General features: G+C 44.4%; 1 long non-coding RNA gene across 1 annotated transcript; it reads left to right on the forward strand.

Moving 5' to 3' along the window:
• Window positions 1-102,176: 102,176 nt before the first annotated feature.
• On the forward strand, window positions 102,177-242,505 carry LOC115099511. Its single transcript, XR_003858811.1, has 4 exons — window positions 102,177-102,544; window positions 226,919-227,029; window positions 240,976-241,056; window positions 241,165-242,505. It is a non-coding gene; the product is annotated as an uncharacterized LOC115099511 (long non-coding RNA).
• The last annotated feature ends 30,838 nt before the right edge of the window (window positions 242,506-273,343 follow it).

Consider the following 273,343-nt stretch of genomic DNA (forward strand, 5'->3'; position numbering starts at 1 on the left):
GATCGCTGTTCTGGAGCCTCACCAGCGTGCGCAACTTACTTCAGGTCGGGCCCTGAAGTAAATTGGAAAACAAAAAACAAAGGAAAAAGTTAGAATTTAGGGGTTGGGGAGGAGAGGGGAAGGGAGGTTAGGGTAGGGAAGTTCCCTCCCAGTCCATTCCTTAATTAGAGCAGACTGGGGGGTAACTAGGGAAGGCGGGATGCGTTGCCCCGCATAGTTTGCATCAAAGCTCCCCCTTGCGAGCGCCGCCCACACATATGCGCACAGATTATAAAATCTGGTGTGCATGTGCACGTGGCCCACAAATTTTATAACATGCGCACGCTGGCCACGCGTGCACACTTTAAAAATCTATCCCAAAGTCTATTTCCAAGCTAATAATTGCTAATAATGTTCTAATTTCTCCTTGCGTGAATGTGGCACATAGATTGTGGGGGGGAAAAGTATTTAAAATCCAAACAACTGTTTATACACATGATAAATTATCACCAGGCTTGGATTAGGCATAGCCAATGTAGGCAGCTGCCTCATGTCCCAAACTTGATGGGCATTGGAGCACTGCCAAGGCTGCCACTATCCAAATCTGCATCCCTCTCTTCTTCTAGGTGTTAAACACGTGCGGGCCCTTTGCATCAGCATGTGTTGACAGTGGGCCTCATTGTGCTGCACTCCTAACACAGGGGGTCATTTATCAAAATGTGATAAGGTGTTTTTGCTCTTTGAGAGAGAGAGAGAGACTGGCCATAATGTCATGGCCCATAGGTATTTGTATCCCTATGGTAGGCCTACCTAGTAACTCGAGGTGGGGTTTAGGTAAGAGTGTAGGGGGTTAGGGGCCACTTTGACATTCTACGTGACACCTACGAACAGAACAGTGGTCTCATGAAGATTTGATGACCTTTGGAGTGAGGAAACTCACTCCAAGATGAGATTTGGGCAAAGTTCTCTCATAAAACATAAAACCTGAATCTCTTATTTTCTACATGCCTATACAGTTTTGTATATAACCTATGTATATTTCAAGAATATAACCTATGTCAATTTGCCAATGTATATAGATGTCAATAATATAACCTATGTATACGTCAATAATCTCTCGACCCCTGTACATATTACTCCTTTTGTACCTGTACATATTACTCCTTTTGTACCTGTTTTTCACCCACCCACCCTCCCCCCCCGCCCCCTCCCCTGTCTCGACCACCCCTACCCCTCTTTCCACAAGTTTGCTAGTTTTGCTCTGTTTCTGAGCTATGTTTTAAACACTGTTCCTTGTAAAGGCTCTGCCTACATATCTTTGTTTGTAAGTTATCTGTAAACCGGCACGATGTGCAAACGGTTGCCGGTATATAAAATTAAATAAATAAAAAAAAAAAAAAAAAAAAACACACCCCTTTTGCTATCGCATGCAGTACTTAACGCATTTTGATAAATCCAGGCCACAGGTTGCTGTGGAAATGGGAAGCTCATGCCATAATACCATGCACCACCAAATTAAAAAATAAATTAAAGACGTGCCTCTTTAAGCAGGGCTAGCCAGATTAGTTCCCCTTCTCATTAACTGTATCTGTGTCATCTTTCGACCAGAATCACATGTACATAGCTCATACATATATATTGCTCTCCTGTTATTTACAATGATAGTTCTTTGATATTTATTCTGTTGTTTATATATTTACTGTAGCTCTGGGTGCTCTCTTCCGGACTTTTCTCTCTCTTCAGCCCCACCCCCAGTCCCTGTTTTTTGTACTTTCTACCTTTGGTTCGGATGTGAACCGGTATGATATACCCACTAATGCCGGTATAAAAAAGTTTTAAAATAAATAAATAATAAGAGTGGAGTGCCGCAGGGCCTGCTGTGAGTGTACATGCGCTGATACAAAGGCTCTTCATTTGTTTAGTGGAAGTTCTTGCTGCAGTATGGACGGAATATGGAAGAGAAAGTCAGGGTCGCAAGCCTCGAGGTGAGGGATATGCACAATGGGGCACCAAGGAGAGGAGGGTAAGGTGTGGGCAGGGGCCCAGTACCCTCTGATTTCTGGGGGGAAAGAGGGATATTCCCCTGATGATTTCTGAGGAGGAGGAAGAGGAGGGGGCCTTTCCTATTTCCTCCCCTGCACCCTCCATAATTTCTGGGGGGAAAATCTCCCCGCCCAGTGTCTATGGACACCTAAATTGTAAATTCAGCCCTGGTTATCAACCTGTCATCTAAGCATGCATAGCTAGTATTTGCTTATGTTTGCCTGGACATAACTTTTAAGAATATCGAGGCATTGTTTTATAAGATTGGAAACTGGTTGCAACAACTTTTCTGACCTCAAGGAGAAAGAAGTTTTTTAAATTTTATATTCATAACAATTATTTATTTAAAAAATTGTTACCCATGCTAATTCACAGTTCAAGGTGGGATACATAAAAACAATCATAAAGGGGCGGATTTTAAAAGGGTTACGAGCAAGCCCTGGTACGTGCGTATGTCCCGGGGCTTGAAAAAAGGGGAGGGGGTGGGGAGGGGGCGGGACCGAGGCCTCCAGCACAGCGGCCGTGCCGGGGGATCTTGCGCTGGCACTTGGCCGGCGCGCGCAACCTTCACCTGCCCAGAGGCAGACGCAACTTATGGAATAAAGTTAGGGGACGGGTTAGGTAGGGGAAGGGAGGGGAAGGAGGGGGGGCAGAAGGATTTCGGAGCGGCCTCAGAGGGAATGGGGAAAGCCATCGGGGCACTCCTAGGGCTCGGCGTGCGCATGTTATAAAATCGGGCGTAGATTTGTGCGCACCACGACATGGCTTGCCGCAGGATACCAGGCTTTCAGAGGGTTCAGGAACGAGGTAAGGACTTCTCGGAGACTCAGAAACGAGGTACATGGCTTGCATCACGAAGCGCCCTACTCAGCCCGCCCGTGGGGTTGTTCACGGACCACAACATGGCTTGCCGCGAGGTACCAGGACATTAACCAACTCAGGAACAAGGTGCTAGCTTTCAGGAGATTCAAGAACAAGGTACTTAGCTTTCAGGAGATTCAAGAACAAGGTACTTAGCTTTCAGGCGAATTCAGGAACAAGGTACAAGGCTTGCATCATCTGGGCTGGAACATGGATACCGGATTGGAAGACAAACCTTAGGGCAGGAACATGAGCAGGCAGACATCAGGACTGGAACAGCAGGCAGACATCAGGACTGGACGCGGAGCTCCAACAAAGAACACGGAACACAGGACCTTGCAGAAGTGCTGGAACACGGGCGACTTCCTGGAGCGAAGGATCTCAGGAGCGACCAACTCCTTGCGAAGGCAAAGACGGAATGGACATTGAGCCCTTTTGTAGGGCTGAGGTGGACAACGCCCAGGGAGGGGTCAGCAGGGGGCCACACCTGGCTGGCCCTTGAAGAGGAGCAGAGAGGCGCGCGCCCGCACCCTAGGGAGCTGGAGCAAAGAGCTGGAAGCTGGTGGCGTCCTCAGCCACGTGGAAGGCCCAGGGAAGCAGCGAAGCAGCCCTGGGCTGGAGCAGCTCCCAGCCACAAGGACTGAAGCAGGAAGAAGCAGAGAGAGGTAAGGCTGGCTGCAGGGGAAGCAGGGAGCCGTAGCAGGCTGCAGGCACCGCTCCACGCTGCAAGGCTGAAGAGAGAAGTGCTGGCTGCAGGGAGCTGTGAGAGGCTGCAGGCACCGACAGGGACGGCTCCCTGCCGGGCGAGGACCCGGTTTGAAGCAGGCACCGGCAGGGACGGTCACCCTGCCGGCTGAAGACCCCGGCAGTGAGGCAGGATGGCGGGGGAGAGCTGGAGCAGCAGCAGCCATCCTGGCTGCATGGAGGAGCTCCCGGCAGCATGGAGACAGCTGCGGGGACGGCCCCAGCTGATTCAGAGGAAGCAGCAGCGTCAGCGGCCCGACTGGCCGCGAAGGTAAGAGCCTGCCCACGCTCCTCGCGGGCAGGATCGCAACAAGCCGCACACGCGGCTGATGAGAGAATTTAAAGGAGCCATGACAGGAAATTGTCATGGCTCCTCCTGGGACTCCTCCCTCCATTTCTTGTATTTAAGGCAATGTCTGATACTCACACCTTGCCTTGGTATTGAGGCTCAGTGCTTAGTTCCTGTGTTCCTGGATCCGCTCTCCGTCCGCTTCTGCTTCTTCTCCTCATTGGACTGAATCTTTGGCTCCTGACACTCGGACCGGTGGTGGTGTTCTTCTGTTATTGACTTGGACTGGCTCTGGACCCTTCTGATGGTTGCTCCTGGATTGGCTTTGGACCATTCTCCCGTCTGCTCTTGGACCAGCTCTCGACCTCTCTCTGGACTTTGGCCCTCGGACCTGACTTGGACTTTCCTACGAGGTATACTCCCTGACTGATCACGACCTGCTGGAGGCGCCAGCCATCTGGAACCCAGGACCTGCAGGAGTCACCTGCATCCAGACTATCTTCACCCTTCAGGGAGTCTCCTAAGCCCCAGCGGCCGTGTCCCTATGGGCTCCTCCTGGGGGGATCACGAGCTTCCAGGGTGAAGCCTTCATCCAAACATCTTCATCAACAGGCCTTGCCATCCGACGTTAGAGACTGAAGAAGGTTGACCTACCTTTTGGCAGTGCTAACTCTACCTCGGAACAGGGGTCCGCTTTCCAATTCATAACAGAATCAATTCTGGAAGTGGAGCAAAAAAAAGGTTAAAAAGCAGTGGCGATAAAATAGAATCTTGGGATACCCAGTTGTCAAATCTTTCAGAGATGAAGTATTGGTTCCCCAATTCTCTTAAAAAATTACCGTCCCTGATGACAGATATTTTAAACAGGCACACGGGTGCACATGTGCACGCATTCGTTGGCCATAACCATTTATAACATAATTTTAAGTGGATGCATACCTTTGTGCAGAAATGCCACTTTTACCATGTAAGTGGGGGATATAGAAAGACACGCATGCTCACACAATTACCATTTTTACCAGTTCATTCCCAGTGTGCCCAGGTAAGGAATAGTACTTCTAGATACCCCTAGTTTAATAGCCTTCATTATCTCCTGTCAGCCCCAACCTTTAAAACCCCACTGATGTGTTCAGTTTCTTGGGGGTTTTTTTTAGAACTTATACCATCCATAGCAGAAGTAAAGCTACGCAACAGGGGACCCCAGCGCACACCTGTGCACATAAGTATTTTTTGCACACATTTCAAGGGGAAATACAGAAACACCTGGGCCCTGCCCAATCCATCCCACACGGTGCGCCTTTTTTAGAAATGTTCATATGTTCACATAGCGTGAGATACACATGTACTCGTGTGGCTTTTAAAATCCGCTCGTGCACGCCAACCCAGCATATTCGTATATCTCCCGGTTTTGGCACATGGCTAAATAAATAAATAAATACATGTTGGGCTTTTAAAATTGACCTTTAAGAATAATCTAAACCATGTTAGGACCAGCTCAGATATTCCCAGGTCTTGAAGTCAAGATAATACTAATCTATGATTGGCTGTATTGAAGGCTGCACTCATGTCAATCAAGAACCGGAGATCAAAGATCAAGAGATCTGGAACAAAGTCTTGCCTCACAAATCTGCTTCACTTTTTTGAAGGAGTTAATAACATGTAAATAAAGGTGAACCGGTAGATATAGTATATTTTGATTTTCAGAAGGAGTTTGACAAAGTTCCTCATGAGAGGCTTCAAGATAAAGTAAAAAGTCATGGGATAGGTGGTGTTGTCCTTTCGTGGATTACAAATTGGCTAAAAGAGATGAAACATAGAGTAGGATTAATGGACAATTTTCTCAGTGGAAGGGAGTGGGCAGTGGCGTGCCTCGGGGATCTGTATTGGGACCTGTACTTTTCAATATATTTATAAATGAACTGGAAAGAAATACGACAAGTGAGGTAATCAAATGTGCAGATGATTCAAAATTGTTCAGAGTAGTTAAATAACAAGTAGATTGTGATAAATTGCAGGAAGACATTCTGAGACTGGAAAATTCCAAATGGCAGATGAAATTTAATGTGGATAAGTGCAAGGTGATGCATAGAGGGAAAAATAACCCATGCTATAGTTACACAATGTTAGGTTCCATATTAGGAGCTACCACCCAAGAAAGAGATCTAGGCGTCATAGTGGATAACACATTGAAATCATCGGTTCAGAGTGCTGTGGCAGTCAAAAAAGCAAACAGAATGTTGGGAATTATTAGAATGGGAATGGTGAATAAAACAGAAAGGTTCCATATTAGGAGCTACCACCCAAGAAAGAGATCTAGGCGTCATAGTGGATAACACATTGAAATCATCGGTTCAGAGTGCTGTGGCAGTCAAAAAAGCAAACAGAATGTTGGGAATTATTAGAATGGGAATGGTGAATAAAACAGAAAATGACATAATGCCTCTGTATCGCTCCATGGTGAGGCCACTCCTTGAATACTGTGTACAATTCTGGTTGCCGCATCTCAAAAAAGATATAGTTGCGATGGAGAAGGTACAGAGAAGGGTGACCAAAATGATAAAGGGAATGGAACAGCACCCCTACGAGGAAAGACTAAAAAGGTTAGGACTTTTCAGCTTGGAGAAGAGACAGCTGAGGGGGGATATGATAGAGGTATTTAAAATCATGAGAGGTCTAGAACGGGTTAATGTGAATCAGTTATTTACTCTTTCGGATAATAGAAAGATTAGGGAGCACTCCATGAAGTTAGCATGTGGAACATTTAAAACTAATCGGAGAAAGTTCTTTTTCACTCAACGTACCATTAAACTCTGGAATTTGTTGCCAGAGGATGTGGTTACGCGTGTACGTTAAGCGCGTAACCCCCGAAAACCTAACCCAAACCCCCCCTGCGCGCGCCGAGCCTATCTTGCATAGGCTTCCGGCACGCGCAAAGCACCGGGATGCGCGTAAGTCCCGTGGCTTTCCTGGGGGTGCGTGTCGGGGGCGTGTCACGACGGTGCATCATCGGGGGGCATGTCGGGGGGTGTCATGTGGCCGGTGCATCATCTGGGGGCGGGGCCGCTGGCATGGATCCTGCCCGGGGGCGTTCCAGGGGCGTGGCCGCGGCCTTTGGACCAGCCCCCGGACTGGAACATGGCGCGCCAGCAGCCGGCTCGGCACGCACATTACGCCTGCCTCAAGCAGGCGTAACTTTCACGACAAAGGTAGGGGGGTATAGATAGGGCCGGGGGGTGGGTTAGGTAGGGGAAGAGAGGGGAAGGTGGGAGGAGGCCGCTTCGATGTCTGAGCGGCCTCGGAGGGAACGGAGGAGGGCTGCGTGGCTCGGCGCGCACAGGCTGCCGATTTTGGGCTGCCTTGCGCGCACCAACCCTGGATTTTAGCAGCTATGCACATATCTATTGAAATCCCGCGTACTCTTGTTCGCGCCTGGTGCACGAACAAAAGTACGCGTCTGCTCAACTTTATAAAATCTACTCCTTAGTTTTTTGGGTACTTACCAGGTACTTACCAGGCTTGGATTGTCCACTGTTGGAAACATGCTGCTGGGCTTGATGGACTCTTGTTCTGACCTAGTATGGCATGTTCATGTTCTTTACTTTTATCAGTATTTCACTTGATTTGTTAATCATGGATAATAAAGCAGTCTCTGTATTAAAATTCTTATGGAAATCAGATTGCCTTAGGCGGAAATCATTAGTCTTTTTGGCAAAATAATTTAGTTTTGTAAATACAACTTTCTAAATTACTTTCATAACAAAAGGCAAATTGTAGATTGAAAGGATCCAAAGGTTGTTTTTTATTTAAGACAGGATGGACAAAAGATAACTTTATTGTTGATGGAATAAAACCTGAAGCCAATAAAGTATTAACAATGCTCATGATAGGTCTAGGAAGACTTAGCTATTTTAAATAGGGACTGAAGGCATAGGGTCCAGTTTAGAGGTGTAATGACTCATGGAAGTAAGTATGTTCTCCACTCCAATAATAGGGCTAAAAAAACTTCCATTTTGTTAAACCTAATGAACCTAGTTCAGTAGGGGTTCCACATTCGCGGCACAGTACCATTTCCTTGTATGAAAGAAATTGATAATGGCACCAGCCTGAGTTTTTATTGCAATTTACAATTGTAATGGTGGTAGGGCAGGAGCAACAAGGGATTACTCCTGTCCCTTGAAGAAAGAAAGGGTTAAGTATATTCAAGGAGGCGAGTGGGGGGAGATTGAGAAGAAGCCTAGGAGGGGTTTAAGTTTTGTTTCGTTCTGGGGTTTTTTTTTTTTGGGGGGGGGGGGGTTTGCTGTGAAGACTGATTCTACATTTTTTTCTTATTATTTTTAAATTTTATTTTTTATTTATTGTTTTAAATAAACAAAATGAAAAATAAAAAAAAACAGAAACAAAAAAGTGTGCTCATCCCCGACTTTGTACAGCCAAGGTGTTTCTCATGGAGAACAGGATGTGAACTACTATTATTAATTTTTACTTTGGCCAATACACGGTTTATATCATGAAACAATTCCATTTTACTCATTTTTTTTGTTCTCCAGATATATGATTTTCTGTTAGAAACTTACTTTCACACAGAAAGCTTATGGAATGTTAAACACAATTTAATACCCTGACCAGCTTTAATTGGATCTTCCCTAGCAATGGATATAATAAACCTTGCTTTGTTGGTAGCCTGGAGTGCTACTAATGCTTTACATTTATTCCATCCCTTTCTGGGTGACCTTTTCAGATACATTAGCAATAAGTGTTAGACGAAAAAGAGGTATCTGACATCAGAGGAAGAGAGAGACAGTAAACAAGTAAGAGTCCTGTCTATTTTTAATAGTTTTGTTATCCTAGGATGACCACATCCAGTCCTTATCAGTTACAGATAGATTTGGATTTTAGGGTAATCAAAATTATACAAATTAACTATAGTCTAAGATAGTAATTGTAAAATGAGCACACGGGTGGATGCCTGAGCGCTCATACGCTGGAATTTTAAATTGTGCATGCAGTTACACACATAAGGGTAGATTTTCAAAGGGTTGCGCACGTAAGATACGCGCACAACCCCCGAAAACCTACCCCAGCCTCCCCCTGCGCGCGCCGAGCCTATCTTGCATAAGCTCAGCGGCGCACGCAAGCCCTGGGATGCGCATAAGTCCCGTGGGCTTGAAAAAATGGGCGTTCCGTGGGCGGGGCACCAGCCCAAGGGTGTTCCGGGAGCGGGACCGAGGCCTCCAGAACAGCCACCGGGCCGGGGGATGGAGAGTCCGTGCGCACAAGTTATGCCTGCCCGGAGGTAGGCGTAACTTCTTCAATAAAGGTCAGGGGGGGTTATTAGTTAGGGCTGGGGGGCAGGTTAGATAGGGGAAAGGAGGGGAAGGTGCGGGGGGGCAGAAGGAAAGTTCCCTCCGAGGCCACTCCGATTTCAGCAGCGTGCGCATGTTATAAAATTGGGCGTAGATTTGTTCGTGCCGGGTTGTGCGAAGAAATCTACTCCCACGCGCATGTTATAAAATCTGGCCCATATGATTTTAAAATATGACTGTCTCATGTATGTGTGCTTCTATGTTTAAGTGGTTACTCCAGCAAACGTATTTCTTCCTTAGGACTTTGCTGGCTTTAACACTCACAGGAAAGTAGATTTTAAGAAATACTCACATGAAGGACACTGCCAGTTTTCCCAATTAGTCCACCAGTTTTCCCGGTCCATCTTGATGTCATCTAGACCCCTCTGGTTCTTCAGCCTGCTCTCCTCCCAGTTGACCCAGACCCCTCACCCTGTCATTTTAGGCCTAAACAGAAATGTATGCAGACTTGCACCTCATCAAGAGCAGAAGTAAACCGGGGCGGCTAACAGGCTCACTGCATGCTGCAGCCACCAGATTTAAAATTTGGATTTACGCACATACATTTTGTCCCCACCTGGAACGCCCCTGACATGCCTCAGATCCACTCTTCTTTTTACTTGCGCATTATTTGTGGCTTTTAAAATACGTGTTGCTCATGCACGGCCCATATAATTGCATATATAGGCCTTTTAACGCAAGCAACACTTTTAAAATTCACCTGTTTTTATTCTATACAAATACATTTCATGAATATTTATTTAAGATACTGGGAAAGCCAGGACTGTTTGTGACCCACAAGGTCTAGAACCGGATATCTGTTTACCCTTTGCTGATCATTTGGGTTAAGTGACAGAGTGCAATGCACAAAAGTGTGACCTGATTTTCAAGCAAAATGTGGCTCACCAAAATCAGTGATCATTTCTGGTACATGTTGTTGCATTATCCTATGCTATCAATGATATTAATGTACAAAATTCAGCATTTGTGAATTTTTCTATACTGTCTATGCAAAACAGGTAATAGGATACATAATTATGCAAAGCAGCTCATTTCCTACATTTCTCAGCTTAATTTTGCACAACACAGTTACACCTGAGAAATATATAGTTAAGTTTTTTGTTATTTGCAATTTCATGTGAACTTTAATGCAAATTAAAATGCCACAAAATCTGTTTGCATAATATGTAAATTGCACAATATCATGAGAAAAATAACTCATATTGAGTCATTCCCATGGAGATCTCATCTGATTAGAACATCGGCATTTTAATGGGAACAAATATACAGTAAAGAAAGTAAACAGCATTTAGGGAAAAATTAATAAAAAATGCAACATGCTGTAATTTAGAACATCTTCTCTCACTGAAATACTGATTTTTTTTTTTTACGGTCAATTTTCAAACTCTCCAATCTGGCATAATGTCGAAAGATACATTTTTACCCATGATTTTTGCACCAAATTTGAAAGAGAAATAGGTGGCGTTTACTTTACTTTAGCTTGGAAAATTGCCATGGGTTCAAAGTATCCATGAACTCTTGCACTGCTTTTTAAGTGGATTGAATTTTTATAGAAATGATGATGTGTAGATTTCAAACTACATACGGTATATTGGGCCGGATTTTCAAAAGGTTCCACGCGCCCGGGCTATTTGCAAAAAGGGGTGAGGAGGGGAAGGGTGGTCCGGGGGCAGGACTGAAGTAAGTTTTAGAACAAAAGCCAAAAAAGGAAAAAGATAGGGGGAAAAGGCGGGGGAGATAGGGAAAGGGTAGGGAAAGTGGGTTGGGGGGGGTAGGGAACGGGGGAAGGCAGTGCGGCTTGGCGCACGCAAGGTGCACAATTGTGCAACCCCTTGCGCATGCCGACCCCCGATTTAATAACGTGCGCATGCCTGCACGCGCACGTTATTAAAATCGCGTGTCCATGTGGGCGCGCCGGATAGCACGGGCACATGGACGTGCTCGCGCAAGTTTAAAAATCTACCCCATTATTTCTCTGATTCCTCCCTCCCTAAAAGAAAAAAAACATGAAGAATGAGAGCATGCAATTTTCAGATACCCATATAAATCACTATTAACCCTGTAAATGGATCTGACAATTGACTTCTTTATGATACATGGATGGTTTGGTTCTTCTTAATTGGACCTTTATTGTAGTTTGAACTCTTGAGTCCTTTTCATTGATTGAATTTTACTTAAAGTTCCGATAATAAAGGTTAAAATGTCCTTAACCTCTTCTGTTTTTAAATTTTAACAAACTTTATTTTACACGCTTAAGGTAGATTGGAATGCTATAATGAATTCAGCATTCATGAGTATTTAGGAAGGAAAGCATCAGCTAGAGGCAGTGCTGCTTCAACGAGTCAGATATTGTAATGTGAGGTGTTGAATACTCATTTGAGAACTGATTAGAAAACTGATATCTAATTAACCATCAGTTCTTCTCTTCTGCCAATACCTTCCTCCAATATCTTCTAGGGTTATGCAGAGCAACATGTTTTGGGGGTTTTTTTCTGTCCTTTCATTTGGGAAATTGTTCTTTTTTTTTTAGTTTGTTTTATTTCCTTTTCATTTGTTTGGTTTCGGAAAATAGTGCATGTTTACAAATAGTGCATGCTATTTTCTGATACGTAAATAAAATAAAAAGGGAAACATTTTTAAAAAGTGGAAAATTCCACAAAAGAAATGAAAGAAAACCAGAGTAAGACCCTGGGGGTCTCTGGAGCCTCCCTGTTCCACCCTCTGCCATGGAGATGGCCATTTTCCCAGAAAATGTCATATTTCTTTAAAAAAATAATCCAGTCATAGGCCCAGCCTAAACCCTCCCCTTTGTTAAAGCATAGACTCCTGGGAGCCAGGCCCACCCTACCTTACCCTCCCAAGCCCTCTCCTTGGGCTCATCAAATGATCCCTGGTGATCGTAGGGGCCCTGACTGACCCCTCTACTCCCGGATCCAGCTGGCATCATTTTCCAAAATGTGGCAGGGGCTACTCCATGGCAATAGTAACCCCATCACATGATAGGGCAAAGGCCTGGTCAGCACCATTTTAAAATGGAAAATGGTGCTGGATGTGTCAGGAGTGGACGGGTCAATCTGGGTCCTCATTAGACTACCAGGGAGCATTTGGTGAGTCCAGATAGGGGATCGTGAGAATGGGCTAGGGTGGGCAGTGGGGGAAGTCAGCTCCTTAGGAAGGGGGGGGGGGTTGTATGTTAACAAAGGGGAGAGGTTAGGAGTTGGATTAGGCCCATGACTGGGGGGGAGGGGGGGGTAAAAAAATATTACATTATCTGAGGAAATAGCTACCTCCAGGGGTGACTGAGAGTGGAATGAGGTTCTCCAGAGGATGTTCAGTGAGGATACCTATGTACACTATTTGCAAATAGTGTATTCAGAAAATAGCAAAAACTAAACACTTTGAGGTAGATCTTTAAAAATTACGCAAGTGCGAACAAAAGTACGCCGGATTTTATAAGATACGCACATAGCCACGTGTATCTTATAAAATCCGGGGTCGGCGCACGCAAGGCTGCGCAAAATCGGCAGCCTGCGCGCGCCGAGCCGCGCAGCCTGCCTCCGTTCCCTCCGAGGCCGCTCCGAAATCAGAGCGGCCTCGGGGGGAACTTTCCTTCCGCGTCCCCCCACCTTCCCCTACCTAACCCGCCCCCCAGCCCTACCTAAATCTCCCCCCCCCCTACCTTTGTTGGGCAAGCTATGCCTGCTTGAAGCAGGCGTAACTTGTGCGCGCCGCCTCGCATCCCCCGGCACAGGCTGCAGTGCCGGGGGACTCGGGACTGCCCTCCTGGCCTGCCCCCAAACCGTCACCACGCCCCCGGATCCGCCCCGGGACTTACGCGCGAACCGGGGCTTTGCGCACGCTGGCTGCCTATGCAAAATAGGCACGCCAGCGCATAGGGCTTTTAAAATCTAGCCCTTTGCATTTTTTCTGTCATTTCATTTCATTTTTTTAACAATATTGTTGATATTGTCTGTCCTTTCAAATGAATGCACATCCTTGATATCTTTCTTATACTTCTCATTTCCTTCTTTCAATTTTTGGACAGTTTCTCTGTCCTTCTGTTCCTTCCATCCTCCCTTTTCCCTTATTTCCTACTAGGGATGTGCAGAGTTTTTGTTGCTTTTTGTTTTATTTTTCATTTCTTTATTAAAAATGTTTCTTTTGTTTTTTTTCAATTATTTAAAACAAAAAAGTGAAACAAATATAAAAAAAATGAAGGAAAACAAAAGGAAAAGCAAATCTACTACTACTATTAGTATTTATCATAACTGTCGGCAGGCAGAGCTGGCTGGTGCAGAGGCCCAACAGGAACTTTACCAATACCAGCCCACATTCCCCGCAGGTTGAACCCTTGGGTGCCAGGGCCAGATGGACTTAGGTGTGGGCCTCTGGTGAATGAAGACTCCATCACGGAAGCGGGGGGGGGGGGGGGGTCAGCAGAAGAAGAAAACAGTATGGGCCGAGGTCAGGCAGCAGGCAGCAGAGCTGAAGACAAAGCATAGGTCAGGCAGCAGAGTTGAGGACAAACTGTGGTCGTGGCAAGCAGCAGACAATAGAGTCGAAGAAAAGGTTCAAGGTCAGACGAAGAATCAATGCAAGACGAGGGGCAAATGACGCAAGAAGGAAACATACCAGGAATCAGGAGACAAGGATGGACCAGAGGGACAAGGCAGAAGCAGGAACAGCGAAGCAACTAACTACTCCCTGGAGTCGATCTGTTGCCAAGACGTCTGAGGCTGGTCTGGGCTGCCCCTAAATATGGAAGTGTTGGTGATGTCATCAGCAGGCGCCGCACTGAAGTTCCTGCCGCAGGCCTTTTAAATGCAGAGAAGTTGTGTGTGCGCCTAGAGGGACCTGCTCAGAGTGGCGTCCCCAGCGCAGTGTGGCTTGGTCAGTGTGGTGGCCTGCCACATCTTCGGAGCCTTCGCAGCGTCAGCGGTTCCTGCTCCATCTGGGGCCAGAGGTGAGAGCGGCCGACCACGGAATGAGCCTGTGGCCAGCCAAGCACAACAGTCTCTACTTGGAGCTTACAATCTAGAATGTACATGAGAAACAAGAGCCTATGGAAAATGTATTTATTGTAGAGAAGTACTTAGGATGTAAAAGCAGCTTCAAAAAGTTATTAAACTGGATTTGAATACAGCCAGAGAAGGAGCATAATGCACAGATTCAGGGAGTTTATTCCATGTATTTAGCACAGCAATATAGAAAGGATGGAGTCTGAATTTGGCGGTGGAAGAGAAGAGCACAGATAAGAGCAACTTCCCACATGAATGGAGTTCACAAGGAAGGGTGTAGGAAGAGGGAAGAGAAAATAGGAAATGAGAAGCTGCAGAATAAGAACATTTATAGGTAAATATGAGATGCCTGATGTATATACGGAAGCAGACGGGGAACCAGTGAAGCAGCATGAGAAGAGGAGCTACCGTACTTGGTCAAAGCGATGTTGATGAATAGATAAGTTGTGCAGCTGAGTTTTGAATAGATTGTAGTAGAGGAAGACGGTTCAGCAGGAAGTCCGCAAAAAGCAAGTTGCAGAAGTCTACATGGGAAGTGATAAGAGAATGGATGAACATTTTGGCAGTATGCTCACAAAGGATTTTAACAAGATTACAGAGAAAGAACCAGCTTGCTGTGTTAAATGTGTAGAAAGAAGGAGAGAGAGGCAACAGAGATGACCCCAAGTTTACAGAACAAGGGAACTAGGAGGCTAAGAATGCCATCCATACAGACAAAAAAAGAGGGAAGGGAGTAGCAGGTTTTCAGGACAAAACAAGAAATTCCTATCATGTGGGACAAAGTCCTGCACAAGAGGCTTCTACGAAAACTAAAAAGTCATGGGATAGGAGGCAATGTCCGTTCGTGGATTGCAAGCTGATTAAAAGACAAGAAACAGTCAGAAAGTAGGATTAAATGGTCAGTTTTCACAGTGGAAAAAGGTAGTGGAGTGCCTCAGGGATCTGTACTTGGACCGGTGCTTTTTAATATATTTATAAATGATCTGGAAAAGGGGTATGATGAGTGAGGTTATCAAATTTGCAGATGACACAAAATTCTGTAGAGTAGTTAAATCTCAAGCAGATTGTGATGAATTGCAGGAGGACCTTGCAAGACTGGAAGATTGGGCTTCCAAATGGCAGATGAATTTTAACATGGACAAGTACAAAGTGATGTATCCAGGGAAAAATAACCCATGCTATAGTTACACAATGTTAGGTTCTATCTTAGGAGTTACCACTCAGGAAAGAGATCTAGGCGTCATAGTGGATTATACATTGAGGGGTAGATTTAAAAAAAAAAAAAAGTGCGTTCGCATACTTTTGTTTGCGCACCAGGCGCAAACAAATGTACGCTGGATTTTATAAAATACGCTCGTAGCCACGCGTATCTTCTAAAATCCTGGATCGGCGCGCGCAAGGCTGCCGATTTTGGGCAGCCGGCGTGCGCCGAGCCGCGCAGCCTGTCTCCGTTCCCTCCGAGGCCGCTCCGAAATCTGAGCGGCCTCGGAGGGAACTCTCTTTCGCCCTCCCCTCTCCTTCCCTTCCCTTCCTCTACCTAACCCACCCCCCCGGCCCTATCTAAACCCCCCCCCCCCTTACCTTTGTCCATGGATTTACGCCTGCGAGAAGCAGATGTAAATCTACGCGCGCCAGCAGAGTGCTGGCGCGCCGTGCTCCGACCCGGGGGCTGGTCCGAAGGCCTGGACCACGCCCCCGGGCTGGCGTCCCGCCCCCGACACGCCCCCTTCCGAAAACCCCGGGACCTACGCGCATCCCGGGGTTCTGCGCGTGCCGGTGGCCTATGGAAAATAGGCGCGCCAGGCCCTGCTCGCGTAAATCCGGGCGGATTTACGCGAGCAGGGCTTTGAAAATCTGCCCGTGAAATTGTCGGCCCAGTGTGCTGTGGTGATCAAAAAAGCTAACAATGTTAGGAATTAATAGGAAGGGAATGGCAAATAAAATGGAGGATGTCATAATGCCTCTGTATCGCTCCATGGTAAGACTGCACCTTGAATACTGTGTAAAGTTCTGGTCACTGCATCTAAAAAAGGAAATAGCTCACTGGAGAAAGTGCAGAGAAGGGTAAACAAAATGATAAGGGGCATGGAATGGCTTCCCTATGAGGAAAGGGTAAAGAAGATAGGGGTGTTCAGTTTGGAGAAGAGATGACTGAGGGGGAAATATGATAGTCTACAAAATCATGAAAGGACTTGAACAAGTTAATGTAAATTGATTTACTCTGTCAGATAATAGAAGGAACAGGGGGCACGCCATGAAGTTAGCAAGTAGCTCATTTAAAACAAATTTAAGAAAATTATTTTTCACTCAGCGCATAGTTAAACTCTGGAATCCATTGCCAGAAGATGTGGTTATAGCAGTTAGTGTAGCTGGGTTTAAAAAAGGTTTGGATAAGTTCCCAGAGGATAAATCCATAAACTGCTATGATGGTAATTAATAAGCAATAGTAGCTTCTGATCTATCTAATGTTTGGGTACTTGCCAGGTACTTGTGACTTGGATTGGCCACTGTTGGAAACAGGATGCTGGGCTTGATGGACCCTTGGTCTGACCCACTATGGCATATGTTCTTTTGTTCTTATGGCCATGTTAAGTTTAAAAGCAAAAAAAACAAAAATGTTGGACCCCCATTAAAAAAAAACAAAAAATCTTCCATGTCCTCCCCTTCAATCTTCCCCAGTAGGCTCTTACCATATTCTTCATGGCAAAAGCAATCCCTGGTGCTCCTGCCCTTCTGGAAGGTTACTTAGAAATGGCAACATCAGACTGAAACTGTCACCACTGTTAATTTCTTCCATATAAAATCATGCTGACCTTGGTCTGGGCCCTTCAGTGCCATTTTGTATGGAAGAAACAACAGTGTGGACCTTGGTGTGTCAGTGCCATTTCTAAGCACAGTACTGGTGGGGCAGGGGCAGCTGGGGATCGCTCTTACCCCATGAAGCAAATAAGTAAGTAAGTAAGTAAATAAATAAATAAAAAAAAAGAGCAATACGATAAGAGAGTTTGTGTGATAGGGCAATCAGAAGGCAGGGCTAGGAAGTTTGAGTTTTTGATCAACAGCAGGAGATCAATGAAAACCACCAACATTTTGTTCTGTCTTCTTTTAATTAAAAAATACTTTGAAATGAAAGTGAAATATTAAAATTTCCCATTTCATTTCAAGTGAATGCTCATTCACATTTCCTACTGCTTTTTTACTCTCCTCTTTCTGCTAGCTCATTTCTGTTCCATTTCCACAACTGCTCTCAGTACCAACATTTTCTGGAGATTCTGTCTTTGGGTCTGGGTGCACAGCCTTCCTGCCTCTATACACAGATGTGCTGAGGCGGGCTGTCTCCAGGCAGCTTCTCTCTTTTTGCTACCTGATGGAATCAGATTAATTGATTATGGTAGCCTCGTCACTCCTCCCTAGATCTCTGCCCCACACCTTCTCTGTTCAGTTGTGTGGGGAATTTAGAAGCTATTGTGGCCAAGGTAGCTATCAGTCCATGCCTCCCATCTTTGTCCAAGTGGGGAGTTGAAGAACCTGAATGAGCACAAGATGTCCTAGTCCCATGCTTCCTGTCTTTAGTCAGTGAGAAATTAGGGAATACCTTTACCCATGTTTGACCCTGGTCCTAAGGTAATCAGTCATTTTGAGAAACATATTTTAGGAAACTACATTTTCTGAATTTAAATAATCTGGTTAAACAAATAAGTATGGGTGTAGCTTGCTTGTTGTGGCGGTTACTACCCCTAACTAATCAAGCTTGATATTTCATATTTCACTTGGATGCAGCTCCATCACTACTCTCTGCATTAATGGTGGGGGTGAAAGGGAAATAGAACCAAGGGTTGCTAAGAACCAAGAGAAACAGATAAGTATGAAAGGAAAGAAGTGTGAAGCTTGCTGGGCAGACTGGATGGGCCGATTGGTCTTCTTCTGCCGTCATTTCTATGTTTCTATATATAATATATATATATATAGAGAGAGAGAGAGAGAGAGGTAGATAGTTCATGATCCAGCAGCACTTTCGAGAAACATGCTTTTAGATTTAGTCCTCCTCAATTACTAATTAATTGATTTGTGACTCACATCAGAATATAAAGAAAGCTTCACTACTTACTGTTATCTTCTATTGCTGTTAAGTATGCATTTCATCCTTAATACTGATCCTAATCGTTTAGAATGTTACCATTGGTGCAGAATGGGAGAGAATCATTAGTGAAGAAGAACTTGCGAGTTCCAGGCAGCTGCATATACTAAATAATACTTTGGAGCTGTAATAGCACTGGTAATTGATACAGTTGGTATGTATTCCTGTTGCGAGTGTAAAGGTTGCACTCTGTAATAAAGATTTCAATTAGAACGACAGACTTCTGTACTAATCAATACTTATTACAAAGCATTGGGAAGAAAAAGTTAAAGGAGAATGCCTGTTTGGAACCTGCTTATGAAAGTAGGTTAGTGAAAAACTAGTTTTTCCAGCCTTGATGAGGATGATTTACAGAAATTAAGAATTTGGGCACACATCAGTATACCCAGGTAAACTGGCCAATCTGAAAGTTTCCCTCCTCAGGGCAGGTGGAGTCCACAACAAGCAGACTTTTAGATGGACTGAAAAGGAGAAATGCTTTTGGCATGTTTAGAGCAAGGGGAGTATAACAGCACATGTATTTGATATTTTCCAAAGTATGTTCGCAATTTTACCCCTTCATCTCCGCTAAATGTGCAATTAGCAGATACAAAGTATGAGTGCTTTTAACAACGTCTGTTTTTGTACTATGCAGCTACATGGCCTGCTAAGAATTTCCCCCATAATGACAAACGTATACCACATGCACGACTGTGGCCCTGGGTTTAAAATCTTTCAGTTTTGAGCTTGGTCTCGCAATTATTTATTTGTCATACAAACTGTAAATGAACTTGCACATTCAGACAACAACATCCTCAGCTCATATTACACTAGGGTAGCCAGCTAGCTGCAGTTTTCAGGACAGGTCGAATGTGTTCTGGTATCTCTAAGACTACAAGTCCCTGCAAACAGCGAAGTAACTCCAGGACTGGATCCTGAACATCTGGAGCCAACTGGCAACCCTACTTTGGGATGGGGGAGGTTGAATGCAGAAACAGTGCACGTACATTTGATTTTGAAAACTGGGCAGGATATTTTATCCCGTTTGGCCGCTTGCAAATAGCAGGTGCAAAGTAGGTGCTCCCTGTGTACGGTGTGCACATTAAGCTAGCTGATTTTCAAAGGGAAAGTTTTAATTAGCTACAAAGTATGTGCATTGAAAGTGTGTGTGTACTTTGCAACAAGGTGGTCTACTGAAAAATGCTTGATGAAATAGTTTGGAAATGCAGAGTATGTGATAATAGCTGACTGCACGTATACCTGTAAATGAGGAAAATGACATAAGGCTCTGGCTTTTGTCATATACTTATCTCGTGTGCTTCACGTGCTGCAAAATCATTTAAAGTTTTATGCCCCTCAGACAAAGAAAGGTACATCAAAGACTGAACACTGGACCTAGCAAGAATACAATTGAGACTTACAGAGACCCTAGAAAGAGCAATCAAGAAGAAGAGAAAAAAAAAGGAGAGAGAAGAAGGCCAGAATGAGATCAAATCCTTCTTTCCTGAATCCCTTTCAGAAAATTACAAACTATAAGTAGGACAGCATTTGCATGCTTAAGTCAAGGCGTGGAGATTAATGCTAGTATTTTATACATTATGGGGCGGATTTTCAGACTCCGCGAATAGGCCTACTTTTGTTTGCGCTCCAGGCGCAAACAAAAGTACGCTGGATTTTAGTAGATACGCGTGGAGCCGCGCGTATCTGCTAAAAACCTGGATCGGCGCGCGCAAGGCTATCGATTTTGTATAGCCGGCGCGCGCCAAGCCGCGCAGCTTACCCCCGTTCCCTCCAAGGCCGCTCCGAAATCGGAGCGGCCTTGGAGGGAATCCTATAACGCCCTCCCCTCACCTTCCCCTCCCTTCCTCTACCTAACCCACCCGCCCGGTCCTGTCTACACCCCCCCCTTACCTTTCTCCGGGGATTTACGCCTCCCGGAGGGAGAAGTAAATCCCCGCGCGCGAGCGGGCCTCCTGTGCGCCGGGCCGCGACCTGGGGGCGGGTACGGAGGGCGCGGCCACGCCCCCGGACCGCCCCGGGTCGTAGCCACGCCCCCGTACCCGCCCCCAAAACGCTGCCGACACGCCCCCGAAACGCCGCGACGACCGGGCCCGCCCCCGACACGCCCCCGACACGCCCCCCTCGGAGAACCCCGGGACTTACGCGAGTCCCGGGGCTCTGCGCGCGCCGGTAGGCCTATGTAAAATAGGCTCACCGGCGCGCAGGGCCCTGCTCGCCTAAATCCGCCCGGTTTTGGGCGGATTTAGGAGAGCAGGGCTCTGAAAATCCGCCCCTATGTGGTGGGAGCGGCACAGATTATAAAATACGGAGTATTTCTGCTCCAAAAGTGCACGCGTGTGTTTCAGCATGCACAAATATTTCCAATGTAAGAAGAGACATAAAGGTGAGTTTTAAAAGCCTGGTGTGCTCCAAAACCGAGAGATATGTGAATGTCGGGCCAGTGCGTGCTGAGCAGACTTTAAAAGCCTCCTGAGTACGTGCGTATCTTCTACTATGCGCAGAAAAATGAAAATTTCAAAATATTGGGTGGGGTGTGACCTGGGCCGGGGCATGGGCGTTCCTGGAAATCACATAGAAATTTGCATGTAAATATGTGCACATACACGCCAGAGTCCCCTGCCTCATAACTTTACTTCTCTTATGGAGAATGTGCAAGTTGTAAAACCAAAACTCTAGACGGATGAGCAGCAGAAGCCTCGTTTGCTTGCATATGTGCACGTCCACTTAAAATTGCATGCACATGTGCGTGCGGTCAAGCTATTTTATGACATGTGCGCACGTACGCACATATGTTAGAAAATAGCCGCGTCCACCGGCACCGGCCGATGAACAGATGCATTTGTGTGCCTGCACTCCTGTTTAAAAGTTACCATCATACCTTCTCTACCCATTTTAAAAACAAATGCAATTTGTAACACTGCGCACACAAAAATCCAGAATTATATATGGAGGCAGGTATTTTAGAAAGCATGCACGTTTTGAAAAAAATTATTTGCACTTGAAATCACCAGCTCAGCGATACCTCCATCAATTCACCCAGTCCTTCTCCAGTTCACTTTAGACCCCCGTCTACCACTTTACCCTGAGCGCCCTACCAATTCACGCACAACAGACAAGTCCGTTTTCACTTTCACGAGTCAATTAGCAGGTGTAAAAGTATACGCTTTTACTCACATCCCGCGAGAGGGCAATGTTCAGTCAGGCCAATTTACATGTTTAAATCACTATTTACCTTTGAAATTGTTCTTTAATATGCAAAGCATATCAAGTTTACTTAGGGAATAGCCACTGCTATTAATTGCATCAGTAGCATGGGATCTTCTTAGTGTTTGGGTAATTGCCGGGTTCTTGTGGCCTGGTTTGGCCTCTGTTGGAAACAGGATGCTGGGCTTGATGGACCCTTGGTCTGACCCAGCATGGCAATTTCTTATGTTGTTAAGCATAGACTAGTTTGCCCTTGAATATCTGGCTAGTAATATATAAGAAACCTCCCAATAGGTTTCTATCATTTACAGTCTAAAAGCCGTGATATACGTAACAGCCACATTAAGTAATGAGGGTCCTGTCCTGCCTTGAAGCAATTTCACAGTTGTCTGCTGAAAGTGGCATACCCTACAGCCTAATATTTCTTTCCAAAGACTGATCAAACAGCTAGTGACAATAAATGCACTGATATGATTAGCAATCTGATATGAATAACTTGCCTCAATGCTCAGGTTGTTATGACAACCCATCTAAATCAATATTCAACAGGGCAGATATGGAAAGGAAAAGCAAAAAAGAAAATGTGCAATACACGGTGTCAGCTTGTCACTGATTGCCTTCGTGAATGGATCCTCAAATGTTTTGGGTTTTTTTTGTACTTTTATTGATAGCCAGATGCCAAAAGCACAAGTAACAAAGAGAAAATACATTTTACAAAACATCCAGAGAAACAAGATATAATACAGGATCCATGTACTGAAATTTCGGTATAAATCTACTAAACACAGAGCGACTTTTGTGAAATACCGGTGCTACACTGGGTTACATTTATCTTAGTTAGAATCCTTTCTGATCAACCCACTGATATTGTGAGTGCCGAACTCGCTAGTCACAAACCTTAAAAAAGGATTCTATACTTTCATCACATTCTAATATTTATCCCTCACATAGACAGTTAAGCCAGGTATCTATTGGGGGTTTACATTTTAACTTCCAATGGTCTTACTGCCCCAAGCAGGTGTAATATCTATAGGCTCCTGCTCCTATTTAATGGCACGTCATTGGGACTAGGCACTCCCAGCAGGATAAGAGCCAAATCTACAAGTAGACATATCCCTTTATATTTCGGTATATTTTCATATATAAATATTCGGTATATATGAATATATACCGAATATTTTATATTCGGTATATATTCAGTTATTTGTAAACCGACATGATGTGTCCAAGAATGCCGGTATAAAAAAAGTTTTAAATAAAAAAAAAATAAATAAAAAATATTTTATGGATCCATACAATAATTTCCTTCCAGTAGGTCTCTTTTGTTGGACACATTCACCACATCTAGAAAATTGTGCCTATATCTCCAAATCTTCTCTATCATTTGAGTCTGATAATCCATTCCCTGGAGTCTAACGGGTTTATACTACTAGTGATAGAGGATTTCATACCCAATGTTGGTCACACATAATGAGTTTCACCTGCTTACATGCTCTAATAGCTGATCCCATTCGATCTCTTCAAATTTTCTTTAGACCATAATATTTTTTATTTCCTTATTGGGTATACTTCCTCTTTCTTTATAATATGATAAATACATGGCCTTTATTAGAAAATCTTTCTATGACCAATTTCTCAAATGGTTTTAATCTTCTTCTAAAATTTCCTTTATCGTGGTCTTTATTTAAGAAACTTCATAACTGCAGGTATTTCAACACAGGGATGGCCTCCAACACGTTGTTGAATGCAAAGGAATTTATCCTCCTTGAACAACTGTTTCACATAGTCACTTGTTTAATTATACTAAAATGGCTTGGGAATTGTGGGTTTCCCCATAGCGGAGTAAACGGAGGGAACTGGATGAAAGAAATGGGTGAACACCATTGATATTCTTTTGCATTCTAAATGGCTGGTCTAAAAGAGATTTGAAACTCAGATTCACCAGCAGCACCCTTCTTTCCACATCTATCCATTGCTTTTCCTCTGGCATGTTCCACTGCACTATGATGTTCTTTACATTACTTGCTCTCTGATAAGCTTCCAAAATCATGCAGACCCAGTCAGCTCTATCCTTGAGGCCTATTAGAGTTTTTCTTTCTCTGCACTCGTGTTATTTTATTTTTACAGATAAACTGGGATACTACCATATTCATCTCTGTCAAGAAGGGCACTGGAAGTTTGATTGGAAGCATTTCAAATAAAAACAGCAGCCTAGGAAATTCTCCCTAACCTCTATAGTTGGTACGGCAGTCATCTTCAGTCTGTGTGGTCATCAAACTGCACATACGCAGTCATTAAAAACATGATGCTCCTTTTTGATCCACTGAGACAGGCATCATTTTGGTGCCAAAACACAGCTGTGTTAGGATTAAGAAGTAAAAAATGGGATTACTTTACAATATGAGTTGGGAGTCTGAGGTACAAAGACTGCTGTCAGAGAAGTACAGTGTATTAAGATTCATGCAGAAATTGGATGTTTCAACGTGGCAAGCATAATAAACTGTGCAAGATATTTAACCCAAACTGGACAATATGATGGTAACTTTCAAAATGACGCACGTGCACAAAAGTATGAGCATTTGCTGGCGCATGGACATGGATGCGCCGATTTTACTACATGTGCGCATGTTATAAAATTGGCTACCTGCATGCGCAAGCATGCATGTTTTTATAGCAACGTGTGCATGTGCACATGAATCCCATCTTGAGTGCGTAAGGGGGGGGGGGATTTTAGTAGGTACGCATGGTGATGCAATAGGCCTATTTCCCAGTTTCCTCCCAGTTCGGCCCAGTAAAGGAGCGGACTTCCTAAACTCCCTTCCGAACTTGCCTCCCTTTTACCCTACTAGCTCCGCCCCCTGAAACCCCATTAACTACCCTTTTGTTTCTATTTAACTACTCACCCGCTGTCTATAGCAGAAGCAAGTTACACAGTTGTGGGATCACGGCACGCGCTAGTGCATGTAACTGGCTTCATGGGTGCAGTCCCAGCCCAGACCCTGCCATCGTCCCATCCCTTTTTCACCAAACCATTTTTATCCGCCTACCGGGCGATGCGGGCCTCTTAAAATCCACGTGGCCTGCACGTGTCTCAGCCACCCACATATCGCCCTTATTTGTTTTAGAATTCAAATTGTGAGTCAGATAAGGTATAGAACCCAGCTTGAAGAAGTATTGACCATTATATTGAATGATGGTACTATAGATATACAGTACTTGGGTTATTAGGAGTGAAAGTTATACAAATGTGAATGCTACAAGCATCAATTAAAAAAAAAAATAGCATTGATTGTTTTCATTTATCTGTACTATGATTAGGAAATCCAGATAGTCACATCAGTTCTGAGTTGGGGGTTTTGAAGTAGTATTTGAGTATTTTAGAAAAGTTTTTTGCTCATAAAATTTTTTATACACATTTGCAAAATACTTAAAAAAATGTTTAAGAAGTTCATTGTTCACCCTAATTTTGATCTATCTACTGTTTGATTTAAATTACATCTATCCATGGACTGATTGGATTTCTGTCTATATTGTATTCTATACTCATACATACGCTACATCTGTTGTGTTACATACAGTTAGACTAGCTTAATATTGAATTATTTTTTATTGAAAATAGTTCTAGGTCATCATACTTCTTAAAGTAGGATTTTGATATAGAAGAACAAAAATGTAATACTTGGGAGTACTCATTCAGACACCATCATTCGTCATGTTTATTTGCTTTGTAGTTTTTAACTCAGTAAGCATTGCACAGTTTAACAACAATTGCTATACATAATTCCTATTGACCTAAAAAATAAAAATCGGTGAGTCAAACTGCACCTGAACTTGACACAAAAAATGATCCAAATTTCTATTTTTTTTTTGAACTGGAACAGAACTGAACTATAATTTGAAAATCTGTTGAACCTGAAATTGAAAAACAAATCAAGTTACTTGCTCTGAATAGGGGATTGACTGGAAAACAAACAAACAAAAAATGGTACATTCACTGGCTCCAGACAGTGAATCAGAATGAGCACCGAAAACCAATATCTGAGAGCATTTACAGTTTAGCGTGTGAAGGGAAGACTTCTGTCTTTTGCTTTCCTGAAGGGCTGGAAAGCATCAGGGAGCGATACGGAATGACTGGAGGCTGATTTTTTTCTTTATGGCAGAATCAACTATAGCAAACTGGAAAGCTACATAGCCTAGTGGAAGAAGGAATGGGGGAGACAACACCATTGCATGGATGTGCTGTCATTTTAAAATGATAGGGAATTAACAGCAACATTTGTTATTTCATTTGATGTCAATTCCCATCTGAAACAGCACTAAAAATACAAAAAAAAAAGAAAAAAAAGAAATGCAGTTTTGTTTTATTTCTGTCATTTTAACATGCATTTTATTTCATCATTTTAAAATGTGTTAAAATGACAGAAACAAAAAGAAAATTAAATAAATTGAAAACCAAATGAGAAACAAAACCAAATGAAACATTTTTTCCCATGCCCGCTCCTACATCCTTGCTTTGTAGTGCAGAGTACCTCTCCCATACGCCAGTGCTCAGCCAGCCTATAAGGTAGATTTTAAGACTCGTGAGTGGTAGTCCATTTGCGTGCAGTTGTCGGCGTACACATATGGACACGCCAATTTTATAACATGCATGCATCGACATGCGAATGTTATAAAATCTGCTACCCGTGCAAATGATTTTATATCGTCACGCGAATGTGCGCACGAATGCTGTATTGTGCACGTAAGTGGGGGAATTTTAATAACATGCACATGTCGACACGATGGCCTTATCCCCAGTTCTCTCCCAGTCTGCTCCAGTAAAGGAGCAGACTTCTTAAACCTTCTACCTAACCTGCCTCCCTACCTTCTACCTCCAACCCCTAAAACCCCACTGAATACCCTAGATTTTTTTTTTTTTTTTTTTTACTTACCCACAGTCCGGAGCAGCAGCAACTCACGCGGTCTGGCCGGATCCCTGCGGGACTCTGCCTAATGGCTTGGTCCAGGCCCGCCTATGCCCCACCCACGCCCTGCCCCAATCCCACCCTCAGCCCACCCCTTTTAGGAAAAATCTTACTAGTTCACATACCGGGAGATATACTGTTGTGGTCGTGGATCCCTGGGCCGAAGGGGAGTTGGTGCCACCTATGGGGAGGAGCCCCACAGATTCCCTCCGTCGGCTGGCGAGGCTGGAGAGCGACTGAGACCCCAAAGGAGCTTCACCACTACCAGCCCTCGTTCCCCGCAGGTTGAGCCCATGGGTACCGGGGCTGGCTGGTCTTACATGGGGTCTCAGGTACGGGAAGTCTCGTGGTCCTAGAGAAGTGAGGGTCGTGGCGGGCAGCGTATTTGATGGTCCAGTCAGGCAAGGAGTCAGGGCAGGCGGCGTATCTCATGGTCCAAAGTCAGGCAAGGGTCAGGGCAGGCGGTGTATCTAGTGGTCCGAAGTCAGGCAAGGATCAAACCAAGGTCCAGGAAGTCAGGAATGCAGGACGAAGGTCCGGAATCTCCAAACAGGAACAAGAGTCAGAGGAAGCCAAGGGAAGGTCCGGGGCAGGCTTTGCCTTGATATAGGCCAGGACCGGAAGTGAGGAGCTGGGCCATCGCCCGCCACTGTCCCTTTAAATTAGGAGGAGGGGCGCACACCTAGGGCAGTCAGGAGAGGGAAGAATCGGGTGGTCGACCGCGTCGGAAGGGCCCTGTGGCGGCGGCTGGATGGCATGGATGCTGCACGAGGGAACGTTTCCGGTGCGGCTCCCCACCGCCATGAGGATCCCTGGGGCAGCGAGGATGCCGGCTCCTTGCCGGTGGGTGGAGGGGGCCGGTTGCGGGCCTCCGCAGCTGGTGCCCATAACATATGAGCGTGGCTGCGGGCCTTTTAAGATCCGCATGATGTGTGTGAGGCCAAGCCACTAGCGTATCTCCGCGATTTGGCACACATAGGGCTCTTACGATTAGCCCTTATGTGTACAATGGATCAAATAAGGCACGAGTGGGGCAGTTTATAACTAAATGTGCTCCTACAACCTATTGTTGTGCTGAGATGTTATATTTTTTAAATAAGTAAGTAAATAAATATGACCTGCACTTAGTCTATATTGTGAGGTGTTGTTAAACTACTGCTGAGTGTATGCTGGCATTCTAATATGTTGTACCCTGCCTTGGATGAACTTATTATTCAGAAAATTAGATGATAAATTCAAATAATAAATACATATAAATAATGGAAGAACAAGAAGGAACTTGTTCAAGTGACCCCTAGTTCAGCTACTGATGAAAAGCAACCAGACAACTGCCAGCATTTTTTAATGATGAGGTAAAGGAGGCACTTAAAGCTAAAGGGCATCATTCAAAAAAACAAAAAATTATGAAAATAGGCAAGAGTATAAGCACTGGCAAGTTAGATGTAAAACAGTAGTTAGACAGGCCTTGAGAAAAGAGCTTCCCAGTGAAGAAAAATTAATATTGAAAATTGAAGCAAAAAGCCTGTGAGAGAGTCACTTGGGTCGCTAGATGACTGAGGGGTGCCCAGGGAGGACAAGGAAATAGCAGAAAAAAATTGAATTAATTTTTTTGTCTCAGTCTTTATAGATGAGAATGTTGGGAACATACCCACATCTGAAATAATCTTTAATGGTGGAGATTCTGAATAACTAAAACAGATATCTGAGACAATGGAGGATGTAGTACATCAGATGGACAAACAAAAGAGTAACAAATCAATGGGAATGGATGGTAGGGGTGTGCATTCGTATTGACCGCATATGTAAAACGCTACGCATATTTTTTTTTTAACTTAAAAAAGTGATGAGACATAAACGATCGGATTTCCCACATATCCAACATAGCTATGTTGGATATGTGGGAAATCGCGATTGTTGATCCAAAATAAAAATTTAAACCCCTCACCTTCCTTAATCCCCCCCCAAAGACTTACCACAACTCCCTGGTGATCCAGCGAGGAGTGAGGTCGCCATTTCTGCAATCCTTTGCGAGGAGCACGTGACGTCGGCGCCACGTCGAGTGACGCGGCGTCACGTGATTCCCCGCGGGGTCGCGCCGGAACGCTCGTTCGGCCCAAAAGGAACTTTTGGCCAGCTTGGGGGGGCCTCCTGACCCCCCCAAGCTGGCCAAAAGTTCCTTTTGGGCCGAACGAGCGTTCCGGCGCGACCCCGCGGGGAATCACGTGACGCCGCGTCACTCGACGTGGCGCCGACGTCACGTGCTCCTCGCAAAGGATTGCAGAAATGGCGTCCTCACTCCTCGCTAGTTCACCAGGGAGTTGTGGTAAGTCTTGGGGGGGGGGATTAAGGAGGGTGAGGGGTTTACATTTTTATTTGCACATATGGACATATACTCAACTCATTGAATTCTGTTTATGTCCATATTGACCGCAAATGGGACCCCCTTTGGACATATGGACATATGGACATAAACCTTTGCTCTGCACATCCCTAATGGATGGCATCCACTTCAAAGTTCTTTTTTTCTTTTATAATTTTTTCTCTATTTCATTTTTAAATATTTACACACTTTTAACAAAGGTAACAAGTATTACAATAGGAAATCACCATACCATGTAAACAATAATAAACCTATAAATCTGCATACTTGAAACAATACACTGGTAAACAAATTTCCGGGAACATTTTGTTTCCTCCACAACCTTCAGTGAAACAAGTAGATTTTAACAAGCTGAACACAAATATGCATTTATTATGTCTGTATCACGTACCGTTTGTCAGAAAAGTGCGATATACATTAAGCATTGTTACGTGTCTGTAGCGACATAAGCTATAATGTTGAGTTTAAAGCTTGTGGATTTAATTTCATATACTTCATGAAATGTCACGCCAATGTCATAATAGGTGTGACATGTTTTGTTATATCTGTGGTGAGTTTACTCTGAAAGCACAGAAAAGGAGTATGACTGCACTCATTAAGAAGGCATGCGAGTTATACTTCAGGTGCAATATTGGTGACCAGGACAGAGCATGGGCTCCTCGTATATGTTGCGTAACTTGCACCAGTAGTCTGTGAGCTTGGCTGAAAGGTGTGCGACCATCCATGCCATTTGCCATCCCAATAATATGGAGGGAACAGAAAGATCATATAACTGACTGTTACTTCTGCATGACAAATGTCAGGATAATCATCAAAGAACAGGAAGTTTATTGAGTACCCTAACCTTGCATCGGCAATGAGACCAGTGCTGCATGACGACAGTCTTCCTGTTCCAAAACCACCAGAGGTGTGGACACTTGATGACGAGGATGAGGATCTAGGCGATGATGGCGAGCCAATGCAGATGGAAGCTGCGGCTGATCCTGACTTTGTGCCATCAACATCCAACGATCCTCATTTAATATCTCAGTCAGAGCTGAACGATCTGGTCAGAGATTTGGCTTTATCGAAGAATCAGGCGAAGCTGCTTGGGTCAAAACTGCAAGGATGGAATCTTTTGTCATCTGATACTGAAAATTTCAGTATTTCGCAGCCGTCATGAAGATTTGACAAAATATTTCAACCAAGTAGACAGTCTGACTTTTTGCTGTAACATCAATGGATTGTTTTGTGCTCTCGGATGTGACCGCGACCCAACAGAATTGCGACTGTTTATTGATTCAATCAATCTTAAGTTTGAAGGCTGTTTTGCTGCACAAAGGCAATATCTATCCATCAATACCTGTCGAACATGCTGTTCATATGAAAGAAGCATATGAGAACATGCAGCTGCTGCTGAACCACATTGAGTACTCGAGGTACAACTGGAATTTGTGTGATGATCTCACGGTAGTTACAATTCTACTGTTGTGTTCCGCAGCCGTGGCACCCCACAACCGCGGCCCCCTTACCTTGGCTGCAGCGTTCCTTCGCTGCGGGAGCCCCGGGAGAGGGCTCCGATTCGGGGCGTTGCTCCCGCATGGCCTCCGGTGCTGCTCGCTGCAGGGGGGGCCATCCTGCTCCCCCCTTGCGGTGTCCAGCGGCGTCCCTCCTCCGCGGGGTGAAATCCAAGATGGCCGCCGCCATCCTTAGGCACGAGGCCGCGCCTCCTCTACAAATTTAAAGGGACCTAATCCCTTTAAATGGCTTCACCTGTTCTCTATCAGCTAGAGCAGGGGAAGTATAAAAGGCAGCTTCCTCTGCTCATCCAGTGACTTGGCAACGTTCCTCGTAGTCTAGTCTGTTTGCTTCGGTGAGTTCCTTGAGGTTTGGATCTTGTCCCTGTTTCATCTTGATGTTCCCGGTTCCTGACTTCGGATTGGCCTACGGTGATTCTCTGGTGTACGACTTCGGATTGGCAAGCGGTGATTCTCTGATACGTGACTTCAGACTGGCAAGTGGTGATCCTTCGGTGTGTGACCTCGGACTGGTGAGCGATGACCCTCTGGCACTCGACCTAGGACTCCTTCCAGACTACTGTCTCCAAGGGCCCACCTAAGTCCCAGCGGCCCGGGTCCCTACAAGCTCCTCCCAGGGGGACTGCGGGCTTCCAGGGCGAAGCTCCAGTTAGCCCTTGCACGGTCTCCCTGACCTCTCAAAGTTCAGCCTAAGTCCCAGCAGTCTGGGTCCCTATGGGCTCCTCCTGGGGGGACCACAGACTTCCAGGGGTGAAGACGCAGCTCCTCTTCCCGTCTCTTCATCCGCCTCCGCAGTCGCATCAGTCTCTAGTGCCCATGGTCAGCCGGTCCCATCTCCTGCTCTGCCTCGCCACCCGATGAGAGAACCTATGGATCGTCCGAAAGGTATACAATCCTCCCGTCGGCCAAGGGTTCACAAGCCTGAACTTAACAGATTGCCAAGTCCATGGACCCGGCAGAGGCCTCTGCCCGCCAGGCCATTGCGGGAATGGCCCAACGACTGGTGGACCAGCAGAAAACCCTGGATGCCCTGATTTCCTCAGTGCAGAGTTTAAACCAGTGTTTTGATGCGTTGGGTCTCATGAACCCTACACTACCTTCCCTGCCTATGGCTTCTGGGGGTCGGCCGGTCATCCGCCTGCCCACACCGCCACGGTTCTCCGGGGAACCTCGGGCCTGCAGGGGTTTTATGAACCAGTGCAATATACACTTCCACCTGCAGGCCGCTCTCTTTCCAGATGATGCCACCAAGACCACCTTTATCCTGGCTCTTCTTGAAGGGAAGGCCCTAGAATGGGCTTCTCCCCTATGGGAGCGGGACGATCCCGTTCTAAGGAACCTCAGGGAGTTTTGGGAGTTGTTCAGAATAAACTTCAGGGATCCGGCTCAAGAAGTTTCGGCAGGTCCGAGACTACTACAGTTACGTCAAGGTTCGAGGACATTGGCGGAATACACCATCGACTTTCAGACCCTCTCCTCTGAGCTCGGCTGGGGCTCCGACTGCCTCCACACCATTTTCTATCAGGGGCTGAGCCCCCGAATTAAGGACGAGCTCGCGGGGCTTGAGATACCAAGGTCCTTAAACGCCTTGATCGACTTGGCAGGCCGCATAGATCGGCACCACCAGGAGTGCCGCCAAGAGACCCAGACGACATCTAAGGCCGCAACTCCGTCCAGACGCCCTCGACATTCGCCCTCACTCAAGGGTAGGTCGGGAACCCACCGGTCGCTACCTGATGAACCCATGGATGTGGGACGTGGGAAGTTGTCCTCCTGCGAACGCTATCGGCGAATAAAGAAGGACCTCTGTTTTTATTGCGGCGCAGCGGGTCACCAATTAGCCGCATGCCCTGCGCGATCGGAAAACTCCCGTGCCTAGGACCAAGGGGAGGTCTCTTCCTAGGCTCAACTTCATCTGCACCTCCACTAACTGTTCCAGTGGCGCTAACGTCACCCATGGGTGAGTTCCATACATTAGCCCAGGTCGACTCAGGCGCCGGCAGCAATTTCATAATGCAGAAATTGGTGGAGCACCTGGAGATTCTGCTGGTCCGCATCCCTGCTCCACTGGTCATTTCTTCCATCCAAGGGAAACCCCTCCCAGGTCACGTGACCCATATGACAGAACCTACCCCGCTAAGGGTCGGGCTCCTTCATCGTGAAGAGATGTCGTTCCATGTCCTGGAGCACTCGATGCACCTGGTAGTCTTGGGCCTCCCGTGGCTCCAAGAACACGGTCCCCAGTTCGAGTGGAAGACTTTACAGCTCACCCGTTGGGGCCCAAGCTGTCATGGTAAATGTCTCCAATCAGTAATCCCAGTCTCCTACTCTGTGGCCTCCACCAGTCTTCCAGACTTGCCAGCGCCCTATGCTTCATACGCGGATGTGTTCTCGAAGCAAAAGGCCGAGATTCTTCCTCCTCATCGATCCTTCGATTGCGCCATCAATCTACTTCCTGGCACTGAGCCTCCTCGTGGTCGCACCTATGCCCTCTCACCTGCAGAAACGCAGGTCATGAATATATCAAGGAAAACCTGGAAAGGGGCTTCATCCAGAAGTCAAACTCCCCCGCAGGGGCTGGATTCTTCTTCGTCGGGAAGAAGGATGGAACACTCCACCCCTGCATAGACTACCGGGGCTTGAATGCCATAATGGTCAAGGATCGCTGTCCCTTGCCCCTCATCTCTGAACTCTTTGACTGCTTGCAAGGGGCGAGGATCTTTTCCAAGTTGGACCTTCGAGGGGCTTACAACCTCATTCGAATTAAGGAGGGTGATGAGTGGAAGACGGCCTTCAATACCCGGGACGGCCACTATAAGTATTTGGTGATGCCGTTCGGGCTTTGCAATGCCCCTGCAGTATTCCAGAATATCATGAATGAAATATTCCGCGACCTCCTGTACCAATGTGTGGTAATATATTTGGATGACATCTTGATTTTCTCCGATTCTTTGACCGCCCACCGCTGGCACGTCGTCCAAGTTTTAAAACATCTCAGAGAACATAAACTAAATGCGAAGCTCGAAAAGTGCCTGTTTGAGCAGGAGTCTCTTCCCTTCCTGGGATACATAGTCTCCAGTCAGGGATTCCGCATGGATCCGCAAAAGCTAAGTGCCATTTGGGAATGGCCACAGCCATCCGGGCTCAAGGCACTCCAAAGGTTTCTGGGTTTCGCAAACTATTACCGGTCTTTTATCCCTCACTATACATCCATTGTGGCGCCAATGACAGCCCTGATACGAAAAGGAGCGGATCCCAAAAAGTGGTCTCCGGCAGCGGAGGCCACCTTCCGTCATCTCAAGGAGGCATTCATGCAGCAACCCTGCCTTCGACATCCAGATCCGCAACGGCCATTCTTTATCGAAGTGGATGCATCTTCGGAAGGAGTAGGGGCCGTCCTGAGCCAGGCCTCCGAGGGCCACAAGCTACATCCGTGTGCCTTCCTCTCCCGCCAGTTCACGCCAGCTGAGCGGAACTATGCCATTGGTGACAAGGAGCTCTTGGCCATCAAAGTGGCCTTAGAAGCGTGGCGCCCATGGCTGGAGGGGGCACAGCACCAGTTCACGGTCTTCACAGACCACAAAAATTTAGAATACTTACAACGGCTCAATCCCCGACAAGCCTGGTGGGCCCTGTTCTTCACCCGTTTTAACTTCATTCTTCGATACAGACCGGCTGAGAAGAATACTAAGGTTGACACCCTATCACGGGTATTTGATTCCACGGAGGGTTCTGAGGAACCACAGTACATCATTGAGCCATCCCGGATCCACCTGGCAGCTACCACAACCATCCCGCCTGGAAAAACCCTAGTTCCGCTGCACTTGCAGAGACAAGTGCTGGCGTGGGCTCACGATTCCCGCTGTTCCGGCTACCCAGGGCAATCCCATGTTGCAGCACCTGCGCCGGTACTACTGGTGGCCCAAGGTGAATAAGGATGTCTGGGCATACGAGGAGTCCTGCCAGACCTGTGCTCGCCACAAGGGGATCTCCAGGTTAACCCCAGGCTTACTTCAACCATTGCCTGCCCATGTGGAACCGTGGACCCATGTGGCAAATGACTTTGTGGTGGATCTGCCACCATCCAATGGCAACATGGTAATATGGGTGGTTGTCGATCGTTTTAGCAAGATGGCACACTTTGTGCCTTTGCCAGGGTTGCCATCCCCACCACAGCTGGCTCAGCTATTCATCCAGCACATCTTCCAGCTTCATGGCCTACCTACAGGCATCCTGTCTGATCGAGGGCCTCAATTTACCGCAAAATTCTGGAAGGCCCTTTGCCAGAAGTTCGACGTCACCCTAGATTACACGTCCGCTTACCATCCACAAACCAACAGTCTCGCAGAGAGAACAAACCAGACCTTAAAGCAATTTCTTCGTCTGTATGTTAATGAAAAACAAGATGACTAGGCCAGCCTGCTACCCTGGGCCGAATTTGCGCTGAATTCCCATATCTCAGCAGCTACGGGGTCTTCCCCGTTTCAGATAGTGTATGGGAAGCAGCCATGCCCACCACTGCCTGTCCCCATCACAGTTGCATCTCCGACAGCTCAACTCTCTGCCGATGAGTTGCATCGCCTGTGGATATCCACGCAACGCGCCCTGATCAGGGCCGGCCAGGCAGCTAAGAGGTATGCGGACCAGCACAGAAGGCCGTACCCGCCTCTCAAGCTGGGCCAAAAGGTTTGGTTGAGCACGCAGTTCATCCGGTTGAATCTGCCCTCATCGCGACTGGCCCCGCGATTCATTGGACAGTTTTCCATCATCCGGCAGGTGGGTGCTGTCTCGTACCAACTTCATCTCCCTCCGTCTCTCAAGATTCACAAGACGTTCCACGTCTCCCTACTGAAGCCTCAGGTACTGTCAGGGCCTTCTAGCACACCTCCGACCCCGCAACCTGTTGCCTCTGAAGATGACCTCACCTATCAAGTCCGAGAGGTTCTAGATGTGAGGAAACACAGGAGGAAATGGGAGTACCTGATAGCATGGGAAGGCTTCGGCCCCGAGGAGAACTCCTGGGAACCACTGGCTAATATCCTGGAACAGAATTTGCTGGAGCAGTTCCACAAGGACCATCCAGCTAAACCCAGGCCTCCGGGGAGACGTCCTAAAGAGGGAGGTACTGTTGTGTTCCGCGGCCGTGGCGCCCCACGACTGCGGCCCCCTACCTTGGCCGCAGCGTTCCTTTGCTGCGGGAGCCCCGGGGAGGGCTCCGAATTGGGCTGTCGCTCCCACGCGGCCTCCGGTGCTGCTCGCTGCAGGGGGAGCCATCCTGCTCCCCCCTCGCGGCATCCAGCGGTGTCTCTCCTCCACGGGGCGAAATCCAAGATGGCCACCGCCATCCTTAGGCGTGAGGCCGCGCCTCCTCTACAAAATTAAAGGGACCTAATTCCTTTAAATTGCTTCACCTATTCTCTATCAGCTAGAGCAGGGGAAGTATAAAAGGCAGCTTCCTCTGCTCATCCAGTGACTTGGCAACGTTCCTCGTAGTCTAGTCTGCTTGCTTCGGTGAGTTCCTTGAGGTTTGGATCTTGTCCCTGTTTTGTCTTGATGTTCCCGGTTCCTGACTTCGGATTGGCCTACAGTGATTCTCTGGTGTACGACTTCGGATTGGCAAGCGGTGATTCTCTGGTACGTGACTTCGGACTGGCAAGTGGTGATCCTTCGATGTGTGACCTCGGACTGGTGAGCGACGACCCTCTGGCACTCGACCTAGGACTCCTTCCAGACTACTGTCTCCAAGGGCCCGCCCAAGTCCCAGCGGCCCGGGTCCCTACGGGCTCCTCCCAGGGGGACCGCGGGCTTCCAGGGCGAAGCTCCAGTCAGCCCTTGTACCGTCACCCTGACCTCTCAAAGGTCCGCCTAAGTCCCAGCAGTATAGGTCCCTACGGGCTCCTCCTGGGGGGACCACAGACTTCCAGGGGTGAAGACGCAGCTCCTCTTCCCGTCTCTTCATCCGCCTCCGCAGTCGCATCAGTCTCTAGTGCCCAGGGTCAGCTGGTCCCGTCTCCTGCTCTGCCTCGCCACCCGACGAGAGAACCTATGGATCATCCGAAAGGTATACCATCCTCCCGTCGGCCAAGGGTTCACAAGCCTGAGCATAACATGTACTGGGGCTGCAGCTTGGTAACACAAAGTATTGTTGCTTCCTTTGTGAATGGGACAGTCAAGCAAGAGATTCGCATTATGTCAGAAAAGTCTGGCCTCTCCACAAGAAGTTGGTTCCAGGGCAGAAGAATGTTGTGCACGACCCATTGGTGGATCCAAGTAAGATATTTCTTCCACCTTTGCACATCAAACTTGGGCTGATGAAAAACGTCATTAAGGCAATGAACAAGCAAATAGAATGTTAGTTACATCCACAATAGAATGGAGAAATACCTTAATGCCAATTATGTTTATTTTGAGCCTTCTCAACTTAGATTTTTCCTGGATTCTTATTCTCAAGCTTTTTAAAATGGCGTGGTAATTTGGAATTATAATGTCTTGGTTAGTCTCTCCATTTCTTTTTTCATATATTTCAGATTCAATCGCTCTTTTTTCTTTTTTTTTCTATTTCTTGCATGTCCCATTTCCCTACGATTTGATGGAGGATCATGCCCGAATATAATTTTTCCTTTATTTTTGTTAATATGAAGTTGATATGTATTTGACTTGGAATAATCCTCCCTTTTTCTGTAACAAGTATCTTGTGTTTAAATTCATAAATAAAGAATTTAAAAAAAAACCCCAAAGTAGAATGGAGAATAAAATGGAAAATATCATATTGCCACCGTATCAAGCCAAGGTGTGACTGCCCCTTGAGTACTGTGTGCTGGTCTAGTTTACCCCATTTCAAGAAAGACATTGGAGCTAAAAAAGGTGTAGAAGAGAGTGACAAAAAAAATAAAGGGGATGGAACATTTCTCCTATGATAAGTTATGCAGGCTCGGGATCTTCAGCTTGGAAAAAAAGAGGGGACATGATGGAAGTTTATAAAATCATGAGTGGGGAAAAAGGGGACACTCGTGAAAACTAACAACCAGCAGATTGAAAACAAATCATGTTTTCAATCTAAAAAGCATAGAATCATAGCAGACTGAGAACAAATCTTCGCATTATCAAGCTGTAGAATCTGTTGCCAGAGGACTTGATCAGGATGACCAACATAGCCTAGCCCGGTTTAAAAACGTTCTGACATTCCTTGAGGAAAAGCCCATAACACATTATTAGCCAGGTAGACTAACGAAAGCTATTGCTATCCTTGGGACAGTTGCGCGAACAAATCTACGCCCGTGCATATATTTTAAAATCTGCCCCATAGGGAGGTAATTGTATAATTGTGCTTCTTTATGAAATTTGCCGGGTTTTCGTGACCTGTATTGGGATGCTGGGTTCCATGTACCTTGGTCTAACACAGCATGGCAATTCTTATGTTGTAGCAGATGTAGGCCCATTAGCGAGCTCCACTCCAGTTTGTAAATGATCATTTTTATTATGCCATACATGTCATTTTTCCTCATGTGAACTACAACTGAACCAGTCAGTCAATGTGTACCAAAGTGGTTGTTAAAACTTTATTGGTCTGGACCAGAGGGAGAAGCAACAATGGGGACCAAGAATGTGGCTCTCAGTCTTTCCTTCCATACCTACTACTAAAGCTAGGCCCACCTTGGGCTAGCAGGGTGGGCAGGAGTGAGAGGGGTAATTCAGCAGCCAGCTAGAAAGACTCTGCTGGTCATATATGCAGCTCCTTCTCTCACTGAGATAAAATGGAACAAAAAAGTGCTGGGACGGAACATACTGATGGGAGGTGAGGAAGTATATGACCTAATCCAGCCAGACTCTTCTATCTGCATTCTCAGCAAACATCAATTGTTCAAGTATAAAGTTGCTGTACATTGGGAAAAACAGGGAATGCAACAGCTCCAGTAATATCACTACATTTTGATATATAAAATTTGAAAAACCTCTCACATTTATCAACATTGTGGTAATGAGGGAGTACAATCTGATTCGTAAGAAAGAAAATATCTTCCATTTTAGTTGCAGCAAAAGCTGGAGATGTGTATTGGAACAGATAATGTTTCCTCCAAATATTATTTTGAGCTATAGAAAATATGAACTTTCTGAATCTGAGTATCCAATATTGATATAATTGTGGGTAGAATTCCAGAATCTAAGAAATGTAAGAGAATTTTACAATTTGAAAGCAGACAAGAACACATAGGGGTAGATTTTCAAAGGGTTGCGCGCGTAAAATACACACGCAACCCCAGAAAACCTACCTCTGCTTCCCCCTGCGCGCATTGAGCCTATCTTGCATAGGCTCGGTGGCACGCGCAAGCTCCGGTATGCGCGTATGTCCCAGGGCTTCAAAAAATGGGCGGAACCGGGGTGGGGCCATGGGCAGGGCCGTGTCCGGGGGCGTAGCTGCGGTCTGGGGGCGGTCAAGGGGCGGGTGTAACGTTCTCAACAAAGGTAGGGAGGGGAATTTAGTTAGAGCTGGGGGTTGGGTTAGGTAGGGGAAGGGAGGGGAAGGTGGGGGGGGGCTGGAAAAAAGTTCAATAGGCTCAATGCGCGCAGGGGGAAGCAGGGGTAGGTTTTCTGGGGTTGCGTGTGTATTTTACGCGCGCAACCCTTTGAAAATCTACCCCTATGTGTTCTTGTCTGCTTTCAAATTGTAAATTTCTCTTACATTTCTTAGATTCTGGAATTCTACCCACAATTATATCAATATTGGATACTCAGATTCAGAAAGTTCATATTTTCTATAGCTCAAAATAATATTTGGAGGAAACATTATCTGTTCCAATGCACATCTCCAGCTTTTGCTGCAACTAAAATGGAAGATATTTTCTTTCTTACGAATCAGATTGTACTCCCTCATTACCACAATGTTGATAAATGTGAGAGGTTTTTCAAATTTTATATATCAAAATGTAGTGATATTACTGGAGCTGTTGCATTTCCTGTTTTTCCCAATGTGTAGCAACTTTATACTTGAACAATTGATGTTCCCTCCGAGGCCGCTCCGATTTCGGAGCGGCCTCGGAGGGAACAGAGGCAGGATGCTCGGCTCAGCGCACGCAGTTTGCACAATTGTGCACCCCCCTGCGTGCGTCGACCCTGGATTTTATAACATGCGCGCATGTTATAAAATTGGGCATAGATTTGTTCATGCTGGGTTGTGCGAACAAATCTATGCCCGTGTATATGTTTTAAAATCTGCGCCATAGGGAGGGTAATTTTATAATTGTGCACATTTGCGTAAAGTCTGCGCGTACATGGCCGGATTTTTAAAGGGTTATGCAAATAAGGTACGCACGTAACGCTTTTAAAACGCCCCTGCGTGCGCCGAGCCTATTTTGCATAGGCTCGGCGGCGCACGCAAGCCCCAGGACGTGTGTAAGTCCCGGGGCTTGCAAAAGGGGTGGCTAGGGGGCGTGGTGTCAGCTCAGGGGCGTGTTCGGGGGCGTGTGGGCGGTCCGGGAGCGTGGCCGAGTGCCCCGACACAGCGACCTGTGTCGGGGCCTGCCGCGCCAGCAGACAGCTGGCGTGCATAAAAATAAAATAAAGGTAGGGGGGGTTAGGGAGGGGAAGGTGCGGGGGGTGGAAAACTATCGACAACCACCCATATTACGCGCCCATATTGCTAAAACGATCGACAACCACCCATATTATGCGCTGCCCGTTCCCTCCAAGTGAACGGGCAGCGCGCGCAGGACTCGGCATGCGCAAGGTACACAAATGCGCATCCCCTTGCAATGCGCTGACCCTGGATTTTATAAGATACGCACCTGGTGCGCGAACAAAAGTACACGCGCGCGTAGATTTATAAAATCTACCCCACATTTTGCATGCAGATTGTACCCCAATTTTCAAAACAAACATGCACATCAGTTTACTTTGAAAATTTGTAGAACTGGCCCAGTTCACTCAAAGATTTATTTATTTAAAAATGTATAACTGCATATTCCAAATTTCTAAGTGGGGTAACAAACAACATACATAACGATATAGGAGAACAAGACAACATTCTAACAAAGGAAACGTTGGAGTACAGGAGTAGCTGAGTGGAGTGGTGTGGTATAGCAAAGTAACCTAATATCTAGAGGGAAACCAGGGTTCAAATACCACTGCCGCTCCTTGTGACTTTGGGTAAATCATTTCACCCTCTATTGGCTCCGGTCCAAGCAGCGAGGATAACTTTCAAACAGCTGTACACATACCAATGGACATGTAAAAATCTATTCCTGTATTTTACAACCTGCATGTATGCAATATTTGCAGGTTATAAAGCACACATTAATGCACCCTGCAATATGTATGTGCATGTAAAAAAAAAAAAAAAAAAAGCAAACACATGAATGCGTATTGCATTTCTCAGGATAAATTCCAATTTATATGGCTAAGCAGCAGCACTTATCCAGATAAGTTCCAATTTATCTGGCTAAATAGTTCAGAAATGGAAAGACATTAGAACATAGCATTAAAGAACATTTAAAAATCCCTAAGCTGTTTTGAGAAACTGCAAATGCAGTTTTGAGAGGGGAGATAATATTGAATGCCATTAATAGGAAAGAGCGACTGAATACGGAAATACTTTGGTTAGAATCCCAGCTTCAACCTTACTAGAAATATGACTTTGGAGAATAGGGAGTGGGTTTTTTTTTATGCAAAATATGCTCAATACAGCAGAGAACCTCAAATATTCTCTTATGTCAGAAACATTTTTTTTGTTTTGAGAATAAGGTAGGGAGAAGTTTGGCACAGTTGGTTGAAAGTGAGTGGCCCTTGATTTACCTCCATATTGCGGATGCTGATGGGAGCTAGAACTCAGTCTAATAAAGAGATTATTTCAACTTTTCAAGATTTTTATGCTGATTTGTACCAAAAGGAATGGATAATTTGGTAGAGAGGGAAAACTTCCTTAAAGGACTTTAAGTTACCTTAAGCTTGCTGCTGAAAATGTGGAATGGTTTAATCATTTAATTATGGAAGACGTGTCTGGCATGATTCATATATTGAAGAATCATAATGCCCCGACTTAATGGGTTTTCACTTGAATTTTATAAACTTTAGATGATTAAGCGCCTCAGCCTTTGTGTGAGATTTTTGAAGCTTTTGTTACTACTGGATAATTGCTGCCATCTTTAAAAAGTGCATTCATAACTGTTATTTCCCAAGTTTTATGTTCAGTGGACCGCGGGCCAGCCCCTACCTGCCAGTTGGGCCCAGCCGCATGGCCTCCTGACACCGCACCTTCCCCACTCCCGGCATGCCCAATGCGGTGGCCTCTTTAAGTGCGGTAAGAAGCTGCACCATGCCTCTTCTGTCTTTCTCGCTCCAGTGCAGGACCAAGGCCGCCTTCTACCCAGCCTCTTCTTCCACCTCGCACACGTGTGGCTATCTCCCCCACTTTTAAAGGGCCAGTGGTGGGAATGTCCCGGCAGCGCTTTCTGATGATGTCATAGGCAAAAGTCTATATATGACCACTCCTCACCTTCCATCAGTGCCTTGGCAATAGGTCGTCTTTGTCTAGAGAAGTGGTTTGCCATGCATGACTGTTCCTGATTCTTCTTCATGTCTTGGTTCCTGGTTCCCTGCAGTCTGGTTCCTATTTTCCTGGTCATTATTCTTTCATCTGTCTTCAGCATCTTGTCTTCTCCACCTTCCTTGTTCCCTGTTTTTTGGATTGGACTCTTGGCTCTTGACCTTGGACCGGCTCCTGGCTTCTTCTGGGATTGACCCTCTGGCTTGATCTCGGCTTGCTTTCTGACTCCACTTGATCGCTGCCTGCCCTGACCTGACCTCTGACTGAACCATGACTTCATCAGATTGCTGCTTGCCTAAACGTCTGCTTGAATCTGACTCCACTTGCTCTTCTTGTACTAGCCTGACGCGTCCACATCTTGTCAGATCTCCATCTACCCAGAGGCCCGTGCCTAAATCCAGCCAGCCCCGGCACCCGTGGGCTCAACCTAAGGGGAACAAGGGCTGGTATTGGTGAAGCTCCAGCTGGGCCTCTGTTCCAGTCCACTCCACTTACCAACGGTGGGGGCCTGCAGGGCTCCTCCTTGCAGGTTGCGCAAACTCCCCCTCGGTCTAAGGGTCCATATTCCCAACACCAAGACAGGAAAGACTTGGAGCAGCCCTCCTCTAACCAACCTATCTCTCTGTTAAATTTTGCTATTAAGATTTATGTCAAAGTACTGGCAACTAGATTAGTGATTTTGTTACCAGATCTGATTTCTAAACAAGATGGATTTGTACAGGGGAGGAATGCTGCCATCAATGTCTGTGAAATCCTTGCTGCTTTGACTACTGCTGCAAACGTCCGGATTAATAGTTTTGATATTGAAATGGGATTGTTTCTTTTAGCTTTGGATAAGTTTGGCTTTAGAGCAGTCTTTATAGATCATATAAAAATATTATATGAAAGTCCAGTGGCCTCGGTTTTGAGTAACAGACTTATTTCTGAGCAATTTCCTCTACCATGGGGTATCAGGCAGGGCTGCACCATTTCTCCCTTTTTATCTATTTTAAGAATTGAACCCCTGGCACAGAAAATATTACACGATTTACAGATTCCAGGGAGATGTGCTGGGAAGGCAGAAGATAAAATTGCTTTGTTTGATGATGATTTACTAGCGTGCTTGTCTCAGCCAGCTCCATCCTTGCATTTAGTTCTGGAGAATTTGGTGATCTTCTCAAGACTTAAGATAAATAAGGAGAAATCAGTCATGCTAGATATTTCAGGGGAGAGAGCTAACTGGGTAGATCCCTTCCCATCACAATGGGTTCAAGGCTTACTGTCAAAGGATAGGGGGCAGTGTCCTATTGTGAATTGCAAACTGGTTAAAGGATAAAAAACAGAAAGTAGGGCCAAATGGTAAATTGCCAATGGAGAAATGTGAATAATGGAGTGCCCCAAGGATCTTTTCTGGGACCACTGCTTTTTAATATATGGAAATGGGAACAATAAGTAAGGTGATTAAATTTGCCAATGACACAAAATTATTCACCGTGTTAAATCATAAGAGGATTGTGAGAAATTGCAAGGGGACCTTGCAACACTGGGAGACTGGGCATGCAACTGGCAAATGAAATGTAAGTATGGACAAGTGGAAAGTGATGCAGTTAGTGAAGAGTAATCCAAATTATAGCAAGGCTCCAAATTAGGAGTCACCATTCATGAAAAGGACCTAGGCAACATCGTTGATAATATGTTGAAATCTTCTGCTCAGTGCAGAGCAGCAGCCAAGTAAGCAAATAGAATGCTATAAATTATTAGGAAAGGAATGGAGAAGAAAACAGAATATCATAATGTATCACTCCATGGTGCGACCTCACCTTGAGTACTGTGTGCAGTTTTGATCACCATATCTAAAAAAAGATGCAGAATTAGAAAAGGTACAGAGAAGGCAGACCAACATGATAAAGGGGATGTAATGAATCCTCTATGTAGAAAGGCTAAAGAGGTTAGGACTCTTCAGCCTGGAGAAGAGATGGCTACGATTTATAAAATAATGAGTGGAAAAGAATGGGGAATGCTAATAGGTTGTTTACTCTTTCAAAGAGTACAAAGACTAGGGGACACAATAAAATTACTAGGTGATACATTTTAAAACTAATAAGAGAAAGTTTTATTTTTTATCAACTCATAACTAAGCTCTGGAATTCGTTGCCACAGGATGTGATAACAGCTATTAGTATTTAAAAAAGGTTCGGAAAGTTCCTGGAGGAAAAGTCCATAAAACATTATTAATGTGGAATTGCAGAAATCTACTTCTTATCCCTGGGTTAAGCAACTTGGAATCTATCCAGCTCTTGGGATCCTGCCAAGTTCTTATGACCTGGATTGGCCACTGTTATAAACAGGATACTGGGCTTGATGACCCTTTTGTCTGACCCATTAAGGCAAATCTTATGTACGTATGATGGTGCACACCAAAATCGTAGCAATATCAGTTTTCACATTAATGCTACAATTCATCCAGGTCTTGATAGCGTTATATTGCAGCATAGAAATCACAGCAACTTATTTTCTTTTTTTATATTCTTTTGAAGAGCCCATTTAATTAAGCTAAGACATTTAAGCTAAGACATTACCTATACGCGGATGATATTCAAATCCTCATCCCTATAGAAGACTCCCTACACAAAGCCATATCATACTGGAATAAATGTCTGTCTGCTATCAACAATCTACTCACCAACCTCAACTTGGTCCTAAACAAAAACAAAACCGAAATCCTCATTATAGCACCGGAAAACTATACCCCCCCTTCACATTCTAACACTAATCAACATCCAGACACCACCGGGCACTTCATCATGCAACAAGTTAAAGACCTGGGAGTCATCATAGACAGCAGACTCAATCTCAACAAATTCGTCAACAACACAACAAAAGAATGTTTCTTTAAACTTCAAACATTAAAGAAACTTAAACCACTCCTCCTATACAGGGACTTCCACATGGTTTTACAAGCCATCATACTCCCAAAATTAGACTACTGTAACTCTCTCCTCCTAGGCCTACCAGCATGCACCACCAAACCACTTCAGATGGTCTTGAACGCCTCAGCAAGAATTCTCTCAAATGCCAAGAAAAGAGATCATATCACCCCAATCCTCCACTACCTCCACTGGCTTCCAATTAAATACAGGATCCAATTCAAGTCTCTAACGATGATACATAAGGCCTTATACAACATCGCGCCTCTCAACTTAACATTTCAAATTCAACTACACACATCCGTAAAACCTACCAGAAGCGCTTATCAGAACAGACTAATCACACAACCGGCGAAATCCGCTCTAAGGAAACGTGCACTGTCGACAGCGGGCCCTTCACTTTGGAACTCGCTCCCTCCAGACCTGCGTCTGGAACCATTCCACTCTACATTTAAAAAGAAACTTAAGACTTGGTTGTTCAAACTAGCTTTCCCCTAGAACCAAGAACAGGAAAAAAGTCTTTTCACTCCCACAATGATATTTTTCAGATCTATTTTATTCTTCCTTATTCAATTAGAGATTCACATATTCATGCTGACTACATACAGTCTACATACATATACTCATGTGGACTTACATATCTCCATGTTATTTATTGATTTATTAACCGCATGTTTATTAACGGTTTAATAGTATTTACTATTTGCTTACTTCTATTAATTTGTTTCAAAGTAAAAACTTGTTTACTTCGTTTGTTTCAATGTAAAAACTTGTTTACGTCTTTTGCTCAATGTAAAACTTCGTTGTTTAATCCTGTTCTATGTAAACCGCTAAATGTAGCGATTGTTACTGTTCTATGTAAACCGGGGTGATATGTATATTATACAGGAACCTCCGGTATATAAATTATTTAAATAAATAAATAAATAAATAAATAAATGTCAGGAAAGTTTCAGATATAATATACAAACATATTACCTGAAACTTGAACATTGTTAACATGTTCTACCTCGAAGCGATGAGCTATAAATTAAATGACATTGCGACGATACTAATGCAATAGCAAATGCTTTTCTTCAGACAGAATTTTTCTGCAGTATTTAACCATGTTTTTATAAAAATAGAAAATGAGGCAATAAAGACCAGTGATGGAACTTACTGGCCTACAACTATTGCGGTCACTTAGACCCTTTGCCAGTTCTGAGGTCTTTGTCTCGATTATCAAATAATATTGTTGAATTGATTTAATAAAGAATAATTTTTAAAAGTGAATTATTGATATTGAGGTAACTTATGACTGGCTCCCACAGCTAGTTATTTGTGTTATCCATTGTGAAATTGACATCATTAAAGAATTTTTAGACCTTATAAATGATAAAAGGAGTTGATTTGTAAAATGCAGCTAGCAGAGACTGCAGTGTATAAATCAACTCCTCTTGTTAGAATTTTCATCACTTATAAGATCTAAAATTCTTTAATGATGTCAATTTTACAATGGATACCCCTGGATGTTTCTGTAACACCCCCCCCCCCCCCCCCCCAAAACCTCAACCCACCTCCTGAAACCTCACCCTGAATCAAAGTGCCCCCTTAGAATGGTCCATATATAGAGTATCAGTCTGAGCCTTATAAAGAGTCAATCTCTCTCTCTCTCCCTCCCTCTCCCTGCTTTTAAAATCTACCTCACTGCTTACAGGCTTGCTCAGATGATGTGAACAGGCAGACTAGATAGGCTGTTTGGTCTTTTCTGACATCATGTTGGGTTCCATGGGATAAAATAATACCTATTTCATGGTAATAACTGAGCCAATAAATGTTTAATTCCCTCTTTCTAAACACCAACTTGTCCACCTTACATAGGAACAGCAAGGACATCTGAGCTCTCTCTTGAGATGCTCACCAAAGAGCAGCTAGACTGTTGTCATCTCTGCCACTCTACGGGCCTTGGCCATGTATGTTTGGCTGCCCTTCTCCAGCATGACTGCATCTAGCAAATGTCACAGAGCCTCCCAGGGTCATCAGGTGCCACAGCAGTTGTGTGATGGCACATCGCTGTCATTGCTCCTCCCCTTTTTTATACTGCTCACACAGCGAATGACCTTCTCTTCCTGACATCATGAGGAGGTAAACCTGACGACTAGTGGGATCTAGCTCACTACCATCCCTCAGGGATCCCACCTCCTCCAGCTCCAACAAAACAAGCAGTGCCGTCTTGCCAATTCCCTGCGATCACTTATCAGGAGTGAGAGTTTTTTCTTCCCCTTCCCTCCTACATGGTCCCTGGGAAACCTCCTCAGATGTCTCTGACAGGAGAGGGAAGGAATTCCCCAGAGTCACAGAAGACATTTTCCTCTGATGAGGAGGGAAGGCAAGTAGCCTGCAGGAATTCCTAGTTCTGCAATCACAAGCTGGGTTATTGCAGTTACCAGGGAGCATTTATTATAGTCCCATTTTACAGTCTTTTAAGTCCTACCAGGGTTCTTTTTAGTGTATGCTGTTAATTCCACTGAGCCATGCCATGCTTGTGTTTAAGATGGGCTTAATTAATAAAACTGAACGGTTAAGAAGCTGTTAGCTATAGTTGGCAGGTAAAATATCTCAGATGTACTTAATTAAGTTCCAAATTAAAAAATGGACTGGTTCAAATTACTATGCAATGAAAATCTTAAACTATTTTTCCCATGGCAATGAGTGAAGCAATTCACAAATCACAGAGAGGTTTATAGCTAATAATCTGGGTACATTTTGTCTTTACTGAGAAGAGAAACTTTTGTAAAATACAGTAACATGCTACTTATAAATATTGAGCACTAAGGGCCTCATTTTCTAAAGTATCGCAGGCCTGCGATAATTTAGAAAAATGTGGTAATAAGGGGCAGGGGGGGGGCAAAACGGGGGGGGGGGGGCGGTCCTGCGCTTGCCGGCACTGATCGCACCTCCACGGTGCGATCGCTGCCGGCAACACGCCCAATAACTCCACCATAGAAGGTGTAGTTATTGGGCGCGAAATAGGCAGCGAAAAGGCTCCTTACCTTTTCGCTGTCCTCACAGAGTCGGCCCCGGTGACGCCCCGACTCCTCCTCTTCCGCGGGCCGACTGCGCCCCGATGTAGGTAGCGCAGGCATGCGCTACCTTCGCTAGCTATCGCAGGCTTCAGCTGTTAGAGCAAGCCTGCAATAGCCTTAAAAAATAAGGCCCTAATTCATGTCTAGAGGGAACTGTAAATACAAAAGTAAACTAAAACAATTCTGTAATCTGAGTACTGTGCTTGCAAGTTAAGTCAAAAAATGAGTCAATCTTGAGCAAACTGTGTGGTCAAATCCAAATGTTCATGAACAGTAGCTATTGATAGATTTAGAGTTACAAAAAAAGCAAATAAAAACTACTGGAAATAAATAACTTTTACTGATTCAAATGGTCACACTGATAGAGGTAATGATAACTGTTGTGTTTTCATAAATGAAAACTTGTGCCAGACGCTGTAGGAGAAAACCTTAGGATATTTACTCCACAGCAAGTTGTATTATTAGAATCAAGTTGATTTCAGTGGCTTGGAAGTAGCAGGATAAACTGTAATATAAGATATGGCTTGCAGGTAGGCATGACAGTTGGTAAATTAATCTCCCCGCCCCCCCCACTACCACTATCACTATTTGACATTGATAGCCAGCAGTAATCTATAAGCACCAGGTGGATGCTTGAATATAAGCTTTTTAGCAATGTATTGATAATAATTTCACTGACCGAAGGAAAATCCAATTTACACATATTTTAGGAAATGATACCCAGCTCCAGGAATGATGTGCTAGAGATTGCAAAGCTGAAAGAGCAACAGGTATGAGAAAAGTGGTCATTTTTAGTAGAAAATCTAGAAAGATCATGAGTGAGCTTGCACAGTACAATTCAGGGCAGAGTTCATTAGCTCTGTTGCTTTAGGCATAACACACTTGACCCGCTCTAAGTTTAAGGAACATTCATGAATATGTGTAATATCTATGACAACATTACTCACAGGGTGTACAAATAGATCTTTATAGAACATACAAAATCCCCTGAACTCGTATGTACTTTTGGTTCTATTATTATATCATACTGAATATAATCATTTCAGCTGAGGAATTCACTAGTTTCCTTTTAATTTCATGAGTTCATACTTGATGCATATAACCTTTCAATATATTTGATAAATAGAATTTAACATTTACAATGTATAGTTGGCCTTTGCATCAGAAATGTTTTAACTACTCAGTTGTACTTTAATGTCAAACATTGGATAGAAGCATTTATAATTATATGTATTACCATATATGAACTGATAAATGCTTCACTCATTAGAGCTAATGTATTTCAATTATGCACTCATTTAATCGCTATATTTAAATTTCAATTTAAGGAAATGTTAAACTAATTACAGTAGTGAATGTAATGAATTTGATGAAGACCTTCAACCAGGGAATTATAATATAGAGATGAAGATTATTTAAAATTTTTGATATTAAAACCATTCACAACTTCATAAACAAATGTTTGTAGAGTGCAGTCGTGTGAACACTCTAGCTGGGGATAACCCTATCGTACTTATATAGTGGAAAGATCAAAACCTGGATAAACAGAGGAGAACATAAACCTGAAGATGAGAAATCCATACCTGCAGCACAAGACAGTGGACTAAGGTTAAGATGGTCCTCAGTAAGCCCAAAAAAAAGCACCAGATCTATGCTGGTTCTGAGGCACAGAAATGGAAATGATTGCATGTCTCATTGCTGGGTGTCATGTGCTGATGTCAGAAGGCAGAGTAAGTCATGCAGCACAGTTTATCCACTGAAAGCTGTGAAAAACACTATTACATCAATGTACCAGATACTGGTACATTGATGTAATACTGGGATCATGACCCTGACAGAGCTGTACAGAGTAAAGTTATGATCATAACTTCCATTTTGAAAGATTCCATAATTCCCATTCTAACTGGGTAAAAAGGTTGATGCTAGAAATCCGGACAGACTGGTAAAGGAGAAAAGCAGAAGACAGCATTGCTAATAACAGTGTCAGTTCCAAGTAACTATTATATATAGAGAGACAGAAGATAATTAACTGGGTGCAATCAAAGATCATCAAGAGATGCAAAGACCAAGTAAATATAGACAAATAATATAGAAATAGTCCCAATTGTAATGGGTGCTACAGATTTGACTAAAACAAACATACAAGTATACTTTGAGATGTTTCCTGTACAAATATTATACATAAATAAATAAATATGAATTCTAGAAGGAAACTCTCTTAGGCGCAACGCAAATTTCAAACACAGAGAAAAGAAAAATGGTTGCCATGTTACTCCACTTGGGTACATGAAATTAAGGGTCAACAAACAAGTTGCACATGATACCTTTTTATTAAGTTAACGTAATACATCTCTGACTAATTTAATATATCTATGACATGCTTTCAAGACTTATTCTCTCTTTACCAGGTCAGTGAAGAAACCGTACAGTGCATAACATTTACTTGAATGAAGTATTCTTCTTTAGTAGAACACACATGCCTTACGCATAAGAACTGACCAGTTAGAATAATTTCTTTTAATTTTTTGGATGACGACTATTATATTGAAGCAGTATGTTCCTATCTGTGTGTTTTCTAGATGGTAGTACTCAAATCCATAGCTGTTTATATAGCCTGATGTCTATAAAGGAGATGCTTTGACTACTACTACTTGGACATGTACATTTAAGAGCTGGAGCTTGATGGTTCAGTCATATAGCAAATTCAGACATCTTTTCATCCTGTCCATATGAAAAAAAAAATCATTGTTTATATTTCATCTCCAACATCGTATATTAGACCAAAATTGAGAATTTAAAATGTGTTTCTTCAAAAGCTTTAATGTGTAGACAGGCCACAAAGGGGACCCTTGTGATCCCCATAGCCATCCCTCTAATTTGTTAAAAGTGACTGTCACCAAATGTAAATACGTTTGTCTATAAATGTTATGCTGGCTAGCTTGCATATAAACTGAAGGATGCTTCAGAGAAATCAGTTTGTTGTAAAATATTCTCAATAAACATAAATGCTGATCATTGGGGTATATTTTATAGAAAGCTGTAATGTCAGCAGTAACCATTACCCAGACTTCCTGAAATCCCAGAGTCCCATGTGTAAGATGAAGCCCACATCTTGTGACAATGGCTCCAGCAAAGAGCCAATCCCTGCTACTACTGGTCTACCTAGTGGTGCACTAAAGGACTTATGGATTTTAGGGCCCAGGTAAAATGCTGGTACAATAGGATCTTTCTCAAATAAAAAACTATTCTTTTTATCCTTACCCCATTATGTCCCAGATTTTTTTAAGAAGCTGTGCTCTAAATAGGGCACTGGGACATAATGATCCAATATTTGTTTGATCCTTAGTTGTAAATCAAATGTCGGATTAGCTGGTAACAACTTATAAAAAAAATCATCCAATAACTGATGATGTACTTCCATAACATATTGATTCCTATCTATCAACCCCCCCCCCCCCCTCCCTTGTCAGGTGGCTTGATGATTAGGTTAGAATCTTGATGAAAGGATTTTATTGCTTGCCTTTCCCATTTTGAAAGATTATCATGTTTAAAACATATATTAGCCTCCATCAAAGAGAGATCCTGTAAGGCCATGCTTTCATAAGCTGTAATCAAGGGGGTCTTTGGGTCCTGGAGGCATCCATTTAGATTTCCCTAATGCACATCAAATTAATAACAGATGATGGGGGCCTTGAAGCTCTGCAGGATGAATACATGATAAAGGGTTGTCATATCCTAGAACACATTTTTGGAATCACTGGGTTTTTCCCTCCTTTATTATCTTTTCACACTGTTTATAAAAAGAAAAAGTTGAAAAAAAGGATTCTATATTGGTCACTGATATTAAATAATTATTTTTTGTCTTAGTTAATGGATCTTTTATTGTTTATATGGTTTGGGGGATCTATTTTGAACATTGTTTGCCATATATTTTGTACTTTCTGGTGATCACAGTATGCCAAACTTTTTATATCAGAATTGGAAGAAACATTCCTGAGTAGTTACCACAACAAACCTTTCTGATATTACTGGTACATCGATGACATCTTCATGATTTGGACTGAAGGAGAAGAAAAGCTTACGGAGATTTACAACTGTCAGTGCAGACTCAAGATTGAATACTCCATGGAAATAATTAACTTTCCAGACACTACCTTCTCAGCCAACAATGGACACTTGAAAACTTCTGTATACACAAGATCAACAGTCAGATGCAGCTTACCTTTACAGCTCCAGTTTACATCCTTAACATGCAAAAGTGTCCATTATACAGAGTTAAGCTTTGTTCTGACCCAAAGGACAGTAATAAATACCTCAAAGTTCTAACTGAATGCTTCAAACAAAAGGACTATCACCCCAAAATCATCTCCAAGAATATTATGTCCTCACTCAAAACACCTAGTGAAAACCTATTACACTAACCATGGAGCGGGTATCATTTATAGTACAATGCAATCGGAACTAGAAAACCTAAAGGAAAAAAATCTAACACTGAAGGATAAATTACTGAAAGAAATATTCCCTGTTTCCCTGGTTCTAGTCTTCTGACAGCCACCTAACCTGAAACAAAAACTTAGAAGTAAGCGACAAAGAGAAAGCCAAACAGAAGAAAATGGCAGAACATAATACGAAAGTCCTCGACGCAAGTTGTGCCAGCACCGATCACAGGACCCATGTGGGAAAAACATTCAAAATAAGAAGGTCATATTCGGAGGAGGGAGAGGAGAAAAGACCTGGTTGGGGTGAGGTTTCCGGCCCCGCTCCCCTGCTCCACCTTCTTGACGTCATCTACTGCGACTACTCTTTGCCTATAAAACGCCGCTGCCGCGGTAGTTTTCCGAGGAGGGAGAGGAGAAAAGACCTGGTTGGGGTGAAGTTTCCGGCCCCGCTCCCCTGCTCCACCTTCTTGACGTCATCTACTGCGACTACTCTTTGCCTATAAAACGCCGCTGCCGCGGTAGTTTTCCGAGGAGGGAGAGGAGAAAAGACCTGGTTGGGGTGAGGTTTCCGGCCCCGCTCCCCTGCTCCACCTTCTTGACGTCATCTACTGCGACTACTCTTTGCCTATAAAAACGCCCCCACCGCGGTGTGGAGCGTCCGCCAGCGCGACGTCGAAGCCGCGCGCCGTCAAAGGGGCGCGCGACTTATTTTGCGACTTGCTTTCGACGGCTGCAGACGACAGGAAAATATATCTCCATTTGTGAACAGGTCTGGAACTCTCCTACACCTCCCTGAGGACCAAGAGAACGCTATAAGGAAGTTTGTGTGGTAGGAACCCTCTCTCTTAAATTGTATATTTAATTATGCCACACACTAAGCGAAAGGGGCGATTGCGGGTTGATTCCTCTGTATCTACGCAACCCCCCCCTTCTCAGCAAGTGATTAAGGGTTTTTTTTCACCAATTGCAGTATCGACACCGGGTGCTAGGTCCGTTGAAGGACTAGGGATGGAGCAAAACCTTACCCTTCTGGACATTCAGACTTCTCTAAGCCCCGGAGCACCTCCAAAGCCTTCACACCCAACCCAGAGTCACTTTCAAGGTTTAGCTCATGAGAAGCATACAGATGTATGTAGTCTCACGAGTGCAGAGGAGAAACCAGGGAGTGTTACTAATGGGGGAAATATAATACCGGACAGGTGTGATGGGAACCTGACAACAGAAATCTCACAGATTTCACAAGTTTGTCAGGAAGGAGTGGTGTCATCAAATCTCATTATGGAAAAATTAATACAACCAGAAGTTATCACGTTGGACTCTATATGGAAGGCCCTGATGACAATGGAAAATTCTATTACATTACTAACCAAATCTATAAATGTTTCTAATAACAAAGTAAATGATTTAAATACTGTAGTTAACACCCATGAGATAAAAATGAATGAGATGTCTGTTCAATTAACAGCTATGAAAGATATACAAGTTAACTTGATTAAATCTGACGAGTTAATGAAAAGAAATTATGAAAGGATTGAGAATAGGATGAGATATTTAAATCTCAGAATTGTAAATTTTCCAAGTATGAAATTAATTTCATCGAAAGAATTATTTAAAAAATACTTGGTTAATGTTCTTTTGATTCCATCAGATAAAATACCAACTTTCTTGAGAATATATTTTATACCAAATGTAGGAGAAAGAAAAGAAGTTAAAATACATGATGTTAATATAGAAACAGAGTTAACAGCTTATTTGGAAGCACCCTCGGAAGAACAAATAGATTTTAGGGGGACATTGTTAGTATCCTTCATAAATGAAATGGATAGAGACATGATCTTGAAAATATTTCTTCAGAATCGTGAAAAAAAGTTTTATGACCAAAAGATATGGATCTACCTAGATCTTATGAAGGAAACCCAAATGAGGAGAAAAAAATTTGTAGAAATGTCACAAGAGGCAAAATCATTGGGGATCCAAGTATTAATTAAATATCCGTGTAAATGTATGTTTACATTTAAGAATAATAAATACGTTTACTATGAACCGGTACATTTGAGGAATTTCATAGATAAATGTAAGAATGAGAATAATGACACCCAAGTCAACTGAGGTGCATATATAAATAGGATATCTGCTTATAACTTCCTATAAATTGGAATTAGAATGTCTATTCTTTGCTCATGTTAAATCTCTGGGGTCCTTGTTTGCCTTAAAATTAATACAGAAGAATAGCTTGTATAGAAAGCTAAGAATTTCCTTTGTTTTTTTTTTTTGTATGTTGAAATGATTAAATTGAAGTAAGCTTTGTTATAAGCTAAATTTCTTGTCTGTAAAGAAGTGGAAAAGTTATAAATAAAGAATTAAAAAAAAAGAAGGTCATATTCATGCTGCTCTATGAAAATTGTGTACAAGAGCCTGTGCAAAAAAAAAAAAAAAAATGTGAAGATGGGGGAAACAAGCCAAAAATGAATGACGAGAATCAAACTTTATAGACATACAGAGAAGAACAGAAAGAGTTCAGTAGGTAAGCACTTCTTCAAAGACCATTCTCTTAGTGACCCCATAAGCAGGGGATTTAAAGGTATACTAGAAACCATTTGAAATTAAGATGAAACAAACACAAAAGAGCTTTGTCATCCATTATCTCATATAGGCCTTTTCAACTGCAAAGGTTCTCATATCCTCTGGCATTCTCCTCCTCTCCCCCCTACCACCACTATACACTTTACTGAACTGTAATGACACCTGCAGACACAGCCTAAGATTTATACGACTCTATTATTTACACCCAATGTAACTAAGCCTTCACTGCATTGATGAAGAGAGAGCTTGTCACAGAACTATTAAGTTAGTCACAGATGTATAAAAAATGTTTCACCTATAACCTCTTTGTTGACCCTTAATTGCAGAGATGGAGATCATACCGAGCATGCCCTGGATTATGTGTGAGTTTCATTCTTGCCATGCTACATGCAAAGCAAAATCATATTGAGAGGCTACTGTTGTGAGCGCAGCCTTCTGGAGCCGATAGTGTGGGCTCTGTGCACGTCACTAGCTCATAGGAGAGCAGGAGCCCTTGGGCCATGGAACAGCTCGAGACAGGACATGAGCTGCGCCCCGTGGTGAGGTGTGTGTGCAGGAATGGGCAGAACAGGAACCGAGCTGGATGGAGCGGGAACACAGGGCTATAACATAAGCCTCGGGTGAGGACTAGGTGCTTGGAACATTGGAAAGTCCAAAGAGAGCTTGGACCACAAAGAGTCAAGGAAGAGCTTGGAACTTGGGGACTCTGGAGACTCCGGCATGGAGCTTGGGACTCTTGGAGACTCCAGTGTGGAGCTTGGGACTTGAGACGTGGAGACTTGAGACGTGGAGACTTGGATGGAGACGTGGAGACTTGGAGACTGGAGAAGTGGAGTCTTGGACAGAGACGTGGAGACATGGGCACAAAGGGGGGCAAGCAAGACCCTCAGGCACCCTACACAGCTTGTGGGGCTGGTCGTGGGCCACGAGAGAGCAGGAATGGCTCAGGAAGTCTCATAGCACAGGAGTGAAGTAACCCCTCAGATCCTCCGGAGTCGGGACTAGAGGCAGACAAAGATAAAACTTGGAACTTGGAACTCGGATTAAAAACAAGGAGCCTCCGGAGGCACGGGTTATTCAGAACCTGGAGCATCAGGACTAGATACATCAGGACTGGGAACATCTCGGGACTTGGAACATCAGGACTTGGACTCTCGGATATCAGGACTTGGACAATCAGACATCAGGACTCAGACTCATGGACATCAGGACTCGGATCAGACATCAGAACTGAAGAGAACTCTTCAGGAGCATTCAGGTAGATGCGAAGACACTGGAGGAATGGAGCAAGGCCCTTAAATAGGGCTGACCCAGGAAGTAGGTGGAGTCTGAACGTCGGTGGGGCTGCGGCTGCTTCCTGCCGCTGGTCCTTTAAAAGGAGGAAGGAGGTGCGGCTGAGCACCTAAGGGAATGCCAGAGACAGGCTACAGGACCATGGAGAGCTTCGAGTACAGGGAGAGAGCAGACCCGAAGTGGAGGCGGCTCCCGCCGCCGAAGAGAGCTGATGGCGGCCTCCAGGCCACAAGAAGAGGAGCTCCGGGGGGTGGCCTCCTGGTCGCAGAAGAGGATGTCAGAAGCAGCTTCCAGGCCGTGAAGAGGAGTGGCTTCAGCGGCGGTCCCAGGCCACGTGGAGGGCCCGGTTGGCAGCGGCTAGGCCACGAGGAGGGCCCGGTCGGCTGCAGCTAGGCCGCAAAGAAAGGAGACCTTGGTCGCAGCCTCCTGGCCACACAGAGGAGCATCAGTGGCGGCCTCGAGGTCCTGGCAGTGGCACAAGGCCGCGGAGAGGCAGCAGCGGTGGCTGACCCGCCACGGAGCACGGAGGCACGTGGGGGGGCAGGACAGGCCCAGGGGAGGTAAGGCCCTGTCTGCAGATCTGCAGGCAGGGCGCAACAGCTACCCCATAGAGACATGACTAACTTCTATAATGTACCTACTGTTTCTTTCCAAAAGTCACAGGCACCATTTTCACCATAGTCAGTTACGGTTACTCAAGCTGCTAGTGAGTATTCCACAGAACGATTGCTCTATTCACACAAAAAAAAATATGAGAAGTATTTTCGAATGCTGAAACTAGGGTAGGGCCATGAAAAGATTTTCTAAACAGTGAATTTTAGTAGTTTCACTATTTTGCACTAATATTTTATTTTGCCAATTTTTTAAAATATAAATTTCTAGTTCCCTTTCAATTCATTATGAAGGCATTCTTCGATACATTTTTCCATAATGCCCTCAAAATGTTTCCTTTGGAAGATCCATGCTTATCTGCTGAACATTACTGAACTTTATATGCAAAAGACCCACAGGGTAGTATGCTAGTGAATACTGTTCCATGGAATAGCATTATTGAGTGATTGGGCAGGGAAAGTTGGAGAAGTTAGGTAAATGAATTAGATGTATTTTTAGCCTGGGTTGGTAACAAAGGGAATAAGTAGTTGGCTGGTGGTTATGTTACGGAGCGCCCCCAGGCCCGGTTAGGATCTCGGAAGCGCAGTCCATCTAGAGAGGAATGTGAGCCCTTGAGCCGCGGCATGTCTCAGGGAGGAGCCCCAAGATACACAGCGGGAGGTGAGCTGGTACAAGCATGGGCGGAGCAGGAACAAGACTGGAGCAAAGACAAGGCATGGATTATCCAGGACAGGAACAAGGTGTTGATAACCAGGACAGGAATGAGGCAGGCTCAGACCTCCACTGGACCTGCACGCACCGATGAGATCCAGCAATGTAATGCTGATCTTGAGAGTGGTCCTCCGACTACTCGACAGCCCTTTCGGACCCTCTGCTTGGGAACGAAGAATGCGTGAGGCCAGACGGAGGCTGAGGATGGGAACATGGAGACTCAGACGAAGACTCAGGCGAAGACGTGGGATACTTGGACGAAGACTCAGGGAGGGATTCAAGGATACTCCGGACTCAGACAAGGATTCAAGGTATACAGATCATTCAGAGGTTCAAGCAGGGATTCAGGAGTCAGGTAAAGTACTGGGTGAGGACTGCCTCGCAGCGTGCCTTATACAGCCATCCCATGGGCTGGTCACGGACCACGCTGTACTCAAAGCAGACTCCAGACGAGGTAATGGAGGCTGAGACTGGAACATGGTGAAAAAACCGAAGAGGCCTGCACCGGGACACGCCCTATACAGCTGCCTGAGGTTGGTCGCGGACCACGCCAGACAGAGCAGGTTCAGACAGAGTCTTTGGCATGGACGGAGCAGATGCAAGGGGACTCCATAGACTGGGGACTAGAGATTCTGGAACAAGGCTTCAAGACGGAAGTGTCCCGGAGGCTTGCGCTGCAGCTGTGAGGAAGGCCTTGTACCACGAAGCGTCCTATGCAGCCTCTCCTGGGCTGCTCACAGACCACGACATGGCACGCCAGGAATGCAACTCCGACAGTGCTCTATGCTTCAACGGCAAGAGGAAATGTGGAAAAAGGATTTGCATTCAAAAAAAGCGGAGAGTAGCTTGCTTGTTACGGCGGTTACTACCCCAAACCAAACAAGCCTGATACTTCACTTTCAATGCATATCCAGTGTAGCTCTCTGCTTCAACGGCAGGGGGAATGAAGAAAAGTGGATTTATATTCAGATAACAACCAACAAGGACTGAATTACACAGGCTGGATAAACAAATAAGCGTGAGAGTAGCTTGCTTATTGCGGCGGTTACTATCCCTAACCAATTAAGCTAGATATTTCACTTAGAAGCAGTTCCAGCACTGCTCTCTACATTAATGGCAGGGGGTGGAAGGGAAATAGAACCAAAAGGTTACATTAATGGCGGGGGTGGAAGGGAAATAGAACCAAAAGGTTACTAAAGGCCAAGAGTAACAGATAAGTATGAGAAAAAAAGTGTGAAAGCTTGCTGGGTTGCTGGGCAGACTGGATGGGCCATTTAGTCTTCTGCCGTCATTTCTATGTTTCATTTCTATGTTTCACAAGGAACCTGGGAACTGGATGCAGAGCTGAGGATAAGACGGATGAAGTCAAGTCAGGACAGTGGACATCAGGAACAAGGAACATGGCACCTCAGGCTTGGAACATCAGGGAATCTGGACATGGAACATCAGGAACCAGAAGACAGGCTACGAGGGAGCTCTGAGGAGGGAAAAGACCAGGAACATCAAGGAGACGAAGATCAGGAACACAAAGAACATGGAACGAAGATCCATCAAGCACAGAAGACCATGGAAGACCTGGAATGGAAGAAGATCACAGCGATGTGCAAACCCAATCCGAAGGCACTGACTGAAGGCATGCAGAGCCCTTTTATAGGGCTGAAGCAGGAAGTAGTGGATGATGTCACTCTTACTGGCCGCGGGGCTTTTCCCGCCACTGGCCCTTTAAATATTGGGGAGAGGCGCGCACCCGCGCCTATGGAGAAGGAGGAAGAGCAGAGAGGCTGGTGGCGTCCCTGTCATGTGGAAGGCCCAAGGTGGAGCGGCTTCCAGCCGCGAAGAGAGAGAATGGAAGCAGGCACTGGTAGGGACGGCTTCCCTGCCATCTGAAGACCCTGGCAGTGGCATCGGCCGAGACGGAGCAGGAGTGGCAGCCTCAGCCCTGCCATGCTGGAGACGGCCGCGGCCTCCGGGCCGCAGGGGACGACATTGGCTGCGGTCTGCCGTGTTTCGCTGGTTGGAGGAGTAGGTAGGTGGGGGGCTGCCCGTGCTTGGCGCGGGTAGGCCCATAACAGGTTATGTTTCTGATGATGGGCTCAGCTAATTTTAATTTATCATTGTATTTTGTTTTGCGCATTGTTTTAAAACTGCCATCAGTTCATTCATGTACACCACTTTGGACAGTGTGATGTGGACTTGGGTTGCAGTTAAGAATATTAAAACAAAAAAAAAAAGGTCTATCATAACATTATACTATAAGTAAATTTAATTGCAATCTGCAGGTAATCTTATGAAAAAGGATAGTAAATACTCCAGCATATTGCAATTCTCAAACTTATCACATTGTACTCAGTCAGAAATATATTCAAAATACAGAACAGTAAATAAATGCTGCAGTAATTAGAGGATCGGTTCAACCTGTTTGCATATCTTAGCAAGGCTTTGTGGGAAAGGCTGAATTGCCTAATTTAATTAAGATATCCCATTTTATCAGCAAATACAGTTAAGATGAATGTCTGCATAATGGCCTTTTATTTCCCATGGTTCATAAAGTCTTGCATCCTCTGGTTTAAAGCTATGATTATAAACTCCAGTTCTCATGCCTCTCCCCTTACCTCAACTGGTCTGGGTTTTAGCCAAGCCAAAATATGCCAAATAACCTAATTTATAGATCACATATATGCAAATTAATTCATGGGTGTTAAGTGTGGATATCTGAAAACCAAATCTGTTGGGGGAATTCAGGGACCAAACCTGAGATCCACAGGATTAAAGGGCTTTATGATTGTTGATCATAAATTAATGTACTCATTAATACAGAAACACATTGATTAATATTTTTCACAGCTATGTGATGATGTAACCTATAGGAAGAATTTTACTAATATGAGCTTCTCATTCTCAAACATAAAGGTATTTTCTGTTTTTCTTCTGGTTCTAGCTGCTTTCATGGTCAGGTATACTGCTCTCAGGTATACAAGTCTGAATCTTTAAAATATCAGCTTCCCTGTTTCTTGACTCTTTTGACTTGTGATTCCTCTGGGAGCTGCTCCTACCCTCTCTCCAGTTTAGTCTTGGTGACCTCATGTCTCGGCAAATCTCTGCCTATTTAGCCCTGCTTCCATCAGGAGTCTGCTCGGCTCCTTGCTTGGTCCCTCTTCTCTGAATACCTTGGGGCTCTCTGCAGCCTTCTTGGTTTCAGGCTTGCCTTGTGTCTTCCCCAAGCTTTCTGTCCAGCTTGCCCTCTGGCATCCAAGCCTTCTGTCTCACGCTGGCCTTGCGGCTTCCCTAAGCCTTTGTCTAAAGCTTGCCCTCTGGCTCTCTAGCCTTCTGTCCCAAGCTTGCCAGTATTAGTAACCTCTGTCTTGTTCCGGTGTTCCACCCCTGACCTTGGTTCCTGCCTGGGCTCCAGACCTGCCTTGACTTCTGCCTCCAGTCCTGCACCCTGCATCCCCAGGCCTGTTCAGCTTCTGAGTTTGTTCCTCTCCACTCCGGATTCCATTCCAGCATTAGCCTTAGGTCTCAGTCCTTGTTTAAGTCCTGTTGGCCACAGAACCCAAGGGCTCAACCTGCGGGGAAGGTGGCGGGTACAGGCTGAAGACCCCTTACCTAGTCTGCCCTTGGATCCCTGCAGGGGTTCCCCAGCCTAGCTGGGTCCCAACCTTAACATTTGGATTCCTTTTTAGGTCCTGTTTTTTGGATTATATGTCTTTATGTACTACCTTGTTTGTGTTACTATACTGTCTTGAATGAAAATCTCAGCCTCTACTCGTCAGCTGGTTATGCTGTATTTAGGCTGAAGTAGTGTGATGTTTGCACTGGGTTCTGACAAGAATCAATGCAGCAGAAACCCCCTTTTTTTATTGAGATTCTTAATAATAGGAAAATCTAAGTAGAAGGGGATTCCAAGGACTTCCTTGCCCATTCCTAAAGATGAATCCAACTCTGTGGTGATAAAAGTATGAATATCATAAGGAAAATCACTTCAATAAATATTTCTGTTCATCGCAAAAGAAAAAGGGAGTAATCACATCTATCTGGTCTTTGATGTTTTAGAGATGGTAATTAAGTTTGCCATTATGCCGCACCTTTTTTGTTTCCTTATAATGTGGCAGCTATAGGTATGTCTAGGTGTACCACAAACAGAAGCTTGAATGATTCCTTTCAGCTATTGTAGATAAGATGTGATAGGAATAAACAAGCTATAAGGTACTGTATTGCGTCAAGGTATTTCTTTCGGAACACATTTGGTTCAATGGCCATTTCTTTAGTGCTACCAATTTATGTCTAATTCAAGGAGTAAATAGGTTCCTCTAATTATCTATTTATTAAAATTTCAATTTACAAACCTTCATCTTGCTAGGTCATGTAAGTAATATTTAGTAATCAGATACTATTCAGAGGTAATTAGCACTAGCGTGAATGATGATGTTAAACAGAGCAAGATCTAATCAATTATTTGCAGAACTAGTAGTAATATGCATCAACAGAGTCTACGAAACAGGCAATATGTAGTAGTAACATGAATCAAAAGAGTCAAGAAACAGGCAAGCTAATATTTTAAAGATTCAGACTTGTATAAGTGATTTTTCTGGGTAGTATTCTTGACCATGAAAGCAGCTAGAATCAGAAGAAAAACAGACAGCAATTGAATGAGTCATGTTATTTTCATTTTAAAATTTTACATTTTACATATGACAGTTCTTTTTCTTATTAATACTTTAAAAACAATACCAAGAAGATATATTTTTTCTTAAACAAATATTGATTTCTCAATCAAATCTAATTTTCCTAAATCGGTTTTCACTCTTTTTATCTGGGATGTTTTGGTATTTATTTTTACTATCAAATCTAGCACAACTGTGTGTGTGTGTGTGTGTTTGTGTGTGTGTGTGTGTGTGTGTGTGTGTGTGTGTGTGAATGATAGGGTGAGGTAGGGTGAGTATATGTAGATAGATAGATTCTGGATTGAGCCATCAATTGACAGATCTTGCCATTGATGATGCTTTTTATATAAATAAAGGCCAATGTTTGAACCACACAGTCCTTCACAGAGATCATAGTCATATGAAGTATTGCATGGATGGATACACGTGCTATCCTGACATTTCTCCATCAGTGACAAAATGTGATTCTGTTCAAAATTATGCACACTTATGTGCAAATCAGATACCACAATGTTCTATCTTTTGCAGGTAAATAGAGATCAGAGCTCTCCAGGCCACATGCTAGCTGAAGTGTACAAATCTACTTTTTCTTCACTTATAAGGACTATAATTCTTTACAGATACCAATTTTACTATGAATAGCTGTGAATGTGTCTATAACAACATCCCTCCAACCCCTCCCCTCCCCCGAAAACCCACCCCGATTCAAAGTGCCCCTGTAAAGTGGTACCCACATATAGGATATCAGACTGACCCTATATAGTCGATCTCTCTCTCTCTTTTTGCCTTTGCAAAATTTGTGGTTATGCACATCAGTCTTGAACCTGCTCCTTATTCTGTTTTCATGCATATGTGGCTGTTTTTGTGTGAGCAGTGCTTTTAAAATCTACCTCTATACATGCAAAATACCTTGGTGTAAGGAACTCTATCTTCTCATCTGATATATGCAAGTCTGTAGAAGCAGTGTATATGGAACTGATCAAGATTCATGGCAATGATTTAAAGTCCAGGACTCACATCCATAAAGTAAAGTTGTAAGGAAAACTGCATGGTAGACTGCTAGCTTTGTCATCATGTGCACACCACCCTCATTCCATAGGCAATGTCTCAATTGTTCAAAGGCAAAGCTTGTGCTGCCCAGTTTGGCACTAAACAGGTACAATAACATCTATTGCTATTTTCTAACCTAAGCAACATGGTACGGAGGGAGGATTACTCAGAATGGTCAGGAAATATTTCTTCATGGAGAGAATGCTGGATGCCTGGGATGCCCTTCCAGAGCAGGTGGTGAAGGCAAAAATAGTGAAAGATTTCTAAGGGGCATGGGATAAACAGTGTGGATCCCTAAAGACTAGAGGATGGAAATGAAAAGAGTGCATGGGATAACTTGCTGGTGTGGCGGTTACTACCATTAACCAATAAGTCTTCATACTGTTGCTGCAACTCTATTATTGCTCTCTGCTTCATCGGCAGGGGGAAAAGAAGAAAAGGGGAATTAGATTCAGAAGGCAACCAACAAGGACATTGAATTTTACGATCTGGGAAAACAAGCATGGGGGTACCTTGCTGATGCAGCTGTTACTACCCTTAACCAATAAGCCTGATACTTTTGATGCAACTCCAACATTGTTCTCTGTTTCAATAACAAAAGGTAATGGGGAATTGGACTCAGACAACAACTAACAAGGGCCCTGACTTTGATGGTCTGAGAAACTGATAAGTATGGGGGTGATCCGTATGGCACGGCAGATGCTACCATAAGCTTGCTGGGCAGACTGGATGGACCACTGGTCCTTTTCTGCCATCACTTCTATGTTATATAATTGCTTTGTCAAATGTTCACAAATATGTTCTTTTTAGACTTATGCATTTAAATATTAGATGTTTTTAAAAAAGTTTTCAGAATAACCAAAGAAGTTGTCCACTTCTAAGACTGATACTAGATTTTTGAATGATGTTAAAGTTAACATCAATGTCGCCCTGATTCATTTTTCAAATTAGATTGGCAAAAAGATATTTTTTTCCCTAGGGAGAATACTCTGCAGGACCCTCCAGTGATTGGGACATACCATGCAAACTACTTGACTTCAAAAATAAAACACAACACACTGAATAGTAGTCCTCAACAGAAATTCTCCTTTTACTTTATGAATAAGTTTGAAGAAAAATATCTACATCAGAATATACGGTTCAAGTGTACTTCTGTGCTAGAAGGCAGATTTTTGAAAGGAAATGAAGACATTATTTGAATAGCAAAGTCCTGCCTAGTTAGTTACTTCCACAAAGGTATTGTACCCACCACTGGAAAACTCTGGGAATGGCACTTTCCTTCTACCTCTTCCACTTTTCTTCAACTTCTAGGCATATAGCTTATTGGTAAGATCTTGGCCTCTGAGACTTAGGGTTGACAGTTTGAATCCTGAGATCATATAAACCATTAACATCAGAGAGGTTAAGTTCCTAGATTTATTTATTTATAGTAATTTATAGACCGCTCGTAGAATCTTCTGCTGAGCGGGGCACAATATAATATAAAACACAATTTCATGACATAAATACATAGATCAACTAAATATGAACCAGAGAGTGACAACGATTTTTATAATGGATAGTTGGTACTGTTACCTTTCACATACTCCAACATACATCCCCACTTACAACATTTACTGACGCTGATGATAAGACAAAACAATTTTTGACTTAGAAGTGAGTGACCATCATAATAGGCTTCATCGATATAGCATGACGCTTTAAGACTCTGCCTTATGTATAATCATAAGTCACTAGTTGCTAGATATTATTGCAACAATATTTTTTTCAGCTTTTTTTTATATGCAGCATTTAAAAGTTCATCCATGAACTATTTAGCTTAATTCAATGAGCCAATCGTTCCATTGCAACTACTGTTTCGTCTTATCATCAGCGTCAGTAAATGTTGTAAGTGGGGATGCACGTTGGAGTATGTGAAAGATAAATACATAGATAACATAAATGACTGCTTCATGGAGCAATCGGTTCTAAACCAATGAGTGGGGATGAGACTTTGGATCTAGTTTTCAGTGGAATGAAGGATCTGATGCAAAAGGTAATGGTGGTAGAGTGGCTTGAAAATAATGATCATAATGCAATCAAATTTGAGGTAATCACTGGAAGAAAATAATCAATAAACTACAATAGTAACATATGACTTTATAAAGGGTTAGAACCCTGCATGAGGCGATAGTCACTGTTTAAGCCCATATAAAATGCATTCCACAAATTGAAAAAGGTTGAATGAAGAACAAGCATCTCTCACAATCACTAAATAATGCTATGAAAAAGGCTTTTAAAACCAAAACGAAAAGCAAGATCTAATGATGTAAACAGAAAGACATAAGAACTGGCATTATGCGGCTAACTCTGTCGGGCTGTACGTTAGCCAAGCCCATTCCTTGTAGGTGAGATTCAGTGGAACTGAAACAAATCAATGTTAATTTTGAAGAGTTGCTAAATCTAACTACCAAACTAACTAGTAACAAATCACTGCTCTCTGTTGGCATTCATACAAGGATTCTAAAGGAACTCAAATATAAAATTGCAGACAAGCTACTGGTAATCTGTAAATTATTATTCCAATCTACTTCTGTACCTGAAGATTGAAAGGTACTCAATATAATACCAGTTTTCAAAAAAAGACTTCAGTTGTGACCCAAGTAACTACAGACTGGTGAGCCTGACATCAGTGCCAGGTAAAAATATGCACGCTATTGCTAAAAATAAAATTACTAAACATATGTGGTTTAATGGGGAAAAATCAGTATGGAATTAGGAAAAGAAGATCATAATTTACAATTTTATTAGAATTTTTTGAAGGTGTGAATAAGAATGTGGCATAGATGGAGAAGAGATGTCTGAGGGGGGATATGATAGAGGTCTTTAAGATCATGAGAGGTCTTGAACGAGTAGATGTGACTCGGTTATTTACACTTTCGAATAATAGAAGGACTAGGGGGCATTCCATGAAGTTAGCAAGTAGCACATTTAAGACTAATCGGAGAAAATTCTTTTTCATTCAATGCACAATAAAGCTCTGGAATTTGTTGCCAGAGGATGTGGTTAGTGCAGTTAGTGTAACTGGGTTCAAAAAAAGGTTTGGATAAGTTCTTGGAGAAGTCCATTAATGGCTATTAATCAAGTTTACTTAGGGAATAGCCACTGCTATTAATTGCATCAGTAGCATGGGATCTTCTTAGTGTTTGGGTAATTGCCAGGTTCTTGTGGCCTGGTTTGGCCCCTGTTGGAAACAGGATGCTGGACTTGATGGACCCTTCGTCTGACCCAGCATGGCAATTTCTTATGTTCTTATGATCATATTTACAGATGACACACAAATGTTCAAAGGGCCCAATATTTAAACCTAAAGGTTTATGTAAGTTAGCCAGGATAAGACTTAGCCAGCTAACTTCCATGGGATATTCAGCAGCACAGCTATGATGCTGAATATCCATGTGTAAATTGCCTTTTAGCCAACTAGGTTATATCTGCTAAATATTGGCATTTAACAGGTTAGGCTAATCTGATAAGTAGTGCTGCCCCATTGCCTGCCCCTGACTTTTATCAGTTATTTACTTAGCCAGATAACTGACTTATCTAATTAAATGGTGATCGCTGAATGTAGCTACTTATCTGGCTAACTAGTGCTGAATACCAGCTCAAAGACTGTTCAAAATGGAAGAAGGACCTTATCAGACTCAAGAACTGGGCATCTAAATGCCAGATTAAATTTAATGTGGCCAACAAAGTGATACGCATATCATATGGGAAAAACAATCCTTACTACAGATATACTATGCTTGGTTCCATATTAGGAGTCTCCACCCAGGGAGAAAGGATCTTGGTGTGTCATTGTGGGCAACAGATTGAAATCTTCAACTCTGTGTGTATGACAGTGGTTAAAAAAGCAAATAGAATGTTACGTATTAGTCAGAAAGTAATGGAGGACAAAGCTGAGAATTTCACAGTGCCTCTATATAGTATGACCGCATCTTGATTATTAATTTCAGTTCAGGTCACCCCATCTCAGAAAAGATGCAGCAGAACTAGAAAAGGAATAGAGAAAGGCCTGGAATGGCATCTTTATGAAGCAAGGATGAACAGGTTAGGACTCTTCAGCTTGAGGAAGAGAAAACTGAAAGGGGACATGATAGTTTGTAAAATCATAAGTGGGGTATAACAAATAAATAGGGTATGGTTATTTATGCTATTGAACAGTTTTATTGAATATCCCCTAGTCCTTGTACTAATGGGAGGCAGATATAAGCAAACTAGAGAAAGTATTTTTTCACTCAATGCACAATTAAGCTATGGAGTTTGTTGCCAGAAGGTATCTAGCATAGCCAAGTTTAAAAAGAGTTTGGATCAAACAATAATTAGCCAGGTAGACTTGGAGAAAGTCATCACATATCCCTGAGACTGGGCAACAAGAAAAAGGTCTTGTCCTTGGAATCTGCTGGATACTTCCTAGAAAACCAGATTGGCCACCGATTGGTCTAAGACAGGATGCTAGCCCTTCTTCTTATACTCATATGTTTGTACGGAGACCCCCAAATAATGGTGCATTCTTTATGAGATTTGTAGCCGTACACGAGGCTCTGGGTGGGGGCAATTTGAGGTTACATGTTAACCATGTTTGAAAAAATGTTTTCTAGATCTGTTGTGTAGTACTACTAAAAGAAAACACTATTCTAGAGAAGTGAGCATTATATTTAATGGGTGATGTGTAATTTCGGGAAATAATGTGTATGTTCCCTTAAAGAATTTGGGATGCTACGATTGGTGATCATGATTTTGCAGGAGGTATAAAAGTGGGAGTTTTTAGTAGTTTTTTTTTCCTTTTGGTTCCTGCCCTTATTGGGGAAGGGAAGCCAATAGGGACCTCCAGGATGTAACTGGCAGAAGTAGCCAGCCTGTGGTCTGGTGGAGCCAAGGGCCCCCTCTCAAATGGGAGTGGAACCCTGAAAGGGCTCTTCCTCCTCAAGGGGAGAGAGATCCATGGATGTAGTGTGGTGTGAAGTGGGTTTCTTCCTCCTCCCGAGGAACTAACCGGGAGGTGAACATAAGAACATAAGAAAATGCCATACTGGGTCAGACCAAGGGTCCATCAAGCCCAGCATCCTGTTTCCAACAGTGGCCAATCCAGGCCATAAGAACCTGGCAAGTACCCAAAAACTAAGTCTATTCCATGTAACCATTGCTAATGGCAGTGGCTATTCTCTAAGTGAACTTAATAGCAGGTAATGGACTTCTCCTCCAAGAACTTATCCAATCCTTTTTTAAACACAGCTATACTAACTGCACTAACCACATTCTCTGGCAACAAATTCCAGAGTTTAATTGTGCGTTGAGTAAAAAAGAACTTTCTCCGATTAGTTTTAAATGTGCCCCATGCTAACTTCATGGAGTGCCCCCTAGTCTTTCTACTATCCGAAAGAGTAAATAACCGATTCACATCTACCCGTTCTAGACCTCTCATGATTTTAAACACCTCTATCATATCCCCCCTCAGTCGTCTCTTCTCCAAGCTGAAAAGTCCTAACTAGTCTTTCCTCATAGGGGAGTTGTTCCATTCCCCTTATCATTTTGGTAGCCCTTCTCTGTACCTTCTCCATCGCAATTATATCTTTTTTGAGATGCGGCGACCAGAATTGTACACAGTATTCAAGGTGCGGTCTCACCATGGAGCGATACAGAGGCATTATGACATTTTCCGTTTTATTCACCATTCCTTTTCTAATAATTCCCAACATTCTGTTTGCTTTTTTGACTGCCGCAGCACACTGCACCGACGATTTCAGTGTGTTATCCACTATGACACCTAGATCTCTTTCTTGGGTTGTAGCACCTAATATGGAACCCAACATTGTGTAATTATAGCATGGGTTATTTTTCTCTATATGTATCACCTTGCACTTGTCCACATTAAATTTCATCTGCCATTTGGATGCCCAATTTTCCAGTCTCACAAGGTCTTCCTGCAATTTATCACAATCTGCTTGTGATTTAACTACTCTGAACAATTTTGTGTCATCTGCAAATTTTATTATCTCACTCGTTGTATTTCTTTCCAGATCATTTATAAATATATTGAACAGTAAGGGTCCCAATATAGATCCCTGAGGCACTCCACTGTCCACTCCCTTCCACTGAGAAAATTGCCCATTTAAGGAGAAACATGAGCAGGAGACAAATGAAAGAAATCATTCCAAGATGAGTGCCCTAGAGAATCTCTTGAAGTGCAGTGGTCTGGGGAACCTTCACCAGGAGGAAGGTAGAGTTGAAATTGTTAAGGAAGGTCAAAGACCACAGGAGTGTGAGTAACTCATTTAAATGGGAGTTGCATTTGGTGCCCATTGGATGTGAATGTTAATATGGGTATACTAAAGGTGGACTCCTGACCTTAACAGGTTTGGGACTTTAGTACTAATTAAAAAGACTATGAGAGGACAGACTGTCCATTCAGGTTGGTCCAGGAAAAGAAATTGTGTGAGAAAAGGTATTGAAGAGGAGGAATGTAGCATTATGTCCCTAATAATGTCCCCCCTTCCTTGCCCCTTCCACCTTCTCCCCCCCTCATCCCCGCCTCCCTTCTCCCCCCCCCCCTTTTATACTTTGCCCCTCCCTTCACATATGTATATAACCTAAACTTTTTGTATTTAACTATATATTGCATTTAATAATTGTACTGTAAATATACCCAGTTTCTCCTACCCCTATTTAACTATGCATTGCATCTAATGATTGTACTGTAAACCTCCTGGTCTCTCCAACTACTCCCTTCCCCCCCCCCCCCCCCCACCCTACCCCCTGTTACATTATCAGTTACATTGTGAAGCCCTGTTGGCTAATTTTTTGTTCGATGGAAACTGATGTGATGTTTTCTTAACTTTAAATAAATAAATAAATAAATAAAAAATAAGTAAATTGGGATTTTATGTCATTCTGTTTGGAAACCCATGAATTTCTGATGTATTCAGTTATCTACAATGTAACCTGCTTCACATTTTTGTATTCAGTTGCCACACTTGTTTAGCCAGCATTGGAGAGGAGCATGGTATCCGAGTTCATGGAGGGGAGTTGATGGTTATCCTTCCTGTCCAGCCAGTACGAGAATGGAATCATCCACTAATCCCACTGTTGCTTTTAAGGTCCACTTCACAATCTGCATCACCAAACTTTAGAACCCACCAAAGAAATGTAGAGACAACTAGGTTTCCACCAAATAGCCATAGTCCCCAGCCCTGTTTAGACATCAGCATTAGAGGCTCGCCATTCAATTCTGCTACTCCCCCAGAATCTTGCAGGAATAGACGGTCTATTAGGAACAAGGTGGGGTTAGATAGGTGGCAGTTTAGATTTGATTTTGAGGGAGAAGGAGTGTTTTCAGAGTGCTCTCCAAGTTAGACCCACAGCTTGGCACAGAGAGGGAGAGACAGTGCCCTGCCAGGCTTCCCAGAAGTGGACTAGAGGGAAGAGAAAGAAGCAGAAGGATTTTTGCAGTTTTTAGTGAATTTTTTCAGTTTTTCTCTGAGCCTTCTGGCAGGCAGAACCCCCTGTTCGGTGGGTTAAGAGGGAGCTGTGTACCTCTTCGCTCGGTCTATGAGGAGGTTGCAGTGATCATGCGGAAAGAAGAGGTGTTTTGATAACAGACTGAATTTTCCAACCGAGGGAAGGATGTTGTTTTCCGCACCCTTCCTTGCCCTGAGCTGGAAGCTGGCCTTACTTCCAGGAGGGCTGCATATATTTTTTGAAGAGAAGTAGAAAGACTAGGGGGCACTCCATGAAGTTAGCATGGGGCACATTTAAAACTAATCGGAGAAAGTTCTTTTTTACTCAACGTACAATTAAACTCTGGAATTTGTTGCCAGAGGATGTGGTTAGTGCAGTTAGTATAGCTGTGTTTAAAAAAGGATTGGATAAGTTCTTGGAGGAGAAGTCCATTACCTGCTATTAAGTTCACTTACGGGCGGATTTTAAAAGCCCTGCTCGCGTAAATCCGCCCGGATTTACGCGAGCAGGGCCCTCGCGCGCCTATTTTGCATAGGCTGCCGGCGCGCGCAGAGCCCCGGGACGCACGTAAGTCCCGGGGTTTTTTTTAGGGGGCGTGTCGTGAGCATGTCGGGGCGGGGCCGAACGACGCGGCATTTTGGGGGCGGGACGTGGCGTTTCGGGGGCGGGCCTGGGAGCGTGGTTTCGGCCCGGGGCGTTCCGGGGACGTGGCCGCGCCCTCCAGAACTGCCCCCGGGTCGGGTCTCGGCGCGCGTGGATTTACGTCTCCCTCCGGGACGTAAATCCATGGATAAAGGTACGGGGGGGTTTAGATAGGGCCGGGGGGTGGGTTAGGTAGGGGAAGGTGAGGGGAGGGAACGGAGGCAGGCTGCGCAGCTCGACACGCCCCGGCTGCCCAAAATCGGCAGCCTTGCACGCGCCGATCCAGGATTTTATAAGATACGCGCGTATCTTATAAAATCCAGCGTACTTTTGTTTGCGCCTGGTGCGCCAACAAAAGTACGCGATTGCGCTTTTTTTTAAAATCTACCCCCAAGAGAATAGCCACTGCCATTAGCAATGGTAACATGGAATAGACTTAGTTTTTGGGTACTTGCCAGGTTCTTATGGCCTGGATTGGCCACTGTTGGAAACAGGATGCTGGGCTTGATGGACCCTTGGTCTGACCCAGTATGGCATTTTCTTATGTTCTTAAGTCAGAGAGAGAGAGAGAGAGAGAGAGAGAAGGACATCTGGAAACCACCAATGGCATTTCCACTCCAGGACAGTGCCAGGTTGGAGTATGGGTTTCATTGTGGACCTCAGGTACTGGGTAGGGTAACTGTCACGGTTAGGACACTCCCAGCCCACTTGGGATACATCATTCCCTGTCATCATTCCCCAGGAAAGGGTTACACAAATTAGGCGAGATGACCCTTATTTAATAGGGAATCCCCATTCCACCATATTATGTACTCCGTCAGGGGGGGTTACATGTTCTTAAATGAGTAGCAGTATTGAGTAGCTGAGAGTATGGTTGCCCATTTGATCCAGAACGTTACAAGACCTAACTGAGTTCGGTCCCAGCATCAAAATGGCAATGTGTGAATGCCGAGCTGAGCTATGCATTTCCCCTCCCTTCCAATATGCTGGTGCATGATTCCCCTTGCTCTTTCTGTGTGGGAGATTGAGAGTCACACCTGAGGAAAGATCTCACACTTTCACGTGAGTGAGAAAGCAGTCCTGGCAATGCTCACTTCCCAATCTCACTCTCCTGTGCAAGATAAAGAGCTCGACGTTTTAACTCCCTTCCTGGGAAAAGCTTAAACTGGAACTTTCCTGACTAGTTTCTGTTCTCCCTCTACTGGCAGAAACCTACAGCTGCAAAATTCCACCAAGGATGTGCAGTACCGAACCACTTGCTAAACAATGGGTTGCTTTTACCTTTTGCAAGGCAAATTCCGTTTTAGTAAGGCATAGGCTCTGAAAAAGGCCTTCAGTCTCTCTCTGGGAATGGAAATGTGAGAATGAATTCTAAGCTTTTTGAATTAGGAACACTACATAGTCTTTTAATCGAAAGTAATGTGTTACAAATTATTCTATTTTCAATCTTTATCTTGTTATCACGGTGTTCTAGGTCTCTTCATATTATAGTAAATCTCTATATATATTGAAAACTACAGCAAAGGTTTGGGGATTCATATACACTATAGTAAAAGTTTATGGTAACACTTGTGACCACGTCTCTGCTTCAGTGGCAGGGGGGAACAGAAAGGGCTCTTCCCCTCAGAATCTGACAGCAACCAACAAGGGCCCTGACTTTTACAATCTGGGGAGCTAATAAGCATGGGGGTAACCTGCACAGAGCAGCAGTTCCTACCCTTAATGAAGGCATTAAGGGTAGTAACCACCCTTAACCAATAAGCCTTGATGCATCTGCAAATCACTCTCTGTTTCAAAGGAGGGAGCTTGGGGGTGACGGGAATAGGAATTTGGATTCAGAGATAACCAACATGAGCTATGACTTTTTTGTAGTCTGAGGTACTATGTGCAGACCTTAGGGGAAAAAAAAAACACAGGACTGCTTCTACGGCTAAGTCCATAAGCAAAGCACGTCAAGCAGCACTGACTGATACGTAGGGGTAACCTGCACGGCACGGCAGATACTTCCATGGGAAGCTTGCTGGGCAGACTGGATGGATGGACTGGATGGATTTTCTGCCATCATTTCTATGTGACAGCTACTTGTTTATTAGGGACAGGGTATATGACACAGACACTGAATCCTTCAAAGATACAAATAATGCCCAAGTGGCAATCATTTTTCGTTTTTCAGTGAAAAGAAAGTTATGGAATAGGACGCCATGATATGAGGTTTAAAGAAGGGAGATTCGGGAGGAACAGAAAAGATTTTTGAGTGCTCATGTTTATAACACAATTTTTTCTAGACAAGTAATAGTGAGGTCAGTGTTCAAAGCCACCTAGATGGATAAATCACAAGTTATCCATCTAACTCCAAGTTATTCATTTAAATGTTCCCAGGTGAATTTTTAAAGGAGTTATGCATGTAAATGCAACATACTGACATAGCAATTTTCAAAAGCCATTTACCCACATTAAGTACACCATGTAGGTAAAACCTATGGGTAATTAATGGTGAATATTATAGCAATTTTCAAAAACTCCCTTCCATGGATTAAGTACATTTACATATGTAAAACCCAGTTTTAACCATCTAAATGTTTTTGAAATTCAGGCACCTTAGTTTTGAAAATTAACCGTGGTGCAAATACCCCACATTTTGCTAAAATAAACTAATATAATAATAAGAAAAGCATCTGTTTTAAAAACAAGCAAACCAATCCTGGCTCAAACAGACAAACCAGTCCACAATCAAGCAGCTGGGAATATAAAGGGGAAAAATGAAACATTATCAATAACCTTGAGAGGAGACCAAAGCACATTAAGAGTTCCATGCAGAATAGAAAAAACCTAAGCTAAGGAACATGAACATTAGAAATTGCCATGCTGGGTCAGACCAAGGGTCCATCAAGCCCAGCATTCTGTTTCCAACAGAGGCCAATCCAGGCCATAAGAACCTGGCAAGTACCCAAACTCCAAGAAGATCCCATGCTACTGATGCAATTAATAGCAGTGGCTATTCCCTAAGTAAAATTGATTAATAGCAGTTAATGGACGTCTCCTCCAAGAACTTATCCAAACCTTTTTAAACCCAGTTACACTAACTGCACTAACCACATCCTCTGGCAACAAATTCCAGAGCTTAATTGTACGTTGAATGAAAAATAATTTTCTCTGATTAGTTTTAAATGTGCTACTTGCTAACTTTATGGATTGCCCCCTAGACCTTCTATTATCCGAAAGTGTAAATAACTGATTCACATCTACCCATTCTAGACCTCTCATGATTTTAAAAACCTCTATCATATCCCCCCTCAGCTGTCTCTTACCCAAGCTGAACAGCCCTAACCTCTTTAGTCTTTCCTCATAGGGGAGCTGTTCCATTCCCCTTATCATTTTGGTAGCCCTTCTCTGTATCTTCTCCATCGCAATTATATCTTTTTTGAGATGCGGCGACCAGAATTGTACACAGTATTCAAGGTGCGGTCTCACCATGGAGCGATACAGAGACATTGACATTTTTTGTTTTATTAACCATTCCCTTCCTAATAATTCCTAACATTCTGTTTGCTTTTTTGACTGCTGCAGCACACTGAGCTGACGATTTTATCCACTATGATGCCTAGATCTTTTTCCTGGGTGGTAGCTCCTAATATGGAACCTAACATCGTGTTACTACAGCAAGGGTTATTTTTCCCTATATGCAACACCTTGCACTTGTCCACATTAAATTTCATCTGCCATTTGGATGCCCAATCTTCCAGTCTTGCAAGGTCCTCCTGTAATGTATCACAATCCACTTATGATTTAACTACTCTGAATAATTTTGTATCATCTGCAAATCTGATAACCTCACTCATCGTATTCCTTTCCAGATCATTTATATATATATATTGAAAACACCGGTCCAAGTACAGATCCCTGAGGCACTCCACTGTTTACCCTTTTCAACTGAGAAAATTGTCCATTTAATCCTACTCTCTGTTTCCTGTCTTTTAATTAGTTTGTAATCCACGAAAGGACATCGCCTCCTATCCCATGACAGCAGATAAAGACAACGAGGTCCATCTACGCTGCCCATTCCTGTTGCAATACCACCTACTTGATTTCTGGCTTTATTTTCACATCACTGCAGTCTAGAATCCTCTTTATCCCATGCTTTCTTGAGGTTTGTTATTACTTTTTGCCTCCATCGCCTCCATCACCTCCACCAGAAGTCTGTTCCATGTATCCACTACCCTTTGTGTGAAGAGATATTATCATGGATAAACTGGGTCAAAAGCATAAGGAAACAAAAAATCTATTTCAAATTTCCAAAAATACAAATGTGTTAATTAAAAAAAATACACGCACACACACACAGACACAGCAACTCTTATCCTTGGATTCTGGTAGTGAAAGTGTTTACTTGTGAAATCATTGACAGCACAAGTGCTTTCTTACAGACCAATGGGATGTACTAACGGAAGAAAATCTTTGCTTTGTATTGGGAAATTAGCACGTACTTTTCTCTACTGGGTCTGCTAGGCAAATAAGCCTGATAGAAAAATGGCATGGGTAGTTTTCTCCAAAAGTTGTTTGCAAAATCTTTAATTACACCTGATTGTGGTATAGTTTGGGTTGTTTTGTTTTTTTTTTTTTTTGCAAAGAAGAAACTGGAAGAAACTGTCACAGCCTCATAAAAGACTAGTATACGGGGAGGAGATTTTCCAAAGATTTTACCCATGTAACTATGCAGTTTGCATAGCACAGGCAATAAGGGCTAAATGTGCCCTGAAAAACAATTCAGCACAGTAATAACTCCACATGGAAATGCTCTAATCCTTTAACAAGAATTTATTCAGTTATATACTACATGTGTCAGTATAGCTGATACATTTCATTTATTTAAAAAAAACCCTTAAATTGAAGCAGTTATAGGTGGGAAAAATATGGCTAAAAGAAGTATTTCAAATATTGATATGAGTTTTGTAGTGCCTACCAAATACATTTTTATGTCTTTACAAATTAGAGTTGTTTTACGGATACACGAGGAAGCAGCATGCATGAGATTTATCTAACCGTCTTTGTCTTTTCTGGGCCCCTATAGTTAGTTTTTCTCTTCTTTTGGGCTTCCAGCTAAATCACAAGCAGCCTATGGAGTCAACGGCCTTCATTTGCAACTATCTGGTGAGGGGGGGAGGGGGGTCTATCCCTGTGTTTTTATTCCCATGCCACTTATTTAGCCCAGCCACTGCAGCAACGATTCTCATGCCCCAAGTCACACACAATGGCTTCCTCTGGCGCTAGGGACACTAGCGCGTCCCTAGCGCCTCTTTTTTGACAGGAGCGGCGGCTGTCAGCAAGTTTGACAGCCGACGCTCAATTTTGCCGGCGTCGGTTCTAAAACCCGCTGAGAGCCATGGGTTTGGAAACCGGACGCTGGCAAAATTGAGCGGTTTTCAACTCGTGAGCCGTGGGCTGATTTAAAATTTTTTTTTTTAAATTTTTTATTATTTTTTACTTTTGGGACCTCCAACTTAATATCGCCATGATATTAAATCCCAGTGCCGGCAGAAATTAACACCTACCTTTGGGTAGGTGCTAATTTCTGAAAGTAAAATGAGTGGCGTGGCTGCATATTTTACTTACTGAATCGCACGGGAATAACTAATAGGGCCATCAACATGCATTTGCATGTTGCGGGCACTATTAGTTTCGGGGGGGGGGGGGGGGGGTTGGCCGCGCGTTTTCGGCACGCTATTACCCCTTACTGAATAAGGAGTAAAGCTAGCGCGTCAAAAACGCGTGTCCAAACGCGGGTTAACAATGCACTCCACGGGAGAGCACTGTACTGTTATCGGCCTGTTAGTAAAGAAAGAAGCCCTGGATATACTGCTTGCAGAATACTGATGCAATTATTGCTCTGAAGCAAATGAACCCATAATCTCACATGTGTAAGGTTAGGCCATAAAAATGTGCCATCTGCAGTTTATTTGCTGTTCATTTTTCTAGGTATATAACTGGACTCTGGAGTTAGATATGGGAAAGGTGAGTGCTGGAGGGAATGGAGTGGGGATTTTCTACCCAAGAGGGTAGAATACAGAGGAGAAAGCAAAAGAGACTGCCAAGGATAAGGAGAGAGATTTTGCAAGCAGCAAATCTATTTTCTGCCATCATCTACTGTGTTACTATGACTAATACAATGGCCATCTTAACTCTGTCCGAATCTGAGAGCGTAAACTCCACTCCATTTGTAGAAAAATTCCCTCCCTCGATAGGATGAACTGTACTTACAGGTTGTAATTCATTTCTTCATGAACTGATAATCTATCTAGTGCTATTAACTGGAAATTATTTCAATGATTTCTTTAAAAAGAAAAAAAAAACCCACAGCTAGAAACTCTGTTTTAGAATTGAACTTGTGTTTAGCTAAATATTTAAACTTTACACTGAAATCCATTCAAGCTATAACTATCAAATAATTAATTCATGAAAAAGATTTACAGTGATTGTTTTTCTTACTTGACTTTACATGCATCACTTTTAAATAGCTTGGATACCCTTCAGTACTTAATGTAACAGATTCAAATTGTGAAACTAAAAATCAATTTTCAGTAATAAAGAATTTACTGGATGTGATTATCATTTTGCAAAAAATGTTTCAATTAGAGTTCCAGTGGGTTCCTTTTATAAAGAGAAAATGCATTGTACTATAATTTCTTGAAATTATACATGGTATTCATGAAAAACAGTTTTTCCAGGTCTAAAGACTATTCCTTTAAGGTTACTTTCTTAACTCACTGTTTTAGGACCTGATTTACTAAGACTTTTTTTTCCAATCGCTGTCTATGGAAAAAAGTTTAGCAAATAAGGCAATTAGTTTGTGCCATGTATCATATTTTAAATAAATCAGTCCTACAAGTTCTTGTTAGATTGTGCCAGATAATGCTCAAAAGAGCTATAAACTGCAGACATGACTGAGAATTTCTATCATTTCACTTTTCCTATCCCAAATGGATCAACATTTTGTATGTGAATTTTGTTGGGTTGCTCAAATAAAGTGAAGCACACTGATATTCATAACTAATTTAATTTTTTTCTGACACCTATTTAGAGTTGTGCTGATTCCTAGAAGTCCCTTTTGGGAGGCTGTGGTCTGGTTAGGCCATTGATAACTGCATTCACCTGTGGTCAGAGGCTGGAAGTACATAGTATTGTTTCTGTGTGAGAATACCTTGGTGTGCGGTCAGGATCTTTAAGGGGGGGATTCAGTGAAGCCCCTCAGCTGCAGAGACGTTTGTCTGTGTGGAAACAGGAGGGCAGGCTATGGCCTATCGAGCAGCAGCAGCAGCCTATGGCTGCTTCCAGGTTGCAGGGGGAAATGTCGAAAAGAGGATTTGCATTCAGACTACAACCAACAAGGACTGAACTTCACAATCTGGGTAAACAAATAAGCGTGGGGGTAGCTTGCTTATTACGGCGGTTACTACCCTAAACCAATTAAGCCTGATACATCACTTTGAATGCATATACAGCATTGCTCTCTGCTTCAATGGCAGGGGGAAATGTGGAAAAAAGGATTTTCATTCAGACAACATCCAACAAGGCATTGATCTGGGCAGTCTGGGTAAACAAGCATCGGGGTAACTTGCTTGATGCGGCGGTTACTACCCTTAACCATTAAGCTTATGCTCACCTTTGATGCAACTCCAACATTACTCTCTGCATCAATGGCAGGGGATGGCAGGAAATTTGAATCAATTACCAACAAGGGCCCTGAAGTTGGTGGTTGATGAAACAGGTAAGTATGGGAAAATAAGTGTGGGAGCTTGCTGAGCAGACTGGATGGGCCGATTGGTCTTTTTCTGCCGCCATTTCTATGTTTCTATGCATGCACCCTGTCCCTTACATGCACAACAGAGGGGAGCTGCCTGGCCAAGAAGAAGGCAAGCACTAGTCTGAACTGCAGGTTGGGATTCTCATGGTCACGATGACCACGCCAATCGGCAGCAGACACAAGTCAGGCCCAATATGATTGCACCATTTGCACAAGATGTAGATCAGGACAGGACATAAGGCGGAACCTTGCTTTGGCGAATAGGCTCGAAGCAAGGACCCGCCTTCTACCTCATGCGAAAAGCAGTGTGCAAGTGCGGGATCGTGACAACTGGAGTTACTGGCTGAAGCAGCGTGCAGTGAAGGTAAGATAAGGAGAGTCGGGAGGAGGATATAAGTGTGGCTATTCCAATATGAAATTGCATCATTTGCACGAGATTCAGAGCAGCACAGGATGGGGCAGAAGGTGGGACCTTGCTTCAGCGAATCGGCTTGAAGCAAAGTCTCGCTTTCTACCTCGTGCGAAAAGCAGAGAGTCATAGTGCAAGTGTAGGATGGCCAAGAGTTGCTGGCTGAATGAGTGAAGTTGTGCCAGTGGCCCTGTGCAGATCGGACAGACCAGACAGCTGGAGGACTCGGAGGGAGTCAGGTAGGATAAGGAGGATATAAATGGCTGGGCTCAGCTGACTAGATTCCAATATGAAATTTCACCATTTACACAAGATGCAGAGCAACACAGCAAAAAATCAGCCAGGGACAGGCTGAAGAAAACAGTACCAGCAACAGGGATTTGAGTGATAAGGCCAGTGAGAGTCTGAGAGAGTATGGAACGCCTCCCATATACTTTCTGACAATGACTAACCTTAACACAGGGGCGGGCGGAGAGCAAGACTGCTGGGGATGGGTGTGAGAAGGGAGAAAGGCTGAGCAGCAAGAGGACTAGGCATTGGGAGGTGGCTGGTGAACAGATTACTGGGGACTAGGCAGTCTGGGAGGGTAGTTAAGATTTCTGTGACTGCCTGTGTGGGTGGATGACTACATCGATGGATGAGAGCCTGGGAATGTATTTATGGGTGGGTGAGATCCTGTATGTGTGGGTGAGAGGTTGTGTGTGTGGGATGGGTGACTGCCCGTGTGTATGGGTGACTGCCTGTGTGGGTGGTGAGAGCTTGTGTGTGTGTGTGTGTGTGTATGTGTGAGAGAGAGAGAGAATGATTATGAGGGTGTGTGCACGTGGGGGTTTGATAGGCTGTGTGGATGGATGGGTGAGCAAAGGAGATGCTGATTTTAGGGGGGTGTGGCTGGGTGAGAGCCTGTGTGTGTGTGTGTGTGTGTGTATGTATGTGTGACAGCCTTTGTATGTGTGTGGATGACTACCTGGATGGGTAGGTGGGTGAGAGCCTGGCTATGTGTTGGTGGATGGCTGAAATCCTGCATATGTGTGGAGAAGAGGCTGTTTGAGAGCGGCTGTGTTTTGGGGGTAGGTGGGTGAGAGCCTGTGTCTGTGTGTGTGTGTGTGTGTGGGGGGGGGGTGTATGCATGACTGCCTGTGTGTGGCGGGGGGAGGATGAGAGCCTGTGTGTGTGTTTGGATGACTACCTGGATGGATGGGTGGGTGAGATCCTGTGTATGTATGAGTGAGAGGCTGTGTGTGTGTGTGTGTGTGTGTGTGTGTGTGGGGGGGGGGGGTACGCGTGACTGCCTGTATGTGGGTAGGTGACTGCCTGTGTGTGGCTGGGGGAGGGTGAGAGGCTGTGTGGGTGTAGGTGGGGGGAAGGGGTGGATGGGAGCCTGTGTGTATTTGTGATTGCCAGTGGGTGGGTGTTTATATGGGTTGGTGGGTGAGAGCCAGTGTGTATTTGTGAGTATGTGTGGAGGAGAGCCTCTATGTGGGTGTATGTATGGGTGAGAGAGGATAAAGGGACTGATGCAATAAACGTTGCAGAAAGCAGGCGCTGACTTTGCAGACGGCCAGTTATGAAAACCGATGCCGAGTTTACCGGCGTCGGTCTTCATAACTCGGCAGTCTGCAGAGTTTTTTTTTTTTTTTTTATTAAAGAGGTACCGAAAAGTAGTTTTTCTGCTTTTCTGTACCTCTTCCACGTGCGCTCAGCTATTAACGGCTGCTCCAGGCAGGCGTTAATATTTGAGCGAACAATGTGCGTCTCAGATGCACATTTATTTTTTTCTATGCGGAGTGAATGAGTAATAGGCTCATTCACATGCATTAGGGGGTGGATTAGCGCCTATTTAATCTGCGACCAACAGCGGCTTAAACAGTACGCTCGTGTGAGCGCACTGTATTGCATCGGCCCCAAAGTTTGTACAGCTCCTCCCTCCCCCAATCCACAACAATCTCAGAGGGGCTGGAAATTAAAACATCCCAGGTATGAGGAGCAGGAGATTTTTAAAATCCTTATTGGTTTCATTATTGGATGTTAATTGATATGTGTGCTGTTTTTAAATATTATATAGGTATTTTGGGAAATGTTATAAACATTTTTATAAGGTTTTAATTATTGTATGTTCTATCCATCACTTTTAAAATATTCTTTTTATTACTTTAATGATTGATGTTTTATATTTTTAGTCCCTTTTAATTTTAGTATTAATACATTTTTTAGTGATTAACTCATTGATATTTCTGTTATTTATTTGAATTATTAATGTACATTTTAGGATTTAAGTTTTTGTTTTTATTTATATTTTAGTTACTTTTAATTGTTATTTTATATACAGGAGTTTTATGACTATTTGTTGTTGTATTTTGTGCTATATTTTGTGAACCATTACGATGGCTTGTCTTAGTGATGGTATATAAAACTTAATAAATAAATAAATAAATAAAATGTCTTTATTTTGTTATTTGTTGGTCTCTTATTTTGTGTTTGCTAAGGATCTGTCTGTGTTCTTTATGTGTAATTCAGGTGAGGGATTATTCTACTGCATAGTTTCCATGTAGGGCTATAGCAGTCCATCTTGTTTTGTTTTCAATAGGAGTTGTATTGCTCTTATAGGGCCTGATGTAATATTTGCAATGCTGCTCATTTCTGGCTAGGGTTGCTGCTGTTTGAATCCTGGGAATTAGTGTTGTTTTGATGTGGCAGATTTATTTCTTAGGGTAAACTGTACTCTTGGTAAGCTGTGATAGCGTTTATTAAAGCTTGTTACGCCCGTCGGTCACAGACTGCTGCGACCACTAATGCTCACCTCTTTCTTTGCTGCCTTGTCAGTATTGGGGAGAACAGCGACCTCTGCCAGTGATTGCCGACCAGCCTGGCGTTCCCGGAACATCTTGGGTGCTGCTGACTGCTATCTTGCCCCAGGAATCACATAGGCATGCGCTCGTGCAAGGGCCACTCTTGTACACGTCATGGCGGGAACCTCGAGGGCGTCCCCTCCTGATGACGTCTTCGCTCTGCTGTACTTAACCTGACTGGCCCTGCCAATTGATGAGTTAGCAAGGAGTTCCCTTGTTGCTGAATCCGCTCTCGTTCATGGACTTCCTGTTCCTGTATTCGGCGTGAGACGCCTTGGGTACCTGCTTCTCGGGGGCTCTTCCTCGTCTCTGGCTATCCGCTCCTCAGAGGGCCTTCTGCCTTGGACTGCTGCCTGTCCCGCTCCTCGGGACCCTTCCTGGAACTACCCTTCAGTGAGTACCTAACTCCACGGATCTACTCTACCAACTCTTGTAGGATCCTCTCCGGTGTACCCCGTCTCTCGGGCCAGTACCGTATTCTCTCTAATAGGAACTACTCCGGTGTACCCTGCGCTGCAGGCCACTAACGCTTCATCTTCAGGACTCTCTCCGTGTTCTGGTACCTCAGACCTCCACCATTCCATCTCTGTGGGGAATCCCTCAGTGTACTCTGTGCTGCAGGCCACTACCATACCATCACTACGGAGAGACTACCTGGGTATTTCCTGTGCTACAGGTCACTACCATATCATCACTACTGAGAGACTCCTTCGGTGTACCTTCGCTGCAGGTCATGACCTATCATCACTACGAAGAGACTTCCTCAGCGTACGCCGCCCTGCGGGTCACTACCGGATCTCCTTCTCTGAGGTATTCCCTCCGGGTATACCCCTCTACTCTGACATCACCACTTCTCCTGCATTCCCACTCCACCGGCTGTGTTCTTCTATCTATCTAATAAAGACTCTATTCCACAGCTGTCTCTGACATCTGCTGGGATCACGCCTACACACGGTGAGGCTCACAGGGCTCCTCCCTGTGGGCCATGACACCTCTCACCTCGGCCCAAACCATATCAGAGTGATTAAGTATTATCCAAAAATACTGTATGTAAGCTATTGAGACAATATGGACCCGTCTTTAGATGTGAATATCTCTGATCTGACATCTGAAGAAGGGACTTATGTAGTTTTAAAAACTCTTGTACAATTTTTGTTTCATGTATTTTTTATTTTATAGGTATTTTAGGCAGCTTGACTTGTTTTGTTTTATAAATAGGAGGTATATTGGTGTTTTAGTGCCTGATGTAATATTTGCAATATTGCCTTTTGTTGGTAGAGTTCAGTTTGAGTGCTGGCAGTTAGTGCTGTTTTTTGTATGGGAGATTTACTATATTGTGACTATTTATTCATGGCTTTCTGAGGGCAAAGCTCACACCCATTACATGTTACAATACGTCTAATGCCATATGGGTTCCATATGTCTTCTATTTCTAGGAGAGAAGGTTGAGGGAGTGAAACTGCTGTAGACTGGGATGGAGGGTGGGCAGGCAGTGTGTGAGAGGGAAGAGGGGACTGAGGAAGGGAGACTGAATCCCCTGCTATAAATGTCACTGCACGCCACTGGAGAATACACTCAGTTCTGGGTTGGCATGAGCCTAAAATCCCTGTGGTATAGTGAGGACTGTAACCCTAAGCGAATAATGCACCTGCTTCTAGTTCCAGTTTAAATAGTCAGTGTACTAACTACATCTAGATGAAAAGGTAACCTCCTTCTCCATTCAATGCACAGTAGGGATCTAGGAATACATTGCTTTGTAAAGTTGGTATAACCTGCTGCTGTCCCTCAAGCTACATTTTTGACTGCAGGATGCCCTGACCAAATCAAAATGCAGACAATCCCCTGGCCTCTAGGAACTGTATGATACCTCTGAAGAGTGTTTCTCACTAATGCCTCTGTGATCTTCAGCCCATTCAAAGGTAACAGCTGTCCTATTGATGTCATGGGAGGGGAATCAGATGCGAGGGGGATGTGTTGGCATTTTTGTGTGTGCCAACAAGAATCCAATTTTTCCCATTACAATCTTCTTCTTCACTCATTTTGCACTGACAATGAAGTCTAACTCTTGACAGCTTTTCACAAATATGCCTAGTCCAATTAAAAAAGGAATCACCTGAAACTTGTTTGCTGACCTTAATTTCTATGCTTCATTACAAGGTAATAAATCAAGGCAGGGGAATGCCTCAAGCAGAGAAATTAATTCTGCACATTCAGCAAATCATAGCTTACCAGAGTCAAGGGACAGGGAACAAATAGAAAAGTTAATCAATAATGAGAAATTACTACTTACCTGATAATTTCCTTTTCTTTAGGACAGTCAGATGAATCCAGAACAAGTGGGTTATGCACCTCTACCAGCAGACGGAGATGGAGTAAAATGACATCACAGTATATGTATATATATATATATATATATATATATATATATATATATATATAGGACCATAATATAACCATTCAGCAGCCAAAGGAGGAAGGATGGATTCATCTGACTGTCCTAATGAAAAGGAAATTATTCGGTAAGTAGTAATTTCTCATTTCTTAGCATCTAGTCAGATGAATCCAGAACAAGTGGGATGTATCCAAGCTACTCCCGAATAGGGTGGGAGGCTGCCTGCAGTCCAGTCAAAACCTCAAAGCAATAATACTTGGAAAAAGTGTGTAATGAGGACCATGTCGCAGCTCGGCAAATGTCGACAGGAGATAACAATTTCACTTCCGTTCATGATGCTGCCTGAGCCCTAGTGACTAGATAACAGCTTCCCAGCATCAACATATGCAGCCATGAATACCTTCTTAATTGAGTGAGCTATGGTAGCCAGCGAGGCCAGCTCTCCCTGCCTGGTACTGCCGTAAAGGACAAACAGGTGATCCATCTTCCGTAATAGCTTAGTAACCTCTAGATAACTGACAATATGTCTTGACATCCAAGGGTCAGAAAAGACGATATTCCTCTATGTTTCTCTCTCTCTGTCCAGAGATGGCAGGGAGATGGACTGATTCAAGTGAAATACAGTGAGCACCTTTGGTAGAAAAAAAGGAACAGTACACAGCTGTACCACCTCTGGAGTCACCAGAGGAATGGCTCCTGTGAAGACAAAGCCTGAAGTTTGGAACCCTACGAGCAGAACAAATTTCCACAAGAAACACCATTTTCAAGGTCAGTAACCACAAGGTCAGGTTATGCATCGGTCGAAACGTAGGACCTGCTAAGAAATCCAATACCAAATTAAGACTCCATAAGTGCACTGGAAACCACAAAGGAGGATGAAGATGTTTCATTTCTTTCAGGAAACGGGCCACATCAGGATGAGCCAACAAGGATCTACCATTCACCTTACCCCTTAAACAGGCGAGAGCCACTACTTGTATCTTTAAGGAATTAAGGGCCAAGCCTTTATTCAAGCCATCCTGCAAAAATTCCAAAATGAATGGGATCTTGATCGAACAAGAAGGAAGAGTACCTCAATCTTCACACCAGGCCTCAAACACTCAACAAACCCCGCACATAGGTCAAGGAAGTGGAGAACTTTCTCGCTCTTAGCAAGATGGAAATCACTGCACAGAGTATCCACGTTTCAGCAAGCGAGCCCTTTCAAGGGCCATACCGTAAGACAAAATCAAGTCAGGTCTCTGTGAAGAACAGGACCCTGCCACAACAGATCCCTGTGCACTGGAAGCTGAGGGGGTGATTCCACCCAGGAGCTGCTGCATATCCACAAACCATGGTCTCCTGGGCCAATCTGGAGCAACCATCCCTCTATGGCACTCGATCCTTCAGAATAATCTGCTCAACATGGGCCATGGAGGAAAGGTGTAAGGCAACTTGTCTTCCGGCCACTCCTGCCCTAAGGCATCAATCCCAAATGACTTCGGATCTCTACTGAGACTGAAGATTCACGTAACTTCTCTCATTGTGAAAAGTTGCCAACAGGTCTAGAAACGGGACACCCCAGTGATCCAGAATCGGTTGAAATGCCTCATTTGATAGCACTCATTCTCCTGGGTCCAGACGCTCCCTGCTGAGAAAGTCTGTTTTTTACATTGTCTTTTCCTGCTATATGCAAGGCTGAGATCATCTAGAGATGTAGTTCGGCCCATTTCATAAGCTGATTTATTTCCTGCAACACTTGTTGACTCTTGGTTCCTCCCTGCCGATTTATGTAAGCCACAGTTGTTGCGCTGTCCGACATTATCTGGACTGCTTGACCCTGCAACCCATCGCCGAAGTGCAAACATGCCAGCTGGACTGCTCTGGCTTCCAAACGATTGATGTTCCAGAGAGACTCTTCTGAATCCCAGTGCCCTTGTGCTATCAGCTCAAGACAATAAGTTCCCCAACCAGGGAGGCTCTCATTTGTCATCGGTACTAGCCAGTCCGGTGATGCTAGAGAAATTCCCTTCCTTAGATGATCCTGCTATAGCCACCACTGCAGTTGGGAGGAGACCTCCATCGGCAGGTAGAGCCAAACTGAATAGTCCAGAGATTGCATGTTCCACTGAGACAACAAGGAGCGCTGAATAGGATGCATATATGCTCTCGCCCACAGTACTACTTCCAGGGTTGCTGCCATTAAACCAAGTACCTGCAGGTAGGCTCATACAGTCGGGCACAGAGTGTTCATCAGCAGACATAGCTGTGCCATCAACTTCTGAATATGAGCTTCCAGCAGGAAAACCTTGCCCTGCTTCATGCTGAACCAAACCTTGAAGTATTCCAATGACTGAACAGGTTGAAGACTACTCTTGGCCACGTTCACCATCCACCTGAGCTCCTGCAAAAGGAAGACCACCTTGTGGGTCATCAGGTGACTCTCTTCCAGTGACTTGGCTCGAATCAGCCAGTCTTCCAAATACGGATGTAATAAGATCCCATCCTTTCTCAATTCTGCCGCAACCACTACCATAAATTTGGAAAAGGTCCTAGGAGCGGTGGCCAGACCAAAAGGCAGTGCCTGAAACTGATAGTGGAGTCCCAGAACTGCAAATCACAGAAAGCATTGATGCTCTAGTTGAATGGGAATGTGAAGATATGCCTTGGACAGGTCCAAAGAGGTCAGAAATTCCCCTGACTGCTCGGCCATTATCACCGAGTGCAAGGTCTCCATGCGAAAATGTGTCACCCATGAACATGTCCCAAGGAACAATGTGAAACTAGCACATATCCTTCTTGTATCACCTCCAGAACCCATTGATCTGATGTGATCTTGACCCACCTCTGATAGACTAGAGAGAGAAGTCCCCCTATCTCCTGTTCCCGGGGGTGGGTCGTCATTGGGAGGCAAATGAGGTTCCACTACTCGAGTTGGTGCTCCTTCTGGGCTGTCTGGGATGAAAGATCTGCCAAAAGGCTGAGTCCTCTGAAAGATTGCTCCTCTATAGGGTTGAAAATGCTTGGATCTCCTGGCACGACCTTTCATGCTAAAGGAGTATGGCGCCTGCTTCTTGTCCTCTGGCAATCGAGGAATGGGGTATTCGCCCCCACTTACTGGCCAGTTTCGGCAACTCACCCCCAAATAAGAGCGAATCTTTAAAGGGCAATTTGGTGTGGTTAGCCTTGGAGGTTGCAGCGGCCAACCAATTTCTCAGCCATAACTGATGCCTGGCCACTATTACTGAAGCCACCCCTCTGGCTGAGGTGCAGAACAAATCACAGCCTGCACCTGCCAAGAAGGTGGCTGCTGGCTCCATAACTGCCCTGGAATTCACCCCAGAGTCATCAACCTCCTGAGAGAGAGGTAAACAAGAGAGACCAACCAGGGAAAAACAAGAAGCTATTTGCAAAGACATTGTCACTGCTTCAAATGCCTGCTTAAGGACAGCTTCAGTCCTCCTATTGTGTACATCCTTCAAAGCTGCTCCTCCCTCTATGGGGATAGTCCTTTGCCTGAAGTCTGCACAACACTTACAAGTGCATCCACCTTCAGAAAACATAAACGCTCTTTCACCACCAGATCCAGAGGATACAAGCCTTCCAAAACTTGACCTCCTATGTAATTAGCCTCTGGGGGCTTCACTCAAGATCAATCAATTCTTGAATGGCCTCTATCACAGGAAAAAACAAGAAGCTTTACACAGAGAAATGAAAATGGGATTTATCTTTGGCTCAGACATTGAATCTGCCCCAGGTACTCCCACCATGATCAAGGTCTGGGAAATCATGACTGGCGTTCATCTCTATGGAAGAACCGTAGCATAGTTTTATACGGTTCTAATCCCGGAGGAAGTTCTCCATCCTCTAGAGAGTCAGAATTGGCCTCATCATCCATGCCATTTGGATCCCTATTGGGCAGACCTTCTGCCGATCTCGGTGCACTCCGGCGCTTAAAAGTAGGTCCATATGAGGTTCCTACCTGCAACTCCACCCTGGAAGCATTGGACAGGCTGAGGACTGTGCCTGAAGAAAGGATTGCAATCCCTAGAAAAATTCTACCTGTGAAAATGTAGGATACATGCCAAAACCAGAAGGCACCTGAGACATACCCACTGAGCTACCTTTCCCTGCTGATGAACCAGCTAGGCGAGTTCCAATATCAGGCTCCCCACCTGATGCGTCTTTACCCAGACTTATAACTGGCTGGGAAGAACCAGGCTAAATGAAATCGGAGGAAGATAATTCTCCATAAGCCTATAAACAGTGCCTGCACGTTAGCGGACACTCCAGGCTGAGATGCAAGAAAGGACAGCGCAAAGGGAAAGGCGCTTAGGATTCTTAGGTATTGGCGCCATTAGGCTGACACTACACTAAGTGGTGACTGAAGGCGTGCGTCCAGCTGTTTATATTTTTTTTAGGCGTATAAAATGTCTAGGCGTTCAATACTTAGGCATCCCAAACCTGGGCATCCAGCACCTAGGCATCCCTAAGGATAGGCGCCGCAAAAAACTTAAGTGCACTGCAAAATGCCTAACCTTTGTGCACAGGTAAGCGGGACGACAACTAAGGAGCTGCTTAACTTGGAAGCACAACCGAGGCCTGACTAGGCATCCAAAAACTGGATGCTCAACCTGGATGCACAGCTGGTCACACGAGCCGAACTGACAGTCTTGAAGAGGGCAGCCTAACACATAGACAAAGCTTGTGAAAAGCCGTTGAGGCGTACTATATGGCGCGCAGAGAAAAGGCCTTAGAGCAGGGCCTATCCTACGGAGGCTGTTCAACCTGCCAGGCTGCCTACTTCCCTTAGCCTCCCACAGAGCAGGATGAATCTCGGAATGATGCACCAAGCGTGGAGACCAAGGGAAGCCCTACACCAAAAACTCTCCTCCTCTGTCTCTGTATATATATTTTTTTAAATACCTGAGCTCAGCCTTACCTGGCTGAGTACAGAGACGGCCTTCAGCTGCGGGAGGAGAGGGCATATGCTGTCACTGCCGTGCTCAGCTTCCTGCACCTGCTGCCTTTCAGCTGTCAAACAGCTAAGTCCATGCCAGCTGAAAAACCAGCTACTGGACCAAGGCACTCATCTGAGGGATGACGGAAATCACCTCAGGAATTCTCAACTGGGGAAGGGACCATTAGGTATCACCACAGGAGAGCGGGGCAAATTAATTTTCCTTATTTCTCCTTTTCAATTCGATGCACATCCACAATCTGCTGGAGACGGAGAATACTGGCAGGCTGATGTCACTGCAGGGGTGTATATACTTTGACATGAGTTTGCTCCATCTCCATCTTCTAGTAGAGTACATAACCCACTTATTCTGGATTTATCTGATTGGATGCTAATAAATGTATATTTTTAAAAAGTCCATGCTTTATAATTACAATTTAAAAAAAATATGTATAGAAAGGAATCAAAATCTTGAGAACAAGCTCACAATTTATGCTTTTCTAAATATTCAGCACTAGTTGTTGTTGTGCTGGAGGTGGACCCTTGGCCTGAAGCAGGACTGGTACAGCCCTCAGGGAGGTCCCAGAGAGTGCCTACCACCAGGAGGCGGAGCACACAAGGAGATAGAGGCAAGCTGGAGCTTCACCAATAACAGTCCGGGGTTTCCACAGGTTGGGCCCTTGGGTACCCGGACCGCCTGAGCTTAGGTGGGCCTCGAAGGGTCTCCTGGAGAGGAAGTGGAGAGGTGTGCGGCTAATGGAGAATAGGTGAGCTAGACCGGAACAGAGTGTACCGGAGACTAGAGATGTGAATCGGAACTGAAATCCGAACCGATTCTGGTTCCGATTCACATCTATAGAGATGTGAATCGGAACTGAAATCCGAACCGATTCTGGTTCCGATTCACATCTCTACCGGAGACCACTGGAAGGGAACAGGAACTGAAGGTCCTCCGGACAGGATAGGCAGCGCCTTGTGGTCTAGCTTGGAGAAGGCCGCGGTTAGCGTCAAAGCAGGCGGACCTGGTAGTCACAGGAGAGGCAAAGAGAGTGTCCGAGTGGAGCGCAAGGGTCAAAGCCAGGGTATCCATCCGAGGGTGGTCAGCCAAAGCAAAGGTCAGTTCCAGGTATCAGTCCGAGTGTGGTCAGTAGCAGGCAGAGGTCTGTTCCAGGCAGCAGTCCAAACGTGGTCAAAGGCAAGCAGAAATCAATACCGTGAGTCAGTCCAAGCCGAGGTCAGTACCGAGTATGAGTCCGAAGGGTACAACCTGGGAAGCGGAACAGGAACAAGAACAGATGCTGGAGCACAGAAGGACCACGGGAACACAGGAACGAAGGCGCACTGGAAGACACAGGAACACAGGAACAAGTACTGGAACAGGCAAGGAACAAGGAACACAGGACGGCAACTAGCTTCTCAATGATGAGACGTCCCGTTTGCCAAGGCAAGGAACTGGGGGACGAGACTTGCTATATATACCAAAGCTAAGTGATGTCATCAGGAGGCGTCCGAGTAGAGGCTCCCATCCTGGGCCCTTTAAAAGGTGGGGTGTTGGCTGCGCACACACCTAGGGACATGGCTGAGGACGCCGAGGCACAGAGCCACTGAAGGAACTCCGCTGAGAGGCCTGCACGGAGGAGGAAGCCAAAGACGGCCGATGGAGACGCTGGGGACGCCGGGAGAAGGCAGCCACGGCAAGGGAGGACGGGCCGGGAGCCGCGGAGGGTAACCCAAGGTGAGCAGGACCGGCCATGGCACTATCACAGCCGGGATGCGCAACAATTGTGAAGCATGTTTGCATTTTTTTAAATTCTCCATAATGCTCTGTGATGGGAATTATAATGCTAAATTAATTGGACGGATGGGCAGGGCCATACGGTCTTTTTCTTCTATCATGTTTCAATGTAACAGCTATTACTGCTTCTTTTTATAATTTTTCACCTCTTCTTTGAAAATATATTTAAATAAGTCTAAAATATTTCAATATACTTACATTAATTTTGAATTCTGGGGGGATTAGCCCATAGGAAAATACAAATTATTTCCATAAATAACAAATTATTTGGAATTTCCATAAAATCCTTTACAAAATGGGAAGGGGTGGCAATTGTATACAGTTGCAGCAGTTCTGTAAATTCCTTTTCATTTTTAGTTTAATTGGCAGTTTATAAAGACATTAAAAATGTATGTTAATAGTGAAGGAAATGTAGATGAGAGAAAAATGTTATTTTATATGTTGAATAATTGACATCTCAGCATTGGTTGCAATTGAACTGGAAACCCAAAGGAGCAAGAGGAAATTGTAGGGCCCAAATATAAAAAACAAAATACTGATAAAAAAAAAACCAACCTCTAAAATGACATCAGATAGCTCACCTTAAGAGAAAAGAGAATACTTCCGACTCCGAGACTAGGCGGGTTTAAAATCCAACACAGGACAGACCAATAGGAAGGAGCTAAGAGAGGTCAACTTAAACCCATTTAAAAACTTTTGAAAAAGTCCCCCAGGCTTCTCTTACCTCCATCAAGACCCCCTAGCCCCTCTTCAATTTACCCTATCATTGGAGTTCAAATTTGTCAGAAGTGAGTGCCCTAATCTAAGATGGCACTGGTTGACATTTCAGCATCATAATAATGGCTCTAACTGAGGAATGTCCTAACAGAGAAGGGGGACTTCCTATATCCTTTGAGTCAAATCTTATAAGGAGATTTATAATTAGGCATTAGCTCCATTACATCGGCTTATCAACCAGAAACAAACAGCCTTGATGAATGATTCAACAAAGCCATAAAACAGATGTTAACTGGACAGTGACGGCCAACAAAAAGGACTGAGATTGCTTAATCCCATAAAAACACATATGAGTTTCTGGGTCCATCAAGCCCAGCATCCTGTCTCTGACAATGCCACCAAGATCTCTAGGAAGTAGCCCAAAGAGTAGATCCATTTCTTATTGCTCACTCCCAGGGATAAATGATGGCTTTCCCCAAGTCTACCTGGTTTTTATTTGTTTATGGACTTTTGTTTCCATTTTCTTCTTGTCCAAACCCTTTTTCCATTCAGCTATGCACATCCTTTGGCAACAAATTCCATAGTTTAATTGTGCATTGAGTGAAAAAAGACTTTTTCCAATTTGTTTTATTGCTGCTACCTGTTAGTTTCAGAATGTTCCCTAGTCCTTGTACTATCTGACATAACATAACATACATATGCCATACTTGGTCGGACTAAGGGTCCATCAAGCCCAGTATCCTGTTTCCAACAGTGGCCAATCCAAGTCACAAGTACCTGGCAAGTTCCCAAACATTAAACAGATTCCATGCTACTAATGCCGGCAACAAGCAGTGGCTATTCCCTATTCATTAATAGCAGTTTATAGACATCTCCTCCAGGAACTTATCCAAACCTTTTTTAAACCCAGCTAAAGCATAAATAACTATTCTCTATTTAACAGTTGCACCCTACTCATGATTTTATGAACCTCTATCAGTTGTCTCTTCTCCAAGCTAGAGACCTAACCTGCTTAACTTTTTTTCATAAAGGAGTTATTCCATCTGCTTTCTACTACTACTACTACTACTACTATCTTTTTTGAGATGGGGGCGACCAGAACTGAATGAAATACTCCGGTTGCATTTGCACCATAGATCTATACAAAGTAATTATGAGATTCTTGGATTTGCTCTCCGTTCCCTTTGGAATAATTCCTACCATTTTATTTGCCCTTTTTTGACTGCCTCCACTCAATGAGCTGATGATTTCAATGTATTGTTCACAATGACACCAAGATCTCCTGGATGGTGACTCCTAATATTGAACTCAGTATTTCCTATTTCATTTCAAATAACAGCACACTTTTAAGCACCTAGCAATAACTTTGTTTATAGCTTCTTGACAACCCATGCAAATATCATTATAGATTATACTAAAAAATAGCTTAGGACTGTAATCAATCTATTGCAAATGGTTGACTAAAAGTAAACATTTTAACTCACTATTTGAAAATGCATAAAAAAATGAGTGGTCTTTTTTTCTTTCAATGGGAATGAAGGACCTTTAAAATAAAAGTTAAATGACTGAATTATTAAAGCAAAGTATAAATTGTTTAAGTGATGACAAATGGCAATGTTAACGTAAACTGTGTGAAATTCAACTGCAGTTCTCAAGGTCTGATTTTATGATCACATTAATCCTCTCAATGCTGTGCTTCAACAAATATGTTTTCCTATTTTGTCTACGGGAGAGCAAGCTAAACCATGAACTTTTATGTTTATATACAATTATTTTTAGTGGTGGCAGATCTTCAGTAAGATTGGCATAATTAGGGAATCGGAAAGGTGCAGCGCTATGAACATACCTTCTATGGCAATATAGGTAATACATTTTAAGGAAATAAAAAGAAAACAATGTAATTGAGCAGAATAAAATCCTTATCATGCTAAGAAAAAGTGCTAAGGTGCAAGCCTTTGAGACTACTAAGGTACCAAGAGTAATCTGAGTAACTGCAAAAGGTTACACCAAGTTATGTAGCACCTCAGAAGAAGGCTCTGTAATTACAGCTGCAGAGCCATGGGTGGGATCAAACATTGGGTGAAAAATCTTCTATCTCTATAGCTCTGCTCAGGGTATATACAGTTTGTACATCCAAGTGAAGGAAGCCTACATGGAAAATCAGATTGAAGCTGCAGGGTCTATTACCATTGAGGGGAAGAAAATATAGATTCTCAGGGCCTCTTGCTCACATGCCACTCTTATTCCCAATATGCATGTGTGCACCAAGCCATCTTTTTCCTTATATTATCTGAGGAGAAGAATAAGAGCAAGTTTGCTTACCGTAAACGGTGTTTTCCGTAGATAGCAGATGAATTAGCCATGCTGTATGGGTACGTCCTCCGTGCCACTAGGTGGCGGAGCTCTCAAAGTCTATTAAAGACGTTTAGCTAGGTACTCCCTCCCTCCTGTATCCTGACAGGATTACCTCAGACTCCTCAGTCATTATCAAAGCAAGGTAGGTATGCTAGAACTGTCCGGGGAGGCGAGTAGGTCAGCATGGCTAATTCATCTGCTATCTACGGAAAACACCGTTTATGGTAAGCAATCTTGCTCTTTTCACGTAGATAAGCAGCTGAATTAGCTATGCTGTATGGGAGTCCCCAGCTGACGTATTGAGCAATTAGTATGTGTCTTTTTTTTTTTTTTGCTCAATACGAAAATAGTGGCAGACAGTTCCTATGAAGGCTGTATTTGTTTAGAATTTTGCACTTCTGTAGGATAGTCCGTCGCAAAAGGATCATCCACCGTCTGTTTGTGTAAACGCTGGTGGGATTTGAAAATGTGTAGCGGTGACCGTTTCGCTGCTTCACAGATGTCAATGAGAGGTACTTGATGGAGAGAAAGGCAATCGAGGTTGTCATCTCATACACATGATTTGCACTTAGGGTCGTAGATAGTGTGTGCGACTTTCTATTATCACTGAAAAATGATATAATTGGATATCTCTTTGGATAAAGTTGTTCTCGTCCCTGGATGCCCTTGTGCGTTTGGATTGACGAAGAAAAACAATTGTCAGGGTCGACTGGGTGACAAAGTGTGCTTTTGTAGTATGCCAGCGCACGTTTACAATCAAAGGTAGGTCACATTGCCGTATTGTTAATTGGAAAAGGCTTGGATGGAACGTGGGTATGGTGATGGTTTGGTTAATTCAGAAACTGGACAGTATCATTAGTAGAAATTTTGGGTAAATGCGCAAGGTCATCCTCTCATGGTGAAATTGAAGAAAAAATGGGTAGAGAAGCAATGTTTATAATTCACTTGGTCTTCTTGTAGGAGTTAAATCGGCCAGGAAAAGCATCTTTTCTGAGAGGTAGCGAAGATGACAAGTGTGTAGAGGTGTAAAGGAAGAAAGCATTAGCTGTTCGAGATCCCTGGTAATGTGCCACGGCACCGGTGGTTTTGTAAAGGTGGATGTAGGGGCAATAGGCCCTACATGAACATGTATACCAAGGAATAACATGAAAGAGGCCCTTCCTCTAGATGAAGGTGATAAGCTGTATTGGTGCTTACAGGAACAAGTAGCGAGGAGTTGCAATGCCCTTGCTGCATCGTAGATGGAGGTAGGGCAGAAGTCGGCCAGGTGGGCCAGTTAAGGGGGCTATACCTGCTGATGAACACTCGGAAGCACAGCAGGACAACCTTCCTGGTATTTGAATGTGATGGAGTGTTGTCATGAGGATAGGAGAAAAACGTAGATAAGCAAGCTCATCGATCTCCATGCCTTAAGGTGCAGGGAGGCGTGGAGTGGATGTTCCAGGGAAGAAGCTATGATATGCGTCCAGGAGAATTAGGTTGTGGATCGAAAGCCGTCGTAGGTAACTGTACCATGGACGTCTTGGCTATGTTGGCGCTTTGTTTTGTTTTTCTTTTTTGCATATCCTGGATATGGCATATTCGCCTGGTCTTCTATGCATCTCTGAGAGATGAGTGGTATCGGAGGGAATGCATAAATATGTGTTGTGACTAATCGATGAGAAAGGCGCCTGGAGTCTGAGTGAGCTCAGAGAAATCGAACAAAGTTCACCATTTTTTTTTTTTTTTACAGTGTTGGAAGAGATTCACTTTAGTGAGACATCTTAGTGACAGTATGTCTGGAGTTAGTTTTGTAGCTAGTTCCCCTTTTAGGGGCGAAAGTGATGCGGAGTTTGTTCGGCCTGGAATCGTGAATTCCGGCACGTTGGAATTCCGGCACGTTGGAATTCCGGCCTGTTGGAAACAGGATGCTGGGCTTGATGGAACCTTGGTCTGACCCAGTATGGCATTTTCTTATGTTCTTATGATTGAAGTGAGATGGATGATCGATGAGCATGATCCAGTCTCTAAACTGCCTCTTCGTAGAGATTCCAGGAGCCGGATACTCTTTTTTTTTTTTTTTTAAACAATGGAAGTCGGATTTCGTGTGAATCATGACTATCTGTTCCTTGTAGGGAATCCTGAAGGTTTATGTGTAGTGTATGTTCATATGAAGTCAATAGAGCTTGCGCCTGTTACAGAAGGGAGGCCTTCGCAACTGTTATGTGCACGCAGGCTTTGGCTAGATGTAGCAAGAGATGCCATGAGCAGCTGCTGCACGAGAATAGGAGATGTGTGCCCTTGGACCTCGGTGAACCCAGAGAGGAGCTCTGGGGAAACACCGAGGCTGGTGAGACAAATCCGTGTCTGGGTCGAGACCAAGCCCAGACCCCTGCCGACCTGCATACCTCAGTGAGACCAACCACCCTTGGTTGGTCTCTGAGTGGTCCTCCGACTACTCCAAACCCTTTCGGACATGCCGCCGCGAATGGCAATGGCAGCAGGCCAGACAGAAGACGAGGGCAGACGAAGGATCTGGAACCTGAAGACTGAGACAAGAGACTTGAGGCGTGAAGACTCAGACGATAAGCTTGAGCATGAAGACTCAGAATCAAGGTTTAGGAACAAGTACTGGTTTGAGACTGCAATGCAGTGCGCCCTACACAGCCTACCGACACGGGCGGACCCCATGGGCTGGTCACGGACCACGCTTGAGAGCGAAGCGGACTGCAGACGAGAATGTGTTAATTGAAGCCAGAACATAGTGTTGTAAACTGTGAGGTTTGGGTGAACCCTTGGACACTGTGGCAGCTGACCACGCCCACGGGGGGAAGTCCCGTGAGGGGCCACAGGTCAGGCTTCGCTCAGGACACACAAAAACAGAGTTTGATCTTTTATTAGACTGTGTAAGGAAGCCACCAGAGGTAGCAGTAGTGAGCAGCTGGAATAGCCCGGCAGGGCTGGTATCCCTCAGGCACTGGAACAGCGACTCCTCCGGTAGCAGTGCTGTAGTGGAAAGAACTGAGAGAATGAGTACAGTGGAGAATATACAAGACCCCAGTATGGAAATCCCCAGGGTAGGGAGAGCAGACCCTCAAGGAGCGAGTAGCTTAACCCTGAGAGCTGGGTGGCTTGCAGATGGTATACTCACGCAGCGGGTCCACGGAGATGGCACTGGGGCTGGAACGGAGGCAGGCCCTCGAGGAGCGAGTGCCTGGTTCCAGGAAACAGCTCTGAGGTGAAGATGGTAGTACTCACTGATGTTGAAGATTAGTGAATCCTTCCAGGCAGAAGAGAAGATAGGAATAGGCAGCAAGTCAGGGAACATGGGCCCTCGAGGAGCGAGTACCGGTTTCCTGATAGCGACCTGGAAAGCAAGTGAGGCCCCCGAGGTGCGGGTACCCCGTTAGCGAAGAGATTGGAGAGGCAGAGTAGCTGGGTACGGAGAGCGAATCCCATCCGTAGGATTCCCGTAGAATTACCCTTGCTAACTCAAAGGCTAGCAAACATTGTAGGCTTTAAATATCTGGGCTTCATGATGTCATCACGGGGGGACGCCCCGGAGGTTCGCGCCAAGTAGGAAATAAGAAGATGGGCCGGGCGGCGCGTGCGCCCTATGGTACAAGCGGAGTATGGTAGGAGGCAGCGCCCAAGCCGGTCTGGGGATGCTGGAGAAGACAGCAGGCAGATGCCGCGGTAGCCAGGCATCCATCCGCAACATGAGGAGGAGCAAACAAAGAAAGGTAGGCGGAGTGAAGCCGTCAGAAAGGGACGGTTGCAACACATGGTGAAGATCCAGTAGAAGTCTATACCAACACGCGCCCTACACAGCCGCCCATGGCTGGTCGCGGACCACGCTGGAATGGCACAGGTTCAGTCAGAGTCTTAGGCATGGACAGAGCAGCCACCAGCACATCCGAGGACCGAGACAATTTCGAGGGTAAGGGACCAAGACGAGACTTGGATTCGAGCATAGGGTAGGGGACCAAGACGAGACTTAAGAACATAAGAAATTGCCATGCTGGGTCAGACCAAGAGTCCATCAAGCCCAGCATCCTGTTTCCAACAGAGGCCAAAACCAGGCCACAAGAACCTGGCAATTACCCAAGCACTAAGAAGATCCCATGCTACTGATGCAATTAATAGCAGTGGCTATTCCCTAAGTAAAATTGATTAATAGCCATTAATGGCTATTAATCACTCAGACACTCAGACACGGGTCAAAGGACATAACTGGACTTCAAAGAGACACATTCTCGGCCCCGACCACCTTAACATGTACACCTTAGCATGAGTCAATGCCACTTAGCCCTTCCCTTCTCCTCCTCTTACCTCCCTCCATCCTTAGTCACCTTATTTGTGAAACGCCTATTATCACTGCTTTGATGCTCTGTATTTATATGCTCTATCTATATTTATATTTGCTATCTGTTCTCATTCACATCCACCATTGGTTTCTTTTTGTTTTTAAAGACTTGTTCTATTTATAATGTTATTTGTTATCTGACAACTTGCTTTATTGTAACGTCACTGCCACGATTGTTTCTACTTATAAGACTTGTTCTACTTATAATGTTATTTGTTATCTGATGATTTGTTTCAATGTAACGCCACAGCTGCGATTGTTCAGTTTCAATGGAAACCGATATGATTTGATATCTTCTTTCAAGAATGTCGGTATACAAAAATTCTAAATAAATAAATAAATAAATAAATAAATAAATAATGGACTTCTCCTCCAAGAACTTATCCAAACCTTTTTTGAACCCAGCTACACTAACTGCACTAACCACATCCTCTGGCAACAAATTCCAGAGCTTTATTGTGCGTTGAGTGAAAAAGAATTTTCTCCGATTAGTCCTAAATGTGTTACTTGCTAACTTCATGGAATGCCCCCTAGTCCTTCTATTATTCGAAAGTGGAAATAACCGAGTCACATCTACTCATTCAAGACCTCTCATGATCTTAAAGTCCTCTATCATATCCCCCCTCAGCCGTCTCTTCTCCAAGCTGAACAGCCCTATCCTCTTCAGCCTTTCCTCATAGGGGAGCTGTTCCATCCCCTTTATCATTTTGGTTGCCCTTCTCTGTACCTTCTCCATCGCAACTATATCTTTTTTGAAATGCGGCGACCAGAATTGAACACAGTATTCAAGGTGCGATCTCACCATGGAGCGATACAGAAGCATTATGACATTTTCCGTTCTATTAACCATTCCCTTCCTAATACTTCTTAACATTCTATTTGCTTTTTTGACTGCTGCAGCACACTGAGCCGACAATTTTATCCACTATGATGCCTAGATCTTTTTCCTGGTTGGTAGCTCCTAATATGGAACCTAACATTGTGTAACTACAGCAAGGGTTATTTTTCCCTATATGCAACACCTTGCACTTGTCCACATTAAATTTCATCTGCCATTTGGATGCCCAATCTTCCAGTCTTGCAAGGTCCTCCTGTAATGTATCACAGTCTGCTTGTGATTTAACTACTCTGAATAATTTTGTATCATCCGCAAATTTGATAACCTCACTCGTTGTATTCCTTTCCAGATCATTTATATATATATTCAAAAGCACCGGTCCAAGTACAAATCCCTGAGCCACTCCACTGTTACCCTTTTCCACTGAGAAAATAGATCATTTAATCCTACTCTCTGTTTCCTGTCTCTTAACCAGTTTGTAATCCACGAAAGGACATCACCTCCTATCCCATGACTTTTTAGTTTTCGTAGAACCCTCTATGAGGGACTTTGTCAAATGCCTTCTGAAAATCCAAATACATTATATCTACCGGTTCACCTTTATCCACATGTTTATTAACCACTTCAAAAAAATGAAGCAGATTTGTTAGGCAAGACTTCCCTTGGGTAAATCCATGTTGACTGTATCCCATTAAATCATGTCTTTCTATATGCTGTACGATTTTGATCTTGAGAATAGTTTCCACTATTCTTCCCGGCATCCCTGCCCGAAAGCACCCTACAGCCCCCTCAGCTCTGCTGGTAGGGCCTAGGATGCCAGAAGGCAGGTCCTCTCAATAGGCTCAACCTCTTCAGGCCCACAGCCTTAGTAGGCTGCAGGACTTGCCCCTAGCAGACTTCTGAACCATGTCTCGGAAAGACCTTAGCCTGCTGGTGACCCACACGGTGCATTGCCTCGCCCTCACCTCCCATCCTGACACGCCCTGGTGGAAAGTGTTGGGACCGGGCCAGGGAAATGGGGGTGGGGGTTCCTGCTGAGAATCCCTCTACTCAGGGTTGACTCTCGGCCAAGAAGGGGACCGCTCCTGGAGGCTGGTGCACGGAGTTGTGGCCACTGGTAGGTTCAGGGCATGCGCGTCCCAGGCAGACCCTTCCTGTCGTTTCTGTGGACAGGAGGAGGATTTATTCCACCTGGTACTCAAGTGTCCCAGGTTAATCCTCTTCCTGTCCTTCCTTAATATTATTTTTGGGCTTTTGGCTGAATTTTACCCCTCCTGATTTACAGGAGCGTGACCAGGAGAGGGCCTCTGCGCCAGAGGGACGCCCTGGTCAACTTTCTCCTGTCCCCCACCAAGCAAACAGATTGGCGGTTGAGACAGGAGGGACTGGCCAGGGGCAGGTCCTTCGACTGCGTGGCCCTCTTCAGCACGATGCGCTCCCGGATCAAGGCAGCGCACGTCTGCGCCATGTCCTCTGGCCGGGTGGAGGAGTTCGCCCGCCAGTGGGCAGGGTTCTCTGCTCCCTTCCCCTCCCTCCCCGTTTTGAATTAACCCTTCTTTCCTTTCACATTAATCTTTACTTTGTGCACTTTTGGGTGCCCCTTTCCTGCCCCCTTTCCCCTCCACTAAATAGTAGAGCAGCAGAGGTTCCCCCTCCCTAATTCCCCCCCCCCCAACTCCCTGAAGAAGGGACCCCGCCTTCTCTAACCTCTCCCCTCTGAGGGATGGTCTGCAACACCCCCCCTCCGCCACAGGCGGATTTAGCCCCCCCCCATGTTGTTGACCCCCGACCCTTCCCCCTCTCTCCCTTCTCTTTTGTTGAAGGGAACATGCGGAGGCAGGTGGGCAAATAGAAAGCAGGGGCATGGGAACTTGGCAGCGGAGTAACCTGCTGCCTTTTAGTTCTGGGCTCCCCCCTCCCTTTTATCCTTCCCTTTTATTGGTCCCCCCATCCTGGGTCCCCCATCAGAGGGCGTCGGGGAAGAGTATGTTTCTTTCCCTTTAAGGGGTGGGGCGGCCTGTCCGGTCTCACCGAGAAATAGGCCAGTCCCTTCCTTAAACTTGCTTGAAATGGGAAACAAAGCTCCTCCCCCTCCTGTTCCTCTCATCCTATCTGAGTAGTTTGCTCGCTGCGGAAGATACATTAATGACGTGACTTGCGCTGCAAGCAGGCTTAAAAAGGACCTGCAGCACACGTAGGCTTTTTTTTTTTGGCGCTTGTTTTACCTTTTGCTGTGCATTTTTAATTTGTTGTCCTGCGTTGAGCCATCGCTGGCAGGAAGGATTGCCTGCTGGGTTATAGGATCTGCCTTCCCAGCCTCCGCGGTGCCCTTTGTACTGCTCCTGCTGCTGTCTGGGATCTCTGTATTCCTGCCCAGCCTCTGCCGGCTCCCTGATCTGCAGTCTTTGCATCTGCCTGCATTATCGAGATTGGATTACTTCTGTCTGGATTCCTGAGTCGGAACAACTGCGTCTCTCCTTGATTCTCAAAATAAAACTAAGTGCCTAGCCTGGTCTGGGAGAACTGGAGAGAAGAGGATGGATCTCAAGAGCAGCCAAGAAAACATAAAAGCAGGGCTTTGTGAGAAGGGGGCTGAGGGGAAGAAAGAGGTAGTTACTGCTTTGTTTGGGTATTGGGGCTGCCCCTCTCTTTCTACTGCCAACCCTGTCCTCTCTTTGTGCCCCCCCCCCCAGCTCTCCCTCTTTCTTTGTGCCCCCCCCCCCCCATGTCCTCTTCCCCTTTTCCCGCTGAGCCCTCATGCATGTCCTCAGCCTTCTCCCTTGTGCCCCCTGCCCTACCTCCAAGCCATCTTTCACTGTGCCCCCTCCCCAGCCCTCTCCTCTGCCCTTTCCCAGAATCCCCCAGCCTTCTGCTTCTTCCTTGTATCTCCAGGTCTTCTTTTTCTCTGTGTCCCTTATCCTCTCCTTTCTTTGTGCCCCAAGTCCTCTCTCCTGCTCTCTTTCCCATGTCATTCTCCCTATACCTTCAGCTGTTCTTTTGCCTTGTGCTCCTGCCCTCTTTCCCCCATTCCCCTAGTCGTCTTCTTTGTCCTTGTATTCCTGCCTTCTCCCCTCCCCTGCCCTACCCAGTGTTCTCCCCCTGTCCTCTTTCCTCCATGCCCCAGCCCTGTCCTCTGCCATTTTCTTTGAGTTCTCCACCCCTCCTTTTTTCCCCTTCCCCAGCCAAAGTTTCCTGCCATTTCCTTCTGTCCCCTTCTCTGCTCCATTCACTCCTCTTTCTTTTATCTCTTGCCCCCACAATTACCCGCAAAAGAAAAACAAAGGTTTGGCAGTTCCAATATAATAGTGAATTATATTGGGCCTGCCAAGCCTTCATCATTAAGAACATAAGAAATGCCATACTGGGTCAGACCAAGGGTCCATCAAGCCCAGCATCCTGTTTCCAACAGTGGCAAATCCAAGTCACAAGTACCTGCCAAGTAACCAAACATTAGATAGATCAGAAGCTACTATTGCATATAAATTACCATAATAGCAGTTTATGGATTTATTCTCTAGGAACGTAGCCAAACTACACTAACTGCTGTAACCACATCCTCTGGCAATGAATTCCAGAGCTTAACTATGCGCTGAGTGAAATAATTTCCTTCGATTTGTTTTAAATGAGTTAATTGCTAACTTCATGGAATGCCCCCTGGTCCTTTTATTATCTGAGACAGTAAATAACTGATTTACATTAACTTGCTCAGTCCTTTCATGATTTTGTAGACTTCTATCATATCCCCCCTCAGTTGTCTCTTTTCCAAACTGAACAGCCCTAACTTCTTTAGACTTTCCTGATAGGGCAGTTGTTCCATGCCTCTTATCATTTTGGTCACTCTTCTCTGTACCTTCTCCAGTGCAGCTATATCCTTTTTGAGATGTGGCGACCAAATTTGCACACAGTACTGAAGGTTCTCACCATGGAGCGATACAGAACTATTATGACATTTTCCGTTTTATTCACCATTCCCTTCCTAATAATTCCTAACATTCCATTTGCTATTTTGATCGCCACAGCACAATGGGCCGATGTTTTCAATGTATCTAGATCTTTTTCCTGGGTGGTAACTTTCAATGTATCCACAAGATGGCACCGGCCGTCCATTGCTCCTACCATGTGACAGAGGCCGACCAATGGCACTGGTAGCCCCTGAGACATAGTAAGGGCAAAGGCTATCGGTGCCATTTTGAATACCGGCAGCCGACGGCCCAAGGGCAGGAGAATGCTCCAGGACCCCTGCTGGACCACCAGGGACTTTTGACAAGTCTTGAGGGGGGGGGGGGTTCAGGAGGCTGGGAGGTTGTAGTTAATTAAATTTAAAGGGTTGGGATGGCTTTTTTTTTTTATTTTAATGGGAAATGAAGAACATATGTAACTAATGAACGAATCGGGGTCCCCCGAAAACGGATGCAACGGATTTGGGTCCCGACGAACACTGAATCGAACATATCCGTCCCTGTTACACATCCCTACTTTTTACCTTTGTAGCTGCACCTTTCAGTTTTTCCTATTTTTCTCATTTTATCAAAGTTTCCTTTTTGAATGTTTAGCGCTAGAGCCATGGATTTACTTACTGTCCCCCTTCCTGTCATTAATTCAAATGTGATCATATTATGATCACTATTGCCAAGTGGCCCCACCACCGTTATCTTTCTCCAAATCCTGTGCTCCACTGACAGTTAGATCTAAAATTGCTCCCTTTCTAGTCAGTTCCTGAACCAATTGCTTCATAAAATTGTCATTTCCATCCAGGAACTTTATCTCTCTAGCAAGTCCTGATGTTTCACTTACCCAGTCACTATAGGGGTAATTGAAATCTCCCATTATTACCGCCGTACCCATTTGGCTAGCTTCCCTAATTTCTCTTAGCATTTCATTGTCCGTCTCACAATTTTGGCCAGGTGGGTGATATAATACTCCTATCACTATACTCTTGCCCAACACAGAAGGGATTTCTACCAATAAAGATTTGATTGTACATTTAGTCTCGTGCAGGATCTTTAACCTGTTGGACTCTATACCATCCCGGACATAAAGCTGCTATACACTCTAATTCTCCCATCTTACTTCTTAGATTTCTGGCATTAGCACTCAAACATTTCAAAGTGTATTTTGTTTGTATTAACATTCTGCTGTGAGGAAGTTTAAAAGGGGGCCAGAAAGCATCCGGAATACATGTAGGCCTTCCTTGCTCATTCGCCAGCTCTGAGCTGGAGCTAATACTGCCAGAACATGCCTTCCCAGCCTCCGTGGAGGGAAAGCACATAAGCTGTTCTGTTACCTATCATCGGTCCTGCCTGATCTCTTCCTGCCTCCACAGGTAATCTTTTGCCACCATTGCCAGCCTTGCCAAACCTGTCTTTTGCACTGCTGCTGGAGTGCTTCTGCTGCTGCCCTCCTGGGATTTCTGGAGAGAAGGGGCTAGGGCTAGAGATGAGAGCAAGGGAGAGGAGCAGGGAGAAAAGAGTAAGTGCTGTGAGAACTGGGCTCGGTTTGGAGGGAGCAAAACTCCATAATGTGTTATGATAGTTTCCTCTAGGAACTTGTCAAAACCTCTTTTAAATCCTGCTATGCTAGTCTCTTTGATCACATCCTCTGGCAACAGATTCCACAATATCACAGAGTGACTGCCGCCATGCACTCACTCAGTTTCAATGCATTATCCACAAGGACTCCAATATCCTTTTCCTGGGTAGAACTCCCAATACAGAACCCAGCCTCATGTACCTGTAGTTGCGATTTTTTTTTCCCTGTGTGTGTATCACTTTGCATTTTTCCACATTAAATTTCATTTGCCATTCGGATTCCCAATCTGCTAATTTCACAATGTCCTTCTGCAGTTCCTCAAAATCCACTGCTAAACTTTGAATAATTTTGTCATCTGAAAATTTGATTACCTCACTCGTTATTCTCTTTTCCAGATCACAATATGTTAAAAAGCACAGGTCCCAATACTGATCCCTGTGGTACTCCTCTAATAACTTTTCTCCTCTTAAAAACTAACCATTTAGTCTAACCTTCTGTTCCCATCTTTTTCACTAGCTACCAACTCACAATAGGACACTGCCTCCTATCCTATAACTTTGTAGTATCTGAAGGAGTCTCTCATGGGGGACTTTGTCAAATGCCATCTGAAAAACCTAAATACACCTTGTCAACTGCCTCATCTTTACATGTTTACCTGCACCTTCAAAAATGTTAAAAGTTTGGTAACACAAGACTTCCCCTTGCTAAAACAGTGACTGTATAATGCCAGTGATTTTGCTTTTAGGAATGTCTTCTGTGGTGCCACTAGCCTCAAGACCTCTGCCCTGTCCCCCTTTTTTTTTCTATCCCCTACCTCCTCTTTTCTTCCTCCTGCCCCAACCTTCTTTCTTTCTGCTCCCATTCACCTCTTCTCCCCATCCTTCCCCTGCCCCATTCCCTCCATAAGAACCATGATTGGGGCATGGAAATGCATTTCTCTTTCTAGTGCTCGAGTTGCATTATGTGAGAAGTCTGGCTTCTGAGGGTTGCCATTTTGGTTTGTCAGCATAGTTCTCTATCTAATTTGTTTTCATTCATTTGTTTGTGGTAAGGGTTCTGTTAGGACAGTGGACTCTTGAGCTGAGACGAGGTTGGCGCTACCACCAGGAGCGAACCCCTGTTGGTCCTTGTTGTCTGGAGGTGGTATGGATGGAGAAGACCCTACTGGAGCTTCACCTATTCCAGCCCTCGTTCCCCGCAGGTTGACCTCTTGGGTACCGGGACTGGCGGGACTTTGGCAGGGTCTCTCTGGGCGATGAGTCAGAGGAGAAGGCTCAGGCGGCATCGAGCAGGCAGAAGTCAAAGCAGGTGGCAGACGGACGAAACCAGGGACAGACCAGAGGTCAGGACGGGCAGCAAACAAGAGTAGACAGCGAAACAGGCTGGAGGTCAGGGCAGGTGGAGGTCAAGGAGAGTCAGGTTACCAGGCAGAGATCAGGCAGGCAGGATCAGAACCAGGAGATCAATCCGGAGGGACAAAGAGCAGGAATGCTGGAATCAGGAATTGGGAACAGGAAGCAAGATTGGAACTGAATCAGGAACACGGAGCAAGGTAGGAATGCTGGATCAGGAACAAGGAGCAAGGCTGAAACGCTGGATCAGGAATCAGGAACGCAGAACTCGCACTCACTACTGAGCTTGGACCCATTGCAGAGGCAAAGTGATGGTGGCAGAACCGGGTATAAATACCCAGGGCTTCTGACGTCATCTCCTCGGGCCGAGGAGAGATTTCCCATCGCTGGCCCTTTAAATTCCCCTACGAGATGCATGTGCACGCCTAGGGAACCGAGCGGGAAGCAGAGCATCGGCGGCATGTGGAGACACTGTGAGAGCTGGCTGTAGCTGCGGCATTCGGCGAGGTAAGACGCCGACGGGGGAGACCGGCACAGGCTTCCAGCCCATCCAAGTGAGTGGACCCGGCCGTGGTCTCATGCGGCCGGGAACCCTAAGTACCCCAACCTTTGGCCCCCCTCTTAGAAGGTCCAGGCTTCTTCGGATGGGTGGTGTGGAACTGCTGGATTAGTCCCTTATCGACAATGTTGGAAAGCGGGCTCCCAAGTGTTCTCGTCTGATCCAAAACCTTCCCAGGCAATTAGGTATTCCCAACTTCCATGATGGTGTCTTACATCCAGGATTTCCTTGACTTGGTATATTTGTTCTTCCTTTACTGAGACATCTTTGGGTTCAGGGGCTTTCTGCTGTGGCCAAGATAAGACTAAGGGCTTCAGGAGATGGATATTTTATTTATTTATCCATTTGTTTGTTTGTTTTTGTATGCCGATATTCGATCGAGATATCACATCAGTTCACATGTAACTGAAATAGAAATAAGACAATGGTTGCTTATTTTTACATTGTAACTTATATAAGAAATTAGAAAGGTTAACTTACATAATAACTTAGAGATGAAAACATTTAAAAAGAGATTAAAATAGACATAAATATAAAATGAAGCAGATTTAACTATTTACAGTGACTTTTTACAAAGGGAACATCTAGGGTAGTTGAGGGGGGCTGGGAAGATTGGGTGACAGGGAAAACAGGTGTCTTGCAAGGAGGTAAAAGTATGACATTAGGGCAGAGTGCATTTACAATGCGGTATGGAATTACAGGGGAAAATAGGGGCAAGGGAAGGATAGCGGGGAAGGGTTGATATGCTTGTGCTAAAAGAAGAAGAGGTAGATTACGGGTTGTATTCAGGTTTGGTGGAAGATGTATTTAAGGGGTGCAATACAGGGGAAAGGATGATTCACTTCTAAGCAGGGTAGGGCTTGGGCGGGGGGGGGGGGGGCTAAGTTTCTGGCGGGAAGGCTTTCAGGAAGAGCCAGGTTTTAAGGTGTTTTTTGAAGATTTGAGTCGATGGTTCCGTTCTGAGGTGGGGTGGGAGGGAGTTCCATAGTGTGGGTCTGACTACTGATATGGCGTGTTTTCGGGTAGAGGAGAGGTGCGCTGTTTTGGAGGAGGGGACGGTGAGGAGCCCAGAGTCTGTGGATCTGAGGTTTCTGTGTGGGGTGTATGAGAGTATAGCAGAGTTTAACCAGTCCATCTAATTGTTGATCATTTTTTTATGTATGAGGGTTAGGGCTTTGTATTGGATTCTGTGGCTGATGGGTAACTAGTGTAGTTCTTTGAGGGTGGGGGTGATGTGGTCACATTTTTTGATGTTGGTGATGGATCTGGCGGCGGCGTTTTGTAGTACCTGTAGTGGTCTGGTGGTGGTGTCGAGGAGGCCAAGGAGAAGTGTGTTGCAGTAGTTGAGCTTGGAAAAGAGTATTGTTTGGAGGATGGTTCGATAGTCTTGGGCATGAAGAAGGGGTTTGAGTTTTTTCAGGCTTTGTAATTTAAAGAATCCGTCCTTGATCATTGTGGAGATGTGATGTTTGAAGTTTAGCGTGTTGTCAATAGTCACTCCAAGGTTTTTTGTAGTATGTGTAAGTTGTGACCCCATGAGGTTAGGTGTGTGGTTGTTAGATATGTGTAGGATTTCGGTCTTGCTTTGGTTGAGGCAGAGTGATAGTTGTGATAGAAGATGAGTTATGGCCTGCTGAAGCTGTTTCCTGTTGGAGTTAGCGGACGCTACTCCGTGAACTTTTCCTCACTCACCTGCTGGCCCTCGACATTGGAGGGAGGAGCATTTGCTGACACCAATAACAGCGGCGTCAACGCGGTGAGCTTTGCCTACTGAAGCTGTTTCCTGTTGGAGTTAGCGGACGCTACTCCGTGAACGTTTCCTCACTCACCTGCTGGCCCTTGACGTTGGAGGGAGGAGCCTTTGCTGAAGCCAATAACAGCGGCGTCTGTACGGCGCGTCACCAAAGCCGCGCGCCTAAGGGGCGCGCGGCTTTGCCCGGCTTCGCCTGGATTCGCCGGGGTTGCAGGGGGAGTTATTTCTTTTCTGATTCAGCAGCCAACGGAGACCGGAAGAGCTACAAGTGATAGTGTCTTCAAAAGGATCAATTTCCTTTATCAGGTACTTTTTTCTTTACTATAGTGGTGGTAATCCCCTTCGGGTATGCCACATACCGAGAGAAAGGGGAAAACATCGACCTCTACCCCTGTAGTGAGTGATAACTAGCCACACATTCATGATCTTTTTGCAAAAACTGTATTGTTGACACCAGGAGGGGAAGTCGCTGGAGACCCTGGCCAGGAGCAGGGCCAGAGTCCCTTGACTTATGAAATATCGCTAAGCCCTGGTGCCCCCTTAACACCGGAGCCACCAACGGGAAAAGTGGGAGGAGAAACTTTCTTTGAAGATCCTAAATTGACTGGTATCATCTAGTCCCAATATGGCAACTAAGGATAAGGGGATATTAGGAAGTCAGGGGGGGCTGATGGATAATATCCATGTAATAACTCCCAAAAAATTTACCTTGGAAGAAATAGGAAGCATGTTATTCTCTAAGCAAAAATCAATAAATGATTTAGCTAAGATGGTTCAAGAAGGAATGAGTAATAATCTGATATTGCAGACAAATATAGAAAAGATAGATGGTTCAGTTAATAATCTGGGTATAAGAATTGATGAGATTGAGAAAATCCAAGTTAATTTAATTAAATCTGAAAAAATTCAATCAGATAAATTAGAGCAATTAGAAAATCAAATTAAAAGAGTGAATCTGAGGATTTTAAACTTCCCTAGGACTCACTTATTATCTCCTAAGGAATTGTTTAAGAGCTATCTCATAAATGTGTTAAAATATACAGATAAAGCATTGCCTGTGTTATCTAGAATTTATTATACTACTCAAATTGCTGGTATGGGAGATATACAAGATCAAGCACAGGGAGACTCAGAAGAGGATATAAATTTGTCAGAACTCTTGGAAAAATCATCCGATATGGAAATAAAGTCAAGAGCAACATTGATTGTTCAATTTGTGGAAATATCGGAGAGAGATTCTATTCTTAGATTATATTTCAAATATCAAAAATCTAATTTCCATGGTTTTCCAGTTAGGATTTTTCCTGATATTTCCTATAATACACAGATAAGAAGGAAGGAGTTTCTAACATTACGAGATAAAGTTACTCAACGAGGTGCTAAATTTCTTTTGCGATTTCTCTGTCGCTGTATAGTATTATATCAAAATACGAGATATGTGTTCAACCAGCCTGAGCAACTTCGCTCATACCTTGATTCCTAACCCCATATTTATCCTTAGTGAAGGGGTAAAAAGTTAGAATATGGTAAGACACAATGGGCCGGATTTTATAAAACTGCGCGAGCGCGTACTTTTGTTCACTGGATTTTATAAGATACGCGCGTATCTTATAAAATCCGGGGTCGGCGCGCGCAAGGGGGTGCACATTTGTGCAACCTGTGCGCGCCGAGCCCGGCGTGCGCTGCCTGTTCCCTCCGAGGCCGCTCCGAAATCGGAGCGGCCTCGGAGGGAACTTTCCTTCGCTCTCCCCCCACCTTCCCCTCCCTTCCCCTCCCTTCCCCTCCCTAACCCACCCCCCCGGCCCTATCTAAATCCCCCCCACCTTTGTTGCCAGATTTACGCCTGCTGAAAGCAGGCGTAAATCTGCGAGCGCCAGCGGGCTGCTGGTGCGCCATCAACTGACCTGGGGGCTGGTCCGGTCCCACCCCGAACCGCCCCCTGACCCCGGACACGCTCCCGGACACGCCCCCTCCCCACCCCTTTTACGAAGCCCTGGGACTTGCGCGCTTCCCGGGGCTCTGCGCGCTGGCGGCCTCTGCAAAATAGCACGCCAGCGCGCGAAAGTCCGGCCGGATTTACGCGCGCAGGGTATTTAAAATCTGGCCCAATGTTTGTGTTAATTTCTGATATTTTCTGCTCTTATTATTTCTATGTTCTCCTGGTCTCTTTAATTGCTTGTAAATTATTTTCTAGGTCTTCACAGATTGTATGGGTAACATACTTGATATAAGTTTTTCTTATGTAACTTTATTGGGAATACAACTGTGTAATATCTTTATGAAAATGAAATGCTTAATAAAAATAAAATATTAAAAAAAAAAAAAGAAGATGAGTTATTTTCATGAGGAGTTGGTTCCAGATTTTTAGGGTATTTTCGATGGTTTTGTTTATGGGGAGCAGAATTTGTATGTCATCAGCGTAGACATAGTATGTGAGGTCTGAGACTGAGAGGAACTTGCAAAGTGGGAGGAGGTATTGTTAAATAGGGTGGAGGATAGGTATGATCTCTGGGGGATGCCATGTGTAAGAGGTATCTGGGAGGATTCTGATGTATTTATCGTTATGTTGAATGTTCTGTTTCTGAGATATGACTCGAACCATTTGATTGTAGTGTCTCGTAGTCTGATTAGAAGTGTTTTGTGATTGATGGTGTCAAAGGCTGCAGATATGTTGAGGAGTATCAAGAGGTAGGATTGGCCATGGTCGATACCTCTAAGGATGGTGTCGGTGAGGGTGAGAAGGAGCGTTTCAGTGCTGAATAGTTTCCTGAAACCATGTTGTGCAGGTAGTAGGATGTTCTGGTTTTCGAGGTGATCCGTTAGTTGATTGTTGACTGTTTTTTCGAGGATCTTGGCTATGAATGAGAGGTTGTCTCATTTGTCGCGTTGCGGTTTTTTGAGAATGAGTTTGACTACTGCGTTCTTGAGTTTGTCGGGGAAGATGCCTTGCTTGAGGGATGTTGATTATATCGGCTATGGGTTTGGTGATGAGCTTGGTGATGTTTTAAGGTTTTAATGGGTATGGGGTCCCCAGGGGGGTGGCGGGTTTTATCTTTTGAATGATGGTTTCAGTTTCAGTGGGTGCGACAGGTTCAAATTGTGACCACGTGGTGTTGAGTGAAGGTGGTTCTGGTAGGTCAGTGTTGACTGGGGGGATCTTGGCGATGATGCTGGAGACTTTATCTTTGAAGAAACATATTGTGAATCCTGAGGGAGGAGGGTAGTCTTAGACGATATGTGACAGTACTGACTCGTTCGGTAATGGAGAAGGGCCGAATGTATCAGGGAGCCAGCCTCATTGAAGGCATCTGAAGGTGGATGAGGCGGGTACTAAGCCACACATGGTCCCCAGGATTGAAGAGGGATGCAGGCCTTTGATGTTTTTTGGCCATCTTCTTTGCTTCCTCCAAAGCCCGATGGAGATTGTTCTGTGTGTTGGTCCAAAGAGAGAGCAGTTGCTGGGCAGTGAGCTGGGCTGCAAGCACCGAGATAGGCGTGGGAAGTGGTGGAGCTGGTTGCCTGCCATAGACTAACATGAACGATGAAGAACCAGTTGCGGAGCGGGTGTGTGAGTTATGTGTAAACTCCACCCAAGGAATCAGGATGGCCCACTTGTCTGCTGTTTACGAAGGAGCGGAGGAAGGTCTTTAAGGTCCGGTTGAATCGCTCGGCCTGGCCATTGCTCTGTGTGTGGTATGCGGTGGTGAAGTCGAGCTGTATACCGAACTTCTTACACAGTGATCGCCAGAAGTTTGCCGTGAATTGGATCCCACGATTGGAGACAATGTGTTGCGGAAACCCATGGAAGCGGAAAATGTGCTGGGTAAACAGCTGGGTCAATATGGAGTTGTAGGAAGTTTTGGGAGGGCAGTGAGGTGGACCATACTCTGGAACCTATTGACAGCGACCCAGATGATGTTTTCCATCTGACAGGGATAGGTCAGCAAGAAGTCTATTGAAAGATGGGTCCAAAGTTCCTTAGGAACAGATACTGGCTGTAGGAGACCCCAGGGGCGTGAAGTCAAAAGCTTTTGCTGGGCACACATCAGACAGGAATCGACATAAGCCCTGACGTCCTGCTCCATCTGTGGCCACCAATTACCGCTGTAGTAAATCCAGTGTGCGTGTCCTTACAAGGTGTCCGGCAGCGAGGGAGTTGTGAGCCCAGGCTAGGAGGAACTACTGTGTTCCCGGGAGGAGTGGCCTGAGTGGCGGCTAGGAAGACCTTTACAGGCTCAATGATGTACTGCGGAATCACAGGAGTATCCTTGGTCTCAAATGCCCTGGAAAGAGCATTCTTGGAGGCTGCCCTGTAATGCAGAGTGAAGTCGAACCGGCTAAAGAATAATGACTAATGGGCCTGACGGGGTTTAGATGTTGAGCTTGGCTAAAGTATTCTAAGTTTTTATGGTCCGTGAAGACTGTGATAGGATGATGGGCCCCCTCGAGCCATTGTCGCCATTCCTCAAATGCCATTTTGATGGCAAGGAGTTCTTGATCCCCAATGCTGTAATTTCTTTCATCAGGGAGAACCGCCGTGAGAAGTATGAGCATAGCAGTAGGGCATCCTTGTCCGAGTGCTGGCTCAGCACAACCCCCACGGCCGTGTTGGAGGCTTCTACCTCTACTACAAAGGGACGTGAGGGATCAAGGTGTCGGAGACATGTATCCTGCAGGAAGGTGATCTTCAGGGCTCTGAAGGCTGCAATTGCTTCGGGCAGCCGGGGTTGGCCCCTTCTTGGTGAGTGCGGTAAGAGGTGCCACCAGTCAGAAGTATTGAGGAATGAAGTGCCTATATAAATTGGCAAATCCTAGAAACCGTTGTAGAGCCCACAGTCCTGACGGTTGTGGTCAGTTCTGGAAGCTGAAAGTCTTCTCATGGTCCATGTGGAATCCGGTGGACGAGACGATGAAGCCCAGGAAGGGCAGAGATTCTTGCTCAAAAAAGCATTTCTCCAGCTTGGCGAACAGCTTATGGTCCTGTAGTCACTGAAGAATGTGTTTAACCTCTCGGCAATGGGATGGCACATCCTTGGAATATATTAGTACATTGTCTAGGGACACGATGACGCTGGAGTGGAGCATGTCCCAGAAAACCTCGTTTATGAGGTGTTGGAAGACCACGGGGGCGTTGCAAAGACCAATAGGCATCACCATATATTCATAATGACTGTCCCTGGTATTAAAGGCGGACTTGCACTCATCGCTGGGTTTTATACATATGAGATTATAGGCCCAATGGAGGTCCGATTTCTTGAACACTGGCCCCTTGAAGATGATCCAGCAGCTCAGAGATAAGAAGTAATGGGTGATGGATTCAGTCCGCGGTAGTCAATACAGGGCCGCAAGGACCCGTCCTTTTTTGCTAAGAAGAAGAAGCCGGCACCAGCTGGTCAGGTCGAGGGGCGAATGAACCCCCGGTCGAGATTCTCCTGGATATACTTAGACATGGCCTGGGTTTCTGGCAGTGATAAGGGTATACCCGGCCTGGTGGTGATGTAGTACCGGGAAGGAGATCAATGGCAAAGTCAAACGGCAGAGGTTCAGGTAGCGTCTCTGCCTTCTCCTTGGAGATGTCTATGATTTCAGCATATTGCGGTGGCAGGGCGAGTGAGGGGGTGACCAGGAGGGCCCTTGGTGTGATGCCTCTTGGTTAAAGACGGTGTGATAGTGAGACCCCCAGGCAGCAATTTGTAAGGACTCCCAATCGATGTGGGGAGAGTGTTTCTGGAGCCAGGATAGACCCAAAACCACTCGGTGCATCGCCTTCTTGGTGTTTACTGAAGAGGATGTTGGGGAGGTACCCGTACTGGAGAAGGTTTTCATGGGTAATGATTTAGATGGACTGAATCAAAACATGGTGAACCTAGAAGATGTGGTAGACCTGATTGACAAACTGAAGAGTAGTAAATCATCTGGACCAGAAGGTATACACCCCAGAGTTCTGAAGGAACTAAAAAATGAAATTTCAGACCTGTTAGTAAAAATTTGTAACCTATCATTAAAATCATCCATTGTACCTGAAGACTGGAGGATAGCAAATGTAACCCCAATATTTAAAAATGGCTCCAGGAGTGGTCCGGGAAACTATAGACCGGTTAGCCTGACTTCAGTGCCAAGAAAAATAGTGGAAAGTGTTCTAAACTTCAAAATCACAGAACATATAGAAAGACATGGTTTAATGGAACAAAGTCAGCATGGCTTTACCCAAGGCAAGTCTTGCCTCACAAATCTGCTTCACTTTTTGAAGGCGTTAATAAACGTGGATAAAGGTGAACCGGTAGATGTAGTGTACTTGGATTTTCAGAAGGCGTTTGACAAAGTTCCTCATGAGAGGCTTCTAAGAAAAGTAAAAAGTCATGGGATAGGTGGCGATGTCCTTTCGTGGATTGCAAACTGGCTAAAAGACAGGAAACAGAGAGTAGGATTAAATGGACAATTTTCTCAGTGGAAGGGAGTGGGCAGTGGAGTGCCTCATGGATCTGTATTGGGACCCTTACTTTTCAATATATTTATAAACGATCTGGAAAGAAATACGAGTGAGATAATCAAATTTGCAGATGGTACAAAATTGTTCAGAATAGTTAAATCACAAGCAGATTGTGATAAAGTGCAGGAAGACCTTGTGAGACTGGAAAATTGGGCATCAAAATGGCAGATGAAATTTAATGTGGATAAATGCAAAGTGATGCATATATGGAAAAATAACCCATGCTATAGTTACACAATGTTAGGTTCCATATTAGGTGCTACAACCCAAGAAAGAGATCTAGGCGTCATAGTGGAAAACACATTGAAATCGTCGGTTCAGTGGGCTGCGGCAGTCAAAAAAGGAAACAGAATGTTGGGAATTATTAGAAAGGGAATGGTGAATAAAATGGAAAATGTCATAATGCCTCTGTATTGCTCCATGGTGAGACCGCACCTTGAATAGTGTGTACAATTCTGGTCGCCGCATCTCAAAAAAAATATAATTGCGATGGAGAAGGCACAGAGAAGGGCTACCAAAATGATAAGGGGAATGGAACAGCTCCCCTATGAGGAAAGACTAAAGAGGTTAGGAGTTTTCAGCTTGGAAAAGAGACGGCTGAGGGGGGATATGATAGAGGTGAATCAGTTATTTACTCTTTCAGATAATAGAAAGACTAGGGGGCACTCCATGAAGTTAGCATGTGGCACATTTAAAACTAATCGGAGAAAGTTCTTTTTTACGCAATGCACAATTAAACTCTGGAATTTGTTGCCAGAGGCTGTGGTTAGTGCAGTTAGTATAGCTGTGTTTAAAAAAGGATTGGAAAAGTTCTTGGAGGAGAAGTCCATTACCTGCTATTAAGTTGACTTAGAAAATAGTCACTGCTATTACTAGCAACGGTAACAAGGAATAGACTTAGTTTTTGGGTACTTGCCAGGTTCTTATGGCCTGAATTGGCCACTGTTGGAAACAGGATGCTGGGCTTGATGGACCCATGGTCTTACCCAGTATGGCATGTTCTTATGTTCTCTAGAACGAAGAATGAGATCTCCTCTTCATGGAGGATGCCGGTTTGAAGCCTCACCAGGGCAGTCACATAGGTAATCCTTCCCAGCAGAAGGTTCTTACGGATCGAAGAAATCTCTAGCGGTGGTGTCTGAGGTATCATGGGGAGGCCCAGTTGGTTGACCAGGTCTGTGAGGATGAAGTTTCCCCTGGCTGCAGAGTCAATTAGTGCTTGGGTCAAGAAAGCACCGTTGGAATGGAAGATAGTCCTGAGAGTGGTGCATTGGGGAGTCGGAGGGGTGTAGTCCAGGGTCATCACTCCACTGACGCTTAGGCTCTGGAGTTTCCCGGCCTCTCAGGGCATTGAGCCAGCATGTGCTCCTTGTCGGTGCAGTACAGGCACAATCCTAAAGACCGCTGCCATTGTTTTTCTTCTGGAGTGAGTCAGCTGCGGCCAATCTGCATAAGCTCCTCCCCTCGTGCTAGTTCAGAGGATGTAGGCGACGTCCTGGGCTGGGAGTAGGATCATGCCAGAGGTACTGTCTTCCAACAAGGCCTGACTTCATGGAGGCATTGCTGGATGCGGCAGTCAGTGCACCTGGAGAGATCAATGAGACCCTCCAAGTCCTCAAGCAGCTCTTGAGTGGCCAGTTTGTCCTTTATTTTTGAGGACAGCCCTTCCAAGAAGCTGCTTCATAGGCTATCCTCTCGCCAACCTAGCTCTGAAGCCAAGGTGTGGAACTCCACAGCGTACTCTGCCATCGGGCGCGACCCTGGCGAAGATGAAGGAGATCAGAAACCGCTGTGGTCTGTTGACCTGGCTCATCGAAGACCTGTTTAAATGTCTGCACAAACTGTGGAAGAAGCAATGGATCTCCGTGTTCCTTTAAGGTGTAGGCCCAGGCCAGGGCCTTCCCTTCCAGGAGTGACAAGCAGAATAAAAATACAAACAAAAAACAAACTTTGAAATGTTTGTATGCTAATGCCAGAAGTCTAAGAAGTAAGATGGGAGAATTAGAATGTATAGCAGTAAATGATGACATAGACTTAATTGGCATCTCAGAGACATGGTGGGACAGTGCTATACCGGGGTACAAATTATATCGCAATGACAGAGAGGAGCACTCGGGAGGAGGTGTGGCGCTTTATGTCCGGGATGGCATAGAGTCCAACAGGATAAACATCCTGCATGAGACTAAATACAAAATTGAATCTTTATGGGTAGAAATCCCTTGTGTGTCAGGGAAGACTACAGTGATAGGGGTATACTACCGTCCACCTGGTCAAGATGGTGAGATGGACAGTGAAATACTAAGAGAAATTAGGGAAGCTAACCAAATTGGTAGTGCAGTAATAATGGGAGACTTCAATTACCCCAATATAGACTGGGTAAATGTATCATCGGGTCACACTAGAGAGATAACGTTCCTGGATGGAATAAATGATAGCTTTATGGAGCAATTGGTTCAGGAACCGACGAGAGAGGGAGCCATTTTAGATCTAATTCTCAGTGGAGCATAGGACTTAGTGAGAGAGGTAACGGTGATGGGGCCGCTTGGCAATAGTGATCATAATATGATCAAATTTGATTTAATGACTGGAAAAGGAACAGTGTGCAAATCCAAGGCTCTCGTGCTAAACTTTCAAAAGGGAAACTTTGATAAAATGAGAAAAATTGTTAGAAAAAAACTGAAAGGAGCAGCTACAAAAGTAAAAAATGTCCAAGAGGCGTGGTCATTGTTAAAAAATACCATTCTAGAAGCACAGTCCAGATGTATTCCACACATTAAGAAAGGTGGAAAGAAGGCAAAACGATTACCGGCATGGTTAAAAGGGGAGGTGAAAGAAGCTATTTTAGCCAAAAGATCTTCATTCAAAAATTGGAAGAAGGATCCAACAGAAGAAAATAGGATAAAGCATAAACATTGGCAAGTTGAATGTAAGACATTGATAAGATAGGCTAAGAGAGAATTTGAAAAGAAGTTGGCTGTAGAGGCAAAAACTCACAGTAAAAGCTTTTTAAAATATATCCAAAGCAGAAAGCCTGTGAGGGAGTCAGTTGGACCGTTAGATGATCGAGGGGTTAAAGGGGCACTTACAGAAGATAAGGCCATCGCGGAAAGATTAAATGATTTCTTTGCTTCGGTGTTTACTGAAGAGGATGTTGGGGAGGTACCCGTAATGGAGAAGGTTTTCATGGGTAATGATTCAGATGGACTGAATCAAATCACGGTGAACCTAGAAGATGTGGTAGGCCTGATTGACAAACTGAAGAGTAGTAAATCACCTGGACCAGATGGTATACACCCCAGAGTTCTGAAGGAACTAAAAAATGAAATTTCAGACCTATTGGTAAAAATTTGTAACTTATCATTAAAATCATCCATTGTACCTGAAGACTGGAGGATAGCAAATGTAACCCCAATATTTAAAAAGGGCTCCAGGGGCGATCCGGGAAACTACAGACCAGTTAGCCTGACTTCAGTGCCAGGAAAAATAGTGGAAAGTGTTCTAAACATCAAAATCACAGAACATATAGAAAGACATGGTTTAATGGAACAAAGTCAGCATGGCTTTACCCAAGGCAAGTCTTGCCTCACAAATCTGCTTCACTTTTTTGAAGGAGTTAATAAACATGTGGATAAAGGTGAACCGGTAGATATAGTATACTTGGATTTTCAGAAGGCGTTTGACAAAGTTCCTCATGAGAGGGATAGGTGGCGATGTCCTTTCATGGATTGCAAACTGGCTAAAAAACAGGAAACAGAGAGTAGGATTAAATGGGTAATTTTCTCAGTGGAAGGGAGTGGAGTGCCTCAGGGATCTGTATTGGGACCCTTACTGTTCAATATATTTATAAATGATCTGGAAAGAAATACGACGAGTGAGATAATCAAATTTGCAGATGACACAAAATTGTTCAGGGTAGTTAAATCACAAGCAGATTGTGATAAATTGCAGGAAGACCTTGTGAGACTGGAAAATTGGGCATCCAAATGGCAGATGAAATTTAATGTGGATAAGTGCAAGGTGATGCATATAGGGAAAAATAACCCATGCTATAATTACACAATGTTGGGTTCCATATTAGGTGCTACAACCCAAGAAAGAGATCTAGGTGTCATAGTGGATAACACATTGAAATCGTCGGTGCAGTGTGCTGCGGCAGTCAAAAAAGCAAACAGAATGTTGGGAATTATTAGAAAAGGAATGGTGAATAAAACGGAAAATGTCATAATGCCTCTGTATCGCTCCATGGTGAGACCGCACCTTGAATACTGTGTACAATTCTGGTCGCCGCATCTCAAAAAAGATATAATTGCGATGGAGAAGGTACAGAGAAGGGCTACCAAAATGATAAGGGGAATGGAACAGCTCCCCTATGAGGAAAGACTAAAGAGGTTAGGACTTTTCAGCTTGGAGAAGAGACGCCTGAGGGGGGATATGATAGAGGTGTTTAAAATCATGAGAGGTCTAGAACGGGTAGATGTGAATCGGTTATTTACTCTTTCGGATAGTAGAAAGACTAGGGGGCACTCCATGAAGTTAGCATGGGGCACATTTAAAACTAATCGGAGAAAGTTCTTTTTTACGCAACGCACAATTAAACTCTGGAATTTGTTGCCAGAGGATGTGGTTAGTGCAGTTAGTATAGCTGTGTTTAAAAAAGGATTGGATAAGTTCTTGGAGGAGAAGTCCATTACCTGCTATTAAGTTCACTTGGAGAATAGCCACTGCCATTAGCAATGGTTACATGGAATAGACTTAGTTTTTGGGTACTTGCCAGGTTCTTATGGCCTGGATTGGCCACTGTTGGAAACAGGATGCTGGGCTTGATGGACCCTTGGTCTGACCCAGTATGGCATTTTCTTATGTTCTTATGATTCCGTCACTGGCAAACGGACGGCTGCAGAGAGAAATGCATGAAGCAGTGGTTTAGAAACCCCCGACATTGCCGCAGGTCCCCTGTCTAATGCAGGGGAGCTGGTAGATGGAGCGTGGCAGTGGGCATAGACGGCATTGCTGGAGCAGGGGGTGAGCACTGGATGCCAGGGTGGCATCTAAACGACTTACCAGCCACTCTACTGTGACAGCCAGCTTGTCCAGGCATTGCTGTTGCTGCTAGAGTCTCTGGGCTAGGCTGGGAATAGCCTGCAGGTCGGTCAGGTCCAGTGGGTCCAAGGCCTCAGCAACCTGTTAGGATTGTGGACCCTTGAACCGAGGCGACGCTACCATCAGGAGCGAACCCCTGTTTGTCCTCATCGGGAGATGGTACGGGCAGAGAAGACCCTACTGGACCTTCACCTATACCAGCCCTCGTTCCCGGCAGGTTGAGCCCTTGGGTACCAGGACTGGCAGGACTTAGGCAGGGTCTCTCTGGGCGATGAGTCAGAGGAGAAGGCAAAAGTCAAGGCAGGCAGCAGACGGATGGAAGCAGGGACAGGCCAGAGGTCAGGACAGGTGGAGGTCAAGCAGAGTCAGATTACCAGGCAGAGGTCAGGCAGGCGGAGGTCAAGCGGAATCTGGCAGGCAGGATCAGAACCAGGAGATCAATCCAGAGGGATGAGGAGCAGGAATGTAGGAATCAGGAACAGGAAGCAAGACTGGAACTGAATCAGGAACAAGGAGCAAGGCTGGAACGCTGGATTAGGAATCAGGAATGCAGAACTCGCACTCAGTAATGAGTTGGACCCATTGCGGAGGCAAAGTGATGGTGGCAGGACTGGGCATAAATACCCAGGGCGTTTGAAGTCATCTCCTCAGGATGAGGTGAGTTTTCCCGCCGCTGGCCTTTTAAATTCCCCGACGAGACACGCTCTGCTTCCTGCCTAAGGAACCGGGCAGGAAGCAGAGCGTCAGCGGCATGTGGAGACGCTGCGAGAGCAGGCTGCGGCGTTCGGTGGGGGAAGACGCCGACGGGGGAGACCAGCACGGGCTTCCTGCCTGTCCAGGTGAGGGGCTCCAGCCACGGTCTCATGTGGCTGGGGTCCCTATCAGGTTCTTTTGCATATGTTACTGAGATGAGGTATTCTGCTAGTTAAATACAGTATAAGGTTTGGGTTTCTTTTTTGGGCTAAATTAGGGTTTTATTTTAGACATCCAAACTGAATAATTTAATTTTAAACCTGCTTAGATATAGAAAACAACTTATTTATTGTCATGTAAAAATTGTAAGAATATAAAAAAACCTGTTTAAGGTAAATATAAGAAAAGAAAATATTGGGCTAGTGAAAGAAAACAATTTAAACAAAACATTTAAATGTCTGGGCTCTTTTGTTATCAAGATCAGCTTGGCAGTTTTGTTACTAAGAAGAGAAATGCCAACTTCAATAAGATTTTTGTGTGACTGGCATTGAAGAGGAACATTATTTTAAGATACATTTTTGGCGGTTTCATTCCCTTAGAAGAGGATGTCCAGTCATGACAACTTTCAGATTTTAAGAAAACAAAGAAAAAAATTAAAAAGTCTAAGTAGATATCAAAAATAAATAAAAAAATTCATGGATGGGTGGAGGTTTTTTGATCAGTGATTACTGAAAAAAATATTGACATTCATAGTTCAATAGAACAAGTTATGTCATGATTCTGAGGTCATTTTCCTCCATTTATGAAATATTTAGAATAATCCCAGACATTATTTACATTTTTGCTACTTTTAAGTGAGAGATTTTTTCTTCTCTTATTTTGTTTAAGGAAAATATAAAAAAACCTGTCAAGACCTGTTCTCTTAGTTTATATGTATTATTTTGTATTATATGTATTATATGTATTATTTTGTATTATATGTATTATTTTAGGATATATGAAAATAATTTAAGATGTGTAGACTATTTTTGCCTGGATTAAAAACTGCAGATAATCTAAATTCAGTCTTAATTTGATAAAAGGATAAAATGCATGAAGCCAATCTCATCAAATTATCTAGTAAGTCAATTGATTCTGGCATTTCTTATAGTGGAGAATGCGCATCCTTTTGGCCTCATGGAGAATTCTTCCGCTGGCAAAAAAGATTTTTTTTTCTTTTCTTAAATTAGGAGCATAATCTTAATGTAAAAATGAAAACATAAAAGAAAAAAAAAATCAGTCAGTAAGAGGGTTATAGCTGAAATCCTCCATGGATAACGCATAGCAGAGAGTGTTGCAACTGCCTGCATCCTCCCTACATAAAATCAATGCACTCAACGCAGACTTTCTGAATTTGCTAACCTTGTTACACGTAAGCAAGCAACCAGGGAGATAATTACATTGAGGGATGTTGTGCTTACACGAAATTACAGATTCTGAAGTTGTTTACAAGTAGATCCTGCACAAAAGGGGTTTACTTGTGAAATAGGTTAAAAAAAAATTCACAATTGATAACCTTCTCCATGGGGTGGACAATTTTGAAAGACATTTACCTGGGTAAGTAGGGATTTATTTGGGTGGATTAACCTGGTTACCCTCCTCAAAAGACTGCGTGGATTTTCATGTTGCATGTGCTTTCAGCCGCAGCAAAAAGAGAATTTGCCACAGGAGGGGTAGTATGTTTGCTTTGCATGCTGTTTCAGCCCCAATCAGCTGCTCGCACAAAACTTTTAGCACATATTCATTGTGATCAGTTTTCAAAGGAAAACTACACTGTTCTAATGTTAAAAAAAACAAAAGAAAAAAAACAAAAAACTGCATGACAAATCACTTGCAAATCTGAACTTCCACCTTTTAAGTTATAGCGTTTCTCCAAGAAATGTGAATTTAAGTGGTTTTTAATGCTGTCCCCAAAACAGGAATTAGAAAGTTAATGGATCAAATAAAACTATAGAGGACGGTAATTTGTTGTTCTCATTCACTGATGTTCAAAATAGCATCCTCATAATACACCATTAGGTTTGCAGCTTACAAGACCTTATGTAGGCTTTTAGTCCTGTCTTGCTGATGAATCGGAATGGTGCTGAAATCTGTGTTTGCTCTGTGATTTGATGGCATTCCTGTGTACATCGGAATACGTCTTAAAAATGTCTAATATATCATGCTCTTCCCTCTAGTCTTTCATCTGAACGTTCATGTGGGATTCGTATTAAGGTAGGATCGCTGGAATGATTAGAATTCAGCTTTCTCAATATCCAGAGGAACATTAATCATGCAGCCTGCTGCTGTTAGCAAGTGTGATAATAGTGAATCCTCTGCTGTCAAAGCTTTTTCTGATCCCTACTGAGGCATCCTTAAATTCAATATTCAGTCCCAAGAACTAATCTACAGTATTTTCCTAGAGACTGCAACATTTCCATTATTGCAGGTAATGTAGCTACTTTAGAAGTGAGAAATGGCTACCGATACAGGTCATTTGCCTTCTGATTCACCATGCTGTGCTTTAAAGTTTGAAAATTGCCACACTGGAGGGATTTTCTTTCTGAAAGTCTGTTACATTTCCTTTAGCTACTTAGAGGCTGATAATGAAATGGTACTTAGCCAGTTAAGTCTGTCTTAACTAGCTAAGTAGTGGCCACTATATCTTAGTGTCTTACACATAGGCAGTTAAGTCACTTAACAGACTAACTTGGGGGTTGGAAATGGCGCAATGGGAAAGTGCTATCAGCCAGATAAGTTATCCATCTAAGTAGTGATATTAAGCCAATACTCATGGGTAGGAGTTTGGGGTTAAGAAGGGGAGGAGTCTCAAGATGCTGATACTAGAAATTGAACTAGAACTCAGAGCAGGGACTAGAGTAGGCTGAATAGCAGGTCTAAACTTAGCCAGGTAAGTAGTGATTTATCTGGGATATTCAGCAACATACTTGTGCTGCTGAATATTTTTTATTTATTTTATTTAAAAACATTTCTATACCGTCTTTCACAATGAGTATTGACCAAAACTCATCAAAGAACTATAGGGTTCACAAATCATCAAAGAAGAATAGGGTATATTAATAAAATTAATATAACAGTTATTAAAAGAAATAAAAATAAAAAAATAAAAAGTAAAAAAAATAAAAGATGAAATAACTGAAAATAAGCAAACAAAAAACAGTAACAGAGAGAAATACAATTCATGGTGTAATCCCTATTCTCATACGTCTCGGTATATATCTCCTATGCTTAAAATTTACAAAAACAAGAAATAAAGAAAGCAAATAAAATAGTAATAGAGTTCAATTGATTAAGATAATGGCAATAATAGTTTGTTATATGAAGATGATTATTATTTTATTATTGTTTGTCTGTTGCTCAAAGCCTGCAAATGCCTCTTTAAACAGATGTGTTTTTAGTGATTTTTAAAATTCTTTATGATTGGAGATTTGTCTCAAGACATTCGGAAGAGAATTCCAGAGTATGGGACTGGCTATGGAAAAGGCTCTTTCTCTTGTAATGTTTAATCTTGCAAGCCCATCTAAGTAAGCCAGATAACTTTCTGGCTAACTTAAACAGATGTTTTCCTAGTTTATAGACATGGTCTCAGGACCAGTGGGATTATGTTCCCCTGCCAGCAGATGGAGATGGAGCAAGCTAATGTCACAGTATATATATAACCCTGCAGTGACCCCAGCTTGCCAGTATTCTCCATCTCCAGTAGATGGTGAACATGCATTCCCCTATGGGGATTGCTTTGAGTTTTTTGGAAGGAGAAATTTGAAATTCTAAGTTCAGGAAAAGAAAGCCCTGCCCTTCTGTGGTGATTCCTAAGGGCCCTTTCCCAGTTGAGAATTCCTGAAGTGATTTCCGTGGTCCCTCAGAGTTGTGCCTTGGTCCGGTAGCTGGGTTTCCTGGTGTGGACTTAGCTGCTAGTTCAGCTGAAAGGCAGCGGGTGCAGGAAGCCAAGCACAGTAGTGACAGCAGCTGCCTTCTCTCCTCGCAGCCGGAGACTGTTTTTGTACTCAGCCAGTAAGCGATAAGGGCTGAACTCAAGTAAGGTTTAAAAAAAAAAAAAGGAGAAAGTTTTAACCTGAATCAGACAGAGGGATTTCAGGACTTCCTCCGTTTTCTGTTCTCGATGCACCATACTGATGTTCATTCCTGCTCCCATTGGGATTGGGGAACTGGGCAGCCAGGTGGATTGAGCGGCCCCTGGTAGGCTAGGCCCCGCACTTAGACTTTGTTCTTGCACGCTGCATGGTCGGCCACGGCAGTCGTTTTTCCGTGCTCTTCTGCGTGTGTTGCTGGGCTTTATAGGCCGTTGTTGTGTGCAGTGCGTCGACTCTGTGCACTCATTGTGCCCTTGGTTTTTGGGCATGCTTTTTACACGCACAAACTCTTTTACGTGCTTAACTTGGCAGACAGGTTGTGCATGTGCCTTGCTCTGCTTTCTTCCAGGTGCTTATTTTTTGGGCGCATTTCATTTTTGAGCTCAAGCCATTCTGATGCACGTTTACTACCGTGTTGTGTTCCCTGTCATACTAGGGCTTTTCAGCCTGACCTGGCTGCTAATCTGTCAGTACTGCTCAAAGGCTCAGGAAGAGTTGTCTTCCTTGGATTTTGCTAAACTTGCTTTTCCCATTCTGATGATGGGTTGGTCATGGTTTGACTGGAGGGATGCCAGATCTTGTTTTTTTTCTTGACTGGCTCCTCTGCTGGCGAGGGCAGTTCTGTGGGACCAGCTCCAGTTCCTTCTGGGCTTGGTGTGGACCTGGCTGCTTTTCCTTGGGTGGAATCTTTTCAAGATTTACAAGCCTCTTTTCAGGCACAGTCCTCAGCTTCCCCCATTTCTATCTGGTTGTACTGTAAGCAAGTTTAGGTGTGCAAGGCCCTGTCTGCTACAGGACACTTTCAGTTGCCCTCCTACCTCCACCGATGACCCGAGGGCAGGAGATTGCTCCAGGACCCCCATTGGGCCCCCAGGGACTTTTGGCCGATGGTCGATCCCTGTGAATAGTGAGGGCAAAGGCGATCGGCACCATTTTAAGTACTGGCATCCGATGGTCGAGTGCAGGAGGTCACTTCCGGACCCCTGCTGGACTTTTGGCAAGTCTTGTGGGGGTCAGGAGGCCTCCCCAAGGTGGCCAAAAGTCCCTGGGGGTCCAACAGGGGTCCTGGAGCAATCTCCTGCCCTCGGGCCATCGGCTGCCAGTAATCAAAATGGCGCCGACAGCCTTTGCCCATACTATGTCACAGGGGCTACCGGTGCCATTGGTCAGCCCCTGTCACATGGTAGGAGCACAAGATGGCGCCGATGGCCATGTGACAGGGACTGACCAATAGCACCGGTAGCCCCTGTGACATAGTAGGTCAAAGGCTATCGGCGCTATGATGAAACCGGCATCGAGGGTGTGAGAGTGCAGGGGATGGCTCCCGGACCCCCCCGCTGGACCACCAGGGAGTTTTGGTAAGTCTTGGGTGGGGGTCAGGAGGGTAGGGGGTTGTAGTTAATTTTAGCTGGGACATGAATAGAAATCACCGTATTAACGCATCGGGGCGCCATACGGCCGAATGCAACGTATCTGCTCCCCGACGAATCCGAATCCCGAATGCAACGTATGGCGTCCCTCTGCACATACCTGGTATACAAAGGCTGAGACATGTTACAGTACAGTCAGTCGCTCAGTAGTGTGGACATACATAGATGATACAACAAACCCAGTCACTTTAGAAGGAAGTATACACAGTGCTATGTGTTTTTTTACTAACATGCACACAGTAAACAAAGGCTGAGAGAGAATAGGCTACTGCTGTGTATAACTTCCTGTCGAAGACTGTCACAGTGAAACACAGAATCTCACCTCTTATTCTGTACAGCAGACAGGCACACACTGTATATTGTCTACAGCTCTCTAACCTCTGTTATTGTAACTTTGTGAGTGATAGCAAGAGACAATAGCCAGTTTACCTTTTTTCTCCTATATATGTTTCTGTAAACTTTTCTTTCACTCTCACTAAAAGCTTAAAATCTGTCCTTGTTGAAATCTAGAAAATGACTCCTCTCTGTCCAGTTTCCTTTAAGTTTCAGATTTAAAAAATAAGGTAAGGTGGTTGGAAAACTAACTTCACCTTGATCGGTCATTCTCCTTCTTTGTCCCATTCCATTTTACCTCTGCTTTGCCCAGCTTCAAGAAAAAAGATCTTTGGTTTTGCTTGCTCCATAGTCTTTAATGGATCCAAAAACAAATGCAAACAAAAATGTTTCTTTTTAAAGGACCCCCTATTATTTGTTTCATTTGAAACAAACCAAACCTATTCATTCGAATTTATCCATTTATTTTAATCAGCTGCACATCATTACCTCTACCATAGCTTCTGTCAGTCATCTCACAACGTTTCTTCATTAAGGAGCCATTTCTTCCCCCTTATGTTTTTGTCCTTTTCTGTACCATTTCATTTCATCTTTCTTGAGATGTAATGAACAGTACTCAAGATGCAGTTGCACCATAGATCTATACAGCGGCCTTAAGATATTCTCATTCTCCATTCCTTTCTTGTTTGAATGTTGCCACATGCTGAGCTGAAGATTTTTAATGTACTCTCCACAACGACTCCAAGATCCTTTCCCCGGGTGGTAACTCCTAACACGGAGCCCAGCATTGTGGACCCACACGGATAACGTTTCGGAATAAACGAGCACTGCACTGAACCCTGCTTCTGTTCCTGGCAGCTGTCTTGTTAAGAAGATCATATTAAAAACGTGTCGGCCTTACTTAAGGCACTGTTCTAGCATTTCAACTAAACTTTCCTGAAACTGAAAAAAAAAATCATCCATTTTTACTTGCATTAATAAAAGAATAAACCATCAGTGTTTTATGATTTCCCATATAACTATGTTCAGAAAAGAGGGAGAAGGACTACTTTGCATGTTTTTATCACCAAGACACTTGCAGGGTGATCTTGAGTATGATGCGCGAGGCCTTAAATATTAAATAAAAGGCAAAATGTGCCCTCTTTCAACTCTTGTTTCAAAAAGACAGATGAAGTGTGTTGAAATTAAGAAATTTCCATTATGCCAGTGTTGCAATATTTATGGTGAGGAAAGAAAAAGATTCCTCTTTATTAAAATATCAGAGTAACCATTTATCTCATGGCAAATATTGCCTTTTTTTTCCCCCCAAAGTATTAATAAATATTTAAAGGCACTAAAGTAATTTCATTATGTTACTTTTTCTCCAAATGTAGCACAGAGGTTTATAAGCGAGATTGATCTTGAAGAAAACTGGATTATGAACCAAGGCAGATGTGGTCTTGAAAGCATCATTTTTACTCCACACATCCATTCCTTTTTCACCTCGAACAGTGTTAGATGAGAAGGAATGAGGTATCCTTTAGAAGATCAAACTATGGGAATTAGAACATTTATGATGTCAGCACTTGGACATCAGAGACATTGGACTAATGGAGATAATGTCTCTGATGTCCAAGTGGGTGCCCACCTCAGCACAAGTGATCATCAAACGGTATGGTTTCATATCACACAAAGGATACGGAGAAGAAGCACAAAGACCTGAGTTTTGCAGTTCAAAAACAGACTTTGAGGAAATGGGGAAGTACCTGGAGGAAGAACTAAAAGGCTAGAACTAAAAGGCTAGGAGAATGAGAGATGTGGATCAACAGTGGACCAAACTAAAAGGAGCAATTATCAAGGCAACTAATCTATATGTTAGAAAAGTAAAGAAAAGCAAAAGAAAAATGAAACCTATATGGTTCTCAAAGGAAGTGGCTGACAAAATAAAAGCTAAAAGAACAGCATTCAAGAAATATAAAGGTCCCAAAGGGAGGAGCACAAAGAAGAATATCTGGTACAATTGAGGGAGACAAAGAAAGTAATCAAGATGGCAAAAGGTCAAGCGGAAGAAAGGATTGCCAAAGAGGTAAGGAGAGGTGACAAAACATTTTTCAGATACATCAGAGAAAGGAGAAAAGTTCCAAGTGGTATAGTGAAATTGAAAGGTGAAAAGGATGAATGTGTAGAGAGAGATGAAGAAATGGCAGAAATACTAAACAAATACTTCAGTTCGGTGTTCACTAAAGAGGACCCAGGAGGAGGACCATCACTAGTTAACAAGAAACTGGAGGGGAGTGGAGTAGATGTAACTCCATTTACAGAAGAGAATGTATGGGAAGAGCTGGGAAAACTGAAAGTGGACAAAGCCATGGGGCCTGAAGAGGTTCATCCCAGGATACTGAGGGAGCTCAGAGATGTGCTGGCGGGTTCACTGCATGACCTGTTCAATAGATCACCAGAAATGGGAGTGGTGCCGAGTGATTGGAGAAGAGAGGTGATGGTCCTGCTTCACAAGAGTAGGAGCAGAGAGGAGGCTAGAAACTACAGGCCGGTTAGCCTCACCTCAGTGGTGGATAAAGTGATGGAGTCACTGCTGAAAAAAAGAATAGTGAACTATCTAGAGTCTGATGAATTGCTGGACCAGAGGCAGCTTGGATTCACCAGGGGAAGATCCTGTCAGACAAATCTGATTGACTTTTTCGACTGGGTGACTAGGGAATTGGATCAAGGAAGAGCGCTTGATGTCATCTACTTGGATTTCAGCAAGGCTTTTGATACGGTCCCGCACAGGAGGCTGGTGAATAAAATCTTAGGAGTGAGTGCCGAGGTGGTGGCCTGGATTGCAAACTGACGGACAGACGACAGTGTGTGATGATAAATGGAACTTACTCTGAAGAGAGAACGGTGTTAAGCGGAGTGCCGCAAGGATCGGTTTTGGGACCGGTCCTGTTCAATATCTATGTGAGCGACATAGCGGACGAGACAGAAGGCAAGGTTTGTCTGTTTGTGGATGACACTAAGATCTGTAACAGAGTGGACACGCCGGAAGGAGTGGAGAGAATGAGACGGGATTTAAGGAAGCTGGAAGAGTGGTCGAAGATATGGCAGCTGAGATTCAATGCCAAGAAGTGCAAAGTCATGCATATGGGGTGTGGAAATCTGAAAGAACTGTATTCGATGGGGGGTGAAGGGCTGATGTGCACGGAGCAGGAGAGAGACCTAGGGGTGATAGTGTCCAATGATCTGAAGTCGGCGAAACGATGTGACAAGGCGATAGCTAAAGCCAGAAGAATGCTGGGCTGCATAGAGAGAGGAATATCGAGTAAGAAAAGGGAAGTGATTATCCCCTTGTACAGGTCCTTGGTGAGGCCTCACCTGGAGTACTGTGCTCAGTTCTGGAGACCGTATCTACAAAGGGACAGAGACAGGATGGAGGCGGTACAGAGAAGGGCGACCAAAAAGGTGGAGAGTCTTCAAATGTCTTATGAGGAGAGATTGAAGAATCTAAATATGTACACCATGGAGGAAAGGAGGAGCAGAGGTGATATGATACAGACTTTCAGATACTTGAAAGGTTTTAATGACCCAAAGATAATGACAAACCTTTTCTGTCGGGAAAAAAATCAGCAGAACCAGGGGTCATGATTTAAAGCTCCAGGGACGAAGATTCAGAACCAATATTGGGAAGTATTTCTTCACGGAGAGGGTGGTGGATGCCTGGAATGCCCTTCCGAAGGAAGTGGTGAAGACCAGAACTGTGAAGGACTTGAAAGGGGCGTGGGATAAACACTGTGGATCTATAAAGTCTAGAGGATATATATGAAGAGCGGGTGGCTCGCGGGAATGACGGCTACTACCTGGAGATAATACCAATGATGGCTACTACCTGGAGATAATACCAATGCCGGCTATTACCTGGAGATAATACCATTATTCAATAAACATGCACACAGTTAATGCGACTCCATTGCTCTAAGTTTCAACGGCAAGAGGTAATGTGTAAAAAATAAATAAATAAATAAAAGCATTTCCATTCACAAAAAATGAGGGGAGTAGATTGCTGGTTACGGCAGTTGCTACTCCTCCTAACCAAATAAGCCTGATACTTCACTTTCAATGCCTGTCCAGCATAGCTCTCTGCTTCAACGGCAAGGGAGAAAGTATGATACTTCACGCATATCCAGCACAGCTCTCTGCTTCAACGGCAGGGGAGAAAGTATGATACTTCATGCATATCCAGCACAGCTCTCTGCTTCAACGGCAGGGGAGAAAGTCTGAGAATGCAAGTTAGCTCTCTGCTTTAACGACAAGAGAGGAAGACTGATACTTCACACATATCCAGCATAGCTCTCCGCTTCAGTGGCGGGGGGAATGAAGAAAACTAGGTCTATATACAGACAACAAACAACAAGGACTGAATTACATAGACTGGGTAAACAAGCATGGGTGTAAGCTTGCTTATTGGAGCGGTTACTATCCCTAACTAATTAAGCTAGATATTCACTTAGATGCAGTTCCAACACTGCTCTCTGCATTATGGTGGGGGTGGAAGGGATACAGAACCAAAAAGTTACTAAGGGCCAAGAGTAACAGATAAGTATGAGAGAAAAAAAAAGAGTGCGAAGGCTTGCTGGGCAGACTGGATGGGCCGTTTGGTCTTCTTCTGCCGTCATTTCTATGTTTCATTAGTAGGACTTATGTCATGTGGAATATAAGCACTTATAAAATAAATACAATATATAAATACATCAATTACCCTTATTTTTATGAATGCTGTACATATTTAAATTGTATAGACGTTGATTCATCTATTGAGGATAGAAAAGAGACTGAGGCACATACAATAGCTTTCTGGGCAGAGAGGGAAATTATAAATATTTGCTCTCCTAAGTTTAGAAGGTGAGAGTATGCCTGAATAAAGGCAAACAGTGAGCATGGAAAAGCCATTTTCAAAGAGACATTTACCCGGTAAGGGAAAATTGCCTTCCCTGAACCTGGCTTAAAGTCCATGCAGGGTTCCAGATGCATGCAGGGTTCCAGATGCATCAGGAGGAGTTGTGAGCAGGAGCAGGAGAATAATGTGCCCAGACTGTATTTACAAATCCAATCACATTTATTTTCATTAAAAAAAAAAAATAATTTACCTGCTGAAAAAGCAGATGCAAAGGTAGGCAGGTACTTTCTACCCTTGGCAATTTTCAAAATGAAAGTACTGTAAAAATGAAAGTACTGTAAAAAAAAAAAAAAAAAAAATTGGTTCAAACAAAAAAAAATACCCTGCAGATTTTGCCTTAATGTGAACAGTTTGAAAATTGTCCCCATAACGAAGCAGTGCAGACCCACTCTGCTCTGCGCTGCATCGTGCGTTTGTTGATTGTTTTGCCTTGCATGAGTTTCCTTATTCATTTTTGGGCATGCAGAAGGACTCTGGTGATGTTGGTCCCCTCTAGAAATAGGTGAGGATATTAACTTCTGATGCCTTTGTTTTTCCGAATGCACTCCCTTGGTACCAGGAGGTTATTTTGTGGAGCGTTTTAGAATCAGGTCCAGAATGTGGCTGTTTCCTTCTTGCACGAAGGGACTTATCCATGGGTGAGGTTATGTGCCTGCCTTCATGGTAGCTGTCTCAGTCTCTGACTCCTATTTCTCCACCAATTACTCTGCCCTTTCTTTTTCCTCCTCTTCCCCTGTATCCTCTGCTGCCTTGCCAGACATAGGAGAGAATACTTTTGGGAGTCCTTGCTTTTTCTATCCTCCCTTTCCATTCTTCCACCCAGCGTCTAATGAGCTGCAGCCTGCGTTCCTCTGACCCGTCTGCTCTGCCTCTTACTCCTTCCTCCTATAGCCTCTACTCTCTTCCTGGCACTACCAAACTTCCCTCTCATTTGCCTACTAGACCTACCCACACTTTCACCTCTCATGCCCACCCCAAACGTAGAGTTGCTCACCTCCTCCTGAGCTCCATTCTCTCACCAACCACATTCTCTCACTCAAGGCCCTTAACTAACGCAGAAGAGGGAAGGCCAGAAATGGGCATTCACTTTTCTTCACATCCACAGACCTGGAACTATGGCTAAACAGAAATTCATAGATGCTCAATTTAGCACATACACATTATACATGTTTAGTGTTCAGGTGGACATACAAGTTTAGGTCATATGTTTTTTATTAGCTGCATTTTTTACTGTATAATTAGTTTGCATAACAGCTTATGTAAATGAGTAAGACATTGTATAAATTAAATATATAATGAAAATTATGATAGTAGGCAAGCACTGTTGAGGCTATTTTTTTTAGTACTTGTGCTGACAAATTTTGTGCATTGCACATTTAAGTACCAGTTTGTATGACTTCTAGTGCATTTGTCCCATAGCTTAATAAAATTCTAGCTTTGCTTTAAGAGGCATTACAAATCTTTGGTCACTTTCATAGGAGCTATGGAAAATTTTCACCATTTTTCCAGGAAATCTGTGATTCCTGTCATTTTCCAGGGACATTCCTTAAGAAGGTGAAGTGCCTGGCTGACATCACTACCTCATATAAGAAAAGAAAATGGTCATGTTTGCTCCAAATAATTGCCTAATTCAGTGAAGCTGCACGTGTGCACTTCCATACGCCTGACACTGGGAGTGAATCTAGTGATATGCTTTCAAATTCTTATCAAGTAGCTCTGCCTGGCTCCTCAACAGGAGACTGTTTGATTTCATAAAATAAGTTAACATCGGCGCACTGGGGTTGAAATGCTGTCGAGTTAACTGAAAACGTCAACGTAGAAATGAAAATATTGCTTACATCTGCAGAGGGATGTTAGATCAGCTGTTAGTGTTTTGTCATTCATATTTCATTCCTTTGGCATTCGATTGTTTCCCAGATTTTGAATCCTCAGTCATCCTCGCTGACGCTCGCACTTAACGTCTCTCACTGCTTTAGGTATGTGGTAGAAGGGCAACAGTCCCCAGAAGTGCACATTCTCTCAGTTTCGGCCATAGGGTCAATAAAAGGCCATCTTCAGCTCATGGCTCAGTTCTCAGCCACAAGGCCGAGGAATAACGCATGTGCACTCGGAACTGAAACGGGGCTCGCCTAAACTCATCTGAGGGAACCCCAGTGACTTCTAATAATGAACCAGCCCCTTACTGAGTAAATGAATCCTGCTGTTACTTGGACTTCCAGGCTTCTTTGGTTTTCAGTTTATTTTTCTCATAATTTATCGGTATTCATTGCCACAAAAACAGAAATTTTTACTTGGAAAAATGATGGGTCATTTTTTCCCCACTGCTTTCTTCCGTTTTTGTTCTTGTTAAAATAAACACAGATAAATTCCTGGGCCAAAAATAAAATAAACTGAAAATGAAGGTCCCCAGCTATTCTATTAAATTCTCAGTAGTTTAATTCTAAGATTGCAACCGATACTGTTTGCATTCAGTAAATATCCTGACATATATTAACCTAATAAAATGAGAAATTGCCTTAAAAAAACCCTCTATAAAAAGTGCTTTGCATCTCATATATGGCAATCATTTTTCTTTTTACTACATATGTTTATTGCCCTCAAAAGTGTAGACAAAGTGCTTTCTTTGTTAATTACACTAGGGTGCTATGTTATCAGCTTCCTTTCTCTGTAAGAGTCTAACGCCATTTCCTTTCCCCATAAATTGTTTTATAAAATTCTGTACAGACAATCTGGAATTCAAGAATATCGTGCTTGGGTAGTGCACCACCACAAATTGCAGTGCAAGGCATCAGGCAGATGAATGGAAGCTAGCAAATAGCCATTATAGATAAACAGGGGTATGTGGAAAAAGGAAAATGCATGCATTTCATCTCAATATGATTGTTAAAAGTAGAAAACTGAAATGATCGTTATTGTTGGGAAGATAATATGCTTGTAAAAAAAAATCTGAATTTGCACTCCAAGGGCCAGATTTTAAAAACTAGGTGCGGGCGTAGATTTGTGTGCGCAACCCAGCACGCACAAATCTGTGCCCGATTTTATAACATGTTCGCGCATGTTATAAAATCCAGGGTTGGCACGCGCAAGTGGGTGCACAATTGTGCAACTTGCACGCGCCGAGCCGCGCAGCCTTCCCCAGAGGCCGCCCCCCCCCCTTACCGCTAACTTTTAAGTTGCGCCTGCCTCCGTGCAGGCATAGGTTGCGTGCGCTGGCGACGGCCGGCCCGCGATCCCGGGCACAGCGGCAAATGGCTGCTGTGCCTGGATGCTCCGGCCCCGCCCATGTCCCGCCCCTTTTCAAGCCCCGGGACATACGCGCATCCTGGGGCTTGTGCGCGTCGCCGAGCCTATGCAAAATAGGCTCCGCGCACGCAGGAGGGTTTTATATATTATACGCCTAACCCTTTTAAAATCCGCCCCCATGCCTATAACTTTAAACATATCACCACTCACAGCAGGGCTTCCTGAACCTATAGTCAGCCAGGTTCTCAGGGTTTCCACAATGAATAGGCATGAGAAATATTTGCAAGTGCTGTAGAGGTCACTAAGCTGCGTTTGGGAAGCCCTGACTTTCAGCATCCAGCTGGTCACTGAAGAACATCCTGACATCCCGTGATGAATTTGTGGCCTCAAAACTTTGCTACTAATAGAGGTGTGATAGTAGTTCACAAATTAGAATTGACTCTGGTCTCTGTGAAAGGCTGATTGTCAAAATGGCATTTAAATATTTCAAACCAGTATCTTCCTATTAAAACTTCCTTTAATAATATTGCCCTTCTTTTTAGGCTTTGACAGTGTCAGAATACATATCTCTACATCTTAAAAACTGCTGGAGATCTGGGAACAAATCATCTAAAATATTACAATGTCACAAAGTGAAAGGGCCTGATATAGTGTTTTAATATGTATCTGGCAGTTCTAAGATTTAATATAACTAGATGTAAGTGAAAGAGAACAATGGAAAAGACATCATAGAATCAGAAAGACCTGTGAGTGCTCTGCTAGCGTTTAATCTAAGCGCACAGCATCAGAGCTTATTCAGCTCCATTCACGAGTAAAGATCCGTCAGTATACAGGTTTTAGATGTGCCTTAGCATATGCTAAATATTCAAATTATAGACTGGGACCTGTTTTACAATGGGAGCAGAACAATGCGCTCCAAAGCAGGAATGGTCCTCGAGGGCCCCTAGCCAGTTAGGTTTTCAGGATAACCCCCCAAAAAATATGCATTAAATGTGCATACAATTGAGGCAGTGCGCATGCAAATATTTCATGCATAGTCATAAGGGTATCCTGAAAACCAGACCAGTTAGGGGATTTTGAAGGACAGAGTTCTGTACTCCTGCTCTAAAGTGAGTAGGACAAGTGCAAAACCTACAAGAGCTGTGGATAATCTGTGCCTTTGTCCATTAAACTCAAGAGTTTCCAGGGGATACCCACCGATTGCTGTGGGAATAGGCAGTTGTTTATATGAACTGTGGGGGAAAAATGCCTGGTTGGAGGACCGTTTCCATGGTGAATTAAAGGCATATGTCCCTTGCTTCACTTTTATTTTGGTTGGATCCTATGTAACCTTCCTTGCATGCAATAAAAATAACACTCCTCCCTCCCCCTGCAAAATATTTCAGCTAAATATAATTCAGAAGTTTGGTTCCATTAACTCCAAAACATGGTTTAGACCAGGAGTTCCGAAGCTTTTTGGGAGCACGGACCCCTTTTCAACCTCCAAAAGTTTAACTTTTACATAGTTAAATGCCATAGATGGAAAACGTATCAATGTCATAAATATGTACACCAGAATCATTCATAATGTATAAATCTGAAAATTAAGTAATGTTTAGCGATATAAACTGACTAGGTGAAACTGGACTAGGGGGTAAGAGAGGTGGGGAATGGACTGGGGAAAGGGACTGGAGAGGATGGACTAGGGATATAGAGAGAGGGGCTGCTGGAGATGGATTGTGTTGGGGGGAGAGAGGGGGAAACAGGGATGGACTGCGAGAGGTGTGAATGGACTACGGGCAAGAGACAGACTAGTGAGGAAGGAGGGATATTGACAGATGCTTCTCCATCAGTGGGAGCACTGGGAGGAGAGGATCACCTTGCTGGTGGCTAAAAAGAATCAATAAGTACTCCTTGGGGACATTTTTTAAATTTAAAAATATTTGAGAGAAGTAAAACAATTTGGGCCGGATTTTAAGACGTACGCCCAATTTTATAACATGCACACGCAGCCGCGCACATGTTATAAAATCCAGGGTCGGCGCGCACAAGGGGGTGCACACACTAGTGCACCTTGCACGCACCGCGCCCTAGGGGAGCCCCGATGGCTTTCCCCGTTCCCTCCGAGTCCGCCTCAGAGGGAACTTTCCTTCCGCACCCCCCCCCCCAACCTTTATTTTATAAGTTGTGTCTGCCTCTGGGCAGGCGAAGGTTGCATGTGCCGGCCAGTTGGCCCTGGAGAGGCCTCTGGCCATGCCCCTTCTCCGCCCCCTGATTGCCCATTTTTTCAAGCCCTAGGACTTACACGCGTCCCGGGGCTTTACATGCGCCGCCGGGCATTTTGAAAATATGCCCAGCGCGCATAACCCCCTCTACGCGTGTAAATCCACCTGGATTTACGCACATAGGCTTTTAAAATCTGCCCCTTGGGGTATATTATTTAGTGTGTTTGTGACTGTGTCGAATAGCTAGTCAGAGGGCAAGCAAAAAACCAGGAGTTTGTGAATTTCCCAACCCTCCCACCCTTCTCCAACCCACCCCTAGCTCATCTAATTTATAGGCAGGTGACACTTTCACATTAAAAAAAAAAAAAAAGATTAATCAGCCTTTTAACTTAAGGTGTGGGGAATTTCAGAATTTATCATGAATTTAATCATTCGCTTGTAGGTCACTACCAGATATATAGTGTATACACTAATACATTTAAAGGACCCTAATTGTACGCAGTCCTACTCCCACAGCAACCAAAAGCTTAACGATGAATTGAACAAATTTAAGATGAAGGCAGCAGTCTAGCAGCAAGAGAGGGGCCTCCCAGTCTTCTGCATCGAGTGTCACATGTATGATTTTTTTACCCACCGGTGAGAAATTCTACAAGTGCTTCCAATGCAAAGAGCTCCTGTTTCTCAGAATGAGTCCGATCTCTGGAGGCTAGAGTGGCAGACAGAGGTACCGTATTTTCCGGCGTATAAGACGACTTTTTAACCCAAGAAAATCTTCTCGAAAGTCGGGGGTCGTCTTATACGCCGGGTATCGTCATATAGGGCACACCTGCTCTCTGAACAGTTTCTCTCAATCACACACATGCTCTCAATCAAATGCATTCTCTCACTTACTCACAGGCTGGCTGGCTGGCTGCTTTTCTCTCTCACTCACTTCCTCTCCCCCGCCCCCTAGCACAAATAGTAGCTGCAGCCCCCGCAGGCCAAGAAAGAAGAATCCCATCGGCTGCGGGAGGCTCATGGTGCTGTCTCCTTTCCCTATTATCAGCTGCTTCGATTGCTCGAGGGCCGATGCTGCTGTCGCCGCTGCTATTTTTTCATGCGGCACGGCTTTCTCCTTCCCGCGCACCGCACTGCCGTTGCTGCTGGGCTATCAGCACGTTCAAGCCCAGCGGGAACGGTAGCAGTGCAAAAAAAACCAAAAAACTGTGGCATCCGCGGCTGGCCTTTTCTTCTTCCCGCCCCCCCCCCTTTGAACTGGAACAGGAAGTGATGTGCGGGAAGAAAGAGCCGTGCCGTGTGAAAAAATAGCAGCGGCGACAGCAGCATCGGCCCCCGAGCAGTCGAAGGAGCTGGTAATCGGGAAAGGAGACAGCAGCATGAGCCTCCCGCGGTCGATGGGTTTCTTGGCCTGCGGGGGCTGCTGAAGCTACTATTTGTGCTCGGGGGGGGGGGGGGAGTGGAGTGGAAGTGAGTGAGAGAGAGAGAAGCAGCCAGCCTGTGTGTAAGTGAGAGAATGCATTTGATTGAGAGCATGTGTGTGATTGAGAGAAACTGGTCAGCGAGCTCATGTGTGTTTATATGTGAGAGACAGTGAAAGTGACTGCTCAGAGAGATGACTGATGTGTATGTGAGTGTGAGAGAGAGAAAAAGCATGGAAGTGAGAAATCTGGGTATGTGAGAAAGCATGGGAGTAAGAAGCCTGATTATGTGAGAGAGCATGGGAGCGGGAGGGCTGTGTGTGTGTGTGCGTGCATGAGAGAGAGACTGGTTGATAAGGTGACGGTGTGTGTGAGAGAAAGAGACTGGTGTGTGTGAATGTGAGAGAAAGAATGTGATTCAGGGAATGAGAAGCCTGTGCACGTGGAGAGCAAGCATGGAAATGAGAGAGAGACTGGTGTGTGTGTGTGTGTGTGTGTGTGTGTGTGAGACAGAGAAAGTGATTATGAGAGTGAGAAGCCCGTATATGTACGGTAAGCAGAACACGGGAGTGGGAAGCCTGTGTGTGTGTATGGCATGAGAGAAACTGTTCAGGAAGGTGTCTCAAAGACTGTTTGGGAAATGATTGGTGTGTGAGAGACAGAAACTGGTCATGGGGCCATGACTGGTGTATGGTGTGTGTGTGTGAGAGAGACATGGGCCCTAAGGAAGAGGACCATGAGTATAGAGCTTAGCCATTACTGCTGCTTCTGGTGTGTGCTACGGCCTGCATGGAAGAGGAGTAGGAGAGCTGCTGGAGGAGGTAAGTAAAGGTGGCTTTTAAAGTTTATTTTTCTTGATTGACTGCCATTTTAATTATTTAATTTTATGTGATGTGTCTGCTTTTTTGAAATATTTTATTGGTGTTTGGAGAATGTTTAATAGTTTTTATGAGTTTTTAATTGTTGGATGTTATTCTGTTCATAGCTGTTTTGAAACATTTATTCTGCTTATTAGTATAGTTTTACAATTATTTCTGTGTGGGGATCTATAGCTGCTTGCTAGTTCTGTTTTCCTAATAAGAGGTGTATTGGTTTTTAGGGCCTGATATACGGTATTTGTAGTGTTGCCTTTTCATAGATAGGGTTGCTCCTGTTTGAGTGTAAAATTATTTTTTTTCTTAAAAATATGTATAAAAAAGGGGGGGTCGTCTTATACACCCAGTCGTCTTATATGCCGGAAAATACGGTATATAGATGAGACCTTCAGGGACATCGTAGCCAGGTTCCACCTCCAGTCTAGCAGTCCTGGTGCTGCCTTGGTGGAGGAAGATCCCGGGACCCCTGACAGACAGTGGTCTGGTTCCCTCAGTGGGTCCGAAGCCCCTCCGCCTGCCCAGGATAGGGAAGTACCCTTACTTTTATTTCTGTGCTTTCCTATGTGTCTGGGCCTTTAAATCTTTGTTGTAATAAAAAAAAAATAAAATAAAATGTCTCCAGCATCTGTCTTCTTTTGCAACAGCAGAAGCATGCGGCAGGCTGTGCGGCCTAGCAGGCTGAAATCCTCGGCAAGATCGTTGGGTGCAGGCTGGGCAGTAAGTGGGCGGATCGGGGGATCATTCGGAGGAGGGTGGTCCCAGTCGAGGCAGATTCACTCCAGTGGGGGCTGGCTGTACTCCCAAACGAGCCGCACGGTTTTCAGTTGTGGCAGCGGCTTGTTAACTGTGCCGGTGGCAAATTTTTGGGGCACTGTGCCCTCTTCAGAGTTTGACAGCTGCCATGTGGTGCACCCCTCCCCCTCGTGATCCAGACCGCGGGAAAGCATGGCAAGCATAGGATTGCCTGTTTGGATTTTTATTTTGCCTTGCTTTATTTCTTGGTGCTTGTTATGACATACAAGCAGCTCAGAGAGACCTGCAGGGCCTGTGGTAGCCCGTCGGTCTGCCTGAATGACCTCCTCCTCTGCACGGAGTGTGCTGGAGGAGGCGAGGGGGGGTCTGAAAGGCAAGCAAAGCCGCGGAGGCATTCGCGGACCGTGGTGGTGGCGCTGGGATCATAGGAGGGAGTGGCTATGGCCGCAGGAACTGGATAAGGAGCTTCTCCCCGGGGGTCCCTGCAGCTCCTGTCTCCCATGGTTCGGCCTGGGGAAAAAGGTCTAGATATCTCAGGCCCTAGCAGCCCCAAGCACCCTTTGGGGGCCCCGGCGGGGGCTTTCACCCGAATTTGTACTTTTACTGCACGAGGCCTTCCTGGCTAGGCAAGCAGGTAAGTGTGGTGTCACAGCAGGCCCGACGGGTTCGGCAAAGTGGGGGAAGGTCCCCCCTAAAGATTACGCGGGCCCATGAACTTTGCCTCCTGAGGGACGGCTATTAGAACCGGACTCGGAAGATTCGGATGAGTCTAAGCAGGAGGATGAGGTCTCCTCCGGAGGCTGCTCAGGATGGGGACCCGATTGGGGGTCACCCTCTGGACCCAGGGGACTCTAAAACTGAACAGGGGACCTTGGAGCATCCGGAGACTGAAGGCAATGATCTGCAGGTGATCCAGCTTTTCAAGAGAGAGGAGCTTCGCCTGCATATATCTCAGGTGTTGGAGGAACTGGGGATTAAGCTCACCCTGGAGGATTCAGATGCTGAAGGGGTTAATCCGGTTCTGGATTGCCTACGGAGACCCCCTACGCTTTCCCAATTCCGAAGAAAATCCAGAAATTGATAAACCGAGAGTGGGATTCCCCCAACTCGGGTCTGCAAGTTGGCAGAGCGATGTCCAAGCTTTATCTGCTTCTGCAGGACCATCTGGATGTTCTCAAGGTCCCGAAGGTGGATGCAGCAGTTTCGGCAGTCACTAAGAAGACCACTATTCCGGTGGCTGGAGCTTCCGCTCTGAAGGATGTTCAGGATCGGAAGTTGGAAGTGCATCTCAAGCGAGCTTTTGAGGTCCTGGGGCTCAGCCTGCAGATGGCAGGATGTGCAAGTCTGATGCAGCAGTCCTATTTATGTTGGATCCAGAAGCCGCAGGAACAGTCTGCCTCCGGGACTCTTTTCCCAGTTCAGGCGGCCTGCCTGGAGGTAGAGGTTGCCTATGGCACGGATGCCTTGTATGACCTGTGAGAACCACGGCCTTGCTAGGTGTCGGTGGTGGCTTCCATACGACACTTGTGGCTACGCAACTGGTCTGCAGATCTGTCATCAAAATCGCAGCTCTGTAATCTGCCCTTTCAGGGGAAACTGCTGTTTGGTTAGGACCTCGATCATCTGATGAAGTCGCTGGAGAGACAAAGGGCAATAGGCTGCCAGAGGATTGAAAGTCTGGCCGGAAAGATGAGACCACCGAGTAATCTGGTAATCGGGGGCAGGCTGGCCCGGTTCTATGGGGAATGGACCAAGATCACTTCCGACTGGTGGGTGTTGAGCTTGGTGAGAAACGGATATGCCTTAGAATTTTCTCCTCCACTGTGGTTGGTCTTTCTGGAGTCGCGTTGTCTTTCCCAAAGCAAGTGGGCAGCAGTCCAGGAAACGCTTCAGTGGTTGTTAGTCTGGAGGCGGTTGAACCAGTGCCAGTGTCCGAACAGGGAGAAGGCAGATATTCCATCTATTTCGTGGTGCCCAAGAAGGAAGGCACATTCCGACCTATCCTAGACCTGAAGAAAGTCAACCAGAGTTTTCGGATGGAGACATTGTGCACTGTAATTGCGGCAGTACAGGGAGGAGAGTTTTTGGCATCTCTGGATCTCACTATCAGTTTCAAGCGCTGCCTTTCGGGCTGGCCACTGCCCTGTGGACCTTTACAAAGGTGATGGTGGTAGTGGCGGCGGCACTGCGACAGGAGGGATTGCTGGTACACCTGTACTTGGACAATTGGCTGATACAGGTGAAGTCACTAGAGGAATGTGTGCGGTCCATGGACCGAGTTCGGTCGCTCCTGGAATCTCTAGGCTGGGTTATCAATGTGCAGAAGAGCCATCTGGTCCCCTCCCATTCCCTCGAATACTTGGGAGACCGTTTCGACACCCAGTGGAGCAGTGTTTCTTACAGGGTGAACAAAATTCAGGGGCAGATAGTGCATCTGCTTTATCTACAGGTGCCGAAGGTCTGGGATTACTTACAGGTCCTGGGCTCGATTGCGTCCACATTGGAACTGATGCCCTGGGCGTTTGCCCATTTGAGGCATCTGCAGAGAGCCTTGTTGTCCCGTTGGAATCCTCTGTCGCAACAATATTTCCTGCCCTTGGCTCTGATGGAGTCGACCAGGGCCAAACTGGCCTGGTGGATGACGTGGAACAATCTGGAGAAGGGGATGTCTCTCGAGGTCCTGGAGTGGGTGGTGGTCACCATGGATACAAGTCTTTGGGGCTGGGGGACAGTTTGTCTGCTCAGGGCCTTTGGTCAATGTTGGAACAGAAATGGTCCGCCTGGAGACGAGAGCAGTACGCCGAGCTCTGGAACAGTTTCTACCCTTGGTCCGCGATCAGATGGTGTGAGTTTTCTCTGACAATTCGACCACGATGGCTTACATCAACCGCCAGGAGGGAACCAAGAGTCCCATGGTAGCGCAGGAGGCTCAACTGCTGTTCGAGTGGGCAGAGCTTCATCTCGAAGGAATCGCCACCTCCCATGTCGCAGGGGTCGATAACGTCCAGGCGGATTACCTCAGCCAGCAGCAGTTGGATCCGGGGGAGTGGGAATTCTCTCAGAGGGCCTGGGAGCTTCTCTGTGGTAGGGAACCCTGCAGATTGATCTCATGGCAACGAGTCTCAATACCAAGATGCAAAGGTTCTTCAGCTGCCGGAGGGAGTCTGGGGCGGTGGGGCTCAATGCCCTCGTATGTCCGTGGCTGACCTGAGTCCTCCTGTACATCTTTCCTCCGAGGCTGCTGATAGCAAAGGTACTCAGGCATGTAGAGGGCTATGCGGGGTCAGTGATTCTGGGGGTTCGCGGATCTGGTGCGGCTGGCAATGGACGGACCACTATGCCTGACCCATTTACCGGATCTCCTGCATCAGGGTCCTATATTTCCGATCGGGAGGATCGCTTTTTTTCTCGCGGCCTGGCTTTTGAGAGGAGGCAATTGCGCACGAGGGGGGTATTCTGAACCAGTAATTACCATGCTGCTCCAAGCGAGATGCCCTGCTACCTCTTTAGCCTATTCCAAGGTATGGAAGGTGTTTGAGATCTGGTGTGGACAACAGGGTTTGTACCCTCTTCAGGTGTCGGTGTCCCATATTTTGTCTTTTTTGCAGGTGGGTTTATCCAAAGGATTAGCCCATAGTTCCCTTTGGGTCTAGGTTTCTGCTTTGGTTTGTCTCAGAGGGAGAGTCCAGGGGAAGGCCTTGGCATCCCATCCAGATGCGGTGCGTTTTCTATGAAGAGTCAAACATCTCCGTCCACCTCTGTGTCGCATTTGTCCGGAATGGAATCTTAATCTCGTGCTATGGGTCCTTTGCGAGGAGCCGTTCGAGCATCTGAATTGGGTATCTTTGAAGATCCTGACTCTGAAGACGGTCTTTTTGGTAGCTATCTGTTCAGCTAGAAGGATTTCGGAATTTCAGGTGCTATCATGCTGTGATCCGTTTCTCCGGATATCATCCTATACGGTGTCCTTGCATACGGTACCTTCGTTTCTTCCTAAGGTGGTGTCATTTTTTCATGTAAACCAATCAGTGAAGTTGCCCGGGTTTCCGGATTTGGCTCGGGATCCCTCGATGGGAAGAGAACTTCACCTTTTGGATGTGAGACGGATGGTATTACGTTACTTGAAAGTCATTAACGCTTTTTGTCGTTCTGATTTATTTATTTATTTATTTATTTAAAGGCTTTTATATACCGGAGTTCATGCACTAGTGCATACCACTTCGGTTTACACGGAACAAGGAACAGAAAATTACATCAAACAGATTGAACAATTAAACAAATATACAATTACATCCAACAATTGGGTATAAATAACATGGCTAACTTAGTAGGAACTTAGAGTTAGAGGTGAAGGAGAGAAATAGTACCAAGTGGTAATAGAACAATGTTAATAGCTAAATAATAAATATAAATAGTAAATACAAGTTCTTATAATAAATACAGGTGTTTACAGATTACAGTCTTCATGAAAAGTTTACGTCTACAGAATAGGGTCAAGTAAATAAGAACTGGCGGTTATTTCTATAGGAGTGAAGACTTCAAAAACTAAGGTTACATCTGGATCATTTGTTCATCCTGTTCGAGGGAGCAAAAAAGGGCAAAAAGGTGTTTAAGGCTTCTTTGTCTCGTTGGTTGAAAGAGACGATCTCTGCAGCTTATGTATCAAAAGGAAGAGCGGTTCCAGTGGGTCTCAGAGCACATTCGACTCGAGCTCAGTCCTGGATTGAGTGTCAGCTGGTGTCTCTCCAAGAGATCTGTAGAGCCGCGATGTGTTCTTCATTGCACACTTTTACCAAGCATTACCGTTTGGATGTGTGTGCCCCGGAGGCGGCCCCCTTTTGGAGAGAGTGTTCTTTGAGCGGGTCTTTTGGGTTCCCGCCCAGTGTAAGAGGGCTTTGGTACATCCCGTTTGTCTGGACTGATCTGGGTATGTTCAGGAAAGGAAAATTGGTTCTTACCTGCGAATTTTCGTTCCTGTAATACCACAGATCAATCCAGAGGCCCGTCATGAGGATCTATGCCGAAAGACTGCTTGGTCTACTGCTGTATTTATTTGCAAAACAGATTTGCCATTTTTTGGCTTCAGTTTCTAGGTTTAGCGTTTTCTGCATGGTTATCTAGTTGGTCGGGGTATCCATGTTGGACGCCTCGTTCGTTCTTTATTTTTCTTATCTTGGCTTGGGTATCGATTAATACTGAGGGACTGCAGGTGGCAATCTCATATATGTGGCAGTGCCCAAAGTTTTGTTCTCTACCTCCATCTGCTGGTAGGGATGAATAAAATCCGCTTGTCTGCACTGATCTGTGGTATTACAGGAATGAAAATTAGCAGGTAAGAACCAATTTTCCTCTATTACAAGCACAACTTTTGAAAATTCACCTTTATATTAGGAGGAGCATGAGCAGGAATCCCTTATGTTGAATATTTTTCCCTGTTGGTGATTATGGGGCCCTGTGATATGTGTTGGCACAGTCTGCAGCATGGTACATTGCAGGAGTACGTGCCATTTTCTTCCTTCTTTCTGTTAGAAGTTTGCTTTTTACTAAATTTTGTTTCAGATTAGTTGGCTGCCTGAAGGCCAATACTGGTGGAGCAGGGAATATTTCTTTCAGTACTTCATCCTCCTGCAGTACTGGCTGAGGTCTTTTATGATTTTTCTTAGTTTTTTTCAGCTCTGAGTTGTTTGTAATTACGAGGGGTACACACTGTGGTTTTCGTTTATTTGTATTGCAGTAAATTTGTCCTGGGTGTCTTAAATGAACAAGCAGTCTTCTTGGAAATGATATTGGGGGCTGTAGCTCTTTTGTTTTAAGCATTCAGTTAGGACTTTGAGGTGTTCATCCTTGTCTTTTGGATTGAGAGCACATATGGTGATGGTGTGGCTTTATATATAATGGACTTTTTTTGTATGTAAGGGCTGGAAGCTGGAACATTGAATGTAATTGCATCTGTCAATGGGTTTCTTATATACAGATGTTTGTAGATACCAGTGTTTCTATCATTGGGTATCTAAAAAGTTAACTCCTGTGGAGTAGTCCATTTTGAATCTGACTGAAAGATGGAATGTATTAAAGGAATTATACAATTGTTTGAGTCTCCTCTCTGTATCCAAATTATGAAAATGTCATCAATATACCCATAATATTTGAAGGGTTTATTAAAAAATGTCTCTTCCTGTTCTGTCATAAAAAGATTGGCATATTGTGGTGCCATTCTGGTGCTCATAGCAGTGCCCTAGATCAGCGGTTCTCAACTGGTATGTCGTGGCACACTAGTGTGTCGCGAAGCACCGGCAGTTGTCGCACACCCGCTGCTCTCCACCCCCCCCCCCCCCCCCACTTTCACCTCAGCAAGACAAGACAAGCACTGCTGCCGTTCCTGCTCGGGCTATCAGCATATTCAAGCCCCGAGGGGGAACGGCAGCAGTATTTGTGGAAGCGGGCAACAGGAACATGACCTTTTCTTCTTCCCGCCCCTGTGGCCTGGAAGAGGAAGTGATGTTTACCGGGCACGCAGGAAGAAGAAAAGGCTATGCATGCATGCTGCTGCAGAAATTGCACCTCAAGGCTCTCCCCGGTCCCACTACACTCAGCGGTTTGCCTATGCTGCGATCATCGCGGCACAGAGCAGTCAGCTGAGAATGTGGCTGCCGGGATTTCCTGCCGTGAGGCTGTTGGGGAAAGCCGTCCTTCAGCTGCCTGGGCCCTGAACTGAAGATTGATGCTGGCTGGTCACTTTGCCATGGGCTGCAGGAGTACGGTGCTGCTGCTCCTCCCCCCCCCCCCCCGCCCCCCGGCCTGACTCTGACCTCCCCTTTTCTCCTCAGTGCAACCCCAGCAAGAAAACATAAAAATAATAATTAAATTGCAAAAAAGTAAAGGGGTGGGGAGAAGAAAAAGCATGGAATTACATTCTAGGCTGACTGCTCTGTGGCTGTGTTAGCATCACAAGCAATCAGCTGAGTGCTGCCTTCATCACTGCGGGCAGGGAGGTCATTCCTGCTGCAGTTTCTAGCCTGTCAGGACTCTGATTTTAATAGCAGCATACCGGCTACCTTGTGCTATAGCTGCCATGTGTGCTGTGGATGGGGGTGGGGGTGAGTGAGTAAGACAGAGAAAATGAGCCAGCATGTGTATAAGTTTATGAGAGACTGTGTGTGTGTGTGTGTGTGTAAGTAAGAGAGAAAAAGTGTGAGAGCAAGATACTACTCAGGAAAGTCACTGGTGTATGTGTGAAAGAAAGATTGGTCAGGGATGTGACTGGTGTGAGAGAGAAAGAGAGATTGGTCAGGGTGGTGGCTGGTGTGTGTGTGTGAGAGAAAGAGACATTGGTCAGGGTGGTGGCTGGTGTGTGTGTGAGAGAAAGATACATTGGTCAGGGTGGTGGCTGGTGTGTGTGTGTGTGTGTGTGTGAGAGAGAAAGAGACATTGGTCAGGGTGGTGGCTGGTGTGTGTGTGAGAGAAAGAGACATTGGTCAGGGAGGTGACTGTGTGAGAGAGAGATTGGTCAGGGATGGGAGATGGGATGTGAGAGAGAAAGAGACGGGTCAGGGTGGTGGCTGGTGGGTGTGTGAGAGAAAGATTGGTCAGGGAGGTGGCTGGTGTGTGAGAGAGAAAGAGACATTGGTCAGGGAGGTGGCTGGTGTGTGAGAGAGAAAGAGACATTGGTCAGGGAGGTGGCTGGTGTGTGAGAGAGAAAGAGACATTGGTCAGGAAGGTGACTGGTGTGTGTGTTTGAGGGAGAGAAAGATATTGGTCAGGGAGATGACTAGTATGTGAGTGTGAGAGAAAGACATGGGTCAGGGAAGTGACGTGTGTGTGAGAGAAATAGATTGGTCAGGGAGGTGATGTGTGTGAGAGAGAGAAAGAGAGATTGGTCAGGGAGATGACTGGTGCGTGAGAGAGAGAAAGTGTGTGTGTGTAATAGATTAGTCATGGGCCCTAAGGAAGAAGAATGTGAGGACAGAGCTTCAACAGCCCTTGCTGCTTCTGGTATGTGCTATTGGCCTACAAGAGAAAGGAGTAGGAGAGTTACTGGAGAGGGTAAGTAAAGGTGGCTTTTTAAGTTTATCTTTCTTGATTGACTGCCATTTTAATTATTGGGTATTATATGATGTGTCTGCTTTTAGAAATATTTTATTGGTGTTTGGAGAATTTTTAATAATTTAGAAAAAATTTAATGATTGGATGTTATTCCATTTATCAGTTGTTTTGAAACATTTATTATATTCTAGTTTTAGAATTATTTTATATTTCTCAAGGAATGTATAAATAGAAATGCGGAGACAAAAACTGAACTGGAAACAGCAAGAAGCTAAACTCTGTATGCAGTGCAACAATGCAAAAACAAAATCATTATCTTATGGTCACTTTATTCTGTATTTGGTGAGGGTCTGTCTGTGTTCTGCGTGTGTGACCCAGCTAAGGGTGTTCTGCAAGCTTGTGGTTTCTTGGTAGGGATCTATAGCAGCTTGGCTTGTTCTGTTTACTTAATAGGAGGTGTATTTGTGTTTAGGGCCTGGTGTAATTTTTCCAATGCTGCCTTTTCATAGGTAGGGTTATTACTGTTTGAGTTCCATAATGCAGGTGTGACTTTGTGTGCATTAATTTGTGTATATTATTGCAGATCCTGGAAGTCTGTTAGGTGCTATATTTCTGTTTTGCACAGAATCAGAGTGGGTTTTTTGGGTTTCCATTCCAGTTTCTGTTTCTATATTTGTAATTTGTGGTCTTTCTGTACTTGGTGAAGGTCGATTCTATGTGTGTGACGAGGTGAAGTATTTTACTAGCATGCAGGCATTTGTATCAATATTATTTGTTGTATTTTCGCAATAGAACATGCATTGGTGGTAAATTACTGTTTTTTCATAAGGAGGGCTATTGCACCTGGTAGGAAAGAGTGTTTTGTTGCTGTTACTGAGATGACACCAGAAATATCTCTTTTGTATGGTAAACTGAATGGGGAATGCCCTAGTTCTGTAGCCATTGTTGGGGGGTCAGGGTAGATCCTGTAGATACAGAGTATATGGTTACTTTTAGCCCCATGACGATCATATGTTAAGTGTGTCACACATGTGAGAACTATCTGTCAGGCATGTCCCGACAGAAAAAATGTTGAGAACCACTGCCCTAGATAAATGTCATTATTAAAGCTGAAATAGTTGTGTCAGGTTGAATTTTATTCATTTTGTAAGTTTTCAGTGTGTATTGGTGGTACAGAGAGGATGTCTTTAGAAATGTATGAAATGCAGCTATACCATCTAGATGGGGAATGTTGCTGTATAATCTAAATCTGTTGTGATAAGAATATAACATACGACTTGCTATACTGAGTGAGACCAAAGGTCTATCAGGTCCAGTATCCTGTTGCCAGCAGTGGCTAATCCAGGTCACAAGTACCTGGCAGGATCCCAAGGGATAGATTTCTGCAACTCTACCTTAATGGTTTCTGGACCTTTCCTTCAGGAACTTTTTTAAACCGTTTTTAAGCACAGCTACACTATTAGCTTTAACTATATCCTCAGGCAATGAATTCCAGAGCTTAATTGTTCATTGAGTAAAAAATGTTTCTCATTTTTAAATGTATCACCTAGTAACTTTATTATGTGTCCCCTAGTTTTTGTACTACTTGAAAGAGTAAAAAAAACAATTAACATTTACTCATCCCACTCCACTCATTTTATAGACCTCTGTCATATCTCCCATTAGCTGTTTCTTCTCCAAGCTGAAGAGTCCTAACCTCTTTAGCTTTTCCTCATAGGAGAATCATTCCATCCCCTTTATTATTTGGTTACCTTTCTAATTCTGCTATATCATTTACATGGGGTTTCAGACCTACACAAAATACTCAAGATGAAGTCACACAATGGAGCAATACAGAGGCATTATGATAATCTGTTTTATTCTCCATTTCTTTCCTAATAATTCCTAGCATTTTATTTGCTTTCTTGGCTGCTGTTGCACACTGAGCAGAAGATATAATCATATTTTCAACAATGACATCTAGATTCTTTTCCTGAATGGTGACTTCTAATGTGGAACCTTACATTGTGTAGCTATAATTTGGGTTTCTCTTCCCTAAATGCATCACTTTGCACTTGTCCACATTAAATTTAATTTGCCACTTGCATATCTAGTCTCCAGATTTGCAAGATCCTCTTGCAATTTCTCACAATCCTCTTGCGATTTAAGAACTTAGAATAATTTTGTGTCATTGGCAAATGTGATCACCTCACTTGTTCCAGGTTGTTTAAATTTATAAAAAAGCAGTGGTCCCAGAACAGATCCCTGGGGCATTCCACTATTTACCTTTCTCCACTGGGAAAATTTACCATTTAGCCCTATTCTCTGTTTTCTATCTTTTAACCAGTTTGCAATCCACAATAGGACACTGCCCCCATCTCAAACTTTTTTTTAATTTCCTAAGAAATCTCTCATGAGGAACTTTGTCAAATGTTTTCTGGAAATCCAGATATAGTTATTAACTGGCTCACCTTTATCCACATGTGTATGCCCTCAAAAAATGTAGCAGATTGCTGAGGCAAGGTTTCCCTGGCTATATCCATGTTGGCTCTGGCCTATTATACTATGCCTATCTATATGTTCAGCAATATTGTTCTTTATGATTATGCCGGGTAAAATGCTAGAAACTGGCATCAGACTCACTGGCCGGCAGTTTTTTGGATCACCCACTTTTTAAAACTTTCAATCCTCTAGTCTTCAAATACCATAGATGATTTTAATGGTAATTTACACATTTCTGCAATTTCATTTTTCAGTATTTTGAACATTCTGGGATGCATATCATCTGGGCCAGGTGATCTGCTGCTTTTTAATTTAATTTGCCCTAGTACATCTTCCAGGATCACTGAGATTTGTTTGTTCCTCTGAATCATCACCTTTGAATATAATTTCTATCATGGGTATCTCTCTTACATCTTCCTCATTAAAGACCGAAGCAAATAATTCATTTAGTCTCTCTGCTATGGCTTTGGCATCCCTAAGTACCCCTTGATCATCTAATGGTCCAATTGACTACTAGGGATGTGTGAAGCCCGAACCTATTGGATCGGGCTTCGTTTTTGGCCCGCAGCGGGAAATTTCGTATTTCCCACGGTTTGGGCCTTTAAAATTTGGGGAGACCCGAATTTCGTTTTAGTGAGCACTTAACGGGGTTAGTGTGCACTAACTCCCTGTTAGTGCGTACTAACATTTTTTCGTTAGCTCGCACTAAACCCAAAAATGAATTTTTTCCCGAAAATCAGGAAAAATTTCTTCCCTGTTGACTACCTTGCAAGCTTATTACTTCAAATCTACCTGTAATCGTCTTTATGAGTTTTTGCTTCCATGGCAAGCTTCTTTTTGTCTTCCTTATGAAGTCAAATGTAATCAAGTAGCTCCAAAACCATTAATTATCACACAAAATTTCTTTTAGTATTTTGTTGTCTACTTATTCATTCTGGCCAGGTGGATGATAATACACTCCCACTGCTATTTTATTCCCCTTTTCATCTGGAATCTCTATCCATAAATATTCAACATTGCATTTTGTTTCCTGCAGAACTTTTATCTGTTTGATTCAATGTTCTCTTTAATATTTACCACCAATTTGATCCATCCTATCATATTGCTAAAATTAGTATTCTGGTATCTGTTTCCCATTGGTTAACCTCCTTCGATCAGGTCTCTGAGATGCCAATTATGTCCCATTTTAATGTTTTAGACTCCTAGCATGCACAATTGCTTTCAAAATCTCTTCCAGGTCTTCACATAGCACCTTGATGAGAGAGCCAGTTGTTCAACTTTCATGGAAGATAGGATTTCTCCATAAACTGAGGGAAGCCACTTATACACCAATTAAATGATTAAACAATAGGATAGAAATTAACTCCTTCCTTCTTTCTGTGACACTCCTGTTAGGAAATGTAACCAACAAGTAGCTTTGCATGGACTGGTAAAGAAGATCTGAAATATTGAATTCATAGCCAGATGTGATTAATGCAGGTAGCGTAGCTAGGTTCATAAAAGGTTTGGACAAGTTTTTGGAGTTGAAGTCCATAAATTATTAGCAAAGTAGATTTGGGGAATATCCACTACTTATCCCTGCACATTAGTAGCATGGGATCTATTTAATGTTTGGGTACTTGCCAGGTACTTTTGACCTGGATTGGCCATTGTTGGAAACAGGATACTGGGCTTGATGGACACGTGGTCTAACAAAGTATGGCAATTCTTATGTTCTTAAAAGCAGGCTGAAGGTTAATCTTGAACTCAGCTAAGTAATCTAAAATAGTTACGCTTTTTAACTTCCCCATATAAGAAAGTGACCCTAACTCTGGTCATTTAACCTCATTACATCTTTCTGTTATTCTTTCTCATCTCGATAGCTCAAATTAAAAAGGAAATCAAACCTGTAGCTAGCAGCATAGTACCAGCCATATTCACAGGCCAAATGTTTTCCTTACTTTTAGTCAGTTCTTTACATATGTTATGCAGTCTTGCACCTGCTTGAAGATGGTGATAAACTGTCCTGATAATTAAATGATTTCCTGAAGGAGATCCAACATTTTTAATCATATTAGAATATTTGCAATTGCAAAACATGAGGCATACCCTAATTAAATTTAATTAGTCTACTACATTTGGTAAAGAGTGATAAGACATACTTTACCATAAATTAGCATGATATTATGGTAATTTGCAAGGTGCTGTTTTGCATCATCTAACAGGTGCAAACTTACCATGAAAATTGCGTCTACAGTAAAGAAAAGCTGCATAATTTTGTAATTTCATTTCGATGCTAAAAATTGTTACTGGCCTATCATAGCAGCACTATTTCAGCCCTGAATTCATCCTTATAATCACAAAATAGGGAACATTCAGGCAACAGCTATTACACATTCTGCAGGGCATTTCTCAAATCTTTCTCTGAATGAAAGGAAAAAACTCGTAATGGCAGAATGGCCTGTGCATCTTTTTAGACATTTTCCTAATGCATGGTTTTGTTACAACATCACAAGAAGATCCCCTTGCTTCTTGGTTATGGCTAAGATCAAATGTAAGGCTTGAACTATGAACTGCGGGGAGTATGTTAGCCTTTTTGTGAGATTACTCTTATTGTGTACTATGATTGACCACATGTCTAACATAGAGATTTAATGACCTGTCACCCACTCTACTGAGGATATGAAAATATTTGAGTGCTGACCATAATGGGAGAATTCAATTTTCTGTGAAAAAAATGCAAAACACCAGCAACTTAAATAAGCATTTGTTCCGAGTTCTGCTCTGCAGTGAATGCCAAATTTGATACCTTATACTAAGGCACTCTCCTCCAGTTTATATACTTTATCCCTCTGTCTACTCCCTAAGATCTTGAAGTTTAGACAGTGTAGAATAGATACTGATGAGATTACAGGAGGCGAACAGGGTTCAAATATAATTTCATATAATAACTGATAGCTTGTACATAGGATACATTTTCAATGGCTGCCTAACTGTAAAAGTAAATGTGTCCTTTTAAACACGCATAAAGTAGTATTTCACATACATTATGTCTGAATATCAGGTTGTTATGCAGCTAAATGTATGTGTAGCATTTGGCCAGGTTTTTTGTCTACAAAAACATTTTTATTTCTGTTGAACCTCTGGGATGTAACATTCAGCATAGCACCTCTTCTTTTCTAGACAGTATTCCCACGCCACATAGTGGTTCAAATGACTTTTTCTTTATGTCAACAAAGGCACACACTTAAACTCAACTTTGAGGTAACCAGAATTTATCGCAGTCTCGTGTGTTGCATTACTCCCTATTGTCTTGGTACCCTTCAGTTAGGGTGATTACCTCAAGTAACACATTTGTACACCAGTAAATCCAAAAGAAATATACAGCAAAAATACTCATGCAGAACTCCAGAGTCCTCCAACATCACTGTATGTATTTAGATACTTTTCCCGCTCACAAGTGAGAGATGCAATGCTCAGCTGCCAAGCGGATTCCCACTAGCAATTTTTACCACGCCTTCCTCACGAATGGTCTTTGTATGTAAAAAGAAACAAGGTACATACAGCACAATAAGGTGGGAGTAGCAATATGGACTAAACCAAAAAAATAAAAATGTTATAAACATGCAAGAGAGATTTGTAACACTTGAATGTTATTCTGTATATGCACTTATCCTCACATGTTTCAAAACAATGACATAAGCTGAAGCCATTAGTTCATTCCCAGAACATATGAACTTTTTAGAAAATTAAGGGGCAGATTCTCAGGTTACGCGCGTATGTTACGTGTATAGCCTTTGAAAATCAGCCCCTGCGCGTGCCGAGCTTATTTTGCATAGGCTCGGCGGCGCGTGCAAGCCCCGGGACGTGTGGATGTCCCGGGGCTTCGAAAAAGGGGCGGGAAGGGGACGGGTCCGGGGGCGATCCCGAGACTTCCTTCGGGCGGCTGTGCCGGAGGTTCGCGCCAGCAGCTGGCCGGTGCGCACAAGATACACCTGCTTCAGGCAGGATAAAAAACAAAATAAGGTAGGAGGGGGAGATTTAGGAAGGGCTGGGGGGTGGGTTAGATAGGGGAAGGGAGGGGAAGGTGGGGGGGGACTGAACAGGGAAAGCCATCGGGGCTCCCCTCGTGCTCAGCGCGTGAAAGGTGCACCCCCTTGCGCGCGCCGACCCCAGATTTTATAACACGTGCGGCAGCGCACACATATTATAAAATCGGGCATAGATTTGTTCGCTCTGCGTTGCGCGAACAAATCTATGCCTGCGCATGAGTTTTAAAATCTGCCCCATTGTGTATACACTTAAAGGTGAATTTTAAAAGTCCGGGGTACGCCAAAACCGGGAGTTACGCGCACACCGAGCGAATTTGAAAAGCCTCCTGGATACGCGGGTGCTTTCTGCTGCATGCACAAATGAAAAGTTCAGAAAAGGGGTGGGCCGTGGTCTGGGCAGAGAGTGGGCGTTCCTGGATTTTAACTTGAAATTAGTGCTTAAACACATGCACAGGTGTGCACCGGGGACCCCTACTGCATAACTTTACTTCTGCTATGGATGACGTGTAAGTTGTAAACAAAACTTTCTAGCCACATCAGCGGGATTTTAAAGGTCGTGGCTAACAGAAGGGAAGGGAAGCTATTAAACTAGGGGGGTTTGGAAGTCCTATCCCTTAAGTGGGCGACCTGGGAACGAACTGGGAAAGCTGCCAATGGCGTCAGCACGCATGGCTTTTAAAATCCCTTCACTTATGTGGTAGAAGCGACATTTGTGCGCACAGGCGCGTGTCCATGTAAAATTGCACGCACATACACACATGGTCAGACTGTTTTATAACATGCACACATATACATACATATGTTATAAAATGACCATGTCCCTGGGCGCGGGCCGACAAATGCACGCAGATGTGCGCCCATGTGCCGCTATGAATGTTACCATCTCATTTTCCAAAAATGCCTCCAAAACACTCCCTGGAACGCCTCTTTCCTATGCTGTCAAAAGTATGTACGTTGTAAAAGTAAATGTATACTTTTACGTGGCTAAAACTCAATTTAACTTAATATGGCTGACATTTTTAAACGATGTGTGTTTGTTTGTAAACCACCTAGATCTTATTATTGTATAAGTGGAGTACAAGAGATTTTAAATACATAAAATAAAATAAATAGGAAGGTTAAATCTATTCTGTTTTTGCTCATGTAAAAATCTCTCCAGATCTTTGAAATTTACCCCATCTATAGATATGACATGCTTGTAGATGGGGGTTTGTCTATTGAAGTCCATTCTGCAAAGACCACGAGGCCATGGAGTGCTAGGCTGCGAGAGAGAACGCCCACAGATTTTGAAGTGGGAAGGGGACAAGGGCAAGGGTGAGTGCTAGCGTTTTTGCTGCACTGTGCGAAAAACTTCTGTGCTGCCCCACCCTGATCCCCATTCTGTTTTTATTTAACACAGAATTTTTGTTGTTTTCCCTAATAACCAACACACAATGCACCTGACGTGGACTATCCTCGAAAGCTCATGCTTTAATAAATTGGCTAGTCTATAAGGTGCCTCTCAACTCCTATTTCAGCACACTATAGAAATTGACAGCCTGACTCTATCCCAATCCCACTTCTGCCGCCGAAAAAAAGCCCTGCTCCCTCCGGCAATCAAAACCATGAAAATTTAACACACTCCCTCAAACCTATTTTACCCCCTCCACAGGTCCAAAGTTTCTAAATTGTGCAGGAATGATCCTCAGATGCTCCTTCCTCACCCACCAGTACATAAAGTTGATGCTAGCTGGGCCCTCTGGCTGGCATCAGTTTGTTGTACAGAAAAACGTGCCCTGCTGTGGTGCCACCCAAAACACAATGCAAAAAAAAAAAAAAGACACTTGGAACCCATATAGTACTATTGTAATGGCTCTTAGGTGTGGGTTTGGCCCTTGGACAGCCAACAATATAGTAAAAATCCCATACTAAAACAGTACTAACTGCAGGCACTCAAACAGGAACAACCCTATCTATGAAAAGGCAAATATTGAACCAGGCCCTGACACCTCCTATTAAGAAAGCAGAATAAACCAGTCTGCTCTAAATTCCTACATAGAAACTATACATACTAGTAAAATACCTCACCTTGCTTAAACTTGCAGAACAGACAGACCTTCACCAAATAGAGCATAAAGAGTCCATAAAAAAATAAATAAAAATGTGTAGGCAGAAACTGAACCTGGAAACTCCAACAAGCTAGACTCTCTATATTATGAAACAATGGAAAAACAGAAACATTGCCAATCCTCATAAATCAAACAAAATCAAAAGACATATAAATCAATCATAATAAGCCATACAAATAAAAAGAATATTGCCAAAAAAGATGTCAAATAGAATATCCTATAATATATAGTTTAAAAAATTTCCAAACAGCAATAAAATGTTTCAAAATAGCAGACACATCAAACACCTAATAATTAAAACAAAAATGAAAAATACCTCGCTTCCCACACTTGAAAATTTAAATTACCAGTCACCCTGAGCTTGTCATGGATTAGTGGGGGTGGAAAAAATTTTCACCTCCCTCCCAAGGCAGGCTCCCATTCATACCCAATCACTCTCCCACCTCAGGCAGGCTCCCATTCATACCCAATCATTCTCCCACCTCAGGCAGGTTCCCATTCATACCCAAACACCCTCCCACCTCAGGCAGGCTCCCATTCGTACCCAAACATCCTCCCACCTCAGGCAGGCTGTCATTCATTTATCCATCCCAGGTATGCTCCCATTCACAACCACTTATCCGGTCAGGTTCCCAATCTCACACACACTTATCCATCCTTCCCCCCCCCCCCCCCCCCCCCCAGGGCAGTTTCACATTCATCCACAAACACATCCATTATCCTATCCCCCTAGGCAGGCTCCCATTCACACCCAACCACCCTCCTACCTGAGGCAGGCTCCCATTCACAATTACTCATCCCTGGCAGGTTCCCATTCTCATATACCCACCCCCCAAGGCAGGCTTCATTCACACATATACACCTATCCCTTTATGCAGTCTTCACATGCATATACACACACACACACACATGTACACAACTTCTATATGGGCAGGATCCAAGGGTCTCTCTTGCTACCTTGCTACTGCTGCCACCTGATGCTTCGTTCCTTGGGAGAGCGCAGGTTTCATGGCAGAGCTGTAAGTTTCCTTCCTGGGCTCCTCCTCTTGTGCAGGCTGGTTCGCGGTATGCAATGCTCGCACTGCTAGCACTTCCTGTATGCTCACCTTGTGCATCTTTAAACGATAATACAGGAAGTGCTATTACTGCGAGTATTGAGTGCCGTGGTGCCAGCAGCACACAAGGCATCGCAGAACGAACTCCCGTTTTTTTTTTCTGATGCTGCTGGTGACCACTCGGGCCCCTGTGTTTTTCCGCCGCCAGTGGAATGGGATTCACCGGTGGCCGAACGAGCCTCAGCATTCTTCTGCCGCCGGTGGGATGGGGTCCACCTGCAGCCAGATAAGGCCTCTCACTGCTCCCTGTTCTGGGCCCCCTTCCATCGCAGCCGTCGGCCTCCCGGGTGTGCCACCCCATGCATTTGCACGGTTTGCACACCCAGTAGCACCAGGTCTGGACAAGGGAAGTGCTGGATAATCTGGTTTTCCAATGCTTGCTTCTTGCAAATCTGTACAGTTTTGAAAAGTACAGCTGCATGACTGGAGATTGACAGGTAGGAAGGTGAAGAGGAAGACTTCTGGGGCTGAGCTGGGGAGGGGATGATAGCTCTTGGGTTGGATTGGGCTGGGAGGAGGGAAGAGAGTGTTGGGTTTGTGCTGAGGTAGGGGGAAAAAATGTTACAGGGATGACTGTTGTTATGAGCCCAATTGTGATGACTGTTTTGACTGCTTGGTCTATTTTGTCACTTTTGATTGTGATTATTGGGTATTGTGCCATATTGTATATTTGTATTTGTACACAGATAAGGTCTTTGTAATCGGTTTTGAGTGGTTACAGAAGGACAAGGAAGAAAACTAATCAATCAAATGAAGATGGGGTCAGTCTGGGGAGAGGTGGGAAAGAATGCTAGGGTCAAACTGGGAAGAGGAGGCAGAGACTGAGCTTGAGCTGGGAAAGCGATGGGGTGTGTGTGTGTCTTTGTCTTTCCTTAGTCCCTTGTTAAGAATGCAATCGTCCTGAATCCTCAGATGTTGCGAAATTAATCATCCTTGCACTCTTGACATATTTCCTTGTGCACAATGAAGCAACATAAGAGCTATATTACCAAGGAATAGTTGAACCCCTTTCTTTCCTTGAAATATTCAATTCATAATAAATCGCCAAACAAAATTTTGTAGGCTTAATGTATTCCTTTGGGTAACTGCAGGCAATCTAGTAAACTATCAGGTGGGTTGGAGAAAATGGTTCTTTATCTTCCATTTTTCTACCTGGCTTGTTGAAGACAAATGTGAAAATGGTTATGTTTTCCTTGTAGACATACGTGTTCTTAATATCGATATTGCAAGGATAATGACGACAAATGTCGTCCCTCAAACTATTATAAAAGTAATTTTATGATTTTTTTTTTAATCTAAATAGTTTTCTGAGTTACTTCCTTGCGTGTAAAATCTAGAAAGTACCATAAAACCAAACCAGAAAATATTGTTACTGAGTCATGACATCATTGCCTGCATAATGAATAAAGGAAAGAAGTGTGCGGTAATCAGGAAATTGATAGTTTGCATTTTTGTGAAAGAAAATTAGAATGTGTCTTTAAGGGGTTTTTTGGTTTATGATTTTTTTTTTTAACAACAAAAGTATCTAGATTACAAATACATTGCAATAATTTAAAAAAATGGAGTTCGATATTATTTAACACCTCACATATTAGGATAGAATGGAATTATAATGACTTCTGTCTGTTATTTCTGCCATTCTAACCAAAAGCCTTTATACTGCAAAATTCCTGAGCTGCACTCGGTGGAGTTATTTGGCCTGCAGCATTTTATCGACTGCTACAAAACAAAGAAGATATTAGGCCAGCTCAAGAAATACTTCACTCTGTCCCACAGCATTCTATTTCTTTGCATAATTTTTTCACAGCTTAGAAGAGCACATTGTGGAGATCTATTGCATTAGAATTGTGGTTTCAGATTAGTGTTTGTTTTTTGCTTTTGTTTTAATTCAGTGTTATATTAAAACAGGACTTCTTTTGTGGCTCGAGGCCTGAGTTTGCCATCTAAAATATTAATCAGTACTTTTATTATCACTATGAAGCTGTCTGAAAAATCCAAACTGCTTTACAGGTTCCCTTTCTTCTTTGATTGCGTCTATCTAGGGTTCAGGACAAGCCATGAAAGGGAATGGTTTCCCTGGTTACAATAGCCATTTGAGAACATAAGAACATTCCATACTGGGTCAGACCAAGGGTCCATCAAGCCCAGCATCCTGTCTCCAACAGTGGTCAATCCAAGCCATAAGAACCTGGCAAGTACCCAAAACCTATCCCATGCTACTGATGTTAGTAATAGCAGTGGCTATTTTCTAAATCAACTTGATTAATAGCAGGTAATGGACTTCTCCTCCAAGAACTTATCCAAACCTTTTTTTAAACCCAGCTACACTAACTGCACTAACTACATCCTCTGGCAACAAATTCCAGAGTTTAATTGTGCATTGAGTGAAAAAGAACTTTCTCCTATTAGTTTTAAATGTGCCACATGCTAACTTCATGGAGTGCCCCCTAGTCCTTCTATTATCCAAAAGAGTAAATAACCGATTCACATCTTGCCAGCCATTATGAATTTTAATTTGAACCACTTAACTTCTGCCTATAGAAAACAATAGGCTGTATTTGTTCCATTAGTGGAGGGTGTTTGTGCCTTTAAGCACTTATCCAAACTTTTTTTAAAACCTTAAGGGCAGCACTGACACCAAAGGCGCAAGCGCCTAAGGAGCATGACAAAGGAGCTTGCCCCTTTGCGCGCCCCTCATTTGCACCTACTACCAGAATTACCATGGCGGTGAAAGGCAACAGGAGTACAATGTATCTTCTAATCTAGTTAAATTCTCAATCCAAGTAATCACAGGCCAAGGACGCCATGGTGTGAGTGGTATTCAATGGCATTTCCATCCTCTGTATGCTAGAACCCTCACTAACATTGCTTTAAACACCATGACTCCCATTATTGCATCTACTACCCTGATTTTCATACTGATCAATGCACAATCCATAACAAAAAAGTCTGTTGTCATTTACGACCTTCTCGCCTCTGGAAAATGTGATTGCCTATGTATTAATGAAACTTGACTGAAAGACTATGACATTGCAGTACTTAATTGCTGCTGCCTGTCAAACTTCTCATAGACAGGGGCAAAGAGGAGGAGGTTTAGCTGTGTTTTCCTAAGACAAGCAGGATGGTAGTCCTCACAGATGGGTGACATCATCAGATGGCGCTCAGCATGGAAAACTTTTGTCAAAGTTTCTAGAAACATTCACTGTCACACTGAGCATTCCCACCATGCCACTATCTGCGCGGTCACATGGGGTCCCTCTTCAGTCTTGTTTTTTTCCGCGAAGCAGTCACCTCGCAGTTTTTGGAGTACAAGGTTTTCAAAATTTTCCTCTTCATTGAGAATTCCTCCTATGTTTTTCCTCCATGCAGGGTCCCTCTTAGCTGTCGGTTCCCCTGGCATCTCAGTAGGTATTCCTCTCGTTCTTGCAGTCGATCCCCAAGCCTGTTGCCTCCCGGTGGCCGCCTGCCATTGACCGTTCGCCAGCTTATTTTCATGGCGTCATCCGGTTTTCAGTAGTAGCTCCAGTGCCCGCGGACCATGTCTCTCATAGATCTGCACAGGGTTTGTATCCTCTGCCTGGGGTCTTCCCATGACGTCCGCTGGTGCCCCGACTGTGCTCAGATGACCCCCATGGGCCGTTGCCCCCAGCTGGACAAGATGGAGCAGCTTTTTTGGTGCCAAAACGTCAGCTTCATTGACTCTGGCATCAGGGACTTCAACATCAAAGGGTCGCGGTGACCCCTCCAACTTGGCTACCCCTCTAGGTCCCGTCTGATCCCTCCTCGTGAAGAGAGGGGCTCGGGGTACCGGCCCTCTCTGTTGTCTGACCGTTCCAAGTTATCTGGATTGTCTGCTTCCTTGGCTCTGGAGAAGGACAGGGCCGAGCACCAAGGGAAACAGACACCAGCACAGGCAGTCATCGCACGGCACCAGTGCCGATGCCGGGAGAGCACTGGCCCATGCCGAGCCTCCCTGGAAGAGACCCTATGGTGAAGAGGCCCCAACTGTTGTGACGTCAGCCGGACACGCCTCTTTCTGTGACGTCAGACCCCTTCTGTGACCTCAGATGCTGGGGGGTTGTAAACCCGGCGTCTGCTAGATTCCCTTGCCTTGCAACGCGGTCACCTAGAAAGTTGCTGTTCCTGCTCAGTCTGCCTGCCTGCCAGTCAACCTGCCTGCCTGCCAGTCAACCTGCCTGCCTGCCAGTCAACCTGCCTGCCTGCCAGTTTGCCTGCCTGCCTGCCAGTCTGCCTGCCTGCCTGCCAGTCTGCCTGCCAGTCAGCCTGCCTGCCTGCCTGCTTGCCACTGCCTGCCAGTCTACCTGCCTGCCTGCTTACCTGAACTGACTCCGACTCCGAACAAAGGGCGAAGGAAGGACGACCTCCTCGACGTATGGCTCCTCTGGCCCCGGTCTTTTCGAGACCACTTTCTCCGAGTCCCCGGAGTACCAGTACTCCTTCTGAACCTTCCATGGAAGAGCCTATGCAACTGGGAAGGGCCTCTTTGACTCCAGAGGAGAAACGACGCCGTCGCAACCTAGGGCTATGCCTTTATTGCGGAGGAAAGGGACACTTCCTTTCGCAGTGCAAGGAGCGAGCGGAAAACTCGCTTGCTTTGGAGGTAGGGTGGCGCGACGACGCTCTTGGAGGGTCTAGCAGCCAGGATAAAAGACGAACTGGCCGCCCGGGACCTTCCGGAGGATCTCAACGCACTGGTTGACCTCGCAGGACTCATTGATCGCCGTCTGCAGCAAAGGGCAAAGGAAGGACGACCTCCTCGAAGTATGGCTCCTCTGGCCCCGGTCTTTTCGAGACCACTTTCTCCGAGTCCCCGGAGTACCACTACTCCTTCTGAACCTTCCATGGAAGAGCCTATGCAACTGGGAAGGGCCTCTTTGACTCCAGAGGAGAAACGACGCCGTCGAAACCTAGGGCTATGCCTTTATTGCGGAGGAAAGGGACACTTCCTTTCGCAGTGCAAGGAGCGAGCGGAAAACTCTCGCGCCTAGGAGTAAGGGAGGAGCGTCTCCTAGGCTGCCTCAACGCTGCTACTCAATGTACAGTTCCTATAACTCTAAAGTTCCCGCGGGGTACCTTTGACACGAGAGCCCTCATCGACTCGGAGGGAACTTCATTACCCGCGAACTCGTGCAACAACTCTGGCCACTCAACCTCGGGAGCCACCGTTACGGGTTACCTCAATTCGGGGTACTCCTTTACCCGGAAGTATTTCTACTACTACGGTCCCAATCACCCTTCAGACAGGGCTATTACATTCAGAAAAGATTTCACTTCTGATCCTAGAAAAGTCTGTACACCCAGTGGTTCTCGGACTACCCTGGCTTCAGCAACATTCGCCGGTGATTCAATGGGATGATTTGCAGATTACCCAATGGAGCTCCCATTGCTTTTGATCCTGCATCAAATCAGGTGTGGTTCATCAGATTCCTTTGGCTCACACTGGATCTCTGCTTCCGTCTCAGTATGCGGACTTTGCCGACGTGTTTTCCAAAGAAAAAGCGGAACTTTTGCCTCAACACCGTCCCTTCGACTGCGCAATTGATCTACTTCCCGGCGCAATTCCGCCTCGGGGAAGAGTGTACCCCCTCTCTCAGCCGGAGACTCGAGCAATGTCGGACTACATCACCAAGAATCTCGCCAAGGGGTTCATCCGCCCTTCTAAGTCACCTGCAGGGGCAGGCTTTTTCTTTGTAGCCAAAAAAGATTGGACTTTGAGGCCGTGCATCGATTACCGAGGGTTGAACGCCATAACTAAAAAGAATCGCTACCCGTTACCTCTAATTCCTGAACTATTGGATAGACTCCAGGGAGCACAGGTATTTTCCAAGTTGGACTTAAGAGGCGCCTACAACCTGGTTCGGATCCATCCCGGTGATGAATGGAAAACCGCTTTTAACACCCGGGACGGACATTACGAGTATTTGGTCATGCCATTCGGCTTGTGTAATGCGCCAGCTGGGTTCCAACATCTGATGAACGAAATACTTCGAGAACTACTATATTCCTGCGTAATTGTATATTTGGACGATGTCCTCGTTTTTTCCCGAGACCTGGACTCCCACCGGCACCACGTCCGGCAAGTACTTCAGATCCTGCGCGATCATCATCTCTATGCAAAGCTTGAGAAGTGCTTATTTGAACAGGACACTTTACCTTTTCTGGGGTATGTTATCTCTGCCACGGGGTTTTTCATGGACCCTAATAAGATATCCGCAATCAGGGAATGGCCCCAACCCGTGGGCCTAAAAGCACTGCAGCGATTCTTAGGATTTGCGAATTTCTACAGGCACTTCATACCACGGTATTCGCAACTAGTTGCTCCTCTGACCGCCCTAACCAAGAAGGGCACGGATACTCGACACTGGTCCACTGAGGCCTGTAAAGCATTCAAGGACTTGAAAGAGGCCTTTCTACTGGACATCTGTTTGCGACATCCCGACCCATCGCGCCCTTTCATTGTCGAAGTTGATTCCTCCAGTGTCGCCGTTGGAGCGGTGCTCTCTCAATGCTCCAGTACTGGACACCTTCTCAAAGAAATTCACTCCTGCCGAGGCCAACTATGGAATAGGTGACAAAGAATTGTTAGCTATCAAGTTAGCTTTTGAAGAATGGAGGCAATGGCTGGAGGGGGTGTCCCCCAGAAGTCAGAGAGGCCAACCACATACAACAAGAAGAATGGAGATCGCAATGGATGACCAAGATTCAAGATACTGAGACCAATCACTGTGGACACTCCTGGCAGGCCACAGGCATGCCTTGCTACTATTTTAAATTGGGCAGATCTCTGTGTCAGTTAAACTCCAGGGCCATGCAGTTTAGATGGGGCTCAGGTATTGATAAGGATATTCTGACCCATTACTCAGAAGGAGCTTTTTCTTGCCAATCTGATTGTTTGCCCTTGTTTTTCTATGTTTGCTAGTCCTAAAAGGACCAGTGTTTAATACATGTTTATACATATTGTTTTGACCTATGTAAATATAGATTAGCACACTGCCTCTCATTAATTACAGCACATGTTATTTGTAGCTGAACATCTTCATTCTTTGAGTCACGAATTCATTGATGACCGGTCGCTCCGCTATGTTAAATTGGCTCCTACATCCTATCATACTTGTCATGTGTATTTGTCTCCTGTGTTGACCCATTGTGTTCACCAATTAAATTGACCACACCCTCCTACTATAGCCTCTTCCACTACTGTGGATTGCAGGACCTGATTATTCAGGGGTGGAATATTAGGGAAACTGCAGCATCAGCTGCAGCACTGAGATTTGGTCTGGGAAAAGATGACCTATCCCATCATTGGTGGGATATTCTCACTGAAAAATCACCCTCAGCTGCAAATATTTAAAGTGGCTTCCTCATCCATTATTGATAACTCTATTCAGTAGCATTGCATTAAATATGTGGAATTGTGGTTTGACTTGTAAAATTTAGAAACGACCAGAATCTGTAAAGACAAATATGATAGAGGGAGGATTGTTGTCTCAGTAGACTTGTACCTGTATTGCCCCAGAAACCCGAAAAATTGGATTCCAGGCATCATCAGGCACGTGACTTGTCTTCATTAGAACCCACCTGTGATGGAAATGTTTCATTATTTAGTAAGCAAGAATCACTAGCATTAGCATTAACTTTGATTAGTGTACCTGCTTTGGCTATGCATGCCGACATAGAAGTCACAAAACTCGCCTGTACATTGGCAAAATCTATTAATACTACATCTAAGGCTCTAGCATTATTAAACCAAGAGCAAGCTACCCTCCGAAACGCTATCATTAGCAATCGTGGTGCTATTGATTTTTTATTATTGCAGCATCGATTCGGTTGTGAGATTATGCCTGACATGTGTTGTTTTAATATTACTGATAACTAATGGGCCATTGAAAATCAAATTGTCCAATTACATAAGTATGCACAAGATATCAAAATTCATTCTTGGTCCAATATGTGGGACAATATATGGTCCATATTCCCGATTGGATGGATTAGAACAGCTTGTCAATATATCTTAACCTTTCTGATCATTCTGGTTAGCGTAGGCTGTTTTGTACAATGTATACCTAGTTTGATTTTTTCTGTACAGAGATGGTTTCGACCTAAGTTTATCAAGAACAATATGATAGCCTATAGCAATATTAACCTGGACACTGTTCGCATAGTGCATACCACAAATCATGTAGGAGATAGAAGGACTGAGGAAAGTGAGAGTAGTTAAAAGGGAGGTGTCAAGGAAAGATTCTTCCCCAGATTGTGAAGAACGGCCCTCACCTCTTTGCTAGTCCCCTGTGTGAAGAATTGAATGCCAGTGTGAGCCAGCAGCCCTTCTGGCTCAAGGGAGGATTGATGATTATGCCTGCATTCTCCACCAAATTGTTCAAAACATAGGTTCGACTTTTATTGTTCACAAGAACAACTCTGATACTATTTTACGTTACTATTCTTTATTATATATCATTCAAAGCATGTACATGAGCAAATTGAAAATGGATTTACAGTAAGCTACAGAAATTACTACATACTTACATAATGGATATAGCTAGCACATCTCTCGCGCAGGAACATCCTTTTTTTCTATCTAACTGGCTTCATATCAGTTCTGCTTATATAGGTTAAAAAACAGTCAGCAAGCCATCTGGTTTCTGCTTGCATGTTTTCACACCACAAATTTTATTGCCTTGTTTTGCTTTGTCTCCCCCTTATCTCTCCCTTGCATTCCTTAAAACAGATTGCCTGCTTCGTACCCTTCAAAGCCGTCTCCTGCTTCATCCTGTGTCTCACTGATTCTTCTGTTATCTATGAAGTCCTGCAAGATTTGTTTATAACTCTTCCTGCAAAGTCTGGCATTCAAGGTTTCTGGTGTTTTTTCCTTTAGCAGAAATACCATCAGTATATTCAGCAATGGTGGAGAAGCCGGGGATGGAACCCGGGCATAATCATCAATATCATCGACCCAGCCAAAATCTGCCTCGCCAGTACCAGCGTCCACACTCTGGGGAGAGTAGTGGTTCCTCGTCGGGATCGCACAAAAGTTCTCGAGTGGGCCCATGACTTCCTCATAGGAGGACATGCCAGCAGAGACAGGACGCTAGATCTCCTGAATCGTTACTACTGGTGGCCCAAGGTTCGTCAGGATGTACGTGCGTACGTTGAGTCTTGCCCGGTGTGTGCTCAACAAAAACCAGTCAGTGGTCGGCCTTGGGGCCTCTTACAACCTCTATCGATTCCCACCGAGCCGTGGACTCGCATTGCCACGGATTTCGTGGTTGATCTACCGTCCTCTGAAGGAAACACCGTAATCTGAGTCATCGTTGACCGTTTCTCTAAAATGGTTCACCTCGTTCCCTTGCCTAAACTGCCCTCGGCACCAGAGCTGGCTCTCCTCTTCACGCAACACATCTTTCGGGCCCACGGGCTCCCTCAGAGTATCGTGTCCGATCGGGGGCCACAATTCACGGCCCTATATTGGCGGGCCCTCTGCAAAAATTTCGGAATACAGTTAAATCTGTCCACGGCATTCCATCCTCAGAGCAACGGGCAGACCGAGCGAATGATTTGCTCCCTTAAGACATTCCTCCGCAGCTTCATTTCCGAAAGAAGGGATAACTGGGACTCCCTTCTACCATGAGCCAAGTTTGCATACAATAACCACACACATTCGGTTACAGGGCTATCACCCTTTCAGTCGGTCTTCGGTCGGAACCTTAGACCACCAGTACCAATTCCTGTGGCCGTTCCCTCACCTGCAGCGCAAACATCGGCTCTCCAGCTTTACCAGTGGTGGAAGGTTATTCAGCAACGACTCTCTCATGCTGCTATCAAAGCACGAAGGGTTACCAATCGCCATCGGCGCCCGGCACCGGTTTTTCTGCCCGGTACCAAAGTGTGGTTAAGTACCAAGAACCTCAACTTGCCTGCATCCTCACGGAAATTAGCCTCCAGATATTGTGGACCGTTCCGGGTGGCAGAACGGATTGGCTTGGTGTCCTACAGGCTCCGGCTTCCCTCCTCCTTTCGCATTCACAATGTTTTTCACATCTCCCTGTTGAAGCCTGTGGTAGTTTCCCGCTTCCATCAACCCAGTGCTGATACGGTACCGGCCCCCTCTAACGAAGAACCCACGTATCAGGTACGAGAAGTATTGGATGTGCGCTTCCACAACCGTCGTTGGGAATACCTCCTGGCTTGGGAGGGGTGCGGATCTGAGGAGGACTCTTGGGAACCTGCTCGAAATATACTGGACGTCAGACCCCTTCTGTGACCTCAGATGCTGGGGGGTTGTAAACCCGGCGTCTGCTAGGTTCCCTTGCCTTGCAACACGGTCACCTAGAAAGTTGCTGTTCCTGCTCAGTCTGCCTGCCTGCCAGTCTACCTGCCTGCCTGCCAGTCTGCCTGTCTGCCTGCCAGTCAGCCTGCCTGCCTGCCAGTCTACCAGTCTACCTGCCTGCCAGTCTACCTGCCTGCCTGCTTACCTGAACTGACTCAGACTTGTCTCATCGCTCCGTATTCTGCTGCCTGCCCAGATCTCGGTCCGTCTGTCTTCGCTGCCTCTGGTGGTCCGTCCAGCTTCTACTCCGCTCCTGGTCTTCTTCCACAGCGCCTTATCTCCTAAGTCCCAGCGGTCCGGGTCCCTACAGGCTCCTCCTGGGGGGACCGCGGACTTCCAGGGCGAAGCCGCCTAAGTCCTAGCGATCCGGACCTCAACAGCTCCTCTGGGGGGGGGTCACGGGTTTCCAGGTGAAGATTCAGCTCCAGCAGCGTGTGTCTGCCTCCCGACCATCCTCCATCGTCGGTCGGCCCAAGGATCCACTTCCGGATTAGAACACCAACCTCTTCCAAACTTGGGAGACCCAGGCATTCCCCACTGAGAGTGGTGCAGGGCACGGAGCCACTTCTGCCCCCCCCCCCCCCCCCCGTGGAGGCTCCGGTGACGCCGCCGCCTCCTCCTCCTCCTCCATCGTCCACATTCTCATCGCCGGGCTTTCAGGAGGAATTGGACCGCAGGGTGCAACAGGTGATGCTCCGAGCCCTCTGGAGCATTGAACCACCCCTGGCACTGGCCCCTGTACAGGCACCAGAGCCAGCGCCTGCGCAGCTAGCACCCCTGCTGGAGTGTCTCAATGTCCTGTTTGGCTTTCTACTGATGCAACCATTGCCAAGGGCTCCTTCGGGTCCCAATCGGACACCAAAGTCCCCCCCCCCCCCCCCCTCTGGAGCGATACCGATTATTGGATCCTCAGAGGAGGAAGATACACAACTGCGCCCAAGGCCCTCGAAGGTACCTGCACTCTCTGAGCCCGTTGCTGGGCCATCGGGAGTCCCCAGACTGTCAGTTCCCTTGGGGTGCTCGGTGCCTCCGGCACTATCAATGCCCCTGGTGCCATTGATGCTCTTGAGGCCCTCAGCACTGAGGCTGCTGAGTCAAACCTCGATACTGCTACTGCTGGCCATGGACGCTGGCCTCCCGTGCTGTCCCCCTTGGATCTTAGTGAGGAGGATGTGCCATATGATCTCTGGAGTGATGATTCATCGGCATCCTCTTCCAATGACTGGCGACTTGCCTTCTGAACCCTTTCTGCTGGATGAGAGACATCCCTCTTCCCCAGAAGACTTCTCCTTTGTGGGCTTTGTCCGGGCAATGGTGGAAGCCATTCTTTTCCAACACCTCACGGAGAAGGACGCCCGCTACAAAATGCTGGAAGTTCTCCAGTTTGTGGATGTTCCTAAGAAGATACTAGCCATCCCAATCCATGCAATTCTTTTACAACTTCTCTACCGGATGTGGGAACACCTGGCTTTGTCCCACCAGTCAACCAGAAGCAGCTGCCCTTTATCTGGTGCAACAGGCACTTGGCTTTCAAAATCTCCAGCTCCCCCACTAATCTGTGGTTGTGGAGTCTGCCTAAAAAAGGCCAAGAGATCTCGTACACATTCCTCTGCCCCTCCAGGCTGAGCATAGGGCCCTGGATGCCCTTGGTAGGAGGGTCTTCCAAGGGGCAATGCTGTTTGCCCATATTGCCTCCTACCAGTTGTACATGGCTCATTACAGAAGAAACTTGTGGAAACAAGTTAAAGAGTTAGCAGAGCACCAGCCTCAACAGCAGCAGGATGCACTGGAGGCAATAGTACAAAAAGGCCTGGAGGCTGGGAAACATGAAGTGAGATCAATTTATGATGTCTTTGAGATGTTGTCCAGGGTATCGGCTTCGAGCATTAGCGCATGGGCAGGGTTCGGGCTTCCAACCTTCAGCCAGAGGTCCAGGAAAGACTGGCGGACCTGCCCTGTACCAGAGAAAATCTCTTTGGGGACAAGGTCAGAGATGTGGTTGATCAGCTCAAGGACCATCATGAGACCTTGCAGCAGCTTTCAGCCAGTACCTCAGATCCATCGTTCTCCATGTGCAAGTCTGTGTCACGGACCTCGCAAGTCCTTTTTTTTTTTAATAATTTATTTTTTATTGTGTTTACAATATCCATAATTATATCTTAATGATACCAATCAGGAAAATGAGCATCTACAATTCTTTTACAGAAGAAACTTCTCAAGAGGAAATACAAAATATGCCACATACACAAACAGGTAGGGGAGGGACAACCTTATAAAGAGCAATAAACAATGAAATATGTAATAAGAAAAAAGATGGTGAGTAGGCATATACCCCAATATTACTGTTATTATGTAGATTTTTGTGGATCCTTGGGTGCTGTGGAGATGACCACGCCCACGGGGAAGAGCCCCGTGAGGAGCCACAGCAGTGGGCTAGACTCTGGGCTAGACCAGTATTGAACTCTTTTATTATACAGCTTGAAGTAGCCACCAGGTGGCAGTGGTGAGTTGTAGTCTCAGGGACCTCGGCAGAGGGATCCCTTCTCTCCTAGGTGACGTCAGGAAGTTCTGCAGCAGGTTACCCAGCAAGGAGTTACTGTGGATGAGACAGATGATATATTAGAGTACTCACTCGGTGTTAGCTGATATGGATGCGATTCCACCAGATAGCAGTGGATGGTATAGGTACTGAGGCAGGGAGAGCAGGCCCTCGAGGAGCGAGTACCTGTTCCCTGAATGGCACCTGAAATAGAATAGAGGGCCCCCGAGGAGCGGGTACCCTCGATAGTTAGTAAACCCCGAAGGGTAGAGGTAGAGCTTCCTGCAAGCAGCAGGGAAGCGGCAGAGTAGCACAGACAGGAACAATTCGAGTCCTAGTTTGAGTCTTTGCCAACTCAATGAGCTAGCAATCTTGAGTAGTACATATACTCGGGTGGCGTGATGTCAGGATGAGGGAACGCCCTCTAGGTTCGTGCCACTGGGCATACTTAGACGTGGGTTGCGCGCGTGCACCCTAGCAGGTACCTGGGAGGAGCAATGGCGTACGGCTGCAGCATAGCCGTTCCAGGGACGCCAGAGAGGTCGGCTTGATGACGCTGCAGTAGCCATCTTGCACAGGTAAGCGGGAGGAGCCAAGATAGGGGTGTAGCAAGTGGGGCGAAGCCGACGAAGACCGGACACAACAATTACCTTTTGCCTGAACATTCAAGGCTTATTAGGTGTGCATGTCTAAGAAGACCCATAATTGTGAAGGTTCGAAAAAAAAAGATATTTAGCATCTCCCAGCTTGATGTTACATTTACATGGATATTGTAATATAAAGTTAGCCATTTTGGATATAACCTCATCACGCATTGACAAAAAGTTTTTCCTACGAAGTTATGTCTGCTTTGTCACATCTGGAAAAATCCACAGTTTCTGTCTATAAAACATTGATTCTTGATTACAGAAGAAAAATCGTAGAATAGTGTTTCAATCAGAAAGAAATGCAAATTAAGCAAATAAAGTTCCACGACTATTGACTACCATCTCATGCGACTGTTCCAGTAGTTGAGTTAGATTCAGTGCGGCCGCTTCTGGAAGATTACTCAATGCTGCTCTCTCAGACTTAAGTAGGTAATAGATTTTTGTAATCACTGGCATAACAGATTCAGGCATTTTCCAAACCTGTAATAGGTAACTTTTAAACAAATCTGTAACAGGTAAAGACTTGATAAGAGGAAAATTTACCACGCGGATATTACAACTCCTCAGAGTATTTTTAATATTTTCCAGCCTTTTAACTGAATCTGACTGAACTTTATTAGATTATTAGATTGCATTTGCGTTTGTTCAAGTTCAGTAAACTTTAATTCCAGAGTATTTAACTTAGTCCCACACTGAGAGAGAAAATTCTCATTAACTGAAACTTTTGTATTTGTTTCCACAAACACTTTTGTAAGGTTGAAAAAAGATGTTTCCAGTGATTTAATAGCCTGCCAAAGTACTTCCAACGTTATTACAGGGAGTTTAGTGAATTCCAAGTTGGGGAGTATTGCCTTCCAATCTGCACCACCTCTGCTCCTTATTCCTCCTTTGAGCTGTGCTTTCGGGGTCGAAGATCTACTCACAGGATCAGGAATGGCCCTCTCCATGACTTCTCCAACCGGGCTCACTCCTCCTACTGCTCACAAGATGGGCCCGCACTCCTCAGCGCTTACGCCTTCCATAGGCCCCACACTCACATCAGCTCGGTAACTCCTTCATGAGTAGATGGATTCCAGGCTCATTTCCAAGAGTGAAAGGCGTTTTAGGCACCTCAGGGGTCAATGATATTTCCTCAATCTGCGGAGACGGTGTTTGCGCCACGTTGTCACAGCCTGCGATCTCATCTGGGGGTCTCATTGGGGTATGTGAGAAAAAGCCCTCTATCCGCATCTGCAGGCCTCCCATAATTGGGGAGCTAGCACTGGTCCCCCGCAGTTTGGCCTTGTGCTTCTTATGTGGCATTCAAAAATAATCAGGAAATAAGGAAAAAGGAGACAACCGTGGCAGAGGAGCTCTTCTTTGCATTCACCATCGGCCATCTTGGCTCCACCCCTCGCAAGTCCTTCTACCTCCAGAGGAGATACCCTCCAGCTTCTCACGCCAGGGCACCACTCTCTACGACCAGAGGCCGGTCTCACCAACAATGTGCTCACAGGCCCAACCAGCCCCACAGCCCAGTCCAGCTGCAGACTTTTGACTGGTAGCCTCCTATTACCACCGACCACTGGGTTCTGGCCATCGTGCAACACGGTTACTGCCTGAATTTCAGGACAGTTCTGGTGGATTCTCTGCCACCACCAATGTGGAACCTTCGGGGCATCAGGAATCTCTCGAACTGGAGCTCTTGCCCTTGTTGAAGGCCGGAGCAGTAGAACCTGTGCCCCGCTCTCAACAGGGCCAGGGGTTCTACTCAGGATATTTTCTGATACCAAAGAAAACAGGCGGCCTCTGGCCCATTCTCAACTTCAGAGCCTTAAATAGGTTCTTGCAGTGAGAACCCTTCAAAATGTTCTCCTTGGGTACCCTGATTCCTCTCCTTCAAAAAGGAGATTGGCTCTGCTCTCTCGATTTGAAGGACGCTTACACCCACATAGCGATATTCCCGCCTCACAGGAAGTATCTCCACTTCGTAGTGGGCCACATACATTTCCAGTACCGGGTGCTGTCATTCGGCCTGGCCTCAGCCCTGCGGGTCTTTACGAAATGTCTGGCAGTGGTAGGGGCACACCTGTACCACCTTAGGGTGCACATGTTCCCCTACCTGAAAGACTGGCTCATCAGGAGCACCACACAGGAGAGCACTCTACACTCCCTCTGTTTGACGGCCAGGGTGCTACAGTAACTGGGATTCGTAATCAATTTCTCCAAATTTCGTGCAAGCAGCTAGCATTCATTGGGACTCTCATGGATACCACTCTGGCCAGATCATTCCTCCCCAGGGACTGTGCTCAGACCCTGGTGTCACTGGCACACTCCATCTGAAGGCATCGGACGGTCACTCCACTAGCCCAGCTAGCCATGTGGGTGGTGCAGAGGATACTCCGTTCTCAGTGGCTTCAAGCAACTAGCACCTCTCAGCACCAGTAAGGTCACCTCGCCCCTTCAAGACTCCCTCGTTTGGTGGGAAGGACTGGCCAACTTGGAGAGGGCCTTCCCTTCCAAACACTATTCCCCCAAGTGGTACTGACCACCGATGCCTCCACTATGGGCTGGGGAGCACATGTGGGCAATGTCCACATACAAGGCATGTGTTTGGAGCAGGAGGAGAGTTGTCAAATTCCCTGGAATTGTGAGCGATCAGGTACGCCCTCTCGGCATTCCACTGCAGTGCAAGTGTGCCTCTAGTCCTTGTATTGTCCAAAAAACAGTCAGTAACAGATTCACATTTAACCGTTCTAACCCTCTTCTGATTTTATAGACCTCTATCCCCTATCAGCTGTCTCTTCTCCAAGCTGAACAGCCCTAACCTCTTCAGCCTTTCCTCATAGGGGAATTGTTCCATCCCATTTATCATTTTGGTCTCCCTTCTCTATACCTTATCCAATGCAACTATATCTTTTTAGAGATGCGGTGACCAGAATTGTACACAGTACTCAAGGAACGATGTCACCATGGAGTGATACAGAGGCATTATGACTTTTTTGTTTTATTCACCATTCCCTTCTAATAATTCCTAACATTCTGTTTTCTTTTTTTACTGCTGCAGCACACTGAGCCAACGATTTCAATATATTATCTACCATGATGCCTAGATCTTTTTCCTGGGTGGTAGCTCCTAATATGGAACCTAACATGTAACTACAGCATGGCTTATTTTTTCCCTATATGTATCTCCCTGCACTTGTCCACATTAAATTTCATCTGTCATTTGGATGCCCATTTTCCAGTCTTGCTAGGTCCTTCTGCAAACTATCACAATCTGCTTGTGATTGAACTACATCTGCAGATTTGATCACCTCACTCGTCATATCCCTTTCCAGATCATTTATAAATGTATTGAAAAGTACAGGTCCAAGTACAGATCCCTGAGACACTCCACTATTTACCCTTTTCTATTGAGAAAATTGACCATTAAATCCTACTTTGTTTCCTGTCTTTTAATTAGTTATCCACGAAAGAACACCACCTCCTATCCCATGACTTTTTAGTTTTTTAGAAGCCTCTCATGGGAGACTTTGCCAAATGCCTTCTGAAAATCTAAATATACTACATCTACTGGTTCACCTTTATTGATATATTCACCCTCCGGCGCCGCGACTGACTTCCACCAACTGCCTCTATCTGACGCTGCCACCACTTACTAAACCAAGAAGGGAGGCCTGCGCGATCGGCGCCCAGACCCGTCGGGGTAAGGCCTTTTAAATTCCCTTCCCCCCGGCGGGCCTGATCGCCGATCTCACAGCCAACGCAGCAGCCCCACGGCACTAAGACCCGCCCACCAGCGCTAACCTCCAATCAGGCAGCAGAGGGATTTTTAAGAATCTTCACCCTCCGGCGCCTTCGTGCGGCCACTGAGACTTAGAGAAAAAAAAAAGGAAAGTGATATTAAAAACTCTACCTTCTCCAGAACAAGTCAACAACTTTCCTTCTACAAACTCAGGTACACAAATTCTTTCCCTTACCACTCCATCCCAACCCAAAGTTCTATCATGTTCTCCTCTGCTATACCAATTATCTTTAATAACAAGAGAAATCTTACAAAAAAGTATGGTTCTCCTTCATTCCAACAACACAGCAGTCTTATCCCAATCATTCTTTCACCCTTTAATCAATTTCTGGGCTTCTCTCTATTCACAATTTCTCTTCTGAATGTGCAATCCCTTTCCAAAAAAACTCACCTCATATGACTTTCTCACAGAAGAGCAACCTGATTTATTGGCCATCACTGAAACATGGTTAAAACCAAATGACACAGTCCTTCTCAACCAACTTCCAACACAATCTTACGATATATTTTCTATCCCTAGATTGAAAAAAAGAGGTGGCGGTCTTCTACTTGCAGCCAAAAAGAAATTTAAATTATCGCTTCATATATCCAATTCTTCTCAAACTTTCGAATTTGCTGTCTTTAAATCTTCCCAATTGCAAATTGGCCTCACTTACACCCCTCCTAGATGTTTAGATTCAGATCCTTCACCCTTAATAGAATGCATAGCTAAACACATTGACTCCAACTCACCAGCTGTATTGATGGGAGATTTTAACATCCATGTAGATGCCACACCGCGTTCATCCAACTGTGAAGCCTTCCTCAGCTCCCTCAACTCCATGGGTTTCAAACAACTCATAAATGAACCTACTCATAAAGCTGGTCACATCCTGGACCTTATTTTCATAAATCATAACTTCACCCTCAATTCTAACATTACCTGCCAGACAATACCTTGGTCCGACCATAAGTTAATCAACTTATCTTTACAAAACAACCAAACAATTCCTACTACCCCCCAAAAATCCACAATCCAATTCAGAAGACTCTGCAATCCAGATACTATCATCTCCCATCTATCTCAGGAGCTAAACCTTGACCTCACGGACACCAACTCAGCTTTAACCTCCTGGTCCAAAATCACAAAGTTGCTGACCTCACCTGTCCACTAATTACCAAAACTATTCAAACCAACAAGGATACAAAAAAACCTTGGTATACTCCAAAGCTCAAATCTGTAAAACGTGATCTTAGGAATAGAGAAAAGATTTGGCGCAAGAACCCTTCAACCTCAAACCTCATGGCCTTTAAATCTCTAATGCACCAATACAGGATCTCCATTCTTCAATCAAAAAAGGACTTCTATTCTCAAAAAATTCATAACTTTATTTTTGATCCTAAAGCCCTCTTCTCCTTAGTGACATCCCTTACCAAACAACCCGCTTTCACTTTTCCGGACGACAATGCACTAAGTAAAGCTGCTGAACTTGCCACCTATTTTACGAAAAAAATTCCTAACCTCCTGGACCCTCTCAAGAAAATGAAAACCACTACCCCACCTCATCTTCTCCCTTCCCCTCCACAAACCACTGCAAGTCTTGAGATCCTAGAACCTGTCTCCACTTTGGAAATTGAAAACGTTCTAAAAAGACTTAAACCTTCTTCCCACCCACTTGATGCAATTCCAGCTAACCTCCTTATTGCAATAGCCAAAGACATCTCATATCCCATATCACAGATCATCAATGCCTCTTTTTTACAAGGCCTCGTCTCCACTCCACTCAAACTCGCTATCCTGAAACCTTTGCTAAAAAAACCAAATCTTTCCCCAGATAACCCAGCCAACTTCCGCCCTATAGCTAATCTTCCGATTATCTCCAAAATCATGGAAAAATTAGTCAATAAACAACTCGCCGACTACTTGGAAACCAACAACCTCCTCTCAACATCTCAACTTGGGTTCCGAAAATCTAGAAGCACCGAATCCCTCCTTTTGTCACTTTCAGACAATATTCTCTTGAACTTAGAGAAAAAACAATCCTCCCTCCTCATTTTACTCGACTTATCAGCAGCTTTCAACACAGTGAACCATGATATCCTCTTAGATCGTCTTACAGAGATTGGCGTAAAAAACTCCGCACTCAACTGGTTCTCATCTTTCCTCCAGAATAGGTTTTACAAAGTCAAAATCAACAGCAAAGAATCTCCACCTTTCAGATCCACCATGGGAGTCCCACAAGGTTCTTCTTTATCTCCAACGTTATTTAATATTTATATTAACCGACCTGATTCGATACTTGTATTGAGAATGTCGGTATATAAAAATCCGAAATAAATAAATAAATAAATCTTCTCCCTCTATGTCAGCTCCTTTCCAAACTCAATCTTACACACTATGTTTATGCAGATGACGTCCAAATCCTTATCCCGAGTAGAGATTCATTGCAAAATACCTTACAATTCTGGAATTCCTGTCTTCTTTCTATCAATAACCTCCTAACAAATCTTATTTGATACTCAATTCCAACAAAACAGAATTCCTTCTCATCACTCCAGATGGCAACTACACTTCACCTAATATTCACACCTTATCTCCTCCAGCCTTTTCCACCCAGGTCAGAAATCTTGGCGTCACCATGGATAATCTACTGAACTATAAAAGCTTCATCAATAACACTATAAAAGAAGGTTTTTTTAAACTTCAAGTATTAAAGAGATTAAAACCCCTCCTACACTTCAAAGATTTCAGATATGTATTACAAACAATTATATTCTCGAAAATAGACTACTGTAACTCATTGTTGCTTTGTCTACCCGCAAACACTTTGAAACCTCTACAATTGTTACAAAACGCCACTGCGAGGATTCTAACTAAATCTAGCAAAAGGGACCACATTACTCCCATTTTAAAAAACCTTCACTGGCTCCCTATCAAACATAGAATCCTTTATAAAACCCTTTCAATAATCCACAAAATCATCAATAACTCTACTCCAATTGACCTCACCATTCCTTTACAGCTTCACACCTCCTGCCGTCCAACTAGACTACCCCAGAGAGACACCCTAAAGGCCCATCCTCTCAAAACATCACTAAGTCGAAGAGCTCTTTCCACCGCTGGTCCTAAACTTTGGAACTCTCTCCCACCAGACCTTAGAATTGTACAATCAACACCTACTTTTAAAAAGAGACTCAAGACCTGGTTGTTTAACCAAGCATTTTCTTAACCCCAACAACCAAGCTCTTAACCTCATGACTATCGACATCAGCCTCGACATAGTCAGTACCAGCAATTATACCAGCATTTATACTCAATTTCTTTAAAATATATTGTATTTAAATTGTATTTAAATTATAATTCCCATGTTCATTTAAATTTTTTTTTATTATTTATTTATCCAAGTTCATCCTACCTTGTTCATTGTAAGACATTATTCTATATATTGTCAAGTTATTTGTTGCAATGTAAACCGAAGTGATTAGTAACTATGTTACCAGAACGTCGGTATATAAAACTGTCAAATAAATAAATAAATAAACCCCTTCAAAAAAAATGAAGCAGATTTGTAAGGCAAGAGTTGCCTTGGATAAATCCATGCTGGCTGTGTTTGATTACTCCATGTCTTTCTATATGCTCTGTAATTTTGATCTTTAATAGTTTCCACTATTTTTCCTGGCACTGAAGTTGGGCTCATTGATCTATAGTTTCCCAGATCACCCTTGGAGCCATTTTTAAATATTGGTGTTACATAGGCCACCTTCCAGTCTTCAGGTGCAATTGATGATTTTAATGGTTACAAATTTTTACTAATGTATCTGAAATTTCATTTTTAGTTCCTTCAGAACCTTGCATCCATCTGGTCCAGGTGATTTTACTCTTTAGTTTGTCAGTCTGGCTTACTCCATCTTCCTGGTTCACTGTAATTTGGTTCAGTTCTTCTGACTCATTACCCTTTAAAACCATCTCTGGAACTGGTATCTCCCCAACCTCCTTATTAGTAAACACAGAAGCAAAGAATGAATTTAGTCTTTCTGTGATGGCCTTATCTTCCCTACTAGCCCCTTCTAATTAATTTATTTTATTTATCAAGCATTTATTACCTGCCCATCTTATGTTCAGAGCAGGGTATAATATGAACAAATCCAGACAACAGAGAAGGGAGGAAAGGCAATACAAAATTTTAGAGAGTCATCTAATGGTCCAATTGACTCCCTCGCAGGTTTCCTGCTTCAATTATATTTAAAGTTTTTATTTTGCCTCTATGGCCAACTTTATTTCAAATTTTCTCTTAACCTGTCCTATCACTGTTTTACCCTTAACTTGTCAATGCTTATGCTTTTTCCTATTTTCTTCAGATGGATCCTTCTTCCAATTTTTGAAGGATTTTTTTTAGGTTAAAATAGTCTCTTTCACTTCACCTTTTAACCATGCCTGTAATCATTTTGCCTTCCTTCCACCTTTCTTTATAAGTGGAATGCATCTGCACAGTGTTTCTAAGATGGTATTTTTAAGCAATGTCTATTATACAGTTTTAACCTTTGCAGCTGCACCTTTTAGTTTTTTCCTAGTTTCATCATTTTATCAAAGTTTCCCGTTTGAAAATGTAGTGTGAGTTGTAGATTTACATATTGTCCCCCTTCCCAAATTTGATCATAGTATGATCATTATTACCAAGTGGCCCTACCACATTTACCTCTCTCACCAAATACTGCATTCCACAAAGAATTAGATCTAAAATAGTTCCCTCTCTCATCCATTCCTGAACCAATTGCTCCATGAAGCAGTCATTTATTCCATTCAGGAACTTTACATCTCTAGCATGTTCTGATGTTACATTTACAGAGTCAATACTGGGGTAATTCAAATCTATTATTATTACTGCACTGCCAAATTGGATAGCTTCTCTGATTTCTCTGAGCATTTCATCATCCGTCTCATCATTTTGGCCATGTGCACGGTTGTATACTCCTATCACTATACCTTACTCAACACACATGGGATTTCTACCCATATAGATTCTACTATGCTTTTAGGGGTAGATTTTCAAACCGCGCGAATTGGCGTACTTTTGCTTGCGCATCAGGCGCAAGCAAAAGTACGCGGGATTTTAGTAGATACGCGCGTAGCCGCTAAAATCCTGGATCGGCGCGCGCAAGGCTATCGATTCTGTATAGCTGGCGCGCGCCGAGCCACGCAGCCTACCCCCGTTCCCTCCCCTCACCTTCCCCTCCCTTCCCCTACCTAACCCACCCGCCCGGCCCTGTCGAAACCCCCTCCCCTTACCTTTGTTGGGGAATTTACGCCTCCCGGAGGGAGACTTAAATCCCCACGCGGCAGTGGGCCGCTAGCGCGCCGGGACGCGACCTGGGGGCGGGTACGGAGGGCATGGCCACGCCCCCGGACTGCCCCGGGCCATAACCACGCCCCCCGGGCCCGCCCCCAAAACGCCGCGCCGACCGGGCCCGCCCCCGACACGCCCCCCTCGCCAAACCCCGGGACTTACGTGAGTCCCGGGGTCTGCGCACGCCGGTAGGCCTATTGAACATAGGCGCACCGGCGCGCAGGGCCCTGCTTGCCAAAATCCGCCCGGATTTAGGCGGATTTAGGCGAGCAGGGCTCTGAAAATCCGCCCCTTAGTGTCTTGTATGATTTTTATCCTGTTGGACTCCATTCCTTCCTGGACATAAAGTGCCACACCCCCACCAAGTTGATCCTCCCTATCATTGCGATATAGGGGGTCATTTTCCAAGGAGTTACCGCAGGAGATAATTCCGCAAATCGCGCTAACAGCCGTTAACGCGATTTGTGAATGCAAATTTTTAATTTTGTATTCAGGGGGCGGAGCATATGTAAAGTAGGAAAGAGTTATCATGTGCCACGAAACAGCCGCAGTGTTAGCGCAGCTCATAACGAGAGAGAGAGAGAGAACTTGCTATAGTGCCTCCCTAGACAGGTATTTGTATCCCTATGGTAGGCCCACCTAGTAACTCGAGGTGGGGATTAGGTATTAGTGTAGGGGGTTGGGGGCCACTTTCACATTCAACATGAGATGTACGAACAGAACAGTGGTCTCTTGTGAAGATTTGATGGCCTTCGGAGTGAGGAAACTCACTCCAAGATGAGATTTGGACAATGTTCTCTCCACCTAGCTTGTTGTTGCCCAGGTAGAGTGTCCATCAAGCTAGGTGGAGAGAACATTGCCCAAATCATCACTCCGAAGGCCATCAAATCTTCACAAGAGACCACTGTTCTGTTCGTACGTCTCATGTTGAATGTGAAAGTGGCCCCCAACCCCCTACACTAATACCTAATCCCCACCTCGAGTTACTAGGTGGGCCTACCATAGGGATACAAATACCTGTCTAGGGAGGAGGCACTATAGCAAGTTTCTCTCTCTCTCTCTCTCTCTCTCTCTCAGAGCATACTGGCAATTGGGTTGGCATACAGACATTTCAAAGTGTGTTTTTTTGTTTGTATTAACAGCCTGCTTTTTCAGTTGATACAGATAATTTGGAATCCTTTAGCTCAGGTTATTCTTTATTTATAGGCACATGGATTACTTTTGTTTTTATTGGAACCTCTCTGTTGGGATGCCCACACTCTCCTATTTCATTAGTACCCTTCGAACATACCTTCCTCTGAATCATGCACTGCTGAGTGACTGTTGGCTTACCCCCTTGTTCTTTTTTTTTATTCTTTGTCAGTTTTTAAATTTACAAAAATTAATTTGCAAAATATGAAAAACAAATGGATGTCTGAACATTAATTTTCATTGAACACATATTAATCAAATTTAAAGAGATTAGCCTCCAGTTATAGTCCATAAATAAATATAGTACTAAATTGCAAAGATCCGAAACTTAAAGAGAGACCATAAACAAACAATCTTCATAGGATAATAGCATGCACATCTACCAGCTTCACATTTCTATTACAAATTTATGGGAGATGAAGTAGTGGGGGTTTTCGCCTGAAGAAAAGCCTTCAATTGTTCAACTGTAAAGAAAACATTTAATTCTGCCCCCTAACACGCATTTACATGGAAATTTCAACGTGAAATTATAACCCAGAGAAATTATTTCAGGGCGTAGAGCTAGAAAACCCCTACGTCTCTCTTGTGTTATGGAGGAAAGGTCTGGGAAAAAATTTACATTTCCGTTCATAAACGACGTTGGGAATTTCCTGAAGTAGTTTTCATAATATTCTGCACATCTGCAATCTTTATTAATGACACCAAAAGGGTGGCTTTATCCAGCTCTAGAACTGAGCTTTCTAATATTTCAGTCAAATTATTCTGCAGATTTAGTCTATTAGAGTTTGCAGAAGTTTTAGGTAGGAAATAACATTTATTAATAGCAGGTAAATTCCCTTCCTCAAAACCAAGGACCTCTTGAAGGAATCTTTTTAAGGAAACATAAGGGATTTCTCCCAAAATTCGAGGAAAATTAAAGATCCTTATATTTAAATGTCTGGTAGCATTTTCAAGCACTTCCACTCTTCTGGTAAGAAATTGTCTATCTTTAATGACTGCAGCTTTAAATGTTAAGTTCTCACGTTCCTTCTCCTGTAAAGTGTTGAAATCAAATCAACTTTCTTCTGAAGTTCATGAGAATTTTGAGTATTTTGGGATGCCAAATACCACTTTATCATTAAGATTACTCATCGTTGTAGCAACCCCCACCATCAAGTCCCATAAGGCAGCCATTGTAACAACCTCAGGGCATTCAGGAATCCTTAGGGGCTTAAATTCTGAGGTAATCTCTTGCAGTAATTGCAGGTTATTACCAATAGGACTTACCCCTACTGCCCCTTCTTCCTGCTTGATTCTTGATGTCCCCGCGCTGTTCGGCACTCCCATTGCACCGCAATTGCTGGAACAGCCTGAAAGGCCGCGGACTTAGGTAGATTCGCTGCTGGCAACCCGGAAGGGATCCCCTCAATCAGCGCATCATGCTGGAACATGAGCCCTGAGCTTTGTGTTGGGGCTGGTCTAAGATCTGGGCTCAGCGTTCTCTTGTCCGGAGCGGGAACTTCTCCCTCAGTCCCTTGCTCCAAGGGTTCCTCGACCGCTGCAATTCCTGAAGCTGGTGAGTTAAAAAACCGAATAATTTCTTGCTGCATTACCAAAGATGGTGGGGGTATTGAGGGATAAACCCTAATTTTCCCTTTCCTTTTTGGAGGCCTGGGTACAAAAGATAATAGAAAAATTTGCACAAGCAGCAGGACCTCACTCAGCTCCTACTCGCGACGTGCAGCCATCTTGGATCCTTCCTCCATCAGCTTGCCCCCTTGTTCTAGTTTAAAAGCGATCTATCTCCTTTTTAAAAGTTTGTGCCAGCAGCCTGGTTCTAATCTGGAACCAGTGGAGCCTGTCCTTTTGGAAAAGTCTCCCCCTTCCCCAAAAGGTTGCCCGGTTCCTTACAAAACTGAGTCCCTCTTCCATGCAGCATCATCTCATCCATGCATTGAGTCTCCAGTGCTCTGCCTGCCTTTGGGGACCTGCACCTTGAATACTGTGTGCTTTTCTGGTCTCCGCATCTCAAAAAAGATATATTGTATGTACTCGTGAATAAGTCAAGGGCAGTTTTTGGGCCCCAAAATTAAGAAATTTGCTATGACCCATGGATAAGTTGAGGCAATCTCCCAGTCATTCACTCTTTCCCTCCATGCCCCATGGCTATCCTGGTCCATTCAACTACGAACTGAAGAAACAACAGAAGTAGCTAGAAAAAGGCATCCCTTCCTGATCCTTTAACTCACTCGTGACTAGGACGATGATGGAATTTGCAGCTGCTCAGGTGTGTCTTCCCCCAGAAGGTCACTTTGGCATGCTTAGAACCACATGGTTCAGTCGTGCTCTGGCAAGGGAGGAGGGAGGATGTGCCTGAACTGCAGGGTCCGATTGGTGTGCGTAGAATCACATGGTTCAAAGCGTGACACTGAACCCCTGCAGGGGAGGATGGAGGACACACCTGAGCAGCTGCAAGTCCTGTCGTAGTTGTGCTAGCAATGGGTAAGTAATGGGACTGGGAGGTGGTGCAGGGGAGAAGCTGTCCTACTGTCACCACCCTCTTTCTAGCTGCTTTGGTTGTGTCTTCATCCCATGGGTGAACGGTCTGCGGATAGCCATAGGGAACGGGAGAGGGAAGGAGTGAATGGACCATTGACCCATGGATAAGATGACCCGGTTTTCAAGATAAATTTTAAGATTTTTAATTTCTTGACTTATACACTAGTATATATGGTAGTTGCACTGGAGAAAGTACAGAGAAGGGCAACCAAAATAACTGGCATGAAAAGGCTCCCCTGTGAGTAAAGGCTAAACAGATGAGGGTTATTCATCTTGAAGAGATGGCTGAGGGAGGATGTGATAGATGTCTATAAAATCATGAAAGGACTTGGACAGAAATGTAAAATGGTTATTTACTCTTTTGGATAATACAAGGACTAGGGGAGAAAATTCTTTTTCACTCAACGCACAATTAAGCTTTGGCATTCATTGCTGGATTATGTGGTTAAGGCAGTTAGCATAGCTGGGTTTAAAAATTTGTATAAGTTCTTGGAGAAGTAAATAAACTGCTATTCATCAATAGGGAATAGCCGCTGCTTGTTGCTGACATTAGTAGCATGGGATCTGTTAAATGTTTGGGTACTTGCCAGGCACTTGTGACTTGGATTGGCCACTGTTGGAGACAGGATACTGGGCTTGATGGATCCTTGGTGTAACCCAGTATGGCATATTTTATGTTCTTATATTCTGAAAAGTATGATTTAGCTGTCTGATTGTTAACATTACTTCAACAAAGTTTAACTTCATTCAAGATGACAGTAGAGCAGGAACAGTCCACTCTTGTAGTTCTATGGATGGCACCAGCTTTCTACATTTATCTGATTTTTAAATTGTGCTTTTTGGCACTTCAAAGCAGATTACATTCAGGTATTATAGTTAATGTATTTTCCTATTCCCAGAGGGCTTACAGTCTAAGGCCTGGATTTATCAAAATGCAGTAAGTACCGCATGCGATAGCAAAAGGGGTGTGTTTTATGCTAATATAGCAATTTGTACTAATTACCTGTGCGAAGAGCTAAGTTAGTGCAAATTGTGATACCCTTTTCAGATTCTGTGATAAGTGCTGACCTGTTGTGTTTCTTGCATTCAACCACTGGGGGAACATTGTTAATGGTCCCAGACGTGGGGGAGGGAGGGAGGGGGAGAGAGAGAGAGAGAGAGACCATAATGTCATGGCCCATAGGTAGGTATTTGTATCCCTATGGTAGGTCCACCTAGTAACTCGAGGTGGGGATTAGGTAAGAGTGTAGGGGTTAGAGGCCACTCTCAACCTCAAGTTCTCTCAACCTAGCTTGATCAAGCTAGGTTGAGAGAACTTTGCCCAAATCTCATTTTGGAGTGAGTTTCCTCACTCCGAAGGTCATCAAATCTTCATGAGACCACTGTTCTGTTCGTAGGTGTCACGTACAATGTCAAAGTGACCCCTAACCCCCTACACTCTTACCTAAACCCCACCTCGAGTTACTAGGTGGACCTACCATAGGGATACAAATATCTACCTATGGGCCATGACATTATGGCCAGGTGCTCTCTCGCTCTCTCGCTCTCTCTCTCTCTCTCTCTCGCTCTCCACCATTCAATTCACCTGAAATAGGTCTTACAGGAGACATCACAAAGGGCAATGAAACCTTACCGCATGGTCACAGCAGCTATCACACAGCCTAACGCAATTCAAAGAGGTGTAGTTAAAATCGGCATTACGGCTGTGCGATAGCTCTTCACAGTCAGGCTAACCCAGCCCACTCTCCACCCCTACTCCTATTTTCTGAATTTGCATCGCACCATACGATATGGTGCGATCGCATGCATTAAACACGTTTTCGCATGCGGTAAAGGCCTATCGCATGTGTTAACGGGGCTTTTCGCATGCGATAAGCCCTTAACGCATGCGAAAACGCCTTATTGCATTTTGATAAATGACCCCCTAAATTTGTACCTTGTAGCATGGCTAGGGGTCCATGATGCCTCTCTGCCTCTGCATGGTCTGGACTGTTCTCATTCTGGTCACATCAGCTTTGTGCTGTTTGTATCGGGACCCCTCCCCCCTGGAAAGTTTTTGTCTCAGCCCCAGTTTTTTTTTTCTTACAGAGAGCGTCACATGCATCAAAAGAAGGAATGAATATATAAAGTTAGGAGGAGAGGTCTGGCCATTACCTGTTTTATGATTTGGATGAGGCTTCCTTATCCTTAGAGTAATATGTACAGTGTGGCAGTTACAACCCTAACATCTTGTTGGGTAGACTGGATGGACCATTTTTTTTTTATCCACCAACATTTACAATGTTAATGTGCAGTTACATGCATACTTTTTCAAAAATATATGTGTAAATGTATGTCTAAATATTTACATCTGCTCCCAAGTAGACATAAATGTGTACACATATGCTGCACAGGGTTCCACATACTCATTAATTTTCAAAGCAAACTTACGCATATGTCAGATTTGAAAATCATGGCTAAAGCTGCTTGAACTTTCTACATTCAACCTTCAGCCCTACAAAGGTTGTTTTAAACTTCCCCTGTACAAGTTTAGTGCATGCTATTTCATGTTAAGTGTATACTATGGGGTAGATTTTAAAAAAGAGCGCGATCGCATACTTTTGTTCGCGCAGCAGGCGCAAACAAAAGTACGCTGGATTTTATAAGATACGCGCATAGCCGCGCGTATCTTATAAAATCCTGGATCGGCGCACGCAAGGCTGCCGATTTTGGGCAGCCTGCGCGTGCCGAGCCGCACAGCCTGCCTCCGTTCCCTCCGAGGCCGCTCCGAAATCGGAGCGGCCTCGGAGGGAACTTTCTTTCGCCCTCCCCTCACCTTCCCCTCCCTTCCCCTACCTAACCCAGCCCCCGGCCCTATCTAAACCCCCCCTTACCTTTGTCCATAGATTTACGCCTGCTAGAAGCAGACGTAAATCTACACGCGCCAGCAGACTGCTGGCGCGCCGTCATCCAACCTGGGGGCTGGTCCGGAGGCCTCGACCATGCCCCCGGGCCGGCGCTACACCCCCGGTCCCGCCCCCGAAACGCTGCGTCATTCGGCCCTGCCCCTGACACGCCCCCTTAAAAAACCCAGGGACTTACGCGCGTCCCGGGGCTCTGCGCGCGCCGGCGGCCTATGCAAAAAAGGCGCGCCGGCGCACAAGGGCCCTGCTCGTGTAAATCCAGGCGGATTTACGCGAGCAGGGCATTTAAAATCCGCCCATATATTTTTAGTGTGTCATATTTTGAAATAGCATGCGCTAAAACAAAATACTGAGAAAATGAAGACTAAAAAAAATGAGAAATGAAAACTTGCACTCTGCATATTTCTAGAAATAGTAGGTGAATTGTCTGCTGACGAGGATCCTGTCAAACAGTGTGAATATATGTTCCTGCCTTATGACACCTCCATTACATTTGGTGTTGTCCAATAACATATATCCTTGCTATAAATCCATATAAAGTACTATAAATTATAGAAACAAAGTATACAATTATAGCAGATACGTCCTTTCCCTCAGTGAGGTTAGAATGGCATTAGAAGAACTCTGAAGTCCATAATCAGAAGTATTTAGTTTATCTAGCTAATCTTGCTGACTGAAGATGGACCTCAACATGGTGAAAAGGAAATTCTGTTTTAAAACCTTAAAATGCATCATGTTACATTATGGAGTAAACCGTTCAGGTACGTGCACGCTTTAAAACCCTCATAACACAAGCTGATTTTCAAATTCAAGGTCACCCTGTATATTGTATTTCAGTATTGGATTGTTAGTGGCAAAAAGTATGCGTGTTCCCTTACATGTTTCAAAATGATGGCGTAAGTTAGCCAAAACAGACTTTATAGCGGCATGCCTACAATATGCATCCTTTTTTGAAAATTAAATGTACTCAGTGGAGTTTCCAATCATGCCTCTGAAATGTCTCCATAACATCCCTTCTCTGTGAGGCCAAAATTATGCACATGCTCTTGGGGGCTAAAGCTCCACCTTAGCCAGATATGGCAGATTTAGGCAAGTTAACAGTCTTATAAAATTATAGGGTACATTTTCAATAGGGTTCCTAACTGGTAATCTGGACACATGCTTTCAGTCTGTATAAACCCAGTTGATGTTCAGACAGAAAGTACCCACCCATAACATCTATAAAAATCAGACATATATCAATTTATATTAACATCACAAGTAAATGCTACTAACTTACTATAGAGCAAATCATCTGGTACTTTACACCTATTACATAATCAAACATAGCTGTAAATATGCATGATAGTAAAAGAATATTCCCAAATGAGCAAAGTTTCTTCAAGAAATGATATAGAAAACAGACAGAATAAGTGCAATGTAGAATTGTTAATGCAGCAATGATTTTTCTCAGGCAGTATGCCAAATTTGTTCAGTTCCACTGTTTGTCTGATTTTATCTGAAATAACCATTGTGCTTCCCTGATAGCAAGTGGCAAAGATAACATCAAACCACTCTTTTTTCAGAACAGATAAAATGACCGTATTATTCAAACATGCTTTTTTATTCCACATAAATGCATGCTATTTAAATGTATCCAAGGTAGGGTTACTAGGAAGAAGAAAGTATAACAAAGTACAAATTACATACATCTCTAGCCTTTTTAGTGTTCTGAGGGATACAAATTCAAATAATTAGGCATCTTTTATGTGAATAAAAAGCATACATTAACATGAGTAACAGAGACCACTTGGCCCACCCACACTCATCACTTCTCTTACAATCTGTTATGCTCAGGCTTGTGAACCCTTGGGCCGACGGGAGGATGGAATACCATAGGAGGAAGATCCATAGGTTCTCCCGTCGGGTGGCGAGGCAGGAGCAGAAGATGTGACCAGCTGACCTTCGGCACTGAAGACAGAGGCGACTGTGGAGGCAGATGAGGAGTCGAGATGTTTGAAGAGAAGAAGTGTGTCTTCACCACTGGAAGCCCGCGGTCCCCCCAGGAGGAGCCTGTAGGGACCCGGACCGCTGGGACTTAGGTGGACCTTTTGAGAGGTCGAGAGTTCGGTGCAAGGGCTGACTGGAGCTTCACCCCTGGAAGCCCGCGGTCCCCCCGGGAGGAGCCCATAGGGATCCGGGCCACAGGGACTTAGGCGGGCCCTTGGAGACAAAGGTCAAGTGCCAGAGGGTTGTCGCTCACCAGTCCGAGGTCACACAGCGAGGGCTCACCACTTGCCAGTCCGAAGTCACACACCAGAGAATCACCGCTAGCCAATCCGAAGTCAGGAACCAGGAACACCAGATGAAACAGGAACAAGGATCCAAAGCACAAGAACTCACCGAAGCAAGCAGACCTGACTAACCAAGGAAGTTGCCAAGTCAAGGAATGAGCAGAGGAAGCCGCCCTTTATACTTCCCCTGCTCTGGCTGATAGAGAACAGCTGAAGCTAGTTAAAGGGATCAGGACCCTTTAAATCTGTCAAGGAGGCGCGGCCCCATGCCTAAAGATGGTGGCAGCCATCTTGGATTTCCTCCATGGAGGAAATCGCTGCTGGACACTGCTAGGGGGGAGCAGGGACGGCTCCCCCTGCAGCGAGCAGCATAGGGACCCGTGCCAGAGCGACGGGCCTCGAGTCAGGGCCTTCCCCCGAGACTCCCGCGGCAGTTTGCCATTGCGGGCAAGGTAGGGGACTGAGGTCGTGGCCTACCATGGCCGCGGAACACAACACAATCTCAAAACAAGCACAACAAATATTTGGGGTAAACAAGGCTGCAGCTTTATCAATCATGACCCAAGCCATACAATGAACTCCTGTTTAACCCCCATCCTGATGCCTGAGTGTCCCCTATGGCATTCCTCAGTGGGGACCACCTACAACCCACCTCATTCCTTATGGCAGATCACCGCCACCGTTTGGCCTTCCTTGTCACAATCCAGCAGGAAAGACCCAGAAAATAAGATATACCATACGAGCTCAGACCAAGGGTCCATCAAACCCAGTATCCTGTCTCACAGTGGTCCATTCAGTCACAAGTTCCTGGATCCCATGCTACTAATGCCAGCAACGAGGAGTGGCTATTCCCTATTGATTGATAGGTTTATGGACTTCTTCTCCAGGAACTTATCCAAACCTTTTTAAACCCAGCTACTCTAGCTGACTTAACCATATCCTCTGGCAACAAATGCTAGAGCCTAATTGTAGAGGTGTGCATTGTTTACTTGCATTGGTTCAGCTTCGTTTTCGGGCCCCTGCAGGAAATTTCATTTTTCTCACTGTTCAGGGTTTTTTTTCGTGGGTTCCGATTTTTGTATTAGTGCATGCTAACCATAGCGCACACTAACACAAACTATGAATTTTTCTAAAATTTTGGAAAAATTCTGTTTGTTTTTCAGTGCCCCCGAACCATCACGAATTAGACAACCCAACGTGGTTTCATGATGCCGTTCTGAAGAGCTGTACTGGACACAAACACCTGCGGCTACCTCCCCACAAGTTCTCCACATTTCCAGGGGCACCAACCCCATCCCTTCAGTCACCCCCGCTACCCCTCAAAGAATAAGCTCCTAAATAACCAGAAGATTACTGATCCCATGCCCTGTAACCAGGTAATGCCCTATCCACTACAATAGGAAACAAGTCCCCCCCCAACACCAGTAGGAGTCATCCTTGAAAATGTCTCCACCTGAAAAAGCACCCATACCCTCCCTCTCTTAATGCTAGGCACCAAAGCCCCTCTCTCCCACTCAGAAAAGGTTCTCCATCCAAAGTATATGCACCGAAAGCCCACTCCACTGCACATAAAGACTACCCAGCAAAGGAAAAAATGTAGTCTGCTCAGTAACGTCCCCATTAAACACAGGTCAGTCAACAGCCGTGGAATGATAGCACAAACGGCATGCAGCACCCACACCAACTAAACGAATCCATAATTTCCCCTAATGCCTTTCCATGGACACCTCTGGCTTTCCAAAGCAAAGAAATGCTTTCTTCCATCAACCCCAAAGAGAAATGCCCCACACAAACCAATGGACTGCAATTACCATAGGCTGTATGGACTGTGACAACTTAAAATGCCCTTTTGAAGCTTGCATCCTAATCTACAGCTTCCTACTCCCTCCAAAATCCTTGACTGGAGCAAATCCCACAGCAAGCAATCACCGCCCAAAACCACCACCTCCAACTAAACCCCTGGCTACCAGTACGAAACAAATACAAGGATAGAATCTGAAGGCCACAAAGACCTGAATAAAACTGTCCGTTCTGCCCAACAGCAACACAAGGCTGTGACCACCACCGAATGCTGGTCACTGCACATCCGCTGTGTCAGGTAGACACTACCACATCAAGCGACTCGCCACCCACCTTACAAACCAGCCTGGAACCACTGCCTTTCCATGCAGAATATCCCCCATAGACAAGGAACACAAAAATATAACGTAAATTGCTGCATATCCTTTCCAGTCCAGTCCACCATGTATCCTCTCTCTCTCTCTCTATATATATATATATCCCATGCCCTTTGCAATTCCATACCGAATCCCAACATGACCACTCCCATCTGAATGTACACCTCTCCCTGGAACTGACACTGCAGCTCAGGCATATGCACCCATATTGATCCCCAGATGAGAAATATCGAACCTGGATCCCCCTCACTATTATTGACCTTCAAAAACCCTACCCCCTGCCAAATGCCCATGCTCTGGCATGTTCCTCATGGAAATAATAGCATTTATCTTCTTCCCTCACCCTATATCCAAGAGCCATTCCCTTAAGGACCACCCCTGAATAAAAGCGAGTCTGCTAACTGCACCCAGCAACCCCAAATTAAACATGATAAACTTGCCATTTACAAGACGAACACCCTCTCCTTCCCCCCCCCCCCCCCCACAAAGCCCTCTCATCCTGCTAAGCATCTGCAGGGATGCCAGTGGGTGGGGTGCTCATTTCTCCCCACCCTACAGGCTTCCCTAAAAAATCCCAGAGCAAAGTCCATCGGACAGATAACTACTAGAGGGACAGACAGGAATGCAGCTGGAACTAATCCAGTCCCTGCAACCATGGAAATCACCATCCACAGCAAGCAAAACCTTCCATTGCTAGCAATGAGTAGGGCACCCAAGAGCTACACGTGGGAAACCCAGCAACTGTTTTTAAAAGAGTACCTAAACAAAAAACAGGTCAGATCCAGTATAAAACAACCCTGCATACACAAATTTAAGAAAAAACTAAAAACTTGGCTTTTCAAGCTAGCATATCCCTAATACCTACCATTACCCCCGCCCAGCCAGCTACTCTCTCTGAACATGCCTTGTTACCAATTCTTAACCAATGTATATAGTATCCAATATATATATATGCTTATATCAACAATTATGTTCTCTCTGCATAGAATGTTGTGCACATTTCTCTTCTTGCCATGTAACCAAATTTGTTCAATGTACTTTCCTCTACCAGTATTAAAGGTTCTATGTAAACCGATACGATGTGCAAAAGGTTATCAGCATATAAAAAACACTTAAATAAATAAATAAAATGTACTACGAACGAACAGGCTATACAAAAAATTCCATGCTCAAAGTACTGGTTCACAAAAGACCAAAGCCAGAGTGTGGAAGGGACTGGGCAGTGGAGTGCCTCAGGGATCTGTATTGGGACCCTTTTCAATATATTTATAAATGATCTGGAAAGAAATACGACGAGTGAGATAATCAAATTTGCAGATGATACAAAATTTTTCAGAGTAGTTAAATCACAAGCAGATTGTGATAAATTGCAGGAAGACCTTGTGAGACTGGAAAATTGGGCATCAAAATGGCAGATGAAATTTAATGTGGATAAGTGCAAGGTGATGCATATAGGGAAAAATAACCCATGCTATAGTTAAACAATGTTAGGCTCCATATTAGGTGCTACAACCCAAAGAAAGAGATCTGCCCCGGGACCCTCTCGCCCTTATCGTGGGCACCCGCCTCCGGGCAGTCCAGCTCAGGCGGACCCTGATGTCTCGGAGGACGAGTCCAAACCCCCCGAGGAGGGGGAACTTCCCTCGGGGATTGAGCCATATCGAACTATGAGGCGGTTCTTTCCCAAGGGAGATCTCTCCGACCTGGTATCTCAGTGTCTGACGGAGTTGGCTATTCCAGGCCCCAGCACTATGGAGGCAGCTACGCAGAACCCCGTGCTGGAAGGTCTTCGTCCTACAGCCCACCATTTTCCCTTCCTGCAAGCAGCACAACTACTAATAGATTTGGAGTGGGCTGCGCCAGCGGCCTCCTTCAGAGGGGGTCGGGCCCTGACGGGCATGTACCCCCTGGACCCGGCAATCAAGGATATGCTGGCGTGCCCTCAGGTGGACGCCTTGGTTAGCGCTGTGGTCAAGCGCACTACCATTCCAGTTGAGGGGGGGGCGGCCCTCAAGGAGGCTCACGACCGGCGACTGGACGCCATCCTGAAACAGACCTTTGAGGTGGCAGCTCTATCTTTGAGGATCGCAACCTGCTGCACAGTGGTGACACGTTCCTGTTTGTCACAGGTCAGGAACAATGCGCCGGCAGCGGATATGGAGTCCGCTCTCTCGTTCCTCATGGATGCTGCATCCGACCTAGTCCGTACAACAGCCAAGGGGGTCTCTGGATATGGAACAGCCAGGAGGCAGCTCTGGATATGGAACTGGTCAGCCGATGCTCCTTTTAAGACACGCCTCACCAGAATGCCCTTTAAGGGCTCTCTCCTGTTTGGGAGCGACCTTGATAAACTGGCCAGCACATGGGGTGCCTCTCCAGTACCTCGACTGCCGGAAGACACAAGAGGGGAGCCGGCTCGGGTTCAGGTTCCGGCCACGCCTCCCAATGAGAATCAGCCGATCCATCCGGCGGACGGAGCCATAGGGGGCAAGTTAACCCTCTTCTACCCCAGATGGGTCGAGATAACATCGGACCAGTGGGTCCTCGCCATCATCCGAGAGGGCTATTATCTGGACTTCCATCGCATCCCTCCAGACAGGTTTGTGGAATCCCCGTGTCCAATCCACAAGAAGGCAGCATTGGAAGCTACCCTGGCGAGGCTCCTGTCCTTGAAAGCCATAATCCCAGTACCTGCATGGGACATGGATTCTGGGCACTATTCCATTTATTTCATGGTACCCAAGAAAGAGGGCACTTTCCGGCCCGTATTGGACCTCAAGTCAGTCAACCGATACTTAAGGGTCCCGAGGTTTCGCATGGAAACTCTGTGCTCAGTCAAGACCACAGTACAGCCAGGGGAGTTCCTCACGGCCTTAGACTTGTCAGAAGCCAACCTGCATATCCCGATCCATCAGGATCATCAGCGCTACCTACGCTTCAAGGTTCTGGGACGACACTTCCAATTCCGAGCTTTGCCCTTCGGGTTAGCCACGGTGCCGCGGACCTTCACCAAGGTGATCGTAGTGGTAGCAGCGGCGCTCAGACGGGAAGGAATCCTTGTCCATCCCTACCTAGACGATTGGCTGATCAGGGCAAAATCACGAGAGGAGAGCCATCGGTCGACCAACCGAGTGATCGCTCTTCTGGAAAGCCTGGGATGGGTAGTCAACCTAAACAAGAGCTGCCTACAGCCTTCCCAAACACTGGAATACCTGGGAGTCCAGTTCGACACCCAGGCAGACAAAGTCAGCCTCACCACCAAGAGAAGGTTAAAACTCCAGACACGTCTACGGTCCTTGATGGGAGCCAGCCGGCCCATAGCTTGGGATTATCTGCAGGTTCTCGGTCTCATGGCATCCACCATGGAAGCGGTACCCTGGGCAAGGGCCCATATGAGACCACTACAACGCTCCCTGCTCTCTCGATGGAGCCCCCGCTTCCGGAATTACTCCATGCATCTCCCTCTACCAGCCAGAGTGCGGACTCAGCTACGGTGGTGGTTGCAGTCCGACCACACTAGCAGGGGGTCGAAGATGTCCTCCCCCACGTGGACTCTGCCCACCACAGATGCCAGCCTGAGCGGATGGAGAGCACACTGCGAAGAGCTCACCGCCCAAGGGCGGTGGAACAGAAAAGAGTCGGGGTGGAACATCAATCGACTAGAGGCACGGGCAGTCCGGTTAGCCTGCCTGCAATTTGCTCACAGATTGAGGAACAGAGCGGTCAGAGTGATGTCAGACAACGCCACCTCGGTGGCATACATCAACCGACAGGGCGGAACCAGAAGTCAACAGGTATCCCTAGAGATAGCCCCGCTGGTGGCTTGGGCAGAGGCGAATCTCCAGGACATCTCCGCCGTCCACATTGCCGGAAGGGACAACACCGAGGCAGACTTCCTCAGCAGGGAAAGCCTAAATCCGGGAGGATGGCAGCTGTCCCCCACAGCCTTCCAGATGATTGTGGATCAGTGGGGGATTCCGGACATGGACCTACTAGCGGACAGGTCCAATGCTCAAGTACCCAGATACTTCAGCCGCAAGCGAGATCCGTTCTCTCACGGGATCGATGCCCTGGTTCAGCCATGGCCTCCAGGGACTCGGCTATATGCCTTTCCTTCGTGGCCCCTGCTGGGCGCCCTTATCCACAAGATTCAGAATCACAAGGGCCTAGTTCTTCTGGTGGCACCAGACTGGCCAAGAAGACCCTGGTACGCGGACATGAGAAGACTACTGGCAGGGGAGCCCCTTCCTCTGCCTCCTCTCAGGGACCTGCTACGTCAGGGTCCCATCCTCCACGAGGATCCGGCTCAATTCTCTCTTACGGTCTGGCCATTGAGAGGGCTAGGCTGAAGAAAAGAGGTTACTCGGAGATACACTCCTCCGAGCTCGCAAGTTTTCCACATCCCTCACCTACGTCAGGATCTGGAGAGTATTTGAAGCCTGGTGCGACACTCACGGCACCAATCCACATGTGACCACAATCCCTATTGTTTTGGATTTCCTGCAGGAGGGGCTTCAGAAGGGTCTCTCCCTCAGCTCCATCAAGGTCCAAGTGGCTGTGCTGTCTTGCTACGGTCCCCGGAGGGATGGCAAGACTATTGCCACGCACCCAGATGTTTCCCGCTTCCTGAAAGGAGTCAAGCACATTCGTCCGCCACTGAAGTGGCCAGTGCCCCTGTGGAACCTCAACATTGTCTTGGATTTCCTCGCGGGATCCACCTTCAGACCTCTTCGGGGCCTGTCTCTCCGTTCTCTCACTTTGAAGATGGTGTTCTTGCTGGCTGTATGTTCAGCACGCCGCATTTCGGAACTACAAGCGCTGAGCTGCCGTGATCCCTTTCTTAGAATCACTCCAGAGGCTATCCATCTTCGCACGGTTCCATCCTTCTTGCCTAAGGTAGTCTCACAATTTCACCTCAACCAGACCATATCCTTGCCAACCACGGCGGGTTTGAAGAAATCAGAAGGGCGTTTGTTACGCCATCTCGACATCGGCAGATTGCTGCCCAGATATCTGGAAATGACAGAAACAGTACGAAAGACGGACCATATGTTCGTCCTTCACAGCGGCAAGAAACAAGGAGAAGCGGCCTCTCGGCCCACCATTGCCCGCTGGATTAAAGAAGTTATCAGAGCGGCCTACGTAGAGGCCGGGAAGTCACCACCTCTACAAGTCAAGGCTCATTCTACCAGAGCCCAAGCAGCATCTTGGGCAGAGTCTAGGATGCTGTCACCCGCAGAAATATGTAAAGCGGCGACATGGTCCTCCCTTCATACCTTCTCCAGGTTTTATCGTCTGGATGTCCAGGCCAGGGAGGACACAGCATTTGCGAGGGCGGTCCTACACGGTCCTTAGGCAGCCTCCCGCCCGCTTCGGGAGTAGCTTTTGTACATCCCACTTGTTCTGAGTCCATCTGGCTACACGCTAGGAAATGTTGAGATTACTTACCTGATAATCTCGTTTTCCTTAGTGTAGACAGATGGACTCAGCATCCCGCCCGGCTGCCGGTATACAGGGGTTTCACCGATTCAAGGTAAGCCTTATCACTTCTTACATGAGTGCGTCCACTCTACCAGGTGTCCACGCCTTCCGGTTGGGAATGCTGGCGGTCTCCAGCTACTATCAATCGGTCAGGGGAATCCTGTTTTCACTATTTCATTGATCGTCAGTACACACATATCCATAACAGCTTTTGCAAGGAAGATTACTGAATTGTCTCACTTCCTGTGGGGGTATATGTACCCGTGCTGACGTCAGATCCGTCTCCAACTGCTAGCACGAGCACACTATACCCACTTGTTCTGAGTCCATCTGTCTACACTAAGGAAAACGAGATTATCAGATAAGTAATCTCAACATTATTTTGTTGACTTGTATGCCTATTGTTAATACCTCTTTGAGCTTTACCTTTAATGATGTGACAGTTCCATTGCCTCTAACTTGGGTGTTATTCTTGACAGTGAGCTATTGGTGAAGCCACATATCCAATCTATTGTTCGATCTTATTAAATGAGATTACTGTGACGTCTTAAACATTTGCTATACTCCAATGATTTTTGGTCAGTTCTTCAGGCCTAGACTATTGCATCTCTCTCTTTTTGGGTTTACTGGTGGCTTCTTAAGAACATAAGAAAATGCCATACTGGGTCAGACCAAGGGTCCATCAAGCCCAGCATCCTGTTTCCAACAGGGGCCAATCCAGGCCATAAGAACCTGGCAAGTACCCAAAAACTTTGAAAGGTCTTCAGATTGTGCAAAAATGCTGCTCCCAGACTTCTCACTTGCTCGAGTCGTTTTGACCACATTACTCTTGTGTAAGAGGCTACACTGACTCCCAATCGAATAGCACACTAAATACAAGATTTGTTTCTTGAGTCATAAACTGATTTTAGACAATGACTTAGCACCTTGGATTGGTGCAATTTTATGTATTTATGTGCCCGGCTGTGCTTTTTGATCTGCCGGAAAAAATGTTTTAGAGATACCATCATATAGAACAGTGCACCTGGTTGTAGTGTGTTAAAGAGCTTTGTCTATAGCCAGACCCACACTTTGGAACACATTTCCTGAGAACTTGCGTACAATAACTGAGCCAATTTTCTTTAAAAGAGCTCGAGACTTTTTAAAAAGCGCATTTAAGGAAAAAGTCCTTATAAAACCAGGCCATTATTTCAGCTGCAGATATGTCAACATATTTGGCAGTTTTGATTTCGTAGAAGAAGCACTGTATTATTATATATTTTATGTATAAATTAGCTATATTTTATTTATTGATGTAATTTAGGTTGAGTTTTTGTTTTACATTGTATTTTATTGTGGTTTTTATTTAAATTTTTATGAATGTTGTTCATGGAATCATTGTGATCGATTGGAATGTGTGGAATGCAAATGCAGTGAAGTAAAAATAAATACAAATGTGGCACCTTATTCTTGTATATTTAGTACTGCTCAATATCAGGAGTAAGTGATCATAAACATCTTAAAAGTGAAAAAAAATGGCTGGGTAGAGAAGCTGGTTGAAATGGGAGGGGGGGACTTCAGGTTGAAGAGCCAGAAAGGTGTTGTGATCTTGCTCGCAGCAGCGCCATGAGCAGGTTCTTACCTTGGCCTGGAGGCCGCACTTCTAGCTGAGGCCTTGCCTGGGGCTGCCGACGTCGGGCGCTCCAGCGGTCCAGCCACCATCTTGCCGGCACGGCAGGAGCCGTGCCGGGCCTTCCCAATGCGGCAGGAGGCTGCCAACGCTGCTGTCTGGCTCCCTGGCCTGGAGGCCACATCCCCAGACTGTCCTTCGCAGCTGGAGCTGCTCTCCCTCTTCCTTCAAGCAGCAGGAGAGCCGCCTTGTGCGTCATGGCTTGTTTCCTCGGCCCAGCCCTGCTCAGTCTGCTCAGCGGCAGCATGGCCACTGTCCAGGGTCCTGCCCGTTCTCTTTAGGGGCAGGCCTGCGGTTTCTCTGATTTAATGGGCCAGCGCAGGTGCAGCCCTTATGGAACTCCTCCCAGGGAGTAGCCTCTTCTGCCTACAAAAGGACTCTATGCTCAGTCTGTCTTCGCCTTGGCAAGGTATCAGTCCTCTCTAGGACTTCGCTGGCTTGTTCCTGCCTGGCTTCCCTGACGTCTTCGTCTTTGATCCTGATGATATCTGCAGTATCCTGATGTTCTGCTCCTGATGTTCCACTCCTGATAACCCAGGTTCTGAATACCCTTGCCTCTGGAGGTTCCTGTTTTATTGTTGAGGCTCTGATCCTCCAGTTCTGACCTCAGAGGATCCTGGGGGTTGCTCAACCCTTCCTGGTGTCTCGTCCTGAGCATGCCCACTCCCCTCGTGGTCCGCAATCAGCCTTCGGGCTATGTAGGGTGTTTGGAGGATAGTGTAGTCCGTGACCAGACTGAGGGACTGTGCTCGCCCGTCTTGACTGTTCCAAGATCCATCACGTCTGTTCCAAGCTCCAAGACCTCGTTTCGTCAGTTCCAAGGTCTCGTCTTTTCCAAGGTCTTCAGCTATACCTGACCTCTGTCCGGCCTGCTGCCTCTGCTGCTCCCTGCGGCAGGTCTGAAAGGGCTGGGAACGGTCGGAGGACCGTTCAGAGACCACCATAGCATTGGTGGTCTTTCCAGGGTGTGCAGGTGTGGCAAAGGCTCCAGTCCTCCAGATTCCTTGTGTCCACCCAGAGGGATAGTCTTACCGCAGGGGCACACATCTCGTCCTGCGCTGAGGAGCGCCCCCTAGCTCTCCTGTCCACAGAGTGCAACAAAAGGTCTTCATGAGCTACAGATGAAACAGGTGAACTGGTATCCTAATTGGTAAAATTGGTTATTTCATTGCTGCACTCATGTTTAAAAAAAATCCCCTCACTTTCTTGAGTAAGAGCAGACTTGTGGGGGGTAATCTAAATAATGCAGGTAAAATATACTCATGTATCTCTTTAAAATTTGAAGTACAAATATGCAAGTACTTCGTTTGAGCACACTTATCCAGCTAAATTCCAACTTATCCAGCTAGTAGTGCCTTTTCAGCTACTTAGACAAATTTGAACTTATTCGGATAAGTAGGGGTACTTATCTGGGTAAATTCCGATTTTTCCGGCTAAGTAGCACAGGTGCTACTTAGCCAGATAAGTCTGAAAAATGCTGCTACTCCATCTAACTAGTGCTTTTTGGACTTATCTAGCTATGGGGCCTATTTACTAGACTTTATCACATTTTGTGTCTATGGACAAAATGCTTAGTAAATAGGACCCTATATAAGATAGCCAGGTAAGTCTAAAAGCTCTATTTATCTGGCTATCTGACTTTGATGGATAAGTAGCAATTTTAAGACTTAAGCTTTTTAGACTTATTTGGCTAAGTGCCGCTACTTAGCCGTATAAATTGGAACTTATCCTGATATGTGATGTTACTTATCCAGCTAACTTGTGCAGTTCGCAGTTTTTGCATACGGGAGCATGTTTGAACGCATATGTACTCATATTTTATAATTTGTGCATATTGTTTGCACGCAGATTATAAAATACTGCAGCAACTTTGTACACGCGTATATACGTGAGTATATGGGCATGCACGAGCAGTTATCCTCATAGTGACATGAAGGCAGTGCTATTGAGTAGAGGAGTAGTCTAGTGTTTAAAGTAGAGGGCTGTGAACCAGGAGACAAGGGTTTGAATCCTGATGTCACTCCTTGTGACCTTGGGCAAGTCACTTTACCCTCCATTGCCTCAGGTACAAACTTAGGGCTGGATTTTCTAACTTTGCAACGTTTTGTGAATCGCGGGCCTGCGAAAGCTGGCAGCGATCGCACCACAGCGGTGTTATCGCTGACGGCTTTCACACCCAATAGCGCCATCGTTAAGGGTGGTGTTATTGGATGCTGCGATGTTTCCGCAGCATCCGTCCTGACGCCGCCCCGACGACTCCTCTTCCGGTACCGATGCTGCCCCAACTCCGCCCCGATCTAGCTATTGCACACAAAAAGGGACTTTTCATGTGTGATACGCTTACAAAATGACCCCCTTAGATTGTAAGCCCTCTGGGGATAGGGAAATACCTACAGTTCCTGAATGTAATCTGCTTTGAAGCCCTGAAAAAGGGCGAAAAGCAGAATATAAATTTAAATAAATAAATGTTGCATTTAAGAGACACTGACAAGAAAACACATTTTTCTTAGTAAGAAAATGATTCCTGCTTATCAGGATTCCACTGCTTAGGAGTTTTATCCATTGTTCTAGTAGGCAAAACTTGGTACCCTATTCTGTATTTTAATTTTACATAATAAAAATTGACTCGTAAATTGCCATATTTCAAGTAAGTACATTTTGTGGGTAATTTTCAATGCTATTTACATGGGGTAGATTTTATAATTTTGCGCGAGCGCGTACTTTTGTTCACGCATCAGGCGTGAACAAAAGTACGCTGGATTTTATAAGATGCACGCGTAGCCGCACGTTTCTTATAAAATCCGGGGTCGGCGCGCGCAAGGGGGTGCACATTTGTGCAACCTGCGCGCGCCGAGCCCAGCGCGCGCTGCCTGTTCCCTCCGAGGCCGCTACAAAATCGGAGCGGCCTCCGCTCCGATTTCGTTGCGGCCTCGGAGAACTTTATTTCCACCCCCCGCACCTTCCCCTACCTAACCCACCCCCCGGGTGGGTTAGATAGGGGAAGGTGCCTCGGAGAACTTTATTTCCACCCCCCCCCCCCGCACCTTCCCCTACCTAACCCACCTTCCCCTACCTAACCCACCCCCCCGTAGCGGCCTCGGAGAACTTTATTTCCACCCCCCCCGCACCTTCCCCTACCTAACCCACCCCCCGGCCCTATCTAAACCCCCCCTACCTTTTGTTGGCAGATTTACGCCTGCTGAAAGCAGACGTAAATCTGCGCGCGCCAGCACCCGACCCGGGGGCTGGTCTGGAGGCCTCGACCACGCCCCGGGCCGGCGCCACGCCCCAGGTCCCGCCCCAAACCGCCCCCTGACCCCGGACATGCCCCCTCCCCGCCCCTTTTACGGCCCTGGGACTTACGCTCGTCCCGGGGCTGTCTGCGCGCCGGCAGCCTATGCAAAATAGGTGCGCCGGCGCGCAAGGGCCCTGCGCGCATAAATCTGGCCGGATTTAAGCGCGCAGGGCATTTAAAATCCGGCCCATGTGTAAAGCACTTTTTTTTTTGTGCATAACTGGCTGTTCAAAAATCAGTTGGGGCTCAATGAGCACAAGGGTATGTACAAGGGGAATGGAACAACTCCCCTATGAGGAAAGACTAAAGAGGTTAGGACTTTTCAGTTTGGAGAAGAGACGACTGAGGTGGGATATGATAGAGGTGTTTAAAATCATGAGATGTCTAGAACGGGTAGATGTGAATCGGTTATTTACTCTTTCGGATAGTAGAAAGACTAGGGGGCACTCCATGAAGTTAGCATGGGGCACATTTAAAACTAATCGGAGAAAGTTCTTTTTTTACTCAACGCACAATTAAACTCTGGAATTTGTTGCCAGAGAATGTGGTTCGTGCGGTTAGTATAGCTGTGTTTAAAAAAGGATTGGATAAGTTCTTGGAGGAGAAGTCCATTACCTGCTATTAAGTTCACTTAGAGAATAGCCACTGCCATTAGCAATGGTAACATGGAATAGACTTAGTTTTTGGGTACTTGCCAGGTTTTTATGGCCTGGATTGGCCACTGTCGGAAACAGGATGCTGGGAGGATGCTGGGCTTGATGGACCCTTGGTCTGACCCAGTATGGCATTTTCTTATGTTTCTTATGTTTCTTACATAACCCAGGTTTGCATATATTTTACATAAGCTGCAGAGAGATCTTGCCAGGGGTAGAGTTGGAACTTGCATGCATATGTCTTGATGTTAAAAAGTGTTAACCCACACTAGTTACGTCCTCTGTTGAAAAGGTATATCTTTATGTGGGTCAATCTGTGCATATAGCAAGTCAATTTCTCAAGCATTTTCAAAGTGAACGTACGTGCATAAGTTTACTTTCAAAGTATTGGACAAGTTATATGCAGACTTTAGCCCTAGACACACAGTTATAAAATTACCCTCTGTATGTGCTTTGCTATCCTAAATCTAATTTTTTTCTGCCCTAGAGTTATTTCTCATATTATATTTATATATTCTTATTGCTATTTTTTATTTATGTACTCTTGTTATTTTTGTGAACTCCAATTGTAATCTCACCTTGAGCTATCATTGGCAAGGCATGAGCTAAATGCAAATACATAAAATATTGTTACATAGATTTATATTCAGTGTGCAGCAAAGTTATCTGAATAAAGTTACCTGGATAACTATAGCCAAATATTCAGTGGTACATGTCACCTACTGAGTATAATCAGCTACAGTTATCCAGGTATTTTTATCCAGAGAGCTTCAGCTGTGCCTGTGAATATACTCAGTTAAAGTTCTCTGGATAACTTTACAATTAACCAGCTATATGCATCATGTAGCCAACTAAAAGGGTCATTTTTCAAGGTGCGTAGCCCATTATCGCTTGCCTTAGGGCATTATCGCATGCGATAACGCCCTAAAGCACGTGATAATGGGTTTATCGAGGCGGTAAAATTAAAATTAGAGGAAGGAGTGGAGTTAGAGAGGAGTTTGGGATGGGTTTAGGGAAGTGGGGTGGCAGCACCGCTGCTGGCGATAATATTTTGGATATTATCGCCAGCAATAGCGCAGGAAATAGCAGCACCTTTTAGCTCTGGCTCTATGGGGGGCGATAGCGCGGCAGGCGAAACCGCACCACCATGATGAGGCCGGCTGCACACAAGCTCCCCCCCCCCTTTTTTTCGCCCCACCGCCCCCTTTACCGTGGCAGCTCAGTCTAGCCCTAGGTTAAAAACTGCTAAGAGAGTAAGGCCGATTCCCAGCCCCCCCCCCCCCCAAAAAAAAAAAAAAAGACAGGCATAATGCTCAGTTCCCCCCCCTCAGCCCTCCTACCCTCCAAATATAAAATGTAAAAATGTGTGGTTCATACAGGGCTGGTGCTTCCATTAAGCAAATTAGGAAGTTGCCTAGTGTTTCAGTTTTGCGGGTAGCAAAATCCCACCAATAGAAAGCCAATACTAAAGAAGGGCGTACTGTACTAGAGCCACTGCCACAGGTAGGAGAGAGTGTTGTGCTAGAGCTGCTGCCAGTAGGCAAATTGGGGAAGGGGGGGTGCATGACCAAAGGCTTGTCTAGGGCGCCAAATACTCTTGCACCTGCTCTGGATTCAAAACAGCCCAATTCCCTCTCTACCAATATGGAAATCATAGGTCTAACTCCAGGCCCCTTCTGCACCCACCCCACCCACCTTGAGCCTCTACGCCACCCTCCTGCTCCACCCAGATCCCCCAAGGTGGCCAGGAGCATGGTGCCAACATTGCTATCTGTCTTACCTGACAGCAATATTAGTAGCATATGCTACTTGTGTTGCCCTCTGAGCAAAATTGGACGCTGCCAGAAGTGGTAAGAATCTATCGTGCTATTAGCAGCTTGGGTAGTACGGGAGGATGGATCTGGAGAGGGCCCAAAGCCAGGCCTGTAACATTCATGTTTCCTAGTTTCAGATTATTTTGGGCATGGGGTATCAATCTTGCTCTTCTGGCAGTATTTTGTTTTCTTTTTTTTTTTTCTGGCTATATGTTGAATAAAGACAGTTAGGTTTAAAGTTATCCATGTATATATACCCAGATAATTGTAGGACTACTCTCAAGCATAATCAAATTTGGAATATCAGAGTAATCCTGCTAAGTTATCTCTAGTATTTTGCTCCACCCTAGAATAATCCCCATATACTCAGGATTTATCTGGCTACACTTTACCGCCACACATTCCAATTGAACACATTCCAATCGATCCCAGATAAAGACTTAACTGAGGAAAATGTAGATGATTAAAGGGGGTAGGATATTTAAACCTTGGGTGTTGTCTGGCTAACCCAACGTTTACCCAGCCAAACCTCTTTGAATATTAACCTCATACAGTACAATTATACTGTATATATGTTAGATATCTTACATCCTCTTCTCATGTACCCAAATGCTGGCCATGCAGATATAAAAGGTGGCATATCAATTTCATAATATCAATCTGTTTCCCAATTTACCTGATAAAGTAGAAAGAATGTCTTTCCATAGTAACTCTTTGTATTATCATCTGTGGTAACTTGTAAATACTGAAGTAATTATGAAAAAAGCATTGCAAATTTGCTAGCAGTCTTCAAAATTCAATTGCAAATAAATTACCATTATTTCTAGGAAATTAGTGATGGCAACTCACAAATTTTAGCACCCTAAATTTGTATAACTTCAAAGTGAATTTCGTCTGACCCTACATCTATTGAAATTAAGAAAATACATCAGAACAAACTTGAATAAAGGCATGGAATTCATTTATCATCCTGCCAAGACCTTCATAAAAAATGTGCAGTGAATTATACAATCCATTATATTTGCCATGTAAAGCAAGTTTCATTTTTGTGTTAAGATGTTAGATATAGGTTTTAAATGAAATACAAGATGGCCAGATGCACAGTCAGCATCTTACCCTATCCTCACAAATCTGTCAAAAGTTGCTGAGATGCTGATTATTCAAGAATGAGTCCTCTTTATGGTGGCCGGCATGACTACCACATACACTTAATACTAGAGATGTGCTTCGGGTTTTGCTATCATGTCAGGCTTTGTTTTGGGACCCCCCACGGGAATTTCATTTTTCCCGCAGTGCGGGGGTTTTTTTTCGGGGGCCCCGCATTTCGGATTAGTGCACACTAACGTGTTGTTGAAATTGCCTAATTCGGGAAAAACAAATGCACATCCCCACTAAATACCATAATAATAAATGTAAAAGTAGTTTATCAAAACTTTATACAAACATAGCCAGGACCTTCATCTAGCTATCTGCTCACCCCATGCCTGTGCATATAGCCACACTTGATAACTTTTGAGCACCACAAGCCTTATTTTGTGCAATCTGTCTATTTTAGTTATAAAATCAACCCTCTGATGCTCCAGGAAGGTATAGCCATCAAAGCCATGCCCACGCCTTTTCATTGTGCCGCCATCTCATCACTGTGAGCCTTTGCAAATTCCCAAGTCTATAGCTCTTAAAAGGGCACCAGTGGAAGAGAAAAAAAAAAAAAAGCAGGCATGGCCCAATCTCAGTCATAAAAGTTGAAGAGTGGCCATTCTAGCTTCACATCAATTTTGTTGTAATTAAGGAGGCAGTAAGAGGGCTCTATGGCCAATATAATCCCAGCCCTGACCCAAAGCACACATTTTACGTACTGTGTGCTCTCAACATGCTGATACTCGCCCTTCTGTCTGTGCTATGATTAAATCCTCACTTCCACTATCTACACACCCGTCTATCCTGGAAATTCCCAGGATAGTATGTTGATTGGGGAAAAAGCGCTACTATCTCCTTAAAAAAATAAATAAATAAAAGAGGCAAGGGTACAAAGGTGGCTTAAATATAGCGAAGGGTTGCTAGCCCTTTTCCCCCTAGCCCTTCTCATCTGCACCACTTTGGCTGTGGTGAGAAGAACCTTCCCTCCCCCATGAATAGACAGAGCAGAAGGAAAGCCATAGCAATGGGAAAGATACTACTTGATGGCATGGACATGGACAACGGCCAGTTTGCCCATGTGGTGGCAATATCACGATCTCACCCAATCTAGCTACTGTCCAGCACCTGGATTCTAATGCTTAGTTTGGAGCTGGTATTTGTAGATATCTGTTTCTCTTTGGGAACATGGAAATGAACAGAAAATATGACTTCAAATAATTTTCTCCTTCTCAGGAGGCTTGTTTAAATATTTAATACAGGCTAAGAGTTACTGCTGGATAAGAAGAACATTTACTGATAAAGTTAAATGTTTAAAAACAACTGACTTTTGCAGGTAAGATCTATGAACCAGAAACCTTCCTAATTTTAAAAGTTAAAAACCAAAAACATTGTATTCATTAGCAGCATGTATTTTATAAGCTTATTTTAAATTCAAATTATTCTTTTATGTAAAACATTTAATAATGGTCTGATTTTCTGTCAGATATTGGTTTTGGATTCCTTTTCCCATCAAGGGCAAATGTTTTATAAATGCTCGCATAAATTTGCTGGATATTACACACACAAATTATACCAACTTTTAAATTTGTTTTCAAAATTATTCCAACAAAGCTTCCCACACGAGTTGCACCAGCCAATTTTTAAAGGGAAATTTTCTGAGGAAATCCAAACTCCACTCAGAATCTGCCCCTTGAGCTCCTGTTCACTTTGCACATAAAATTACTCACATACAGGGTGCATGAATATAATTTTATGCACCTATTAGGCAGGCAATTTTGAAAAAAAGTCTCCCTTGCCAGCCCCAGGTGCAGATAAAAGCCAATAATATGGCCCCAGTTAAAAAAAAAAAATTACCAATCCTTCCTCCTAGCAAGAAGACAGTACCCAAACATTAGATCACGAGCTACTATTACTTATTAATTACGTTCATAGCAGTTTATGGATGTATCCTCTAGGAACTTATCCAAACATTTTTAAACCAAGTAACACTAATTGCTGTAACCATATCCTCTGGCAATGAATTCCAGAGCTTAACTATGCATTGAGTGAAAAAAAATGTACTTCATGAGCTACTTGCTAACTTCATGGAGTGCCCCCGGTCCTATTATCTGAGAGGATAAATAACTGATTTACATTAACTTGTTCAAGTCCTTTCATGATTTTGTAGACTTCTATCATATCCCTCCTCAGTCATCTCTTCTCCAAACTGAACAGCCCTTTCCTCATAGGGGAGCCGTTCCATGCCCCTTATCACTTTGGTCGCCCTTCTCTGCACTTTCTCCAGTGCAGCTATATCCTTTTTGAGAGGCGGTGACAAGAATTGCTCACAGTATTCAAGGTGTGGTCTCACCATGGAGCAATACAGAGGCATTATAACATCCTCCATTTTATTTTCCATTCCCTTCTTGATAATTCCTAACATTCTGTTTGCTTTTTTGATCACCATAGCACACTGGGCCGATGATTTCAATGTATTATCCACTATGACACTTATATCTCTTTCCTGAGAGGTAACGCCTAACATTGTGTAACTACAGCAAGGGTTATTTTTCCCTACATGCATCACTTTGCAGTTTTCCACGTTAAATTTCATCTGCCATTTGGAAGCCCAATCTCCCAGTCTCACAAAGTCCTCTTGCATTCATCACAATCCACTTGAGATTTAACTACTCTGCGTAATTTTGTGTCATCCGCAAATTTGATCACCTCACTCGTCATACCCCTTTCCAGATCATTTATAAATATATTAAAAAGCACCGGTCCAAGTGCAGATCCCTGAGGTACTCCACTGTTTACCTTTTTCCACTGTGAAAACTGACCATTTAATCCTACTCTCTGTTTCCTGTCTTTTAACCAACTTGCAATCCACAAAAGGACATTGCCTCCTATCTCATGACTTTTTAGTTTTCTTAGAAGCCTCTCGTGCTCTTTGTCGAATACCTTCTGAAAATCCAAATACACCACATCTACTGGTTCACTTTGTCCATATATTTATTCACCCCTTCAAAAAAATGTAGATTTGTGAGGCAAAACTTCCCTTGGATAAATCTATGTTGGCTGTGTCCCATCAAACCATGTCTATCTAAATGTATTGTGATTTTATTCTTTATTCAGTTTCTACAGTTTTTCCCAGCACTGTAGTCAAGTTCACTCGTCTGTAGTTTCCCAGATCATCCCTGGATCCTTTTTTAAATATAGGGGTTGCATTGGCCATTTTCCAGTCTTCATGTACATTGGATGGTTTTAATGTTGGGTTACAAATTTTTACTAATAGTTCTGAAGTTTCATTTTTTAGTTTTCAGAACCCTGGGTGAATACCATCTGGTCCAGGTGATTTACTATTCAGTTTGTCAATCAGGCCTACCACATCTTCCAGGTTCACCGTGATTTGGTTCAGTTGATCTGAATCATCACCCATGGAAACCTTCTCTAGAATGGGTATTGCTCCAACATCCTACTCAGTAAACACTGAAGGAAAGAAATTGTTTAAAAATTCCGCGATGGCCTTATCTTCTTTAAGTGCCCCTTTAACCCCTTGATCATGCAACGGTCCAGCCGACTCCCTTGCAGGCTTTCTGCTTCAGATATATTTAAAAAGGTTTTTATTGTGAGTTTTTGCCTCTACAGCCAATTTATTTTCAAATTTTTCTCTTAGCCTGTTTTATTCTGCTGATTCCTTTGAAGCAGCAACTCTGAAAGTAGATCCCGGTCATTACTCTGGCTCCAACTAGATATCCACTCTTCAAACCTTAAGGCAAATCTTCAGTGAAATGCAAGGAGTATAAGGCTCATTATTCTTTACTTATCTTGCTTCTCTTAATCTTACCCCAAGAAATCTTTTTTCACTTGAAAGGCCTGATGGCTCCAGCCTTGAGTCTCAGCTACCTTTCCTGGATGGAATACTGGACAAAAGAACATAAAATGGGTTCCTGTGTTTTGTTAAACATACTCCTTTACTGGGGAGTGCCAGGGAACACTGCAATACCTTTGACATAACGCATTCAGCGACTATGAAAACTTTGATCCATATAGAAAAGAGACCCTTTGGTGACTCCCATACAAAGGAAAAGACAGGAAAAATGGACATGTCTGGTTTAAAAGTCACAATAGGGGAAAAAATGTGCTGCAGGAAAACCCATTCATTTTTCAGTCAGGCATGCAGGGGTACAATGAGGTTATGAGGGGGAAAGTAAGTGGTAAAGAAGGGGAGTGTAGTATTGCCACAATAATAGGTAAAGGAGTGGAAGAGTAGCCTAGTGGTTAGAGCAGAGCTTTCCAAACTGTGTGTCTGTACACGTTAGTGTGTCGCCTGCAGTGTGCAGGTGTGTCGCGCAAGCCCGGTCAACTCTGATGCGAGTTTGGGCTTTTTTTTTTTCTAGAGATTCACTTTTTTTTTTCAGTTTATGGGTTGCTTATTATTGGGTGATTTTTGCTGTCAATCGCGTTTTTTGGGGGGGGCTTGGTGGGTGGAACGAGCCCAGCCATCCTTGCATTGGCTGCTGCTGCCGATGAGGCCTGGCCATGAAGAGTACTGACTGCAAGCAGCAGTGTCTGGTGATCATGGAAGGGAGTGAAGCACTTAACTGGCAACAATCAAAAAGACGAGGTACATGAGTGTGGGGGCCAGACATGTGCTGGGGGAGAGAGATGAGTGAGTGGGGGGCAAACGTGCTGGGGGGACAGACATGTGCTTGAGGGGGAGAAATATGAGTGTGTGGGGGCCAGACATGTGCTGGGGGGAGGAGAGAGATGAGTGTGTGGGGGACAGACAATTTGTTTTATTATTGTTTCTCATAAATTATAACAATAACATGAATCTTGGAATATATATTTTTAATATAAATTTAAGGTTTTCATGAGATAGGTTGTGTCGTGAAACATTTTATTTATGTATATATTTAAGGAAACATACATAAATTGTCGAAATATGTTTCGTTCGTTTAACCTTTAACCTCTGGTTTACTAGTAGACTGAATTACCGTGTCGTGAAATTATGTTTGTCTAAAAAGTGTGTCGCCAACATGAAAAGTTTGGAAAGCTCTGGGTTAGAGCAATGGGCTGTGAACCAGGAGATCAGTGTTCAGCTCACTTTACCCTCCATTGCCTCAGGTACAAACTTAGATTATAAGCCCTCTGGGGATAGGAAATACCTACAGTACCTGAATGCAATCTGCTTTGTAGTGCTGAAAAGCAGAATACAAATCTAAATAAAGTATAGTGGAATCTGGGTTTTTCATAGGTGTGTATGATCCTCAAGCAGATGGGGATCCGAAGGCAACCTTGGCCACGTAATCATACCAGAGGGTACGTTCAGGAGGAGCTGAGTCCCACTTGCCAGGATTAAGTAGGATGTAAATTCATCAGTCCCCATGCAGCAGGTTGATAAAGGCCAGGCAGTGTGCCATGACAAATGGGTCATAATTAAATTAAAAATAAATCAGACTCAGAGGAACAGGCATTTAGAGGATTTGGAATATTTTGATTAAATAGCCATTGTGATAATATAATACTGTCACTGATATCCCCATCATAAAGGGTCATTTTCTGGTCATTCTGTATCCATCAGTACGGAAGAATAACATGAGGGGGGAGGGGGTGTGTGTGCTTAAACCCCCAGTGATTATGCATTTAACAGTTTCTTGCTGCGTGAATTCTATCTATAGCATGTTAATCACGGAGCTGCCAACAAAGTGATGTAACTTCTCTTCTCTATTTAAAACAATAAAGGATCCTTAGGAAGCATGAAAGGGTTCTCACCCTGTCCTATGAAAAAAAAAAAAATGAAGCCAAGTTACTATAGCAACCTCAAAGAATCCAGATCTTGGGTTTTAATTAAGAATTAATTGATTCTGTAAGAGAGACAAGATTAAAATTCTTTGCCAGACAGTGCTATAAAAAGATGCTCCTCTGTAAATGAGATCCTAATATATTTCTTACTTTAAAAAAAAAAGCTTTGAGCTAGTAAATGTTTACTTGTAATCTGTTCAATGTGATGGTATCAGACAGCTTTTACCTTCATCAATGTCCATATGCCTATTGGTCGCTACTCAAAACAAATTTTCACCAAAAAATAATGCAGTTTCATTAGAAATTGATAGAAAAAATATTTATTCCAGACAGAAGTTTGAAAGAGCTGTTTGCCCCCCCCCCCCCCCCCCCCCATTTCTGGTCATTCTACAAATTATATTCTTAGCTTTTTATTCAGGTTCAGTTGTTATATATCGAATAGTGTTTTAATGATGGGAACCATAGATCCCGATTGACCTCTTTTGACATGCACTACTTTGTAACTGCAGATAGATAAACTGCAGTATTTCTAGCATAAAGCATTAGTTAATTAATAGTGCTAATGACTTCTAACACAGTTTTACAGAGTGGAGCAGGAGGTTAGGTTAAAATGCCATTCGTTGTAGTCACAGTGCTGTCATGTACTGTGCAAAGATGCATGCAATTTTCCTCTTACTGTATATCGCTAGGCAACATGAATCATTCAATCCCCTGAAGGAGCGCAGAGGTCTGAAGTCATTGAAAACGGTGATTATATCACTCTCGCTTGTTTAATTCTATGGCATTCTGTGCAGCCTATTTCTTAACAGTTTTATTCTTTATTAGGCTTCCGTGAGAATTATCAGTGGCAAGGGGCAAGAGACGCCCCCAAGAATCGTCAACATTCCCTGTATTGAGGAGATTCCCTCTCTTTATATGAATATCAGCCCTTTGTCTTTATCCTCTCTGATAAAATATCCCCTCTGCCAGTATGTTTGAAAATTAATTTATCCCCCATTGTTTTCCAGTGTTAGCAAATAGGCCCCACTGATATCACCACTATCCTAACATGAATTTATATGACAAATCTGCTGAACTTAAATCCTACATACGTTAAGTTATACTTTATGTTATACTACATATGTTAAATCCTACATAAGTTATACTTTATGTTATACTTTATGTAACAAACACTAGATATCAAATTCTACCAAACATTCATTACCTGCTTAACTTTTAACTCACCGTTCGCATATTACATAAATTCTCATTGGAATGGCAACATCTTCAAAATAAAGGACCATCATTTCTTTTCCACTTATTCATCTATACCAGTAGGTATTCTCTAGAAAATAGTGCAAAATTATAATAGTTGGTCCATAAATTCAATTTTTCAAATATTTGTAATATGCATTTCAAATCTCATGTTTACTTTTAAGCCCAGAAGTGTTTCTTCAAACATCTTGCAACAAACTGCTAGATCCAACGCAATATTGCATGTCATGATGTATAGTACTTATCTCTGTATCAGGGAATTATGCTTAGATGAGTCATTAACTTAAAATGCAGCTCAACATAAAAAGATCATTCTTGGAAACCACTGATTGGAAGTTACCATGTCTCTCACAGCCCATGGTTATAGCACAAATACTAGATATAACATAATTTCAAGGTCTAAATTACTTTTAAAAAAACATTCCTTCAGTAATTCAGGCTCCAGGCTTTCCTCTAATTCCATGTTAGCTCCTATCAGGGATCTGCCTATGGAGCCCATGTCCCATAACATGCTCTAGCAGTGAAACTCAGTATCACTGGAAATGTTCCTGAAACGGTACTGGCACATACACCCCAAAATTTATAGAAAAATAGCTTTTCTTTTTAAATAGCTCTGTGGATTTCCAGTATACTACTATATTGTATCATTTCTATAGGGATAATATATCATTTCCTAGTGTATAGATAGATGGATTCAGGACTAGTGTAATTATGCTCCCCTACCAGCAGATGGAGACAGAGCAAGCTGCATCACAGTATATATAGCCCTGCATTGACCCATGCCTGCCAGTATTCTGTCTCCAGCAGATGCTGGATGAGCATCTCCCTATGGGGATTAGGGATGTGCATTCATTTTTAACGAAATAGACAATGGCAACGAAATTGTCTATTTCGTCGTGTTTCGGGAGCACCCTGAAACGAAAGAATATTGATGAAATTTGGTGCAATTTTGTATTTCATGTTAGTGCACACTAACGGGACAGTGTGCATAACATATGGTTAATGTGCATTAAGTCCAATTAGTACGTACTACCTAGTTTTCTAATTTCAGTGTTAGTGTGCCTTAATAGGACTTAGGGCATACTAACTGATTGTTAGCGTGCATTAACTAAAGTTAATGTGCACTAACAAAAAATGTTACCAATTAAGTTAAAGGAGACAGCCAATGGGAATGCAAAAACATACCTCCAGCTAACGAATTGCTCCCCAATTGACATTTTTTAACTTATCGGTAACATTTTTTGTTAGTTCGCCCTAAGTCCTATTAGGGCACACTAACTTCATAACTAGAAAACTAGGTAGTGTACACTAAAGGGACTTAATGAAGTCCCTTTAGTGGGACTTAACTCTGAAATGAGGAAAATGGGTTAGTGCACACTAACATGACTTAGGGCCTCATTTTCCAATATCGCATTGGATACCAAAAAGGGGTGTAGCTTATGCTAATAAGCATGTGAAAGGCTGTTATCGCAAGTTGCGCTATTAGCCCAATTTGGGCTACATTGCAGTTCATGATGTTTCTGACAGGCCTGTTTCAGGAGGGAGAGAGAGAGAGAGAGAGAGAGAGAGACTTGTCATAGTGCCTCCTCCCTAGACAGGTATTTGTATCCCTATGGGAGGCCCACCTAGTAACTCGAGGTGAGGTTTAAGTATGTGTAGGGGGTTAGGGGCCACTTTCACATTCAACGTGAGACGTACGAACAGAGCAGTGGTCTCTTGTGAAGATTTGATGACCTATGGAGTGAGGAAACTCACCCAAAGATGAGATTTGTGCAATGTTCTCTCAACCTAGCTTGATGGACTCTCTACCTGGGTTACTAGGTGGGCCTCCCATAGGGATACAAATACCTGTTTAGGGAGGAGGCACTATGGCAAGGCTCTCTCTCTCTCTCCCCCGAGCCTGCATCATACTGAAACAGGCCTGTTGGAGACATCGTGAACTGCAATAAACCTTTACCGGCCTGTAGCGCACAACGTAACGCAAATGAAAGAGGTGTAGTTATTGGCCGCGTTAGGAGCCGCGCTAACAGTGCGGCTGTTTCGTGGCACACGATAAATCCTCCCTACTTTACATTTGCTCCGCCCCTGAATACGAAATTAAAAATTTGCCTTTGCAAATCGCATTAACTCCTGTTAGCGCGGTTTGCGGAATTATCACACGCGGTAACTCCTTGGAAAATGAGGCCCTTAGTGCGACTAAGCCCCATTAGTGCGCACTAACTCCGAAACAAGGGAAACATGAAATAACTACCTCCTGAACCATTATAAAAATGAAATTTGACAGTAAACACCCCGAAATGAAAATGACAAAAAAAAAATCAGTGCACATCTCTAATGTGGATTGCTTCGAGCTTTTTGGACGGAGAAATTCTAAATTTAGGAAAAGAAAGCCCCACTCTCTGCTGTGATATCTAGAAGGTCCCTTAATAAATAATACATTTTTTTCATACTGGGTCAGCCCAGTATTCTGTTTCCAGCAGTGGCCAGTCCAAGTCATAAGTACCTGGCAAGTACCAAACATTAGATAAATCACAAGCTACTATTGCTTATTAATTATTATAATATCAGTTTATGGATTTTTCCTTTGGGAACTTATCCAAACCTTTTTTAAACCCAGTTACACTAACTGCTATAACCACATCCTCTGGCAATGAATTCCAGAGATTTACTATGCACTGAGTGCAAAAAGAATGTTCTTTGATTGTTTTAAATGAACTACTTGCTAACTTCATGGAGTGACCCTTGGTCCTTCTATTATCTGAGAGAGAAAATAACTGATTTAGTTTAACTTGATCAAGTCCTTTCATGATTTTGTAGACTTCTATCATATCCGCCCTCAGTTGTCTCTTCTCCAAACTGAACATCCCTAACTACTTTAGCTTTTCCTCATAGGGCAGCCATTCCATGCCCTTTATAATTTTGGTCAACCTTCTCTTCACTTTCTCCAGTGCAGTTATATCCTTTTTGAGATGCAGTGACCAGAATTGCACACAGTATTCCATGTGCAGTCTCACCATGGAGCGATACAGAGGCATTATGACATCCTTCATTTTGTTTGTCATTCCTTTCCTAATATTATTTGCTTTTTTGATCGCCACAGCACACTGAGCTGATAATTTCAATGTATTATCCACTATGACGCTTAGTTCTCTTTCCTGGGTGATAATTCCTAAGATATAACCTAACAATGTATAACTATAGCAAGGGTTATTTTTCACTTTGCACCTGTCAATGTTAAATTTCATCTCCCATTTGGAAGCCCAATCTTCCATTCTCACAAGGTCCTCTTGCAATTTATCACAATCCACTCGAGATTTAACTACTCTGCATAATTTAGTGTTATCCACAAATTTGATCACCTCACGCATCGTACCCCATTACACATCATTTATAAATATATTAAAAAGCACCGGTCCAAGTACTTGAGGCAATCCACTATTTACCTTTTTCCACTGTGAAAACTGACCATTTAATCCTACTCTCTTCATGTCTTTTAACCCACTTGCAACCCACAAAAGGACATCGCCTCCTATCCCATAACTTTTTAGTTTTCTTAGAAGCCTCTCGTGCTCTTTCTCGAATGCCTTCTGAAAATCCAAATAAACAACATCTACTGGTTCATCTTTGTCCACATGTTTATTCACTCCTTCAAAAAAATGTAGAAGATTTGTGAGGCAAGATTTCCTGTTGCGGCCCCGACCGCCTCCCCCATGATCGGGGTCGGGTCCGCTTACCTTCGCTCCAGGCCGCAAGGAGAGACGCCGAAGTCCCGGTCCGGTGGGCCGCATGTCCGCGGCGTTTCCACGTGGAGAACGCCGACAGAAGCTCCGCCCTCCGCCTCGCGCGCGCGGGCAGCCCTTATGTGCGTCCAGCACCCGGAAGTATGGGACAGCCCCCTGGCTGACGTCAGACGCCAGGCCTGCATTTAACCGGCGCCCAGACTCCATGGAAGCGCCTTGCAATGAGGTTCCCTGACTTCTAGTTGCCATCCAGACTCTGCTGCTGCTGGTTCCTGGTTCCCCGGTGCTTGTTCCAGTTCCTGCTTCAGCGATCCTTCATCTGTTGTCTTCCTGGTTCCTGATCTCGGCCTGCTTCTGAACACTGTCTGCCAGCTGCCTGCCTCGACCCTGGTCTGCCTTTGAACACTGTTTGCTAGCTGCCTGCCTCGATCCTGGTTTGCTTCTGAACTGTGCTTGCTAGCTGCCCGCCTTGACCCTGGTCCTGCTTCTGACACCTCGTACCTGCAGGCTTGCTCCGGCTCTTAAGTCCCAAGGGCCCGGTTCCCTACAGGCTCCTCCTGGGGGGATCCCGGGTCCCGGGTGAAGCCGTCCGCCAGCCGCTAGACTCCGCCTCCCGGTCTGCTCCAAGGAACCCTCCTTACAGGCCGGCCCAAGGGTCCACCGTCTCTCTACTATAACAATAACAGTTTGCAAGGCCATGGACCCGGCAGAGGTGCCTAGCCTGCAGGCCATGCCTGGGATGGCACAGCGCCTACAACAGCAGCAGCACTGCATTGACACCCTTGCCGCTACCGTGGAGCGACTGGTCGCCCGTTTGGAAGCGACGGCTACGGAGACGCCGCCAGCGCCGCCCCCAGCTCCCGCCTTGAGTGCAACTCCGGTTACCCAACTGCCTGCCCCTACTCACTATGCAGGGGATACCAAGGCATGCCGGGGTTTCCCGAATCAGTGTTACGTCCGGTTTTCCCTGTTGCCCGTGCAGTTCTCATCTGACTCTGTGAAAGTAGCCTATATCTTCTCCCTTCTCGATGGAAGGGCACTTGACTGGGCCTCTCCCATGTGGGAACGACAGGATCCCCTATTACACAACCTCCAGGAATTCGTCCTCAATTTCCAAAAAGCCTTCGACCCAGCCCGCCAGACCACTGCTGCGTCCGAACTATTGCATTTAAAGCAAGGATCTCGGTCCGTGGTGGACTATACCATTGAATTCCGCAACCTCGCCATGGAGGTAGGCTGGCGAGATGACTGCCTGAAAGGTATATATCTGGTTTGGCAAGCCGTATCAAGGATGAGCTGGCTGGTCGGGACCTTCCCGATGATATCAATGACCTCATAGACGTGGCTGGCCGGGTTGACCGGAGGCTACAGCAACGAGACAAGGAGGGGAGCCCGCCGCATAGACCTCTGACATTGCCCCCGGCGCCCACCAGGGTCACGACAGCCAAGGCTTCAGCCTCTACCCCTTCCTCGGACGAGCCTATGCAACTAGGCCGCACTCCCCCTAACAGCAGAGGAGAGAAGGAGACGCCGCACGCAGGGGTTGTGTCTTTACTGTGGCGGGAAAGGGCACTTCCTGGCCCACTGCCCGGAGCGTCCGGGAAACGACTGAGCCTAGGTTGTTCCGAGGAGCTACTCCTAGACTATGCTGGTTCAGCTCCTCAATGCTCTGCACCTGTGACCCTCAAGTATCCTGGGGGCAAATTCCAGACCTTGGCCTTCATTGACTCAGGGGCTGAGGGGAACTTTATAGTAGAGGACTTGGTCCAGCAGCTACGCCTGCCCACTATTCCAAGACGTCCTCCGCTACGCGTCACATCCATCCGTGGTACCGTACTCCCCGGGACTATTACCAGCTCTACGACTCCCCTGACCCTCCAGATAGAGGCGCTTCACTTCGAAGAAATATCCTTCTTGGTACTAGAGAAGGCCGTGCACCCCTTGGTGCTAAGGCTACCTTGGTTACGCCGCCACTCTCCCGTGATTCAGTGGGACACCCTTCAGTTGACTCAGTGGAGTTCCTTCTGCTTCTCGCATTGCCTCCAGGTCCCGCGACCCCCGCAACTGGCCTTGCTTAGCGCCTCAAATCTCCTACCAGCACCGTACCAAACCTTCGTGGAGGTGTTCTCCAAAGAGATGGCGGAGATCCTTCCGCAACATCTCCAAATCCAGTCTTACTAAGATACCCTTTAAAGGCTCATTCTTGTTTGGGAACAAATTGGAGAAACTAGGCAGAAATGAGACAAGTCTCCGGTTCCTTGGTTGCCAGAGGATAAGAAGCAGATACAGCGCTCCTTTGGTATGAGGGGTCATCTCCAGTGTTCCAGGCATTTTCTTCCCTACAGAGGGATGACTTTTAACAGACTCAGCCTTTCAGTAGGTCTCAGTCCTTTCGTCCCGACATCCCAAGAGTGGAGCAGGGTTAGGTAGCGGATCCTTGATGAGCTATCTGATGAAAATTTGCTGACCCACCTTCTGTAACAGGAAATAGGGGGATGTCTCTCTTTTTTATCAGAGGTGGGTCGAGATCACATTGGACCAGTGGGTCCTAGAGGTGATACGAGAAGGGTATGTGCTGGAATTTCTCAGCATTCCTCGGAACGTGTTCATAGTGTCCCCTTGCCCCTCCCCGCAGAAGAAGCAGGCAGTGGAGTTCATGCTTCAAAGGCTCCTCAAATGGAGGACTATGGTTCCAGTGCCTACATCGCAAGAAAGTATGGGGCGTTATTCCATTTATTTTGTTGTGCCCAAGAAGGAGGGCGTTTTTTATCCCCTCCTGGATCTCAAGAGAGCCAACCGTCACTTGAAGTTGACTCATTTTCGCATGGAAACTTTGCGCTCTGTGATAATGGTGGTGTAGTAGGGGGAATTTCTGACCCCCTTGGATCTGTCAGAGACTTGCCTTCATATTCCCATCTGTTTGAAACACCAATGCTTTCTACACTTTATGGTGTTTGGGCACCATTATCGGTTTTGGGTGCTGCCTTTTGGTATAGCCACCACTCCCGGAACATTTTCCAAGAATTATGGTGGTGGTAGCAGTGGCCTTGCAAAAAGAAGGAATCTTGGTGTACCCATATTTGGATGGCTGGCTAATTCAAGCCAAGTCTCAGGAAGAGAGCCACGTGGTAACTCCTTATAGCAGGAGCTTGGTTGGGTGGTCAACCTGTCCAAGAGCAATCTTCAGCCATCCCAATAGTTGGAGTATCTGGGGGTCTGTTTCGACATGGGACAGGACAGAGTTTTTCTACCAGAAGTTCAGATCCAGAAATTGATGTCTCAAGTGTGTCAGTTGATGAGCATCATATGCTCGACAGTGTGGTCCTACCTACATGTGCTCAGCTGGATGGCAGCTATCCTGGAAATGGTACCATGGGCAAAGGTGCATATCCTTATCCTTATCTTTATCTTTTATTTGGATTTATTTATCACACATATCCTAGGCGATGTACAAAATCACAATTACATCATTTACATAAAATCAGTAGGCATAGACATTACAAAGACAAAATAAGCATCCTCTTCAGCGCTCTCTGCTATCTCGCTGGAACACACAGTCTCAGGACTATGCGGTTCAGCTGCACCTGCCGATGGAAATCTGCTTCCAAGTCCAATGATGGTTGTAGGAGGATCATCTGAGGAGTTTCCTTGTCCTCTCTGACCAGTTTGGTACTCACGATGGATGTGTCTCTATGATTGGGGGGCTCACTATCTAGAGTTAACAGCCCAGGGGCGTTGGAATGCCAAAGTGTCCCACTGGAACATCAATCGCCTGGATGCCTGGGCGGTATGATTGGCATACTTGCTGTTCAGCCACAGGTTGTGGGATCAAGCAGTTCACATGATGTTGGATAACACGATGACAGTGGCCTATATCAATCGCCAGGGAGCAATCAAGAGCCAGCAAGTGTCTCAAGAAATAGACCAGCTGATGGAATGGGCAGAAGGTCATCTGCAGATGATCTCAGCCTCTCACATTACAGGAAAAGACAACGTAAGATCGGACTTTCTCAGCAGGGAGGGTCTGGACCCAGGAGAGTGGGTGTTGTCAGTCGGGGCATTTCAGCTGATTGTGGATCGCTGGTGCCTTCTGTTCCTAGACCTGCTGGCAACTTCTTGAAATGCAAAGGTTCCTCGATTCTACAGTTGCAGGAGAGATCTGTGGTGCCTGGGAATAGATGCAGTCTTATAGGTCTGGCCAGAAGACAGATTGCTTTATGCCTTTCCTCCGTAGCCCTTGCTGTGCAGGATAATTCGCAAGATCGAAGCTCACAGGGAACTAGTACTCCTAGTGGCACCGGACTGGCCCAGGCATTCGTGGTATGCAGATTTGAACCGATTCCTGGTGGAGGCCTCCCTTTGTCTTCCACCTCACATGGATTTGTTACAGCAGTTTTTCATGAGGATCTGACTCGATTATCTTATGGTTTGGCCCTTGAGAGAGTTCACCTGTTAAAGCATGGTTATTCTTCTGCAGTGATTGTCTCTTTACTCCATGCTTGCAAGATCTCCACTTTCTTGGTTTATGTGCAGGTTTGGAGAGTTTTTGAGGCCTGGTGTGAAGAGCGGGATGATTTTCCTCATTCAGTTAAGATCCCTCTCATTCTGGACTTTTTGCAGGATGGATTGAATAAAGGATTGGCCCTTAATTCCTTGAAGGTGCAGGTTGCAGCTCTTGCCTGTTTGAGGTGCGGTAAATGGTGTTACCTTGTCATCTCATCCTGATGTGGCCTTTTTTTGAATGGAGTGAAGCATCTTAGGCCTCCCTTGAAGTTACTGGTTCCATTGTGGAGTGTTAATTTGGTGGTGGATTTTTTGGCAGTCCCTACGTTCTGACCACTACATAGCTTTTCCTTACGGTTATTGACCTTGAAAACTGTGTTCCTGGTGGCTATATGTTCTATGCATTCAGTTAGTCAGCCAGAGTGACTCACTGCTCTCTTGATTAACAAATGTTGGTACCTAATCAAACCAAATCAACTACCTTAACACCTTTCCAAGGTGAGTAACTGAACTGAACTTTTCAATCTTTTTACTTAAGCATACACTGCTCCTAGCTTTTTTCTAGCTTCTGGCAACTTTATTTTTTGTGTTTTGATTTTTTTTTTTAATATACAAACACTCTAACTACTGCTTATTAGCTGCCTTACTGTCTGACTATTTAAAAATACAGTCTAACTTCTGTTTATTTGCTACCTTACTGACTATTAAAAGCATAAACACACTAAATATGTATAAACACACAAGCTGTGACCCAGGCTGGGGTCACAGCTTGCTCCATCTCTATCTGCTGGCAGGGGGACATAAACCCACTGGTCCTGAGTCTGTCTATTCCTCTACACTAAGGAAAACAAAATTATCATGTAAGTAACTTCTTTATTTTGCTACCTTACAATGCTTCTGGAAATCTATTTCCAGAAGGATTATATCAGTAACTGTGGTAATATAACACACTGCTTTATCAGTTATGTAGAGTTGGAACATTCTTAATTTTGTATAGAATGCAATCTAACTTTACTTCATTGGGGCTCATTATGGTTTAGTCATACTCCATCAAGCAGTATACTTGACTTTTCAAAGAAAGAGAAAAACAAAGAAGGAAACACAAATGAAGACATTATTATGTCTCCATAGTTAGAATATTTTTTTACTTTAGATATGCAGGCTCACAGGTATGTTTTATGAGCTGTGTCAGTGATGGAAAATGCTACATGCAGCTTTTGGTGAAAGTAATTTTTTAATCTTTTCACAATCCAGCCCCTCTTTCTGTCTCTGCAAGATATTGATTTATATTGCTATTATAAACAGAGATGGGTGAGCAAGTTTAAATTATGTATTTCATGCCATATCTGACTGGGGAGTTGGGGGTTTAGTGCAACTCTAATTTTCCATGTTAGTTTGACCTGTCATTTTTGACCCATCTTACAAAATCAGCACAATTGCAACCTATAAAACATATGCAATATCTGATTGCTATAAAAATGCTGCTGCAGTTTATAGGTTAGGTGAGGGAGCACCTTAGAATTTCAGTAAAAGTCCTCTGTCAACTACCCGTGGCTACCAGGTGACTCATGTCACTAAACAGAGATTGAGTTAATCCTGTTTTTGCTGCAGTGCAAGTATGGAGATATAATTCTGATTTTCCTAAGGAAAGCAAGCCTACATTCTTATGTATCCTAGTGGTGTTCAAGCTGGTCCTTGGGATCTTCTTAGTGTTTGAGTAATTGCCAGGTTCTTGTGGCCTGGTTTTGGCCTCTGTTGGAAACATGATGCTGGGCTTGATGGACCCTTGGTCTGACCCAGCACGGCAATTTCTTATGTTCTTATGTCAGAAGCTAATTTGGATAACATTAAAATATGAGATTGTTGATTTAAAAGAGAGGTTCTCAATGTCTTTAGGACATAGCCAGACAATCAGGTTTTCGGGATATCCACAATGAATATGCATCAGAGAGGTTCATGCACTGCCTACAATGTATTCAGATCTCTTTATGCACATTCACTCTACAGGCTTATTGTTTCACCCGACAGGCTTATTGTTTCAGGAGGACTAAGTTGAAAAACATTGACTTAAAAGAACAAACTAAGAGGAACAATTCCACATTTCCCAGAAAATTTAAATCTCAATTTGAGTTAGAGATGTGCAGCCCAAAAATGTTCAGTTCAGTTTGTGTTTTCATTTCAGGTTTCTTTTGTCATTTTTATTCAGTACATTTCATATTTTGTTTTTTTTATTCAGTTCATTTGCCAAACAGAAATTTAAAAAATCCCAGACTGATTAAAAAAAAAAAAATCAAAACCCTGGGCCTCTGGCAGCTCTGGCTGTCTTCCTGAGCCAAATAAACTTCCCTGAACAGGGTCCTGAGACTTATTCCAGGCTGGGCCCTGAGCCAAGGTTTAGCCACGGCACTGAGGCCTAGTGCCAGAGCCTTTCCAGAGTGGGCTGGAGCTGAGGCTGGGCCTGGCCCTTTCCAAGGTGCCAGGACTGGGGATCTCCCACCCTATCCTCTTCTTACCCCTTTCCCAGATCCAGTGTTGAAACAGGCAGGAGCGATGCCCAATCATTCCTGCACTTTCAAAATGGCACAGTCTGCCTAGGGACAGCACTGAACTGACATCACTTCAGCACTTTCCTCAAGTGCAGTTGGTGCTATTTTGTTGTATGGCTGTAGCAAGGCACAGCATCTGGCTGGGCCTAGGGATAAGCTCTGCTGCTAGGCATGGACCAGGGCTTGGCCTCGTCACCAGTCCCCTGGTTAGGCCTCATCACTAGGCTATAGTACCAGGCCTCCATGCCACTCCAGGCCTGGGGCTTGACCGGGCATTGGTCCTGGCCAGGGCTTGGCCATGGCACTGAACCTAGCCCATGGCTAGTCTGATACTGGACCTGGCTGAGGGCTAGATCATGGCACCAGCCTTTTTTTTTTTTTAATGCCACAAATACCTCAATTTTGGGATACTTTTTGTATTGTCATTAGAATATTTTCATTTCTATTTGAAACAAACAGAAAATGATCTCATTCATTACATAGTTTTTTTGGGTTTTTTTGCCTTACTTAAAAATGAATGCACAACCCTGACTGGAGTATCACTGCTGCCATCTTAGAACTTGACCTTTGCAGCCTGATCTGAACTTCTATTAAGTAATTCAATCATTTCCCCAGTAGTTCCCAAACCTGTCCTGGGAACCTCTAGCCAGTCTTGTTTTAGAATATTCACAATGAATAAGCATTTAAATTTTCATGCATTGAAGACAGTGCATACAAATCTATCTCATGCATATTCATTGCAGATATTCTGAAAACCCTGGCTGGGGTTCCCCCTGGACAGATTTGGGAGCCACTGATTTAGCCCATCCTTATAGTATTTATAAGTGCCATAAATATGGGAATAAATGCATGGTGCAATCCTTTTCAATTTTCCACAAATTAGTTTGAAATATATCCCTTTTGAGCTTCAAACTCATTTGAGTGACTATTGCATACCATACACAGTTCTAACCCTAAAAAAAATCTGTGAACATTTGCAACTAACTGATTTGCTATGAATGATCGTAGGAAACCCATGGTAAGCTTTATTAAAATCAGTGGAAAAATATAAATGGTAACGGATTATGATTGCCCCCCCCACCACCACACACACACACACAATTAAACAAGATATCTGCATTCATAAGGTACCAGAATTAATCTGCATTCATAAGCTATCTAAATATTTTTACATGTATTGTGTATGCTAATACTAAAGAATATGTAAGGTGAAAGGATGGCATTCCGGTAGACCTTGTCTGCCCAGCTACATGCATGGTTATGGTCAGCTGTCTGCTTGAACGCTAACAGTGTGTGGTTGTGTCCAATGGGGTCTCGCTCTGTGTGTCAATAGTATTTCCTGCCCTCACAAGCAAACAACTGCCATCTGCCATGGTTCTCCCTCTCCAACCAACCAGTGTGAAACTCAGCAATTACAATCAACCACATGCATAAATGATAGAAAATGACAACATCCTATCTCATGATTTTTTTTTTTGCCTGAGATATCAGGACGCAGACAGATGGCTAGACACGATCTCTCCATAAGGCATTATTGCTCTACTTCCAACTAGAATGCATGAAAATAGCATTAAAATAAGTGGCCATTTTAACACAAATGCAATCGATGTGGTCCCCTGCAGCCTGCATTATTCTTTTGTGGGCCTGATTAGAACAGGCTGTATGGTATCTAGTGTGGGCAACTGGTGATACAATGTCAGGGCTACCTGTCCACTAACCTCCCCGCCCCGCCGAGTCCCTGACTCACCAATAGTATTGCATCGTCATACCCCTGAACCCACCCCTTTCCCTCTCCCTCTCCCCTCTCACCCCTTCCCTAGAAGCAGGGAAGCTGCAGGAGGAGGAAAGCAGCCTCTTAAATTCTTGTCACCAATTCTCATTACTTTTGCCACCTTATTGTTTGACTCGCATAGGGGTAGATTTTAATAAAGTACGCCCGTGCTTACTTCTGTTCGCTGGATTTTAATAGATACGCGCGTAGCCTTTAAAATCCGGGGTCAGTGCACGCAAGGCTGTGCAAAATCAGCAGCCTGCGCGCGCCGAGCCGTGCAGCCTGCCTCCGTTCCTTCCACCCCCCGCATCTTCCCCCCCCTACCTTTGTTTGAAGAGTTATGCCTGCCAGCTGTGCAATTCCCTGGCCCGGGAGCAGTTTCGGAGGCCTTGGCCATGCCCCTGAAACGCCCCTGTGCCGGAACTACACCTGTGGCCCTGCCCCCAGATGATGCGCCTCCCCGACACGCTCCCGGTACAACCCCCCAGGAAAGCCCCGAGACTTACTTGCGGCCCGGGGCTTGCGCGCGTCACTGAACCTATTCAACATAGGCTCGGCGCACGCAGGGGGAACTTGGGGCAGGTTTTTGGGGGGTACGCGCATATCTTTCATTTATTTCATTTCATTTATTAAAATTTATTAATCGCCTAACCCTTGAAAAGGCCTAGGCGATATACAAAAATACATACATATTACAACATAAAACCATACATTGCAGACGACAAATGTTAGTTTCACAGAAACCAAAACAACGGTACTTACGCGCGTACCCCTTTGAAAATCTGCCCCATATTGCACATTTCCCATTTACCCAGTCAGCTTGTTCCAAAATCATTTGCACATTAGCAAATACCACAACAATGATTAGCAAGCTTATTACTATAGTATTTGCATATTTAAATTGCTAGTAACATTAAAAGTTATATTGTGAGTGCTATCATTGTTTCAGAATGTGCATGTTAAACATGTTTTAGTAGATGGATCCCTTAATGATATCCCAGGTACTAAACATTTCCAATTTCTTTCTTCACAGAATAATCTTTGTCTAAGTTCCCTTTAAATGAGCTTGAAATATGTGATCGTCTTGCAGATAGGCTTGTCTTCTTGACAGTTGGGAGCTCTACGTTAACCACAGAGGATAGTGGTAAGTACAAGAAAAAGTGATGATTAGACCTATACACACGAAGGCTTTTTAGCACACGCTAAAAATTGAATGGATTTTCATGCATGGAAGACGTTAGCATCTCTGCTCTAGAATTAACTTGTACTTACCGGCAAATGAGGCGTTAATGTGTGCATGACAAATAGTGTAATATACTCTCCTCCACATGCTGTTTACTGTGTCCTTATTAATGCTGAAAATATCTGCCCAGAGTAGGTGTTAAATCTTTACTGTGCTTGTTAAGGCTGTCTAGCTACCTGTGGAAATCCCCCATGCTAACCAGCTGAGTTTAATTTAGTGGTGAGGTATAACAAAACATGCGTAAAACCGTGTTAAAACAAATACATAAAAACCAAACAGGAAACTGAGAAAATCTTTCCGTGTACAAAACAGCTGAATAGAGACAACTGGACAAGGTAAATCTACATGACTACTCCACGCAAGCATAAACCAGGATGTAAACATCTAATGATAAAATAGTAACCTTGTCCAAATGTTCTTCCTGAACATGTGCAAGTGATGTACTGTGACTAAGTGTTGGATTCAAAATCTTGTTTGAAAAGCCAGGTTTCCTAGCACATAGACAGATGGACTCAGGATCAGTGGGTTATGCAAATCTACCAGTAGATGGAGACGAAGCAAACTGACCTCACAGTGTATATACTCCTGCAATGACATCAGCCTGCCAGTCTACTCCACCTCCAGCAGATGGTGGTTGTGCATCTCCCTACTGGGATTGCTTCAGATTTTAGGAGAATTTTGAAAAGAAAATTCCCCGCTCTCCTGCGGTGATACCAAATGGTCCCTCTCCCAGTTGAGAATTCCTGAGGTGATTTCCGTGGTCCCTCAGATGAATGCCTTGGTCTGGTTGTTGGTTTTTCAGCCGACGAGGACTTAACTGATTGTACAGCTTAAAGGCAGCGGGTGCAGGAAGCTGAGCATGGCAGTGATGGTAGTTTCCCCTCTCCCCTCGCTTCTAAAGACTGTCTCTGTTCTCAGCCAGGAAGGGCTGAGCTCAGGTAAGTTTAAAAAAAAAAAAGTCAGAGACAGAGGGGCTGTGTAGGACTTCCTCCAGTCTCCGTGCTGTTCCGACATTTGTTCCTGCTCCCATTGGGGATTAAAGGAACAGGGCAGCCTGGAGGGTTGAACAGCCCGGGTGTGTGAGGCCCTGCTGTTAGGCTTTTTCCTGTGTGTCGCGTGGTAGGCCGAGGCGGAGTCTTCGCCTGATTTTCTGCACGTTTGGCTGCCCTGTACAGGTCCATTGGTGTGTGCAAGTGCATCTGGCTGGGCGTCCAAATTGTGCGCCTAGTTTCCTTTGGGCATGCTGCCAGTGCGCACATTCTAAAATTTATCGGTTGTGCGCCCAGGTTTGGTGTGGTGACAGCACACTTAGTTTTGTGGCACAGACTTGGAATGCCTAACTTTTGTGCACATAAATGTTTTCATCATGAATTGTCTGGATCCACATCTTCAAACTAAAGATGCTGGTGACTAAGAAATCTAAGCGTCTTTCTCTTAGCCGGCAGTGTCCTCTAACTTGTGACAGCACTGCTTTAGAGGCTCAGGGAGAATTATCTTCCTCTGATTTTACTAAGCCTGGTTCTTCCCAGCCTGATGATGGAATGGTTAAGGACTTGTCCAAGGGAACACCTGACTTTGGAACTCCCTTGACTGGTTCCTCAGCAGGGGATGGCAGCTCAGAGGTGCCCTGCACAAGTGCCTTCTGGTTTTGACATGGATTTTTTCTTCAGGCGCAGTCTTCAGCCCTGTTCAATCCTGCCAGGTCAGATCCTTAGGTAGTGGCCTCTCCTTTTTCCGGTACTATTTTTAGGCGCCAAAGCATTCCTTGATTAGCTGCCAGTATTCCCAACAGGAATCTGGATAGCACTGATGATGAGGCAGACAATGACTCTCAGGAGGATAGGGAAATTCCTCCGGGAATGGAATTGTATAGGACTATGTTGCTGTTCTTTCATAGAGATGAACTGCCAGTCCTGATTTCCCAGACTTTGAAGATGCTGAGAGTACCTGGCTCAGATTCCATGTCTGAGGCAAAGAAAAAATCCCATTTTGGTTTCCTTGAGTAAAGCCTCTTGTTTTTACCCTATTATGGAGGACATTCAAGAATTGATTGATCTTGAGTGGGACGCTCTGTAGGCAAATTTCAAAGGAGGTTGGACCTTGGAAGGCCTGTACCCTCAGGATCCTGTGGTGATAGAATGTGTTTTCTGAAAGTAGATGCGCTTGACTGTGCCATCTCTAAGTGAACGACTATCTCTGTGGAGGGAGGAGTGGCCTTGAAAGATATGCATGATAGGAGGTCATCCTTAAGCAAGCATTTGAATCAGTGGCAATGACCTTGCAGGTAGCTTCCTGTTGTTCCCTGGTGTCTCGCTCTTGTCTGCTTCTCTTTCAGGAAGTTGATCATTCTAGAGTAAATTCCAGTGCAGTTATGGAACCCGCCACTGCCTTTTTAGTAGATGCAGGCTACAATTTGGTCTTTACCTCAGCCAGAGGAATGGCTTCGGTAATAGTGGCCAGGCGTCAGTTATGGCTGCGAAATTGGTCTGCCGACACAAGCTCCCAAGCTCATCTTACGAACTTGCCTTTTAAAGGTTCACTCTTGTTTGGGAGCAAGTTGGTGAAACTGGTCAGTAAGTGGGGTGAATTCCTGGTTCCTCAGTTGCTGGAGGATAAGAAGCATTTACCATGCCCCTTTGGTATGACGAGTCATCTCAGGGGTTCCAAGTGGTTTCGTCCCTATAGAGGACTGAACTTTCAGAGGACTTGGCCTTTTGCAAGTCTCAGACCTTTAGCCCCAGGCAGCCCAGTTGAGGCAGGGTCTCGGGAAGTGGATCCTCCCAAGACTCACAATGAAGGTTTGCCAACCCACCCTCAGGAAAAGGAGATAGGGGATGCTTCTCTTTTATCAGAGGTGGGTTGAGAACACATTATATCAGTGGGTGCTGCAGGTGATGTGAGGAGGATATGCACTGGAGTTTTACACTGTTCCTTGGGACATGTTCATTGTGTCTCCCTGCCACTCTCCACAGAAGAAACAGGTGCTGTCAAGGCTCCGCTGTCTGAGGGCTGTGGTTCTAGTATCTATGTCTCAAGAAATTATGGAGTGATATACTATTTATTTCATTGTGACCAATAAGGAGAGTTCCTTTCGTCCCATCCTAGATCTCAAAGGAGTCAACCGTAATTTGCGGATGACTCATTTTCACATGGAAACATTGCACTCAGTGATAATGGCCATGCAGTCAGGGGAATTTCTGATCCCCTTGAATCTGTCCGAGGCATACCTCCTTATCCCCATCTGATTGGAACAAACATTTTCTGAGTTTCATGGTGTTGGGACACCATTATCAGTTTTGGGTTCAACCTTCTGATCTAGCCACCGCTCCCAGAATTTTTTCCAATGTTATGGTGGTGGTAGCGGCAGAGTTGAGACAGGATGGAATCCTTGTATACCCATATTTGGACGACTGGCTAATTCAGGCAGTCTCTAGAAGAAAGCCTCCTGGTAACACGCAAGCTGATCTCCTTGTTGCAGGAGCTCAGTTGGGCGGTGAACCTAGCCAAGAGCTGTCTTCAGCCATCTCAGTTGTTGGAGTGCCTGGGTGTTTGGTTCCACATGAGGCAGGGCAGTTTTCCTGCCAGAAGTTTGTATTCAGAAGTTGATGTGACAGGTGTGCATTTTGATGAACGCTTTATGTCCCATAGTGTGGTCCTAGCTAAAGGTACTCTGTTTGATGGCGGCAAACCTGGAAGTGGTGCTGTGAGCGAGAATGCATATGTGTCATCTTCAGCGCTTCCTGCTGTCTCGGAACCTGCATCTCAGGGCTATTCGATTCGGCTCCACTGCTCTTACCTCCAGTGATGGTTGCAAGTGGATCATCTGAAAAAGGGAGTTCCCTGACATCATCAGATGTTGACTGGTACTCACAACAGATGTGAGTCTCCAGGGTTTGAGAGCTCACTGATAGGAAATAATGGTGCAAGAATGCTGGAATACAGAAAAGTCTCTCTGGAGCGTCAATCGCCTGGAAGCCCGGGTGGTCCAGTTGGTGTGCTTGCAGTTCAGCGGCAGACTACAGGGTTGAGTGGTCCGATTAATGTCGGACAATGCAATGATGATGATGGTTTACATCAATCAATAGGAAGGAACCAAGAGCCAGCAAGTGTTGCTGGAAATAGACCAACTTATGGAATGGGCAGAAAGGCATCACCAGATCTTGCAGGGAAAGAAAATGTAAGAGCAGACTTTCTCAGCAGGGAAAGTCTGGATCCAGGAGAATGGTTATTGTCAGAAGAGGCATTTCAGCTCCTAGTGCATTGCTGGGGCCTTCCGTTCCTAGACCTGCTGGCAATTTCTCGCAATGCGAAGGTTCCTTTATTCTTCAGTCGCAAGAAAGATCCGAGGTCCTTGGGTATCAATGCTCTCATGTAGATCTGGCCAGAAGACATGTTGCTGTATGCCTTTCCCCCCATGGCCCATGTTGGACAGAATAGTTTGCAGAATCAAAGGCCAAAGGGAGATGGTGCTCTTGGTGGCACCAGATTGGCCCAGAAGACCATGGTATGCAGATCTGCGAAGACTCCTGGTAGAAAAACCCCCTTTGTCTTCTGCCGTACAAGAATCTGTTGCAGCAGGGGCCTGTTCTTCATGAAGATACGACTCAGTTTTGTCTTTTGGTATGGCCCTTGGGAGGACTCGCTTGTTGATGCGTGGATATTCTGTGGTTATTGCCACCTTGCTACGAGCTCGAAAGTTCTCCACTTTTTTAGCCTATGTTCAGGTTTGGTGAGTGTTCGAGGCTTGGTGTGAGAATCGAGTTCCCACTCATTTTGGAAGTTTTGCAGGATGGGTTAAGTAAAGAGTTGGTCCTTAATTCCTTGAAGGTACAGGTTGCGGCTCTTGCCTGTATCAGGGGCCAGGTGAATGGTGAATCCTTATCTCATCCTGATGTGGCCCGTTTCTTGAAAGGAGTGAAACATTTTCATCCTCCCTTGTGGTTACCAGTTCCTTTGTGGAATCCTAACCTAATATTGGATTTCTTGGTGGGTTCAACATTTCAACCACTATGTAGCCTTTCCTTGCAGTTATTGACCTTGAAGGCAGTGCTTCTGGTGGCGATATGTTCTGTGCATCAAATTTCCAAAGCTGCAGGCCTTGTCTTATCAGGAACTGTTCCTTCGGGTGACTCAAGGAGCAATTCAACTGCGTACTGTTCCTTCTTTCTTGTCTAAAGTGGTCTCAGATTTTCACTTGAATCAGTCCATTTCCTTTTCTTCTCTGGAAAAGTAAAGATGCAGAGGAATATTTCCTGTTGCATCCCTTGGATGTCAAGAGACATGTCCTGAAATATCTGGATCGCCTGTTTGCCCTTCATGGGGGAGGTAAATGGGGCAAACCAGCCTCGCGGGCTACACTAGATCGATGGATTAAGGAGGTAATCATGACCATGTATGTGGATGTGGAGCAGCCATTGCCTACTCAGGTTAGGGCTCATTTCACTAGGGCTCAGGCAGTGTCATGGGCGGAGGCTAGATTGTTGTTCCCCATTGATATTTGCCGAGCTGCAACATGGTCCTTACATACCTTTTCCAGGTATTATCGTCTGGATGTGCAGGCCTGGGAGGATACAGCCTTTGCTTGTGCGATTTTGACTGGGCTTTGTGCATCCCACTGGTCCTGAGTCCATCTGTCTACGTGCTAGGAAAGGAGAAATTACTACTTACCTGATGATTTTATTTATTATTTATTTATTTTTTATTTTTTATATACCGATGTTCCTGTATACAATACATATCGCACCGGTTTACATGGGAACTGAACTGTCGCCTCAGGGGCGTAATACATTGTAACATGTTGACATGGAACTTTTAGTGAAACTTTCATAAACAAGATTAACTGAAACAGGGTACAAAAACAGAAACGTATGTACAGTGGAATGGATAACGTTTATCGCTTCATCAAGTTTTAGCTCTCAGGGAAGGCTTGGGTGAATAGCCAAGACTTTAGCTTCTTTTTGAAAGTTGCTAGGCAAGGTTCTTGGCGGAGGTTTTCCTTAGTGTAGGCAGATGGACTCAGCTTTTTGCCCTTGGCTGCCAACTAACTAAAATAAGAGACCGTGTGTTCTCCATAGCAGACCGTATTCTATGGAACTCTCTACTGGAGCCTCTATGACTGACTCCAGAAACAAAGAATTTCAAATGTGAACTAAAAAACATGCTTTTTTAAAAAAATACCTATACCCTGACTTAGAACTATCTGAACTCAGAGCATGTTCCTACAAGAACAATTTCATTAAGAACATAACACCTTATAAACCTCCATCTTTTTACCCCACCGACACCTGGAGCTAAATGTACTAGAACATCCCTGATTACATTAGCCAATGTATGTGTCATACTGTAATGTATGTTAGTTCACATTAAGTCAATGTACATATCGATCTATAGTATGTATGACATGTTGTAAACTATTGTGATCTTCATTTGGATTGACGTTATATAAAATGGTTAAACAAATAAATGGTGGTCCTGTGTGGCTATGTGTTCCAGGGGATTACTGGTAAGTGTTCATCCAGTCCCTAGACTACTGTTAATGTACTTGTCTGAGTCAGAGTTTCATGTTGGCTAAGTATTGAAATGGTTATGTTTTTAAATTGTTATTTGCTAGTCTGTCCACAGTTGCTTATGAAGAGAATACTGGCAGACATGTCACTGCAGGATTATATATACTATGACGTCAGTTTGCTAAGTCTCCATCTGCTGGCAGAGGTGCATCTGTCTACACTAAAGAAAACAAAATTATCAGGTAAGTAGAAATTTCTCATTTTAAGAGCCTTTTTGAATGTTTTAGTACTTGTCATCACTGGCAGATACTCAGGCAGCGTATTGCATAGTACTGAGAAGGCTTGCTTGCATGTCACTTCATGATATGCAACCCGTGAGGAAGGAACTTCGAGCAAACCCTTGTTTGCTGATCTTAATGTCCTGGTGGCATTATAAATATGTAAAACTGCAGTTATTTAAAAGTTTTTGAAAAAACAGTGCCAACTTGAATTTAACCCTCTATTGAATAGAAAGCCAATGGATGTTACAAATTACCCGAGTAACATATTCGGGCATCCTGGATGCGGTTAGTACCTCAGCCCAAAATTGTGAAGAATCTGCAGCACCCTAATTGTACATGTATGTAGACCAGTAAAGAGAGAATTACTTTACCAGTCTGGAGGACAGTGCAGACATCATTGGTATGTAAAACTGGCTTCAGACAAAGCAATGTGTAATTTAAAAAACACAGTTTTACAAACCTTTTTTATAAGTGCACATATGGATAGATCAGAGTCTAAAATAAGTCCTAGATACTGCACTTCAGACAGTATAGGAAGATCTTGACCTTCAAACTCAAAAGAAATAGGAGCATCAATAAAAGCAACAATAAGAGGAGCTGTTGCTATGCCAACAGAGGGGGAGGGAAGAATTCCCTCTATAACGTGCCATCATCTTGGCCACTATGCTACACTCGGCACCTCCTTTACCTCCCTGGTGCCATTCTGCTTTCACCCCTGCTGACTTCCTGGCCTCTCGTAGGCGTGCATGTGCACACTTGGCGCACTGATATAGGTCCTGTGGTAGGAAACCTCTGTGGCATCGATGGATGATGACATCTCTCTGGGCTACTTAAACCCCCACTTTACAGCAAGCCAATGCTTCAGCAACAGGTCCTCCTGTGTTGCACTGCGTGTTCATTCTTGTCTCTGTGCCTTTTGCCTTGTCTTGCATCCTTGTTCTTCTGCTTGCTGCTGTCTTTCCTAAATTGCCTCTTTGTTACCTTCTTGCCTTGCCCTGTTATCTTGCCTTTCCCTGCCTGTGTCTTGGTCCTCTGTGCCCTGCCTTGTCTGTCCATCTCTGCCCGACTCCTGATTCTGACCTCTGCTATGGATACTGACTACTCTTTTGGATTGTCACCTGCCCTGACCCCAGCTTGGACCTCGACCTGCCTTCTTTCTGTCTACCCCGACCTTGGCCTGGACTTAAATACTAACTTCTTGCTTCTTAGCCTGGACCCAGTTACTGATTGCTCACTGCTTGCCCCTAGCTTGGCCTGGACCTGGATACCTTTGCTCACTGCCAGCCCTGACCTTTGCCTGAGATTTGACTTCATTTGACACATGGGACTGTTGCCTAAGCCCTGCCCGGCCCTGGAACCAAGGGCTTAATCTGCGGGGAACGGGGCTCATATAGGTGAAGCCCCAGGTCCAGTCCTAGTAAAAGCATCGGCCTGGGCTTAGTAGGTTTGCCTGCTAGGCTGCATCAGCCATGCCCAAGGGCTCACATACATGATACTCTCATGGCAAAATCATCCCTCTTTGACAAAATCAGCTCCAACTTCAAATGCAAACCAGCAGTGTAGTGGTGGCGGGGGGAAGTCCTGATGAGATTTGGTTCCCCATAAAATTGCACCCCTTCCAAGGTCTCCAAGCTGATATGCTGTTCCACCACTTCGGGACAGCTTCTTCCTCTATATCTGGCAAAGCAAACACTTTAAAAACACATGGTCTAGCTGTACTAACCTCAGGCATTGCAAGATTTTCATAGCCAGCCCAGGAATTCTGACAATGATTACAGTGCTTGCTTCCAGGAAGGATTGTCATGCTGGAAGGGCTTCTGATGCCTCCATGTAGACACGTACTAGAGGTGGCCAATCCTTGATCTAAAGTATATTGTCCAAGTCTAGAAGCCATATCTAAAATAGGTAATAAACAGTAGAGGCAATCCATAAAAGGTCTACCAAAATGGTTCGAAGTATGAACAGTAATCCCTTTGATATGAGAGAGACTCAAATGTTAAAGGCGTGGTGGATAACTTTCAAAACTATTTATGGTTTAAGTGAGCATGGGGAGATTTACCATAGTATTTTAACAACTGTTTGGTGGGAGCTGCACAATTCTAAAAAAAATATCACATAGTTCTGCTCTGCAAGTAAGTGTGTTTGTCTAGGTATGCGCAAAGATTTCCAATCTGAGGAAAGCATGTGCTTTCTCTACCTATTTTATAAGCACATGTGCGTATATTTTACATTGGAAAAAAATATAATGTAACACGCAGTGTCCTGATCTGTACGCAGAGGCAAGCATATTTGAAAATATATGCACATACTTCAAATTGCCAGTTTACCAATACCTCTGCCAATTCACCCACTCCGTCTCCAGTTCACCGAATGCCTCCTAGTACTTTACTATGAACCTCCAGTTCACCCAAACCTCCCATCCAAAAATAGAAGACAACAGATGAGTCTATTAATTGTGCTAATTAGCGGGAGTAGAATTGCATGAATAAGTTGGCTAATATATTCATGTAAATCTCTTATAAAATAGCTACTTCCGCATGTGCCTCTTGGCCCCATCCCAGAATGCACCTAGAGCACCCCTTTTTTGTGCAGGTAAACGTGTGCATTAAACTGACAATACATGCATGCTTTGGATGTTTATAAAATAGCATGTTTGCAAATACAGGCCGTTGACCCATGTATAAACTCCATTTTACTCCTCAGTCAGGATCTAAGTGCACAGAATAGGCATCGCAGGTAGACTAGGTGAATCTGTGCTTGTGGGTTTTCAGAACGCATACATTTTTAGTTACATTAATAAAACGTTTTCTTTCAAAAATTGAAGTTGCAAAATCTGCAGGAACTTTTGTTCCCCTGGAGTTCAAACTAGCCTCCTAAGAGGGCAACTTTCAAAAGTCTTTACCTGGGTAAATTGACAGTCTGAAAATTGCCCACTCTTTTACGTGGAAAAAAGTATGTGTGAAGATTAACAACCCATGTACTTTTACCTGCAGGAAAAAGTAGGTGGAAGTGGAGTTAAGTTGGAGGAGACATGCATCGTTTTTTCATTTTCAAAACTATGCATATCATTTTAAGAGAAAAATTACCCACAGAAAAGGAAGTGCAAATAGCTGCAGGTATGTTTTCCCAAGACAGTTTTCAACTGGTGAAAAGTCCAAGAACAAAGGTACCGGTATATTTTTCAGTAGTGTGGGCTGTTTTGAAAATTGCCCCCATAATGACTGTCTGGTAGGGGGCGAGATTTAGCTTCTGAGGAAGTGGAAGGAGAGGGCAGGTAGTTTTAGTCATTGGGATTTACCCAGATAACTCCCTAGTTGCTCTAATAAATCCCTTTGAAAATTGGCCTCCCTATTGTATGCTAGCTTTGAACTACTGAATAGATTCATAAGCAACTTAGAAAACCCAGCTACAATAACTCTCCCATTATTTATTACAACTTTAAGATGTCTGTCCTGAGATAGGGAATAGAAAAACAAATCATAGTCCTCACTGCCCTGTCTATATGTAGAAGTGAAAATCTTATACCTCTGTCATTTAATTCTTGAAGAGAATTCCCTGATCACGAAGGTGAAGGAGGCAAGATGGGATAGTTGCTTCAATATTAATCCAGCACTTAATTCAATCCTTCAAAAAAGGTTTCATTCAAGATAATTAATCCATTAGGCAGAGAGAGAGAGAGAGAACCTTTCATACTGTGGAAGTGTGGGTTTTTTTGACATACAGTACTTCTTGCATTTTAACCTGATGAATAGAATGTCAGTTTAACTATTCCCATTCTTCTAATCTAAAAATAATAGAATAAATTCACAGTCAAAACTTCCATCATCCTTCTTTAGACCTAGATGGACAGATCAATATATACATGCATTAGCTGCCCAAGGAATCTCTTTATGTTTTCAAAGTAATGATTCTCAAGTGCTCCTGTCTAAGGGGCCAATTCATCAGACTTGCACGAGCAGAAGATAATGATTGCACCACTGGCTCTTTATCATCTTCCATGGTGAATTTAGTGTACCTGGGGGCAGGAGGTCCTTCCTTCATGAAATTGGGGCACACCTGGATTTATGCTGGAAATGGTGTTGGCAGGTGCAATATGATAAATCACGTCCGAGGAGCATTTCTTCCAAAGGCACAGCAGCAGAGTGGCGCAAATAGCGCGTGGAAAATAAATATCTAGCCTTTAGTGTTCCTGCTGGTTATACTCCGTGCTAGCACAGGAACAAAGTTCTAATTTTTTAACTTCTGCTCTGGGATTTTAAAACTACCCCATTCAGTGCAGGGAGGCCAGTATTTGATAGGTTTTATTGTTGTGGTTCATCCTGCGCCTGTCCCCTTTCCAAAACAATAGTAAACTTAACAAAGAACTTGCTTTAACCAGCAGAAAAGCATTTGTTGCCTTTGGTGAATAAGATAATCACGTCCTATGTTAAAAAGCATGATTCAGAGATCCTGTGTATCTTGTGAAAAGTGAATAAATCCACTTTATGTGGCTTTTAAATTCAGAATCACATAAGTTATCATTTCATTACACTATTTAGAGGCCTCTATACCCCTTTATCAGTTTTTATAACAGCCACTGTTATAAAGTCATGTCTCTGACATTTTCTATGTCGATTTTTAAACAAAAGGAAAAAAAAATGAACATAATTTCACAGAATACACTATGAACAAAAAAAAAATATGAAACAACAACATAAGAAATGACATGAAATAACCAAAATTAAAAGGAAAAGAGATGAAAACCAAAATGTATTTGCATGCGCACCCTTGCTTAAACTAGGCTGGATCAGCACAATGGTACTTTCTGCTATCAGAGTCTGGCTAAGGAGAGGAGGGACAAGCATGGCAGTGACCTTGCTTTTCTCCTTTTCTCCCGTGATCATGTTGGCATCACTAGCAGCAACCAATAAAATCCCACTCAAGTCCCCTTGCCCTGCCTTTATTTATACTCTTCTGCCCCCTCCAAAAATGTCTGACAGTAATGCTCCGGAGATACAGGAAGCACATGTCAGCAAGCCCCGTGTGCAAGGTAAAGCAGTGAGAAAACAAGGGGGGGGGGGGGAAGGAACGGAACCTGAGAGTGGAAAGGGAACCTGCAGAGGAGAAAGGGAGGCAGACGAGGAATGTGAGGAGAAGAGAGGTTGAGGGGGCAGGATAGCAACCTGAGAAGGAAATAGAGGAAGGAAAACTGAAGAGAGAAGGCAGGGAAGGAATCAAAAAAGAAGGGGTTAAGGGGTATGCTCAGACATTTCATTTGTGTTTCCCTTTCCATTGACTATTTTAATTTCATCTGTTTAATTGTTAATAAATGAACATAAAAACCAACAAACAAAATTGAAAAAGAAAAACAAATGTAAAAAAAAAGTCATCGCCAATGCCCAAAATTCCCTACTCCCAGCCCCATAGACCCTCTTACCTATTTATCCTCTTGTGAAAATTTAAAATGGGGTAGGAGTGATCCTCTATTGCTCCTGCCTCACAGCTGCCACTATCAGGGTTGGTTCTACTGTGAGACAGGGTGAGAGGGTTGACTCAGGCAGAAATATTTTGGGGCTACAAAAAGTGCCTCCCAAAATACCTCTGCAGCAACCACCTCATTTCCCTGCCAGATTAAAGTCCCAATGCAAGGTGCCAGTGAGGTTCCCATACCCCGTTGCCAAGAAAAGAGTGCTGGATGGCTGCACGATTTATTGACATACCATTGGGTATCCAGCCCCCACCAGCATGAAAGTCCCACCCCAGTGCCATGTGCTGGCCCCGCATGGAGGGATTGTGGCGGGTGGGGAGGCTGGGCCCTACCAGGAAATGATAGTGCACTCGCTCCGCCAAAGAGGACAGCAGCTAGGCCCCAACAACCAAAGAAGAGCAGAAGCCCACAAGTGAGGAGGAAGGTAGGGTAAGTGAATATTGGAGATGGGGTGAGAGAAGGAAGGTGGAAAAGGGAGGGGTGAATGGAGCACAAGGGACTGAGAGGGAAGTGTGGATATCATGATGGAAGAGAAGGGAGCTAATAGAGGAGGAAGATAAGGGAAAGGATGTATTGAGGGGGTGAGAAACAGGGACAGAATGGGAGGAAGATTGTGAATAAAAGGGAATGTGTGAAAGGATGTGTGAGTAGGAGGGGAGGGAAGGATCACATGAGAGAGAGCATGCGAGTGAGAAGGGGGAATGAGGAAACAAGCATGAGAGAGCATATGTATGAGTAAGAAGGGGGGAGAGTGAGGGGGCATGTGAGAACATATATATATATAAGAGGGGGAGGAAGGGAGCCATCGTGTGAGGGAAAGCATGTGTGTGAGTAACAAGGATGAGGTAGGATGCAAGCATGTGAGAGAGAACATGTGTGAGTAGGAGATGGAGAGAGGGGGTGAGTGTGTGAGAGAGCATGTGTCTGAGTAACAGGGGGTATAATACCCCCCTCCAAGTCCATGACAATCTCTGGATGACTGGAAGCTGAATATTCCCAGGTATGGAGAGTGGAGACATTTTGTTTTCCTTATTAGTTTTAATTATTGGGCGGTGTTTGTGTCTGCTATGTTGAAATATTTTAATGATGTTTAGGACATTATTTTTAATTTTTATGATTTTTGTAATTATGGATGTTCTCTTCATAACCTTTTTTAAAATATATATTATTTTTATTAGTATGGTTTTACTATTATGATTGATGTTTTATATTTCTTTATTTTGTTTGAAATGAGGAATGATTCTGTTTTTTCATTGTTGCACTGCATACAAGTTCTGGCTTGTTGTAGTTTCCAGTTTGGTTTTTGTCTGCACCTTTCTATTTAAGGTCTATTTTCTATTTGGTAAGGATTTGTCTGTGTACTGCATGTGTGAATGAGGTGATGTATTTTGCTAGTGTGTAGTTTCCTTGTAGGGATCTATAGCGGCTTGGCTAGTTCTGTTTTCCTAATAGGAGGTGTATTGGTTTTAGGTCCAAGTGTAATATATATAGGGTTGCCGCTTCATAATTAGAGATGTGACATGTGCTGGTAGTTAGTGCTCTTTTAGAATGGAAGGCTTATTATATTCTAATTGCAGTTCACTTTACTTATAGCTTTCTCTAGATCAAGCGTAAAAACACTGGAAGACCAAACCATCTATGATAATGCAATCAGGAAAAAAGAAGTGGTCAAAGGTAGAGTGTCCAGAGCTTTTGAAAATTAAATCAGTTTTATTTAGCTTCAGAAATGTGTCACGTTAATAACTGTACATTTGTAATTCACTTTCATTGTCCCCCAATTAGCTACGTCAGGAGGGACTTCAATCAAGAGACTAGATACTTCACAATATAAAATTGAATGGCATTGTGCTATTCAGAAGCATTGGGATGTTAACACATGTCCCTAGACTCCCAAGATCATTGGTTAAAGGAGCTGATGATCTCAAGTAAGCCACTCCCAAAAAAGTAGTAAAAAATTCCCAGGTAAGGGGAGCCAAGATGGCCACCACACGGTGAGTACGGACGCAACCCGGCTCCACGGTAATTTTTAAAAAGTCCGTTTTCCTTCTGCCTTGGAAGTTTTTCTTCATAGCTTATACAACGAGAAAGGCAAGGATTCGAGACAACCTTACCTCAACTCCGAATATTTCATTAAGACAACCGCGGATCGAGGAAGCCTTCGGGAACATGCACCAAGATCCAAAGGGAGGAACCGCTAGCGTCTTTGGCAGAGAGCAGTCGCCAGATGCTATGGTTGAGGAAACATCCCTCAGCTCCAGAGCACCAACAATTCCTGTCCTGCCATATAGACCCCAAGAAGGAGAGGGGGAGACAACAACAAATGCCGGTGTTGAGGGAACAAGCAACACTAAGGTCTTTTATTGCCCCGAGAAAAGACGGTGATTAACAGTCGGTCTCAGAAAGCCCGTCAACTCAGGGCTCTAAGGGCAAGAATGAGGTGGCTCGGCGTTTCGAACTGGGTGAGGCAGGCTCTTTGGAGTTGGGAGGTAAGGAGACTGAAATACATATAGTTGTGAATACATCTCTGGAAATGCCTGCAAAAATTACCCTCGAGGAAATTTGGAAGGTATTAACAAACATGAATAGAGCTATAAGTGATTTAACTTCGGTTGTAAAACAAAATATTGAGAAAGCTCAGAGTATGGAAAATAAAATTTTATCAATGGAAACTACTGTGAAAATGGTTGAAACAGAAATTGAAAAGGTTAAAGAAGTACAATGTAATTAAATCTGAAAATCAAGTTCTGAGAAGAATGGACTCTATAAAAAATGTAATAAGAAGAAATAATTTAAGGTTCTTGAACTTTCCTAAGACCAGGTGGATGACACCTAAGGATTTGCTTTAAAGCTATCTAATCAACATTGTCTGTTCCAGTAATTTCCAAAATATTCTATTTGCCTGCTAAGAATAAAGATAAGAGATTACAAGATTAAATTTCCTCTGACAACTTAACAGATATTTTGGAAAAATCCTTTGAGACTCTTAGGCAAATGTAAAATGGTACATGTCATCATGTTGTAATTACATTTTGTAATATTCCCTTGATTCTGCTTTAATATATGGCTCCCCCATTGTTCTTATTATATTATGGATAACAAGATTTTACTTTATGTTGTAAATGATCAGAATGATATTTCTATCTTTTTTCTGAAGACATTGTTTTCAATGTAAAATTGATTAAACTTCAATAAAAATACAATTAAAAAAAAAAACAAATTTGCAGGTGTCTCCATAGATCCCCTTTGTCCCCTCCTCCCCACTCCCCTGAAGGTGGTCCATTGTAAAAATAAAAATATATTGTTTACATTAGCACCAAGTCCTGCCCCTAACTCCCTACCTCTCCCATTCATTACAAAATCTGGCCCCTGGAGGTTAGGACCCCACCCCTGGACCCAGCTTATAAAAATAGCTCTAATGGTCTAGTGCGAGAATATAGCATCCCATAGACTTGGACCCAACGGTGGCCATTTTTCAAAATGGCGCCACCTGGCTTTTAACCCATCACATGTGGATCGCTGAAACTGTATACATTTCTTTCTTTAGATTCATCTGGGTAATAGGTATTCAGTGTTTGGTCCTTGTTTCTACTCCAAATGTCAGTCAAGTGGCATGATAAGAGAAATGTTCACCTTTATCAGATACATGATCTTGTGCCAAATATGTCCTCCCGATAGGAATCATAGTCTGATAACATATGCAAAACCTCACTTAAAAGTCAACTTTGTCTTAATTGCCAATAAGGAAAAAGGAATGTTTCTGTTTCCTACTTTAGCTCATGGTCATGTTTAGCACCTTATCCACACTGGTTTGTTAGCACAACTATGCCACCTTCTTAGGAGAAATGCCTTTGTTCTCACAAAGAAACAAGAGATAAGCTAACTTATCTCTGAAACACTTTTCAGTTCCTGTTGGCCTGGATCATTTCTGTGTTCTAATGTGCAGCATAGATAATACACCTTAGAAATGACCATCCCTCAGGCCGCAGCTAGATATGTTCATAGACCTCTCTGCATTACAGTACTCTGTGGAATATTGACATTGATCTAGGATGTACAATATATTATGCAAAGTTTAGAAACTATGTACTAATTGTAATAATGTGGGACTTAAAAGGTTAAAATGGAAAACAATTGCATTAAATATAAGTTTTTCATTGCAGCTTGAAAATTTGCATTAAAATTGCATAATGTATGAGCCTACTAAAACTGGAACTGCTGTATTTTAGTCAGGAATAAATCAAGCTTTATGTTTATGCCTTCTAAATGTCTTTTCAGTTTTGAGTTGTAGCGCATAAGTATAATATATTGCTAGGGGTTCCTGTATTGTAGAAAGGAAATGATTTTTGCATAAAAATACTTCAGTAATCAGCTATGAATGGGCTTAGAAGTTAAATGGTACTATAATTAATATTCATCTTTTGCTTGACAGAACAAGTGATTAAAATACTCTACCCATCCAACTTGATAAGCGAATCTGATAAAACTATAATGTTGTATGATAAACACACTACTATTATCCTTGTTGCTGGTTGGATTTTAAGTACCTTAGGGACATATTGATCAAACTGTGATAACATTAACACATGTTGTTAGTAAAGACACACTACTGAGATGAATGTACCCTATTTATAAAAAAACACAACGCACAATAACTGAATTTAACGCACATTAACACACCTTGTTTTAGTAGTAAATGGAGAAATACTCGCTGGTAACAAAGGCTCAAATCCTTGTGATCAACTTATCAAGTATATTTATTTTTAAATTGAAACCTTTATTCTGGAATATATTCCAGAATAAAAAGCCATTCCAGTTCCATCTATACCAAAAAATATAGACCAACATATATTAATATATAAGAGCAATTGATGGCTCCCTATAATCTCTTTTCCCATCAACCCGAACTCCTCCCAGCCAGCACTCCCCCTTTTCCCAATACACACATACACACACTCTAGGAAGATAGTTATTTATTTATCTATGTTTATTCACATATTTCTACTTATTTATATATTTATTTATTTATATACTTGTATTTGTTTATTTATTTGTATATAATTACAAACATACCTGTTTTTCCCTCTACCATTCAAGGCAGGATACAGTATTCCATGCATAAGTCACAAACATAAGATAGAAAAACAAGCTTTCTATCACTGATCAATAACTAACTGGAGAATCAGTTTTCCTGTATAATTGCTCAATTACGCCAGGTTCTTCTTTTTTCCTCCATCTTATAGATCAACATTGATGCCATTTCTGCGCTACGTACTTCTTTACTCCACTCGCCTGTTTCATTCTGCCTATCTCTCTTCTCCTCTTCTTCACCTCCTTCCCTTATGCGAATCTGTGAATTAACTCGATCTAGATGTTAGAATCCTGCCCTTTAACAGGCTTAATGGATTAAGTTACACTGCGTTTAAGCTTTCCATTAGTGATTGTATTTTACAGGAGCTATAGCTTGGTCTCTTGATATCGTTATTTATGTAAAACTTGATGATTTTGACTGTTTACGTATTGTATTAACTGTTATATGTAAAATTTGTTGCTACTTTTTGTTTTTCTGTTTAACCTGTTATATGTAAAGCCTGTTGCTAAGTTATTGTTTACTGTAAACCGAGGTGATGTAGACCTTTACGTACCGCGGTATATAAGAACCTCCAAATAAATAAATAAATAAATAAGAGAAACTAACACTATAACTAGTACATGATAGATATTTCAGCCAAAACAGTATTCTAAAAGAATAGGAGTAGATTTTCAAAGAAGCGCACGTGCTACCCAGCTCGCACACATGGACGCCCAATTTTATAACATGCGCGCACTTGCACGCGCATGTTATAAAATCGGGGGTCGGTGCGCGCAAGGGGGGGTGCACATTAGTGCAACTTGCGCGCGCCAATGCCCGCGGCCTTCCCCCTGGGAGGGAACTTTCCAATCCCCATCGCTAACCTCCCTTCCCCTTCCCCTAACCTACCTGTTCTCAAACTCCCACATTTAAGGACTGTTTTGGTTCTGTTCTTCCAGTTGCAGGCAGAATATTTGTTCTGATCTGTTACCTGCCCCTTAGCCCTAACCTAGACCCCCCCCCCCCCCCCCCGACCTTTGTCTTACCTTTTGCGCCTGCCTCAGGGCAGGCGCAGCTTACGTTCGCTGGCAGCCTGCTGGCATGCGATCCCCCAGCACGCCCTTTGCCGCCCCTTTTCCGAAACCCCAGGACTTTCTCGCATCCTGGGGCTTTACGCACGTGACCGGGCCTTTTTAAAATAGGCCCGGCGCGCGTAGGCTTTTGAAAATCTGGGCCATAACTTTTAAAAGATGCAAATATAAACAAAATATATGTGACACATCCTTAAAACTACAAAGCAAAGTTACAATTTTGCATACATAAATTATGGAGAGGCCATGTCAGTATTTAAAAATGTACTCCACATTTTTTTGAAACTGGTGAAATATTTCTTTAATAAACATAATTAGTTGCTCAAGAAGCAGTGATAGAAATTAGATCAAACCATTCCTTTACCATGTAGCCGTGAAACTTCTTCAATCGGTCTCCAGAGATTGTGTGACTGTAGTAAAGGCCTGCAAAATTAGGCCTTTGCTGCAGAATTGACCAATCCTGGCCAAATTGCCTCGGGGAAACAAGAGGACCCGTATCAAACAAAAGCATTGCCTGCCCTGAACGGCGCATTTCCCCTCCCTTTCCCTCCCCCCGCTTCCCCGTGGATAGTGCGATCTCCCCTCCCCCCCTTGATCCCCAATTTTACTCCCTCCACTCTGCCCCATCGATATCTCCTCGCTCACCAGCTCCTATGACAGCCAAACAGGAGAAAGAGGGAAGCCTTGCAGTAACTCCGGTGCGCTGGGGCCTGAATGGTGCACTCTTACCCATGTGGTCCAATGCATGATGCTCAGGCCCCAGTGGGGAGGAGGGGGGAGGACACGCAGCAGCTCCTGTTTCGCAGTCATAGGAGGGGGTGAGGGGATATGGGTGGGGCAGGTCTAAAGTTAGCAGGATAAGATTTATCCAGCTAACTAGCAACTTATTCAGATATATTCAGCAGTATAGCCGTGCCACTGAAATATCCTCTGTGAGTTAACTGCATAACTCTTATCCCGCTTTGCCAAATTTGTTTTGGATATCCCAGCCATATCAGAAAATATTTGTGAAAGTAAAAAAAAAATGTACATATTGAATAGCAAACATATGCAAATTCGTGCAAATTTGCCACCGAATTAGCCCTGAATTTGGAAAAATCTTCTGCAGGAAACCAGGGGCTGTGCCCTAAATGGGATACACTGGGATTGGGGGTTGGGTTCCATATAGGAATTTGATCATCTTTGAGTATAAAATGGCTGCTGGGCAGAGCAGACTAGATGGGCTTTCTTGGTCTTTATCTGTCTTCATTTACAATGTTTACTATGTTTAAATTTGTGAAAAATGTCTCTGCCAACAATAAAAAAAAAACAACCTAAGGCCTGGATTTCCTAAGGTCACAGACCTTCCATATTAGGTGCTACAACCCAAGAAAGGGATCTAGGCGTCATAGTGGATAACACATTGAAATCATCGGTTCAGTGTGCTGCGGCAGTCAAAAAAGCAAACAGAATGTTGGGAATTATTAGAAAGGGAATGGTGAATAAAACGGAAAATGTCATAATGCCTCTGTATCGCTCCATGGTGAGACCGCACCTTGAATACTGTGTACAATTCTGGTCGCCGCATCTCAAAAAAGATATAGTTGCGATGGAGAAGGTACAGAAGGGCAACCAAAATGATAAAGGGGATGGAACAGCTACCCTATGAGGAAAGGCTGAAGAGGTTAGGGCTGTTCAGCTTGGAGAAGAGACGGCTGAGGAGGGATATGATAGAGATGTTTAAAATCATGAGAAGTCTAGAACGGGTAAATTTGAATCGGTTATTTACTCTTTCGGATAATAGAAAGGCAAGGGGGCACTCCATGAAGTTAGCATGTGGCACATTTAAAACTAATCGGAGAAAGTTCTTTTTTACTCAACGCACAATTAAACTCTGGAATTTGTTGCCAGAGGATGTGGTTAGTGCAGTTAGTATAGCTGTGTTTAAAAAAGGATTGGATAAGTTCTTGGAGGAGAAGTCCATTACCCGCTATTAAGTTCACGTAGAGAATAGATACTGCCATTAGCAATGGTAACATGGAATAGAATTAGTTTTTGGGTACTTGCCAGGTTCTTATGGCCACTGTTGGAAACAGGATGCTGGGCTTGATGGACCCTTGGTCTGACCCAGTATGGCATTTTCTTATGTTCTTATGTTCTTACGTATTGGGGCGGCAGTCCTGGCATCGCTGGAGTCATAGGTATATATACAATAGGAGAGATCTCCTTAAGGCACTTCCCATGACATTCTGAGCTACAGAGGGAGAGATCTAGGGAAGTCCAGTCAAATTGAGGTTGGTGCACTTGCAGCCAGGGTAACCCTAGGATGATGGGGTGCATAGCCCTCTCCAGTACAAAGAAGGAAATTGATTCCGTATGCCAGGTTCTTATGGCCTGGATTGTCCACTGTTGGAAACAGGATGCTGGGCTTGATGGACCCTTGGTCTGACCCAGTTCTTATGTTCTTATGACCCAGTTCTTATGTTCTTATGACCTTAGAGAATCTGGCAGTAACGGGGGGGGGGGGGCGAAGTGTGGGGTGCGGGCCTGCGAAAGCCGGCAGCCTTCATACAACTGCGGTGAGCTGACTGCCGGCTTTCGCAACGAATAACTACACCATAAAAGGTGTAGTTATTCGGTGCGAAACTGGCGGCAATAAGGGTCCCTACCTTTCGCCGCCAGCAATGTGTCCGCAGCGAGAGTCCCGGTGCTGCCCCGACTCCTCCCAGACTCCGCCCCCATTTAGTGAGCGCACGCGAAAAGTCCCTTTTCGCGTGCGATCGCTTTTGAAAATGACCCCCTTAAATCCCACATAATTTCTTTACTCCAACTTTTGGAGCTGTGTGAACTTGATCAGTTCCTGGCAGTGCTCAGCTGAGGGTCCCTTGGAATTGCAAAATTCATTATTTGTTTCACAAAATCAAGCACCTTCTGACAAAGTTAGTCCATTGGTTACCTGACAAGACCAAACCATATGGTAAAATGTCACATTGCTCACATCCTCTCCAGGATTTCTCAGAGGTAGATCCATAAATTTTCTCTCTAAATGAGGGAATCAATATAACCTATTAATAAACTCTTTAATAATCACTTGTCTTTAACAAACTCTTTCCAGATTAACAACACTTTGTCCCTCTCCTTGTCCATAGGTTATATATCAAGATCTTCCTCCCACAGTTGTCTCTCCTTATCTACACTATTCATTATACTTTCTTTCAGCAACACAATGCCTTGGAAGCCTGACCAAAGGCCTTTCCAGGACTATAAAGTAATTTAATACCATTCTTACCCAGTACCCATTACAAAGAAAGGGGCTCTCTTAATTATAGTCCTTCAGATGCAAATAGTTCCAAAATTTATTACAGGAAAGCCCAAACTCGTGATGCAGGTCCAAAAATGATTTAAGCACATTGCCTACAAATAAATGCTTAGAGCTCTTAATTCCTGCTCTGTCTCTGTTACCCCCACCTAAAGCATTCTCCTGAAATTTTAAACACTGGATTCAATCATATTGGGGCATCTAGAGACAAATAAGGAGAGACTTTTTAAAAAATGTAGAAGCACACCTCCAGATGCTCTTGGAAGCCAAAAATAACAGGATTATCCTTCATTATTTTTCTATTTAACTGACCTCATAGGTTCAATAATATTGAATTGATTTAAGTATTCTTAAGCAATTCTTTAAAAAAAAATAAATTATTTTTAAAAGTTAATCCCTGTGCTTTTCTTAAAATACTGTTGGATTTAGTATTTAAATGATTATTTAGACTTCCCACAATAAAACCCGTCATATTGGCTGCAGTTAAGAGGAAGTCATCTACTGAGGCACTGGATTAAGAAATGAATTAACATATTAATTAACTGCGGTCCTTGGATACCTAGATTGTTTTTATATCGGAAACATGTCTAAAGAAAAGGTGAAGGGTACTGGAGATTCCCTAATGTTTTCAATGTACGCTTAGATCTTATGCTGTCTACTAACTTACTGGGTATTATCAGTTTGCTATATTTTATTTATTATTTAAAAAGGTTTCTATGCCGCCTAATCAGGGGATTCAAGGTGGTTCACAACTTAATAACATTCATAAAATGAAGCACGTACATATCTGTTCTTCAATAATTTGTTAAATATTTTTATTTTGGGTAAGCATTTTAACTTTTACACACCATAGCATTTTCAGTTCTCTAGAAGATAGTGAATTATGCCTAGATGGTACTGTGCAATATTTTACTTGCAGTACTGGACAGCAAGCAATATTTCAGCATACAATGGAAAGTGGTGCTGTGAGTTAGCTACAATAATTAACACAACTATATAAGATCAAAGCCAGCATGCAGCAGCCGTACAAACCTTTTAATGCTGGAAAGTGTGCATGGCAGCAGCAAGTGTGTAGATTCAACCATAGATGTGCTCACCCATCCGGGAAGGAATAGCAGCAGTGTTAGTGGAAGCTGGCAACATTAGCGGCAAGGTACTTTCTGTTCCCGCCGCCACGGCCCAGAAGAGGAAGTGATGTACAGTGTGGCGCATGGGAAGGACCATGCTGCATAAAGTACTGGCAGCAGTGCGGGCCTGGACCAAAATGAAGCACAGCCGGTGATCGGCAAAAGGAGAAAGAGCAGCTTTAGCCCCCGCAGCTGATGGGATTCTTCATTCTTGGGCTGCAGAGGCTGGAGGAGGAGGTTGTTACCGCAACTGCCATTTGTTAGGGGGGGGGGGGGGGGGGTCGAGAGAGAGAGAGAGAACCAGAAGGCGTGAGAACGTGTCATTGAGAGCATGTATGTAAGTAAGAGGAAGTGTGTTTGTGTAAGTTTGATTGACAGCACGTGAGTGATTGAGAGAGACAGTGGTCTGGAAGGAACATTGTGTGCATTTGTGAGAGAGGAGAGCCTGCTCAAGGAGGTGTCAGAGAGACTGGTTTTGTGCGTGTTAGGTTGTGGGCCCTAAGGAAGAGGACCATGAGGACAGAGCTTCAACAGCCCCTGCTGCTTTTGGTGAGTGCTTTTGGCCTACAAAGGAAAGGAGTAGGAGAGTTATTGGAGAGGGTAAGTAAAGGTGGCTTTTTAAGTTTATTTTTTGTGATTGACTGCCAGTTTAATTATTGGGTAGTATATAATATGTCTGCTCTTTTGAAATATTTTATTGGTATTTGGATAATTTATAATAATTTTTGTTATAGATGTTTTATTCATCAGCCGTTTTGTAACATTTATTAGTATAGTTTTACAATTATTTCTGTGAAGGGATCTATAGCAGCTTGGCTTGTTCTGTTTTACTAATAGGTGATTTAATGTTTTAATATTTGTATTGTTACCTTTTCATAGATAGGGTTGTTACTGTTTGAGGAGCTAATACAACAGAGTGCATCCAGCCTAGCTCGCAAGTTTACACATGGTTGGACATGAGTTTTGAATGTGCTAAACTAGCACTCAATGCAATAAGGAGATTAATGCATCCAAAACGCATGTCCAAACAAATGTGTAGCCGAAAGCATTCATAACATGTAAATTCTATATAGATGAGGCTATTAGCTAGTTTCCCCCGATGCAGAAAATCACTGGGCAGCCAACACATTCTTTTTAATGCAGTAACATTAACTCTAGCCCTGAGCTGGCGCTAAATTAATCTGAGAGTCAAGGGCTCATTACGAATGAAAAAATACTCTGTGGTTCCTCTGTGGTTCCTCCTACTTAGTATCATTGTGATACTTAAATCTACTGCTTGCAGTGTTTAAGAATAAAGATTTGATGTAAATTCAAAAATTGGAAAAAGGATCCATATGAAGAAATAGGATAAAGCATAAGTATTGTCATAGAACATAAGAAATTGCCATGCTGGGTCAGACCAAGGGTCCATCAAGCCTAGCATCCTGTTTCCAACAGAGGCCAAACCAGGCCACAAGAACCTGGCAATTACCCAAACACTAAGAAGATCCCTTGCTACTGATGCAATTAATAGCAGTGGCTATTCCCTAAGTAAACTTGATTAATTGCAGTAAATGGACTTCTCCTCCAAGAACTTATCCAAAACTTTTTTGAACCCAGCTACGCTAACTGCACTAACTACATCCTCTGGCAACAAATTCCAGAGCTTTATTGTGCGTTGAGTAAAAAATAATTTTCTCCTATTAGTCTTAAATGTGCTACTTGCTAACTTCATGAATGCTCCCAGGTCCTTCTATTATTCGAAAGTGGAAATAACCGATTCACATCTACTTGTTCAAGACCTCTCATGATCTTAAAGACTTCTATCATATCCCCCCTCAGCTGTCTCTTCTCCAAGCTGAACAGCCCTAACCTCTTCAGCCTTTCCTTTCATGTAAAACATTGATAAGACAGGTGAAGAGAGAATTTGAACTGAAGTTGGCCATAGAGGGAAAAACTCATAATAAAAACTTTAAAAAATATATCTGAAGGAAGAAACCTGTGAGGGAGTCGGTTGAACCGTTAGATGATGGAGGGGTTAAAGGGGCTCTTAGGGAAGATAAGGCCATTGCAGAAAGACTAAATTAATTCTTTGCTTCTGTGTTTATTAATGAGGATGTTGGGGAGATACCAGTTCCGGAGATGGTTTTCAAGGGTGATGAGTCAGACGAACTGAACAAAATCACTGTGAACCTGGAAGATGTAGTAGGCCAGATTGACAAACTAAAGAGTAGCAAATCACCTGGACCAGATGGTATGCATCCTAGGATACTGCAGGAACTAAAAAATGAAATTTCTGATCTATTAGTTAAAATTTGTAATCTGGAGGAGCGAGAGAGGAGGTCGGTGTGAGCTGGGAGGCACCCGTTTGTGCTGCCACGAGGCAGCAGAGAGACTATACCAACTGCTCCACGACGCGGTGAGTCTGAGCCCTGTCCGAGTGGGCGGACCCGATTGGTGACATCATCAAAGGGCGCCACCGGGAGACTATAAGATCGAGGGCCCTGCGAGCAGCCGACTGAGGAGCGAGAGAGGAGGTCGGTGTGAGCTGGGAGGCACCCGTTTGTGCTGCCACGAGGCAGCAGAGAGACTATACCAACTGCTCCACGACGCGGTGAGTCTGAGCCCGGACCGAGTGGGCGGACCCGATTGGTGACATCATCAAAGGGCGCCACAGGGGAGACTATAAGATCGAGGGCCCTGCGAGCAGCCGATTGAGGAGCGAGAGAGGAGGTCGGTGTGAGCTGGGAGGCACCCGTTTGTGCTGCCACGAGGCAGCAGAGAGACTATACCAACTGCTCCACGACGCGGTGAGTCTGAGCCCGGACCGAGTGGGCGGACCCGATTGGTGACATCATCAAAGGGCGCCACCGGGAGACTATAAGATCGAGGGCCCTGCGAGCAGCCGACTGAGGAGCGAGAGAGGAGGTCGGTGTGAGCTGGGAGGCACCCGTTTGTGCTGCCACGAGGCAGCAGAGAGACTATACCAACTGCTCCACGACGCGGTGAGTCTGAGCCCGGACCGAGTGGGCGGACCCGATTGGTGACATCATCAAAGGGCGCCACCGGGAGACTATAAGATCGAGGGCCCTGCGGCGCGCAGCCGCCGGCGCGCAGCCGAAGCCGCGCGCCAAAGGGGCGCGCCCCTGGTAAAAAAATTTTCCTTTAGTAAATTTGTCTATATAATGGGCAGGAAACGCAAATCTAAGACCTTTGCTTCCTCACCGATAACATCAGTGCCGAGGAAAATTGGACCCATGGACTCCCACATAGTACGTATGGGTGAGTCCATTGGAGAGGACGTTTTAGAAGGAAGCTCTCAATCGGGAGTTTCCTTAAGTCCTAGGCCATTGCAACCTCCCATACAGCCTAGAAGTGAAGCAGCACTGGTTAGCAATGTAGGTATAGTGCCACTGGGTGATACAACCCCCAATAGAGTGGAGGAAGTACCCCCAGTGAGAACTATACAATTTCCAAATTCTGATATAGTGGACTCAGGAGTAACTGTCAATATAAGAGTAAAATGTCCAGGAATAATATTTGAGCCAGGTAATGAGGTATTAGACAATGAAGCTGAGCCCGAGAGTGTATCATTACTAGATCTATGGAAGCTCACGAAGAAAATAGACAACAAGTTGTCTAGTTCTATCACTAAGATACATACTTTTTCTGTGGAAACTAGGGGAAAGTGTGTGGAATTAGAAGATAGAACCAGCAAAATTGAGAAAGGATTGGGCAACCTGAATCCATTAGTTAACAATTTGCAAGCTATCAGTGCTTCATCTATAAAAGACAATCTCATATTGCATAATAAAATTGAAATGCTTGAAAATGATTTACGTTCAAATAATCTTAGAATGTTAAATTTTCCTGAATCAAGATTAATTTCCGCTTTTGAATTATATAAAAAATATGCAGTAGAAATTTTGTCTTTTGATGATATACATGTCCCCAAATTATCTAAGTTGTACTATATTCCAAGAGGGAAAACATTAAAGGCACAAGAGGGTGGATTGGATACAATTGAAAGTCCAGGGATCTCCACCTTTCTTGAGGACTCCCTGGACAATATAAATTCCAGGGCAACGTTGTTAATATCTTTTTCCCTGAGACAAGAGAAAGACTTGTTCTTCTCAAAGTACTTTCAATTTAAAGAAGTAAATTTTTGTGGACAGAAGATACAAGTCTTTCCAGACGTTTCGCGAGCCACACAGGCTCGTCGTAAACAGTTTTTGTCTCTTAAACAATCTGTATTAGATATGGGGGCAAGTTTTTATTTAAAATTCCCCTGTAAGTGCCAAATAATGTACCAGAATAATAAATTTATTTTTGTAGATCCTATGCACTTAGAGCGTTTTGTTAGGGACAAGATGGTAAATAATTAATGGTTTATGGGGTAGGTTATAAAATAAATATTACCCAGCTCCTGGTACCTGTATCTCACTTCTCCGAGATGTGGACTAGATAACCTAGAATATGTGTATCAAAAGTTTATGGAAAATCTTGTATTTGATTTTTATTTCTTTGGAATTCTTGATTGTTTCATTTGTAATAAATGTTATACTCAATAAAGAATAAATAAAAAAAAAAAAAAATTTGTAATCTATCATTAAAATCATCCATTGTACCTGAAGACCGGAGAGTTGCCAATGTAATCCCAATATTTAAAAAAGGACTCCAGGGGAGATCTGGGAAACTATAGACCAGTGAACCTGACTTCAGTGCCAGGAAGAATAGTGGAAACTATTCTAAAGATCAAAATCGTAGAGCATATAAAAAGACATGGTTTAATGGAACTCATGGGAAGTCTTGCCTAAGAAATCTGCTTCATTTTTTGAAGGAGTTAATAAACATGTGGCTAAAGGTGAACCAGTAGATGTAGTGTATTTGGATTTTCAGAAGGCGTTTGACCAAGTCCCTCATGAGTGGCTTCTAAGAAAACTAAAAAGTCATTTAATAGGAGGCATTGTTCTTTCGTGGATTACAAACTGGTTAAATTACAGGAAACAGAGAGTAGGATTAAATGGTCAATTTTCTCAGTGGAAAAGGGTAAACAGTGGAGGTCCTCAGGAATCTGTACTTGAACTGGTGCTTTTCAATATATTTATAAATGATCTGGAAAGGAATACGACGAGTGATGTTATCAAATGTGCGGATGATATAAATTTATTCAGAGTAGTTATATCACAAGAGGATTGTGATACATTACAAGAGGACCTTGCAAGACTGGAAGATTGGGCATCCAAATGGCAGATGAAATTTAATGTGGACCGAAAATTCGGTATTTATATCATTTTAACAACTGCCTATCATCCCCAAGCTAACGGACAAGCTGAGCGAATGAATTGCTCATTGAAGGCCTTCCTGTGAACTTACATCAATGACCACCAAGACAATTGGTCCAAACTTTTATCCTGGGCAGAGTTTTCTCATAACTTCCATATCGCTACTGCTACTGGAGCATCACCGTTCTCTATTTTCTATGGGAAACAACCATAACCACCATTGCCCATACCTCTGTCAGTGCTGTCCCCTGCAGCACAGGTTACTGCAGTTGCCCTTAAGACGTTATGGGAGGAGAAAATTTCTGCTTGCATCAGGCCGCTTCCCAGGCCAAGAGAACTGCTGACAGTTGACGTCGCTCAGCTCCTGAATTCCTTCCTGGCCAGAAAGTCTGGTTAAGTACTCGATATATCCGACTTCGAATACCATCCCAGAGATTTGCTCCTAGATACATTGGTCCTTTCTTAGTTACCCGACGCATTGGACCCGTTACATACCAGCTTCGGCTGCCTCCTATGCGGGGAATACTTAATACATTTCATGTATCGCTTTTAAAAGCTGTGGTTCTATCCTAGCCTGCCCAGAAGGCTCCTGAGCCACCTCCATTGGTGGCAGAAACTAATACAACGTTCAAGGTACATGAAGTCCTCAACATCCGATGTAGGGGCCGCCTGTGGGAATACCTCCTTTCCTGGGGAGGGTTACGGACCCGAAGAAAATTTGTGGGAACCAGCTCAGAACATCCTGGACAAAACTCTCCTCCTGAATTACCATCGTGCCTATCTGGGCAAAACTCCGACCTCCAAGAGGGGGGCGTAAAGGGGGGGTACTGTTATGTGTGCCGTCCGCGGCAAACCCGCGGCATGTCCCCCTCACTTTTTACACAGACTCCAGCTTCTGGTTCCTCCTCGCTGGCGGCGGTGGTCCGCCAGCTCCAACCTCGGACCACCTCCGATGCCTCCGTCTCCGCCATGGTCCCCAGCATTTCAGGTCAAGATGCCATTTACTCTTCAGGTCTCTCTGCATGGTCCAGTAATGCGCGCCACGCCCCTCCCTAGACGCGCGTGCATCACTGATCCTTATGAAGGGCCCACAGCGGGAACTTGGCCGCGGCCCCGGATGATGACATTAAACTCTTCAGTGTATTTAAGCTCAAGCTTCGCTCCATAGCGCTGCCTTTGCAACAGGTCGCCTCGCTATTCGAGTACTCGTTGCTGTGAGAGATTCGTCTCTACTTTCCTCTTCTAACCCTCGTTGTTCCTGGTTCCTGTTCTCTTCGTTTCTACCCTGCCTATGCTTTGGATTGACTGCACAGATTTCGACTTCGCTTTGCCCGACTACGCTTCAGCCTATCTCCAGACCCAGACCTCCGCTACTGCTGACTATGCTACTGCCTATCTCCAGACCCAGACCTCCGCTATCCTCGACTACGCTACTGTTTATCTCGACCATTGCTTCGATTGACCAACGCTATTGACTTCTCCGTGATCAGATCTCAGCATTGCTTGCCACGACCTCGCCGCCGGCCCTGATATAAGCCTGTCATTGATGCTTCTCCTAGCCTACTCCCTGGGCATGGACTTATTAGGCTTTGGCCTACCTTTGATCAGTCAGCCTCTGTTCCATTAGCGCCCAAGTTCCAATATCTTATCCAGTCCAGAGTAGGACTATGCCACCTATCGTCTGCTGTCTCTGGGCTGAACCAACCTTCTCAGATATCCAACCTCGGGGCCCACCTAAGTCCTGCCGGCCCCGGCACAAAGACTCAACCCGCAGAGACCGAGGGCTGGAATAGGTGAAGCTTCAGCAGCCTTTGCCTGTCAGCCCACTCCACCTGCAGATGGTAGGGACCCGTAGGTCCTCACCATACGAGTTGCATCAAACCCACCTTGGCCCAAGGGTCCACCTCTGATGCAATAGCAGGTCACTGATTCATTTAATCGGTTGGGTCTGTCTGGTAAGTAAATTAAAGAGGGGTTACATATTACTCTGTCAGTCAAACCTGGGATGTTTGAAGGAATGTAATTTCCAGTTATGATTGTGTACCTGTGTAATTATGACCAGTTAATAATGCTGTGGCCTAATTTTTCCACCTTGCTTGCATCCATCTGTGGCTGTGTGCATCCTTAAAAGGGGTAAGAGAATTTTGCAGAAAGGGGGGTACAGTGAATGCATGAGATGGGAGACTTCGGGATGCCAACATTATGCCTAATTTGTATTAAGTGGAATAGTAAAGATGTTTGAAAAAATTCTGTTTATTCCAATTCAGTTTGTGGCCTGCCTCATTTCAGCTTTGATTGCCTAATAACCTCCGCCCCCACTCTCAGTTCAAATGTGTTCAGATTTAATCCAAATCAGTTTACTTGTACATACTTATGATATCAAATGTTAAACACAATAATAATTCAAGTATGTGTGCATTAGTATTCTGTGGCATATTTTAAGTAATAATTTATGAAATATGCAGACATCAATCTATTCTAAAGACAAATGGGTACATTTTCAAAGGGGTCTCCCTATCTAACTAGGAAGTTAGGTTGCTGGATACTAGGCATCTTTGAAATTCCACTGCCAGTTGCCACTGAGTATTGGCTACCCGATTAGGCTACTATATCGATTTGATTAAATTCTAGGTGGTTCCTGGGGCAGGGTTAAGGGAAGGGAAGGACTTAGCCAAGTAGATCTAAAATTTCAGCACTGGCTGGCTAATTTAGCTTGTTATCTCTGTACGCAATAGTAACTGGCTTAAATTTAGCAAGTTATGCGCCCCTGGACCGAGATCAGGCCCTGCTAGCCTGATCTCATCTCTAAATTTCCCCTTGGTGTCCCATCAGTCTGATCATACCTCTAATCCCTCCCATTGTTTTGATGGGCTGGTGGGACTTGAGAGGGGAGATGGTAGGTAGGGAAGAGATTAGAGTTGTGGTCAGGTTGGTGGGGCTTGACAGGAGATTGCGGATATAGAAAGAGATGTTATGAGAGAGACCAGGCTGGCAGAGATCTTCAGTGGTGTCGTTGCTGGCTAGATCATTGCTGGTTTCATTAAATTCACCTACACTTAGCTGGCTCTAACTAGCCGGCAATTTTGGATGCTTATCTATTCTTTGAAAATCTGTCCCAAAATTCTTTCTAATATAAAGGAGCTTATAATATTCCAGATTCTATTTACCTAAATCCCATCCTCGCTCAAGGCTATTTACAGAGAAGGTCTACATTATATAGAATCTCTGGTAGAACATTTTCAGAGTGGATTTTCATAATGTTCCACTCCCACCTACCTCAAACGTTCCTTTTGCTAAATATCTCATCAATAACATTTCTAAGGTCAAGAAGTCCATGAAAAATGCAGGTGATTTGTAATTACAGAGTAGCCCAATACTACATACAACAAGTCAATCTATCCCTCTTGTCATCAGTCACACTCAAAGCAGTTGGGTATTTAATTTCCTATTGGGAAACTAAACCTATAAAATGTGTAACCCTAAGCCTGCTATAGATAAAATAGTTTTTTTGGGGGTTTTTTTTTAGTTCATCTATGTTATTATGAAACTTTGAGCTCAATTTACACTGATATGATGTCATAGCATTGGGCAAAATGCTAAGTATTACTCACTAATGCTTTTGACACAGACTGCTTGCTGTGCTGCTCAGCTTGCCCAAATCTTTAATCTTTATGGTGTGCATTTTCTCACACAGGCTTCTGTTCATGATTCAGTAGCTCTGGGAGATTTTGTGGATCGTTAGACTGACAATTAGTTTGCCTTTATTAAATATCTATTTCCCCCTAACATTAAAAATAAAAAATAAAGCAAAACAGTTTTGAGGCTGAACTGTATAACCATGTCTCTTCAATTTTATCTGCAGGCTGTAAGTTGATGACCTGCCTGAAGAGGTTCAAAAAATTTGACAATACATTGCAGGGGGTCAATTTTCAGAGCACTTATCTAGGCAATGGGACCACATGATGTGATATAATCTTCTTCTAATTAAACCAGCATGTGTGAACAAAGTGAAAGCTTAAAACAGCTATATAATCTGCGGTACATTCTTTAAATATCAATTTGCTTATTTTTTTTTACTCTTTTCTGGCATCAGTTGGTTTTACTTGTGTGTCTCCTTTCCTTATATCCTTATATATATCTTAACTTTTAGATTTGGGCGAAGGCATTCAATTTCCTTTTTGTCAAACCTGAATAATCTTTTTAAATGTGTTATTTTTCTGAGCTACAGTAGGAAATCTCTAAACCAACTTCCTTTCGCTTATTACCAGGAATGAAAGCCATTTAGCATGGACTCAGATAATATATGCCAGGATTTTATTTAAAATAATTTCTAAGCCGCACACTGCATGGATCTTGGCAACATACAAGGTAACCTACATAATAAAATAAATAAAACCAAAAGATATTAACACATGCCATTGAATTAACCTTCAAGTGGCATACATATATGTTTTTCTTCAAAAGAACTCTGTTACATAAGCCTCTGTCTTATGAATACAAAATGGCTTTCTACTGGTATTGGCACAGTGTGGATGTAAAATATTTTCAGGGGTTGTTTTTTTTTTTTGGATTGGCTTCTTGCATCATTCGTTTCATTTTGTTCAGATCAGAAGCTCATTCATTTCATTTATTTCTATTAAAGTCACGAGAGAAGCAATGCATCCTATTTTTAATTCTAACAGTGGGGTTTTCCATTCAAATTAAATTAAACTTGTTGGCAGGCATCAGCAACAGCTCTTCAAGACACAGAGTGGCATGAATACCCTTGGCACCATGAAAAGGGCATAACAGCATAAATAGTGGCATGAATTCCCCCAAAAAGCAAAACAGTGCAAATAGTGTAATGAACACCCTAAGGCAGTGATTCTCAACCGGTGCATTGCCAAGCACCGGTAGGTGTCACGGCTCCCGGTCTCCCACTGCCCCAGGTATGCTTCCCTCCTCCATTTTTCCTGCCTCCAAAGGCAATGGGAAACCTCCTCCCTTTTTTCTTCCCCCATTCTTCCTAACTCCTCGTACTTGGATGAAACTGAGATAAAAGCGCGGGGCGGAGGGAGTGAAGTGTTCGCCGGTTCTTTCGCGGCGTGGGGGTGGTGGGGGGAGCGAGTGACCGGCCTGCTCACTGCTTTCGGCGCTGCGGGCTGTGCTTTCCATGAAACCTTAGCTCACCCTCCCCGGCGACGGCAATGTCCAGGTGCATAGTTGGGAGCGAAGCGGCCGCAAGTGCAATGGCGTCCAACCCCGAGCGGGAGATCATCCTGACGGAATTCCAGGTACCTTCATTTTCTGCTTGTTTCTGCCTGGATTGAGATCTCCCCTGTGCTCGGATCCGCTCCTCCCCTCCACCTTGTGGTTGCTTGCCCCTCCCCCAGCTGGAACACGTCACAGAAGCCTAAAAGATCCTGCTTTAACTTCTCTACTCTCACACAGGAACCTTAATTTTCTGCTTGTTTCTGCCTGGATTGAGATCTCCCTTGTGCTCGGACCCGCTCCTCCCCTCCACCTCATGGTTGCTTGCCCCTCCCCCAGCTGGAACACGTCACAGAAGCCTAAAAGATCCTGCTTTAACTTCTCTACTCTCACACAGGCATCGCACGCCCCTTGGTACGCCCCTTTGTGCACACCTGGTGTCCCCTACCCCCTTACCTCCACCCCTGAATAAGATTTTCCTCTCTTCTTAGAGCCTCCTTATAACCACCCTTGAAGGAATCTGCCTTCACTGCCCTACTCCACACTCCATCAGCTCATTGACCCTGCATAAAGTATCCGCTGCCCTCCTGCATTCTCACCTCCGCTTCCCTCCTGTGTATCACCAAGAGACTCCCTCCCTTCACCCACAATGGATTCTTACCCCATCGCTCGCATCTGCCACCTTTCTTCCAGATCATCCTTCCCCCGCACCCACCCCCCCACCCCCAACGCAAATCCCTATCCTTATTTCCCCGCTGACACTCCTAGGCCTCACCATCCTCTCGCTAGTTCTGTTCAATGCACAGTCTCTATCCAAAAAACCCCTATCCTCAACGACCTACTGATTGACTGCAAACCAGATATCTGCGTCGTCACTGAGACGTGGCTTAAGGAATCCGATATCGTACTTCTCAACCAACTCCCCACCTCTTCCTATGATATTATATCCATCCCTAGACCCAAAAAAAGAGATGGTGGCCTTCTCCTGACTGCCAAGAAACACTTAAATCTTAAACCCATCCACATTGTCGCACAGCCTAAATTTGAAATCGGACTCTTCAAGTCATCCAAACTACAAGTATGTCTAGTCTACTCCCCACCTGCCTTTCTAGAATCCAATCCTTCACCACTGATTGAGTTCATTGCTGATAATATCAACTCCGATATCCCTACCATCATCCTAGGAGACTTTAACCTCCATGTCGACTCCCTTCTGCTAACATCCTCATGTGACACCCTTCTAAACTCCCTCCTGGCATTAGGATTCAAACAACTCATTACATCCCCCACACATAAGCTGGACATACGTTAGACCTGATTTGACCAACTCCGGTCTCCAACCGTCAACACCCCCTTCCTGCTCACCTGTCCCCTGGTCTGACCACTTCCTTATTGAAACCCTCTTCTCCATTAACACTTCTTCCCCTAGCAACACTGACAAGAACTCCACCATAATCTCTCGATAGTCCTGCAACATTGATGATCTCATCTCAGCATTAGCAATCTCCCTGCCCAACCTTGACTGTACCAACCCTGATGCAGCCCTTTCTTCATGGCACAATCTCACACTGGAGATAGCCAACAAACTCTGCCCAGCTTCCACATGCATACTAAACTCTGACTCCAAACATTCAAACCCATGGTACACCTCAGAGTTAAAAACTATGAAAAATAAACAGACAAAAAGAGCGAATATGGTGCAAGGACCCCACCCCCCAGCATACCTCAAGCTACAAATCAGCCCTTCACTGCTACAGAATCACCACACTTAAACACATAAAGGACTTCTATGCCTTAAAAATCCACCGATACGTATATAACCCCAAATCACTCTTCTCCTATGTCTCAAGCCTTACCAAATCTATCCCACACATGATTCCTGACTCTGAAGCCCACGCTAAATGTGAAGAACTGGCACAATTCTTCAACAATAAATAGCGAACCTCCTTTCCAGATTCACCAACCCCCTGCACCCCACACCATCAGGGACTGACCTTCCCACTGCCTCCCTAAGCACTCTGGAGCTTACCTCCGCCAAAGAAGTTGAATCTATCCTAAAAAAGCTTAGACCTACCTCCCACCCCTCAGACACCATCCCCACCAAAGCACTCCTTTCCATTCCAACCTCCATTGCTAAATCTATATCTGACCTCATCAATTGTTCCCTCTCCACAGGCATAGTCCCAGACACACTCAAACTAGCAGTGGTCAAATCCTTAAGAAACCCTCTCTGGACCCGAAGGACCCTGCTAATTTCCGCCCCATCTCAAACCTCCCATTTAAAGCCAAGATAATGGAAAGAGTTGTCAACTCACAACTGTCCAACTACCTTGAAGACCACAAGATCCTTCACACCACACAATTTGGCTTCCGTAAACATTTTAACACAGAATCCCTCCTCCTCACTCTCTCTGACTACCTCCTCAGAGGCATCGACCAAGGGAACAGCTACATTCTTGCCCTCCTCGATATTTCAGCCGCATTTGATACCATATGCCATCACCACCTCCTCACCCAATTAAAAGATATCGGCATTTCAGGATTAGCCCTTCTTTGGTTCTCTTCCTACCTCTCCAACAGAAAATTCTCTGTAAAAATAGTTAATGCCACATCTGCCCACTATCCTCTCTTACATGGGGTTCCTCCCTCTCCTCCACCCTTTTCAATATCTACCTCACCCCGCTCTGCCAACTCCTCTCAGATCTCAAACTAAAATTCTACCTATATGCCGATGATGTGCAAATCATCATACCAATCCACTCCTCTATCACAGATGCCTTATCACACTGGGACACCTGCCTTAAATCTATCAACTCTCTCCTCACCAATCTCCACCTTGCACTTAACACCACAAAAACCGAACTACTTTTCATTTCCCACCACACCACCCCTAAACCACCCTTTGCTCTAGACCCCAGCCTTCCAGCTCATCTCCTCGCAACCAGTTGTAAGAGACCTTGGAGTACTCCTGGACCAACAACTAAATCTCAAGAGATACGTCAGCTCCATCCTCAAAGAAGGATTCTTTAAACAATGTACTAAAAAAAACTCAAGCCCTTACTACACTCCCATGACTTCCGAACAGTAATCTAAGCCACACTAACATCTAAACTGGATTATTGCAACTCTCTACTCTTGGGTCTCTCGTACTCCACAATAAGACCTCTCCAAATGCTCCAAAATGCTATGGCAAGAGTCATATCAAATGCCCGTAAAACAGACCATATAACCCCCATTCTCAAAGACCTCCACTGGCTTCCCCCATCCCCTCTTGCATTCTTTACAAAACACTCACTATCATCCACAAAGCCATTACTCCCACCACTCCAACTGGATTGACCTTCCTTTCACCTCTGCACACATTAATCGTCCCACTAGAAAAATCAACAAAGGAACCCTTCACGTGCCCTCTCTAAAAACAGCACACCTTTCCACCACAAGGGAACATGCCCTCACTATCGCAGGCCCCTCACGTTGGAATACCCTGCCCTCAGCACTCCGTCTCAAATCATGTTCTCTCAAATTTAGGAAGAAACTAAAAACATGGTTATTTAAACAGGCATTTCCTGATTAGCAAACCCCCCTGCTATAATCATCAATCATCTTCTTCTACCATCGTACACTGTGATCTTTATGTTCTAATAATGTATATATTAACTAGCATTCATGATATTTATTTATTATTATTTATTTATAGTTTTTTATATACCGCGGAACGTAATACACATCACCTCGGTTTACAGCAAACTAATTCAGCCAAAGGCTTTACAATAAACATCAGAGGAATAAGTAATGTGCTAAATTAACAGCAAAACTAGAAGTATACATATCAAATATATATGAGTAATGAGAGGAATGGGAGTAGGTGGGAAAGGGAAAGGTAAGGCAGTATATAAGAGTCAAGAGTAAGTTGAGAAGCGAGGTAAGTAATTGCATAATTTACATCTTTCAGAGGAAGGCCTTTCGAAACAGCCAAGTTTTTAAGTTCTGCTTAAATTTTCGGTGGCAGGGTTTTTGGCGCAGATCAGTGGGCATACTGTTCCACATTTTGGTTCCTGCTATAATGAGGGAACGTTTTTTTGTGGATGTAAGTTTGGTTAGTTTAGGACAGAGCTTTCCAAACTTTTCATGTTGGTGACACACTTTTTAGACAAACATAATTTCGTGACACAGTAATTCAGTCTACCAGCAAACCAGAAGTTAAAGGTTAAACGAACAAAATGTATTTCAACAATTTATGTATGTTTCCTTAAATATATACATAAATAAAATGTTTCACAACACAACCTATCTCATAATAAATATTTGCAAGCTTCCACTTCCTCCATGCTGATCTCGTACATTGTGAGATCGGCATAGAGAAAGTGCTACTCTTGCACATTCCCAAAGATTACATGTGCCAATCACTAAAAAGTAATTTTTTTTTTTACCTTTGCTGTCTGATCTTAGTTTTCTAATCGGTTGGTCACAGGCTTTTTTTTTCCACCTTTCCTTTCTTGTTTTTTTGCCAATTCCTTTTACAGGGTCTTTTTTTCTATTTCTTTTCTCTCCATCTGTCTTCCCTCAAACACACAATCAGGTTCTCATTCTCACACGCTATCTCACACATTCTCACACACACAGGCTCTCACTCACATGCAATCTCACACATCCACAGTTCTCACTCTCACATGCCTCTCTCTCATACATACATACATACTGTCTCTCTCGTGCACATGCTGTCTCACTCTCACACACACAGGCTCTCTCACTCCTACATGCTCTCTTGCTCAAGCACAGGCTCTCACTGGCACATGCTGTCCCTCTGCACGGGTTGCCGAAGGATGGGCTCTTCAGAGGCCCTGATCTTCCCTGGCCGTGACATGGGATCTGCAGCGGCCCTGCTATCGGATTTCCTCCTCTTCTCGGGCCGTCGCGACGTGGGATCCGCAACGGCCCATTAATGCTGCTCTTCTTCTGTACGCAGCAGATGCTCCTCCTCCTTCCTGCCCACGCGGCTCCGGCAACGTTTTTCTTCCAGGGCTGCACAGGCAGGAAGGAGGAGATGTGAACGTGACCCTTTTCTTCGGGCCGTGGTGATGTAAGCTCCACCACTGCCCGCCGATCTTCCTGCTATAGTTCCCTGCTTCCGCCGGCCCTGTGGACCGGGCGACACACCTCCACACTACAGGCGACACACTAATGTGTCCCGACACACACTTTGGAAAGCTCTGGTTTAGGAGAAGGGATCGGTAGTCTGGCCTTATGTTGAGATCTGATTGGACGGTTTGTTTTTTGGAAATACAGGTGCTCGGGAAACCATTGCATGTTTTGGTTGTAAATGGCTTTATGAATCAGAGTCATTGATTTGTAGATGATCCTGGATGCAACAGGTAGCCAGTGAAGTGATTGAAGCACAGGAGTGATGTGATCGTAGCGGTGCGTGTTGGTAATGATGCGCGCCGCTGCATTTTGAAGCATTTGTAATGGCTGCAAGGTGTTTTTTGGTAGGCCCAATAACAAAGCATTGCAGTAGTCAAGTTTTGATAGAATTGTGGCTTGTAGAACCGTGCAGAAGTCGTATGGGTGTAGTAGAGGTCTAATACGCTTTAGAGTGTTAAGCTTAAAAAATCCGCTTTTAACAGTGTTAGTGATGAATTTTTTAAGTTTAAATGATTTATTAAACATTTTTTTTTTTTTGAAACATAAAGCAGAGAGATTACAAAATAAAAGAAGAGACAGGATTCAACATAATGGAGAGCAGCATATAAGAAATTCGAACACAATAGCACATTGCAATAGATATCTAATTGGCAGGGCTCAAATTAAGCATACATTCCAAATAAATAAAGAGTCCACATTTACTGTATGAGCAAGAATAATGGAGGGAGTGAGCATAAAGAACAGTACAAAGTACGTTATAAGAGAATCCTGAGAGAAGAAGAGACTAAAACGAAAAGGTAGAGAGGGAATAAGAGAGAGGAAAGATAAAGAGAGAAAGGTAAAAATGCAAGGGAAAGTGACTTATGGATATGGCAGAGAAAGTTGGAATATGCAAGTAAGCATCAGGTTATCAAGATAGAGAGGTGATATAATTTTCAAGCGGTTTCCATACTTGAGCCCAAGAAGCAAGCCGATTACACTTTATAGCCATGGCTTTTTCATACTTATAATACATACACACAGAATTCCACCACCAGGCTTGTGAAAGCAAATCACTACATTTCCAGTTAGATAGTATTGTGTGAATAGCAATAGCAAACAAGAAGTCCATTAATTTCCGATGAGGAAGAGACAGGGAAAACGTAGGATTGGAACCTCGAAGAAAAAACACAGTATACGTAAAGGAGTGGGAGATGGGGATGATGGAAGTGATCGTTGACCAAACTTGGAGCCAAAAAGTTCGTACATATGGGCAAAAAAAGAACATATGCTCAAAAGTCGCTTTGGGTGCTGAGCATGACCAGCATTGATGGGAGGTAAGTAAACCGGCCCTATGTAATCTCCAAGGTGTCCAAAAAGCTCTGTGCATGAGAAAAAAGGAGGATTGCGTCAAGCTGGAGGATAGTGTGATACGAGTTGTTATGGTCCAAAGATATCGCCATGTAGGTTGACCAATATGGGCGTCAATTTCTTTAGACCATGTGGAGTAAAGCCCATTTCGAAGAACATGAGCATCAGTAGATACAAAAATTTTATATAGTTTCGATGCTAAATGCCTCTGAGGCCCATGCTCCTGGAAAACTTGCAATAGATAGGGGGATGTATTGAGTGGAGTGGAGGAGTATGAGGAAGCAGCTATAACATTTCGTAATTGCAACCAAGCAAAAAATTGAGAGGTTGGTAGGCCGTATTTTGCTCGCATTCGAGGAAACGTATGTATCGTAGCATCTTCCAAAATGGAGGCCAAGAACCAAATGCCTTTTGTCTGCCATAGCGGCCAGTTGAGAGGGTGTTTGTCAATGGTCAATCTAGAGTTACGCCATATGGGGGCCATGTTAGAATAGCTCCAAGAGCATATATGTTTGGGGCGAATGGAGTCGAAAAGGGAGTATGCCTTGTGAAGTGAGCGTAAAATTGCATTAGATTCAAGTTGTTTGGATATTTTCATCCCTGGGAAACAAGTAAGTGGGAAAGGGGATACTAGTGAACATTCCAAATCTAGCCATCTAGGTCTTTCCCCTTGAGTAGCAGAGGGAGAGAAATGATGCTGAGCTTGTTGAAGCATGAAAGCTTGATGGTAGGCATAGAAGTTAGGGAAATTGACACCTCCCTCAGCCTTAACGAGCTTGAGTTTAGTTAAAGCAATTCTGGGGGTCTTATTCTTCCATAAGAAGGAAGATAGTATCCGGTCAATTTGCTTGTAAAAGGCATAGGAGAAGAAAATAGGAATCATTGATAATGCATAAGTGATCTTAGGGGCAACCACCATTTTTATAGGGGTAGATTTTAAAAGAAGCGCGATCAGCCTACTTTTGCTTGCGCATCAGACTCAAGCAAAAGTACGCTGGATTTTAGTAGATACGCGCGGAGCCGCGCGTATCCACTAAAATCCCTGGATCGGCGCGCGCAAGGCTATTGATTTTGTATAGCCGGCGCGCGCCGAGCCGCGCTGCCTAACCCGTTCCCTCCAAGGCCGCTCCGAAATCGGAGCGGCCTCGGAGGGAACTTTCCTTTGCCCTCCCCTCACCTTCCCCTCCCTTCCCCTACCTAACCCACCCGCCCGGCCCTGTCTAAACCCCCCCTTACCTTTGTCGGGGGATTTACGCCTCCCGGAGGGAGACGTAAATCCCCGCGCGCCAGCGGGCCTCCTGCGCGCCGGGCCGCGACCTGGGGGCGGGTACGGAGGGCGCGGCCACGCCCCCGGACCGCCCCGGGCCGTAGCCACGCCTCCGTACCCGCCCCCAAAACGCTCCCGACACGCCCCCGAAACGCCGCGACGACCGGGCCCGCCCCCCGACACGCCCCCGACATGCCCCCCCTCCGAAACCCTGGGAGGTACGCGAGTCCCGGGGTCTGCGCGCGCCGGTAGGCCTATGTAAAATAGGCTTACCGGCGCGCAGGGCCCTGCTCGCGTAAATCCGGGCGGATTTACGCGAGCAGGGCTCTTAAAATCCGCCCCATAGTGTCTAATCGCCCCCACCATGTGAGATATAGGGGTGACCAGTGGATAGTGAGATCTTTTATCGTTTGGAGAATACGGGTTTCAGCATTAGAAATTGTTAATTGGGGCTCGGAGTAAAAGTAAATTCCCAAATATTTAATACAATGGGGGACTCTTTGTATAGTAGAATTAGTGAGATCAACCAAGGAACCTAAAGTATTGAGGGGGAGGAGTTCCGTCTTGTGCCAGTTAATTTTATAACCAGAGAGAGCAGAGTATGAGGCAATTTGCTGGAGGAGGTGTGGAAGGGAGGAATCAGGATGAGACAGAAAAAGCAACACATCATCTGCATAAGCTGATAACTTATATTCTTCCGAACCAATTTTCACACCTGTAATTAACGAATTTTGTCGGATGGCAAGAAGAAGGGGTTCCAAAGCCAGGTTGAAGAGCAGAGGAGAGAGGGGACATCCTTGGCGAGTTCCTCTATGAAGAGAAAAAATTGGGGATCTGTGGTTATTTAGATATAAAAAAGCAGTGGGAGAAAAATAGAGGAGTTTAATCCATGAGATGAAATTGGGGCCAAAACCAAATTTATGTAAGGTGGAGAAAAGAAAAGACCACTCCACACGGTCGAAAGCTTTTTCAGCATCTAGAGAAACAGCTATGACCGGGGAGGGGGCAGAGGATACCGCTTCATGAATGTGAAAAAAAAGTCTAGTGTTATTTGTTATGAGCCTATTTTTAATGAAACCAGATTGGTCTGGGTGAATAATACTGGACATTATACGGGATAGTCGAGTTGCTAATATTTTAGTAAAAAGTTTGTAATCTGTATTCAGTAAAGATATGGGCCTATAGTTGCCAACTTCCGTAGCGTCTCTACCTGGCTTTGGAAGAACCACGATACACGCTGTGGAGAAAGAAGAGAAGAGTTCTGGTTGATCTGGGGCAATCAAATAATACTGTTGTAAATATGGAACTAATTCTTTGCTAAAAGTTTTATAAAAATCAGTAGTGAAGCCGTCTGGTCCGGGGGCTTTCCCTGCTGGGAGAGCATGAATCGCACATTCAATTTCCTGCGTAGTAATTGGAGACTCAAGGTCCTGAATCTGTTGCACTGATAACGAAGGGTGGGAGATTGTGGAAAAAAAAGGAACGAAGATCTTCTTCTGAAAGATGAACTTCTTGCTGGTAAAGCTTTTCATAAAAGTCTCGGAATTCACGCAGAATATCCACATCTTGAGTAAGAACCTGATTTGAAGCAGATGTGAGATGAGTGATACGTTTTTTTTCTGCCTTCTTCTTTAAGTAAGAGGCCAGAAGATGTCCACATTTATTGTTTTCCGCATAATAAGTAGCATTCGTGTGAAAAGTAGATAAACGAACAGATGTGCTGAGAAGCTGATTATATTGAAATTTTGCCTTTATTACAGCTGCTAGAGAGGTGCTGGTCGGCCGTTGAATGTGTTCGGATTCCAAAGAGGCAACAGAACTCTGAAGTTTAGCTAATTCTGCTTGTTTAATTTTCCGCTGATGTGCTGAGTAGCTGATGATAATGCCCCTAATAGTGGCCTTGTAGGCCTCCCAGAGGGTTGAGATTGAGACGTCTGAAGTGTCATTAGTAGAAAAGTAATCCATAGTATGAGTACGAATGTGGTCTACAAAGGCTGAGTCTGCTAATAACGAAGAATTGAATCTCCATATTTTGTCCGTTATAATAGGTGACTGTAAAGTGCATCGAATAATAATGGCAGCATGATCCGAGACCAATATAGGGGCAATGTCAGCTGAGAGGATCTGCGGGATTAAGGAATGAGATGTTAAGAAGAAGTCAATGCGAGAGTAAGAGGAATGTGGAGCAGAGAAGAAAGTGTATTCCTTGTCCCCAGGATGAAGAAGACGCCAAGGATCTGATAATCCAAATGAAGACATGAGATGTTTGAGAGCTTTGCTTGATTTTGATATGGATAAGCGTGCCGTCGATTTCCGATCTATAAAGGGGTCTAGGACCTGATTAAAGTCCCCTCCAACGATAATCTGTGCAGAGTCAGTAGCCAGGAGATGCGAAAACACAGTGTGAAAAAAAACAGGATCATCTTGATTTGGAGCATATAAGTTGAGAATATTGTAAACTTCTTTATGTATAGAAATTTGAATGATATTCCATCTACCATCAAGATCCGCAGATTGCTGAAGAATCGTTGCATCTAGTCGTTTATTGATAAGTATAGCTGTTCCCCGTTTTTTATGAATTGCAGGACTGAATGAAATTTGACCCACCCAGTGCCGCTTCAGTTTAAGGGACTCAGCTGATGTCAACCGGGTCTCCTGCAGGAGAGCGATATCTGCGTGCAAGGAATTTAAATAAGTGAGAACTTTTTTCCTCTTGATGGGATGCGAAAATCCTTGGACATTGAGAGATACCACAGTAAATGAGGTAATGGCGGTAGTCATGAGCAAGTAGGAAGAGGAGCGATGTAAAAATAACCTGAAGTATGCCTTTGTAGTTTAGGAAGTAAGAGCAAACAAGAAGAGAGATAGATAAGTAAAGCTGACAGAGAGGAAGAAAGAAGAGGCTAGAAGAGGATTAGAAAGAATATAGAAAAGAGTAGCAAAGAGAGAAGGAGAAGAGATGAGAGAGAGAAAAAAAAAAGGAAAAAAGGAAAACAAAAGATGTCAAGTGTTGTTAGCACTATCCGTGCTATTCTAGAAAGTCCCTGCAGGGACTAGTGATGGGTTTCCAGGCGGACCACTGGCCTTCCAAACGATCCGCTCCGCTCATCTGAATATGCAAAAAGTGAAATCAATCAAAAAGGGGAAAGGAAGAAGCATAAATGTCAACTGTACCAGCGAAGTTGACGGCCTTTCAGCTCTAGTCAGAGCTATTGCAAAAGGAGTGCCACTTTAGGGCTAAGAGTAGCCTTATATAGTATCAATTCAGGTATTCATATCTTGGCTATCTTCAAGGGATTGAAGGAAGACCTCCAGGTCATGAGGTTGTTGATATATCCTGGTGTGATTAAGGTGAGTAACCTTCATCTGCGCTGGATAGAGTAGCCCATATTTCGCACCTACGCGCTGAAGCCGTGGTCGGAGGGCGAGAAAGGCTTTACGCCTCGTAGCAGTTTCCTTGGCTAAATCGGGAACAAAAAGCACATTATGGCCTTTATATTGAATAGGTGCCTGAGTCCTGGCAGCCGCCAGTATTTGAAGGACTTGCGGATGACGCAGCAATTTGAAAATAATGGGCCGCGGATATTTAGAGTTATGAAGAGGTTTAGCGGGCACTCTATGGGCCCTTTCAATTTCAGCAGGATACTGAAATGCGAGATGGAGGCTAGTGTTAAGCAGTTTAAGGATAAAGCCGCCGATATCGTTACCTTCTTCTCCTTCTGCAACACCGAGAATCCTTATGTTATTGCGGCAATTTCTGTTAGAGAGGTCTTCTAGAGAATTTTGTAAATGTGCCACATCTTTTGTAAGCTGGGGGACGGAAGTAGTTGTTAGTAACAAGGAGGAGACTTGAGTTTCCACATCGTCGAGACGGGAGCGAAACGTGTCAAGCTGGGTGGAAACCGCTTGCAATTCGCCTCGGATTGCGTTAGTGGCATCAATATTAATATTAATCAAGTCTTTGAGTTGTCGCAGCTCGATTAATACAACATCAGCGGACGCCATGACTTTCGCCGGCGGGGCCTTGCCTGGTGACGGAGGGTCAGCCTTCGATCTTTTTGTTCCGGCCGCCGCCGCAAAAGCTGCCTCTATTTTCCCGGTTTTGTTCGCTGCCATCGGGTGCAGTAACGATTTAGGAGCCGTAGGATCTAAAAATTAGCGCTGGAAAATATTTTGGAGTATAGTTTCCCCAGATTATTGGAAAGTCTGGAGCGGAGACACTCGCTTAGGCGGCCATTTTGATCGCTGCGCTAGAGCGCCCCAGTGATGAATTTTTTAAAGGTAAAGTTGTTGTCTAATATAATGCCAAGGCTGCGGACTTGCTGTGCCGCCGGAGGGTAGCCTTGGGGTAGGACTGTTGTGTTCAGTGTGGAGTTGTTTGCAGGTGATATGAAGAGGAGTTCAGTCTTGTTAGTATTAATAGCTAGAAAGTTGTCGGTGAGGAGTTTTTTTATTTCCGTGAGGGCTGCATTCCAAGTGTTCAGAGCATTTGAAAGAGAGTTTTTTTATAGGTATGAGAATCTGCACATCATCCGCGTAAATAAAGTGTTTGGAAACCCAGTTTAGATAGGAGGCGGCATAATGGAGTGAGATAAATATTAAACAGCGTTGACGAAAGTGCAGATCCTTGGGGTACTCCTTGTGTGAGGGCTTCTAGGTTTAGATTCATATTGACCACTTTTTACACTGTAACTCCTGTTGTTCAGGTATGATTGGAACCAAAGTAGTGCAGTGCCGGAAATACCTATTTCAGAAAGGCGTGTGATAAGTGTGTTGTGATTAACAGTGTCAAAGGCAGCAGATATATCCAGTAGGGCAAGTATGTATGCATGGCCAGAGTCAAGGGCTTTCAGGAGTGATTCTGATAGTGATAGGAGGAGTGTTTCTGTGCTGTGGAGCTTTCTGAATCCATATTGTGATGGGAAGAGTAATTGATGTTCGTCAAGATATTCAGAGAGTTGTTTATTGACAATTGATAATAATGATATTATCCAACATATGTTCCAGTAGTTACCTATGTTAAGAACTCTACACCAGTTGTACTATCTTTCTATGCTGCTTTCCCGCGTTTCTCTTCGCCCACCAGTTTTATTCCTTTGTTAATTGTATTTTCTATTCATTTTGTTATATTGTAAACCGATGTGATGTTCACAATAACACCGGT

This window comes from Rhinatrema bivittatum, chromosome 9 (assembly GCF_901001135.1).
Source record: "Rhinatrema bivittatum chromosome 9, aRhiBiv1.1, whole genome shotgun sequence".
Lineage (NCBI taxonomy): Eukaryota > Metazoa > Chordata > Amphibia > Gymnophiona > Rhinatrematidae > Rhinatrema > Rhinatrema bivittatum.